This window comes from Heterodontus francisci, chromosome 11 (assembly GCF_036365525.1).
Source record: "Heterodontus francisci isolate sHetFra1 chromosome 11, sHetFra1.hap1, whole genome shotgun sequence".
Taxonomy (NCBI): Eukaryota; Metazoa; Chordata; class Chondrichthyes; order Heterodontiformes; family Heterodontidae; genus Heterodontus; species Heterodontus francisci.
In genome coordinates this window covers 14,285,785-14,574,142 of record NC_090381.1, presented here as the reverse complement: position 1 = coordinate 14,574,142, position 288,358 = coordinate 14,285,785, and the positions used below count along the sequence as shown (strand labels likewise).

Sequence of the window (288,358 nt, the reverse complement as noted above, 5' to 3'; positions counted from 1 at the left end):
AAATTGGCATAGGGCAAATAAGATAGAGAAATGAATGCATGGCTCGACGTTTGGTGTGGTAGAGGTGGGTTCCAGTTCGTGGGGCACTGGCACCAGTACTGAGGTAATTGGTGGCTATACCTTTGGGACAGTCTTCACCTGAACTGTGGGACCAGTGTTCTAGCGAGTCACATAACTGGGGAAGGAGAGAGGGTTTTATATTAAATAGTGGAACCAGGAATCAAATTTCGGAAGATGTGGTCAGTCAACGAGTAGAGACAAGGCAGGAGAGAAGGGTATTAATATGGGAAATGACTAACAGACTGTGAAAAATTGGCACAGAGCGTACAAATCTAAGAGTAAATCAGCAGATAAGGCCAGAGGTTACAAAAATAATAAAAGGACAAAACTAAAGGCTCTGTATCTGAATGCATGTAGCATTTGAAACAAAACAGATGAACTGATTGTGCAAATGGAAATAAATAAATACGATCTGATAGCTATTACAGAGACATGGCTGCATGATGATATTGATTTGGACCTGAATATTGAAGGGTACAAGACATTTTGGAAGGACAGCAAGCTGGGAAAAGGTGGAAGGTGCATCTGTTAATTAATCATGTCAGAAAGGTACAGCAATAATCATGGGGGATATTAATCTCCATATAGACCAGAAAAATGAGATGGGCAAAGATAGCCTAGATGAGGAGTTCATAGAATGTTTTTGGGATAGTTTCTTAGAATTAGAACTTAGAACATTCTGGAGACAACCAGAGAGCAGGCTGTACTAGAATAAAAGCAAAATGCTGCGGATGCTGGAAATCTGAAATAAAAACAAGAAATGCTGGAATCACTCAGCAGGTCTGGCAGCATCTGTGAAAAGAGAAGCAGAGTTAACGTTTCGGGTCAGTTCCGAAGAAGGGTCACTGACCCGAAACGTTAACTCTGCTTCTCTTTTCACAGATACTGCCAGACCTGCTGAGTGATTCCAGCATTTCTTGTTTTTATTATAGCAGGCTGTACTACACCTGGTATTGTGCAATGAGATAGGATTAATTAACAACTTCATAATGAAGGCACCCCTAAGCAGCAGCGATCATAATATGATTGAATTTTACATTCAGTTTGAGGGAGAGAAGAGTGGGTCTAAGACCAGTACTTTAAACTTAATTAAGTGCAATTATGAGGGCATGAAAGCAGAGCTAGCTAAAGTGAACCGGCAAAGTAGGTGTTATGACCAGGTAAGAGGGGTCTAGGGGTTCCCTCTCGACCTTTGCCTGGTTTAACCGTAACAGGGTTTAATTTTAAAACACCGTGTTTTTAGCTCCCCCTTAGTGAATCCTTGTTCACTGCTCAAATTGTAAGGCAAAGAAATCAAACAGGTTTCCTTAGATTTAAACAAGAAAGGTAAAAGTTTATTAACCTTAAACTCTAATCTGGTTACCGAATACAAATATGCAATGCAACCACGCTAGCATGCATACGCAATAAACACACACGCAGATAGAGACAGAAAAAATAGAAGGAATAAAGGGGAAAAGTTTGAGACAATATTTAGTTGTTGCAGTCCTTTAAGTTTAATGTGGAGTCTTTGTTTGCCGGTAAGTCTTGCAATTCGTTGGGGCCCAGTGCGTGCTTCAATTTGTTCCGATGTAGGAGTCTTTTCTCTCTTGAGGTTTACGTGTCTTCCATGGGCCCAGTAGCTTGGGAGAAAGCGCGAGAGAGAGAGAGAGGCTTCCTTGCTCCAGGTTCCAGTTCAAACAGCTTTCTGCCTTTCTCTATGGCACAATTCAAAAAACCCCAGGTTTCCCAGCAGGTTAGTCAGGTGACTAGCTGGTTTGACCACTTCTGTTTTTGATTCTGCCATCTTAGCAGTCATCCTGGAACGTGAGTGTCCTCCCCTTCAATGTCTGGTGATCACAGCCCATTTTGGGTTAAGTGGACCAGGGAATAGTCCTTTGTCCCTCCAAGCACTGTCTGTTAGTATGCGAATGTTTAACCAGCCGGGTGTCTGGTGATTTTTTTAACAAGTCCTTTCTTCGCTCCAGCAACAGTTTAAAATCAATGTTCATATGACAAAATTAATATGCCGCATTCCTGGCAGATGGGGTCTGCATAACACCTCCACACTCAGCAGAATGAAATGCAATTTTTAAAAAGATCATTTAATTAAAAAGGACAAGAGAGAAGATAAGGACAGGAACACACACATGCATCTCTCTCATTCATTCAGAACCCTAACAGTTATTTCAGTCTGACTTTTCTTGGTAGCAGTGCTGCTTTAAACTGCCCTTTTTGGCATTGCAATAAACATGTGGTTTTTGGGGAAGTTTTTCTGTTTGCACATTTCCATGATTGCCTAGGGTCTCTTTGTTCCTGTTGAGGTCTGCAGGGGGAGGGTTAGATTTAATTAGCCCTCGGGTGCAGTTCTGCTCAGAGGCGGCGGCAGTGAGTGGTTTCACTCTGAACTCTCTTTCAGTGCCTTGATCATGGGCTTTTCACCTGAGGGGATGGCTGGTTCCCTTTTTCTCTTGACTGTGGGACTGCTAATCTTCCCTTTGTATTCTGGGACACTCCTGCTTGCAGGCATTTGTCCAGATTCTGCTGCACTCACCTGTGACACTTTGACTAGGTGAGGCATCACCCTCACAGTCTCTCTGCCCTCTTGAGGATTTGTTTTGTCTCTGCAGGTGTCTGTAAATGCTGTTAGCAGCTCTGGTGGGGTGTTTCTAGTGTCTGCATTTATATAGGAGGATGTGGGGTCTAATTTTTTAAACATTTCAGGGTTGGAAGACTGAACTGTAGGGGTTTTCATCTGGGATTCTTCCCGGACTTCCTTTAACCAGCCCTTTTTGTCCCTTTTTCCCCATTCCTTTCTAACCTTTTGCCAGCCTCGTGCCTGCCTGTCCCCTTTGGTTCTCAGCAGGGGTCCCTTACAGTACACCAGCCCTCTGCTAGCGGGTCCTCCAAACACTGAAACAGGACTTAAGGGTGCAGGTTTCACTGTAGGTTGGGGTTTCCCCTCAATCTGGCAAATGTGGCAACTCCTACAGTACTCCAGCACACCTTTGTGTCGTTTTGGTCAATCAAACGCTGTCTTATGCGGGCTTTGGTTTTTCATATACTGACATGTACAGCCACTGCAATCTCATGGGCCCTTCTTAATATTTCTCTCCGGTACCTCTGCGGCACCACTAACTGGTGAACCACTGTCCATTCCTTGCTCTCAGGTCTGTGAGGAGAACTCCATTTCCTCATTAGTACCTCATTCTTTAAATAGTAGCAATCAGGGACTCCCTCTGCTTCAATTTCAGACTGGGCAGGCTGTGCTAACTCTCTGAATACTGGGTCGGCTTGCTGAGCCTCAGCGAGGGAAGATTCATTTAACTCATTCCCTGGGTCTTATAACTTTCCGAAGAAAGTCTCAGACACACAGACCTCATGGTCATCGGCCTCCAGTGCCATTTCAGTCTCCTCTGGGGGAGCTGGTTTGATCATGGCCCGATCCACTACACATTCAGGGAAACTGCAGGGGACTGTCTCCTTCCATTGTCTTGTCTCTGACTTCCTGCGGCCTCTCTTTCACTGCTGGGAAAGCTACTATCTTCATCCCGTCAAATCATGACCGAGGAGCAGGCCAACCCCATGCACAGGCAAACTCGGGACAATCCATACCGTCACCTGTCCTGAAACTAAGTCGCAGTTCAAGTGCACCCGGTGTAAAGGTACAGGCATACACTGCCCTCCAATACCATTCACCACCATTCTGGTGTTGACTGCACTCTCTGGGAGAAAGGTCAGGCCTTTCTCCCAGTAAAAGGGATCTAGTGGCCCCTCTGTCCCTGAGAATCACTATAGGCTTGCTTGTCCCACTCACGGAGTATGGGGTTACTTTCCCTTCAGACACAAAACCCTGATAACCTTCAGGAATCCTACTGAATTTTCCCGCACTTGCAGCTGTAAGCTTCTTGGGTCTGACTCTTACTGCAGTTAAAGCCACAGCTTGTTCTGCTCTGCTTTCCATTACGGTCCTGTCTTCACTAAGTGGGTGTGCCCTGATTAACCCTATCAGTTTTCCCTTTAGTTTCCAGCAGTCAGCTCTCAAGTGAATGCTTTATTACAATGGAAGCACACAGGTCTCCGGGTCTCACTCCTACTGACACAACCTTCCTTTTTGGCTGGAGGAGGGCCCCCTGTGTCTCCTGCTTTTCCTTTCTCTCCCAGGACTGCTTGGGCTTCTATCACCTTCCCACCTTCTGTCCTTTTCGGATTTGTGGGGATGACCAGGAAAGGTTTTCCCCTGGGAAACTGACTTATAAATAAGGGCAAACTGATCGGCCAGGACTGCTGTCTGCCGGGCTCCATGAGCTTTCTGCTCCTCTACAAGTGTCTTTACGGAGAGTGGGAGAGAGTTTTTAAATTCCTCTAACAAAATAAGCTCTCTGAGATTTTCATAGCTGGGCTGTACTTTAAGAGCCCTCAGCTACTGGTCAAAAGCCAGCTGCATTTTTCTCTCAAACTCCAGATAAGTTTGATCAGCTTGCTTCTTGAGGGTTCTAAACTTCTGGTGATAGGCTTTGGGTACTAATTCTAGGCCCAGAGGATAGCATTTTTTGTCTGTTCATAATTTGATGAAATCTCATCTGGCAACATAGAATGGGCTTTTCCTACTAATTTACTCTGGAACAGCAAAGACTAAGCCTCAACTGGCCACTTTAACTGCCTTGCCACTTTTTCAAAAGACACAAAAAAACACTTCCACGTCTCCCTCATTTAATTTTGGGATCTGTTGGGAAAGTTTGAACAATCCTGTACCCAGCCCTGAATTACACTCCTCCATATTGGCCATGCTTTCACAGGGGTTACTCTGTCACCCACTAGTTAACTCAAGCCACTTCAGCTCTCTCTCTTTGCATTCCATCCGGAAGGTTACAAAGATAACAAAGATAACAAAGAACAGTACAGCACAGGAACAGGCCATTCGGCCCTCCAAGCCTGCGCCGATCTTGATGCCTGCCGAAACTAACACCTTCTGAACTTCCGGGGCCCATATCCCTCTATTCCCTTCCTATTCATTTATTTGTCAAGATGTCTCTTAAACATTGCTATCGTATCTGCTTCCACCACCTCCCCCGGCAGCAAGTTCCAGGCACTCACCACCCTCTGTGTAAAAAACTTGCCTTGCACATCCCCTCTAAGCTTTGCCCCTCGCACCTTAAACCTATGTCCCCTAGTAACAGACTCTTCCACCCTGGGAAAAGCTTCTGACTATCCACTCTGTCCATGCCGCTCATAACTTTGTAAACCTTTATCATGTTGCCCCTCCACCTCCGTCGTTCCAGTGAAAACAATGTGAGTTTTCCCAACCTCTCCTCATAGCTAATGCCCTCCAGACCAGGCAACATCCTGGTAAACCTCTTCTGTACCCTCTCCAAAGCCTCCACATCCTTCTGGTAGTGTGGCGACCAGAATTGCACGCAATATTCTAAGTGTGGCCTAACTAAGGTTCTGTACAGCTGCAACATGACTTGCCAATTTTTATACTCTATGCCCTGATCGATGAAGGCAAGCATGCCGTATGCCTTCTTGACTATCTTATCCACCTGCGTTGCCACTTTCAGTGACCTGTGGACCAGTACGCCCAGATCTCTCTGCCTGTCAATACTCCTAAGGGTTCTGCCATTTACTGTATACCTCCCACCTGCATTAGACCTTCCAAAATGTATTACCTCACATTTGTCCGGATTAAACTCCATCTGCCATTTCTCCGCCCAAGTCTCCAACCGATCTATATCCTGCTGTATCCTCTGACATTCCTCATCATTATCCGCAACTCCACCAACCTTTGTGTCATCTGCAAACTTACTAATCAGACCAGCTACATTTTCCTCCAAATCATTTATATATACTACAAACAGCAAAGGTCCCAGCACTGATCCCTGCGGAACACCACTAGTCACATCCCTCCATTCAGAAAAACACCCATCCACTGATACCCTCTGTCTTCTGTGACTGAGCCAGTTCTGTATCCATCTTGCCAGCTCACCTCTAATCCCGTGTGACCTCACCTTTTGCACCAGTCTGCCATGAGGGAGCTTGTCAAAGGCTTCACTAAAGTCCATATACACAACATCCACCGCCCTTCCTTCATCAATCATCTTCGTCACTTCCTCAAAAAACTCAATCAAATTAGTAAGACACGACCTCCCCTTCACAAAACTATGCTGTCTCTCGCTAATAAGTTCGTTTGCTTCCAAATGGGAGTAAATCCTGTCCCGAAGAATCCTCTCTGATAGTTTCCCTACCACTGACGTAAGGCTCAGCGGCCTATAATTTCCTGGATTATCCTTGCCACCCTTCTTAAACAAAGGAACAACATTGCCTATTCTCCAGTCCTCTGGGACCTCACCTGTAGCCAATGAGGATGCAAAGATTTCTGTCAAGGCCCCAGCAATTTCTTCCCTTGCCTCCCTCAGTATTCTAGGGTAGATCCCATCAGGCCCTGGGGACTTATCTACCTTAATGCTTTGCAAGACACCCAACACCTCCTCCTTTTTGATAATGAGATGACTGAGACTATCTGCACTCCCTTCCCTAGGCTCATCATCCACCAAGTCCTTCTCCTTGGTGAATGCTGATGCAAAGTACTCATTTAGCACCTCACCCATTTCCTCTGGCTCTACACATAGATTCCCATCTCTGTCCTTGAGTGGGCCAACCCTTTCCCTGGTTACCCTCTTGCTCTTTATATATGTATAAAAAGCCTTGGGATTTTCCTTAATCCTGTTTGCCAATGACTTTTCATGACCCCTTTTAGCCCTCCTGACTCCTTGCTTAAGTTCCTTCCTACTGTCTTTATATTCCTCAAGTGCTTCATCTGTTCCTAGCCTTCCAGCCCTTACAAATGCTTCCTTTTTCTTTTTAACTAGGCTCACAATATCCCGTGTTATCCAAGCTTCCCAAAACTTGCCAAACTTGTCTTTCTTCCTCACAGGAACATGTTGGTCCTGGATTCTAATCAGCTGACGTTTGAAAGACTCCCACATGTCAGATGTTGATTTAACCTCAAACAGCCGCCCCCAATCTAAATTCTTCAGTTCCTGCCTAATATTGTTATAATTAGCCTTTTCCCCAATTTAGCACCTTCACCCAAGGACTACTCTTATCCTTATCCACAAGTACCTTGAAACTTATGGAATTATGGTCACTGCTCCCGAAGTGCTCCCCCACTGAAACTTCGACCACCTGGCCGGGCTCATTCCCCAATACCAGGTCCAGAATGGCCCCATCCCTCGTTGGACTATCTACATACTGTTTCAAGAAGCCCTCCTGGATGCTCCTCACAAATTCTGCCCATCCAAGCCCCTAGCACTAAGTGAGTCCCAGTCAATATTGGGGAAGTTAAAATCACCCACCACTACAACCCTGTTACCTTTACATCTTTCCAAAATCTGTCTACATATCTGCTCCTCTACCTCCTGCTGGCTGTTGGGAGGCCTGTAGTAAACCCCCAACATCGTGACTGCACCCTTCCTATTCCTGAGCTCCACCCATATTGCCTCGCTGCATGACCCCTCTGAGGTGACCTCCCGCAGTGCAGCTGTGATATCCTCCTTAACCAGTAATGCAACTCCCCCACCCCTTTTACATCCCACTCTATCCTGCCTGAAGCTTCTAAAGCCTGGAACATTTAGCTGCCAATCCCTCAACCAAGTCTCTGTAATAGCAACAGCATCATATTTCCAAGTACTAATCCAAGCTCTAAGTTCATCTGCCTTACCTGTTATACTTCTCGCATTGAAACAAATGCATTTCAGACCACCTGTCCCACTGTGCTCAGCAACATCTCCCTGCCTGCTCTTCCTCTTAGTCCTACTGGCCTTATTTACTTTGTCCTCCTCATTTACTTCACTAGCTGTCCTACTGCTTTGGTTCCCACCCCCCCTGCCACACTAGTTTAAACTCTCCCGAGTGACGCTAGCAAACCTTGCAGCCAGGATATTCGTGCCCTTCCAGTTTAGATGCAACCCGTTCTTCTTGTACAGGTCCCATCTGTCCCTGAAGAGAGCCCAATGGTCCAGATATCTGAAACCCTCCCTTCTACACCAGCTGCTCAGCCACCTGTTTAGCTGCACTATCTTCCTATTTCTAGCCTCACTGGCACGTGGCACAGGGAGTAATCGAGAGATTACAACCCTAGAGGTCCTGTTTTATAACTTACTACCTAACTCCCTAAACTCCCCCTGCAGGACCTCATCACTCTTCCTGCCTATGTCATTGGTACCGATGTGTACCACAACCTCTGGCTGTTCACCCTCCCCTTCAGAATGCCCTCTGTCCGTTCAGAGACATCCTTGACCCTGGCACCAGGGAGGCAACATACCTTCCTGGAGTCTCTTTCACATCCACAGAAGCGCCTATCTGTGCCCCTGACTGTAGAGTCCCCTATAACTATTGCTCTTCTGCGCTTTGTCCCTCCCTGCTGAACAACAGTGCCAGCCGTGGTGCCACTGCTCTGGCTACTGCTGTTTTCCCCTAATTCTTTCTCTTTCTCTCTCCTCCCTCTCTTTGTCTTCACGTTTATTCTAGAAGGCTCTTTCTTTCTCTCTCTCCTGTGTCTCTCTTTCTTTTTCTCTTCCCTCAAATTCAAGTTTCCTCTGTTCCAATTGTATATTTGCTAACAATACCCTGTCTGGGTCTACTTCTAACCCTGCTTCTGCTTCTTCAGATTCAAGGGAAAAATGGTTGGCCACTAGTCTTAGGAGTTCAGACTTCCTAGCCTTGCCATGTACAGTGATCCCACACTGCTCAGCCATGTTCCTCAACTCCTCCATAGACAGTGCTTTTAACTTATCCCAAATTACTTCACCCTGGCTTGGGGAACTACTAGCTTCAGTCACAGACATGTTCGTATTCTCGCACACACAACCACAAGAAAACCTGTATTAAAATCTGGCTGTTTTCGATTGGGAACAATTTGGCTTCCCACTTCCAATTTCTCCTGTTTGTCTGTGGGTCCAAATCCAAGATGGTAGCCCCCAAATTTCTGTTATCACCAGGTGAGAGGGGTTTAGGGGTTCCCTCTCAGCCTTCACCTGGTATAACGATAACAGGATTTAATTTTAAAACACCGTGTTTTAGCTCCCCCTCAGTGAATCCTTGTTCACTGCTCCAATTGTAAGGCAAAGAAATCAAACAGGTTTCCTTAGATTTAAACAAGAAAGGTAGAAGTTTATTAATCTTAAACTCTAATCCTGTTACCTGCTACGAACATGACTACACTAGTATGCATACGCGATAAACACACACGCAGATAGAGGCAGAAAAAGTGGAAGGATAAAGGGGAAATGTTTGAGACAATATCCGGTAGTTACAGTTCTTTAAGTTCCATGTGGAGTCTTTGGTTGCTGGTAAGTCTTGCAATTCGTCTTTTCTCTCTTGAGGTTGATGTGTCTTCCGTGAGTCCAGTGGCTTGGGAGAAAGCGAGAGAGAGAGCGCGAGAGTGAGGCTTCCTTGTTCCAGGTTCCAGTTCAAACAGCCTTCTGCCTTTGTGGCACAATTCAAAAAACCCCAGGTTGCCCAGCAGGTTGGTCATGTGACTAGCTGGTTTGACCACTTCTGTTTGTGGATTCTGCCATCTTAGCAGTCATCCTGGAATGTGAGCTTCTCCCCTTCAATGTCTGGTGATCAAAGTCCATTGTGGGTGAACTGGACCAAGGAAGAGTCCTTTGTCTCTCCAAGCACGGTCTGTTAGTACGCAAATGGTTTTCCAGCCAAGGGTCTGGTGATTTTTTCTGAACAAGTCCTTTCTTCACTCCTGCAGCAGTTTAAAATCAATGTTCATATGACAAAATTAATATGCTGCATTCCTGACAGGTGGGGGTCTGCATGACCTAAGTTAAGGGATAGGTCAATAGAGATGCAATGGCAGACATTTCAGGGGATATTTCAGAATACACAGAAATAGATACATTCCAATGAGAAAAAAATCCAAGGGGAAGACCCACCATCCATGGATAACTCAAAAAGTTAAAGGTAGTATCAAACATAAAGAAAAAGCATATAATGGCACAAACATGGGTGGCAGGTCAGAGGATTGGACAAAATATTTTAAAAAAGAATGACTAAAAGATTAATAAGAAGGGAAAAATTAAACTACAAGAGAACACTAGCTAGAAATATTTTAAAAAAAGGAGATGACAGATGAATTGAAGAGGTATTTAGCATCAGTTTTCACTATAGAGGATACAAGTAACATCGCAGAAATAGTGGTAAACCAGGAAATGGAAGGGAAGGAGTAACTCAAGAAAATTACAATCACCAGGGATGTGGTACTGAACAAATTGTTGGAGATGCTGATTGACATGTCCCTGCATCCTGATAGACTTCATCCTAGGATCTTATAGAAGTGGCTAGTGAGATAGTTGATGTGTCCAAAATTCCCTAGATTCGGGGAAGGTTCCATTGGATTGGAAAATAACGAATGTAATTCTGATATTCACAAAGGGAGGGAGACAGAAAGCAGGAAACTACAGGCCAGTTAGCTTAAAATCTGTCATAGGGAAAATAGTAGAAGTTATTACTTTAGACGTTACTGCAGGGCATTTAGGAAAATTCAAGGCAATCAGGTAGAGTCAATGTGGTTTTGTGAAAGGGAAATCATGTTTAACCAATTTATTGGAGTTCTTTGAAGATGTAATATGCTGTGGATAAAGGGGAACCGGTGGATGTACTGTACTTGAATTTCCAGAATGCATTTGATAAGGTGCCACATCAAAGGTTGCTGTGAAAAATAAAAGCTTATGGTGAAAGGGGTAGCATATTGGCATGGATAGAAAATTGGCTAGCAAACAGGAAAAAGAGAGGAGGCATCAATGGGTCATTTTATGGTTGGCAAGATGTAATGCAGGAATCAGTGCTGGGGACTCAACGTCTTACAATTTTGTCATGCAGATCCCCACCTGCCAAGAATGAGGCCTATTAATTTTGTCATAAAAGAACAAAGAACAAAGAACAAAGAAAATTACAGCACAGGAACAGGCCCTTCGGCCCTCCAAGCCTACGCCAATCCAAATCCTCTATCTAAACATGTCGCCTATTTTCTAAGGGTCTGTATCTCTTTACTTCCTGCCCATTCATGTATCTGTCTAGATACATCTTAAAAGACGCTATCGTGCCCGCATCTACCACCTCCACTGGCAACACGTTCCATGCACCCACCACCCTCTGCGTAAAGAACTTTCCACGCATATCCCCCCTAAACTTTTCCCCTTTCACTTTGAACTCGTGTCCCCTTGTAATTGAATCCCCCACTCTGGGAAAAAGCTTCTTGCTATCCACCCTGTCTATACCTCTCATGATTTTGTACACCTCAATCAGGTCCCCCCTCAACCTCCGTCTTTCTAATGAAAATAATCCTAATCTACTCAACCTCTCTTCATAGCTAGCGCCCTCCATACCAGGCAACATCCTGGTGAACCTCCTCTGCACCCTCTCCAAAGCATCCACATCCTTTTGGTAATGTGGCGACCAGAACTGCACGCAGTATTCCAAATGTGGCCGAACCAAAGTCCTATACAACTGTAACATGACCTGCCAACACTTGTACTCAATACCCCGTCCGATGAAGGAAAGCATGCCGTATGCCTTCTTGACCACTCTATTGACCTGCGTTGCCACCTTCAGGGAACAATGGACCTGAACACCTATATGAGCATTGATTTTAAACTGTTGTTGGAGCAAGGAAATAACTTGTTAAACAGATCAGCCATGGCTGCAAAAAACATTTACATACTAACAGGCAGTGCTTGTGGAGACAAAGGACCATTCCCTGACACATTCAACCCACAATGGACTTTGATCACCAGACATTGAAGGTGAGGAAGCTCACATTCCAGGATGACTGCTAACATGGCCAAATCCACAAACAGACGTGGTCAAACCCAGCTAGTCACATGACTAACCTGCTGGGCAACCTGCATTTTATTGAATTACGCAAACAGCTTGAGAGAGAAAGACTGTTTGCTCCTGGACTGAGAAGACCTCTCCTGTCTGCTCCCATCTCTTTCTCACAGAACTCCAAATCCACTGAAGATGTGAACCTCAACAGAGAAAAGTCTCCTACATTGAACAAGGATTAAGAAGAATACTGGGCCCCAACAAAAAGCAAGATTTTTCTTTATTCGTTCATGGGATGTGGGCATCACTGACCAGGCCAGCATTTATTGCCCATCCCTAATTGCCCTTGAGAAGGTGGTGGTGAGCTGCCTTCTTGAACCGCTACAGTCCATGTGGGGTAGGTACACCCACAGTGCTAGCGGTTAGATACAACTGAGTGGCTTGCTAGGCCATTTCAGAGGGCATGTAAGAGTCAACCACATTGCTGTAGGTCTGGAGTCACATGTAGGCCAGAACAGGTAAGGACAGCAGATTTCCTTCCCTTAAGGACATTAGTGAACCAGATGGGTTTTTACAACAATCGACAATGGTTTCATGGCCATCATTAGACTAGCTTTTTAATTGAATTCAAATTCCACCTTCTGCTGTGGTGGGATTTGAACCCATGTCACCAGAGCAATACCCTGGGTCTCTGGGTTACTAGTCCAGTGACAATACCATTACGCCATCACCTCCCCATATAAGATCTTCCTACAATCAAGGACTCTACAATGAGCTCGAAGAACAGTAACCAAAACTATCTTCAGATATTGCCTCAAACTTCTCCACTTTATTTATTCTGCTCTTTTCTGTCTCTATTTGCATGTGTGTATCGTGTCTGCATGTGAGTGAGGGTGCGTCGTGTATCTGTAGGTGTTAACTGAATTAGAGTTTAAGTTTAATAAACTTTAACCTTTTATTTTTAAACCTAAGAAAACCTGTTTGGCTGCTTTCTTTGCCTTACAATTGGAAAGCAGTGAACAAGGATTTGCCAAGGGGGAGCTAAAACATGGTGTGTTTAAAATTAAACCTTGTTACAGTAAGACCAGGTGAAGGCTGAGAGGGAACCCTCAACCCTTTCTCACCAGGTGAAATCAGAACTTTGTGGGCTACCGTCCTGGATTTTACCCACAAACAAACAAGAGAAATTGGAAGTGGGAAGCCAAATTGTTCCCAATCAAAAAGGAGCAAGATTTCAATACAGGTTTTCTTGTGGTTGTGTGTGCAAGAATACTAACATGTCTGCAACTGAAGCGAGGAGCTCAACAAGCCAGGGTGAAGTAACTTGGGATAAGTTAAAAGCACTGTCTATGGAGGAGTTGAGGAACATGGCTGAGCAGTGAGGGATCACTGTACATGGCAAGGCTAGGTGGCCAACCATTTTTCCCTTGAATCTGAAGAAGTAGAAGCAGGGTTAGAAGTAGACCCAGACAGGGTACTGCTAGCCAAGATACAACTGGAACAGAGGAAACTTGAATTAGAGGAGAGGGAGAAAGAAAGCGCCTTCCAGAAAGAAACTGAAGAAAAAAAAGACAGGAGAAGGAACAGGAGAGAGAAAGAGAGAGACAGGAGAGAAAGAGCCTTCCAGAAGGAACCTGAAGACAAAGAGAGAGAGGAGAGTGAGAGAAAGAACCTTCCAGAAAGAATATGAAGAGAGAGAGCATGAGTTAACTGGGGGGCGGCAGAGTAACCCAAGTGAAAGCATGACCAATATGGAGGAGCGTAATTCAGGTCTGGGTACAAAATTGTTAAAACAATCTCAACTAATCCCAAAATTCAATGAGGAAGATGTGGAAGAATTTTTTTCTGTCCTTTGTGAAACTGGCAAGGCAGCTAAAATGGCCAGCTGTGACCTGGCCTCTTTTATTTCAAAGCAAGCTAATCGGAAAAGCCCATTAGGTTTATTCCCTGTTGCCAGATGAGAGTTCATCAAATTATGAACTGACAAAAAATGCTATCCTTGGGGCATATGAATTAGTACCCAAAGCCTATCACCAAAAGTTTAGAACACTCAAGAAGCAAGCTAATCAAACTTACCTGGAATTTGAAAGAGGTAAGCAGTTGGCTTTTGACCAGTGGCTGAGGGCTCTGAAAGTACAGCTCAGCTTTGCAAATCTCAGAGAGTTAATTTTGTTAGAGGAATTTAAACACTCTCTCCCACTCTCCATAAAGACACATGTAGAGGAGCAGCAGGTTCAGATAGCCCGGCAAGCGGCTTTCCCAGGGGAGAACCTTTCCTAGTCATCCCCACAAATCTGAAAAGGACAAAGGGTGGGAAGGTGATAGGAGCCCAGGCAGTCTTGGGAGAGAAAGAAAAGCAGGTGACACAGGGGGCCCTCCTCCAGCCAAAAGGAAAGGTGCTGTGAGCAAGAGTGAGACCCGGAGACCTGTGTGCTTCCATTGTAATAAGGCAGGGCATTTAAAAGCTGACTGCTGGAAATTAAAGGGTTAATCGAGGAAATTCCGCGAAGTGAAGAAGGAATCCTGGAGGAGAGCACAACAGAGCAAGCTATAGTTTTAACTGCTGTAAGAGTGAGACCCAGGAAGCTTACTATTACAAGTGTAGGAAAAGTTTATAGGATTCCTGCAGTTATCAGGATTTTGTTTCTGAAAGGAAAGTAACCCCATACCCCTCAAGTGGGGCAAGCAAGCCATTAGTAATTCTCAGGGACAGGGGCCACTAAATCCCTTTTACTGGGAAAAGGCCTGACCTTACCCCCACAGAGTGCAGTAAACACCAGAATGGTGGTGAATGGTATTGGAGGGCAGTTTATGCTTGTATCTGTACACCGGGGCACCTGGAGTGCAAACTAGTTTCGGGACTGGTGACCGTCAGGATTGTCCCTAGTTTGCCTGTGGACGGGGTTGACCTGCTCCTAGGTAATGATCTGATGGGGGTGAAGGTGATAGCCCAAGATAGCAGGAGGTCAGAGAGACAGGGCAGTGGCAGGAGACGGACCCCTGCAGTTTCCCAGAATACGTAGTGGATCAGGTCATGATCAAACCAGCTCCCCCGGAGGAGACTGAATTGGCACTGCAGGCAGATAACCCGGTCTGTCTGTGTGAGACTTTCTTTGGAAAGTTATAAGACCCAGGGAATGAATTAAATGGATTTTCCCAAGCTGAGGCTCAGCGAGCCGACCCAGTATTACAAGAGACAGTATTACAAGACAGGCTGCCCAGTTTGAAAGGGAAGCAAAGGGAGTCCCTGATTGCTACTATTTAAAGAATGAGGTACTGATGAGGAAATGGAGTTCTCCTCACAGACCTGAGAGTAAGGAGTGGACAGTAGATCACCAGTTAGTGGTGCCACAGAGGTACTGGAGAGAAATATTAAGAAGGGCCCACGAGACTACAGTGGCTGTACATGCCAGTATACGAAAGACCAAAGCCCACATAAGACAGCAGTTTGACTGGCCAAAACTCCACAAAGATGTGGTGGAGTACTGCAATAATTGCCACATGTGCCAGGTTGAAGGGAAACCTCAACCTACAGTGAAAACTGCACCCCTAGGTCCTGTATCAGTGTTAGGAGGACCCGCCAGCAGAGGGCTGGTGAACTGGAAGGGACCCCCACCGAGGACAAAAGGGGACAGGCAGGCACAAGGCTGGCAAAAGTTTAGAAAGGGAAGGTGAAAAAGCAGCCAAGAGGACAGGTCAAAGGAAGTCCAGAAGGAATCTTGGATGAAAACCTCTGCTGTCCAGTCAGCCAACCCCAATAAATAGGAAAAGTTAGACCCCACATCCTCCTATGTAAATGCAGACACTAGAAGCACCCCACCAGAGTTGCTAACAGCATTTACAGGAACCTGCAGAGACAAACAAAGACCCCTGGGGGGCAGAGAAACCATGAGGATGATGCCTCACATAGTTGAAGTGCCACAGGGGAATGCAGTAGAGTCTGCACAAATACCTGCAGGCAGGAGTGTCCCAGAGGACAAAGGGGAGATTAGAAAATAATCCTCCCCCACAGTCAGCAGAAAGGAGAACCACGCATCCCCTGAAGTCAAAAGCCTTTGCATGACTCAGCAAAGCACTGAAAGAGAGTTCAGGATAGACCCGCCACTACTGGCTCTCCTGGCAAAAAAAATTCCAACTTAAGGCTAATTAAATCCCTCCCCACGCACCCATCTCACTTTGCACACCTCAACAGGAACAAAGACCCAAGGCAGTCATGGAAATGTGCAAAGTGAAAAAACATCTCCAAAAACCACTGGGATGACAAAAAGGGGGCAATTCAAGCAGCATTGCCACAAAGAGAAAATACGCTGTAATACGTTTTAGGATTTATGAATGAATGTGAATGAATGAGAGAGTGAGATGCATGTTTTTCCCCTGTATCTCATATTTTCTCTCTCAACCCTTTTTAATGAAATGCGCTTTTCTCAAACCGCATTTCATTCCGCTGGGTGTGGAGGTGTCATGCAGACCCCCACCTGCCAAGAATGAGGCATATTAATTTTGTCATATGAACATTGATTTTAAACTGTTGCTGGAGCAAGGAAATAACTTGTTAAACAGATCAGCCATGGCTGCAAAAAACATTTACATACTAACAGACAGCGCTTGTGGAGACAAAGGACCATTCTCTGAAACATTCAACCCACAATGGACTTTGATCACCAGACATTGAAGGTGAGGAAGCTCACATTCCAGGATGACTGCTAACATGGCCAAATCCACAAACAGATGTGGTCAAACCCAGCTAGTCACATGACGAACCTGCTGGGCAACCTGCATTTTATTGAATTGCACAAACAGCTTGAGAAAGAAAGACTGTTTGCTCCTGGACTGAGAAGACCTCTCCTGTCTACTCCCATCTCTTTCTCACAGAACTCCAAATCCACTGAAGACACATGAACCCCAAGAGAGAAAAGTCTCCTACATCGAACAAAGTTTAAGAAGAATACTGGGCCCCAACGAAAAGCAAGATCTACCTACAATCAAGGACTCTGCAACAAGCTCGAAGAACAGTAACCAAAACAATCTTCAGATATTGCCTCAAACCTTTCCATTTTATTTCTTCTGCTCTTTTCTGTCTCTATTTGCATGTGTGTATTGCATATGCTTGCTAGTGTGGACGCATCATGTATCCATAGGTGTTAACCGAATTAGAGTTTAAGTTTAATAAATTTCAACCTTTCATTTTTAAACCTAAGAAACCCTGTTTGGCTTGTTTCTTTGCCTTACAATTGGAAAGCAGTGAACACAGATTCACCAAGGGGGAGCTAAAACAGGGTGTGTTTAAAATTAAACCTTGTTACAGTAAGACCAGTTGAAGGCTGAAAGGGAACCCTAGACTCCTTTCTGAACTGGTTGTAACAATTTATATAAATGACTTAGATGAAGGGATCATAGGTATGGTTGCTAAATTTGCTGATGACACAGAGAGAGGTAGCAAAATAAGTTGTAAAGAGGACAAAAGGAGGTTACAAAGGGATATAGATAGGTTAAGTGAGTGGGCAAAGATCTGGCAAATGGAGTATAATGTGGGAAAATGTGAAATTGTCCATTTTGGCAGGAAAAATAAAAAAAGCATATTATCTAAATGGTGAGAGATTGCAGAGCTCTGAGATGCAAAGGGATCTGGGTGTCTGAGTGCATGAATCACAAAAGGTTAGTATACAGGTACAGCACATAATTAGGAAAGCTAATAGAATGTTATTGTTTATTGCGAGGGGAATTGAATACAAAAGTAGGGAGGTAATGCTTCAGTTATACAGGGCATTGGCGAGACCACATCTGGAGTATTGTGTACAGTACTGGTCTCCTTATTTAAGGAAGGATGTAAATGCATTGGAAGCAGTTCGGAGAAGGTTTACTAGACTAATACCTGGAATGGGGGGGATGTCTTATGAAGAAAGGTTGGACAGGCTAGGCTTGTATCTGATGGAGTTTAGAAGAGTAAGAGGCGATTTGATTGAAACATATAAGATGCTGATGGGTCTTGACAGCGTGGATGTGGAAAGGATGTTTACCCTTTCAGGAGAATCTAAAACTAGGGGTCACTGTTTAAAAATAAAGGGTTGTCCACTGTATACAGAAATGAGGTGAAATTTTTTCTCTCAGAGGGTCGTGAGACTTTGGAACTCTCCTCTGGTGGAAGCAGAGTCTTTGAAAATTTTTAAGGCAGAGATAGATGGAGTCTTGATAAGCAAGGGGTGAAAGGTTATCAGGGGAAGGCGGGAATGTGGAGCTGAGGCTACAGTTAGATCAACCATGACCTTGTTGAATTAGGAGCAGGCTCGAAGAGTCGAGTGACCTACTCCTGCTCCTAATTCCAATGTTCATATGCTCGCTAAACTGTTTTTTAGACCCTGTGAGGTGTCTAGGTTCTCTTCCTGCTCCTTGTTCTTGCTGAGTTCTGAATCTAAATTGCTGGGTTTTATTTGCTTTGGATTTGGAACCTGATTGTTTGATTCTTCAGTCGGTAGTTTTCTTGTGATTTTTGCAAGTGATGTTTACTATAGGGCACTTTACCTTCCCTTTTCCTTTTACTTCAGGGGTTAGTTTTTCACTAATCTGCCCCATGTCCTCTGGAACTCTACTGTTCACAGGTGGTTGTCCAACTTCCACTGCATTCCTTTGTGGCACTTCAACTAGGTGAGGCATCTGCTTCATTCTTGGCTTACCTATTTGAGAACTTTCCTGGTTCACAATTAAATCTTTAAAGAAGGTTTCAGCTAACTATAACTCTGGTGCTTTTCCTTCAACCTTTGATAATTTTATCTCAGCTCCTTTAAATTCTTCTAGCTCTATCTTGGCCTTTTAAAATTCTACTGGATCTATCAGGGCCTTTTTAAATTCCAGTAATGTTCCTTTAGCCTCTTTATTCTTTACTGGCCCTATTGCCAGATTTTTGGGACTTCCTCAGCCCTCTGCAGCTGTGCAGAGTTTTGCTTGTTCCCCTCAGTTTCTCCAGTTTCCATGTACTGTCCTGGACCCTCTGGGTACAATACTGTGCTTCCTGACAAGTCATTGTCCAGCAAAATGTCGGCCCCTGCATTGGTAAACTTGAAATGATCCCAAATATCACTACCCCGGTGACCAACTTACTTTGCAGATAAACTTTAATGAAAGGATTGTTTAAGCATTTGCCAGTGAGCCCTTTTACCACTACTGTGGTATTTGTTCTGTTTTCAGGTGGCATTTCTGTAAACCAAGCTACCAGTAGGGTTTGAAAACAACCAATATCCCTGAGGATAGTGATCTCTTTACCTCACGCCTGGGATACAAAAGGAATCAGTTTTCCTCTTTGTAAAAAGTTCTGGTTTGTGTTCTGTTCTGGAGTTATATTAGAACACATATTTACCACTTACACAGTCACAGATACTGGTTTGACTGCAATGCCTCCTGCTGGATTTTTTTTTGGAACATCAACAATTTGCCCAGACATGCCCAGATTTTCCACACTGGAATCACATTGGGTGGGCCCCTATTAGTTTATCACCTGTGTTCCTTCTTTTAAAAGCTGGAGACGGATCTGGTTTTCCTTCCCTAATCTCCTTTTCTCTCAAGCCCATTTCTGCTTCATCTGCATCCCTGATATCCCTCCCTAGCCTGTAAGAGTTACTAGACCCAAATTTAGTCTAAGTTAAGGATTTGTGAATTAACTCATAATCATCGGTCATTTTTGCTGCTTCTCTTACTCTTGTAAATCTTTTTTCTTCAATGTTCTTGGATAGTTCTTATATCAACTAGGATGCTATTTTGAAATTCTTCCAGCAACATCACTTCTTTCAAATTTTCATTTGAGGGTTCGAGCTTGAGAGATCATATCTAATGATCGAAAGCCATATGTTGAATTCTTTCAAATTCACTGTAAATCTGTGCGGGTTTTTTTCTGGTGTGTCTGAATTTCTGTTGATTTCTGTTCAGGTACTAACTCATTTGCATTTAGAATTGCAGTGTTAGTTTGTTCCTAGTCAGAGGAACTCTCTTCTGATAACAGAGAAAATGTTTCATGAGCCCGACCAATGAACTTGCCTTGTACGAGGAGAGTCCAAAATTAGTTTGGCCATTTTAGTCTGGTAGCTATTTTCTCAAATGAGATAAAATATACCTCCACCTCCTCCTCATTAAATTTTGGCAGTAACCATAAGTGTCTCAGTACATCAAAGTTTTGCTCGGATTTGGGGATAAGGTTTGAGTGGCTGGTAGCAGGCTCACCTTGTGCTTGTTGCCTTTCTAACTCAAACTGTTTTACTTTTCTTTCCTCTTTTTTCCTACTGACACTGCATCTCCTCTCTCTTCAACCGCAACTGCATCTCCTCTCTTTTCATCTGAATTATAGCTAGGACTATCCTTTCAGTTTCAGATTCCATGCTTTCTTCTTCTGATTTAGGGTAAATTTAAAATAGTTAGCCAGACTCTTCACTAGTTCAGGTTTATTTGCCTTTTGTTTGAAAGTGATTCCATAGAACCAGCAGCACAGTGGTGCAGTGGTTAGCACTGCAGCCTCACAGCTCCAGCGACCTGGGTTCAGTTCTGGGTACTGCCTGTGCAGAGTTTGCAAGTTCTCCCTGTGACTGTGTGGGTTTCCGCCGGGTGCTCCGGTTTCCTCCCACAGCCAAAGACTTGCAGGTTGATAGGTAAATTGGCCGTTATAAATTGCCCCTAGTGTAGGTAGATGGTGGGGAGGTGGTAGAGAATATGGGGTTAATGCAGGATTAGTATAAGTGGGTGGTTGTTGGTCAGCACAGACTCGGTGGGCCGAAGGGCCTGTTTCTGTGTTGTATCTCTAAATAAATAAAAGTTACGGCACAGAAGCCCGTTGTGTCCATGCCGGCCGGACGAAAAACTAGCTGCCAAATCTAATCCCACCTTCCAGCACTGGGTCCATAGCCTTGCCGGTTACAGCACTTCAGGTGCATGTCCAGGTACCTTTTAAAAGAATTGAGGGTTTCTGCCTCCACCACCGTTCCTGGCAGTGAATTCCAGACACCCACCACCCTCTGGGTGAAAAAGTTTCCCCTCTAACCCTTCTGCCAATCACCTTAAATCTGTGCCCCCTGGTACTTGACCTCTCCGCTAGGGGGAACAGGCCCTTACTGTCCACTCTACCTAGGCTCCTCATAATTTTGTACACTTCAATTAAGTCACCCCTCAGCCTCCTCTGTTCTAAGGAAAACAACCCTAGCCTATCCAATCTTTCCCCATAGTTGCAACTTTCAAGCCCTGGCAACATTCTTGTAAATCTCCTCTGTACTCTCTCCAGAGCAATTATGTCCTTTCTGTAATGTGGTGACCAGAACTGTATGCAATATTCCAACTGTGGCCGAACCAACGTTTTATACAGTTCCAGCATCACATCCCTGCTTTTGCATTCTATACCTTGGCCAATAAAGGAAAGCATTCCATATGCCTTCTTCACCACTCTATCTACCTGTCCTGCCACCTTCAGGGATCTGTGGACATGCATTCCAAGGTCTCTCACTTCTTCTACTCCTCTCAATATCCTCCCATTTATTGTGTATTCCCTCACTTTATTTGCCCTCCCAAAATGCATTACCTTACACTTCTCTGGATTGAATTCCATTTGCCACTTTTCCAAACACTCAACCAAGCTATTGATATCATTCTGGAGTCTACAGCTACCCTCTTCATTATCAACCACATGGTCAATTTTTGTGTCATCAGCAAATTTCCCAATCATGCCTTCCACATTTAAGTCCATAACAATATATACCACAAACAGCAAGGGATCCAACACTGAGCCCTATGGAACATCAATCCTCCTTGTTACTTCCTCAAAAAACTCAACTAAGTTCGTAAGACATGACCTTCCCTTAACAAATCCATGCTGACCATCCCTGATTAATCCATGCCTTTCTAAGTGGCAGTTTATCCTGTCCCTCAGAATAGATTCTAACAATTTACCCACCACCGAGGTCAGACTGACCAGCCTATAATTATTTGGTCTATCTCTCGCAGACTTTTTAAACAATGGTACAATGTTCAATCGTCTGGTACCTCTCCTGTATTAGTGAGAATTTGAAGATGATGCTCAGCGCATCCATTATTTCCTCCCTGGCTTCCTTTCTTAACCTGGAATGCAATCCACCTGGCCCTGGTGATTTATGCACTTTCAAGGATGTCAGACCCTCTAGTACTTACCGTCTCATTATGCTTATCGTATCTAATATTTCACACTCCTCTTTAACTACAATGTCTATATCAATCCTCTCCTTTGTGAAGACAGAGGCAAAAAACTCATTAAGAACCCTGCCCACATCTTCTGCATCCACGCATAAGTCCCCTTGTATATCTCTGATAGGCCCTACCCTTTCCTTAGTTATCCTCTTGCTCTTAATGTACTGAGAAAACATTTTCGGTTTTTCCTTGATTTTACCTGTCAATAATTTTTCATGTTCACTCGTTACTTTTCTAATTTCCTTTTTTGTTTTACCCCTGCACTTTCTATACTTGGGGCTATCCCACTATCTGGCATATATGACATGTTTTACAAAACTGCACCACATCCTCGTGAAGATCTGGCCAGTAAAATGTCGACTTATATGAGCTTAGGTCTTCCGGATCCCTACATGTCCCACTGTAGGAATTCCATGGGCTATTCTTAATATTTCCTGGCAATACTTGGGCGGTACCACTATCTGGTGAACAACCGTCCATTCTTCATCCTCAGGTCTGTGAGGTGGTCTCCACTTCCTCATCAGAGTCCCATTTTATATATAGTAGCATTCTGGAACTCCTTTTGCTTCAGCTTCAGTTAGAGCTGATTGTGTCACTTTACTTAACTCTGGATCAGCTTGCTGAGCCTCAATTAGAAAAGACTTATGGAACATTTCCTTTGGATTATCCAAATCCCCAAAGAAAGTTTCAGATATTCGGCTATCTGTCTGTGGTGCCAATGGAACAATAGAGCTTGTTTAGCCATTTCTCTGGCCACTCCATGTGAAGGAAAAATTCCTGGAATCCTTTCCTGCAACTGTTCTGTCTCCTCAACTTCATTTGGCCTTTCCGTGACTACTGGAGAAGCTTCGTTCTGGCCAAATCATTCCCTGGGAGCAGGTCAACTCCATCTACAGGCAAACTATGCACAAATCCTACAGTTACCGTTCCACACATTCGGTCACAATCCAGGTACACCTGATACAAAGGTATGGGTACATATTCCCCGCTACTACCATTCACTAATATTTTGGCATTCAATGCACTTTCTGGTGGAAAAGTCATGCTTTTCCCCAGCAAAAGAGGCTGGGGTGGCTCCTGTACCTCTAAGCATAACTATTAGTTTACCTGCCTCACTTGAGGAATAAGGAGTTACTTTCCCATTTGAAAAGAATTCCCTATAGCTCTCGGGTATCTTGTTCATGTTCCCCTCACTCACAGCAGTTTTCGTACTTGGCCTTACAGTTGCCATGTCAGAGCTACAGCTTGAACTCTCGGTCAGGGCCCCTATCTGTGCAATGACTTTGTGCACCCCAATAAGTCCCATGGGTTTACCCCGCAACTTCCAGCTTTCTGCACAAAGATGTCCCACCTTGTGGCAATGGAAACACTTAGGCTTACGGACCTCATTACCACCCTCAGAACCTTCCTTTCTGGCCTGAGGAGGAGATGCCAGGGCGTTCCCTGTTGTCCCTTCTCGTCCCCGGCTACTTGCCTTCCTTTCACCCTCCCATCTTCTATGCTTCTCAGGTTTGTGGGAGTGATGGACAAAGGGTTTGGGCTTATACACAAGCTTATAATCATCAGCAATTTCAGCTGCCTATCTGCCTGTTGAAACCTTCTGGTTCTCTACATGGGTTCTTACTAATGGAGGGAGTGAATTTTTAAATTCCTCGAGGAGAATTATTTCCCTAAGGGTCTCATACGTGGCCTCTACCTTTAGTGCCCGCATCCAACGATCAAAGTTAATTTGCTTTACCCTCTCAAATTCTATATAAATCTGACCAGGCTGTTTCCAGAGGTTCTGAAATTTCTGCCTGTATGCTTCAGGAATCAACTCATAAGCAGCGAGAATAGCCTTTTTTGCCATCTCATAATCTGCAGAAGCCTCCTCAGGAAGCATAGCATAAACTTCATGAGCTTTGCCAATCAACCTGCTTTGCATGGTCAGTGTCCAGTTTTCTTTTGGCCACCTCATCTGTTAGCTATCTTTTCAAAAGAAATGAAAAATGCCTCCATGTTCCTTTCCTCAAACTTCAGGAGGGCTTGTACAAACTCATATCATAAGGTCAGAAGTGGGGATGTTCGCTGATGATTGCACAATGTTCAGCACCATTCGCGGCTCCTCAGATACTGAAGCAGTCCATGTAGAAATGCAGCAAGACCTGGACAATATCCAGGCTTGGGCTGAAAAGTGGCAAGTAACATTCGCGCCACACAAGTGCCAGGCAATGACCATCTCCAACAAGACAGAATCTAACCATCTCCCCTTGACATTCAATTGAATTATCATCGCTGAGACCCCCACTATCAACATCCTAGGGGCTACCATTGACCAGAAACTGAACTGGAGTAGCCATATAAATACCATGGCTGCAAGAGCAGGTCAGAGGCTAGGAATCCTGCGGCAAGTAACTCACCTCCTGACTCCCCAAAGCCTGTCCACCATTTACAAGGCACAAGTCAGGAGTATGATGGAATACTCTCCACTTGCCTGGATGGGTGCAGCTCCAACAACACTCAAGAAGCTCGACACCATCCAGGACAAAGCAGCCCGCTTGATTGGCACACCATCTACAAACATTCACTCCCTCCACCACCGACGCACAGTGGCAGCAGTGTGTACCATCTACAAGGTGCACTGCAGCAATGCACCAAGGCTCCTTAGACAGCACCTTCCAAATCCACGACCTCTACCACCTCGAAGGACAAGAGCAGCAGGTGCATGGGAACATCACCACCTGCAAGTTCCCCTCCAAGTCACACACCATCCTAACTTGGAACTATATCGCCGTTCCTTCACTGTCGCTGGGTCAAAATCCTGGAACTCCCTTCCTAACAGCACTGTGGGTGTACCTACTTCACGTGGACTGCAGCGGTTCAAGAAGGCAGCACACCACCACCTTCTCAAGGGCAATTAGGGATGGGCAATCAATGCTGACATAGCCAGCGACGCCCACATCCCATGAATGAATAAAAAAAACCTGAACAAATTAGCATTGAAAGGGAGGAGGTATCAGCTGTTTTAGCAGGCTTAAAAGTGGATAAAACCCCAGGCCCAGATGAGATGTATCCCAGGCAGTTATGTGAGGCAAAGGAGGATATAGCAGGGACTCTAAAACAAATTTTCAAATCCTCTCTAGCCACAGGAGAGGTACCAGAGGACTGGAGGACAGCGAATGTGGTACCATTATTCAAAAAGGGTAGCAGGCATAAACCAGGTAATTACAGGCCGGTGAGTCTAACATCAGTGGTAGGGAAACTATTGGAAAAAATTCTGAGGGACAGGATTAATCTCCACTTGGAGAGGCAGGGATTAATGACGGATGGTCAGCATGACTTTATCAGGGGAAGATCATGTCTAACAAACGTGATTGAATTTTTTGAGGAGGTGACTAGATGTGTAGATGAGGGTAAAGCAGTTGATGTAGTCTACATGGACATCAGTAAGGCTTTTGATAAGGTCCCGTATGGGAGATTGGGTAAGAAGGTAAGAGCCCATGGGATCCAGGGCAATTTGGCAAATTGGATCCAAAATTGGCTTAGTGGCAGGAAACAGAGGGTGATGGTCGAGAGTTGTTTTTGCGATTGGAAGCCTGTGACCAATGGTGTACCGCAGGGATTGGTGCTGGGACTCTTGCTGTTTGTCATGTACATTAATGATTTAGACGTGAATATAGGAGGTATGATCAGTAAGTTCGCAGATGACACAAAAATTGGTGGTGTCATAAATAGTGAGAAAGAAAGCCTTAGATTACAGGACAATATTGATGGGCTGATAAGGTGGCCGAAGAACTGGCAAATGGAATTTAATCCTGAGAAGTGTGAGGTGATGCATTTTGGGAGGACTAACAAGGCAAGGGAATATACAATGGATGGTAGAACCATTGGAAGTACAGAAGGTCAGAGGGACTTTGGTGTACTTGTCCATAGATCACTGAAGGCAGCAGCACAGGTAGATAAGGTGGTTAGGAAAGCATATCGGATACTTGCCTTTATTAGCCGAGGCATAGAATATAAGAGCAGGGAGGTTATGATGGAGCTGTATAAAACATTACTTAGGCCACAGATGGAGTACTGTGTACAGTTCTGGGCACCACACTATAGGAAGGATGTGATTGCACTGGAGAGGGTGCAGAGGAAATTCACCAGGATGTTGCCTGGGCTGGAGCATTTCAGCTATGAAGAGAGACTGGATAGGCTAGGGTTGTTTTCCTTTGTGCAGAAAAGGTTGAGGGGGGACATGATTGAGGTATACAAAATTATGAGGGGCATAGATAGGGTAGATAGGAAGAAACGTTTTCCCTTAGCGGAGGTGTCAATAACCAGGGGGCATAGATTTAAGGTAAGGGGTAGGAGGTTTCGAGGGGATTTGAGGAAAAAACCTTTTCACCCAGAGGGTGGTTGGAATCTGGAACGCACTGCCTGAAGTGGTGGTAGAGGCAGGAACCCTCACAACATTTAAGAAGTATTTAGATGAGCACTTGAAACGCCATAACATGCAAGGTGCTGGAAAATGGGATTAGAATAGATAGGTGCTTGATGGCTGGCACAGACACGATGGGCTGAAGGGCCTGTTTCTGTGCTGTATAACTCTATGACTCTAAGTCATTTCCTAGCAGAAAATCTACCCTCTCAATGGGCAAACTAGGAATGACACCAACGGCAACAGGACCAGTGACCAGGTCATATTTTAAATTAACCCGATGTAAAGAGATGGTTAAATAGGTTCTATCAAACCCTTGAATTTACACCTTTGCATTCAGCGAAATGCCAGGGAAGAAATTCATGTCACCTGCCAACATCAGTGACTTTGCCGCCCCTGTATCTCTAAGGATGACAATTGACTTGTCTGCTTCACCAGACAACTGTAGGGATACCTCAACAGAAAACCTCTATAGTTCCCTGCAGTCTGCTTTACTCTACCAATGAATGTGGGAGAAACTACCTGCTTGACGTGAATGCCCCATCTAGGACAGTATCTCCCATGGAAACACCCTTCGACTGTACACATGCAACAGGCTTGTTTTTCCACTTCCAACACTCAGCTTTCACATTTCATTTCTTGTGACAGAAATGGCATATCGTTCCCCTCGAACCAAATGTTTCCTCTTGGCCTCTCTCCTACAAACCTGAGGTGTGTCTGTGTCTGTGTCTTGTTATAAAAGTGTTTCTATTTTAAAAAAATTTTTGAGGACTTGTATTTTAGAATTATGAACATTTGGGAAAACTGAAAAGATTCCATGGATGTTTTTTTTTGACAAGGGTCACTGAGAGGTCTTATTTGAAAACAAACCTTTACTGGATGTCATATGCATTAAGCCTTAAGCTCAATAAACAGAAACTTTGGTGACTTGCGGCAGAAGTTTACAGAGAAGTGACATGTCAAGATTTATGGTGGTCAGGAGGTTTCGCTTTTGGGATATTGTTGCGGTTCAGTTGGGGTATGGACTGTTTTGAAGGCAGTTGAGTTTGTAGCCTGCTGAAAAGAAACACCCAGCTCCTCATTCTCTACCTCTGAAAAAACCCTGCGAATACAATGTGTGAGGGCTAAAATCCTTGATGCCACACTTCTGAGAAGTTCCTGGAGAGCCTGACAGATTAATTCTTGACACCGCCTGAAAAGAACTGCTCCAGAAAAGATCCCAGTGATCGTCTATGTGTACTGGGACACAACATATCTCATCCTTTTTCTTCAAGAGTTAACAGATATTTGGCCAAAGTTTTCCTTTTTGTGTTTTTATTTTGTAAAAGACCACCACAGAGAAAATTTCTTTCATTTTTTTCTTTAAGCAGTGGGTGTGTGCATGTTGGGTATTTGAAAAGGGAACGTTCATATTTCAATCCGTGTGTTAAATCTTTGCTTCATTACTGGATAAGTCTTGTTTTATAATAAACTGATAAATTTGTTGTTTATTAAAGAAACCTGGTTGGTATATTTTATTCTGTGATAAAGAATAGCGTATATGATTGACCATATTGTTAACTGGGTACATATTTAAATATATGTTGTGACCTGTGGAGAAGTGGAACTACAAAAAGACAGTGCACTCCTCCTGCCTCAGTTGTAACAGTCTCTATCTTTATCACCTTTCTCAATAGAACCAGATCTCATTACATTATTAAACTTCCTATCTCTCCAACCTCCCTGAAACTTTCCAAACTGGGGCTTATAATTACTGCTTTTGTTAGTCAATTCGTAATCATCTGCCATTACTGCAACATCCTTTATTTTACCAACTTTATCTTCTTCCAGGTGGGACCTTGTTCCTGAAGGACACTATTTTTGAATTATTCCATCAGAATTCCTTCCTTAATGTTCTCAAAATCTTGCACCATCTTCATCAATCTATACTACCTATCAAACACCATTTCCTCTCCCTAGTAAATTCTTTATATGTCTGGCTCTGTTTCTTTTTTAAATTCCTGAAAATTGTCTGTAAGCCTCTGGTACCAAATCATAGGCATTGAAAGCAGTCATCGTGAGTGATCATCTGAAAGAGATGAGTGCACCTCCAAAGTTTTCCTTACAAAAACACTCTGTAGGAGCAAGGCACATTGGCCAAGATAATTTAGGCCACTCCAGATTCATGGCAATTTTCTCAAAAGAGACAAAGTACATTTCTAGTTCACCTTCATTAAATTTAGGTACCATGTGTATATTCTTTGCCAAATCAAAGCTACGTGGAGTTTCATCTGGGTCATCCTCAATTTTCACCCCTGAAGGATGCTTTGATCCATTCCAATTTCACTTTGTGGTCTACTGACAATTTTCGCATTTCTTGTTCTCATTCTTTTTCTTCCTTTTCCCTTTCAAATTCAAGTTTTCTCATTTCAATTTGTAATTGTCTTTTTTTTTCTCTTTCTTTTTCCCTTTCCTCTCTTGCTCTTTGCAATCTCATCTTGTCTAATTCAATTATGGCTCGTTCTGCTTGAATACAAGCAGAAACACTTTTCTTCCTCAAGCTTCAAATGAGGAACCAAGTCATGGATTATCTCCACTTTCTTAGCCCCTGGCTTACACTAACCCACATGTGTGCTGATATAGGAAGCAAACTATCCCTTTTCAACTGCTGAAATATACTGAGAGTCAAATCTTTTCACTTAACTAACTCTTATACATTAATGGTCCTCATGTTGATTTCTCACTGAACTCACAGTAAATGTGAAATCTTGTTTGCTAAAATCCTGGAAAATTCCAGAGAACCCGTTTTACAGCCTAATTGTGAATGATCCAATCCCGGACGAACCCCAATTTTGTTATGATCCCCGTGGAGATCACCAACAAACAAAAGAAATCTAATCCACCGATTGACCCCAATTTAGGAAACCAAAACAAACAGACAAGATTTCACTTTTATAAATTTTACTTTATCATTCAAACCAAAGCCAACCTAAATTAAACATGGAGCAGCAGACAGATCACGGTCTATATATATTAAAAATTACATCTTAACTATCAGATATGATAGAGATGGGTCTCATGGTTTCACTGGGCAGTCCACCCAGCATATACGCAACAATCACAGTTACACATTTCTTCACAACTCTGAAGTGTCTCAGGTAGATTTCCAACTCCTTTCTTCAAGGAATTCGCTGCTGTTCTTCCGACAGCAGTTCCCTCTCAATCCGAACCCCATGGGTACAGTCTTCGCTACAAGGTGCACTTCTCCAGAATCTCCTCACTTCTGGTCTCGACAGTCTTGATGGCGTGGATTTACCAGTCTTCCCTTTATCCGAGTCCTTCAGTGACAACCTGTGCACTGTATGGCTGGGTCTGGTTAGTCGGCTACTTTAAGTAACAGAAACAATCCTGGATTCAGTCTTCACTTTCTTCTGCTTGCCGCAGCACCTTGTTTGCCTGGTCTGCCTGATCCGCGGAGGACTCTGTCTCCTTTTATCTGGTCCTAACCAGTATGAGTTTTCCTGGAAACCTGAAGTTGTTTTATTAGCTTCTGTTTCCGTTTCCATTTCTGTTCCAGTTCTTGTTTCTCTTTCAATTCTAGTTTCACTCTCAGTTAGGGTCTCAAAAAAAAAGCTTTGCAACCATAGATTCCATCACAAAAGGTATATAGACACATTAAGTGAGTGGACAAAAACTTGGCAGATGGAGTATAATGTTGGAAAATGTGAAATTGTCGACTTTGGTAGGAAGAATAGAAAAGCGGAATATTATTTAAATGGAGAGAGACTGCAGAATGCTGCAATACAGGGGGATCTGAGTGCCCTCATACATGAATCACAAAAAGCTAACATGCAGGTATAGCAAGTAATTAAGAAGGCAAATGAAATGTTGGCTTTTATTGCAAGGGGGATAGAGTATGAAATTAGGGAAGTCTTGCTACAGCTGTACGTGATATCAATGAGACTACACCTAGAATACTGTGTATAGTTTTGGTCTCCTTATTTCAGGAGGGATATACTTGCATTGGAAGCAGTTCAGAGAAGGTTCACTAGGTTGATTCCTGGGATGAAAGGGCTATCTTATGAGAAGAATTGAAAGGTTGGGCCTATACTGATTGGAGTTGAGAAGAATGAGAGGTAATCTTATTGAAACATATAAGATGCTGAGAGGGCTTGACAGGGTAGATGCTGAGAGGATGTTTCCCCTCATGGGGGAATCTAGAACTAGGGGGCACAGTTTCAGAATAAGGGGTCGCCCATATTAGACAGAGATGAGGAGGAATTTCCTCTCTCCGAGGGCCGTTAGTCTTTGGAATTCTCTACCCCAGAGAGCAGTAGAAGCTGGGTCATTGAATATATTCACGCCTGACTTCGAGAGATTTTTCATCTACAAGGGAGTTGAGGGTTATGGGGGCCAGCAGGTAAGTGGTGTTGAGACCATGATCAGATCAGCCAAGATCTTATTGAATGGCAGAGCAGGCTCAAGGGGCTGAATGGCCTACTCCGGCTCCTATTTCTTATGTTCTTGCATTCTTATGTTCTTAATATAGATTATGTACTGGAATTTGTAATGTAGTATTTCTAGCATGTTGTACAGGATCTTGTTCACCTATTTGGCAGTGATGAGGGACAGAACTGATGAAAGGTCACAGACCTGAAACATTAACTCTGCTTCTCTCTCCACAGATGCTGCCAGACCTGCTGAGTATTTCCAGCATTTTCTGTTTTTATTTCAGATTTCCAGCATTTGCAGTATTTTGCTTTTATTATGGTATCAAGGGATGCGGAACTTCAGTTATGTGGAGAGACTGGAGAAGCTGAGTTTGTTCTCTTTAGTGAAAGAAGTTTAAGGGGAGATTTGATAGAGGTGCAGATTCCGCCATAGCAGCTTGTCACTGTGGTGAATGCTGATGGCCTCTGTCTTCCGATGTGCTGTGAAGAAACGTCCAATGCTCCACACATGCTGATCTTATCAGCTTGAAAATCTCCAAGATTGTGAAAAAGTTGTGTCCACACAAGAAATCTCTGCCAAATGTTTTCCAGAGGAACTGAGGCAGCAGCTGTAACAAGTGAGTTTTTGTTCATGGGACCATGACTAATTTAAATACCTGCCTGAACTGCTGCTCAAATTCTCCTCCATTCCCCTGATCAGTTTCTTCAGCCTTGGGAAATCCATGCTGCACGTGAAATTTGGAGCAAAGCTAAATTCAATTTGCAAAGACCTCATTAACATCTCCTAAGGATGTTAATTGCACTAATAACTACCTGCCCACCAGCAATAATGAAATCCCCTACTTTGGTAAGTAACTTTCTCGCCAGCATCCAAACCCATCTCTGTTAAACCCAGAAGTGGGCAGGTTGAAATTTTCATTGTTGTGTCAAAACATTCTCATGGCCCTCCACCTATCTCTGTAATCTCCTCCAGCCCGACAACACTCCAGGACCTCTGCGTTCATCCATCTCCGACCTCTTATGCAAGACCCTCTCTCTTCGCCCACCATTCAGCTGTCTATGCCTTAAAGTCTGGGATTCTCTTTGTTAACCTCTCCATCTCTCTCTCTCTCTACTCCTTTAAGACCCTGCTTAAAACCCATCTCTTTGACAACCTTTAGTCACAATATCTCTCTCTGTGACTCAGTGTCATTTTTGTCGAATTATACTCCTGTGAAGTGCTTTGGGACATTTAACTATGCTATATGAATGCAAGTTGTTGTAAATCAGTGTCCTGTAAATTATACCATGCATTTGTTAACTGACATATACTGAACTTCCTCACAGAAGATGCCTGTATATGAAGAAAAGATCAGTTTTTTTCTTGCTTACAGTTTATATCTATAATGGGCAGAACTCCCTTTTGTTCAACAAGACATTTTGGACTGTAATTTTCTTTCCAATAAATCTGTGGCATTGAGGATAGCACTGAAGAAAGAATAAATGCTATATGTATCGTTAGTTTAACGTCTTTCAACTTTGCTGAAACGTGGAGAAGCTTCAATTCCCACCTTTCAACAGTCATAGGAATAGGAAATATAGGAACAGGAGGAGTCCATTCAGCCCCTCGAGCTTGTTTCACCCTTCAATGAGATCGTGGCTCATCTGTATGTTAACTCCATGTACCCACCCTTGGTTCTGTTGTCGGGTATTCCCAAGCGCAGAGGCACCTGTAGTAAATATCATACTGTTTAAATGTTATTTGAGTAAGTAGATTCATATAATCCTAGTGAATATATATATATATATATACACTCATATATAAGTTGAAAGTATAGCCACATATTGTTACAAAATGGAGTATTTACCCCAGGCATTGTGGGACAAGTTAGTTAGCTTGCAGTTTTGAGCATGGTACAGCATAGCACAGACTCTGAGCAGGGCCTCTCTTATCAGTGTAACTGCAGACTGCGCGAAGCACTCAGGAATGCAAGTTGTTTGATAGAGGTGACAGGAAGACTCAAGGATAATTGATGGGGTCTGAGAAACATCACAGATGCTCAGGGGGCTTGCACGAGCTGATCACGTAGCCACATGATGCCTAATGAGTAATCTAATTGGTAATATGTGTAATGTCTGTAATCAATAACCGTTATGATTGGATCATGTCCAGCCAGGATGGGCTGAGTAACTATATCTGTTGTGGATTTTCCTTTGTTCGGTGGAGAGGCATCTGGACAGCCCAGTGACCTGCTTCCCGCTGGCTGGCGTAATAAACTGTTTGACATTGGAGCAGACCTGAGTGTCGAGTGATTCTTCTAGATTCATTCCCGCTAACAGTTCTATAACCCTGAATAACCTTGCTTAACAAAAAACTATCAATCACAGTTTTGAAATTTTCAATTGACCCCCAGCCTCAACAGCTCTTTGTGGGACAGAGTTCCATATTTTACATCACCCCTGAATAGCCTCGCTCTAATTTAAAGGTTATGCCCCCTTGTTATGGATTCTCCACCAGATGAAATAGTTTCTATCTACCCTATCAAATCTTAAAACACAAAGTCATTTACGGCACAGAAGGAGGCCATTTCGCATCATGAGTCCATGCCAGCTCTCCATGCAGCAATCCAGTCAGTCCCACTTCTCCGCTCGATCCCTGTAGCCCTGCAAGTTTATTTCCTTCAAGTGCCCATCCAATTTACTGTTGAAATCATTGATTGTCTCCACTTCCACGATGTTTCTGGGCAGTGAGTTCCAGATGATTACCGCCCACAGCGTTAAAGAGTTCTTCCTCACAATCCCCCTGCATCTCTTGCCCAAAACCTTCAATCTGTGTTCCTTAGTCCTTGTACCATCAGTTAATGGGAACAGTTTTTCCAAGTCTAACTTACCTATGCCTGTCATAATCTTGTACACCTCTAATAAATCACCTCTCAATCTCCTTTGCACTAAGGAGAACAACCCCAGCTTCCCAACCTAACCTTGTACTAAAATCCTCTATCCATGGAACCACTCTGGTAACCATCCTCACATCCTTCCTAAAGCGCAGTGACCTGAATTGGATGCAGTACTCTAGTTGGAGCCTAACCAGAGCTTTTTAAAAGTTCCCATAACTTCTCTGCTTTTGTATTGACTGCCTCTATTTATGAAGCCCAAGATCTCATTATGCTTTACTAACCAATTTCTCAATGCCACTTTCAAAGATCGATGCACATGCACCTGCAGGTCCCTCTGTTCCTGCACACTCTTCAGAACTGTGCTATTACATCTATATTGCCTCTCTCTATTCATTCTGCCAAAATGCATCACTTCACACTTCTCTGCATTAATTCCATCCGTCATCTCTCTGTCCCATTCTGCTAGCACATCTATGTCCTGTTGTAGGCAGTTCATATCATCCTCGCTGTTTGCCGCATCTCCAAGTTTGGTGTCATTAGCAAATTTTGAGATTCTACTCTGTATTCTAAGATCCAAGTCATTTAGATATAGCAAAAATATCCCCACTGGTCTCAACACTGATACTTGGGAAACACCACTGTCTACCATCCTCCAGTCTGAAAAACAATCATTACTATGACTCGTTGTTTTGTGTCCTTAAGCTAATTTTTTATCCAGTTTTTTAACCACTGACCCTCCTATTCCATACGCCTCAATTTTGTTAACCAGCCTTTTATGTGGTGCCTTATGAAACGCTTTCTTAAAATCCATATAAACAACATTCACTGCATTCCCTTTATCAACCACTGCTATTTTGTCAAAAAAATTCAATTAGTTTAGTCAAGCATGATCTCCCTTTTACAAATCCATGCTGGCTCTCCTTAATTAACTCAAACCTCTCCAAGTGTGTGTTGATTTTTTCCCTGATTACGGTTTCTCAAACCTTACCCACCACTGATGTTAAACTAACTGACCTGTAGTTGCATGGACTGTCCTTACAGCTTTCTTGAATAAGGGTGCCACATTTGCCACTCTCCAATCCTCTGGCACCTTCTCCATATCCAGGGAAGATTGGAAGATTATGGCAAGCTCTTCCGCTATCTCCATCCCCACTTCCTTTAGCAATCTGGGATGCAAGCCATCCAGACCAGGTGGCTTATCTAGACTAAGCATAGGCAGCCTTTTCAGTAGCTCCTTGCTCTCAATTTTCACCCGATTCATTGCCTCTACTCTCTCCGCTTCTACCAATATTTTGTCAGATTCCTCTTCTGAGGAAAAATTGCTACCAAGTACTCATTTATATTAGCCTTGTCCTATGCCTCTAAGCACATATCACCCTCTTTTTCCCTAATCGGCCCCACTCTACCTCTTACTACCCACTTACTATTAACATGCTAATATAAAATTTTTGGGTTCCCTTTTATGTTGACTGCCATTTTATTCTCATATTCTCTCTTTGCCAATCTTATTTTCCTCTTCACCTCCCCTCTCAACTTATTGTACATGGCCTGAAGAATTCTCCTGACAGGCATCATACACCCTCTTCTTGTTTCATCATAACTCTAGCTCCCTTGTCATCCAAGGAGCCCTGTTATTGGTTCCCTTACCTTTCACCCTTGATGGAAAGTACTTAGCCTGTACAAAGAGAACAAAGAACAAAGAAAATTACAGCACAGGAACAGGTCCTTCGGCCCTCCAAGCCTGCGCCGATCCAGATCCTCTATCTAAATATGTCGCCTATTTTCTAAGGGTCTGTATCTCTTTGCTTCCTGCCCATTCATGTATCTGTCTAGATACATCTTAAAAGACGCTATCGTGCCCGCGTCTACCACCTCCGCTGGCAACGCGTTCCAGGCACCCACCACCCTCTGCGTAAAGAACTTTCCACGCATATCCCCCCTAAACTTTTCACCTCTCACTTTGAACTCGTGACCCCTAGTAATTGAATCCCCCACTCTGGGAAAAAGCTTCTTGCTATCCACCCTGTCTATACCTCTCATGATTTTGTACACCTCAATCAGGTCCCCCCTCAACCTCCGTCTTTCTAATGAAAATAATCCTAATCTACTCAACCTCTCTTCATAGCTAGCGCCCTCCATATCAGGCAACATCCTGGTGAACTTCCTCTGCACCCTCTCCAAAGCATCTACATCCTTTTGGTAATGTGGCGACCAGAACTGCACGCAGTATTCCAAATGTGGCCGAACCAAAGTCTTATACAACTGTAACATGACCTGCCAACCCTTGTACTCAATACCCCGTCCGATGAAGGAAAGCATGCCGTATGCCTTCTTGACCACTCTATTGACCTGCGTTGCCACCTTCAGGGAACAGTGGGCCTGAACACCCAAATCTCTCTGGACATCAATTTTCCCCAGGACTTTTCCATTTACTGTATAGTTCACTCTTGAATTGGATCTTCCAAAATGCATCACCTCGCATTTGCCCTGATTGAACTCCATCTGCCATTTCTCTGCACAACTCTCCAATCTATCTATATTCTGCTGTATTCTCTGACAGTCCCCTTCACTATCTGCTACTCCACCAATCTTAGTGTCGTCTGCAAACTTGCTAATCAGATATACTTTCCTCCAAATCATTTATGTATATCACAAACAACAGTGGTCCCAGCACGGATCCCTGTGGAACACCACTGGTCACACGTCTCCATTTTGAGAAACTCCCTTCCACTGCTACTCTCTGTCTCCTGTTGCCCAGCCAGTTCTTTATCCATCTAGCTAGTACACCCTGGACCCCATGCGACTTCACTTTCTCCATCAGCCTACCATGGGGAACCTTATCAAACGCCTTACTGAAGTCCATGTATATGACATCTACAGCCCTTCCCTCATCAATCAACATTGTCACTTCCTCAAAGAATTCTATTAAGTTGGTAAGACATGATCTTCCCTGCACAAAACCATGTTGCCTATCACTGATAAGCCCATTTTCTTCCAAATGGGAATAGATCCTATCCCTCAGTATCTTCTCCAGCAGCTTTCCTACCACTGACATCAGGCTCACCGGTCTATAATTACCTGGATTATCCCTGCTACCCTTCTTAAACAAGGGGACAACATTAGCAATTCTCCAGTTCTCTGGGACCTCACCCGTGTTTAAGGATGCTGCAAAGATATCTGTTAAGGCCCCAGCTATTTCCTCTCTCGCTTCCCTCAGTAACCTGGGATAGATCCCATCCGGACCTGGGGACTTGTCCACCTTAATACCTTTTAGAATACCCAACACTTCCTCCCTCCTTATGCCGACTTGAGTAATCAAACATCTGTCCCTAACCTCAACATCCGTCATGTCCCTCTCCTCGGTGAATACCGATGCAAAGTACTCGTTTAGAATCTCACCCATTTTCTCTGACTCCACGCATAACTTTCCTCCTTTATCCTTGAGTGGGCCAATCCTTTCTCTAGTTACCCTCTTGCTCCTTATATATGAATAAAAGGCTTTGGGATTTTCCTTAACCCTGTTTGCTAAAGATATTTCATGACCCCTTTTAGCCCTCTTAATTCCTCGTTTCAGATTGGTCCTGCATTCCCGATATTCTTTCAAAGCTTCGTCTTTCTTCAGCCTCCTAGACCTTATGTATGCTTCCTTTTTCCTCTTAGCTAGTCTCACAATTTCACCTGTCATCCATGGTTCCCTAATCTTGCCATTTCTATCCCTCATTTTTACAGAAACATGTCTCTCCTGCACGCTAATCAACCTCTCTTTAAAAGCCGCCCACATATCAAATGTGGATTTACCTTCAAACAGCTGCTCCCAATCTACATTCCCCAGCTCCTGCCGAATTTTGGTATAGTTGGCCTTCCCCCAATTTAGCACTCTTCCTTTAGGACCACTGTCGTCTTTGTCCATGAGTATTCTAAAACTTACGGAATTGTGATCACTATTCCCAAAGCAGTCCCCTACTGAAACTTCAACCACCTGGCCGGGCTCATTCCCCAACACCAGGTCCAGTATGGCCCCTTCCCGAGTTGGACAATTTACAAACTGCTCTAGAAAACCCTCCTGGATGCTCCTTACAAATTCTGCTCCATCTAGACCTCTAACACTAAGTGAATCCCAGTCAATGTTGGGAAAATTAAAATCTCCTATCACCACCACCCTGTTGCTCCTACATTTTTCCATAATCTGTTTACATATTTGTACCTCTATCTCACGCTCGCTGTTGGGAGGCCTGTTGTACAGCACCAACATTGTTACCGCACCTTTCCTATTTCTGAGTTCTGCCCATATTGCCTCACTGCTCGAGTCCTCCATAGTGCCCTCCTTCAGCAGAGCTGTGATATCTTCTTTGACCAGTAATGCAACTCCTCCACCCCTTTTACCTCCCTCTCTATCCCGCCTGAAGCATCGATATCGATATCCTGGGATATTTAGTTGCCAATCATGCCCTTCCCTCAAAAAAGTCTCAGTACCTGAAGCATCTCTTTCTTAAACATTACCCATTGTTCCGATACAGCTCTTCCAGTCAGTCTTTGGTTCCATTTTACTCTGGCCAGATCCCTCACACCGTGCTGAAATTAGCCCTCTTCCAATCTAGATATTCTATCTTATTTTCTTCCTTGCTTTTCTGCACTACTACTCTAAACCTAATGATACGATGATCACTCTTACCCAAGTGCACCCCCACAGACACTTGGTCCACTGGGCCCACCTCATTTTCCAACACCAGATCCAGCAATACTTCCTTTCTAGTTGGACTGAGAACAATCGAATCAAGGAAGTTCTCCTGAACACATTTGAGAAATACCTCCCGTCATTACCCTCTACTCTAATACAATCCCAATTGATATTAGGGTAATTAAATTTCCCCAATATCACCGTGCTATAGTTCTTGTACATCTCTGTGATTTCCCTGCAGATTTGCTTCACTATCTCTCTCTCTCTCACTATTTGGAGGTCTATAGAATATTCCTATTGGCGTAATCATACCCTTTGTGCTTCTCAACTCTAACCAAATGGATTCTGTCTTTGCCCCCTCAAGGACATCCTCCCTTTCCAATCCAGCGTCTTCCCTAATCAGGACTGCCACCCCACCTCCCTTTTCTCCTTTTCTATCTTTTCTAAACACTTTATATCCTTGTATATTAAACATCCAGTCCTCATCATTTTTAAGCCATGGCTCTGTTATTGCCACTACATCATGTTCCCATACTACTATTTGTGCTTGTAGCTCACCAACATTATTCACCACACTTTGTGCGTTTACTCATTTTAAACACCTCAATTAGATCATCCCTTAATATTCTATACTTGAGGTACCACAAGCCTAGTCTATGTAACCTGGTCTCATAATTCCATTCTTTAAGCCCTGATATCATTCTGACTCTTGGGTGGAGGCAAGTGGGTATATAGCAGGTAAATCATAAACACTGCTCGTCATTAAAATGGTCAAAAGGCTCTCCATGTCTGGTTTTGATCTAAAATTGGGACTGGATGACATTTTAGCTCAGTGAAGCATTTCTTTGAGGTCTTTATGGTAACTGGACTTCTGCCTCCAAACCTCCCAAAACACAATAACTTACACATAAGTTTTACTGTGAATTTGTCTAACCTACACTTCAGGTCCATCAGACTCAGACTATCTTCAATAGCACCACTTACTTTTCAGCTTGTTAAGACAATTAAAAAGTTCAATATGTCAAAAGAGAAAAAATCTCAGCCTTTACCTGGGGAAGGAAAACACTTTGCATACACCAACATAATCAAAACAACTTGAAACTAGTCCTCACACACATTAAAGAAAGGATTTGTACTTGTACAGCACCTTTCATGAGCTCAGGACGTTCCAAACTGCTTTCCAGCCAATTAAGTACTTTTAAAATTTAGTCATTGTCGTAGGAAGTATGGCAGACAGTTGTGCACAGCAAGATTCCACCAACAACAATGAAAGAAACGATCAGATAATCTTTTAGTGATGTCGATTGAGCAATAAATATTGAGTAGGACATGGGGAACTCCTTCTTTTGGGCCTCCTTATCTCGAGAGACAATGGATACGCGCCTGGAGGTGGTCAGTGGTTTGTGAAGCAGCGCCTGGAGTGGCTATAAAGGCCAATTCTGGAGTGACAGGCTCTTCCACAGGTGCTGCAGAGAAATTTGTTTGTTGGGGCTGTTGCACAGTTGGCTCTCCCCTTGCGCCTCTGTCTTTTTTCCTGCCAACTACTAAGTCTCTTCGACTCGCCACAATTTAGCCCTGTCTTTATGGCTGCCCGCCAGCTCTGGCGAATGCTGGCAACTGACTCCCACGACTTGTGATCAATGTCACACGATTTCATGTCGCGTTTGCAGACGTCTTTATAACGGAGACATGGACGGCCGGTGGGTCTGATACCAGTGGCGAGCTCGCTGTACAATGTGTCTTTGGGGATCCTGCCATCTTCCATGCGGCTCACATGGCCAAGCCATCTCAAGCGCCGCTGACTCAGTAGTGTGTATAAGCTGGGGATGTTGGCCGCTTCAAGGACTTCTGTGTTGGAGATATAGTCCTGCCACCTGATGCCAAGTATTCTCCGAAGGCAGCGAAGATGGAATGAATTGAGACGTCGCTCTTGGCTGGCATACGTTGTCCAGGCCTCGCTGCCGTAGAGCAAGGTACTGAGGACACAGGCCTGATACACTCGGACTTTTGTGTTCCGTGTCAGTGCGCCATTTTCCCACACTCTCTTGGCCAGTCTGAACATAGCAGTGGAAGCCTTACCCATGCGCTTGTTGATTTCTGCATCTAGAGACAGGTTACTGGTGATAGTTGAGCCTAGGTAGGTGAACTCTTGAACCACTTCCAGAGCGTGGTCGCCAATATTGATGGATGGAGCATTTCTGACATCCTGCCCCATGATGTTCGTTTTCTTGAGGCTGATGGTTAGGCCAAATTCATTGCAGGCAGACGCAAACCTGTCGATGAGACTCTGCAGGCATTCTTCAGTGTGAGATGTTAAAGCAGCATCGTCAGCAAAGAGGAGTTCTCTGATGAGGACTTTCCGTACTTTGGACTTCGCTCTTAGACGGGCAAGGTTGAACAACCTGCCCCCTGATCTTGTGTGGAGGAAAATTCCTTCTTCAGAGGATTTGAACGCATGTGAAAGCAGCAGGGAGAAGAAAATCCCAAAAAGTGTGGGTGCGAGAACACAGCCCTGTTTCACACCACTCAGGATAGGAAAGGGCTCTGATGAGGAGCCACCATGTTGAATTGTGCCTTTCATATTGTCATGGAATGAGGTGATGATACTTAGTAGCTTTGGTGGACATCCGATCTTTTCTAGTAGTCTGAAGAGACCACGTCTGCTGACGAGGTCAAAGGCTTTGGTGAGATCAATGAAAGCAATGTCGAGGGGCATCTGTTGTTCACGGCATTTCTCCTGTATCTGACGAAGGGAGAACAGCATGTCAATAGTCGATCTCTCTGCACGAAAGCCACACTGTGCCTCAGGGTAGACGCGCTCGGCCAGCTTCTGGAGCCTGTTCAGAGCGACTCAAGCAAAGACTTTCCCCACTATGCTGAGCAGGGAGATTCCACGGTAGTTGTTGCAGTCACCGCGGTCACCTTTGTTTTTATAGAGGGTGATGATGTTGGCATCGCGCATGTCCTGGGGTACTGCTCCCTCGTCCCAGCACAGGCATAGCAGTTCATGTAGTGCTGAGAGTATAGCAGGCTTGGCACTCTTGATTATTTCAGGGGTAATGCTGTCCTTCCCAGGGGCTTTTCCGCTGGCTAGGGAATCAATGGCATCACTGAGTTCCGATTTGGTTGGCTGTATGTCCAGCTCTTCCATGACTGGTAGAGGCTGGGCTGCATTGAGGGCAGTCTCAGTGACAGCATTCTCCCTGGAGTACAGTTCTAGGTAGTGCTCAACCCAGCGGTCCATCTGTTTGCGTTGGTCAGTGATTATGTCCCCCGATTTAGATTTGAGGGGGGTGATCTTCTTGATGGTTGGCCCAAGAGCTCTCTTCATGCCATCATACATTCCTCTGATGTTTCCGGTGTCTGAGGCCAGCTGAATATGGCTGCATAGGTGTTGCCAGTAGTCGTTTGCGCAACGCCTAGCTGTTCTTTGTGCAGTACTTCTGGCTGCTTTAAGTGCTGCGGATGTTAAATCGCTGGGGGCTTTCTTGTAGTTCAAAAGTGCAATGCGCTTAGCGGCTATGACAGGTTCCAGCTCTTCATTATGAGATTGAAACCAGTCTGCATTTCTCTTCGCACTTTTGCCGTAGGTGGTCAAAGCTGACTCATAGATGGCGTCTCTGATGTGGGCCCACTTGGTCTCAGCATCCCCTGTGGGAGTGTTTTGAAGGGCTGTTACAAGTGAATTTAGAAATTTTTGTAACAGCTGTGGGTGAGAAATTCTGCTCGTGTTGATGCGCGGGTGGCCCTTCTGCTTGGAATGATGCAACTTCTTTGGTCTGAGTCTAACCTTGCTGCACACCAGGGAGTGGTCGGTGTCGCAGTCCGCACTGTGGAAGCTGCGTGTGATTTGAACACTGTTTAAGGCGGCTCGCCTTGTGACAATGAGGTCTAGCTGGTGCCAACGACGTGATCTTGGGTGCCTCCATGAAACCTGGTGACAGGGTTTAGTGTGAAAGAACGAGTTGGTGATGCAGAGGTTATGATAGGTACACAACTCAAGCAGTCTCTGCCCGTTCTCATTCATCCTTCCAACGCCATAGCGCCCAAGGCAGGAGGGCCATGAGTCATGGTCGGCCCCAACCCTGGCATTAAAGTCCCCCAGCAGGAATAGGTGTTCGGTGTTGGGGATGCTGCTAATGATGTTATGGAGTTGTTCATAGAACTGGTCTTTAGCTTCAGGTGCGGAACAGAGTGTTGGAGCATAGATGCTGAGTAGGTGTACTGGACCAGAGGTGGTGAGCAGTCGGATGGACAGTATGCGTTCCGAGCCATTTGAGGGAGGCTCTATCATGCTGAGCAAGGAGTTTCTGATGGCAAAGCCCACTCCATGCTGTCTTGGTTCTTCAGGATCCCTGCCCTGCCAGAAGAAGGTGTAGTCTTGCTCTGCTAGAGAGCCACTCGCGGGGAGGCGAGTCTCCTGAAGTGCTGCAATGTCCACATTGAGTCTACTGAGCTCGTTGTTAATGATGGCGGTCTTCCGAGAATCGTTGATTTGTGTAAGGTCTTCCGACAGGCCAGGACACATAGTTCTGACGTTCCAGCTTGCAAAGCGAAGGGCTGGTACCTTCTTTCCTTTTTTCATGTTGTTTGGTGCGGTGTATCAGTCCACCTTTCGGGCAATGACCCTGAGCTCCAAGCACCCATTGAAGCAGGCAGACTGTGGCGGGACAGAACCTTATTGACCGGGGGCTGCCCGGTTTGAGGCGGGCGGTAGCTGTCCAGTGAGGTGCAATGACCTCTCCCACCGACAAAGGCAACCCGTGGCGCCCAGTTTCTACGCCAATTTATCTGGACTTATAACCCGTAACTGCTGCCTTCCGTGTTGTTTCAGTCGCTGTGAGGCAACTATGGAGTGACCTCTCCATGGCGCATGCCTGGGCAAATTTATGGAGGTTGAGAGTTGCCCAGTCGTCAAAACCCCCCTCTTGGCCTTTCTGGTGGGGTCCAAAGGAGTGCAGGACACGACGTTTGGCACCAGTATGGCTGCAGGAACTGCCGGAAACATGCCAAAGGTGACACATGACCGCTTCTTCAAATAGTGCCATGGGATCTTTTACATTCACTTTTCAGGACCTCTATTTCATCGGAAAGATGGCACCTCTGACAGTCCCTCAGTATGGCTCAAGTCTCTCGAATGGGCCTTGAACCCATAATCTTCTGCCTTAAAGACGTGAGTGCCAAAGCTGATACCATAATCAAAGTTTATGGCCAAAAGTGCCTTTAAACGAGAGATATGCAAACTGTGATCCTGAACCTTGGCAGTCTGATTTTCTAAACCCAGGTGACTCAGACAGCAGCTAAATCAAGACAGCTGAAGCTGTTCACAAAAGAATACCCCCCTGCTGCAAAGTACTTAAATACAATGTTGGGTGAAGATAGGATGAGGCTAAGGTGAGATGTCCACCCAAGGTCAACACTCCTCCTCTGGACATGCATTTGAAGCCACTGGAATAATGTAAAGCAGTGCTGCTGACACCCACACCCCAGCACTGCTCAGTTCTGAGGAGAGGATGATACCATATAGAAGGCGACTCAACCCATTGAGCCATTGCCGACCTTTTGAAAGAGCTACTCAATTAGTCCCACTTCCCTGACTTTTTCCCCATAGCCCTGCAAATTTTTCCCCCTTCAAGTATTTTATCCAATTCACCTTTTGAAAGTTACTCTTGAATCTGCTTCCACCATCCTTTCAGGCTGTGCATTGCAGATTATAACAACTAGCAGCTTAAAAAGAAACTCATCTTGCCTCTGGTTCTTTTGTTAGTTACCTTAAATTTGTGTCCTTTGGTGACTGACCCTCCAGCCACTTGGAAACAGTTTATCCTTACTTAGGCTTTTAACATCCTTCATGATTTTGAACACCTCTATTAAATCTCCTGTAAACCTTCTCTGGTCTATGGTGAATAACCCCAGCTACTCCAGTCTCTCCACATAACTGAAGTCCGTCATACCCTTGATTCAGCTGCTTGGGCCTTTGTGCATTTAGTTAGATCATGGTCAATCTGTACCTCAACTCCATGTACCCAACTTCCCAATAGGAGTATTCTATAGACCAACAAATAGAGGCGGGCAATTGTCGGAAGAAATGTGGAGGCAAATCTATTAGGTGAATAGCAGGCTACAAAATAATAATGGGAGATTTCAACTACCCCCAAATAAACTGACAGGAAGTATCAGAAGGAGAAAAGGGAATCAAGTATTTCCAACAAAACAACTTGCATTTATATACCGCCTTTAACATAATAAATCTTTCCAAGGCACTTCACAGGAGCGTAACCAAATAAAACTTGACACTGAGCCACATAAGGAAATATTAGGATAGAATTACAGAATTGTTACAGTGCAGAAGAAGGCCATTCGGCCCATCGTGTCTATACGGGCTTTCCAAATAGGTGAGCAATTCACCTAATGCCATTCCCCCACCTTCTCCCTGTAACCCTGCACATTCTTCCTTTTCATATAACTGTCTAATTCCCTTTTGAATGCTTCAATTGAACCTGCCTCCACCACACTCTCAGGCAGTGCATTCCAGACCTTAACCACTTTCTGGTCGTAACACTACCAAAATGAATCACTTCACATTCCTCTGCATTGAACTTCATCTGCCACCTGTCTGCCCATTCCACCACTTATCTATGTCCTTTTGAAGTTCTACACGATCCTCCTCACAGTTCACAATGCTTCCAAGTTTCGCATCATCTGCAAACTTTGAAATTATGCCCTGCACACCAAGGTCCAGGTCATTAATATATATCAGGAAAAGCAAGGGTCCCAACACTGATCCGTGGAAAACTCCACTACAAACCTTCCTCCAGCCCGAAAAACATCCATTAACCACTACTCTGTTTCCTGTCACTCAGCCAATTCCGTAGCCATGTTGCTACCGTCCCTTTTATTCCATGAGCTATAACTTTGCTCACAAGTCTGTTGTGCGGCATTGAAAAAAATGCCTTTTGGAAATCCATGTACACCAAATCGACTGCATTGCCCTCATCAACCCTCTCTGTCACCTCTTCAAAAAACTCCAGCAAGTTAGAGAAACATGATTTTCCTTTAAGAAATCCATGCTGGCTTTCTTTAGCCCATATTTGTCCATGTGACAATTAATTTAGCCCCAAATTAATCTTTCTAGAAGTTTCCTCACCACTGAAGTTAAACGGACTGGCCTGTAGTTGTTGGGCATATCTTTACACTCTTTTTTGAACAAGGGGGTAACGTTTGCAATTCTCCAGTCCTCTGGCACCACCCCCCAGTCTAAGGAAGACTGAAAAATGATGGCCAGTGCCGTCGCAATTTCCACTCTCACTTCCTTCAGTATCCTTGGATGCATCTCATCTGGTCCTGATGGGAGGACATAAATTACCTCCCATAAATGTTGGGGAACATAGGGTCTAGTGAGAAGGAGGAACTGTATGAAAACAGTTTTAGTAGGGAAATGGTGTTAGGGAAATTGATGGGATTGAAGGCCGATTCATCCCCAGGGCCGGATAATCTACATCCCAGAGTACTTAAGGAAGTGGCCTTAGAAATAGTAGATGCATTGCTGGTCATTTTTCAAAATTCTATAGACTCTCGAACAGTTCCAATGGATTGGTGTGTAGCTAATGTAACCCCACTATTTAAAAAAGGAGGTAGAAAGAAAACAGGGAATTATAGACCAGTCAGCCTGACATCAGTAGTGGGGAAAATACTAGAGTCCATTATAAAAGATGTAATAGCAGAGCACTTGGAAAACAATGACAGGATCGGACAAAGTCAACATGGATTTACGAAAGGAAAATCATGCTCGACAAATCTAGTGGAATTTTTTGAGGATGTAACTCGTAGAATAGATAAGGGAGAACTAGTAGATGTGGTGTATTTGGACTTTCAGAAGGCTTTCGATAAGGTCCCACATAAGACATAAGCATGCAAAATTAAAGCACATGGAATTGGGGGTAAGGTACTGACATGGATAGAGAATTGGTAGGCAGACAGGAAACAAAGAGTAGGAATAAACGGGTCTTTTTCTGAGTGGCAGGCAGTGACTAGTGGGGTACCGCAGGGATCAGTGCTAGGACCCCAGCTATTCACAATATATATTAATGATATAGATGAGGGAATTAAATGTGATATATCCAAATTTGCAGACGACACAGAGCTGGGTGAGAGTGTGAGCTGTGAGGAGGATGCAGAGAAGCTCCAGTATGATTTGGACAGGCTGAGTGAGTGGGCAAATACATGGCAGATGCAGTATAATGTGGATAAATGTGAGGATATCCACTTTGGTGGCAAAAACAGTGATTATTATCTGAACGGCGATAGTTTGAGAAAGGTGGAGGTGCAGTGAGACCTGGGTGTTCTTGTGCACCAGTCGCTGAATGTAAGCATGCGCGTCCAGCAGGTAGTTAAGAAGACAAATGGTATGTTGGCCTTCATAGCGAGAGGATTCGAGTACAGGAGGCAAGGATGTCGTTCTGCAATCACACAAGGCCTTGGTGAGAACACATCTGGAGTACTGTGTACAGTTTTGGTCTCCTTATCTGAGGAAGGATGTTCTTGCTATGGAGGGAGTGCAGCAAAGGTTCACCAGACTGATTCCTGGGATGACTGATGTATGAAGAGAGATTGGGTCGATTAGGCTTGTATTCGCTAAAGTTTAGAAGAATGAGAGGGGATCTCATAGAAACCTACAAAATTCTAACAGGACTGGACAGACTAGATGCAGGAAGGATGTTCCCGATGGTGGGGGAGTCCAGAACCAGGGGTCATAGTCTAAGGATAAGAGGTAAGCCAATTTAGGACTGAAATAAGGAGGGATTTCTTCACCCAGAGGGTGGTGAACCTGTGGATTTCTCTACCACAGAAAGCAGTTAAGGCCAAATCATTAAATATATTCAAGAAAGAGTTAGATATAGTTGTTAGGGCTAAAGGGATCAAGGGATACTGGGAGAAAGCGGGAACAGGGTACTGAGTTTGGATGATCAACCACGATCATATTGAATGGCGGTGCAGGCTCGAAGGGCCAAATGGCCTACTCCTGTTCCTATCTTTCTATGTTTCTATTATGCACTTTAAGTGCCGACAACCTATCCAACACCACCTCCTTATCAATTTTAAACCCTTCTCGTGTCTGAATTACCTCCTCTTTCACCATTGTCTGGGTTGCATCTTCTTCCCTGGTAAAGACCGATGCAAAGTATTTATTTAATACCTCAGCTATGCCCTCTGCCTCCATGTGCAAACCCCCTTGTTGGTCCCTAATTGGCCCCGCTCCTCTTTTTACCACCCTTTTACTATTAATATATCCATAGAAGACTTTGGTATTCCCTTTTATATTAGCTGCCAGTCTCTGTTCATACTCTCTCTTTGCTTCTCTTATTTGCTTTTTCACTTACCTTCTGAACATTCTATATTCAGCCTGGTTCTCAATCATATTCTTTACTGGCATCTGTCATAAGCACACTTTTTCTTCTTTATGTTGATCTCTATCTCCTTTGTCATCCAGGGAGCTCTGGATTTGTTTACCTTTCCCCTTCAATGAACATACTTGACTGTGCCCGAACTATCTCTTTTTTTGAAGGTAGCCCATTGCTGAGCTACTGTTTTTCCTGCCAACCTTTGACTCCAATTTATTCATTCCAGATCCATTCTCAGCCTACTGAAGTTGGCTTTCCCCCAGTTAATTATTCTTACTCTGGATTGTTCTTTCTCCTTTTCCATAGTCAGCCTAAGCTTTAGGATGCAATGATCACTATCCCCTAAATATTCTCCTATTGCCACTGGATCCACTTGGCCCACTTAATTCCCAAGAACCAGGTCGAGCAGTGCCTTCTTTCTCATTGGACTAGAAACATACTGCTGTGGAAAATCTTCCTGAACACACTCTAGGAACTCTTGCCCCTCACTACCCTTTACACTATTATTATCCCAGTCTATGTTTGGATAATTAAAGTCCCCCATTATCTGGGGCAGCACAGTGCCGCAGTGGTTAGTACTGCGGCCTCACAGCTCCAGCGACCCAGGTTCAGTTCTGGGTACTGCCTGTGCGAAGTTTGCAAGTTCTCCCTGTGACCGCGTGGGTTTCTGCTGGGTGCTCCGGTTTCCTCCCACAGTCAAAGACTTGCAGGTTGATAGGTAAATTGGCCATTGTAAATTGCCTGTCGTGCAGGTAGGTGGTTGGAGAATTGAGAGAAGGTGGGGATGTGGTAGGGAATATGGGATTAATGTAGGATTAGTATAAATGGGTGGTTGATGGTTGGCACAGACTCGGTGGACTGAAAGGCCTGTTTCAGTGCTGTATCTCTCTATTATAACTACCCTCTAATTTTTGCACCTCTCTGTACTTGCCTTGCAAATTTGTTCCTCCATGTCCTTCCCACTAGCTGGTGGCCTATAGACAACATCGAGCAATATAACTGCAACTTTTTTGTTCCTTAGCTCAAGCCAAATAGATTCTGTCCTCGACCCTGTGGGACATCCTTTTTCTCCAGCACTGCAATGCTCTCCTTAATCAATAACGCCACCCCTCTCCTTTTTTTTCCCTTTGCTATCGTTCCTGAACACCTTGTATCCAGGAATATTTAATAGCCAGTCTTGCCCTTCTTTGATAAAAGCAAAATACTGCAGATTCTGGAAATCTGAAATAAAAACAAGAAATGCTGGAAATACTCAGCAGGTCTGGCAGCATCTGTGGAGAGAGAAGCTGCGGAGTATTTCCAGCATTTCTTGTTTTTATTGCCCTTCTTTGAGCCAGTTCTCTGTTATAGTCAACATCATATTTCCACAAGTCAATCTGCACCGATAACTCACCAATCTTATTAAGAACATTCCGTGTATTCACATACATGCACATTAGCCCTGATTTAGACTTTATTCCTTTCTCTGATCCCACCTAATAACTTACTATTCTCCACTCCAGTGCTATCTATCTTCCTCTCTGACATTTCTTCCTGGTTCCCACACCCCTACCAAGTTAGTTTAAACCCTTCTCAGTAGCACCAGCAAATCGCCCCACAAGGAAATGTTTTATTTTTTATGTATTCTTTTTTTTACTTATGATACAGCACTGAAACAGGCCCTTCGGCCCACCGAGTCTGTGCCGACCATCAACCACCCATTTATACTAATCCTACATTTTATTCCTACCACATCCCCACCTTCCCTCAATTCCCCTACCACCTACCTATACAATGACCAATTTACCTATCAACCTGCAAGTCTTCGGCTGTGGGAGGAAACCAGAGCATGCAGCGGAAACCCACGTGGTCACAGGGAGAACTTGCAAACTCCACACAGGCAGTACCCAGAATCGAACCCGGGTCGCTGGAGCTGTGAGGCTGCAGTGCTAACCACTGCGCCGCCCAACTCTATTCAGGTGCAACCCTCTTTGAGTCCCACCTTCTCCAGAACTGGTCCCAGTGTCCCAGGAAACTAAAGCCCTCCCTTCTGCACCATCCTTCCAGCCACGCATTCATCTGCACTCTCCTCCTATTTCTATACTCACTTGCGCATGTAACTGGGAGTAATTCGGAGTTTACTATTTTGAGGTGTTGCTTGCTAGTTTCTTACCTAGCTCACTCAACTCTTACTGCAGGACCACATCCTTCTTCCTACCTATGTCATTGCTACCAATGTGGACTACAACTGCTGGCTGTTCACCCTATCCCTTCAGGGTGCTCTGCAGCCAGTGACATCCTTGACCCTGGCGCCAGAGACGCAACACACCATCCTGGATTCACGTCTGCGGCCACAGAAATGCCTGTCTGTTCCTCTGATGATCGAATCTCCTATCACTATCGCTTTTCCAGTATTCTTTGTGCCCCCCTGTGCAGCTGAGCCAGCAGTGGTGCCATGGCTTTGGCTCTGGCTGCACTCCCAGATGAACCATCACTTTCCTCGGTATTCAGAATTGAATACCTGTTGGAGAGTGAGATGCACTCAGGGGTCCCTTGCACTACCTGCCTGTTTCTTCTTGACTGTCTGGTGGTCACCCATTCCCTCTCCCCCTGCATACTCTTATGCTGTGAGGTGACCACATCTATAAACATGCTATCCATGAAGCTCTCATCCTCATGAATGCATCGCAGTGTCGCCAGCTGCTGCTCAAGCTCCGAAACCCGGAGCTCAAGCTGCTGCAACTGACGACACTTCCTGCACATATGGTTATCCAGGATACAAAAAGCATCCTGGAGTTTCCACATAGTACAGGATGTGCACTCGAGGTTGGAGCAGCCTTGCCATTCCTTTAACTGTTAGTTAATAACCTTGCTACTGCTAATAATCTTTTACCAATACAAATAAACCTTACTACTATTAATAAATCTTTCTGTTAATAAACTTTATTAATATTGATAACCCTAATACTTTAATACATCTTATTTGTAGCAATAAACCTTATCTTAAAAAAAAGACACATCAGTTTAATTTCTAGTTTAGCTAACTAGGAAATACTCACCAACCAATCACCTACCTGCTTCCCTGTGATGTCGCACCTCGATTTATCTTTCGGAAAGCCCACTCTGAACCTCCAGACCGGTGGTGGTGGCTAGCCCTGCTTCTGTCTCACTGTCTCCTGCTCTATCAGTGAACTCTCTCTCCTGGGCTCTTTATGCCCTGCTCCTCTCTTGTTGTTTCCTGCTTTCAGTGAACTCTCTCTCTCTCTTGGGCTCTTTATGTCACGCTCTGCTCCCGCTGTTTCTCGCTCTCTCTCCTGGACTCTTTATGACCCACTCCTCTCCTGCTGTTCCCACTGTCTCAGTGAACTTTGACCAGAAGTTTGGTCAAAGAGATAGGTTTTAAGGAGTGCCTTAAAGGAGAGAGAGAGAGATAGAGCGCTGGAGAGGTTTCGGAAGGGAATTCCAGATCTTAAGGCTTTGGCAGCTGAAGGTACAGCCACCAATATTGAAATGATCAAAATCAGGGATGCTCAAGAGGCCAGAATTAAAGGAGTGCAGATATCTCTGAGGGTTCTCAGGCTGGAGGAGATTACAGATAGCAAGGGGGGAGGCCATGAAGGGATTTGAAAACAAGTTTTAAAATCAAGACATTTCCTCACCATGAGCCAATGTAGTTTAGTGAGCACAGGGTGATGCGTGAACAGGACTTAGTGCAAGTTAGGACATAAGCAGCAGCATTTTGGATGCCAAATTTAGAGAGAGTACAACATGGGAGGCTAGCCAACAGTGTGTTGGAAATAGTTAAGTTTAGATGTAACATAGGCATGGGTGAAGGTTTCAGCAGATAAGTGGAGGCAGTGGTGGTCAGGCAATGTTACGGAAGTAAAAACAAGCAGTCTTAGTGATGGCTTGAATGTGCGGTCGGAATTTCATCACAGGGTCAAATATGGCAGCAAGGTTGCAAACCATCAGGTTCAGCCTCAATTGCTGGGGAGGGGGATGGAGTTGGTAGTGAGGGAACAGGACTCCTTTCTCACTCAACACCTACAAAGTCCAACAAAAGAATCACTGCCGGATCTTGTAATGGGTAACAAATCAGAACAGACAGCAAAATTACAAGTAAGAAAGCATCTGGGCTCAAGATTAGGATCAAGAGCGACATAAATAGGACCAAGGTAATAGATTAGAAAAGATCAGATAATAAGGAAATGAGAATGGGTCTAAAGGTAAACAGAGAAAGTCTTGAGAAACAAAGTGACAAAAGAAGTGGGAACTCTTTTTAAAAGATAATCAGCAGAGTTCAAGAGCACTGTATTCCACTATCAAAAACAACTAAGCTAATTATGAGGCACTGTGGATGAATAAAGAACTAATGGGTAAACTGAATCTGAAGAAAAAGATACAAGTATTTAGATACTAAGTGAGAGAAGGAAAAAGGGAATACAAAGAACTTTAGAAAGTTAAACAAACATCAGGGAGACAAAGGAAATTACAAAAACAAATTATCAAGGACTATTGACAGAAATAACAAAAGGAAAATTAAAGTAAGAATAGCAAGGACAGCAGAAATGGCAGAAGTATTCAATACCTACTTTATGTCAGTCTTTTACTAAAAAAAAAGAATTAAATAGACACTTCACTAGTGGAGCTTAAAATATGAATACAGTTGGGACAGAAAGAAAGAAAATAATTGATAAACTAGCAAAAGAGGATAAGGCCCCAGGGCTAGATAATATACACCCACACATAATCCAAAAAACTCAGGAGGCGATAGCAAAGGCACTAGTTTATTTTTATATAGATATACAAGTTCCATAGAATGGGGGGGCGGAGGTACCAGGGGAATGGCCGACAGCTAAGGCTGTTCCTATATGCAAAAAGGGGGAATAGAACAAAAGCGGAGTGGTCTTTAGTACCCCGGTGATAGGAAAGATGCTTGAATCTATACTATAAAGATAGAAGAGCACTGAGACAGAAAACATAATAAAAAAGACAGCATGATTTTAAAAGTCTAAGTCATACTGCACTGTGGCACATTGGTTAGCACTGCAGCCTCACAGCTCCAGCGACCCGGGTTCGATTCTGGATACTGCCTATGTGGAGTTTGCAAGTTCTCCCTGTGACCGTGTGGGTTTCCGCCAGGTGCTCCGGTTTCCTCCCACAGCCAAAGATTTGCAGGTTGATAGGTAAATTGGTCAGTGTAAATTGCCCCTAGTGTAGGTAGGAGAATGGTGGGGATGTGGTAGGGAATATGGGATTAATGTAGGATTCGTATAAATGGGTGGTTGATGGTCGACACAGACTCAGTGGGCCGAAGGGCCTGTTTCAGTGCTGCATCTCTAAATGAAAAGAAAACCTGACAGAACTCTTTGAAGAGGTAATGGAAAGAGTAGACAAGGATAATGTAGTAGATGTCATACATCTGGGTTTTCAAAAGGCCTTTGATAAGATACATATGGTAGTCTCATGACAAAAGCTAGGGCATATGGAGTCAGGGGACAAATAGCTGAATGGAGGATAGTAAATTGGCTATAAATAGGAAGAGTAGGGGTCATGGATAGTTCCACAAGGATCAACACCGGAACCACTGTCATTCATAATTTACATTAATGTTTTAGACTTGGGAACAAGTAACTACCAAAATTTGCAGATGATACTAAACTGGAGAGAAGAATTAACACTGAGGAGGAATGTGACATTTTGACAAGATGACGTTAGAAAACATGCACGCTGGGCAGTTAAGTGACAAAATAACTTTAACAGATGTATGTGAGGTGATGCACTTTGGTAGGAAAAACAGAAACATCACCAATACCTCAGAAAATAAGAAAGTGAATGGGGTAGAAGAGCAAAGGGATTGAGGGATACAGATGAATAAATCATTAAAAGCAGCATCGGTCAGCAAAGCAATTAAACAAGTTTACAAAGCATTGGAATTTATTTCTAGGCATATAGAATTCAATAGTGAAGTTTTGTTAAACTGTACAGGACTCTAGTCAGACCGTACTTAAGAAAAGTGCACGGTTCTGGCCTTCACACTAAAAAGGACATAGAAGAGCTGAAGACTGTGCAAAAAATGTTCAAGGATGCATCAGAACTAAGAGAGTACAACTATCCATTGAACAGATTGGGGATTTTATCTTTAGAAAAGAGAAACCTTAGAAGAAACCTAATAGAGTTCTTTATAATTGTGAATGGGTTGGACAGGGAAGATGTGGAATGTTTCCCCTTGTTGGAGAGTCCAAAATTAGGGACCATAAATACAATAATATAAAAGCAAAATACTGCAGATGCTGGAAATCTGAAATAAAAACAAAAAATTCTGGAAATACTCAGCAGGTCTGGCAGCAACTGTGGAGAGAGAAGCAGAGATAGCATTTCAGGTCAGTGACCTTTCATCAGAACTGCATGAATACAAGATTGTTCCTAATAAATGCAATAGGAAAATAAGGAAACATTTCTTTACCCAGAGAGTGGTCAGAATGTGGCACTCACTGCCACAGGAAGTGATTGAGGAAAATAGCTTAGATGCTTTCAAAAGGAAACTGGACGAGTACATGAGGGAAAAGGGAATAGTAAAATATGTTGGAAGGCTGAGTAGATGGACTGGGAGGAGACTCATGGGGAGCATATATGCCAGCACATACCATTCTCTGCTCCCATACCCCCTTTAAAACTGCACCATCTGGGACCACTGGTAACAAAGGCCTGACACAATACTAAGCAGCTACCTGTGTTTTGCCTTAAGATGTGAACATTTAATATACTGCCCAGGATTTGGCCGCACAATTCTATGGTAATATATTGGGCACTATTATCACATTAAAAAAAAATCACAAAAGCTAACTTTCTATCCTTTGCAGCACAGGCCAATATAATCATTGCTTTGAGCTCCCTAAACAACAACTTATATTTTGCAACAGCTTATATTTAAATAGCACATTTAACATAATAAAACATCCCATGGCGCTTCACAGAATCATAATAAAATAAAGCATGACACCGAGCTACAAAAGGAGATATTAGGTCAGATGACTAAAAGCTTGGTTAAGTAGGTAGGTTTTAAGGAGTGTCTTAAAGAAAGAAAGCAAGGTGGAGAGGCAGAGAAGTGTAGGGAGGGTATTCCAGAGCTCGGGACCTAGGCAACTGAAGGTGCAGCCACCAACGATAGAGCAATTAAAATCAGGGGTGCTCAAGAGGCCAGAATTAGATGAGCACAGAGATTTCAGAGGGTTGTGGGGCTGGAGGAGATTACAGAGATAGGGAGCGGTGAGGCCATGGAGGGATTTGAAAACAAGAATGAGACAACTACCAACTGCATCTTTTCCATTAACTATCTTTTTTTCTTGAAGGAAATGCCTTCCTTCCATTCAACATTTCCTCTAACCCATTCTTGAGTAGTGAAGTCCAGGTGTAAACCTAACTCCTTGCCTGTGCAATGCATCATGAGATTCGATATATTACGATCTTCTTTGGCCTCCTTATCTCGAGAGACAAAGGATAAGCACCTGGAGGTGGTCAGTGGTTTGTGAAGCAGTGCCTGGAGTGGCTATAAAGGCCAATTCTGGAGTGACAGGCTCTTCCACAGGTGCTGCAGAGAAATTTGTTTGTCGGGGCTGTTATACAGTTGGCTCTCCCCTTGCGCCTCTGTCTTTTTTCCTGCCAACTACTAAGTCTCTTCGACTCGCCACACTTTAGCCCCGCCTTTATGGCTGCCCGCCAGCTCTGGCGGACGCTGGCAACTGACTCCCACGACTTGTGATCAATGTCACATGATTTCATGTCGCGTTTGCAGACGTCTTTAAAGCGGAGACATGGACGGCCGGTGGGTCTGATACCAGTGGCGAGCTCGCTGTACAATGTGTCTTTGGGGATCCTGCCATCTTCCATGCAGCTCACATGGCCAAGCCATCTCAAGCGCCGTTGACTCAGTAGTGTGTATAAGCTGGGGATGTTGGCCGCCTCGAGGACTTCTGTGTTGGAGATACGGTCCTGCCACCTGATGCCAAGTATTCTCCGGCGGCAGCGAAGATGGAATGAATTGAGACGTCGCTCTTGGCTGACATACGTTGTCCAGGCCTCGCTGCCATAGAGCAAGGTACTGAGGACACAGGCCTGATACACTCGGACTTTTGTGTTCCATGTCAGTGCGCCATTTTCCCACACTCTCTTGGCCAGTCTGGACATAGCAGTGGAAGCCTTTCCCATGCGCTTGTTGATTTCTGCATCTAGAGACAGGTTACTGGTGATAGTTGAGCCTAGGTAGGTGAACTCTTGAACCACTTCCAGAGCGTCGTCGCCAATATTGATGAATGGAGCATTTCTGACGTCCTGCCCCATGATGTTCGTTTTCTTGAGGCTGATGGTTAGGCCAAATTCATTGCAAGCAGCCGCAAACTTGTCGATGAGTCTCTGCAGGCACTCTTCAGTGTGAGATGTTAAAGCAACATCGTCAGCAAAGAGGCGTTCCCTGATGAGGACTTTCCGTACTTTGGACTTCGCTCTTAGACGGGCAAGGTTGAACAACCTGCCCCCTGATCTTGTGTGGAGGAAAATTCCTTCTTCAGAGGACTTGAATGCATGTGAAAGCAGCAGGGAGAAGAAAATCAGGGCAAATAAAAATGCAAAGGACTTTGTTTTTTATATAAAATTAACATGCATACAGATGTCACATTTGTGTACTTCAATAAAACATACTGGAAAAATGTTTCTTCAATTGGTAAAGTTTATTGATAAATCATGCACCTAAATATACAATTATAAATTAGCATTGGTGGTTTCCTTTTACAAAACAAACAATTAGCTTCATTGATTTGTCCTTTCAAAGATGAACATTCTTTTAAGTAATACTGACCACTATAGAGTGAGAATCTGACATCTACACATGACTGGCAAAGGATATAATGATCAAAAGCAGGCTTGATCTCATCAGTTTTACTCTTTCGACTGTTCCAATAGACCAATCAGAAAGAGTTGGAGTTTGGAACTATTTTGTTAACCAGCATTTATTCACCAGTTTACAACTGTATAAAAAGTGTAAACAAATACCATGATTTCAGACAGAAGTCAAATACTGTTAAACACAATTTAAAACACAAGGCTTATTGACAGGTCAGGCCACAAGCTGCACCAAAATGCAGCCAACACACAGCTAATTCTTTCTACTCCTTTAACAGAAGCACTCATTTGCTGCATTTTGGATAGTTTATTGCACGAGCAGGGCCACTCCAATATCCTTAGCACAAGATCAATGTGCTGATGTTAGCCAGTCTTCAAAAGGTTCACAAATATGTTTGGTAATGCAATACTGATGTAACCAAGGCCTTGTGGCTTGACAGTTGCTTAACCAAACTCTTGCACTGTTGTAAGTACTTGAATGGTTTCTCAGTGCCATCTCTGAAAATGGAAAAATTTAGAGACAGATTTGAGGGGAAGAATGAGAGTTCGAAACACACCTCCAAGAGTGGTATTAACAGTGCACTTAGTCATGCCTGCACTGAAAGAGGCTAACCTGATTACAGATTAGTAACTTTAGGCAGAATGAACAAAAAGCCGCAGTGCCACAGGTTAAGAAACCAGGAGATGGATAAGTGTGGCTAATGCATACCCCAATGTACGTTAGGTACAGTTCAAAGAACCAAAATGTGACCATCACTGAGACTGGACAGTACGCACAATAGCTCCATTTTATTCAGTCTCGTGCTGAGTAACGTCCATTATCTGGAGCCTGTGAGCTGCTTTTGGATCACAGTGGATTATACATATTTATCAACAGTTTTCTCGCTTTCAGTTTTGAGTTCCTCAATATGCATGTCCAGACGTTTTAAGAGCTGTTGTGACCGCCTGTCCTCCTCCTCAAGATACCTGACTGCGATCGATGTGTTTGGAGATGCAGCTGTTGAGCTCTGAAATAAATTAACCAACGTGAGTACCAACAATAAAAGTGAGGACTTTCAACTTTAAATGAGACAGGAAAATTAACACTACTAGTGTACAAGTGTGAAGAGACTTATACTGTGTGCTCACACCCATTAATTGAGACTCTTAACAAACTGCAGAGAAAAGCGACATTCACATAGAACGGATTCAAACATAGGTCCCTCAAGCAAAAGTTAAAGTCTTAACCAAACGCATCACTCATAGCATCATATTTGTACAGTGGAACAGTACAATTCGTCACCTTGTATGGTTTTACACACACTGGTGACAAAATTGGACAGGGCTGCAAAACGGGAATGGGTATCACAATGAGTAATTAACCCAAGCCTGTTGCTTCTGATGCAGGCAGATTGCAAGCTTTGTGCTGCCTGTTGATTTGCATGATAGCTGCCTGCAGCAGGCACTAAATGCGCTTTCCAGTGGCTGCAAGCAAGAGGCCCAAGTTTGTGCAACACCAGCATCACTTAATGCTCGCCTGCACCTCTTAAAAGGGGAAGTGCATTCTAGCTGGAGGAGGTACTGGAAATGGGTGTAGAAGAGAGTGTGAGCAAAAGGAAAACTGAATTATGGCACAAAAGGGCAGAGAGCATGCTCCAAGGTTCTCTGACACTGAACTGGGCATCTTGGTGGAGGAGATGGACAATAGGAGAGATGTCATCTATCCAGGAGACCCTCCAGACAAACTGTGCAAAGGCAGTGAGAGCAGATAGCCATGCAGATCTAGCCCCAATTACCTGGATGCAGTACCACAATAAGTTCAATGACCTCACATAAATAGTCAAAGTCAATGAAAGCATCTTCAAATGCCATATCCCACCTAGTGTACCACTCGCCTCACATGCTACCTAATGCACCACAAACCCATCATGCATCTACCAACAATCTTCATCACAAAAATAGATTATCTGGTCATTATTACACTGCTGCTTGTGGGAGCTTGCTGTGCGAGAACTGGATGTCACATTTTCTACATTACAACAATGATTATACTTCAAAATTATATCACTGGTTGTAAATCGCTTTGGCACATCCTGTAGTCGTGAAAGATGCTATAAGAATGCAAGATTTTCTTTTCTTTTATCAATCATGACTCAATACCCACATGCATAGCTATGTCTCACCCTCACACACGAAGCAGTGTTACAAGCCTCATACCCACATCTCACAGCTTGCACACACTGCCAGCATTTCAACCATGACAACCACATCATGCAAACACATTGCAACACACTCACTGACACACTTTCCTCTCCATTTCAGAACAAGAATGCTCATAATTGGAGACAGCAGCACCAAAACAGTGAGAGACAGACATGTTACAGTGGTTGCCATCATTAGAGCGGCCATCACTGAGGCTGGAACCAGCTGCAGGGCTAAAACAATTAAGACAACAGTATTCTGATATCTAATCCTCCTTTCTCACATCCCACAATCTCTTTCCGTAGTGCCCTTTACCCATCAACAGCCATGTAATCTGGAAGACATCTTCAGTCTTCTCCACTGAGTGTCACCAACCATGCTGCAGCCTTTTGGGTAGCACTGCATAGGAGCACTAGGACAGGCAAAGGCACATGGAAGACCGATATTAAGGGAATGCACAGGGTGATTAGTTGACATTTATATGCAATAGGCATGATTCATAAATTTGGTTTGGAATGTTTATTTTGTGGTGGCTTTTATTTAAGCATTGTGGCCAAGTGGACACTGTGATGGTCAGTAACAAAGGGAAAGTAAGGTGTGGGACTGTTGGTGAATGGGGAATTGGAGTTGTGTTTCCTGGAATCGAGTCGGATGAGTTGATCATGGACAGCCTGGACAGAAAGGGACTGTGTTGGTGCCTCTTCTTTTCCTCCTCCTCAGTTGCTCACTATACAGCTGGAGCAAGGGTTGTCTCCTTATGATGGCAAGGCTGTGCAACATGCAGCAGACCACTATGAATCTTGACATAGCCTCTGCAAAGCACTGCAGAGCTTCTCCAGAGGTGTCCAGGCATTAAATGGGTAGTGTAAGCAACCCAATGGTCTGCTCGATCACATTTTGTGTGGCAACATAGTTTTTATTATAGGCATACTGCCCACATGTGCATGTGTTATGCATTGGAGTCAAGAGCCAGGTGGTCAGTGGATAACCCTTGTTCCCAGTAATCACCCGTTTATGTGCGACTTATATGCAGATGGCACAAAGACTGCCACAGAATGAAGTCATCATGACTGCTGCCAGAATATCGGGCACTGAGCTGCATGATATGCTGCGTACAGTCGCACACCAGATGGACACTGAGGGAGTGGAATTCCTTTTGGTTGCGGTATATTTGAGTTGATGTGTCCGCAAAGCAATAGACATGCAGTCAATGGCACCCTGCACTGTGGGGAAGCCTACAATCCTTGCGACGCCCTGTGCTCACTCCACCTGCTTCCCTCTGGCAAGCTCTCTTGGACTACAGAGCCTCAGTCACCTCCCAAATGCAACAGGGGATAGCAAACTGGGAAATGTTGCAAACATCGCCTGCTCCAGACTAGAAGGAGTCAAACGCATAAAACTTCATGGCCACGGTCACCTTCCCAGCCACTGGCAATGCCATCCTCACCCTCTGCAACTGGAGTTGTGGCTCCTTAGGGAAATGGAGATGTCTGTCATACTGCTCCTCACTGAGGTTCAGGTCGGAGAATTGTTCCCTGAACGCCCTGGGTGGATATGGGCTCCTGCAGGGTGCCCTTCATCCTCCTCCCTCGTGCAGCAGTTTTCCCTGCTGTGCTGCCTCTGCTCAGTCTCCTTGCTATGCTGTAGCCCAAGGGGGATGAAAATACTGCATCCATGTCTGGGACCAAGTGGTCTGTGCAGAATGCTTCAAGTCAGGCATGTCCCACACCACTGCCTGTAGACTTCAGCAACTTTAACAACTCTGAAACCAAACGATTACAAGTCAGTAAAAATCGATCAGCAAATAACCTGAAAGTAGTTGATGATCCCTTTAAATAGCACTGGTGGAGTGGCCTTTCTGCTGCTGAATGTTCAGCTGTGTGAGGTTGAGAGGGCGTTATCTATAAACTCCCAGCAGATGCTCACTGCTCAGGCACTAATGCCCTCATCAAAATGATGTCTGGTGCGGCTCGCACCAGAAGTGTGTGGCATGCCGTGGATGCCATTTTGCAGGCAAAACCACATTTAATGCTGAAAAAAAAGGAACACAAGAGACAAACTGAGGCCACTGTGGCCAATTCTGGTCGCCTCGTATGGTAGGAGACAGACACTAAAAAAGATTCAGAGGCAAATCTCTAGATTACATCCAGGTCATTACATTAGGCCATCCAGGCCTAAACTCGAGGGTGTGCAAGAAGCCAGAATAGGTGGAGTGCAGAAATCTTGGAGGGTTGTGGGCAATGAAACACCAATTTTTTTTTGGAGTGTGTGGAAGGTTTGTTTAAGTGCGTGGCTGTTTTAAATGTTTATGTAAGGGCGCTCCCAGGTTGCGAGCTGAACTGTCAACACTGTTTCTCTCTCCATAGTTGCTGGCAGACCTGCTAAGTATTTCTGGTATTTTCTGTTTTATTGCGATTGTCTGTTATGTATGCTATGTTCTAGTTTTAAGTTGCCTCAAAACATTAACCTATCTTTCCTATTCACACATGCTGACTGCCCCGTCCTGTATTTCCAGCATTTTAGAGTCATAATGACACAGAGGGAAATCATTCAGCCCATCAAGCCCATGTAAAAATATCCAGTCAGTCCAACTACCCTGCTCTATCGCTGTAAGCCTGCAAGTTTATTTCCCTCAGTGCCTATCCTTCTGAAATTATTGATTGTTTCTGTTACGCTCACATGAAGTGCAGTGATTGAAAATACAAGAACCAAACTGAAGAGTTACAAAAACTGACTTTTCCTTTAAAAAGTAGGAAGGATGCTGGAAAAAAATGGCCAACGAAAGTCAGAATAGCTGGTCCTGTATATTCAAACTGTCTTACTGTATGGTAAGAATAAAATACATTCCAAGAGGTGTCAAATATACCCATCCAGAAGCCATCAGGAGACATTTTGAATTGAATGGGTTCTTCTGAAACAAGGAAAGTGAGAAGTAGCCGCATCATGGGCCTTTGTGGGTCAGCATAGAGAGGGAGATCTATGTCTCCCAACACAGGCAAGATGCGAGACCATTCTGACTGTAAAAGTATATCTCTGGAGAGAAGTGGGGGGGAGAGAGAGGGGGGGGGAGAGGGGCAGAGAGAGGGAGAGGGAGAGGGGGAGGGAGAGGGAGAGGGGGAGGGGGAGGGGGAGGGGGAGGGAGAGGGGGAGGGGGAGGGGGAGGGGGGAAGAGAGAGGGGGAAGAGAGGGGGGGAAAGAGAGGGGGGGAAAGAGAGGGGGGGGAAGAGAGGGGGGGGAAGAGAGGGGGGGGAAGAGAGGGGGGGAAAGAGTGGGGGGGAAAGAGAGGGGGGGAAAGAGAGGGGGGGAAAGAGAGGGGGGGAAAGAGAGGGGGGGAAAGAAGAGAGGGGGGGAAAGAGAGGGGGGGAAAGAGTGGGGGGGAAAGAGTGGGGGGGAAAGAGAGGGGGGGAAAGAGAGGGGGGGAAAGAGAGGGGGGGAAAGAGAGGGGGGGAAAGAGAGGGGGGGAAAGAGAGGGGGGGAAAGAGAGGGGGGGGAAGAGGGGGGGGAAGAGAGGGGGGGGGAAGAGAGGGGGGGGGAAGAGAGGGGGGGGAAGAGAGGGGGGGGAAAGAGAGGGGGGGAAAGAGTGGGGGGGGAAAGAGAGGGGGGGAAAGAGAGGGGGGGAAAGAGAGGGGGGAAAGAGAGGGGGGGAAAGAGAGGGGGGGAAGAGAGGGGGGAAGAGAGGGGGGGGAAGAGAGGGGGGGAAGAGAGGGGGGGAAGAGAGGGGGGGAAGAGAGGGGGGGAAAGAGAGGGGGGGAAAGAGAGGGGGGGAAAGAGAGGGGGGGGAAAGAGAGGGGGGGGAAAGAGAGGGGGGGGAAAGAGAGGGGGGGAAAGAGAGGGGGGGAAAGAGAGGGGGGGAAAGAGAGGGGGGGAAAGAGAGGGGGGGAAGAGAGGGGGGGAAGAGAGGGGGGGAAGAGAGGGGGGGAAGAGAGGGGGGGGAAGAGAGGGGGGGAAGAGAGGGGGGGGAAGAGAGGGGGGGAAAGAGAGGGGGGGAAAGAGAGGGTGGGAAAGAGAGGGTGGGAAAGAGAGGGTGGGAAAGAGAGGGGGGGAAAGAGAGGGGGGGAAAGAGAGGGGGGGAAAGAGGGGGAGAGAGAGGGGTACCTAACCTGAAGTCAATAAAAAGGAATGAAACCGGACGGACCACCCGGCATCGACCTAGGCACCGGAAACGACAAAAGCAAACCCAGCCCTGTCGACCTTACTAACATCTAGGGGCTTGTGCCAAAGTTGGGAGAGCTGTCCCACAGACTAGCCAAGCAACAGCCTGACATAGTCATACTCACAGAATCATACCTTAAAGACAAAGTCCCAGACACTGCCATCACCATCCCCGGGTGTGTCCTGTCCCACCGGCAAGACAGACACACCAGAGGTGGTGGGACAGTGGTATACAGTAGGGAGGGAGTTGCCCTGGGAGTCCTCTACATCGACTCCGGACCCCATGAAGTCTCATGGCATCAGGTCAAACATCAAGGTAACCTCCTACTGATTACCACCTACCGCCCTCCCTCAGCTGATGACTCAGTACTCCACCATGTTGAACAGCACTTGGAGGAAGCACTGAGGGTGGCAAAGGGCCAAAATGTACTCTGGGTGGGGGACTTCAATGTCCATCATCAAGAGTGGCTCGGTAGCACCACTACTGTCCGAGCTGGCCGTGTCCTAAAGGACACAGCTGCTAGACTGGGTCTGCGGCAGGTGGTGGGGGAACCAACACGAGGGAAAAACATACTTGACCTCGTCCTCACCAATCTGCCTGCTGCAGATGCTTCTGTCCATACTCCACTGCACAGTCCTTGTGGAGACGAAGTCCCGCCTTCAATTGAGGATACCGTCCGTCGTGTTGTGTGACGCAATCACCGTGCTAAATGGGATAGATTTCGAATAGATCTAGCAATGCAAAACTGGGCATCCATGAGGTGCTGTGGGCCATCAGCAGCAGCAGAATTGTACTCAACCACAATCTGTAACCTCATGGCCCGGCATAACCTCCACTCTACCATTACCATCAAGCCAGGAGACTGGAGACTCAGCCTGGTTCAATGAAGTGTGCAGGAGGGCATGCCAGGAGCAGCACCAGGCATACCTCAAAATGAGATGTCAACCTGGTGAAGCTACAACACAGGACTGTCTGCGTGCCAAACCGCGTAAGCAGCATGCGATAGACAGAGCTAAGCGATCCCATAACCAATGGATCAGATCGAAGCTCTGCAGTCCTGCCACATCCAGCCGTGAATGGTGGTGGACAATTAAACCACTAACTGGAGGAGGTGGCTCCACAAATATCCCCATCCTCAATGATGGGGGAGCCCACAACATCAGTGCGAAGATAAGGCTGAAGCATTTTCAACAATCTTCAGCCAGAAGTGCTGAGTTGGTGATCCATCTCGGCCTCCTCCTGAAGTCCCCAGCATCACAGATGCCAGACTTCAGCCAATTCAATTCACTCAAGAAACGACTGAAGGCACTGGATACTGCAAAAGCTATGGACCCTGACAATATTCCGGCAATAGTACTGAAGACCTGTGCTCCAGAACTTGCCGCGACCCCAGCCAAGCTGTTCCAGTACAGCTACAATACTGGCATCTACCCTGCAATGTGAAAATTGCCCAGGTATGTCCTGTACACAAAAAGCAGGACAAGTCCAACCCGGCCAAATACCGCCCCATCAGCCGACTCTCAATCATCAGTAAAGTGATGGAAGGTGCCATCAACAGTGCCATCAAGCGGCACTTGCTTAGCAACAACCTGCTCAGTGACGCTCAGTTTGGGTTCCGCCAGGGCCACTCAGCTCCTGACCTCATTACAGCCTTGGTTCAAACATGGACAAAAGAGCTGAACTCAGAGGTGAGGTGAGAGTGACTGCCCTTGACATCAACGCAGCATTTGATCGAGTATGGCATCAAGTAGCCCTCGCAAAACTGAGGTCAATGGGAATCAGGGGAAACCCTCCGCTGGCTGGAGTCATACCTAGCGCAAAGGAAGATGGTTGTGGTTGTTGGAAGTCAATCATCTGAGCTCCAGGCCATCACTGCAGGAGTTCCTCAGGGTAGTGTCCTGGGCCCAACCATCTTCAGCTGCTTCATCAATGACCTTCCTTCAATCATAAGGTCAGAAGTGGGGATGTTCGCTGATAATTGCACAATGTTCAGCACCATTCGAGACTCCTCAGATACTGAAGCAATCCGTGTAGAAATGCAGCAAGACCTGGACAATATCCAGGCTTGGGCTGATAGGTGGCAAGTAACATTCATGCCACACAAGTGCCAGGCAATGACCATCTCCAACAAGAGAGAATCTAACCATCTCCCCTTGACATTCAACAGCATTACCATCGCTGAATCCCCCACTATCGACATCCTAAGGTTTACCATTGACCAGAACCTGAACTGGAGTAGCCATATAAATACCGTGGCGACAGGAGCAGGTAGGAGGCTAGGAATCCTGAGGCGAGTAACTCACCTCCTTACTCCCCAAATCCTGTCCACCATCTACAAGTCACAAGTCAGGAGTGTAATGGAATACTCTCCCACTTGCCTGGATGGGTGCAGCTCCAACAACACTCAAGAAGCTCGACACATCCAGGACAAAGCAGCCCGCTTGATTGGCACCCGATCTACAAACATTCACTCCCTCCACCACAACGCACAGTGGCAGCAGTGCGTACCATCTACAAGATGCATTGCAGCAATGCACCAAGGCTCCTCAGACAGTACCTTCCAAACCCGCGACCTCTACCAACTAGAAGGACAAGGGCAGCAAATACATGGGAACACCACCACTTGCAAGTTCCCCTCCAAGTCACACACCATCTGACTTGGAACTATATCGCTGTTCCTTCACTGTTGTTGGGTCAAAATCCTGGAACTCCCTTCCTAACAGCACTGTGGGTATACCTACCCCAAATGGACTGCAGCGGTTCAAGAAGGAGGCTCACCACCACCTTCTCAAGGGCAATTAGGGATGGGCAATAAATGCTGGACTGGCTGGCGACGACCACATCCCATGAATGAATAAAAAAAAAAGAAAGAGGGGGGGGGGAGAGAGAGGCGGGGGAGAGAGAGGGGAGAGAGAGAGAGGAGGGGGGAGAGATGAGGGGAGGAGAGATGAGGGGGGGAGAGATGAGGGGGGGAGAGATGAGGGGGGGAGAGAGAGGGGGGGAGAGAGAGGGGGGGGAGAGATGAGGGGGGGAGAGATGAGGGGGGAGAGATGAGGGGGGGGAGAGATGAGGGGGGAGAGATGAGGGGGGGAGAGATGAGGGGGGGAGAGATGAGGGGGGGAGAGATGAGGGGGGGGAGAGATGAGGGGGGGAGAGATGAGGGGGGGGAGAGATGAGGGGGGGAGAGATGAGGGGGGGAGAGATGAGGGGGGGAGAGATGAGGGGGGGGAGAGATGAGGGGGGGGAGAGATGAGGGGGGGAGAGAGGGGGGGGAGAGAGAGGGGGGGAGAGAGAGGGGGGGAGAGAGAGGGAGGAGAGAGAGGGGGGGGAGGAGAGGGGGGGGAGGAGAGGGGGGGGGGGGAGAGAGAGGGGGGGAGAGGGAAGAGAGACAGAGACCGAGAGAGAGCGGGAGGGAGAGACAGAGAGCGGGAGGGAGAGACAGAGAGCGGGATGGAGAGGCAGAGAGCGGGAGGGAGAGGCAGAGAGCGGGAGGGAGAGGCAGAGAGACCGAGAGTGGGAGGGAGAGACGAGAGTGGGAGGGAGAGACCGAGAGTGGGAGGGAGAGACCGAGAGTGGGAGGGAGAGACCGAGAGAGGGAGGCAGAGAGCGCGACAGGGAGCGAGAGCGCGACAGGGAGCGAGAGCGCGACAGGGAGCGAGAGAGAGGGAGAGATCCTTGGGGAGCACCACTGTCTACCATCCTCCTGTGTGAAAAACAACCATTAACCACAACTTGCTACTTTCTGTCTTTAAGCCAATTTTTTAAAATCTAAGCTGACACTGACCCTCCTATTCCATCAGCCTCAATTTTGTTAATCAGTCTTTTATGTGATACTTTGTCCAACTCTTTCTTAAAATGTATATAGACAATATCTATTGCATTCCCTTCATAAACCTTTTCTGTTATTTCATCAAAAAAAAAAACGATCTGCCTTTTACAAATCCGTGCTGGCTCTCCTTCATTAACCAAATCCTCCAAGTGCCTGTTGCTTTTCTTTTTTCATTAATTGTTTCTAAACCTTACCCACCATTGAAGTTAAACTAACTGGCCTGTAGTTACTAGGAGAGCCCTTACACCCTTTCTTGAATAAGGGTGTCACATTTGCCAATCCTCTGGCACCTCCCCCCATATCTAGGGAAGATTATTTCAAGCTCTTCTGCTATGACCACCCCCACTTCTTTAAGCAATCTGGAATGCAAGCCATCCGGACTAGGCGACTTATCCACTCGAAGCACAGCCAGCCTTTCCAGTACATCCTGCCTTTCAATTTTCAGCCTATCTATTATCTCTACCATTTCCGCCTCTAGTAATATTTTGTCAGCATCCTCTTCCTTAGTAAACACCGGTACAAAAGTACTCATCAAGTGTTCCAGCCTTGCCCTGTGTCTCTAAGCATATATCATCTTATTTGTCCCTAACAGGCCCCCATCCACCTCTTATTACCCACTTACTATTTACATGCCGGTAGAAGATTTTTGGGTTCTCTTCAATGTTAACTGCCATTCTATTCTCACATTCTCTCTTTGCCAGTCTTATTTTCCACTTTACTTCTCCTCTCAACATAGTGCATTTGGCCCGGCTCTCGCTTGAAGAATTCATCTGACATGCATCACACCTCTTTTTTATTTGATCATATTCTTGATCTCCCTAGTCATCCAAGGAGTCCTGGCCTTTTTCCCCTCCCTTTCCCTCTTGTTGGAATGTATCTAGCTTGTACCTGAAGCATCTCTACCTTAAAGATAACTCATTGTTCCATTACAGCTTTTCCTGTCAGTCTCTGTTTCCATTTTACCCTGGCTGGATCCCTTCTAATCCCACTGAAGTTAATCCTCTTCTGCTTTTATTTCTGATGTCCAACTTCTCATTACTTTTAATAAAAATGCATGTTCCAAACACTTTGGAAATTGATTGGATTTGCAATCAACTGCAGAATAGTTGGCCAAACATGATCATATTTTTCACAGCCTCCAATAATTATGCGAACTTTGAAAGTTACAGAAACTAAATTATAATTTAGTTTCTTTTCCAATGTACTTACATTGGTTTACGACAAATGGCAGCAGATTGGATTTCAAGCCTCTCTCTGGGTTACTAGATTCAAGAAACTTCCTGGGCAACCTTTCACACCTCGCATGCACTGGGTTTACACTTCAAACAGAAGTGGTGCAAAATTGCCTCCTCCAGAGTCAGTTCTGACACTGAGTTTGCATTTACATTATTGTGTTCATGCAAAACTTCTTTGCAACGATGCTCATGTCACGGGAATAGTAACCCAGAGAGAGGCCTGAACTAATAATCCAGAGAACGTAAGTTCAAACCTTACCATTTGAAAATTTGAATTCAACTTTAAAAGTAATTCAGGAAATAAAAAGCTGGTATCAGTAAAAGTGACCACGAAGCTGTTGATTGTTGTAAAAATCCAACAAGTTCACTAATACCCTTTAGGGAAGGAAATCTGCTGACCTTACCCAGTCTGGCTCACGTGAGACTCCAGACCCACCAAATTGGTTGACCCTGAAGTGCCCGAGCAAGTCACTCAGTTGTCCCAAACCATGTTCAAGGCAGCAACCCACTACCACCTTCGAAGGGCAATAAGTGCTGGCCTTTCCAGTAACATCAACATCCCAAGAATGGATCAAAAAATAAAGGTGTAGTGTAAATTCACCTTCTGATAAATAGAGTGGATTTTACCAACAGAAAAACTACAATCTGTAGTCTTCTCAAGTGGCCTCACTGCTTCCATCGTATCAATCACAGATAAGGCCATCTCTGGTCACTCTCCACCCACAATCCCCTTCCCTCTCCCAAACCTACTTCTTTCTGTCAACTCCTGGAAAGAAAACTCTCTCCCAATTCGCTTACAACTGCACTTTCAAATTCACAACTATCTTCATTCACCAGGATATTTCTGCAGCTACTGATCTTCTCAACCACACCTTCACCTCTGCCTTTGACCCCTAGTCCCTATTAAAATCATTACTCTTCTCACGCTGGCCATTCACCTCGGTACAACCCTTATCTTCACTCCCTTAAGTCCAATGGATGCAGACTTAAATGGATATGCCAATCAACTAGTTTAGCATTCACTGCTAGATCTAGCTAGACCACATAAAGCACTATTGAATCCTACTCTCATCTATTAAAACTGCTCACTATTGCAGGATTCTCCTGGAATGCAAAGATAACCCCAGCTTCTTTTCTCTATTGCAAACCATCTTCCTAAACCACCATCACCTGTCTCCTCCACCTTCACCTCCAAACTCAAGTGCGTGGGGTTCACGGATTTCTTTGTCAAGATTGAGAACAATCGACCAGCTGCCTTCTGTCACATCCCTCCTTTCCCCTAGTCCACCGAACCAAACATCCCTTAAATAGCCCCTGTCCTAACCCTGAATTCACATCATTCTCTCGTTTCTCTCCTATGCCCTCTCCAACATCATCTTGTCCATTAGATCCACCTCCTGCTTCCTTGATCCTATTCCCACTAAACTGCTGACCACCCAACTTCCCTTCCCAGTCCCCATGTTAGCTGATATTAACAACTGTTCTCTATCTTGTCTTTAGGTAATGTATCCCTCTCCCCAGATGTACTATCATCACCACTCTCCTCAAAAAAACAATCCTTGCAAATCACAGCCTCATCTCCAACCTCACATTCCTCTCCAAAACCCTCGAACATCTCTATCTTTCCCTGAACTCAATGGCTGAATCCCTCCAATCAGGTTTCCGCACCAACTACAGTCCCAAAAGGTTCTTACCAAAGTCACAAATGACACCCAATGTGACTGTGACAAAGGTAAACTACACCTCCTCATCCTTCTTGACCTATGTGCAGCCTGACACAGCTGACCCATACCACCTTACATCAATGCCTCTCTACCTGTACTTGTCTGGTTCCATTCTGATCCATCTAACCATAGCCAGAGAAACACACGCAATGGCTTCTCTTCCTGCTCCTGCAGTTTCCTCTAGTGTCCCCTCTTATTTCTCAGTAACATGCTGCCACTTGGTGATATCATCCAAAAACATCATCAATTTTCACATGTACGCTGATGACACTCAGCTCTACCTCACCACTACCCCTCTCAACTTATAGACAGTGGAGGGGGCATCTGTCTGTCCGATATCCAGCACTGGATGAACAGAAATTTCCTGCAACTAAATATTGGGAAGGCATTGTCTTTGAACCCCACTACAAACTCTGTCCCCTAGCCACTGACTCCATCCTTCTACCTGGCAACTGTCTGTTTCTGAGCCAGACTGTTCGTAACTTTGGTGCCATATTTGACCCTGAGATGAACTTCCGACCACCATCGATAAGCCCGCCTATTTCAACCTTTATAACATCACCAGAGCCTCCTGCCAGTAGAAACAGTTTCTCCTTATTTACTCATCAAAACCCCTCACATTTACAATATTTATACATTTTGCAATAAGGTGGAAATTCACTGTTGAGCAGAATACGAGAGTTTCATATTCAATAAAAGTACAATAAACCCACTTACCAAAGGCAGAAATTGCTCATTGTGGAGCGAGGGGACAGACTGTACTGACACATTGTCAGAAAAATCTGCTTCATTCTCATCTACAGACAAGATGATGTAGGAAGAGATCCCACGCAGGGATTCAGAGGATGAAGCATCAGATGAATCACTTTGAGCAGCATTGGAAAAGTCCCTCTCAGTAACTCTGCCCTCTGTTAAACTGTGGAAGTCAGACTCTGATAGTGGATGCTGACTTTGCAATGTCTGCTTGTCTCCTTCGGAGTGCACAGCCATTTCTCCGAGTCTGTTCTGAAGCTCTCTGAGTTCCTTCTTATGTTCAAGCTGGAGCTCCTCCACTCGCCTATAAATATTCAGAAAAGTTTTCAGATTAGTTAGTTTGTTTAGTTTGAGATACAGCACTGAAACAGGCCCTTCGGCCCACCAAGTCTGTGCCGACCATCAACCACCCATTTATACTAATCCTACACTAATCCCATATTCCTACCACATCCCCACCTGTCACTATATTTCCCTACCACCTACCTATACTAGGGACAATTTATAATGGCCAATTTACCTATCAACCTGCAAGTCTTTGGCATGTGGGAGGAAACCGGAGCACCCGGAGGAAACCCACGCAGGCACAGGGAGAACTCGCAAACTCCACACAGGCAGTACCCAGAATTGAACCCGGGCTGCTGGAGCTGTGAGGCTGCGGTGCTAACCACTGCGCTACTGTGCCGTTACACAACTCTTCTTCTAAGTAATGAAATTAAAACAAACTCTGGAAGCTGTAAAACATCAGTTCTCCAGTGGGTGCTGCATGAATTAATTACTAGTTCTAGTGAATACATTTTAAGGGAATTGTGACCAAAATCCACTTTTAGGGAAGGAAATCTGCTGTCTTTATCCAACCTGGTCTATGTGTTACTCCAGTTACACTGCAAAGTGATCAACACTTAAGTGGTCTAGCAAACCACTCAGCTGTGTCAAAATTAGTATGAAGAATAACAAGAATAAAACAGGATGGACCACTCAGTAGAACACCCTACCTAACAGCATAGGAGCAGCTTCACCATATGAACTGTAGCAGTTCAAAAAGGGAGTCCACCACTACCTTCTCAGGGTAACTTGGGATGGGCAATAAACACTGGCCTTGCCAGTGACATCTACAGCCTGAGAATGAATAAAAATTCTTTTAAGAAATATTTGAATGCCATGCAATCACTATTGGAAATCTCAAACAGTGTCTTTCACCATCACCAGCTACAACACAGAGCTCTTGAACTTCTCAATTCTAAATGGGGCATTTAAAAAAAACATAATTTCAGAAGTAAATGCTTGCAGATTTGCTTTGATGTCACCAGTACAATGAAAATCTTTGCTAACTCCAAGTTACAGAATCAGTGGCATAACTCAATGTTGCTGGGCTCCACCCAATGAGATAGACCCAATGATAAACTCTCAAGGTGGAATGAACTCATGTCTAAGCAACAAGTTTCTTAATCATGATGCAACATCCAGTTCAGCAAAGGAAGCTTTCTCTTTTGGATGATAATATTCAACATTGAAGGTGGGTCATTAAGTTTTGTGTAGCATATTGTAGAGCTTTAGAACTCAGGGAGATTGGAGAAAAGGACATTGTATTGAAAGTCTGGAATTAAAATCACCACATACATGGTACAGTGCGCAGCAAATGCAGCCAAGAACATTACAGTCCTGAGATGCACTAGTGGCTTGTGGCAGGGATTGCAATTCCCTCCTCTCCTGAAGATGCCTACTTTTCCTTCCAAAGATGCTGGCAATCTGCCATTATCTCATCCTAGTGTTCATTCTTAAAGTGTGAACAGAAACTAAATACCTGTGTGCAGGCTTTTGAACTGTGGAGGGCATCATCAGATGATCAAAAACATCCTTTCTAACATGGTTATTGGGTAGCTTTTGGAATGACTAGACTGGGTGAAACTTTCCCCTCCCTAGCCCATGAGTCCAGAGACCAATTATAACATCCCAATGACTAGGGAAGTTGCTGGTTCAATGTAGAAGCCAATCTCATTAATTAGTGGCTTTCAGGGAAGGGTGCCTGCACCCCTACCTGCTCCAGCCTTCGCGTGACTCCTGTACTGCTCTTAATGCCAACCAAAATGGCCTAGCAGGCTGTAGCTCACTGTCATTTTCTCAGAGCAATTAGAGATGGGTCATAAATGTGGCCATGCCAGCATTACATACATCCCAACAAAAGAAGGTGCTGTTCGAGCTGAGTTCTACTAATGAAACATAGACTGGAAGTCAAACCTGGAACTTACTGCGCTGTCTGGTATAATACCACAGTGATCAGTTCCTTTATACCATATAACATCAGGGAAGATGTGCTACTGCATTTTAACACACTCTCAAATTACTTGCTCAGCATACACCAGCACATGCAGCATTTAGTATAACAGCTGATTTGAAGCCCTGACAAGCAATTGATAGTGTTGGAGAAATAGGCATAATAAAATGCAGTGTTATAAAGATGCTGAGAGAGAGAAGAATTCATGGGGCTTGTGGAAGGAGGAGTATAAAATAAAGTATAATCTTGTCATTCTGGCAATTTCTGCTTGAACCTAACATTTTCAAAACTTGCTTAAGTTGGAATTAACATAGGTTCTCCTTCCCTCTCAAAACATCCTCAGCCCTGCTTTTCACAATATTTTTTACTCAATTGGATTTGCAGCACTGCTTAAGATGTAAATTCATTCCTCCTTTTTTCTCAGTTATTTCCATGATGCACAAGATACACATCTCCCCCTTACTCCTGACAGTTGCCTTGTAGCCTTGAAGTTGTTGCAGCACTACCCAGCTGTTCACAAACCACAGTCCAGACTAGGCTCACCGACCAGCGCGGTCCATGACATTCACAGTCAGCAATAAATTGCCGACATTCCTCTTCAGCCCCCACGTAAATAAGAACTGGGAGAAGCTATTCAATCCCTCAAACCCGTTCTATCATTCAATTAGATCATGGCAGATCTATATACCTCAACTACATTTACTCACCTTAGCTCCATAGTCTTTGAACTCTTATTGAACAAAGTTCTATTGATCTCAGTTCTGGAAATTTCAATTGTTCCAACATCGACAGCGTTTTGGGAAGTCAGATCCAGATCTCCCTCGTGTGAAAAAGTGCTTCCTGATTTCATTCCTAAATGGCCTGGTTCTAATTTGAAGGTTATGCCCTCTTGTTCTGGAATCTTCCCCCGAGGAAATAAATTTCCCTACCCTGTTGAATCCCTTTATCACTTTAAACATCTTGATTAGATCATCCCTCAACCTTCTAAACTCACGGAAATACAAACCAAGTCTGTGCAGCTTGTTCTCATAATTTAATCTTCTGAACCCTGGTATCATTCTGATGAATCTGTGTTACACCCCCTCCAAGGCCAATATATCCTTCCCTGAGATTTGGTGCCCAGAAATGCACTGTCTGACCTAGACTCAGTATACTTGAAGCATCACTTCTATCCTTATGTATTCCAGCCCCCTTGAGATAAAGATCAACATTCCATGAGTCCTTCTAATTACACTTTGTACTTTTTATGCTCATGGACATCTAAACCCCTTTGCTCCTTCACAGCTCCTATTAATTAAGAAACTATTCTAATTCATCTTTCTCAGATCCAAAGTCGTTGATCTCATACTTTTCTGCATTGAACTCCATCTGTCAGTTTTGCCCACACACTTGGTCTCCTTATGTCCCCTTGTAACTTCCTGCTTCCAAGGCAACTTATTACGTCTCCCAACTTGGTGTTATCTGCAAACTTAGATATACCGATCTCTATACCTTTCACCAAATCACTGATACATATGGTGAAAAGCTAAGGCGCCAGTACAGATCCCTGGGGAATACCACTTGTCCCATTACCACTGCTCTCTATCCCCTACCTCCAATTACTATTCCATGTCACAAGGTTACCTCTAATTCCACACACTTGCATTTTTGATAATCTCTTGTGCTGAACCTCATCAAATGCCTTCCTGAAGTCCATCCTGACAACATCCCCTGTCCACCATGCTAGTGACCAACTGAAAAAAATTGAACTAGATAGTCACACTCAATTTATGCGTACAGTATTAAACTGACAGGTCCTAAATCACAATAGTGACTACTGTTCTTCATTGGTTGAAAAGCACTTTGGGGCACCCTGAGGTTATGTAAGGTGCTATAAAAATGCAATACATACCAACAAGGATTCAAAGTATGGGAACCAAAGCGAGGTTCCTTGGATGACAAGGGAGATAGAGAATATGATGAAACAAAAAAAAAGTGTATGATGCCTGCCAAGTGAATTCTGCAAACGAAAACCAGGACAAATACAATAAGTTGAGAGGGGAACTGAAGAGAAAAATTATATTGGCAAAGATAGAATATGACAATAGAATGGCAGTTAACATAAAAGGGAACCCAAAAATCTTCCACAGATCACAACATTTAAGTAGCATTTAGATGAGCAACTGAAACGTCAGCGCATACAGGGCTATGGGCCAAGTGCTGGAAAATGGGATTAGATTAGATAGGTGCTTGATGGCTGACACGGACACGATGGGCCAAAGGGTCTATTTCTGTGCTGCATAACTCTATGACTCTCTGACATGTAAATAGGAAGCGGGTAGTAAGAGGCTGGGTGGGTCCTAATAGGCACAAAGAGGGTGATATATGCTTAGAGATGTCGGGCAAGGCTAGAATACTTAATGTATTTCGTATCGGTGTTTACAAAAGAAGAGGATTCTGAGAAAATGCTGGCAGAGGCACAGATGACAGAGGTAATGGATGAGGTGAAAATTGATAGGCAGGATGTACTGGAAATGCTGGTAATGCTTCGAGTAGATAAGTCACCTGGTCCGGATGGCTTGTATTCTAGGTTGCTAAAGGAAGTGTGATAGAGATAGCAGAAGGGCTTGCCATAATCTTCCAATCTTCCCTGGATACAGGGGAGGTGCCAGAGGATTGGAGAGTGGCAAATGTGACACCCTTATTCAGAAAAGAGTGTAAAGACATTCCTAGTAACTACAGGCTTGTCAGTTTAACATCAGTGGTGGTAAGGTTTCAGAAAAAATAATCAGGGGAAAAAAAATCAACAGGCACTTGGAGAGGATTGACTTAATTAAGGAGAGCTAACATGAATTTGTAAAAGGCAGATTGTGCTTGACTAATTTAATTACATTTTTGATGATTAACGGAGAAGGCTGATGAAGGGAATGCAATGGATGTTATCTATAAGAGGATGTTTAACAAAGTACCACATAAAAGGCTGGTTAACTGCGGCACAGTGGCGCAGTGGTTAGCACCGCCGCCTCACAGCTCCAGCGACCCGGGTTCAATTCTGGGCACTGCCTGTGTGGAGTTTGCAAGTTCTCCCTGTGTCTGCGTGGGTTTCCTCCGGGTGCTCCGGTTTCCTCCCACAAGCCAAAAGACTTGCAGGTTGGTAGGTAAATTGGCCATTATAAATTGCCCCTAGTATAGGAGGTGGTAGGGAAATATAGGGACAGGTGGGGATGTGATAGGAATATGGGATTAGTGTAGGATTAGTATAAATGGGTGGTTGATGGTCGGCACAGACTCGGTGGGCCGAAGGGCCTGTTTCAGTGCTGCATCTCTAAACTAAACTAAACTAACAAAATTGAGACTCATGTAATAAGAAGGTGAGTGTCAGTATGGATAAGGACAGAAAACAGCAAGTCGTGGTAAATGGCTTTTTTTCAGACTGGACAATGGTAGATAGCGTGTTCCTCAAGGGTCAGTGCTAGGACCACTACTATATATATATATATATATATACATATATACACACACTTGCATATTTGAATAAAATTTAAAAATTTGCCGATGATACCAAACTACCAAACTTGGAGGTGTGGCAGACTGTATGATACCAATTGACTGCAAGAGGACATAGATAGGCTAGCAGAGTGGGTAGAAAAGTGGCAGATGGAATTTAATACAGAGAAGTGTGAGGTAAGGCATTTTGACAGAACGGATAGGGAGAGGCAATATAGACTTAATGGCACAGTTCTAAAGAGTGTACAGGGACAGAGGGACCTGGGGGTTCATATACATCGATCTTTGTAGAAGGCAGGGCATATTGAAAGACCAGTTAGCAAAGCATATGGAATCTTGGGCTTCATAAATAGCAATATTGAGTGCAAAAGCAAGTAAGTTATGCTGAACCTTTATAAAACTCTGGTTAGGCCCCAACCAGAGCATTGCATCCAGTTCTGGTCACCACACTTTAGGAAGGTTAAGAGAGTCCTTGAGACAGTGCAGAGAAGATTTACCAGAATGGTTCCAGGGATGAGCGATTTTAGCTACAAGGTTAGGTTGGAGAAGCGGGAGATGTTCTCCTTGAATAAAGGAGATTGAGGGGTAATTTTATAGAGGTGTCCAAGATGATGACAGGTTTTGATAAGGTAGACAAAGAAAAGCTGCCCTCATTAGCTGATGGCATAAGGACTAGGGGACACAGATTTAAGGTTTTGGGCAAGAGATGCAGGTGGGTGTGAGGAAGAACTTTTTTTTATGCAGTGAGAGGTAATGACCTGGAACCTGCGGCCAACAAGGGTGGCGGAAGCTGAGACGATCAGTGATTTCAAAAGGAAATTGGATGGGCGCTTGAGGGAAATAAACTTACAGGGTACGGGGATCGAGCGGGGGAATGAGACTGACCGGATTGCTCTGCAGAGCCGGCATGGGCTTGATGGCCCGATTGAGTTCTGAAAAATGGCTAATGCATCTCCAATTTCCTCACTATTTCTCTTAATTACCATCAGGTCCTGCAGAATTGTCTAGCTTAAGTCCCATTATTTTCTCCATTGCTATTTTGTTTAGAATTCTAGGATGGTAGCGCACAGGAGGCCATTCGACCCATCATGCCTGTGACAGAACTATTTAATAGTCCCATTCCCCATAACTTAAACTAAATCCACCAAGTTTCTCCCCATGATTTTTATTTGTTTCCTTGTACCCCTGGTATTTTGTCCATACTCTCACTGTGAAAATGGATAAAAAGTACTCATTTAATGAGTCTCTCATCCCTTATTGTCTGTTATAATCTCACCTGCATCTGTTTTTAATGAGCCATACTCCCCTTGAATATTCTAAAAGTAGAGTACTGCAGATGCTGGAAATCTGAAATAAAAACAGAAAATGCTGGAAATACTCAGGTCAGGCAGCAGCTGTGGAGAGGAATCTGCACCATTTCTGATGAAAGGTCATTGACCTGAAATGCTAACTGTTTCACTTTCAACAGATGCTGCCTGACATGCTGATTATTTTGAGCATTTAATATTCATATTCCTCTTTACTACTCCCATTATATGATAAAATGTTTGCTGTAAGCTTTAACAGCCCTTGGAATTAAAAAAAATCCCTTGTTGCTCAGTACTTCCTTTCTATCTCTGTTGCTTCTTAGAGCTCTTCCAGTCCAATGGATTTCCACTTTCCCTTGCATTTAGAGTCATAGAGTTATACAACACAGAAACAGGCCCTTCGGCCCACCGTGTCCATGCCGGCCATCAAGCCTATCTATTCTAATTCTGTTTTCCAGCACTTGGCCCGTAGCTTTGTATGCTATGGCGTTTCAAGGGCTCATGTAAATACTTCTTAAATGCTGTGAGGGTTCCTGCCTCTACCACCCCTTCAGGCAGTGTGTTCCAGATTCCAACCAACCTCTGGGTGAAAATATATTTCCTCAAATCCCCTCTAAACCTCCTGACCCTTACCTTAAATCTATGCCCCCTGGTCACTGACACCTCCGCGAAGGGAAAAGGTTTCTTCTTGTCTAACCTATCAATGCCCCTCATAATTTTGTATACCTCAATCATGTCCCCCCTCAGCCTTCTCTGCTCTAAGGAAAACAACCCTAGCCTATCCAGTCTCTCTTCATAGCTGAAATGCTCCAGCCCAGGCGACATCCTGGTGAATCTCCTCTGCACCCTCTCCAGTGCAATCACATCCTTCCTATAGTGTGGTGCACAGAACTGTACACAGTACTCCAGCTGTGGCCTAACTAGCATTTTATACAGCTCTATCATAACCTCCCTGCTCTTATTTTCTATGCCTCAGCTAATAAAGGCAAGTATCCGATATGCCTTCCTAACCACCTTATCTACCTGTGCTGCTGCCTTCATTGATCTATGGACAAGTACACCAAGGTCCCTGACCCTTTGTACTTCCTAGGGTCCTACCATCCATTGTATATTTCCTTGCCTTGTTAGTCCTCCCAAAATGCATCACCTCACATTTCTCCGGATTAAATTCCATTTGTCACTGCTCTGCCCATCTTACCAGCCCATCTATATTGTCCTTAATCTAAGGCTTTCCTCCTCACTATTTACAACACCACCAATTTTCATGTCATCTGCGAACTTACTGATCATACCTCCTATATGCACGTCTAAATCATTAATGTACACTACAAACAGCAAGGGTCCCAGCACCGATTACTACGGTACACCACTGGTCACAGGCTTCCAATTGCAAAAACAACCCTCAACCATCACCCTCTGCCTCCTGTCATTAAGCCAATTTTGGATCCAATTTGCCAAATTGCCCTGGATCCCATGGGCTCTTACCCTGTTGAACAATCTCCCATGTGGGACCTTCTCAAAAGCCTGACTGAAGTACATGTAAACTACATCAAATGCTTTACCCCCATCTACACACCTAGTCACCTCGAAAAATTCAAATCAAGTTTATTAGACATGATCTCCCCCTGACAAAGCCATGCTGACTATCCTCGATTAATCCCTGCCGCTCCTAGTGGAGATTAATCCTTTACCTCAGAATTTTTTCCAATAGTTTCACAACCACTGATGTTAGACTCACTGGCCTGTAATTACCTGGTTTATCCCTGCTACCCTTCTTGAATAATGGTACCAGATTCGTTGTCCTCCAGTCCTCTGACACTTCTCCTGTGGCCAGAGAGGATTTGAAAATTTGTGTCAGAGCCCCTGCAATCTCCTCCCTTGCCTCACATAGCAGCTTGGGATTCATCTCATCTGGGCCCATGGATGTATCCACTTTTAAGCCCGCTAAAACAGCTAATCCCTCCTCCCTTTCAATGCTAATTTGTTCAAGCATATAACAATCCCCCTCCCTGATCTCTGCACCGACATCGGCATTCTCCATAGTGAACACAGATGAAAAGCAATCATTCAAAACCTCGCCTACGCCCTCCGGCTCCACACACAGATTGCCACTTTGGTCCTTAATAGGCCCTACTCTTTCCCTGGTTATCCTCTTGCCCTTATTATACTTACACAATGCCTTGGGATTTTCCTTTATCTTGCTCACCAGTGTTTTTTCATGCCCCCTCTTCGCTCTCCTAATTACTTTTTTTAAGTACCCTCCTACACTTTCTATACTCCTCTAGGGCTTCTGCTGTTTCTGCCCTCTGAATCTGCCATAAGCCTCCTATTTTTTCCTTATTTAGTCCTCTAGATCCCTTGACATCCAGGGTTCCCTGGATTTATTGGTCCGACTCTTTAACTTTACAGGAATATGTTTGCTCTAAACTCTCACTATTTCCTTTTTGAATAACTCGCACTGGTCTGATGTGGACTTTCCTACAAGTAGCTGCTCCCAGTCCACTTTGGCCATATTGAAATCAGAATTCCCCCAATTCAGACCTTTATTTCCGGTCCATCTTTGTCCTTTTCCATAACTACCTTCAATCTTAGAGTTATGGTCATTATACCGAAATGCTCCCCCAATGACACTTCTACCACTTGTCCGGCTTCATTCCCTAAGATTAGGTCCAGTACTGCCCCTTCTCTTGTCTGACTTTCTATGTGCTGGCTCAAAAAGCTCTCCTGGATGCAATTCCACGCTCTTTAAACGTTTTGCACTAAGACTATCCCAGTTAATATTGGGGAAGTTGAAATCCCCTACTATTATTTTTACACCTCTCTGATATCTACACCTATATATCTGCTCCTCTATCTCTCCCTGTTTGGAGGCCTGTAGTACACTTCCAGCAAAGTGTTGCCCCCTTTTTGTTTTTAAGTTCCACCCATATGGCTTCATCCCTCCTTACTGCAGTAATTGACTCCTTGATCAATAGTGCAATGCTACCTCCTCTTTTACACCCCACTAAAGGCCCGCTACCCGACCTGAACCCGACGACATGTGTTGGATTTGGGTTGGGTTGCACTTCCAGGTCCAGCATTCGGGCTCGGGTGGGGCCGGGTCGGACACGCTCCATCACAGGTAAGTGGCTCCAATGTTAATTTAATTTTTGGACTAGAAAGGTAGTTTAGTTACAGTTAATTTATACTTGCGCAGATCAGCAACAAAGTGAAAAACTGAAGGTAGGTTAACTGATGGTCAGGTCAGATCAGGCTCAGGAACAAATGGAAGGACTCGGGCCGGGTCAGGCTCGGGTCAGATGTGGTGTTGTTGGGCTCAGGTCGGGGTTTTTTTTTTGCAGACCTGAGCAGGTCTTTACACGCCGCCCCCCCGCCCCAGTCACACCTGAAGATTCTATACCCTGGAATATTAAGCTGCCAGCCCTGCCCTTCCCTCAACTATGTTTCTGTGACGGCAATAATATCATATTCCCAAGTGTTAATCAATGCCCTCAATTCATCTCCTTGCGTTAAAATAGATGCAATCCAGCTTTGCATTGTTTGCTTGTGCCTAAACAGCTCTATATTTGTTCTGCTTTCCAAACTGACTCAGTTTCTCTTCTATATTTGGCTGTGCATCACCCTCTACTGTACCTCCACTCTGTTTCCCATCCCCCTGCCAAATTAGTTTAAACCCTTCCCAACTAGCACTAGCAAACCTCCCTGCAAGGATGTTGGTCCCGTTCCGGTGCAACCCGTCCGACTTATACAGTTCCCACCTTCGCCAGAAACAGACCCAGTGATCCAGGAAACTAAAGCCCTCCCTCTTCAGCCACTTTTGTGTAAGCCTTTACTTTTAGCTTCATACTGTCTCTTCCCTCATTTATTTCCTATTGCTCAAAATTTCTGCAGGCATTTCTAACATGATTGATCTCAGCCTTGAAAGTTTCATCTGCCCCTCAGGATCCACAGCATTTTGGGGAAGAGTGCTCCAGATTTCCAGTACCTTTTGTGTGAAAACTTATTTCTGATTTTGTTTCTGAATGACCTAGCTCATACATTACTTCCCCTCATTCTGGATTCCCCCATCAGAGGAAATAGTTTCTCAGTCTCTGAACTATTGAATGCCTTTATCATTTTAAACATCGCAATTAAATCACTCCTCAATCTTCTATACTCAAAGGAACACAAGACAAGTTAATGCAACCCGTCCTCAAGCTACTTTGGATTTGTTCACATTTAGTCAGTCAATCACAGTTGTTGTGCCCTACAACTATGGAGTCTTGGAAGGTGCAGCGGTGCATTTAGCTGCTGGATTTTTAACTGTATAGATATAGACACACTTGGCATTACATCTGCATGTCGACCTTAACCAAGACTGTATACATCAAATGCGTTATGACATCACTAAGTTGCAACACAGTCCTACGTGCCCAATATTTAACTTGCATGCTGTGGCTATTAAGATATTAAGTATTCATCTCTAAATAAAGTCTTTAGATCTATAGTAATCTCAATGATGTAAAAGTTAGGGATTAAGGCAGTGCATCCAGTTGAAATTTTACTACATATCTTGCCTGACAAAGGCGCCATACCTATTCTCCGTTTCTCTGATATCAGTCAGTTTCTTCTGTATCTGCAGCAGAAGCATCTCATATCTGTCCTGAGACACCTTGGCTGACATCTCCAGTTTGCTTCTCACATCAGCCAGTTCTTGCTGGAGCTGCTGGTTTTCTTGCTCCAGTTGCCTCAGAGAAGAAAAATAGTCATCACGAAGGTCCGTTATCGAACGATCCTGCTGTCATTGGAATGAATGGACAGTTTGTTAATTTTTTCCTTTATCCCTCTTTCCCTCTGGAGCTCATTCCTGCAGCTTACCAATATCTTTCTTCAAGTTTCAAGCTCGTGTCAGAGACTATTCCACCACAGAGGGTATAACTGCTAGGCACAATGATATCAACATCCAGCATGCACACAACAGCATATGAATATACGAATTAGCAGCAGGAGTAGGGCACTCAACCCCTCGAGCCTGCTCCGCCATTCAATAGGTTCATGGCTGAACTGATTACTCCACATTTTCACCTACCCCTGATAACTTTCCACCCCCTTGCTTATCAAGAATCTATCTACCACTGCCTTAAAAATATTCAAAGACTCTGCTTCCACTGCCTTTTGAGGAAGAGAATTCCAAAGATTCACGACCCTCAGAGAAAAGATTTCTCCTCATCTCTATCATAAATGGGTGACACCTTATTTTTAAACAGTGACTCCGAGTTTGAGATTCTCCCACAAGGGGAAACATCCTTTCCGCATCCACCCTGTCAAGACCCCTCAGGATCTTATATGTTTCAATCAAGTCGCCTCTTACTCTTCTAAATTCCAGCGGACACAAGCCTAGCCTGTCCAATCTTTCCTCATAAGACAGCCCACCCATTCCAGGTATTAGTCTCGTAAACCTTCTCTACTGCCTCCAATGCATTTACATCCTTCTTTAAATAAGTAGACCAGGACTGTACATAGTACTCCAGATGTGGTCTCACCAATGCCCTGTATAGCTGAAGCATAACCTCCCTACTTTTGTATTCGATTCCCCTCGCGATAAATGATAACATTCTATTAGCTAATTACGTGCTGTACCTGCATACTAACCTTTTGCGATTCATGCACTAGGACACCCAGATCGCTCTGAATCTCAAAGCTCTGCAATCTCTCACCATTTAGATAATATGGTTCTTTTTTATTCTTCCTGCCAAAGTGGACAATTTCACACTTTCTCACATTATACACCATTTGCCATGTCTTTGCCCACTCACTTAACCTATCGATATCCGTTTGTAGCCTCCTTATGTCCTCTCCACAAGTTACTTTCCAACCTATCTTTGTGTCATCAGCAAATTTAGCAACCATATCTTCGATCTCTTCATCCAAGTCATTTATATAAATTGTAAAAAGTTGAGGCCTCAGCACAGATCTCTGTGGCACACCACTCGTTACATCTTGCCAACCAAAAAATGACCCTTTTATGCATACTCTGTTTCCTGTTAGCTAACCAAACATCTATCCATGCCAATATGTTACCCCCTACACCATGAGCTTTTATTTTCTGCAATAACCTTTGATGTGGCACCTTTTCAAATGCCTTCTGGAAATCGAAGTACAATATATCCACCGGTTCCCCTTTATCCATAGCACATGTAACTCCCTCTAAGAACTCCAATAAATTGGTTAAACATGATTTCCCTTTCACAAAGTTATGTTGACTCTGCCTGATTACCTTGAATTTTTCTAAATGCCCTGCTATAATATCTTTAATAATAGCTTCTAACATTTTCCCTAAAACAGATGTTAATCTAACTGGCCTGTAGTTTCCTGCTTTCTGTCTCCCTCCCTTTTTGATGAAGGATGAAGTCCATCAGGACCCGGGGACTTGTCAGCCCATAGCTCCAACAATTTGTTCAGTACCACTTCCCTGGTGATTGTAATTTTCTTGAGTTCCTCCCTCCCTTCCATTTCCTGACACAGCTAATACTGGGATGTTACTTGTATCCTTAATAGTGAAGACCAATGCAAAATATCTGTTCAATTCATCTGCCATCTCCTTATTATCCATTATTAATTCCCCAGACTCACTTGTAATAGCATGAGCCAGGAGCTCGTCATTGTTCTATCTCTCTAGTTCAAAGACGCCGAGGTCAATTATAGCAGCTGACAGTGCTGGCCCAGCAGCATTCAGTTACCTCCGCACAGAGCAGGGACCTCCTGTCACAGTTAAAACCTAGCTTTAGTAACTGAGTTCCCAAGGCTCACTTTCAAATCCATGGATCAATCACTAAACCCAATGTCAAGCAAACCCTATATGCCATCTGAGAATTATTAATTTCTTCAGTTAGAGACTTACATTAGACTTTTAATGGGAAAAAGCAAGAAAATGGAAGTGGGAAGCCAAATTGATCCCAAGTAAAAATTAAAGAAAAAGTTCAAACAGGTTTTCTCATGGTTTTTGCTGTTAGAATACTAACATGTCCACATCCAAGGCCAGTACCTTCCTAAGCCAGAGCGAAGTAACTTGGGACAGGTTAAAGGCCCTATCCATTGAAGAGTTGAGGAATAGAGCTGGGCAGTTAGGGATTACTCTCCGTGCAAAAGCTAAGAAATCTGAAATCCTAAGACGTGTGGCCAATCATCTTTCACTTGAATCTGAAGACTCAGACAGGGTTAGAGTCAGAAACAGACAGGGCAATGTTAACTAAAATACAATTAGAACAGAGAAGACTGGAGCTAGAATTCCTGAGAAGACTGGAGTTAGAATTCCCGAGAAGTCTGGAGTTAGAATTCCCGAGAAGTCTGGAGTTAGAATTCCCGAGAAGGAAAGAGCAGTAAGAGTGTCAATAAAGGGAGAAAAGGGAAAAAAAAGAGCTTTCCAGAAGGAGGAGAAGGAAAGGGTACTAAGGCAGAATTAACTGGACGGAGACCCAGTACAGCCAGTGAAGGCATGGCTCGTGAGGGAGCTACCACTAGCTCAGGGCCGTGTGCTGAGCTCTTAAAGTTTTTCCAGTTGATTCTGAAGTTCAATGAGGGGAATGTGGAAACATTTATTTCAATCACTTTTGAAAAGCTTGCAAGACAGCTGAGATGGCCGGCCGAGAGCTGGACGCTGTTGTTACAGAGCAAGCAAACAGGAAACGCCCATGAGGTTTATTCACTGTCGTCTGATGAGAGTTCATCAGACTATGAGATGACGAAAAATGCTATCCTGGGCGCATGTGAGCTCGTACTGGAGGCATACCACCAGAAATTCTGAACCCTCTGCAAGCAGCCTGACCAAACTGATCTCGAGTTCGAAAGAGTTAAGCAGCTTGCTTTTGACCACTGGATAAGGGCACTTCAGGTACAGCCCACATTTGAAAATGTCAGAGAGGTGATTCTTCTTGACGAGTTGAAAAACTCACTTCCCCTTTTCTATTAAAAACCACGCAGAGGAACAAAAGGTTCAAAGAGCCAGGTAGGCCGGAGGACTGGCTAATGAATTTACCCTTGTACACAAGTCCTTCCCTAGTCACCCCCACAAACCCAAAAAGGATAAACGGCGGGAGGGTGATAGGAACCCGAGCAGCCCTGGGCAAGAAAGGAAAGCTGGACACATGGGGAGCCATCCTCAAGCCAGAAAAGATGGTACTGAGAGCAGGAATGAGACCCGAAGACCTGTGTGTTTCTACTGTAACAAAGCAGGTCACCTTCAAGCTGACTGTTGGAAATTACGGGGAAAACCTCTAGGATTAAACAGGGCACACCAATCCAGTGCAGGAGACAGGGCCCTGATGGAAAGCACAGATCAGGCTGTGGCCTCAACTGCAGCAGTAGGGCCCAGTAAACCTACCGCTGTGTGTATGGGAAAACTTAAAATCCCTGCAAGTTACCAGGACTTTCTGTCCCAAGGAAAAGTGACCCCATACCCCTCGAGTAGGGCAAGCATGCCCATAGTTATACTCAGGGATACAGGGACCACCCAATCCCTTCTGCTGGGAAAAAGCATGACCTGTCCCCCAGACAGTGCAGTGAATGCTACAGTGTTAGTGAATGGTATCAGACAGCAGTATATGCCCATATCTTTATACCTGGTGCACCTGGAGTGTGACCTAGTTTTACAACCCGCAACAGTGGGGATTGTCCCTAGTTTGTCTGTGGACGAGGTCGACCTGCTCCTGGGTAATGATCTGGCGGGGGCAAAGGTGGTAGCTTCCCCAGTAGTTTTAAAGACCCCGAAAGAGGTCAGGGAGACAGAACAATTGCAAGAGAAGGTGCCAAGCATTTCCCCTGTCTGTATGGTGACTCAGTCCATGGCCAAGCAAGCTCCCTCAGAGGAGGCTGAACTGGCACTGCAGACTGATGACCCCACTGCCTGGTTATTGGAAACCTTCTTTGGGAATTTAAGAGTACCCAAAGGATGGGTTAGACAGATCTTCCCTAGTTGAGGCTCAGCAAGCTGACCCAGTATGAAAGAAGTTAGCACAGACTGCCCAAACCAGAACTGAAGCAGAGGGAGCCACTGAGTGCTACTATTTAAAGAATGAGGTGCTGATGAGAAAGTGGAGACCCCCTCACAGACGTCCGGATGTAGAGTGGACAGTGGTTCACCAGATAGGGGTGCCACCAAGGTACCATAAAGAAATACTAAGAATAGCCCACGAACCTCCAATGGCTGGACACAGTGTACAAAAATACCAAAGCCTGCATATGACAGCATTTTAACTGGCCAAAACTCCACAAAGATGTGGTGGTTCTGCAAAACCTGCCACGTGTGCCAGGTTGTGGGGAAGCGCCAACTTGCAATAAAACCTGCACCCCTAATTACCATACCAGCTTTTGGGGAACCCTTCAGCAGAGGGCTAGTGGATTGCATAGGACCCCTGCCAAAAACAAAAGGGGACAGACAAGCAAGGTCTGTCAGACAGTTAGGGAGAAAGGGGTCAAAAAGGACAGTGAAGACAGGTTAGAAGAGGGCCGGGAGGCTTCCCAAATGGAATCCCCTACTGTCCGATTAGCCGACCCTGAAATTTTGGAAAAATTAGACCCCATACTCTCCTACTTTAATGCAGGCCAAAAAGGCACCATACCAAGGCTGCTAACAGTATTTTGCAGTAACCTGCAGGGACAAAGAAAGTTCCCAAAAAGGCAAATCAACAGTGAGGGCAATGTCTCACCTCGTCCAAGTGCCGCAGGGAGTGCAATGAAAGCTGAACAGACACTTGCGAGCAGGAATGTTCCAGAGGTCATGGGGCAGATTAGCAAAGAGACCCTCCCCACAGTAAAGGGAAAAGGGAAACAAAAATACCCTAAAGTAAACAGCACTTGTGTGCCTCACCAGAAAAGTAAAAGCGAGGTCAGGATGGATCTACCCACTGAAGAACACAATGATCAGGGCCCAAACCCAAAGCTAATCTAACCCAATTTCCATCCCAAATTCAGCAAGAACAAGGGCCTGGAGGAAATCTCAGACACATCACAGGGGCTAAAAACCAATTTATTACCCACTACCACTATAGTGAGAAAAGTTATCAAGGTATTGGTGCTTAAATGGTTAAAGCCACGTGTTGCAGTTGAGGGGCTAAAGCTTGCACAAACCGGAGAATTTGCCTTAAGCAATAATGAAAATTTGCAGACCCCAAACTTCATCAATCACCATATACCACATGTTTACTGAGATGCACATCCCCAGGGTATTACAAATTGATACTACAGAAACTTCAATCCCATTTGGCAACACATAACCAGCCCAGAGAAAACTCCAACAAATTAATTCAGCAGTGCTGTTGCAGAAAAGCCAGCTGCAGAAGTTCTAAGAGTAATGAGTGAATTTGGGGAGTGAGAGAGAATGAATGTGCGTTTTCTTCTTTTTCTTTTCCACCCTTAAATGAAATGTTCCTATCGTCACAATTTATTTTGCATGGTACAGACGTGTCAAGAAAACCCTATATGCCAAATGAGAAATATTAATTTCTTCAGTTGGAAACTTACATTAGACTTTTAATGGGAAAAAATCCTACATGTTAACTTTGAAAAAACTAGCAGTCAAGATGGCCACTGCAATTCGCATCTGAAATACCAGGAGATTGAACTGGAGACAAAAATGTTAACAAGAAGTCCAGCCAGAACAATACTTTGGCTAACTGAGTAGATTAGCCAGATCATCCTCGTTAGCGGGACATTCCAAACCATCTTCAGGCATTCATAAATGGAGATGTCCCTCCAGGAGTTACCCTGACAACCCCCACCTGAGAAAGGTTTTGGGTTCTAGACTTGGGACCTCATTAAAAACAAAGAGGATTGAGAGAGCCATGTGACTGTCTATCTCAGAAAAAACTGGAAGTTGTTACAAAGACAAAGAGACAAGTGGCAACTGAGTGGGCAGTAGCAGAGAAGGCTGCAGGCCCCAGAAAACATCAAGTTTGAAAACCGTCTGTGATTGGGGGACCCTCCAAATCTCCAGACTACTGCAGCCAGTGAGCAGGACAAGAGAGCCAAATACAATTCTGCCTTCAGGAAAACCCTGAGCAAAGCAAGCCAGCCAAAGTGCGTTTTGACCAGCGGGACGTCACTACATCTTCAGCCGAGAGCCACCAGAATCCACTTCACAGACTGTGTATTTGAGTTCCATTTATTCTGGACTTCAATCCAACCACCAAATCTATTTTTCCCTCTGTAATCTGTGTGTGTGTGATTCTCGTGTGAATTTTAAATCGGGGTTAGACTGTTAAGTATAATAAACTTACCTCTTTCTTGTTTAAACTCAAGAAAACCTGTCGGATTGTATCTTTCACGATCACAGTCAAGGTAAAAAAGTAAAAAATTCACAGAGGTGGTGAGCACAATCACTGTTTAAAAGGAATAAATCCTGTTGCGGTCAAAAAAGAGGGAGTACAAGAGGGGAGCCTTAGACCCCCCTCCTCACCTGGCCGTAACACCATAAAGAAATTAGTAGTCCTGTCAATAACTACCGTTTTAAAAAAATAAGAAATGCATCAACCAAATTATTAATTTGATAATATTAAAAGCTGCAGGGCACACATTTATTTCAGTGAAATTAGATTTTTTTTGGAAAAGGTGGTCTTGTATTATTAAGACTACATTAAAACTATGATTTGTCATCATCTAGGAAAAGGTAATATTTAATTTTCCAATCTGGCTGTTGAGTAACATAAGATAGAACTCTGCCTATGAGGATTTCAAATTGCAGTCACTGTAATGTGTTAGCGAGTGTGAGAGCATGAGAAAGGATGTTTGCATTTATATAGCAACTTTCACAACCTCACAAAATGCTTCACAGCCTTTTGAAGTACTTGTGAAGTTTAGTCACTGTTGTAATGCAGGAAACATGGCAACCAATTTATGCACAGCAAGGTCTCACAAACAGCGATGTCATTATGACCAGATAATCTGTTTTTGTTCATGACGTTGCTCAAGGAATAAATATTGGCCGCTGCATCAATATTTCCCCTGCTCATCTTCAAACACTGCCTTGGTATCTTGTACGCCCACTTCAGTGAACAGATGGGCCTCAGTTTATTGTCTCATCTGAAAGATGACACCTCTGAGAGTGCAGCCCTCCCTCAGTATTGCACTGGAGTGTCAGCCTAGATTATGTGTTCAAATCTCTGGAGTGGGAGTTCAATGCACAAATTGCACTCTTGATGTAATGTGTTACTTTAATGTTCTTCGTTTTTTGTGGGATGTGGGCATCACTGGCTAGGCCAGCATTTATTGCCCATCTCTAATTGCTCTTGAACTGAGTGGCTTGCTAGGCTATTTCAGAGGGCATTTTAAGAGTCAACCACATTGCTGTGGGTCTGGAGTCACATGTAGGCCAGACCAGGTAAGGACGGCAGATTTCCTTCCCTATTGGACATTAGTGAATCGAATGGGTTTTTACAACAATCGACAATGGTTTCATGGTCATCATTAGACTAGCTTTTAACTCCAGATTTATTAATTGTATTCAAATTTCACCATCTTCCATGGTGGAATTCAAACCCATGTCCCCAGAGCATTAGCCTGGGCTCTGGATTACTAGTCCAGTGACATTACCACTACGCCACCGTCTCCCCTGAGTCAGTGAATAAAACGGGCCCGTAATCTCAGCCTCACTGTCGGAACATCCGATTGGTGGTCATGCTTTGCCTCATAAATTTTGTGCTAATGTTGACTGGAATCAACAGCAGAATGCCATATCGCTCCAACGGCCCACACTGAATATTGTGCAAACAATTGGTGTTGAGAATAACCGTCAAATTTAAGTGAACCTTAAAACTTGGCCCTGCCTTACCCCATCTACTTTGAACATTGCTCTTAAGTGTTCATTTTCCAATTTCATGGTCTCTAACTGAATCTGGGTGATCTGGAAAAAAGGAAAAGAAATGTGCTTTAAAATCTTTTGAGGCTTGCAATATTACGCGCAAAATTACGTGCCAATTTTGATATTTAAGTAGTTGAACGCAGATTCTGCATTAAGCCAAAGACCTAAAAATAAATCAGAAGGCAGGATTCTGTTAAACATAGAAGTAAACAGAGTATACAGTCCAGAAATAAGCCATTTAGCCCAAACAGTCCATGCCTGTGCTTTTGCTCCACTTGAGCCTCCTTTCATCCTTCCTCGTCTCACAATCAGCATAACCCTTTATTCTTCTGAAGAAGGGTCACTGACCCGAAACGTCAACTCTGCTTCTCTCTCCACAGATGCTGCCAGACCTGTTGAGTATTTCCAGCATTTCTTGTTTTTATTTCAATTTCCAGCATCCACAGTATTTTGCTTTTATTAACCCTTTATACTGTTTGCCATCATATGCTTATCTCGTTAACCCTTAAATGCATCTTTATTATTTGCCTAAACTAATTTCTTCTGAATTTCCTATTGATTTCTTACTGACCATCTGACATTGGTTGTTTTGTTCTCTAGTTTTGTTGTTCCAAACCCACTACCTTTACCACATAGAAGAATAAGGGCAGCAGACACATGGGAACACCAGCACCTTTCCATGCAACACCTGGCCTTTTACCTCCTCTCTCATCAGTCAAGGCTCCCAAACACAGGTGAAACTGTGATTTATGTGCATTTCTTTCAATTTAGTATACTGTATTCACTGTTCTACTTTGGGGAGACCAAACACAAATTGGGTGACCACTTTGTAGAACACTTCCGTTCAGTCAGCAAGCATGACCTCAAGCTTCGAGTGGCCTGTCATTTTGATTTTCCACCTTGTTCCCACATGGACCTCTCTGTCCTCAGCCTCCTGCAGTGTTCCAATGAAGGTCAATAAAGGCTCGAGGAACAATATCCCATCTTTCAATAAGGCACTTTACAGCCTTCCGGATCCAACAATTTCAAACCGCAACCTCTGCTCCCATTTTGTTTCCATTTTCTTTGCAGGTTTTGGTTTTACTCTCGTTTTTCTCTTTCTTTGATTTCGGGCAGCAGCTGTTCACCATTCTGCCATTCACATCTCCTCGAGACACATCTTTGGTTCCTTTATTCTTGGGCGGCACAGTGGCGCAGTGGTTAGCACCGCAACCTCACAGCTCCAGCGACCCCCAGCAATTCTGGGTACTGCCTGTGTGGAGTTTGCAAGTTCTCCCTGTGACCGTGTGGGTTTCTGCCGGGTGCTCCGGTTTCCTCCCACAGCCAAAGACTTGCAGGTTGATAGGCAAATTGGCCATTGTAAATTGCCCCTAGTGTAGGTAGGTGGTAGGAGAATTGAGGGAAGGTGGGGACATGGTAGGGAATATGGGATTAATGTAGGATTAGTATAAATGGGTGGTTGTTGGTCGGCACAGACTTGGTGGGCCGAAGGGCCTGTTTCAGTGCTGTATCTCTCTATGATTTGTCCGATTACCACTTCGTTTGGCCTTGCACCACCAAGCCTTTTGTCAATTAATCTCTCCTGCCTTCCACCCTATCAGAGACCTCCCCTTTCTATCTTTTTCCAATCCTTCCCACCTTTCGCTTGCTTAAAAGCTATTACATTTCTAATTTTTCTAAGTTCTGATGAAAGGTCATCGATCTGAAACTTTAACTCTGTTCCTCTCTCCACAGATGCTATTTAGTACTTCCAGCATGTTCTGTTTTTGTTTCAGATTTCCAGCATCCGCAATGTTTTGCTTTTGTGATCCAACCAAGGTTCAATACAAGCTGAGTATATAATGTTTCTACTTTTCAATTCTATCCCTCTACAAGTAAACGCGACTGCTTCATTTGCATTTTGTAAATGGCCTTCTTAATTTGCGTTGCTATATTTGGTTATTTAGATTAGATTAGATAAGAGATACAGCACTGAAACAGGCCCTTCAGCCCACCGAGTCTGTGCCGAACATCAACCACCCATTTATACTAATCCTACACTAATCCCATATTCCTACCAAATATCCCCACATGTCCCTATATTTCCCTACCACCTACCTATACTAGTGACAATTTATAATGGCCAATTTACCTATCAACCTGCAAGTCTTTTGGCTTGTGGGAGGAAATCGGAGCACCCGGAGAAAACCCACGCAGACACAGGGAGAACTTGCAAACTCCACACAGGCATTGGGTATTTGTACTGCCAGATACCTTTGCTCCTCTACCTCATCTAGATTCTCATTTTCCAATATTACTATCTAATTTTTCTTAATGAAATGTTACACATTACACTTGTGTAGAAATTGATTTGCCAATTATGTGCCCATTTGGCAAGTTTATAAATGTCTTCTTGCAATTTTGTTGCCGTCCTTCTTAGTATTCCCCCAGAAATTTGCTGTTGTCTGCAAAGTCTAAATTGTTAATATAAATTGTAAACAGCGGTCCAACCACTGATTTCTGCGAGGTCCCACTTTCCATCTTCCATTCTGAATAGCTACCCTTTATCCCGACTCTGCTTTTTGTCTCGCAGCCAGCTAATTGTCCATTTTGCTACTCGCCCCGAGTCCGCAGGCTTGGACCATATTCATTAGTCTATTATGCAGCACCTTATCAAAGGCCTTTTGCAAATTGAGGCAAATTATATTTCCTGCATTATCTTTGTTCACTCTCTCTTAACTCTTCAAAGAATTCAATAAGGTTGTTTCCGCAAGACTCTCCCTTTTGAAATCCATGCTGACTATTCATTATAATTTTGTTTTTCGTTTTTCTATTTTCTCCTTTTGTAAGCATTCCAATTATTGTTCTCATCTGTTAGGCTGACTGGTCCAAAGTTCCCTGGACATGTTCTGTCTCCCTTCTTAAATATAGGTATTACGTTAGCTATCCACCAGCCCTCTGTCACTACACCTTTTTCTAACAAATTATTAAATATGTGCAATAGAGCTTGTGCTATCTCTTCCCTAAATTCTATTAAAATACACAGATGCAATCCATCTGCAACAGGGGTTTACGCTCTTCGAAATTGATTAGTTTACTTAATATTTCAATTTTTACATTAAATGGGGCTAAAAAATTTCTAATCACATATTCTGATGTCATGCCCACCTGATCAATCTCCCTGGAAAATACTGAAACAATATAATGATATGATATTTCTGCTATTTTGCTATTGCTGCCTTTGAGTTTACTTGTCCATTCCTTAAGTGGCCCTTTTTCCTTCCTTTTTATATTAGTGTACCCATAGAATATTTTACTGTTTTGTTTCATGTTCCATGATAAATTAATTTTATGGTTCCTCTTTGCCTTCCTAATTGCTTAGCTGACTTCTCTCCTTGTCTCTTCGTATTCGTCCTATTCTTGTTCTCCCTTACTGTCCATGTACTCAGTGTATCCTGCTTTCCTTACCCTCAATTTTTTCTTTGCATTCATTCCATGATGCCTTGTGCTTAGCTTGTATATTTTTTGGGACTCTGTTGAACACCTCCCGTTTATTGTGTATTCCCTTGCTTTGTTTGCCCTCCCCAAATGCATTACCTCACTCTTCTCTGCATTGAATAGTAGAAGGGAAGAGGAGGAAGAAAGATGCAAACAAATTAGGGAAATGATTTTTTTTAAGTAGAATAATCATGGGGTATTTCAACTACCCTGAAATTAATTGGCTAGAAGATGTCATGTAAAGGGAATAAAGGAGTGGGGTTCCTACAATGCGTACAGGACTCCATTCTAACCCAGTATGCAAGAGGTCCAGCAAGGGAGGATTCGCTATTGGATATTGTAATGGGGATGAACCAGAGCTGATAGAAATAAAGGTAGAGGAACACCTAGGCAGTAATGACCATGATATAATACGCTATAAGATAATAACTGAGAAGGACATATGCATGACAAAGGACTAGGTAATATATTGGAGAAGAGCTGATTTTGAGGGGCTGAGAATAGACCTTGGGAAAATAAAATGGACAATCATATTGGCAAACAGTGATGTACAATGGCAATGGGACCATTTAAATTGGTGTTCAACAGAGTCCCGAAAAAATATACAAGCTAAACACAAGGCATCATGGAATAAATAAAGATGCAAAGAAAAAATTGAGGGTAAGGAAAGCAGGATACACTGAGTACATGGACAGTAAGGGAGAACAAACTCGGGTGAATATGAAGAGACAAGGAGAGAAGTCAGATAAACAGTTAGGAAGGCGAAGAGGAACGGTGAAATTAATTTATCAAGGAACATTCTGTTAGGACACTGGGCACATTCTGGTTCAGTACTGGTGTCAGTGTCCCATGAAAGGGAACCCCTCTGTCCCACATCGGTTCTTTACTGAAGTGTTAATGCTCCTGACCCATAAGTGTCTATGCTAATTGTCATGTGGTTTGTGTAATAATCCAGAGATTATTACCCTCAAAATCCTGCTTTTTAATTTAGCTCCTAATTCTTGATATTCCCTCAGCTGGACCTCCTCCCTGTTCCTACCCATGTTGTGTGTTCTGACATGGATCAGAACAACTGGATTTCCCCCTCCCTTTTCAAATACCTCACCAGTCGCCTTGAGATATCTCTTACCTTGGCATAGGGTAGGCTACACACCCTTCAGGGTTCTCATTTGTGGCTGCAGAGGACAATATCCATCCCTTTAATGAGGGAATCTCCAATCACAAGCACACTTATTCTGCTCTCCACCCCGCTTCCCCCAGCACTCCTACCCCGGTCCTTGGACTGCCTTCCGGGTCACGGTGCCTTGATCCATATTGCAGCTATCTTCCCTGCAGTTTTTCTCCTTGATCATAGAGGCTGTGCATACATTGGTCCTGTCTAGCAGATACAGTTTCTGCAGGACTTTGGTCGCTACCTCTCCTAACTCCCCACTACTTGGTTCCGATAGTTACACCCTCCCCTTCCTGAACCGGTGTCCTCGCAATTTGAAACACAAGAAGACATAGTTTTCCTAAGTCACAAAGATGATCGGACAGGCAGATCCTCCAGCTCCTTGGCCCTTTGCAAATATATGACATTCAGATTATAGTAAAAAAAACTAACTTTAACATGTCGCCTGCAGTATAAATAAGGCAACTACCAACACTTTTTCAACAACAACTTATATTTATATTATGCCTTTAATGTAATAAAATTTCCCAAGACACTCCACAAGAGCATTATAAAGCAAGTATAAAAGAAACCAAGCCACAAAAGGAGATATTAGGTCAGATGACCAAAAGTTTGGTCAAAGAAGTAGACTTTAAGAAGTGTCTTAAAGGAGGAAAACGAGATCGAGAGGTGGAACAGATTAGGCAGGGAATTCCAGAGTTTAGGGTGTAGGCAACTGAAAGCACGGCCACCAGGGTGGAATGATTAAAATTACGGATGCACAAGAGGCCAGAATTAGAGGATCACAGATACCTCAGAGGGTTGCGGGGTTGGAGGAAATTACAGAGATAGGGAGGGGCGAGGCCAGAAGGGATTTGATAACAAGGATGAGAATTTTAAAATCAAGGCATTGCTTGACTTGGAGCCAATGTAGATCAGCAAGCAGAGGTAATAGGGAAATGGAACTTGGTGTGAGTTAAGATATGGGCAGCAGAGTTTGGAATGTGGAAGACCAGCCAGGAATGCACTGGAATAGTCAAATCTAGAGGTAACGAAGGCATGACTGAGCAGCAGGCAAGTTGAGGCAGGGGAAAAGCTGAGTGATGGTATGGAGGTGGAAAGAGGCAGTCATAGTGATGGTGCAAATATGTGGTCAGAAGCTCATCTTGGGGTCAAATATGAAACCAAGGTTATGAACAGACTGGTTTAATCTCAGACTGCCATAAGCGAGGGATGGAGTCAGTAGCTAGGGAATGGAGTTTGTCGTGAGGACCAAAAACAATGGCTTCAGTCTTCCCAATATTTAATTGGAAGAAATTTCTACTCATCCAGTACTGGATGTCAGATAAGCAGTTTGATAATTTAGCAACAGTGGAGGAGTCGAGAGGGGTGGTGGTGGTGAGTGTCGTCAGCTTGCATGTGCAAACTAATACTGTGCTTTCAGATATTGTTGAGAGGCATTGATTGTTCTCTCTGTGGGCAGCGAGTTCCAGACGATTAACACTGACTACAAAAAAAAAACTTCTTCATATTCCCCCTGCATATCTTGCCCAAAATCTTAAGTCTGTGTCCCCCTAGTCCTTGTACCATCAGCTAACTGGAACTGTTTTCCTTTGTCTAACTTATCTAAGCCTGTCATAATCTGGTACACCTCTATCAAATCTCCCTTCAATCTCCTTTGCTCCAAGGAAGACAACCCCTGCTTTTCCAACATAACCTTGCAACTAAAATTGCCCCATCCCTGCAACCACTCTGATAAATCTCCTCTGCACCCTCTCAAGGATCCTCACATCCTTCCTAAAGTATGGTGACCAGAGCTGGACACAAAACTTTAGCTGGGACCGAACCAAAGCTTTATGAAGGTTGAGCATAACTTCTCAGCTTTTGTACTCAAAGCCTCTATTTATAAAGCCTAAGATCCCATATGCTATGCTAACCACTCTCTCAATATGTCCTGCCACCTTCAAAGATCAATGCACCTGTACACCCAGGTCCTTCTGTTTCTGCACACTCTTAAGATTAAGTTTATATTAAGTTATATATATTAAGTGCCATTAAGTTTATATTGCCTCACCTATCCCTTCTGCCAAAATGCAGCCCCTCACACTTCTCTGTATTAAATTCCATCTGCCACTTCTCCAAATATTCTGCTAGCCTATGCTAGTCCTGTTGCAGATGATTTGTATCATCCTCACTATTTGCCACATCTACAAGTTTGGTACCATCAGCAAATTTTGAGATTCTACTCTTTTGCCAATATCCAAGTCATTGATATATAGTAAAAAAGAAACAGTGGTCCTGGTACTGACCCTTGGGGAACACCACTATCTACCATCCTCTGGTCTGAAAAATAACCACGACTCATTGTTTTCTGTCCTTAAGCCACTTTTTAATCCAATTGGACACTGACCCTCCTATTCCATGAGCCTCAATTTTGTTACCCAGTCTTTTATGTGGTACTTTATCAAACACTTTCTTAAAATCCATGGACAACACCCACCACATTCCTTTCATCAACCTTCTATTACTTCATCAAAAAATTCAATTAGACCAGTCAAGCATGACCTGCCTTTTACAAATTTATGCTGGCTATCATTACCATTGATTGCGACGTACAATGATTGCTTATACTTGGCATACAAGTCAACCCCCCTTTTCAGCCACAACATACTATACTGGCAAGAATAGTGAACCTCAATTTTTCCCCCCACAAATGCATGTTTTACTTAGCTTATAACTGGATGCAAGGAATCAAGCAGATAATACAGGCAGTGTTGCAAAGCTGCACAGGAGTTTAAGACATACCCACACAGAGCAAACGCTGCGTAGTGAATGACAAAGAGAGACGGGTCCTCCAGCAAAACAAATGAAGTATGAAGCTGGTTTCAAGCTAAAATTTGCAACATTTGCTAACTTGTCAAATAGCTGTGCTGCAGTGAGAGAACTCGGTGTGCGTGAAAAATTGGTGCAAGAATGGAAGGAGGAGCAATTTGCCCTGAAGATGATGCCCAAGACCAAATGTGCCAGGAGGACATGTATCGGAATGTGCCCTCGAAAATCAACAGAATGGTTACATCCTCACCAGAAATGCAATGTGTATATACGCACTTAAGTGGGCCAAATCAAACTGAGTCCAGCAAAGATTTTAGAGCAACAGCTAGTTGGTGCAGCTGCTTTATGGAATGAAAACATCTCGTATTGCGGGAGAAGACCAAGATTGCACATTGTCATGAAGACCCCAGCTGATATGAATGAGGCATATTCATTTTGTCATATGAACATTAATTTTAAACTGTTGCTGGAAGGAAGAGATGAATTGTTTAAAGAGATCAGCAGTGGCTGGGAAACATTTGCATAATAAGAGACAGTGGCTGGAGACAATAGAACAGCTCCCTGATCCAATTAACCCAAATGGATTTTGATCACCAGATATTGCATGTGTAAGAAAGCCAGCATTCCAGGGTGTCTGCTAAGATGGAGATTCCACAAATGCAGCAGTTTGTTAAAACAGCTAGTCACATGACTAACCTGCTGGCCCAGGTTTTTGTTTGAACTGCTCACAGTACAGTATAGGTTAGATTGCAAATGAACTTGGAAGAAGAGAGCCTCTCTCCTGGCTAGCTCTCTCTCTCTCTCATGAACCTTCAGATCCACTGAAGTCACTTAAACCTCAAAAGAGAAAAGACTCCGACATCGGAACAAGTTTTAAAGCGTGCACTGGGCCCCAACAAAACGACAAGGCTTACCAGCAATCAAAGACTCTACATTGAATTCAAAGGACCGTAAATAAATCCCAGCTATTGCCTCAAATTTTTCCTCTTTATTCTTTCTACTTTCCTGTCTCTATCTGTGTGTGTGTTTATCGCGTATGCAAACTAGCGTGGTCGCGTCGTGTATTCTCGTTCATTAACCGAATCAGAGTTTAAGGTTAATAAACTTCCACCTTTCTTGTTTAAATATAAGAAAACCTGTCTGGTTGATTTCTCTGCCTTACAATTGCAGACCAGTGAACAAGGATTCACTGCTTGTTCACTGCTCTGCAATTGTAAGGCAGAGAAATCAACTGTTTTAAAAATTAAACCCTCTTACGGTCAAAACAGGCAAAGGCTGAGAGGGAAGCCCTAGACTCCTTTCTCACCTGGTTGTAACAATATAGATGATCAAAAGACCTCGAAGCCAAAATTAGCAGTTTCCAGCGATTCATCATCAGACAGCAGCAAAAACACGAGTACCCATTATGCCAAATTGGCAACATAGATGAAATGTCCATGAATTTCGATATGCCCAGCAACCAAACTGTGGAATGGGAAGGTTCAAAAACAGTTCTAGTGAAAACTACAGGACATGAAAAGACAATTCACAGTGGTACTAGCCTGCATGGTCGGCAGAACAAAATTAAAGACTATAGTAATTTTCAAATGTAAAATGATGCCAAACATCAAGTTCCTTGCAGCTGTTTTCGTGCATGTCCATGACAACGATTGGATGGATGAGGATGGAGTGAAGTTATGGATTGATAATGTGTGGAATAGACATGCCAATGGTCTACATAAAGGATGCAGCTTATTCGTGTGGGATATGTTCAGATCCCATATAACCAATGAGATCAAGATGTGCCTGCGAAGAAATAACACCCACATTGCGGTCATACCAGGGTCTAACGTCCATAGTTCAACCTTTGGATGTGTGTCTCAACAAGCCATGCAAAGATCATGCTCGCGCCAAATGGAATAGGTGTACAATTGATGGAGAAAAAACCTTCACAAAGAGTGGAAACACGTGCGCTGCCCCGTTTGATGTTTTGTGTGGTTTTGTCATCAAATCACAGATGCTATTAGTGCACAAACTCTCATCAGATCGTTCAAAAAATGTGGAATATCAATTCAATGGATGGAGATGAAGATGATTTGTTGCGGAGGGATGACTATGAAACTGAAAGCACCACATTTGATCCAAAGAGGAATTCCTTACCATTGCCATAGCCAAAGTGACTCAATGAATTCAATGAACAATGCATCAGATGCCGAAGACAATGAATTTGACAGGTTCTAAAACATTTGATTCTGGTTGAAAGTATCTTTGTAGAATTAATTTATTCAATAAACTGTGCCACATTAATTTAATACGAATTACTGGTGTTATGGCAACCGTCCATCCACACCTGCGGATCACATTTATACTCGGCATGCAAGTCAACCCCCATTTTGGGAACGATATTTGGTGGCTTCAAAGGTCGACCTATATGCTGCGATCTATGGCAATTAACTCAAACCTCTCCAAGCGCCTGTTGATTTTTTCCCTGACTATTGTTTCAAAAACCTTATCCACCACTGATGTTAAACCATCTGGCCTGTAACTGCTAGGGCTGTCCTTACACCCTTTCTTGAATAAGGGAGTCACATTTGCTACTCTCTGATCCTCTGGCATCTCCCCCATATCTAGGGAAGATTGGAAGATTCTGGCAAGCCCTTCTGATAACGCCACCCCAACTTCCTTTAGCAACTTGAGATGCAAGCCATCCAGACCAGGTGATTTATCTACCTTAAGACTAGCCAGCTTTTCCAGTCCTTTCTCCCTCCCAATTTTTACCCTACCAATTACTACTGATTACCAATTACCCTCCATTACTACTGATATTTTGTCAGATTCCTCTTCCTTAGAAAACACCAATACAAAGTACTCATTAAGTATTGCAGTCTTTCCCTGTGCCTCTAAGTACATATTACCCTCTTTGTCCCTATTAGGCCCCACTCCACCTCTTACTAACCACTTACTATTTACATACCGGTAGAAGATTTTAGGGTTCCCTTTTGTTATCTGCCATTCTATTCTCATATTCTCTCTTGGTCATTCTTATTTTCCTCTTAATCTCCACTCTCGACCTATAGTATTTGATCTGGAAGAAATCGCTGACATGCATCATACACCCTCTTTTTTTGTTTCATCAATCTATATCACCCTCATCATCCAAGGAGTCCAGGTTTTGTTTCCCCTACCTTTCGCCTTTGTTGGAATGTACCTAGCCTGCATCTGAGACATCTTTTCCTCAAAGATGACCCATTGTTCTGTTACAGTTTTTCCTGTCAGTCTGTGGTTGCATTTACCCTGGCTAGATCCCTTCTCATCCCATTGAAATTAGCCCTCTTCCAATCTAGATGTTCTACCTTCCATCATTCCTTGCTTTTCTGCAATACTGGTCTAAACCTTACGTACGATGATCATTCTTACCCAAGTGCTCCCCCACATACACTTGGTTTACTTGGCCCACCTCATTTCCCAGCACCAGATCCAAAATACGCCTCCTTTCTGGTTGGGTAGATATGGGTGTAGAGTGATACAAGGAAGTTATCAGAGATGGCCTTATCTGTGATTGATATGATGGGACTAGCAAGGCAAAGATCAAGGGGGTGGCCATGAATATGGGTTGGGGAGGTTACATGAAGGGAGGGATTTAGGGAGGATTTGGAACTGTATACAACACTAGTTCGACCACATGTTGAGTACTACATACTATTCGTGTCACCATATTACAGGAGAGATGTAATTGCACTGGAGAGGGTGCAGAGCAGATTTACGAGGATGTTGCCACGAATGGAAAATTTTAGCAATGAGGAAAGATTGGATAGGCTGGAGTTGTTTTCCTTGGAATAGAGCTGAGGAGTAACTTAATTATGAAGGGCACAGATAGAGTAAATAGGAATGACCTATCCATCTTCGCAGAGAGGTCAAAAACTAGGGGGTATAGATTTAAACTAATTGGTAGCAGGACGAGAGGGGAGATGAAGAAAACTTTTTTCACCCAGAGGGTGGCAAGTACCTGGAACTTACTGCCTGAAAGGGTGGTACAGGCAGAAACTCTCACAACATTGAAAAAATATTTTGATATCTACTTGAACAGCGTGATCTGCAGGACTACGGACCTAGTGCAAGAAGGTAGGTTAGGCTGGGTAGCTTTTTGTTGACCTCCTGGGACAGGAGTAGGGGGTCACGCCAAGGTGTGATCTGGTGTTAAGCACCACACCACCATTGCAACCATCTTGACGGTGCAAATGGTGAAAGATGTAGCTAGGCAGGGAAGCTTCTTCATAAAGAGGAAAAGTATCATCACCCTCAGACAGGTTTCCATCAAGGCCATGATATCAATGCAATCATCCACAATAAGTTCATGGGTGGCAAAGGCCTTGTTTACAAGCAAATGGACATTGTGGAGAGAGATGCGTAGAAGGGCAGTGAGAGTTGATCCATTGACAGAATCCACAAGGTCAGCAGTGGGAGGGGTGAGTGGGACAGGAAGAAGATTGGCAAGAGTAGCCCTCAGCGGGCACGCTGGGTGGGAAGGTCAATGAGAGAGTAGGATGCGGCAATTGGGGTTGATGCTCATAATGAGCCAGCACCGAATGCTTAATGAGCCCTGCGGAGGATGCCAGGAGAGGCACAGAGGGAAGCTGTAGGCTTATCCAAGAGGGGGTCAAGTTTGGAATGGTGGAAAGAGAGCAGGAAGGTTGAGTATTACTGAAGGGTTGAGGTAGGGAATTGGGAGGGCTGAGAATGGAGAAGTGAAGGAGACATGATGATAGAAGAGAGACAGGGGTCTAAGGAAGGGCAAAGAGAAAAGAAGTAAAAGAAAAATAGTGTAATGGGCTTGGTTTGGGACTGGCAGACAAAATGCACATGCAAATGGACTCAGGGAAAGCTCAAGTCAAGTTTTATATCAAACAAGTTATTAGATTATGAAAGGGTTTGATAGGGCACACAGAGTTGCTTGCACTTGTGGGAGGAGTCAAAAACTAGGGACTATAAATATAAAATAGTTGCCAATAAATCCAAAGGGTATTTAGGAAACACATAAGAGTGGTGAAAATGTGGAACTTTCTACGATATGAAGTGGCTGAATTAAGTAGCATAGATGCATTTAAGAGGAAGCTGGGCAAGTACAGACAATCATAGAAAATCATAGAAATTTACAGCATGCAAGGAGGCCATTCGGCCCATCTTGTCTGTGCCAGCCGACAAGTAGCCATCCAGCCTTATCCCACTTTCCAGCTCCTGGTCCATAGCCTTGTAGTTTATGGCATTTCAAATATATATCCAAGTACGTTTTAAATATTATGAGGATTTCTGCCTCTACCACCCTTTCAGACAGTGAGTTCCAGTTCCCACCACTCTCTGAGTGAAAACATATCCCCTCGAATTCCCTCTAAACTTCAGACCTCTTATTTTAAGTCCATGTCCCCTGGTTATGTACTCCTCAACCAAGGGAAATAAGACCTTCCTATCCACTCTATCTAGACCCCTCATAATTTTATACACTTCAATTAGGTCTCCCCTCAGTCTCCGCTGTTCCAAAGAAAACAACCCTAGACTATCCAATATTTCCTCATAACTAAAATTCTCCAGTCCAGGCAACATCCTCGTAAATCTCCTCCATACTCTCTCCAATGCAATCACGTCTTTCCTATATTGGGGTGACCAGACCTGCACACAGTACTCTAGCTGTGGCCTAACTAGTGTTTTATACAGTTCCAGCATAACCTCCCAGCTCTTATATTCTATGCCTTGGCTAATAAAGGCAAATATCCTGTATGCCTCTTGACTACCTTATCTGCTTGTCCAACCACCTTCGGGAATTGGACATGCACTCCCTGGTGTCTTTGTTCCTCTACACTTCTCAGTATCCTACCATTTATTGTGTATTCCCTTGCCTTATTAGCCTTCTCCAAGTGCATTAGCTCATACTTCTCAGGATTGAACTCCATTTACCACTGTTCCGCCCACCTAACTAGTTCATTGATATCTTCCTGCAGTTTACAGCTTTCTTCATTATCAACCACACAGACTTTTGTATAATCTGCAAATTTCTTAATCATATCCCCTACATTCAAGTCCAAATCACTGATATATACCACAAAAAGCAAGGGTCCTAGTACTGAGCCCTGAAGAATCCCACTGGAAACAGCCTTCCAGTCACTAAAACACCCATCGACCATTACCTTCTGCTTCCTACCTCTGAGCCAATTTTGGATCCAACTTGCCATTATGCCTTGGATCCCATGGGTTTTTACTTTCATGAACAATTGGCCATTCGGGACCTTATCAAAAGCCTTGCTAAAATCCAGAAGGAAGAAAGAAATACAATAATATGTTGATAGGGTGATAGGGTTAGATGAAGTAAGTAGAGGTGGAGGAGGCTCGTGCAGAGCATAAACACCTGCAACAAAAAGGAGGCAAGTGTCTTTATAGGCAACATTCGGTCCATGTGTCCTCCTCGACTGGTTTCAATTGCCCAAACGGTTGGGGAGGAATTTTGGGATTTTCTCCTATTTTTCGCCTCTCCCAGGAGGTTACAGGCTGCACGGGTGCATTTGAAGTGGGGAAGGGGCAGCAGGGGAGAGAAGAAGTGTTTAGCCATGATGCTCCAACCGTTATGGTGTGAGACAGGCTTGATGGCCCAGAGAATAGTACAGCACAGGAGGCAGCCATTCAGCCCATCGAGTGTGGAACAGCTCTTTCGAAGAGTAACCCAATTATTCCCACTTGCCTGCTCTTTTCCTTTTCTCTGCAATTTTTTTCTCCTTCAAGTATTTCTTTTGAATGCCACTTATTGAATCTATAACCACCAACCGATCAGGGAGCGCATTCCAAATGTTAACCACTCGTTACATGAAGACGTTTTTCCTCATATCCTCTGGTTCTTTGGCCAATAACCTTAAATCTATGCCATCTGCTTATCGGCCCTTCAGCCACTGGAAAGAGTTTCTCTTTATTTACTGTTATCTAAATGTCATTTTCGTATGTCTGAATAGAGCGGCTGGGCCAAATGACCTGTTTTAGTGCTGTAACTTCTATATAATTTGATGTAATTGATTTTAAGTACCTCTATCAAACCTTCTCTTAGCCTTCTCTGCTCCCAGCCCAGCTGCTCCAATCTATCCACGTAACTGTAATCCCTCATTCCTGGAACCATTTTAGTATCTCTTCCCCACTTTCTCTAAAGCCTTCACCTCCTTCCTGAAGTGTGGTGCCTTGCAAGCTTCCAACAAATGGCAATGTTCCTAATGTCATTGCAAACATACTCCCTTTTTTGTAACTATCAGTTTTGTCACCCTTTGCTGCTCTTTGTATCTTTCCCGTTCGCCAGGATCCGTGCTAATTTTTTTGCATTTTTATAGGCTTTTTCTTTCAGTTTTATGTTGTCTCTTACATCTAGTTGTCTATGGCTGTCTTTTTTTGGCAAGTAGGGCTCTTGCCCCTCAGGGTTATAAACTGGTCTGTATCACAAATTCTTTTTTGAATAGGTCCCACTGACCTTCTGTCATTTTACCCATGAACAGATCTGCCCAGTTTACTGTGCACTGACTCTGTCTCATCACATTGAAGTCAGCCTTCCCTAAATCTTAGTAGCTGTAGTGCATTTCTTCCTTTTAAACATTGTTGAATTGGATCATATTATGATCGCTATTAGATAACTGTTCATGCCTTGTTAGGCTGTTAACTAAATCTGGCTCATTACTCATTGTTAAATCTAATAGGACATGTCCCCTTGTTGGTTCTAGGTCATATTGCTGCAGAAAACTATCCCAGACACACAAGAACTTCACTACCTTCTGACATGTGCAAGTTTGCTGAACCCAATTTATATGAAAGTAAAAATCCCCTAATTACAACCCCTCTGCTACATTTGTCTAATCTCTGCATTTCTATGATCTATCATTTCACAGCTGCTACCAGGGGACCGATACACAACCCCCATAACAGTCTTAAATCCTTTTTTATTCCTTAATTCTATCCATAAAGTCTCCACTGCCTGCTTAACTCACGGTATATCCTCTCTTACCATTGAAGTGACTTCATCCTTAATCGCTGAGGCTAATTTCTCCCCCTCAACCATTTTTCCTATCTTTCCTGTTGACCTTATAACCTGATATATTTAGCTCCTAAGTAGAATAATCCCTTTTCCCATTTCCTGGTTTACAGCATGCTCAACCCTGGCTAAGATTGAGTGGCCAATTTGCTCCCACATGATAATTGTTTTTCTTTCAAAAAACGGTGAAAATAATTAGCACATCAGGCAGCTGGAAGAAGGCAGAGTTAATATTTTGAGCGGAACTAATTCTGATGACGGGTCCTACTTGAAATTTTGACTTGCATTTCTCCAGGGCTCAGCTGTTTGAAGGGGTGGTAAGCAAACAGCTGAAGCATACATAGGAACCAGGTTTCGGGTCTGATCTATGGTCTGCGTGGAGATAGTTATCTCCATTGTGACAGCAGTAGGAGTGTTATGACAGAAATTGACATTACTGGGTTAGGATAGGAAAAAAATAAATCAGTCAAGCCTGATGCCTGTTGACAGTTTCAAGCTCAGCTATGATGGTTCTTGGTCAAATAGCCTGAAGGCATTCACTGGGCATTTGGATTAGCTGACCAGGGAAGTACACTCCAGTCAAAATTGCTATCTTGAGGAAAGGAGCAGGGGACCAAGCAGATTGAAAAGGAATGAAAACATAATAGGAATTCACTCTCGCTCTCAAATCCTGAGTAGCTACCTGTACATTTCCAGGTGTAGCAGGAGGAGGACTGAATGTACAGCATGGCTGCAAGCTTGACCAAAACTGTAGAGAAGGATGACAACTTTAGTTACCAGTCTGAAAATACTGCAGGTTTGGATGTTATGATGACTTAGAATAATATTTACAACAAACAACAACTTGCAATTATATGGTATCATTAACGAAGTAAAATTTCTCAAGTGCTTCACAGGAGCACTAACAAACAAAATTTAACACCAAGTCACATAAGGAGATATCATGACAGATGACCTAAAGCTTGACTAAGAGGTAAGCTTTAAAAAGCATCTTAAAGGACGAGAGAGAGAGAGAGAGAGAGAGAGAGAGAGAGAGAGGGAATTCCAGAGCTTAGGGCCTTGGCAGATGAAGGCATAGCCATCAATGGTGGAGCGATGAAAATCAGGGATGCACAAGAAGCCAGAATTAGAAGAGCGCAGAGATCTCGGAGGGTTGTAGGGCTGTAGAGGGCCCCTCCCGCATTCATATCACGCTCTCCAGCACTGACATAGAACATAAGAAATAGGAGGAGTAGACCATTTGGCCCCTCGAGCTTGCTCCACCATTCAGTAAGATCATGGTTGGTTTAACTGTGGTCTTAATTCCACATTCCTGCTGGCCCCCCCATAGCCCTTTAATCCCTTATTGACCACGAATCTGTCTAGCACAGCCTTGAATATATTCATGAATCAGCCTCTGGGGTTGAGAATTCCAAAGATTAACGACCCTCAGAGAAGAAATTCCTCCTCATCTCCATCTTAAATGGGAAACCATCTTGTGTTGAAACTGTGTCCCCTAGTTCTAGATTCCCCTGTGAGGGGAAACATCCTCTCAGCATCTATCCTGTAAAGCCCCCTCAAAATCGTATATATTTCAATAAGATCACCTCCCATTTCTTCCAAACTCCAATGAGTATATGCCCAAACTGCACATGGGACAACCCCTTTATCCCAGGAATCAACCGAGTTAACCTTCTCTGAACTGCCTCCAATGCAAGTATATCCCCTTAAATAAGGAGGCCAAAACTTTACGCAGTACTCCAGGTACAGTCTCACAATGCCCTGTACAATTGTAGCAAGCCTTCCTTACTTTCATACACCAGCCCCCTTGCAATAAAAGTGAACATTCTATTTGCCTTCCTAATTACTTGCTGTACCTGCCTGCCAACTTTTGTGATTCATGTACAAGGACACACAGATCCCTCTATACCACAGCATTTTGCAGTCTCTCTCCATTTAAATAACATTCTGCTTTTCTATTTTTCCCACCAAAGGGGACAATCTCACATTTTCCCATATTATACACCATTTGCCAAATTTTTGCCCACTGGCTTAACCTATCTATATCCAAATAGTCATTTGGTAGTACAGAACTTGAGTATTGCTGAAAATAGAGACATTTTGTCGAAGCTTTTCATCTTGCACTCATCAGGACAATTCTCAAGATTACCATTCACTGACAGTTAACTGCCAAGCTTTCTTTGAAGTTTGGACAACATTTGAAGAATGAAAGAAGCTAAGAATTACGCTGACAACCAATTTAAGATTGTCAGTTGGGCTTGCAGTATGGCGCATTTGCGCATACTGGAAGCTACATGTATTAATACACAGGGCTCTGTTCTTTGCAGACAGAAAGAACATGTACACACATTGTGCCTGTTTCAGCTAAACAGAATAGATGACAGCCATTCACTGGTTCATTCCTCAGGGCAATGCCTTGACCAATCAGAGTCAAGCTGCCTGGTTTAAACTTCAAACAAAGCTTGTCAGTCACCATAAACTGCTGCATTCTCCATGGCAACTCCTTGATCAGAGTCCACTTGCCAACCAATCAACACTCTCTTCTCATACAGTATAAATTTGTTGTTTCCCTTACATTGGTATTCTTGCGCATTGTCCTGATGAGCGCAAGACGAAAAGCTTCGACAAAATGTTTTTATTTTCAGCAAGACTATCTATATCCCTTTGCAGACTCTGCATCCTCCTCACAATTTGCTTTTTAAAAATTTGTTCATGGGTGTTGCTGGCTAGGCCTGCATTTATTGCCCGTACCTAATTGCCTTGAGAAGGTGGTGGTGAGCTGCCTTCTTGAACCGCTGCAGTCCATGTGGAGTAGGTACACCCAGAGTGCTGTAAGGAAGGGAGGTCCAGGATTCTGACCCAGCGACAGTGTTGGAACGGCGATATAATTTCAAGTCAGGATGGTGTGTGGCTTGGAGGGGAGCTTACAGGTGGTGTTCCCATGCATCTGCTGCCCTTGTCCTTCTAGATGATAGAGGTTATGGGTTTGGAAGGTGCTGCCTAAGGAGCCTTGCTGTACTGCTGCAGTGCATCTTGTAGATGGTACACACTGCTGCCACTGTGCGTCAGTGGTGGACGGAGTGAATGTTTGTGAATGGGGTGCCAATCAAGCGGGCTATTTTGTCCTGGATGGTGAGTAAATAGTTGAGCCCCAGTACTGATCCCTGTGACACCTCACTAGTTTGCCAACCTGAAACTGATCCATTAATCCTGACTTTGTTTTCTGTTAGTTAGCCAGTCCCCTATCCATGATACTATATTACCCCCAACGCCCTAAGCTCTTATTTCATGCTTTTATGTGGCATCTTATTGAATGCCCTTTGGCAATCCAAATGCAGAACATCTACTGGTTCCCATTTATCCAGCCTGCTTGTTACATCCTCAAAGAACTCTAATAAATTTGTCAAACATGATTTTCCTTTCATAAAACCACACTGACTCTGCCCGATTGTATTGTGATTTTCTAAATGCCCTGCTATTACTTCCTTGATAACGGATTCTAGCATTTTACATACGAACATATGAATCAGGAGCAGGAGTAGACCACACGGCCCTTCGAGCCTGCTCCGCCATTCAATAAGTTCATGGCTGAACTGATTACTCCACATTTCTACCTCCCTCTGATAACCTTTCACCCCCTTACTTAACAAGAATCTATCGACCTCTGCCTTAAAAATATTCAAAGACTCTGCTTCCACCGCCTTTTGAGGAAGAGAATCCCAAAGACTCATGACCCTCAGAGAAAAAACTTCTCCTCATCTCTGTCTTAAATGGGCAACTCCTTATTTTTAAACAGTGACCCCGAGTTCTAGATTCTCCCACAAGGGGAAACATCCTTTCCATATCCACCCTGTCAAGACTCCTCAGGATCTTATATGTTTCAATCAAGTCGCCTCTTACTCTTCTAAATTCTAGCGGATACAAGCCTAGCCTGTCCAATCTTTCCGCATAAGGCAGCCCGCCCATTCCAGGTATTCGTCTAGTAAACCTTCTCTGAACTGCCTTCATTGCATTTACATCCTTCCTTAAATAAGGAGACCAGTACCTGTACACAGTACTCCAGATGTGGTCTCACCAATGCCCTGTATAGCTGAAGCATAACCTTCCTACTTTTGTATTCAGTTCCCCTCACGATAAACAAAAACATTCTATTAGATTTCCTAATTACGACCTGGACCTGCATACTAACCTCTTGCGATTCATGCACTAGGGCACCCAGATTCCTCTGCATCTCAGAGCTTTACAAACTCTCACCATTTAGATAATATGCTTCTTTTTTATTCTTCCTGCCAAAGTGGACAATATCACACTTTCCCACATTATACTCCATTTGCCAGGTCTTTGCCCACTCACTAATCTATCTTTTCCCTTTGTAGCCTCCTTATGTCCTCTTCACAAGTTACTTTCCTACCTATCTTTGTGGCATCAGCAAATTTAGCAACCATACCTTCAGTCCCTTCATCCAACTCATTTGTAGAAAATGTAAAAAGTTGAGGCCCCAGCACAGTTCCATGTGGCACACCACTCATTACATCTTGCCAACCAGAAAACAACCCATTTATACCTACTCTCTGTTTCCTGTTAGCTAGCCAATCTTCTATCCATGCCAATATGTTACCCCCTTCACCATGAGCTTTTATTTTCTGCAATAACCTTTGATGTGGCACCTTATCAAATGCCTTCTGAAATCTAAGTACAGTACATCCACCGGTTCCCCTTTATCAACAGCACATGTAACTCCCTCAAAGAACTCCAATAAATTGGTTAAACATAAATTCCCTTTCACAAACCATTTTGACTCTGCCTGATTACCTTGAATTTTTCTAAATGCCCTTCTATAACGTCTTTAATAATAGCTTCTAACATTTTCCCTGAGACAGATGTTAAGCTAACTGGCCTGTAGTTTCCTGCTTTCTGACTCCCTTTTTGAATAAAGGAGTTCCATTCGCTATTTTCCAACCCAACGGAACCTTCAACGAATCTAGGGAATTTTTGAAAATTAAAACTAATGCATCAACTATCTTATTAGCCACTTCTTTTAACACCCTAGGATGAAGTCCATCAGGACCCGGGGACTTGTCAGCCTGCAGCTCCAACAATTTGTTCAGTACCACTTTCCTGGTGATTGTAATTTTCTTCAGTTCCTCCCTCCCTTCCATTTCCTGACTTACAGCTAATACTGGGATGTTACTTGTATCCTCAATAGTGAAGACCGATGCAAAGTATCTGTTCAATTCATCTGCCATCTCATTATCCATTATTAATTCCCCAGACTCACTTTCTATAGGACCAATACTCATTTTATTAACTCTTCTTTTTTGGATATCTATAGAAAATCTTACTATCTGTCTTTATATTTCTAGCTAACTTTCTCTCGTACTCTAATTTTACCTTCCTTATCAATCTTTTAGTCATTCTTTGCTGTCTTTTATATTCTGTCCAATCTTCTGACTGCCTCCCACCTTTGCGCAATCATAGAGTTTTTCTTTAAGTTTGATACTATCTTTAACTGTTTTAGTTAACCACGGATGGCGGGTCCCACCCTTGGAATTTTTCTTTCTCACTGAAATGTATCTATTCTGTGTGTTCTGAATTATCCCCTTAAATGTCTGCCAAATGTTTTCCAGTGACAGATGTCAGGCTAACTGCCCTACAGTGTTCTCCTTTCTGTATACCTCCTTTCTCGGACTTCATTTTGATAAACAGAACAAATTTATAAAAGTATATTATCGAGATAAAGCCACAAATTAGTTAAATACCTTAATTTCTTTAGCCTTCCTATCAGTTTTATCCAATTCACTTCGAAGCTGTCGTTCCATGTTGGAGGTGGCTGCACTCATAGTTGCGATTGTTACATCACGCTGGTGCAGTTCTGTGGTCAGCTGGGAGATCTTCAATTTCATTCCATCCAATTCAGAGTGGTGTTGTTGCTCAACAAAATTCAACTGGTCTCTCAGCTGTTAAAAAAATAAACACTGCATTGAATGAGGACTCAACACAATCATTCATGGAACTCCTTCATTCGCTCTTTCAGGTGTATCAGAGGTAAATGGCCTCCCAGCTGACTCACAATATAGACCATGTCTGTCCTCCATTAGGCTAAAAGGATGTAACCACTCACAATGGAACACTTAAGTGACAGATTTAATGACAAACTAAGCACATCTTCCCATGCACACTTACATGGAGACCAAATGAATTAATTGGATTAATTTCACATTCTTAACCTGCTCGGGAATCATAAATTAAATATGGAAAGAAACTGGAGAAATCAGGTTTTACGTAGAGTAGCTTCAGTTAATAGCCCAGAGTTTCCACTCGGTTGTGCCGTTTTCTTTAGCGTAATTCACCCGAAATCAGCCAAACCAATGCTAAAGATTACAGAATTTCAAGTACAAATTACTCCAGTGCAAATCAGGTTTCCGTGATCTTTTGTGCTAGTTTAAAAAACATTGGGCGAGAAGGCAGCCCTGCTCACAAAACTGGCCATGCCTCCAGATCAAATTAATTACCAAGACGAGTTCCCACTAATTGCACCCAGTTTGGTAGCAATGTGGTTGCTTTACTGGGCTAGTAATCCAGTGGCCTGGTCTAATGATCCAGAGACATGAATTCAAATCCCACCACGGCAGCTGAGGAATTTAAATTCACTTAATTAAGAAAAATCTGGAATAAAAAGCTAGTATCATCAATGACAACCATATAACTTTGCTGTAAAAACCCAACTAGTTCACTGATGTCCTTTAGGGAAGAAAATCTGCCGTCCTTATTCGCTCTGGCTTATATGTTATTCCAGACCCACAGCAATGTGTTTGACTCTTAACTGCCCACTGAAATGGCTTAACAAGCCACTTAGTTGTATTCAAGGCGGAGGCTCACCACCAGCTTCTCGAGGGGAATTAGGGATGGGCAATAAGGTTGGCCTTATCAGCGGCACCCATATAGCAGGAATGAATAAAAAAAGATTGAATTAACCACGGGGCAAGTTTAAGTCTATTCTGGGGGGGGGTGAAGGAATAGGCACATTTTAAAAGCATTAAATATATTTTTTAAATTTCCTAAGCAACTGATTATGGCATTATAACTAAAAAAATATATACTGAACCATTTGCTAAAGTCATTTTCAATTATTTAAACTCAGATTACGCTGAGGTAGTGGACTGACACCATGATTAAAAATGCTTATATTTTTGTGACAAAACCCAAGGAAAATATTTTTGAAAATTATGTTCTGCAACGGTGCCCAATTGCACTGGATCATGGCAGATTTTATGTTTGTTGATATGCAAATTGTGCGAGCACTTTGAGAGTGTGGGGGGGGAATGCATGTAAAACTCGTGCAATTGGCAACTGTACCCAAAACGGGAACTCTGCCCCCTTATGTATTGCCAATGCTACCTTTCGCATGGCACCAAAATGTTGCAATTTTGTCACTCTACCAAATAAACTGAACTGCAAGATACAGATCCCCCAAAAGTGATGCCCCACACTGCAGGCTCCTAATGTCAGCGTGGTAGGGGGCATAATCAACAAGTAAAGGCTGAATGTTTTCCCACATGAGGAGCAAAATACAGAAGTTAAGTCAACCCAACTTCACCTCAGGCATCTGTGAGGGGATGGCTAAACAATGTCAAAGCTGATCTCACCTGGGTGGCAGTGGGATTAGCCTCAACACTCAGAGTTGGAGTGGGCAGACGGAAATTTAACAGCCAAGGTCACTGCATCGGATCCAACTTCATTGACTCCTGCTGGAGCCTGCATGTGACTTGAAAGACTGTAATACTCCCCTAAGGTAGTTTGTTGTATCCTGTGCTCAGGATCATTCAGGAAGGTACCAGCTGGCTGGCAGGCCCTGTTCACGCCAAAGCCAAGTGTCGGTGCTTTCAGAAGCAAAAGGAATAAAAATTGCGGGCGGGGTGTGGGTTGTGTATGGTATCAGAGAAGGGCCACTTTGTATTTGGAACTTGAGCCAATACAAAGCCACATATTTTTAAGTCACTTAACCAAAAACTCGACACCAAAACTTTTATTGTAACTTGCATTAAGTATTTTCAAAGCAGTAGCAGGATAAAGCGTGCCCAACATCAATGGGATGGGGCGTTCTCAGTGGATGCAACAGTGAAATGACAGCAATGACAGCAGCAATGACATTTGGAACACTTTCTGCAGTGGTTCTTGACAAGCAAAGAAATATAAATGGGGGAATTATACGGCACAAAGGCAAAAGATTTATTTTTACCAACTAAATAATTCAGGCATTTAATACAATGATGGAGGAAGGAAGACACTGCTGTGCCCAGTTTTCATTCTGTACCTTTTTTATGTCTGCTTTGCATTTACTGTGCTCCTCTTCCATCTGTCTCAGCTCCTCCTCTTTTTTGAAAATTTCCTCAGACAGGAATGTACAGCGATCATTCGATGAATCTAAACTAATAAAAGTGTCTTTTTATAAAAAATAGCCATTGAGAAGCATTTAGATTAACCAAACTAATTTTCATCTTAAAGCTACAGCACTTTGTTCAGACACACCACCATTAATGGTTCTGAGATCCATGGTTACAAATTTGCAGCTGCCAGAGACTCAGGCCCAGTGGTGGCACTTGTTCCCTTAGCTATCTGATCATTATGGAAGTTCAGTATCCTGCATCAACCTGTTTGGAAGCAGGACCTGGGACTATAAAAACAAAGCTTCCTTTTGATCTGGACTGAATTTCTATGTGCTATAGACATGATCCGTTTCAACATCTTTGAAGATGATGTGAGGTAATATTTGATGGAGTGAGCTTTGGTTTGAATCATAAAGTGTTTTATTGCTCACGTAGTTAAAAATACAGAAAAAATGGAATGGGTTCAACTCGCCTGATACAAATTGATATTTCTGAAGAACTTGAAGTGAGAAGAGGAGGAGCCAGTTGCCATAGTACACATTGGAACCAAAAACATTGGAAAGCATAGGAAAGAGTTGGCAAGCGTAGGTCCTGTTTGCAAGTACCAGGAACTAGGAGCTAAATTAAAGAACAGGACCTCAAGGGTTACTACCTAAGTCTTGTGCAAATTGGCCAAGGGATAAGCAGATTAGGGAGGTGAACACGTGACTGAAGGAATGATGTGGGAAAGGAGGGGTTTCATTTCATGGAACACAAGCACCAACATTGGGACAGAAAGGAACTGTACCATTGGGATGGGCTCCACCTGAACCTGGCTGGAACCAGGGTTCTAGCAGAAAGGATAAATAAGGTGGTTACAAGGACGTTAAGCCAGCAAGTAGAGGGTTGGGTGAGAAAGAAAAGGTGGTACAAATAATAGTTTGAAAACAAACAAAAGGGAAAAGAGTGGAGTAACGGTCAGAAATAGTGCTCTAGCGATCACAGCTAAAGGGAAAACTAAAAGGCGTAAAATAATTAAGCCAGGAGAAAGAAATAAGAAAGATGTGAATAAAACATTAGAGCAAAAGGACTGGTTACAGTGTGTAGCCCAATTAATCTCTCCTTATACAAATGTGTAGTGTATAAGGAACAAATTGAATACATTACAGGCGCAAATTCAACTTGGAGTGTGTGACATGGTAACATAACTGACACATGGCTGCAAGACCAGCAGGACTGAGAAGTAAATATTCAGGTCATAAGGTCGACAGGAAAGATAGGAAAAATGGTAGGGGTGGAGGAGTAGGCTCAGTGATGAAGGATGAAATCACTTCAATAATAAGAGAGGATATACCAAGAGTTAAGCAGGCAGTGGAGACTTTATGGACAGAATTAAGAAACAGAAGAGGATTTAAGACTGTCGTGGGAGTTATGCATAGATTTTCTGGAAGCAGCAGAAAATAGCATGTAGCAAAGGCAGAGTTAATTTAATGGGGAATTTTAACTTTCATATATATTGGGAAAGCAGACAAGCACGTCAGAAAGATTGTGAATTTCTTGAGTGTGTCCGGGATAGTTTTCTGAAATTATATCTCCAATAACTAACAAGGGGGGGAGGTCATATTAGATTTAGTAATGCATAATGAGTCAGATTTAGGTAACAGCCTAACTGTGCATGAACTTTTATCTAATAGCAATCATAATATGATCCAGCTGAACACAGTGTTTAAAAGGGTGAAACATAAAACAGCTACGAAGATTTTAGATTTAGGGAAGCTGACTTCAATGCAAAGAGATAGAGACTGGTCACAGTAAACTGGGCAACTCTGTTCATGGCAAAATGACAGAAGACCAGTGGGAAGTGTTCAAAAAGAAACTGTAATGCAGAACCAGCTTATAGCCTGAAGGAGCAAGAGTTCTACTTGCCAGAAAAGACAGACAGAGATGAAAGCTAAAGAGACAAAATAAAACCAAAAGAAAAAGCATAAAAAATGCAAAGAAAAAGCACAAATCCTGGCGAACGGGCAGGATAGAAAGAACAGAAAAGATGGCAAAACAGATACTAAGAGCCACAAAATGGGAATATGAAAAAAAAACTTGCAATGGATATCAAAACCAAAAAATATATAATTAATATATAATATATATATAAAATATATAATTAATGGGGGTTAATTAATATAAATAGGTTGGAAGCTAAAAGGCAGGACGAGCAGAATAGTAATCTCAGGATTGATACCGGTGCCACGTGCTAGTGAGACGAGAAACAGAGAGCGAGTGCAGCTGAACACGTGGCTACAGAGCTGGTGGAGGAGGGAGGGCTTCAGATATGTGGATCATTGGGATACCTTCTGGGGAAGGTGGGACCTGTACAAGAAGGACGTGTTGCATCTGAACTGGAGGGGCACCAATATCCTGGGCGGGAGGTTTGCTAGAGCTCTTCGGGAGGGTTTAAACTAGTTTGGCAGGGGGATGGGAACCGGAGCTACGGATCAGTGGATGGGGTAGCTGTTGAACAGGCAGATACAGAGTGCAGAGTGTCTGTGAGGAAGGTTAGACAGTTGACAGGGCAAAGTTGCAGCCAGTATGATGGGTTGAAGTGTGTCTATTTTAACGTAAGAAGTGTCAGGAATAAGGGTGATGAACTTAGAGCATGGATCAGTACTTGGAGCTACGATGTTGTGGCCATTATGGAGACTTGGATATCACAGGGGCAAGAATGGATGTTGAATGTTCTGGGCTTTAGATGTTTCAAAAGGAATAGGGAGGGAGGTAAAAGAGGTGGGGGAGTGGCATTGTTAATCAGGGATAGTATCACAGCTACAGAAAGGGAAGTTGTCGAGGAGGGTTTGTCTACTGAGTCATTATGGGTGGAAGTCAGAAACAGGAAAGGAGCAGTCACTTTGTTGGGAGTTTTCTATAGACCCCCCAATAGCAACAGAGACACGGAGGAACAGATTGGGAGGCAGATTTTGGAAAGGTGCAGAAGTAACAGGGTTGTTGTCATGGGTGACTTCAACTTCCCTAATATTGATTGGAACCTCCTTAGTGCAAATAGTTTGGATGGAGCAGTTTTTGTCAGGTGTGTCCAGGAAGGTTTCCTGACTCAATATGTAGATAGGCCGACTAGAGGGGAGGCTATGTCGTATTTGGTGCTTGGCAACGAACCAGGCCAGGTGGCAGATCTCTCGGTGGGAGAGCATTTCGGTGATAGTGATCACAACTCCCTGACCTTTACTATAGTCACGGAGAGGGACAGGAGCAGACAGGATGGGAAAATATTTAATTGGGGGAGGGGGAATTACAATGCTATTAGGCAGGAACTGGGGAGCATAAATTGGGAACAGATGTTCTCAGGGAAATGCACGACAGAAATGTGGAGGTTGTTTAGGGAGCACTTGCTGCGACTGCTGGATAGGTTTGTCCAGATGAGTCAAGGAAGGGATGGTAGGGTGAAGGAACCTTGGATGACAAGAGATGTGGAACAGCTAGTCAAGAGGAAGAAGGAAGCTTACTTAAAGTTGAGGAAGCAAGGATCAGACAGGGCTCTAGAGGGTTACAAGGTAGCCAGGAAGGAACTGAAGAATGGACTTAGGAGAGCTGGAAGGGGATATGAAAAAGTCTTGGCGGGTAGGATTAAGGAAAATCCCAAGGCGTTCTACACTTATGTGAGGAACAAGAGGATGGCCAGAGTGAGGGTAGGGCCGATCAGGGATAGTGGAGGGAACTTGTGCCTGGAGTCGGAGGTGGTAGGGGAGGTCCTAAATGAATACTTTGCTTCAGTATTCACAAGTGAGAGGGACCTGGTCGTTTGTGAGGACAGCGTGGAACAGGCTGATATGCTCGAACAGGCTGATGTTAAGAGGGAGGATGTGCTGGAAATTTTGACAGACATGAGGCCAGATAAGTCCCTGGGGCCACACGGGATATACCCAAGGATATTACGGGAAGCGAGGGAAGAGATTGCCGCGCCTTTGGCGATGATCTTTGCGTCCTCACTGTCCACTGGAGTAGTACCAGATGATTGGAGGGTGGCAAATGTTATTCCCTTGTTCAAGAAAGGGAATAGGGATAACCCTGGGAATTATAGACCAGTCAGTCTTACGTCGGTAGTGGGCAAATTACTGGAGAGGATTCTGAGAGACAGGATTTATGATTATTTGGAAAAGCATGGTTTGATTAGAGACAGTCAGCATGGCTTTGTGAGGGGCAGGTCATGCCTCACAAGCCTTATTGAATTCTTTGAAGATGTGACAAAACACATTGATTAAGGAAGAGCAGTGGATATGGTGTATATGGATTTTAGCAAGGCGTTTGTTAAGGTTTCCCTTGGTAGGCTCATTCAGAAAGTAAGGAGGCATGGGATACAGGGAAATGTGGCAGTCTGGATACAAAATTGGCTGGCCCATAGAAGACAGAGGGTGGTAGTAGATGGAAAGTATTCAGCCTGGTGCTCGGTGACCAGTGGTGTTCCGCAGGGATCTGTTCTGGGACCTCTGCTCTTTGTGATTTTTATAAATGACTTGGATGAGGAAGTGGAAGGCTGGGTTAGCAAATTTGCAGATGACACGAAGGTTGCTGGAGTTGTGGATAGTGTGGAAGGCTGTTGTAGGTTGCAACGAGACATTGACAGAATGCAGAGCTGGGCTGAGAAGTGGCAGATGGAGTTCAACCTGGAAAAGTGTGAAGTGATTCATTTTGGAAGGTTGAATTTGAATGCAGAATACAGGCTTAAACACAGGATTCTTGGTCGTGTGGAGAAACAGAGGGATCTTGGGGTCCATGTCCATAGATCGCTCAAAGTTGCCACCCAAGTTGATAGGGTTGTTAAGAAGGCGTATGGTGTGTTGGCTTTCATTAACAGGGGGATTGAGTTTAAGAGCCGCGAGGTTATGCTGCAGCTCTATAAAGCCCTGGTTAGACCACACTTGGAATATTGTGTTCAGTTCTGGTCGCCTCATTATAGGAAGGATGTGGAAGCATTAGAGAGGGTACAGAGGAGATTTACCAGGATGCTGCCTGGACTGGAGGGCATGTCTTACAAAGAAGGGTTGAGGGAGCTTGGGCTTTTCTCATTGGAGCGAAGAAGGATGAGAGGTGACTTGATAGAGGGGGACAAGATGATGAGAGGCATAGATAGAGTGGATAGCCAGAGACTTTTTCCCAGGGCGGAAAGGGCTATCACCAGGGGGCATAATTTTAAGGTGATTGGAGGAAGGTTTGGGGGAGATGTCAGAGGTAGGTTCTTTACACAGAGAGTGGTGGGTGCGTGGAATGCGCTGCCAGCGGTGGTAGTAGATGCAGATACATTAGGGGCATTTAAGTGACTCTTGGATAGGTACATGGATGATTGTAGAATGAAGGGTATGTAGGTAGTTTGATCTTAGAGTAGGTTAAAGGTTCGGCACAACATCGTGGGCCGAAGGGCCTGTACTGTGCTGTCCTGTTCTATGTTCCATATTAGACAAAAAGGTGGTCAGGAACAATGGGGGTCCCCTTGAAAACTGATATCGGTGATGTAGTCAATGAAAATGAAAAGATAGATATACTGAATAACTACATTGCGTCAGCATTTAAAGTACAGGAAAAAGTCAGCATGCAGACATCCCAAACAAACTAATGTTGCATCAGGGACAGGGACTTATCAAAATTAATGTAAGCAAAATAACAGTTATGAAGAAAATAATGACACCAGAGAGTGGCAAATTGCCATGACCAGATGGTCTCCACCCCTAGGTTTTAAAACAAATAGGTGAGAACATTGAAGTTGCCCTAACTATAATTTTCCAAAGTTCTCTCAATTCAGGAACCATTCCTTGAGAATGGAAAATTGTATATATCACTCTGCTATTTGAGAAAAGTGACAGAGCGAAAACAGGGAATTATAGATCAGTTAGCCGAGCATCTGTTGTCAAGAAATTATCTGAGTCTATAGAGTCATAGAGAGATACAGCACTGAAACAGGCCCTTCAGCCCAAAGAGTCTGTGCTGACCAACAACCACCCATTTATACTAATCCTACATTAATCCCATATTCCCTACCACATCCCCACCATTCTCCTACCACCTACCTACACTTGGCGCAATTTACAATGGCCAATTTATCTATCACCTGCAAGTCTTTGGCTGTGGGAGGAAACCGGAGCACCCGGTAGAAGCCCACGCGGTCACAGGGAGAACTTGCAAACTCCGCACAGGCAGTACCCAGAACCGAACCCGGGTCGCTGGAACTGTGAGGCAGCGGTGCTAACCACTGCACCACTGTGCCGCCCAATTGCTAAGCAAGTGCTGCTTGATGGCACTGTTGATGACACCTTCCAGTTCAGTTTCTGGTCAATGGTAGCCCCTAGGATGTTGATAGTGGGGGATTCAGCGATGGTAATGCCATTGAATGTCATGGGGAGATGGTTATATTCTCTCTTGTTGGAGATGGTCATTGCCTGGCACCTGTGTAGCGCAAATGTTACTTGCCACTTATCAGCCCAAGCCTGGATATTGTCCAGGTCTTGCTGCATTTCTACACGGACCGCTTCAGTATTTGAGCAGTCGCGAATGGTGCTGAACACTGTGCAATCATTAGCGAACATCCCCACTTCTGACCTTATGATTGAAGGAAGGTCATTGATGAAGGAGCTGAAGATGGTTGGGCCTAGGACACTACCCTGAGGAACTCCTGCAGTGATGTCCTGGAACTCAGATGACTGACCTCCAACAACAACAGCCATCTTCCTTTGCATTAGGTATGACTCCAACCAGCAGAAAGTTTTCCCTCTGTTTCCCATTGACTCCAGTTTTGCGAGGGCTCCTTGATGCCATACTCGGTCAAATGCTGCCTTGATGTCAAGGGCAGTCACTCTCACCTCACCTCTTGTGTTCAGCCCTTTTGTCTATGCTTGAACCAAGGCTGTAATGAGGTCAGGAACTGAGCGGCCCTGGCGGAACCCAAACTGAGCATCAATGAGCAGGTTATTTCATTCAGAGATACAGCACTGAAACAGGCTCTTCGGCCCACCAAGCCTGTGCGGACCATCAACCACCCATTTATACTAATCCTACATTAATCCCTTTTTGGGATCTTCTTCTCCCTGCTACTTTCACATGCGTTCAAGTCTTCTGAAGAAGGAATTTTCCTCCACACAAGATCAGGGGGCAGGTTGTTCAACCTTGCCCGTCTAAGAGCAAAGTCCAAAGTACGGAAAGTCCTCATCAGGGAACTCCTCTTTGCTGACAATGCTGCTTTAACATCTCACATTGAAGAGTGCCTGCAGAGTCTTACCGACAGGTTTGTGGCTGCCTGCAATGAATTTGGCCTAACCATCAGCCTCAAGAAAACGAACATCATGGGGCAGGACTTCAGAAATGCTCCATCCATCAATATTGGCGACCACGCTCTGGAAGTGGTTCATGAGTTCACCTACCTGGGCTCAACTATCACCAGTAACCTGTCTCTAGATGCAGAAATCAACAAGTGCATGGGAAAGGCTTCCACTGCTATGTCCAGACTGGCCAAGAGAGTGTGGGAAAATGGCGCACTGACACGGAACACAAAGGTCCGAGTGTATCAAGCCTGTGTCCTCAGTACCTTGCTCTATGGCAGCGAGGCCTGGACAACGTATGTCAGCCAAGAGCGACGTCTCAATTCATTCCATCTTCGCTGCCTCCGGAGAATACTTGGCATCAGGTGGCAGGACCGTATCTCCAACACAGAAGTCCTCGAGGCGGCCAACATCCCCAGCTTGTACACACGACTGAGTCAGCGGCGCTTGAGATGGCTTGGCCATGTGAGCCGCACGGAAGATGGCAGGATCCCCAAAGGCACATTGTACAGCGAGCACTCCACTGGTAACAGACCCACCGGCCGTCCATGTGTCCGCTTTAAAGATGTCTGCAAACGCGACATGAAGTCCTGTGACATTGATCACAAGTCATGGGAATCAGTTGCCAGCGTTCGCCAGAGCTGGCGGGCAGCCATAAAGGCGGGGCTAAAGTGTGGCGAGTCGAAGAGACTTAGCAGTTGGCAGGAAAAAAGACAGAGGCGCAAGGGGAGAGCCAACTGTGTAACAGCCCCGAGAAACAAATTTTTCTGCAACACCTGTGGAAGAGCCTGTCACTCTAGAATTGGCGTTTATAGCCACTCCAGGCGCTGCTCCACACACCAATGACCACCTCCAGGTCCTTACCCATTGTCTCTCGAGATAAGGAGGCCAAAGAAGAAGAGACATTAATCCCATATTCCCACCACATCCCCACCTTCCCTCAATTCCTCTACCACCAACATACACTAGGGGCAATTTACAATGGCCAATTTACCTATCAACCTGCACGTCTTTGGCTGTGGGAGGAAACCGGAGCACCCGGTGGAAACCCACGCGGTCACAGGGAGAACTTGCAAACTCCACACAGGCAGTACCCAGAATCGCTGGTGCTGTGAGGCTGCGGTGCTAACCACTGCACCACTGTGCCGCCCAATTGCTAAGCAAGTGCTGCTTGATGGCACTGTTGATGACACCTTCCATCACTTTACTATGATTGAGAGTAGACTGATGGGGCAGTAATTGGCCGGATTGGACTTGTCCTGCTTTTTGTGTACAGGACACAACTGGGCAATTTTCCACATTGCCAGGTAGATGCCAATGTTGTAGCTATACTGGAACAGCTTGGTTAGGGGTGCAGCAAGTTCTGGAGCACAGGTCTTCAGTACTATTGCAGGAATATTGTCAGGACCCATAGCCTTTGCAGTATCCAGTGCCTTCAGTCGTTTCTTGATATCACGCGGAGTGAATCTACTTGGCTGAGGTCTGGCATCTGTAATGCTGGGAACTTCAGGAGATGGCCGAGATGGATCATCAACTCAGCACTTCTGGCTGAAGATTGTTGCAAATGCTTCAGCCTTATCTTTCGCACTGATGTGCTGGGCTCCCCCATCATTGAGGATGGGGATATTTGTGGAGCCACCTCCTCCAGTTAGTTGTTTAATTGTCCACCACCATTCACGACTGGATGTGGAAGGACTGCAGAGCTTAGATCTGATCCGTTGGTTATGGGATCGCTTACCTCTGTATATTGCATGCTGCTTATGCAGTTTGGCATGCAAGTAGTCCTGGGTTGTAGCTTCACCAGGTTGACACCTCATTTTGTGGTATGCCTGGTGCTGCTCCTGGCATGCCCTCCTGCACTCTTCAGTGAACCAGGGTTGGTCTCCTGGCTTGATGGTAATGGTAGAGTGGGGGATATGCCGGGCCATGAGGTTACAGATTGTGGTTGAGTACAATTCTGCTGCTGCTGATGGTCCACAGCACCTCATGGATGCCCAGTTTTGCATTGCTAGATCTGTTCAAATCTATCCCATTTAGCACGGTGATAGTGCCACACAACATGATGGATGGTATCATGGAAGGCAGGATTTTGTCTCCACAAGGACTGTACAGTGGTCACTCCTACCAATACTGTCATGGACAGAAGCATCTGCAGCAGGCGAGGACGAGGTCAAGTATGTTTTACCCTCGTGTTGGTTCCCCAACCACCTGCCGCAAATCCAGTCTAGCAGCTATGTCCTTTAGTATTCGGCCAGCTCGGTCAGTAGTGGTGCTACCGAGCCACTCTTGGTGATGGACATTGAAGTCCCTCACCCAGAGTACATTTTGTGCCCTTGCCACCCTCAGTGTTTCCTCCAAGTGGCGTTCAACATGGAGGAATACTGACTCATCAGCTGAGGGAGGGTGGTAGGTGGCAATCAGTAGGAGGTTACCTTGCCCACGTTTGACCAGATGCCATGAGACTTCATGGGGCCCGGAGTCAATGTTGAGGACTCCCAGGGCAACTCCCTGCCTACTGTAGACCACTGTGCCGTTACCTCTGCTGGGTCTGTCCTGTTGGTGGGACAGGAGGTACCCAGGGATAGTGATTGCAGTGTCTGGGACATTGTCTGTAAGGTATGATTCCGTGAGCATGACTATGTCAGGCTGTTGCTTGACTAGTCTGTGGGACAGCTCTCCCAGCTTTGGCACAAGCCCCCAGATGTTAGTAAGGAGGACTTTGCAGGGTCGACAGGGCTGGGTTTGCCGTTGGTCGATGCCGGGTGGTCCGTCCGGTTTTATTCCTTTTTATTGATTTCGTAGCGGTTAGGTACAACTGAGTGGCTTGCTAGGCCATTTCAGAGGGCATGTAAGAGTTAACCACACTGCTGTGGGTCTGGAGTCACATGTAGTCCAGAATAGGTAAGGACAGCAGATTTCCTTCCCTAAAGGACATTAGTGAACCAGATGGGTTTTTACAACAATCGACAATGGTTTCATGGCCATCATTAGACTAGCTTTTAATTCCAAATTTATTAATTAAATTCAAATTCCACCTTCTGCTATGGTGGGATTCGAACCTATGTCTCCAGATCAATACCCTGGGTCTCAGGGTTACTAGTCCAGTGATAATACCACTACGCCACCGCCTCCCCTCATATGAGATGTGAGACCACATCTGGAGTATTGTGTGCAGTTTTGGCTTCCTTATCTGAGGAAGAATGTTCTTGCTATGGAGGGAGTGCAGCGAAGGTTCACCAGACTGATTGCTGGAATGGCAGGACTGACCTATGAGGAAAGATTGGGTCAATTAGGCTTGTATTTGCTAGAGTTTAGAAGAATGAGAGGGGCTCTCATAGAAACCTACAAAATTCCAACAGGATTGAACAGACTAGATGCAGGAAGGATGTTCCCAATTGTGGGGGAGTCCAGGACCAGGGGTCACAATCTAAGGATAAGGAGTAAGCCATTTAGGACTGAGATCAAGAGGGATTTCTTCACCCAGAGAGTGGTGTACCTGTGGAATTCTCTGCCATGGAAAGCAGTTGAGGCCAATCATTAAATATATTCAAGAAAGAGTTAGATATAGTTCATAGGGCTAATGGGATCAAGGGATACACGAAGAAAGGTTACTGAGTTTGGATGATAAGCCATGATCGCTTTGAATGGCGGAGCAAGCTCGAAGGGCTGAATGGCCTACTCCTACTTTTCTATGTTTCTATTACAAAGATATTCATAGAATAAGTGAATGGCCAAAACTGTGGCAAATGAATTTCAATGTAGGCAAATGCGAAATCATCCACTATGGACCTGAAAAGGATAGAACAGATTACTTTTAAATGAAAAGCTAGAAACAGTAGAGGTCCAAAGAGACTAGGAGTTACATCGATGATTACCTGTCATGACAGGTACAGAAAATAATCAAAAAGGTTAACGGAATGCTGGCCTTTATATTTAGAGCAATAGAATACAAGGGGCTATAAGTCATGCTTCAGCTATACAAAGCCCTGAATAGACCACACATGGAGTACTGTGAGCAATTCTAGGAATCACAACTTAGCAAGGAGATATTGGCTTTGGAGACAGTGCAGCATAGCTTTACTAGAATGATACCTGGACTCCAAGGATTAAATTACAAGGACAGATTACACAAACTAGGGTTGTATTCCCTAGAAGGTTAAGGGGCAATTTGATAGAAGTTTTCAAGATATTAAGAGGAACAGATAGGATAGAGAGAAACTATTTCCATTGGTTGGGGAGTCGAAGAGTAGGAAGCATAGCCAGCATGTCAGCTGTGGCACAGATGTTAGCACTCTGAGTCAGAAGGTGAGGGTTCAAGTCCCAGTCTAAGACTTGAGCACATAAATCAAGGCCAACACTCCAGTGCAATACTGAGGGAGTGCGCCGCTGTTGGTGGTGCTGTCTTTCGGATGAAACATTAAACCGAGCCCTGTCAGGTGGATGTAAAAGATCCCACAGCACTATTTCAAAGAGAAGTAGGGTAGCAACATGCGTTCTCTCCTCCGAGTCAGTGCCCTCTTGTCCTCCTAAAAGTTTTCCTGCCATGCAAACTCTGCAACCTATTCACAGCCATCCCCTTGGCCGTGCCATCTCAGATGACCTCGCTACTTCCAGCATATCACTCACAGATAAGGCCATCTCTGGCACGTCCTTTTATCGCTTTCCACCCACATCCCCCTTCCCACCCCAACGCTACTTCCTTCTGTAGCCCTCTGGAAAAACTAACCCCCAGTTCACTTACAACTACACTTTCAAAATCTCAACTGTCAAGCCTCTGGCCCTCTGTTCACCACAACATTTCTACAACTACTGATTTGCTCGAGCACACCCTCACTTCCACCTTTGAAGCCCTTGCCCCCAATAAAACCATTCCTCTCTCTCTGGTCAATCCCAGTATGGCCCTCAGCTCTGCTCCCTTAAGTCCAAGGGTCACAGATTTGAAAGGATATGGTGGACAACTGATTTAGCCATTCACTGCCTAATCTAGCTGGACCACATAAAGCAAGTTCATCTCCTGCTCTCCCTTATGCTAAAACAGCTCACTACTCCAGGATTAGCCTGGAATGCAAGCATAATCCCCAGCTTCTTTTTTCTATTGCAAACTGTCATCTTAAACTCCTCTTCCCTGTCTCCTCCATTCTCACCACCAACATCAAATACGTGGAGGTTATCAACTTCTTTGTCACTAAGATCGAGACCATCTGATGAGCTACCACTGCCGTTTCCCTCCCTTGCCGTTTCCCTCCCTTCCATTCGTCCTCCACATCAAAATTCCTCGAAAGTTGCCCCCTGCCTTGGCCCTGAACTCGCATCTTTCTCTAGTTTCTCTCCTATTGCCCTTCATACCCTCTCCGGGGGAGGGTCCATGAGACCCACTTCCTATTCCCTTGACTCTATTCCCACTGAACCGCTGACCACCCAATCTCCGCTCCTGCTCCCCTTGTTTACCGATACTGTTAACAGTTCTTTCTTCAGGTGTTGCACTCTCACCTTTAAATCTGACATCATTACCCCCTCCTCAAAAAAAAACAACCCTTGACCCTACTGTCCTTGCAAACTATCACCCCGTCTCCAACCCCCCCTTCCTCTCCAAAATCCTCGAACATGTTGTTGCCTCACAAATCCATGCCCATCTTTCCCAGAACTCCACATTTGATTCACTGCAATCAGCTTTCCACCTCTGCCATAGCACCGAAGTGGCTCTTATCAAAATCACAAATTACATCCAATGTGACTCTGAGAAAGTTAAACTATCATTGTCGTTCCTGACCTGGCTGCAGGCATTGACATGGCTGACCACACCATCCTCCTCCAATGCTTCTCCGCTGCCATCCAGCTGAGTGGAACGGCATTCGCCTGGTTCCATTCTTAACTAATCGTAGCCAGAGATTCACTTGCAATGGCTTCTCTTGCTGCTTCCGCACCATTAACTCTGGTCTCCCTCAAGGATCTATCATTGCCCCCTCCTATTTCTCATCTACATGCTGCCCCTCAGTGACATCATCCAAAAGCTATTAATTCTACCCCTCTATCTATCAGAGACGAAATGAGACTGTTAGCAAACTTGGCCTTATATCTGACCCGGAGATGAGCTTCAGATCACATATCTGCACAAATCACTACGGCTACCAATTTCCACCTTCGTAACATGGCCTGACTTTGCTCCTGCCTCAGCTCATCTGCTGCTGAAACCCTCATTCATGCCTTTCTTCCTTCTAAACTTGACCATTCCAATGCTCTCCTGACCAGCCTCCTACATTCTATGCTTCATAAACTAAAACTCTGCTGCCTGTGTCCCTACCCGCACCAAGTCCCGTTTACCCATCATCCCTGTGCTCGCTGATCTCCTGGTAAAGCAACGCCTCGATTTAAAATTCTCATCCTCGTTTTCAAATCCCTACCTATCTCGATAATCTCCTCCCTACAAACCTCCAAGATAGCTGCACTCATCAAATTCTAGCCTCTTGGGTATCCCTAATTTTTTTTGCTCCATAACTGAGCTGTGACTTCAGCTGCCAAGGCCCTAAGCTCTGGAATTCCCTCCTTAAACCTCCCCAACTCTCTACTACCTTTTCTTCCTTTGAAAGGGTCCTGAAAGCCTACCTCATTGACCAAGCTTTTGGCCATCTGCCCGAATATCGCCTTATGTGCCTCAGTTTTTTTAATTTGTTTCATGGGATGTGGGCATCGCTTGCTAGGCCAGCATTTATTGCCAATCCGTAATTGCCCTTGAGAAGGTGGTGGTGAGCTGCCTTCTTGAACCACTGCAGTCCATGTGAGGTAGGTACACCCACAGTGCTTTCAGGGAGGGAGTTCCAGGATTTTGATCCTGTAACAGTGAAGGAACGGCGATATAGTTCCAAGTCAGGAAGGTGCGTGACTTAAGAGGAGAACTTACAGGTGGTGGCATTCCCATGCATCTGCTGCCCTTGTCCTTCTAGCTGGTAGAGGTCGGGTCTTTGAAGGTGCTGCCTGAGTAGCTTCAGTGCATTGCTGCAGTGCATCTTGTAGATGGTATACACTGCTGCCAAAGTGCGTCGGTGGTTGAGGGAGTGAATGTTGTGAACAGGGTGCCAATCAAGCGGGCTGCTTTGTCCTGGACAGTGTAGAGCTTCTCAATTGTTGTTTCAGCTGCACCCATCCAGGTAAGTGGAGAGTATTCCATCACACTCCTGACTTGTGCCTTGTAGATGGTGGACAGGCTTTGGGGAGTCAGAAGATGAGTTACTCACCACAGAATTCCAAGCCTCTGACCTGCTCTTGTAGTCACAGTATTTATATGGCTACTCCAGTTCAGTTTCTGGTCAATAGTAACCCGCAGGATGTTGATAGTGGGGGATTTAGCAATCGTAATGCCATTGAATGCCAAGGGGAGATGGTTAGATTCTCTCTTGTTGGAGATGGTCATTGCCCGGCACTTTTGTGGCACGAATGTTACTTGCCACTTATCAGCCCAAGCCTGGATATTGTCCAGGTCTTGCTGCATTTCTACACGGACTGCTTAAGTGTCTAATTTTAGTTTATAACATTTCTGTGAAGTGCCTTGGGACGTTTTAATTGTGTTAAAAGGTACTATATAAATAAAAGTTGGTGTTGTAATTATCCCCGGTGTCCTGGCCAATATTTATCCTTCAATCAACTTCACAAAAACAGATTATTCGGTCATTACCACATTTCTATTGGTAGGAGCTTGCTGTGTGCAGACTGGCTGCTGTGAACAGGCTCATGGGGTTAAGTGGCCTATTCCTGTTCCTATGATAAAATGCGAACAGAAATTGTATCACAAAAATAAAGAACACTCGAACACTAGCCCACCCAGTGGGTCTTCAAACTCCTAAAACAATTTCTTGGTACACTGTCCCACTGCCCAATTTGACAACAATTCACTCCCTTCACCAGGTATGTGTGTCTGTGACAAAATATGAGTATTAAGGCAAGATACAATGAACAGTTCAGAATTAGCAACCTATTTAACTGAAATTTTTGTTTTTTTAATATTCCTGAAAGCAACAGGTGTTAGTGATAAGCAGTGCACCATCCCATTTCAGGCACCAACTGACAGCATCAAGAACACACAATCATCACAAAGACCCTTGCATTTATATGGCGTCTCACATGCAGAAAAACATATGAGATGCTCACAGTAAGAAAAAAAAGTGGACACAGAGCAAAAGCAAGAGATAGCAAGAGGGCAGTGATCAAAGATTTGGCGAAAGAAGTGGGTTTTGTTGAGAGCTTTCAAAGGAGGAGAGGGAGATGCCGGTCAGAGGGTTCAGAAAGTGAACTTCAGAGCATGGGCCATAGGCAGCTGACGTGATTTTTGGCAGGGGCTAAGGGAATGGGGATGCACAGGAGGCCATAGTCAGAGGCATAAAGAGTTCAGGCAGGAGGAGTAAGTGCTGGAGGCAGTTGCAAAGATAGGGATGGATATCTATGGAGAGAATTAAACAGCAGGATGACAATTTTAAATTTGAGTAGCCAACATAGGTCGACAAGAACAAGGGTGATGGAAAAGTAGGATTTTCTGCAGCAAAGGGACTGGGTGGCAGAGTTTTGGATAAGCAAAAATTTACAGATGGTGGAGGATGCAAGATCAGCCAGGAAAGCATTAGAGGAAGAAAAAGGCGCAGATGAAATTTTCAGCTACAAATGGACTAGGGAAAGGGTGCAGGCTGGCAATAATGCAGAGCTGATGGAGAGCATATGGAGTTGGGAGCTCAGCTCAGGGTTGAATTTGCATCTATATAGCACCTTTAACTGTAAAAGTCCCAAGGTACTCCACATTAGGTTTAGCAAACAAATTTGACACCAAGTCATAGAAGGAGCTATGAGGACATAGGTAGGTTTTAAGGTTAAAAGAGGTAGAGGGGATTAGGGAGGAAATTCCAAAGCAGAGAGCATAGCCCCCGATGGTGGAATGTTTAAAATCGGGTTGTGCAAGAGGCCAGAGTTGGAGGAGTGAAGAAATCTTGCAGGGTTGTAGGGCTGAGAGAGGTCACTGAAATTGGGAAAGGCAAAGCCTGGATGAAAATTTTAAAAATTGAAGCATTGCCAGACCAGGAGCCAATGTAGGTCAGCAAGTACAGGGGCGATAGATGAATGGCACTTATTGTGAGTTAGAATACGGAACTGTGAAATTATCAACTCTAAAGCATGGATGAGGGTTTCTGCAGATGAACTGAGGTGGTGCGGAGTCAGCTGATGTCACGGAAGTGGAAGTAAGCGATCTTGGCGATGGCACTGATATGTAGTCGGATGCTCATCTTGGGGTCAAACATGAAACCAAGGTTGTAAACAGTTTGGTTCGGCCTCAGACAGTTGTCAGGGAGAGGGATGGAATCGGTGACCAGGGAATGGAGCTTGTGGCAGGGACTGAATACAACGGCTTTGGTCTTCCCAATTTTTATTTGAGAGGGATATCCTGTTTAACCAGTACTTTGATGTAGGACAAGCAATCTGACAAATCAGAGATAGTAGACCAGTTGACAGAGGTGGTCGTGAGGTAAAGCTGGGTGTCATCAGCATACATGTGGAAACTCAGGTTGCGTTTTTGGATGACGTTGCCCAAGGGGGCAGCATGTAGATGAGGAACAGGAGGGGGCCAAAGACTGATCCTTGGGGAACTGCAGAGGTAACGGTGCAAGAACGAGAGATGAACAGGATAACAACACGACAACAATCCAGTTCAGCTTGAGACAGAGGTGGAATCAGTGGATGCAGCGTTTGTGGCTGGGGACAATGACTTTTGTCTTCCCAATGTTTAGTTAGAGGAAGTTATGGCTCATACAAGACTAGATGTCTGACAGCATACAGGCAGTAGAGGAGTGAGCAGTTGTTGGACAGGTAGAACTGGCTATAATCAGGCACATGTGGAATCTGACCCTTTGCCTATGGATTATGTCACCACGGGGCATCATGTAGATGCGGAAGAGGAGGGGCCAAGGGTATCTCTTTGGAGGGCACCCAAGGTTGGCCGGAAACAGCCAATGGCTAGGCAGTTGGGAGGTCGTGAGGCTGTAAGAAGCCTGGGGCGGGGAGAAGGGGTAATAAAATTTGTTAACCCAGGGAAGGATACAGAAAGGAGGGCTGAAGCAGGGTAGTAGAATATGGGATGGTGACGATACAAGGAAGTGCTCGATGATGGCCTTGTCAATGATTGACCATGTGAGTAGAGAGGCCAGGGAGATGGTCTAGGAGGTGACTGTGAATATGGATAGCAGAGTTTAATATGATACTTGAAGGAAAAGAAGGTGAAGGGGGACAGGAGAAAAGTCCAAGTTGTGACTTGGTGATGAGGCCTATACCACCACTGAAGGAGTTTGGTAGGGGCGAGTGGTGGAAAATATAGCTTCAGTCAAAGCCAAGATGTCAACACAATCATCCACAATCAGGTTGTGTTTGGCAAGGGCTTTGTGTGTGAGAATGCAGACATTCGGTAGGGATATGTGAAGAGGGCCAGTGATTGATCTGCTGGCTGCAGTAACAGGTAGGATGAGGACAGAAAGAAGATTTGTTATCCCACCAGCAAGCATGCTGGGGCAGAAGGTTGGAGAGAACAATATGGGGCAGTTGGGGTTGCTGTTTGCAAGAAGGGAGCAACAGCTGCCACTGTGGGCCTGTCCAGAAAATATCAAGAGAGACACAGAAGGTAGATATGGGTTTACTCAAGAGGGATTCAAGCCTGGAATTATTGCAGGAGAGTATAATTGCAGAGTAGTGGTGCTGGGCTGGGGTTGGGTTGGAATGGGATGGACAGAGTTCCTGGGAGAAATCAAAGATAGCAGGACCAGGTGATGGAAAGGGAACAGGTTGAAAAGAGAGAGAGAACTAAATAATCAAGTATAACAATGGTCAGATAGATTAAATCACACCCCACTCTGCCCCATCCACACAAGTGCATCCTTACTACACCAGTTGGATATTTCCATTTCTCACACAAGTTATCCCTAACATCTCGCTCAAAGCTGTCAAAAGTGTAACAGATAATGGAAGCAAAGATAATGGTTCTAACCAAAGGTCACCAACCTGAAATGTAAATTCTGTTTCTCTCCACAGAAGTTGCCTGATCTGCTGAGTATTTTCAACATTTTCTATTTATATTTAATAAAGCTTTCAGTCCTTCCATATGGAAACGTTAATGACTTAATCAACGTAAGGACGTCAATTCCTCATTCACTGAGTCATACTAACCCTACCCCTACCTGTCACCTCCTCCCGCCCATTATGTCAAGTATAAAGTATCCATCATATGCACATATAACTCAGTAACTGGTGCAGTGCTCCCTTCAACCAGGAAAGTCAAAGTATTAAATATCAATGAACACTATACTTGAAAACTAAAAATTTGCAGGGCAAATAAGAGGAAAGAGCAGGGGAGTGGGATAAAATGGTTACTGTTTCAAAGAACCAGCAGAGACACGATGGGCCAAATGGCTTTCTTTTGTGATGTATGATTCTATGATTCATTGATATGCAGATGCTGCAAAAATAACTAGCAAAAAACAAAAAGAGTAGCGTTTTGGCTGTGAGCTTGTGTTCCTGCCATGGCTCTCTTCACAAATCTCTTGGTGCTTACCTGTGCTGAAGAAGTATGAAGTCTTCCTTGCAAATCACATCACCTTGGAGGCTTTCTTGGAATTTCACAGGTACCTGCTGGAGCTCAGCCTGGCTGTGGGAACTGTCACTGCATTGTTGCTCCAACAAGCTTTCTTCGAACAATCTGCTGGAATTCAGAGTAGAAAATATTTTTTAAAGTTCAGAAAAGTACTGAAGTAGATTAAACAAACATTGGACTCAATACTATAATTATTTCAATTTTTAAAGCTCCACTCTTTCAGCTGGTGAATGAGGCATTACACGAGGCAGGCAGCAAAGTAAAATTGATAATGTCTCATTGAAATATTCATTCAAAATGTATAATTCTGAAATACACGTCTTAGAATTTCTACATACATGCTTCCATTTAGGTTGTAAAACCTCTTCAGTGCAATACATTTGAGACTGATGCAACTCAGCTGCTACAACCATTGCAACTGAGAGTATAAACACACCTGAACATTTCAACGTCCAGTGCATTATGTACATACATTGCCACATGAACAGACTCAGCCTTTGTGCAGATGCTTCCATCCTTTATTTGTACCATTTTGATAAACGCCTACTTCCTTTCCTCACTGTACGAATTTTTATTGGGCAGAATTGAATTTTAAATTCTGAAATCAAATTTGGTTAGGCTAAAGAACATTGGCACACATTCTTTACAATGCTGTCCTTCAGATCTGGGAAGCATATTTTAGAAAAAGTGAGTATGCGAATTTATGGTTATAAGAGCAGGTCAGAGGCTGAGAATTCTGCAGTGAGTAACTCACCTCGTGACTCCCCAGAACACCATCTACAAGGCACAAGTCAGAAATGTATGGAATATTCTTTCAGCTCCAACAACACTCAAGAAGCTCAACATCATCCAGGACAAAGCAGCCTGCTTGACTGGCACCCCATCCACCACTTTCAAGATTTACTCCCTCCAGCACCGATGCACTGTGACAGCAGTGTGCACCATCCATAAGATGTACAACAGCAATTCACCAAGGGTCCTTTGACAGCACCTTCCAAACCTGTGACCTCAACCACCTAGAAGGACAAGGACAGCACATGCATGGGAACACCACCACCTGCAAGTTCCCCTCCAAGCCACACACCATCCTTACTTCGAACTATATCACTGTTCCTTCACTGTCACTGGGTCAAAATCCTGGAACTCCCTCCCTAACAGCACTGTGGGTGTACCTGCACCAGATAGACTGTAGTGGTTCAGGGCGGTAGCTCTCCACCACCTTCTCAAGGGCAATTAAGGTTGGGTAATAAATGTTGCCGTAGCCAGCAATGGCCACATCTCACAAACAAATAAAAAAAACTGTCTAACTGTCTCTTACCTAACCAATTACCAATTCCCTTCACAAGGTTACATTCAATTCTAAGTGTTCAGTTTTTATGATAATGTCTTGTGCAGAAGTGTGTCAATTTCCTTTGGAAATCCATTTCGAAAACCTCTATAGACACTTTCCTACCCACCAGGCCAGTGACTTGCTGAAAAAAATGTAATGAATTAGTCAGACATGACCAACTCATTACAAATTCATGCCAACTCTCCTCGATCAGATTGTACTTTCCCAAGTGCTTTGTCATATTGTTGCTGATGATAGTTACTAGTAACTGACGGTAAACTGAGGGACCTGCAATTACAGGTTTCTCCCTCCCTCCCTCCCATCTCAAATAATGGAGTGACATTTGCAATTTTCCAATCAACAGGCAGAACTCCTGAACCTAGAGCACACTGGAAAGTTACGATGAATACATTTGCCACTTTCCCTTATTTCTTTTAATTCTCAATGCAGCACGACTCAGATATTATGAAGTGTCAACCCAAATGGTGCACTCAGTCCTGGAATGGGATTTCAACCTACAATTTTTTGATTCAATTGTAAGCACCATTAGCACTTTTAGCTCGATTTTATGTAACTCATCATCTTTCTTCTTTGCCTGGGTACAGTATGGAAGGAAAACAAAGGCACATTGAATAGGCTTGTCAAATCTCACTCAGTTATAGTGAGTCACAATTTTTATGAATTTTTTTAACCTTTTCATTGTGAAAGAGCTCCCAGCTCAATTGCTTTTACCATCCCCAATAGGTTTGTAAATAATGTTGCAGTTCTTAAGTTCAATGTTTCAATAGTGCAACCTTTGATAATGAAGTATGTTTGCGTGCGCCTGGGTGAAAGAATAATTCCTTGCACAACCAGCTGGTGAAAGAAGGAATTACTGCACAAAGTTTTGAAAAACCTACAAATGCGGACCTAATAAGGGGAAAAAAAACTTGCATTAATATAGAGCTTCATTAGATCACACAAAAATACCTTAAAACGCTTCACATAATGCATTCCTTTAAAGTTTAATGAACATAGCAGCCATATTACACACAGTAAGATCCCACAAGTGGCAAAGGGGGTGAATGTTTTTTTGGTGGTATTGGCTGAGCAAAAAATGTTGAGATAGGGTACTGGAAGAACTCCCTACACTTCAAATAGTGCCCAGGGATATCTTTGTTTGCAGCTCCTGCGCACTCTTTAGAACTATGCCATTAAGTATTTATTGCCTTCCCCTATTCCTTCTGCTAAAACACATCACCTCACACTTGTCAGTATAAAATTTCATCTGCCACCTCTTTGCTCATTCTGCTAGCCTATCTATGTCCTGTTGCATAATACTGGTTTGCCAATGTGACATCGCTTCTTCAAAATAGTGCCACAGGATCTTGGTTTAAGATTTCGTCCAAAAGATGGCACCTCCAACAGTGCAGCAATCTCAATACTGCACTGGAGCGACAGCCTAGATTTTGCGCTCAAGTGTCTGGAATGGGGCTTAAGCCCACAACCTTCTGACTCAGAGGGGAGAGTGCTACAACTGATCCATGAGTGATCCACTGGTAAAGTGAATACTAAGTAATAAACACTAGTTATTAGCTCATTGTGACTATTTTGGTTTCCTGAAGAAATGCTGGATAAGTCTAATCAGACACTCCAATGCATATGATGAGAGCAAATAGAGAAATAGGGAGTGAGAGATGTTACAGATATATTGTAGACTCCCTCAACATGGCACATGGACTAAGGACCAAGTGCACCCTTCTGGTGAAGTGGGGGACAAATGGATCAGAATCTGCAAACATGAGATAAATAAGATATGCAGATGCACATGTAATATAAAATACATACATATTCAGTTACCAGTTTAAAATCACAAACTCATTTTATACCATACTTTTTAGATTTATATTTTGAAAAAATAAAATTATAGTTAATAAGCAAAATTTATGTCAATTTGGAAAGTAGAGTTGGTTTTGGCATAACGAGTTCTCTGCGGCTGTGGGGAAGTTTAAAATCAAGAGTCAGAGTCATTTACACACAGGAGGCTGCCATTCTGTCCATCAAGTCTATGCCGGCTCTCCATGGAGCTACTCAGTCAGTCCCACTCTCTTGTTCGATCCCCATAGCCCTGCAAATCTATTTCCTTGAAACAGCCATTCAACTTCCTCTTGAAGTCACTGATCGTCTCCGCTTGCACCACCCTTGTGGGCAGCGAATTCGAAGTCATTACCAACTGCCGCGTAAAAAGGTCTTACTCATATTCTCATTGCGTCTCTTGCCCAAAACTTTCAATCTGTGACCCCTAGTCCTTGTAACATTAGTTAATGGGAACAGTTTTTCCTTGTCTAACTTATCCAAGCCTGCCAAAATCTTGTACACTTCTATCAATCTCCTTTGTTCGAAGGAGAAGAACATTAGTTTTTCCAACCTAACCTTGTAACTAAATTCCCCATCACTAGTATCATTCTGGTAAATCTCCTCTGGACCCATACATGCTTCCTAAAGTGTGGTGAGCAGAACTGGATGCAATAGTCCAATTGGGGCCTATTCAGAGCTTTATAAAGGTTCAGCAAAACTTCCATGCTTTGGTACTCAATGCCTCTGTTCATGAAGGCGAAGATCCCATATGATTTGTTAACCACTCGCTCAGTATGTCCTGCCACATTCAAAGACCGATGCACATGCACCCCAGGTCCTTTTGCTCCTGCGCACTCTTTAGAACTATGCCATTAAGTATTTATTGCCTTCCCCTATTCCTTCTGCTAAAACGCATCACCTCACACTTGTCAGTATAAAATTTCATCTGCCACCTCTCTGCTCATTCTGCTAGCTTAAGTCCTGTTGCAGGTGGTTCATAACAGCGGTTTGCCACACCTCCAAGTTTGGTGTCATCACAAATTTTGAGATATGATTCCAAGATCCAAGTCATTTATATATAGCAAAAAAAAAGCAGTGGTCCCACCACTGATCCTTGGGGAACACCACTGTCTACCATGCTCCAGTCTGAAAAAGAACCATTTACTCTGACTCATTGTTTTCTGCCTTTAAGTCAATTTTTTATCCAACTGGACACTGATCCTCCTATTGTGTGAGTCTCAATTTTGTTAACCAGCATTTTTATGTGGTATCCTATCAAATGCTTTCTTAAAATCCTTATAAACAACATCACAGAATTGTTACAGTGCAGAATGAGGCCATTCGGCCCATCGTGTCCACACAGGTGGTCTGAAAGAGCAACTCCCTCTGTTCCATTCCCCCGCCTTCTCCCCAAAACCCTGCACATTATTCCTTTTCATATAACTGTCTAATTTCCTTTTGAATGCTTCAATTGAACCTGCCTCCACCACACTCTCAGGCAGCAGTGGGCGGCACAGTGGCGCAGTGGTTAGCACCGCAGCCTCACAGCTCCAGCGACCCGGGTTCAATTCTGGGCACTGCCTGTGTGGAGTTTGCAAGTTCTCCCTGTGTCTGCGTGGGTTTCCTCCGGGTGCTCCGGTTTCTTCCCACATGCCAAAGACTTGCAGGTTGATAGGTAAATTGGCCAGTAGCAATTGCCCCTAGTATAGGTAGGTGGTAGGGAAATATAGGGACAGGTGGGGATGTGGTAGGAATATGGAATTAGTGTAGGATTAATATAGATGGGTGGTTGATGGTCGGCACAGACTCGGTGGGCCGAAGGGCCTGTTTCAGTGCTGTATCTCTAAAAAAAATCTAAGCATTCCAGACCGTAACCACTCTCTGCGTGAAAAAGTTTTTCCTCATGCCACTTTTGCTTCTCTTACCAATTACGTTAAATCCGTGCTCTCCCGTTCTCGAATAGGAACAGTTTCTCTCCATCTACTCTGTCCAGATCCCTCATGATTTTGAATACCTCTATCAAATCACCTCAGAGCCTTCTGTTCTCCAAGGCAAACAGTCCTAACTTCTCCAATCTATCTACATAACTGAAATTCCTCATCCCTGGAACCATTCTCGCGAATCTTTTCTGTACTCTCTCCAATGCCCTCACATCTTTCCTCAAGTGCGGCGCCCAGAATTGGACGCAATATTCCAGCTGAGGCTGAACTAGTATCTCATACAAGTTCATCATAACTTCCTTGCCCTTGTACTCTACGCCCCTATTAATAAAGCCCAGGATACTGTATGCTTTAATCGCTCTCTCAACCTGTCCTGCCCCCTTCAATGACTTATGCACATATATACCTAGGTCCCTCTGCTCCTGCACCCCCTTTAGAATTGTACCCTTTATTCTATACTGTCTCTCCATGTTCTTCCGACCAAAATGAATCACTTCACATTTCTCTGCATTGAACTTCATCTGCCACCTGTCTGCCCATTCCACCAACTTGTCTATGTCCTTTCGAAGTTCTACACTATCCTCCTCACAGTTCACAATGCTTCCAAGTTTCATATCATCTGCAAACTTTGAAATTGTGCCCTGTACACAAAGGTCTAGGTCATTAATATATATCAGGAAAAGTAAGGATCCCAAACCAATCCCAGGGAAACTCCACTACAAACCTTCCTCCAGCCCGAAAGACATTGATTAACTACTACTCCTTGTCTCCTGTCACTCAGCCAATTTCGTATCCATGTTGCTACCGTCCCTTTTATTCCATGAGCTACAAGTTTGCTCACAAGTCATGTTGCACTGTAATCAAATGCCTTTTGAAAGTCCATGTACACCACATCAACAACATTACCCTCATCAACCCTCTCTGTTACCTCCTCAAAAAACTCCAGCAAGTTAGTCAAACATGATTTTCCCTTATGGAATCCATGCTGGCTTTCCTTTATTAACTCACATTTTTCCACGTGACTATTGATTTTGTCTCTATTTTTTCTAGAATTTTTCCCACCATCAAAGTTAAACTGACTGGCCTGTAGTTGCTGGGCTTATCTTTACACCCTTTTTTGAACAAGGGTGTAATGTTTGCAATTCTCCAGTCCTCCAGCACCACCCCTGAGTCCAAGGAAGACTGAAAAATGATGGCCGGTGCCTCTGCGATTTCCACCCTCACTTCCTTTAGTATCCTTGGATGCAACTCATCCAGCCCTGGTGCTTTATCCACTCTAAGTTCAGACAGCCTATCTAATACTTCCTCTTTACCAATTTTAAACCCCTCTAGTGTCTGACTTACCTCCTCTTTCAACATTGCCTGGGTTGCATCTTCTTCCTTGGTAAAGACAGATGCAAAGTATTCATTTAATACCTCAGCTGTGCCCTCTGCCTCCGTGTGTAAATCCCCTTTCTGGTCCCTAAACAGTCCGACTCCTCCTTTTACTACCCTTTTACAATTTATATGCCTAAAGAAAACTTGGGGATTTCCTTTAATGTTAGCTACCAGTCTCTTTTCATACTTACTCTTTGCTTCTCTTATTTGCTTTTTCACTTCCCCTCTGGACCTTCCATATTCAGCCTGGTTCTCAATAGTATTTTCTACCTGGAATCTGTCATAAGCACACGATTTCTTCTTTATCTTAATCTCTACCTCTTTTGTCATCCAGGGAGCTCTGAATTTGTTTGCCTTACTTTTCCCCTTCGAGGGAACATACCTTGACAGTGCCTGAACTATCTCTTCTTTGAAGGTAGCCCATTGTTCATCTACCGATTTTCCTGCCAGCTTTTGACTCCAATTTATTCGCCCTAGCTCCATTCTTACCCCACTGAAGTTGGCCTTCCCCCAATTAATTATTCTTACCTTGGATTGCTCGTTGTCCTTTTCCATAACCAGCCTAAACCTTGTGATATAATGTTCACTATCCCCGAAATGTTCTCTGATTGATACTTGATCCACTTGGCCTGCCTCATTCCCAAGAACCAGGTCTAGCAGTGCCTCCTTTCTCTTTGGACTAGCAACATACTATTGTAGAAAAAATTCCTGAACACACTCTAGGAACTCTTGCCCCTCACTGCCCTTTACACTACTGTTATCCCAGTCTATGTTTGGATAAATAAAGTCCCCCATTATAGCTACCGTATAAGTTTTGCACGTTTCTGCAATTTCCTTGCAAATTTGTTCCTCCATGTCCTTCCCACTAGCTGGTGGCCTAGAGACAAACCTTCTCTATTACTTCATCAAAAATTCAATTAGATTAGTCAAGCATGATCTGCCTTTTACAAATCCATGCTGGCTATCCTTAATTAACTGGAACCTCTCAAAGTGTCTGTTGATCTTTTTCCCTGACATGTTTCTAAAGCCCTATTCATCAGTGATGTTTAACTAACTGGCCTGTAGTTGCTAGGACCTTTCTTGAATAAGGATGTCACATGTGCTACTCGCCAATCCTCTGGCACCTCCCCTGTATCCAGGGATGATTGGAAGATTATGGCAAACCCTTTCGCTATCTCCATCCCCACTTCCTTTTAGCAATCTTGGATGCTAGCCATCCAGACCAGGTGACTTATCTACCCTAAGCATAGTCAGCCTTTTTAGAACATCACTCCCTCCCCTCAATTTTTAGCCTATACATTGCCTCCACTCTCTTTGCTTCTACCGATATTTTGTCAGATTCCACTTCCTTAGTGAACACCGTGTGAAGTACTCATTAAGTATATCAGCCTTGCCCTGCGCCTCGAAGCACATATTACCCTCTTTGTCCCTAATTGGCCCCAACCCACTTCTTTCTACGGGTCAGGCAAGCCCTCCACCAGCCAAGAATGAGGAAAATAATTTTGCCACATGAACATTGATTTTAAACTGTTGATGGTGAAGAAAGAACTTGTTTTAAAAAACAATTGGAGACTTTGGCTGGAGAGAGACATTAGCATATCCACAGACAGTATTTCAAAGGACAAAGGGGCTATTCCCTGCTCCAATTTAATCCACAATTAACTTTTGATTACCAGATGTTGAAGGTGGAAAGACGAGCATTCCAGATTAACTGCTAAAATGGCCGAATACACAAACAGATGTGGTCAGGTCAGTTTAGGCACATGACTGACTGATAGAGTTTTTTGAATTTAGAACTTGCCAGAGGAAAAAACTCAGAATGCTTTTTGCTCCTGGACTGAGAACAACTCTCTCCTGTCTGTTCTCATCTCACTCTCACCAGTTTTGAAAACCGCTGAAGACATATTAGATTAGAGATACAGCACTGAAACAGGCCCTTCGGCCCACCGAGTCTGTGCCGAACATCAACCACCCGTTTATACTAATCCTACACTAATCCCATATTCCTACCAAACATCCCCACCTGTCCCTATATTTCCCTACCACCTACCTATACTAGTGACAATTTATAATGGCCAATTTACCTATCAACCTGCAAGTCTTTTGGCTTGTGGGAGGAAACCGGAGCACCCGGAGAAAACCCACGCAGACACAGGGAGAACTTGCAAACTCCACACAGGCATATGTACATATGAACTCCAAGAGAGAAAAGTCTCTTACAGTGAACAAGGTTTAAGAAGAATACTGGACCCCAACGAAAAGCAAGACTACCTACAATCAAGGACCCTACAGCGAGCTCGAAGCACAGTTAAAAAAAAAAATCTTCAGAAATTGCCTCAAACCTCTCCATTTTATTTTTCTTCTCTTTTCTGTCTCTATTTGCAAGTGCGTATCATGTATGCATGCTCCCCTGGGCCACAGCGTGTATCCATAGGTGTTGACCGAATTAGAGTTTAAGTTTAAGGTTTAATAAATTTCACTTTTCTTCTTTCAACCTAAGAAAACATGGTGTGCTCATTTCTTTGCCTCATCATTGGAAATCTGTAAACAAGGATTCACAAAGGGGGAGCTCAAAACACAGTGTGTTTAAAATTAAAAGCAAAATACTGCGGATGCTGGAAATCTGAAACAAAAACAAGAAATGCTGGAATCACTCAGCAGGTCTGGCAGCATCTGTGGAAAGGGAAGCAGAGTTAACGTGTTTAAAATTAAACCCTGTTACAATAAGACCAGGTGAAGACCGTAAAAGACCCCTAGACACCTTTCTCATCTGGTCGTAACACTACCCAATTACTATTTACATGCCGGTAGAAGATTTTTGGGCTCCCATTTATGTTCTGCCATTCTATTCTCATATTCTGTTTTTGTCAGTCTTACTTTCCTCTTCACTTCCCCTCTCAACTTATTGTATATGGCCTGGTTCTCACTTGAAGAATTCACCTGATACGCCACATACACCCTCTTTTTTGTTTCATCCTAATCTCTACCTCCCTCGTCATCTAAGGATCGCCGTTATTGGTTCCCTTACCTTTGTTGGAACGTACCTAGCCTGTACCAGAAGCATCTCTTCCTTAATCATCACCCATTGTTCCAATATAGCTCTTCCGGTCAGTCTTTGGTTCCATTCTACCTTGGCTAGATCCCTTCTCATTGCATTGAAATGAGCTGTCTTCCAAACTAGACATTCCACCTTTTGTTCCTTGCTTTTCTGCATTACTAGTCTAAACCTTATGATACGATGATCACTCTTACCCAAGGGCTCCTCCAGAGACATTTGTTCCACTTGGCTCACCTCATTTCCCAGCACCAGATCCAGCAATGAACATACGAATTAAGAGCAGGAGTAGGCCACTCGGCCCTGCTCCGCCATTCAATAAGATCATGGCAAATCAGATTGTAACCTCAACTCCACATACCCCCCTGCCCCCAATAACCTTTCACCCCCCCTTGCTCATCAAGAATCTATCTGTCTCTGCCTTAAAAATATTCAAAGACTCTGCTTCTACTACCTTTTGAGGAAGAGAGTTCCAAAGACTCACGACCCCGAAAGAAAAAAATTCTCCTCATCTCTGTCTTAAATGGGTGACCCCTTATTTTTAAACAGTGACCTCGAGTTCTAGATTTTCCCACAAGCGGAATCATCCCTTCCACATCCAACCTGTCAAGACCCCTCAGAATCTTATATGTTTCAATCAATTTTACTCTGCTAAACTGCAGCAGATACACGCCTAGCCTGTCCAACCTTTCCTCATAAGACAACCCGCCCATTCCAGTTATTAGTCCAGTAAGCCTTCTCTGAACTTCTTCTGACGCATTTACATCCTTCCTTAAATATAGAGACCAATACTGTACAGTACTCCAGATATGGTCTCACCAATGCCTTGTATAGCTGAAGCATTGCCTCCCCATTTTTGTGTTCAATTCCCCTCGCAATAAATGATAACATTCTATTAGCTTTCCTGATTACTTGCTGCACCTGCATACTAACCTTTTGCTTTTCAGAGCTCTGCAATCTCTCACCATTTAGATAATGTATTTTTCATTCTTCCTGCCAAAATGGCTCTTTTCTAGTTGGACTGAGAACATACTAATCAAGGAAGTTCTCCTGAACACATTTTAGAAATCCCCCCCCAACCCCACCTTATTATCCTTTACTCTAAAATTATCCCAATCGATATTTGGGTAATTAAAATCCCCCAGTATCACCACTCTATAGTTCTTATACATCTGTGATTTCCCTGCAGATTTGCTTCTCAATCTCTCTTGCACTATTTGGAGACCTACAGAATACCTCGAGTAACGTAATCATACTCGTTTTGCTTTTCAACTCTAACCAAATGAATTCCATCCTTGCCCTTCAAGGACATCCTCTCTTTCCAAGACTGTAAAGTCTTCCCTAATCAATACTGCCATGCCACCTCCCTTTTTTACCTTCTCTACCTTTTCTTAACACTTTATATCCTTGTATATTAAGCACAATGCAACCACTGGCGTAATTACAGCGCAACATCAAGGTGCCAGAGGATCAAGTGAAAGAAGGGATGAGTTCATACAGTTTTAGCGACCAAAATATTGCACCGCAAGCTATCACTGCCCAACATAGATTCCTTAAAACTATTTTCCTGAGATGCAGTCAATATCGCATTACTTCCTAGTGAAACCAAACCTACAGACAGCCTCTGCAAGCTTAAACAATCTGATGCCTGTTGCGATAGTGCTTTAATACTAGTTAACATAACTACTGAATATGTAAATAGTTTAGTAGACATCATCACAGGAAGTGATGCAAGTTAACATGTGATACAATAGTTGGAGCAATGTTAGTCAGCAGGTAGCACATGTATCGAAAAACTCTCTTAGATCCTGTTCTTCTTCAATAAAAAACCCTTTGGTTAGTATACCAATCATTGTTATAGTGATTGGTGTGTTTGTGTTAAGAGCCAATAACACAATATGGTGGCACTGATGCAGATATGCACAGCTTGTTAGCAGTAGTCTTTTGACATTGTGACAGCAATCACAAGCACAACATTGTGGACAATAGGATAAGTCATAAAAGCCTGGGACGACCCTAAAAACAGCTGGAAGCAGCAGCAGCAGCATTGAGATTTAAGAACGGATTCGAAAATCACCCTCAAGAATTGGTACGCCCAGAGAGCGAGTAAACAAAAGGGGAATTTTATTGGAACAGTAGTCGACCTGAAAGGCAGTGTTCCGGCAGAAAGGTGTTCAGAAAAAAAGTCGATCCAAATCAGGGCTGCGAGGCTGCACCGTCATTAACATCTTGAGTTTCTCGCCAAAAACAGCTCTGTGGGCAGAGTCTCCCCGTGCAGAGACTGGAAGCACACGCTGCAGACACACAGCTCGGTGTGGCAGAGGTCCAGTGCTGCAGGTGCAGCAGACCTGCATTCTTTTTTCCTTGAAGGAAAGTCATTAAGGGAAAGATAGGTTGAGAGGAAAGCCCTGGCAAAAAGAATTCTTGTGAATCAAGAAATTTTGACTGCACGACAACAAAATATCCTGCTATAAATTGGATGGTTCTGGATGTCCTTGATGAATTCCAGCATATGGAGTTATGCTTTTTAGACCTTGCAGTCACAGAACCCAACAAGCAAGCAATAAAAATAAAGAGAGAGAGATTGACAATGAAGGTCTCCATCACATCAACACTTGCCATAAGCAGACCAGAAAGACCCATCTAAATTCTGGATAAGGTTAGAAAATTAAGCGTCAAGGTCAACTTCAGAATCCATCATCTCGAACTGATGGCTGCTAAACAACAGCCCAAAGAAACTAGTTTGTCAGGAGATGTCATGATAAAGGCAAAGATTGCAATTTCACAGATGCAGAAGTCAGAATAATGGAGATGGTAATTGGATCAACTCCAATAGAGGCATTTCAAAAGGATCTGCTTGATAAGATAAAAAAGGATTCAACATCGACAAAGATGGCAGAAAATACGAAGCCATAGCTACAAGCAGGCAATATATAAAAGCGCTTGGAGCAGCAGCAACCATAGATGAAGTAGCCAAGGCAGCTCGACAGAGCAAGGCATGCGGCAAGTGTGGTCTCATGCATCAGCCACGAAACTGTCCTGCATTCAGATACCTAAAGGGACACTGGGCAAGACTGTGTAGAAAATCTGGCAGCGAAGCAGCAGTCAGAAACCACAGCTCAACAAAAAGCAGACACTGCCTAGTGGCAAGAATAAAGAAAAGAGTTCACCAAGTACCATTTCAAATACAGACATTTCCGCAAGGTAGGCAGAGACCTGGACAGCAAAGATAGCACTGAAAGAGGCAAACTCAAGCCAGGATGTGAACAAGCTTTCCATACAGTGACAGTCCACAGCATATAGATGCAATCACACAACTGGAAGCTTTCAGGACAGTTGGAAATTATATATCCTAACAAAAGTGGCAAGCACAAGCTTTGACTGAAGATAGATACTGCAAGTGCAAACATTTTGCCATATTCAAAGACATGTACCCAGCAAAGTGGGAGTCTATGTTCCAGCCAACAAGAACTATATTCACCGCATATAACAGTTCACCATCTACTGCTTGGGAGCATTGACACTGCAGTGCAGATATGGAAGTTCTGCATAGTTGCCACAAGTCTTCTATGTTGTTGACACCAGTAGTCCAGTGGTGGCCGGACTACAAGTATGCAGTGAACACCAGATTGTGACGATTCACAAGATCAGTAAAGCACCAATGCTAGATAGTCAAGGCAAGTATGACCCTATTGATTCTATTCAAGATCAGCAACAGAAATACGCAGACAGATTTGACACAGTGGGTAGTTTTATAGGCGATGCCACTCTTCACCTGAAAGACTATACAGTTCCCTCCACTGACCCACCATGGAAATACAATGTCCACATACAGGACAAATTAAAGGCTGCACTTGACACGATGGAATGACAATGGATTAATCACTGTGCTCAGCAACACATGGATTGGTGGAGCTCTATAACCACAGTAATTAAGAAAGATGGTACCATTGCAGTATGCTTAGATCCCAAAAGATTAACTGGATCACTCAAAAGGTGTCTTCACAAGCTTCCTACTTCAGAGGAGCTCAACCCAAGGTTTGCTGGAGCCAAGTTCTTCTCAAAGTTGGACGTGAAACATGGTTATTGGTCAGTATTCACAGGAACTAACAACTTTCAGGAGACCATTTGGGAGGTATTGCTTTCTATGGTCACCATTGCCACTGTCAGTGAGTCAAGACCTGTTCCAACAACATATCGGTCACAATACCGACAGTATTCCTGGCTGTGTTTGCATTGCGATGACACAGCAGTCATGGGAAGTACCAAGAAGAATCTTCACATTCGAATGGAGACGGCTAGAAGGGAAGATCTTGTGTCGTCATGTTTAATAGAAAAAATGTGCCATCAATGTGAACCATACTAATTTCTTCCGTTCAATCTATTCTGACAATGGAATACAATCAGATCCCAGTAAAGTTGAGGATGTACAATCAATGCCTCCTCCCCAAGATAAAGATACAGAGGTGTTTGGGTCTGTTTAACTTCTCAGCACCAGATATCTCGAATTTCCCTGAGAAAGCATCATCACTGAGTGAACTTCTCAAGAAAGATATGCTATTCTTGTGGCATGAAGATCATCAACATGTGTTCAATTCATTAAAACGGTCATTTTCTCCTGAAGCAGGTTTACTACAACACAAGGAAAGAAACTACATTGGACATAGATGCTTCACAAAAGGGTCTCCAAGCATTACTGTTACAGGAAGGTAGACCAATTGTGTTCAATTCTAAAAATTTGTCTCCCACTCAGGCAAACTAGTCAAACATAGAAGAAACACTGGCACTAGTTTTTTTTTTAATTCATTCATGGGACGTGGGCATCGCAGGCTAGGACAGCATTTATTGCCCATCCCTAATTGCCCTTGAGAAGGTGCTGGTGAGCTGCCTTCTTGAACCGCTGCAATCCATGTGGGGTAGGTACACCGACAGTGCTGTTAGGAAGGGAGTTCCAGGATTCTAACCCAGCAACAGTGAAGAAACAGTGATACAGTTCCAAGGCAGGATGGTGTGTAGCTTGGAGGGGAACTTGCAGGCGGTGGTGTTCCCATGCAACTGCTGCCCTTGTCCTTCTAGTTGGTAGAGGTCGCGGGTTTAGAAGGTGCTGTCTAAGGAGCCTTGGTGCATTGTTGCAGTGCATCTTGTTGGTGGTACACACTGCTGTCACTGTGCGTCGGTGATGGAGGCAGTGAATGTTCATGGATGGGTGCCAATCAAGCAGGCTGCTTTGTCCTGAATGGTGTCGAACTTCTTGAATGTTGTTGGAGCTGTACCCATCCAGACAAGTGGAGAGTGTTCCATCACATCCCTGATTTGTGCTTTGTAGATGGTGGACAGGCTCTGGGGAGTCAGGAGGTGAGGTACTCGCCGCAGGATTCCCAGCCTCTGACCTGCTCTTGTAGCCACTGCATTTATATGGCTACTCCAGTTCAGTTTCTGGTCAATGGTAACCACCAGGATGTTGATAGTGGGGGATTCTGTGATCGTAATGCCATTGAATGTCAAGGGGAGATGGTTAGATTCTCTCTTGCTGGAGATGGTCATTGCCTGGCACTTGCGTGGCGCAAATGTTACTTGCCACTTATCAGTCCAAGCCTGGATATTGTCCAGGCCTTGCTGCATTTCTACACGGACTGCTTCTGTATCTGAGGAGTCGCGAATGCTATTGAACATTACGCAATCATCAGCGAACATCCCCACTTCTGACCTTATGATGGAGCGAAGGTCATTGATGAAGCAGCTGAAGATGGTTGGGCCGAGTTCACTACCCTGAGGAACTCCTGCAGTGATCTCCTGGAGCTGAGATGATTGACCTCCAACAACCACAAAATGAAAAGTAAAAACTTCAGCATAATTACAATCTCGACAGATTGCTAACATAGAATGTTGATGGTGTACGGAATGCAAATATTAGAACTTTGGCTATCACCTCATGCTTTTGACTAGTTTGGGCCAAGATTCTAGTTCAGACTAGTTACCCTCCCTTGCGCTAGGTACGACTCCAACCAGCAGAGGGCTTTCCCCGATTCCCATTGACTCCAGTTCTGCTAGGTAGCCTTGATGCCAGACTCAGTCAAATACTGCCTTGACGTCAAGGGCAGTCACTCTCGCCTCATCTCTGGAGTTCAGCTCTTTTGTCCATGTTTGAACCATGGCTGGAATGAGGTCAGGAGCTGAGTGGCCCTGGCGGAACCCAAACTGAGCATCACTGAGCAGGTTATTGCTAAGCAAGTGCCACTTGATGGCACTGTCGTCGACACCTTTGAGAGTAGACTGATGAGGCAGTAATTGGCTGGGTTGGATTTGTCCTGCTTTTTGTGTACAGGGTTACCTGGACAATTTTCCACATTGTTGGGTAGATGTCAGTGCTGTAGCTGTACTGGAACAACTTGGCTAGGGGCATGGCAATTTCTTGTCTTCAGTACTAATGCCGGAATGTTGTCAGGGTCCATAGCCTTTGCAGTATCCAGTGCCTTCAGTCCTTTCTTGATATCACGTGATGCTGGGGACTTCAGGAGGAGGCCGAGATGGATCATCCTCTCAGCACTTCTGGCTGAAGATTGTTGCAAATGCTTCAGCCTTATCTTTTGCAATGATGTGCTGGGCTCCCCCATCATTGAGGATGGGGATATTTGTGGAGTTACCTCCTCCAGTTAGTTGTTTAATTGTCCACCACCATTCACGACTGGATGTGGCAGGACTGCAGAGCTTAGATCTGATCTGTCGTATCCATGCCAGCCGAAAAACGTCCCACCCATTCTAATCCCACCTTCCAGCATTTGGTCCATGGCCCATAGCATCATATGTGCGCAAAGTGGGCTGGAAATCACGTTACATCATCTCCATACTATCCAAGATCAAATGAACTCACAAAAAGGATGGTGTGGACGGTAAAGTCACTAATCTTGAAATGTAAGGAGACTAATCAAGACATTCAAATAGTAATGTTGCACCTACGAGTAACACCACAAGATACGAGATTATCAACCCCAGCAGAGATCGTGTTTGGAAAGTAAGTTAGGACAACTCTTCCAAGTCATCATCTGATCAGATCGTTGTCAGTCCGAGATAGATTTTTGGCAAGATAAGAGAAATTGAAAATCACACATGACAAGCATGCAGACGTGGTTACCTCCTCTACAGACTGGACAGAAGGTCAGAGTGATCCAGACACAAAAGAAGACATGGTTCCCTGCAGAACTGTCAAAGATCTGTAATGAGCCATGGTAACTCGAGGTTACCACCCCAAATGGAGCGACTTTGAGGAGGAATAGATGTCAGCTGAGAGAGTTATCCAACAGTATCATAGCTAACACTCCTGTAGCGTCAAGAAAATGTTCACATTCAAGTTCTAAGAGTGGGGTTAAGGAAGATGACAGGTACAACACTCATGTACAAGATAATTGTCAGTCTAGACCTACGAGTCAAGAGAAAATAATTGACAATTCCAGATCTCAGCAGTGTTTCACTGTTACCAGATCAAGGTGCATCAGTAGACCATCTGTACGTTTCAGAAACACTTGAGTAGTTAATGTGAGAATTCAACATGTGTAAATGCAATTCACAATTATCCTATTTCATTATATACATAGCTTATAACTTATGTATTTTTTTTAATTTAAGGAGACAAGGACGTTGTGATATTGCTTTAATGCAATAACATACTACTGAATATGTAAATAGTTTAATTTACATCATCACAGGAAGTGATGCAAGTTAACAGGTGATGCGATAGTTTGGAGTCGTGTTAGTCAGCAGGTAGCAGATGTATTGAACTGCTCTTCTAGAATCCTGTTATTCGTCAACAAAGAACCCTTCGTTTAGTTTATCAAACGTTGTCATAGTGTTTTGTACGCTTGTGTTAAGAGCCAATAACACAATGATGTCCACTTTATATCATGTTACAACTAGGTGAGAAAGGTGGCTGGGGTCTTTTACTGTCTTCAACTGGTCTTATTGTAACAGGGTTTAATTTTAAACACACAGTGTTTTGAGCTCCCCCTTGGTGACTCCTTGTTCACCACTTTCCAATTGGAAGGCAAAGAAATGAGTACACCAGGTTTTCTTAGGTTTAAAGAAGAAAAGTTAAATTTATTTCACTTACTTTAATTCAAAATCGGTTAACGCCTGTGGATATATGACACGGCCATGCTAACATGCACATGTGATACACACATGCCAATAGGGACAGAAAAGAAAAGAAAAAACAAAATGGAGAGGTTTGAGGCAATCTCTGAAGAGGATTTTTTTTTTTACTGTGCTTCGAGCTCGCTGTAGGGTCCTTGATTGCAGGTTGTGTTGCTTTTCGTTGGGGCCCAGTATTCTTATTAAACCTTGTTCACTGTAGGAGACTTTTCTCTCTTGGGGTTCATATCACTTCAATGGTTTCCAAAGCTGGTGCAAGCGAGATGAGAGCAGACAGGAGAAAGGTCTTTTCCAGTCTAGGAGCAAACAGCTTTCTTATTTTTAACCCTGTGGCCAGTTCAAATTCAAAAAACTCTAACAGTCAGTTAGTCATGTGACTAAACTGGTCTGACCATGTTTGTTTGTGTATTCGGCCATCTTAGTAGTTAACCTGGAATGCCTCGATGTCTGGTAATTAAAAGTTCTTTGTGGGTTAAGTTGGAGCAGGGTGTGGCCCCTTTGTCCGTTCCAAGTACTGTCTGTTACTATGCAAATATCTTTCCAGTCAGGGGCTTGGCAATTCCTTGTAAATCTCTTCTTTTCTCAGCCACAATTTGAAGTTTTAATGTTCATGTGGCGAAATAATGTGTGCCTCAGTCTTGGCAGGTGTGGGGCTTGCCTGACAATCAAGTAAAGCAATGTGTTAGCTGATCTCAACTGGTGCCGCAGCAGAGGCTGATGAAATGCAAGGCAACAGCCAGGAATCCCACTGATGTGCAAATGTGGATATCCAGTCAGATCAGGATTCGACTCATCTGTCCACATCGTTTAACACTACATCAATATGCAGCACATAGGCACAGACGCAAATAGGTGAGGAAGAGAGAGTGTGGCTGCGAGTTGCGCATGATACCATACCCCAGCAGCAATTTCTTCCTTCAGGATGACAGGAAAACACCCTCTAACGCATCTATTGCTAAAGAGTGATGACCAAGGCCAGAAGGGAATAGCTAGAGCAAATGGGGTGCATTTAAAGAACAATTCACTGATTTTAAAAAACATACTTTGTTTCTGGACTTGAGTTGAGCTCCTGTTAAAATACTGTATGCAGTTTTGGTCTGCTCAAATGGTGGATGATATTGAGGCTTTTGAAAGGGTATCACACAATTAATTCACAGTTTAAAGCGTCTTAAAGATAGGCTTAAAGAGCTAGGACTATGAACATATGAATTAGAAGCAACAGTAGGCCACTGTGCCCCTCGAGCCTGCTCCGCCATTCAATATGTTCATGGCTGAACTGATTCCTCCGCATTACCACCTACCCTCGATAACCTTCCCCCCCACCTTGCTTATCAAGAATCTATCTACCTCTGCCTTAAACATATTCCAAGACTCTGCTTCCACCGCCTTTTGAGGAAGAGAAAGAGGCTTTAGAATGATCTCCTTCTGCGCTGTAGCAATTCTGTGATTTGATTGAAATTTATAAGATGATGACAGAACTAGATTGTATTTGAGGAGATAATTTGTTTCAACTAAATAGGTAAGCACGAACACAGGCACAATCTCAAATTATGTACAGACAGATCTATGTTAGATGTCAGGAGGTGGTTCTTTTCCCAGAAACAAGCTGCTGTCTCATAGCCAATTCACTGAGCTCCATCAAGCAAGAGCTGATCCTATCTCTGGCTGGGGTGGAGATCACCTTTAACAAGAGGTATGAACTGCAAGGAATTACCAGGACCAGAGAGTGATCCCCTGAGCTAGTTTCAATTGTCTAAGGAGGTCGGAGAGGACTTTTGCAAGCCTTTTTATCTCATAATTGGCCTGGGCTTTTAATCTGGTTTTACCCCTCCCCCAGGGGATCAGAAGGCTTCCAGATCGGGTGAGGAGCATCTATCTTAAGATGCACAGTACATTACAGTTATTAGGGACACACTAGATGGACCAGTAGGTATTTTCCTATCCATGATAACAACAGTAACTACACTTTACTTCATTGGCTGTGAAGCGCTTTGAGATGTCTGGTGGTCACGAAAGGCACGATATAAATGCAAGTTTTCTTTTTCTTTTTATCATTCTTTGTATGCCCAACCCGCTTTAATTGGCAGTGTCACCTTTACAACAGCTGGTTACCTGGCAGTTTTCTCCTTGCCCTGCAGTAATTCGTTACGCCGAGCCAATTCTTTGTACAGTTGCTTCTGCTGCAGATCTTTACTCTGAATGATATCCTCTTGTGCTTGCAGCTTACTCTTCAGTTCCTCATTTTCCTCCACTGATTTCTAGTAATCAAAGCATTTGCAAAATCTAAATAAATCATCAACTGAACTCTTTACCAAGTTAAGAGTTTAAAGATACTGCATTAAAAATAATATGAAAAGCCAGAAATATTGCACAAAAGCTTGATGCCACTGATTTTCCAGATAAGAACCGAAGAAATAGGAGCAGGAGCCCGTTCCACCATTTACTAAGATAAGGCTGATCCTCGACCTCAACTCCACTTTCCTATCCAATCCTCATATTCCTTGATTCCCTTAGAGTCCAAAAATCTATTGATCTCATTCTTGAATTTACTCAATGATTGAGCATCTACAGCTTCTGGGGTAGAGAATTACAAAGATTCACAACCCTCTGAGTGAAGAAATTTCTCATCTCAATCCTAAACGGCCATCCCCTTTTTCCCTTATCTTTATGCTCCTTAGTTTCACATTCTAGAAACAGCCTCTCAGCATCTACCCTGTCAAGCCCTCTCAGAATCTTATATGCTTCAACAAGATCACCCCTCGTTCTTCTAAACTCCAGAGAATATAGGCCCATTCCACTCAATCCTTCCTCAGAGGACAACCTTCCATCCCAGGAATCAATCTAGTGAACCTTCATCATACCCCCTATAAGCAAGTGTATCCTTCCTTGGGTGTGGAGGACAAAACTGTATACAGCACTCCAGGTGTGGTCTCACCAATGTTCCGTACAATTGCAGCAAGATTTCCTTACTCATGAACTCTAACCCCCTTTACAATAAAGGCCAACATGCCATCTGCCTTCCTAATTTCTTGCTGCACCTGCATGTTAACTTTGATTCTTGTACAAAGACACCAACATTTAATAGTTTCTCACCATTTAAAACACATTAATCTTTTCTATTCTTCCTACCAAAGTGAATAATCTCACATTTCCCCACATTATGCTCCATCTGCCACTTCCTTGTCCCATCTTTATTCCTTTGCAGAATCTCTGTATCCTCCTCACAGCTTACTTTCCCACCGAGCTTTGTATCAGCAGCAAACCTGGATACATTACACTCAGCCCTTCATCAAAGGCATTATTACAGATTATAAATAGCTGTGGCCCTAGCACTGATCCTTGTGGTACCCCACGAGTAGCAACTTGTCAACCTGAAAATGCCCCGTTTATTCTTATCCTGTTTTCTGTCCGTTAATCAATCCTCTATCCATGCTAATATATGATCCTCAACCCCATCAGCTCTTATGCGCAATAACTTTTCATGTGGCACCTTATCAAAATGCCTTTTGAAAATCCAAGTATACTACATCCACTGATTCCCCTTTATCTACCGTGCTAGTTACATCCTCAAAAAACTTTAACAGACCTGTTAAATGCAATTTTCTATCATAAAACCATGTTGACCATGCATGATCATATTATGATTTTCTAAGTGCCATGTTACCACTTCTTTAATAATGGATTCCAGCATTTTACTGATGACTGCTATTAAGCTAACTGGCCTGTAGTTCCTTTTTCTCTCTCTCTCTTTCCTTGAATAGCGATTTTACATTTGCTACCTTCCAGTCTACTGGGACCATTTCAGAATTGAGAATTGTGGAAGATTGCAACTAGTGCTTTCACTATCGCTGCAGCCACTGCTTTTAAACCCCAGGATGCAGGTCATCAAGTCTGGGGATTTGTCAGCTTTCAGTCCCATTAAGTTCTCCAGTAGTTTTCTTTAATTAATATTGTGATAGATGATTATGATAGAGTTAATTAAAGAAAGCCAGCATGGATTTCTTAAGGGAAAATCATGTTTTACTAACTTGCTGGAGTTTTTGAGGAGGAACAGAGAGGGTCGATGAGAGCAATACAATTGATGTGGTGTACATGGACTTTCAAAAGGTATTTGATACAATGCCACACAACAGACTTAAGAGCAAAGTTATAGCTCATGGAATAAAAGGGACGGTAGCAACATGGATACGAAATTGGCTGAGTGACAGGAGACAAAGAGTAGTGGTTAATCGATGTCTTTCAGGCCGGAGGAAGGTTTGTAGTGGAGGTCCTCAGGGGTCAGTGTTGGGACCCTTGCTTTACCTGATATATATGTACGTATTAATGTCCTAGACCGTGGTGTACAGGGCACAATTTCAAAGTTCTACACTATCCTCCTCACAGTTCACAATGCTTTGAAGTTTTGCATCATCTGCCGAACTAGTGTCTTATACAAGTTCAACATAACTTCCTTGCTCTTGTACTCTATGTCCCTATTAATAAAACCCAGGTTATTGTGTGCTTTATTAATTGCTCTCTCAACCTGTCCTGCCACTTTCAATGACTTGTGCACATATACCCCCAGGTCCCTCTGCTTCTGCACCCCCTTCAGAATTGTACCCATTACTTTAGATTGTCTCTCCATGTTCTTCCTACCAAAATGAATCACTTCACATTTCTCTGCATTGAACTTCATCTGCCACCTGTCGGCCCATTCCACCAACTTGTCGTCTATGTCCTTTTGCAGGTCTACACTATCCTCTTCACAGTTCACAATGCTTCGACGTTTGGCATCATCTGGAGTATTGCGTCCAGTTCTGGGCACCATACTTTCGGAAAAATGTGAGGGCATTAGAGAAAGTACAGAAAAGATTCACGAGAATGGTTCCAGGGATGTGGAATTTCAGTAACGAAGATAAGACTGGAGAAGTTCGGACTGTTTTCCTTGGAGAAGAGAAGGCTGAGAGGTGATTTGATAGGAGTATTCAAAATCATGAGGGGTCTGGACAGAGTAGATAGAGAGAAACTGTTCCCACTCGTGAAAGGATCACGAATGAGAGGGCACAGATTTAAAGGAACGGGTAAGAGAAGCAAAAGTGACATGAGGAAAAACATTTTCACTCAGCGAGTGGTTAAGATCTGGAATGCACTGCCTGACAGTGTGGTGGAGGCAGGATCAATTGAAGCATTCAAAAGGGAATTAGACAATTATATGAAAAGGAAGAATGTGCAGGTTTATGCGGAGAAGGCGGGGGAATTGTAGTAAGTGAATTGCTCTTTCGGAGAGCTGGTGTAGACACGACGGGCCAAATGGCCTCCTTCTGCACTGTAACAATTCTGTGAAAGCATGTGCAGTTATACTTGGTCATGACAACTTAAAGTGGTAATATCCCTTAGTGCTGTCAATGGTAGAATTAACAAAAATTTCAATACTTTCACCAAGGGAAACAAAACCATTTTCTGTACGCGGAACAGCTTTACTAAAACAAACAAATCTGTCTTCCAAAGCTATTTCCTTGCTTACTTCAATGGCCCTTCCGAATAACTTATTTTACAATTTTTTTTTATTCTTTCATGGGCTGTGGACATCACAGGCTGGGCCAGCATTTATTGCCCATCCCTAATTGCCCTTGAGAAGGTGGTGGTGAGCTGCCTTCTTGAACCGCTGCAGTCCGTGTGTTGTAGGTACACTCACAGTGCTGCTTGGAAGGGATTTCCAGGATTTTGACCCAGCGATAGCGAAGGAACGGCGATATAGTTCCAAGTCAGTATAGTGGCTTGGAGGGGAACTTGCGGGGTGTCCCCATGCGCCCTTGTCCTTCTAGGTGGTAGAGGTTGCGTGTTTAGAAGGTGCTGTCAAAGGAGCCTTGGAGCGTTGCTGCAGTGCGTTCTGTAGATGGTACACACTGCTGCTACTGTGAGTCAGTGGTGAAAGGGAGTGAATGTTTGTAGATGGGGTGTCAATCAAGCGGGCTGCTTTGTCGTGAATGGTGTCAAGCTTCTTGAATGTTGTTGGAGCTGCACTCATCCAGGCAAGTGGACAGTATTCCATCACACTCCTGACTTGTGCCTTGTACATGGTGGACCGGTTTTGGGAATTCAGGAGGCGCTGCAGAATTCCCAGTCTCTGACCTGCTCTTGTAGCCACAGTATTTACATGGCTGGCCCTGATTAGTTTCTGGTCAATGGTAATGTTGATTGTAGGCGATTCAACAATAGTAATGCCATAGAATGTCAAAGGAAGATGGTTGGATTCTCTTTTATCGGAGATAGTCATTGCCTGGCACTTGAGTGGGGCAAATGTTACTTGCCACTTATCAGCCCAAGCCTAGATGTTGTCAAGGTCTGGTTGCACATGGGCACGGGCTTCTTCATTATGAGTCGTCGCAAATGGTGCTGAAAATTGTAGTGTAATCAGTGAGCATCCCCACTTCTGACTTCTGATGGAGGCACAGTCATTGATGAAGCAGCTGAAGATGGTTGGGCCTAGGACAGTACCCTGAGGAACTCCTGCAGTGATGGCCTGAGACTGAGATGTCTGACCTCCAACAACCACAGCCTTTGGGCATTACAAACACGAGGCCTTGTTGCTGGGAAATACTTCTGTGGGGGATTTGCCGTGATTACAGCATCCCAATCCCTCTATTGCTGAATAACCGCTGACACTCACTGGAGGAACATGGCAGACCAGATTAAAATGGGCCGTCGGTGAGGCAAGAGAGAGATGCAGCACTGAAACAGGCCCTTCGACCCACCGAGTCTGTGCCGACCATCAACCACCCATTTATACTAATCCTATAATCCTACTGCTAGCACCTGTACCATACCAAGCATGAGTCATCGGAACTCATGAATGAGTTGAGAGTCTCTGCCTCAACTACCCTTTCAGGCAGTGAGTTCCAGATCGTCACCACTCTCTGGGTATAAAGGTTTTTCATCTCCCCTCTAATTTTTTAACCAATCACTTTAAATCTATGCCCCCTCGTCACTGACCTCTCTTCTAAGGTGAATAGACCTTTCACCTCCACTCTATCCAGGCCCCTCAAAGTTTTGTACATTTCAATCAGATCTCCCCTCAGCCTTCTCCGTTCCAAGGAGAACAACCCCAGCCTATCCAATCTTTCCGCATAGCTGCATTTTTCCAGTCCTGGCAACATCCTCGTAAATCTCCTCTGGACCCTCTCTAGTGCAATTACATCCTTTCTGTAATGAGGTGACCATAACTGCACACAGTACTCAAGTTGTGGCCTAACCAATGAGTTATACAGTTTCAGCATAACCTCTCTTCTCTTGTATTCTATACCTCAGCTAATAAAGGAAAGGATTCCATATGCCTTCTTAATCACCTTAGCGTCCTGCTACCTTCAGGGATCTGTGGACATTCACTCCAAGGTCCCTTATTTCCTCTACACCTCTCAGTATTTTCCCATTAATCGTGTATTCCTTTGCCTTGTTTGACCTCCCCAAATGCATCACCTCACACTTCTCCAGGTTGAATTCTATTTGCCACTTTTCTGACCATCTGACCAGACCATCAATATCTTCCTGTAGCCTACAGCTATCCTCTACGCTATTATCACTCGGCCAATCTTTGTGTTGTCTGCAAACATCTTGGCCATGCCGCCTACATTTACGTCCAAATCATTAATATACACCACAAAAAGTTACAACTGAGTGGCTTGCTAGGCCATTTCAGAGGGCATTTAAGAGTCAACCACATTGCTGTGGGTCTGGTGTTACATGTAGGCCAGACCAGTTAAGGACAGGAGATTTCCTTCCCTAAAGGACATTAGTGAACCAGTGATGGCATTGTCAGTTTTTGGGCCTGGCTTTCTGCAAAATGCCTCAACAATACCTTTCATTATTTTAAACTTGTCTTATCGCCCCCTTCAATTTGTTTCTTTCGGAGAACAAATTTAACTTCTGTAGCCTCAAATTGCAAATAAATTTTAAAACAACTGAACTTTTCACAAAGGGAAATAACCTTCCCCTGATTAAAGCTGAATCCTCCAACCTGTATGAGTTGCTGCAATCGTTGCAGTTCTTCCTGCAACAGTCGTTGTCCCTCTTTAAACTGTTGGTTAGCACCTTTTAATTCATCCACTGTCAAGTTCAGCCGCTCCATGGTCATGTCATTTGCACAGATTGTGTCATTGGCTCTCTCCAACTGGCTCCTCAAATGGCGCATCTCTGATTGGTTGATTAGCTGAGTCTGTTCAATGAGCTGTTTCCGACCACTGAGCTGAGTCTGATATTTTACAGCCTGTTGCTGATGAAGGACGCAAGCAGAAGGATAGCACAAACACAGAAAGGGAGAAGGCTTCAGAACAAATACAGGCAAGAGAGTGTGCACAGATGGAACTGAAATTAAACCAGCTGGCAATTAAAATAATCACTACATTCAGGTCAAATCACAGCAGAATGCTGTGTTCAGTCCAATGTTTCAGCCAGTTCGCTTCATTCAGAATGTTCACTGGGAAAGTCTTGCAGCAAGACTCCATTTTACAAAACTGGAACTAAATGGCTCAGAATTTGTCTCTGTAAAAAAAAAAATCAAGTCCTTTTTACTGTAAAATCACAAGTACAAGGGTTTCTCATCACTGGTGAGACAATGCATTCAGGGCATCACTGATTTGTAGGTGGAGTTTGAGGGTTGAATCACTGATGCGTAATGACACCTGCAGGTTCTCCACGAAGCCAATTAAATGGAGAGCAGCAGTGCAGGTGTCTGAATGTACATGTACATGTTTACAGCTCTTTGTCTCCAGATGTCTGTTTGATCCTGGCCATAACACTGACACCTAGATGATGTTCAGCATGTTAAGTGAACTTGTTTCTTTTGATGAGCATTGGAAGCTCCACTATTTATCAGCAAATGGCCTATTTAATTTTAAAAACCTTCCAACATTGATCGTTTATGAACGTCCCTCATGAAATGAGAAACAGCAAGTGGCGATACTGCTTTCTGAAGCCTAGATCACAAGAGGTTCCATTGCATAGAAAGGTAGCTAAATGGTATAAGATCTCTTGTTTGACCTCTTGAGCTTCCTGCATTAGCAGATGGGAATAAGGGATTGCTGACTTAAGTCATCTGTGGCACTGACCACAAGGAAAATCTTGAATATTTTTGCTGATACAAGTTTAAGCTCCTTGTGTTTGCTCTTTTCACTGCCTGGAACTCGGATCACTTTTATTTCCCAGACTCCTAGACTCTTCTGCGATCAGGACTATGCTGCTGTGCTGGACTGCAATTCATGCCTTGACTGCTGAGGTTCTGCTCTGCCACTCAATCGCTTCAGCTTTAAGGTAACCTGTTCCAGTCTACAGTGTCTAGCTGCCCACCCACTCCTGGCTTCTCAGCTTTACTCCGGTGATGTGTTAGGTCCTGGATAGAAGACTGTCTTTTCCTGGGCTGAAGTCTGGTTCTCTGCTGGCTTCTGAGCTTTAATGTGACATTCAGCTTCACCATAGTTTCCTACTGAGCCTTTATTCTCCACTGGATTCCCTCAATTCCAGTCTCTGGCCTGCTTCTGCAGGTTCTGTTTGCTATCTATCTGTTGGGAACTTTTCACTATGTTGAGCAAGCTCTGACCCGTTCCTTTTGGTTCTCATTCTATTCTGGATTCTGCTCCCTTACCTCTGATTGATTTCTGCATTGCTGCTTTCTGTTTACTGTGGTTGCTCCAACTGTTACTACTGATCTTTGTGCTTCTCACCTCCTTAAAGCTGTTCCTGTGACCAGCTCCTTCACCTGCACCCATCCTGGTTAAGCAAAGCCAAGAGTTTAAAATGTTCGTCCTTGTTTTCAAATCTCCCCCTGGCCTCAGCCCTCCCTATCTCTAATCTCCCTCAGCCGCATAACCCTCAGATATCTGCACTTCTCTAACCCCAGGCTCTTGAGCATCTCCGATTTTAAATGCTCCACCATTGGTGCCTTCAACTGCCAGGGCCCTAAGTTCTGGAATTCCCTCCTTAAACCTCTGCACCTCTCTAATGCCCCTTCCTCCTTTAGGACGCTCCTTAAAACTTACCTCTTTGACCAAGCTTTTGGTGGTCTGCCCTAATATTTCATGTGGCTTGGTGCAACATTTTGTTTTATAACATTTTGTCCATTCGCACATAGACCTAACCAGTTGCATTGAGCTCCTTTTTCTTCTTGGCCCCTCCCAGGTCCTTCTTTCCTATTCCCTGATATTCAAGTCACCCAGTCATGCCCACATTTCATTTTTTCCCCTCTTGGGTACTTTGCCTTCCCAATCCCTACCCAAATCTTGCATCATCTCTTAAGACTCCCTATTCTCCTGCTGCCATCTCAGGCTTGAATCTCTGTTAAATAAGACTATGCCTACGCTTGAATCATCTGAAGGATCCCATCGAGGAACTTGCCTCTGCCTGAGAAGCACCAATTTCAACTGCCCCAACCTTCTTTTTTGTCAATCTTCCCACCCAGTGCACCCACTGGAGGCTAATCTCACTGATCTCCTTCCCATTCTGCACACCTCACTGCCTCCTTAGACTCTGCCAGCAGATCAACAACCAATGTCCCTCTCCAAGAGTCCCTCCAGAATGTCTATTCTTCACAAATAGGCATTTGCTACTTACGACCTCAGTGTGGATGACTGCATTGACATTCTTTGCTTTGACTGAAACTCAATTCAAGGATGGTGACACCTTGCCCCTACTGAAGCCAGCCCACCTGGCTATAACGTTTATAGAATTATACAGCACAAGAGACTGCCATTCAACCCATGTACCACCTGCCCCTCCCCAAACAGTGAGGTGGCCAAGTGACTCATCAACAAATCACACATTTCTCTCTTCCCTTACTCCTCTGGTACATTCTCCTCCTTCAAGCATTTCATTATCTTCCAACCCTATTGCCTGGCTTTTAAAATCCTAACTTTCTACCACTCTTCAGCCACATCCCAAATTTCTCCCAGAGATATCTTGCCTCCTTTCTTCTCTCAGCCTCTGCAGTGAGCAACTCTTCATCCTTGTTAATTTCAATCCTTATCTCAACTCTGTTTCCCTCTATTCTCTGAATTCACTGTCCCCCATAAACCTCTTGCTTAGAAATTCCCCCACCCTTATTCACACACACCACTTCATCTGGTCATCTCCTATTACCTTTATACTCCCATGGTCTCAATCAGAAACAAGGCCATCTCCAATCATGTCCCTGTATCCCTCACCACTCATATTCCCCACTTTGTTCTGCATCTGATGGGTTACTTACAGCTGCACTTTCAAGCTGCCAACTGTTTACCCTTGGCCCTTCAAATATACTAGTTAAGAGACAGCTAACGATGCCATCAGACCACACAATGGGTATGTGTCTGTCCAGTTAAAGGACTTGCCTCGACCCCTGTGGCCAAACTATAGAACTGTAAATGATATCTACAGGCTAATGAACTTTATGGAGCCACTGCATCTGGATGTGCCCCACATTCCATAGAAATGCTAATACCAGAGAACCTTCTGATTAAAGTGAAACGTACCTGATCTGCTAACCAAGATATTTCCCATTGAAACCACCTTAATATGTTAATGGATCAGAATAAGATTATTATAATATGTAACAAGGCACATATTTGGGGAGGGGTTTGCTGCAATCATTGGTCATGGGCGTGATTTTCTTTTTGGTAGTTTCTGAAAAAAAAGTGTGTTTTTAGCAGTACAGAAGCAGCAGCTTTTCAGAAGCAGCAATTCAAGGGTTAACAGCATGAGTGACGCTCAGAAGGGAGCGGTGTTCAGATGATATTTATCTTTGTAAGTTCATCGATGTTACAATAAACTTTTAAAAGAACAGTTGTGCGCCTTGACCATTTTCTCCACCCGGTGGGCTTGGGCTGAACCTTCGAGTTAAGAGTATAAATACGAGGGGAGGTGCAGGTTTACCTACCTACACTATCTTTAAAATCCTGAGATAGAAACCATCTGATCCTGGGGATCTGTCACTCTTTAGTGCCATTATTTTCATCTTTACTGTTATTTTGCTTACATTAATTTTGTTAAGTCCCTAACCCTGATTCACTATTAGTTTCCTTGGGATGTCTGGCATGCTGACCTCTTCCTCTACTGTAAATACCGATGCAAAGCATGTCTGCTTGTTCCTTATTTTCATTGACAATATCATTGTTACCAGTTTTTAAGGGCCCATATTGGTCATAACCACTGTTTTTGTAACCAACTGTAATTCTAAAAATGTGTTGATATTGATATCCCTTGCACGTTTCTTGTCATACTCCCTTTTTGAAGCTCTTACTACCTGTTTTATCACCCTTTGTTATTTTTTGTATCTCTCCCTTTCACCAGAATCTGTGCTATATTTTGCATTTTTGTACACATTTCCTTTGTTTTATATTGTCTCTTACCTCTTTAGTTGTCCATGGTTGTCTTTTCTGACAAGTAAAGCTTTTGCCCCTTAGGGGTATAAACTGATTTTGTATCATATTAAGTTGTTTTTAAAATCCTGACTACTTTACCACTTCTCATCAAACCTTTGGGTCAACTTTTTCTATTGTAAATGCCCATATCCACAATCAGAATGGAAACTGCTCAGGTAAACTAAAAATTAAAACTCAGAACTGTTCTGAAGGGTCACTGACCCGAAACGTTAACTCGGCTTCTCTCTCCACAGATGCTGCCAGACCTGCTGAGTATTTCCAGCATTTGTTTTTATTTCAGATTTCCAGCACCTGCAGTATTTTGCTTTTATAGAAAGCAGAGAACTGCGGTGAACAACTGTTTTTTAGACTGGAGAGATATATACAGTCTCAGTGATCGGTATTGGACTACAGCTCTTTTTGATATATATTAATGACCTGGAATTGGGTATAAAGAATATAATTTCAAAGTTTGCAGCTGACGCAAAACTTGGAAAATTAGCAGTGAGTAGGATTATAGCAGACTTCAGGAGGATGTAGACAGACTGGTGAAATCAGCAGACACAAGGCAGATAAAATTCAATTCAGAGATATATGAAGTGATGGATTTTGGCAGGAAGAATGAGAAGAGGCAATATGAACTAAATGGTACAATTCTGAAGGGGGTACAGGAACAGAGACCTGGGGATGTATGCACATGAATGTTTGAAGGTGACAGGACAAGTTGAGAAGGCTGTAAAAGCGAAGGATCCTTTTTTATTTGCTTAGTATAGCAATAGCGTGCAAAAGCAAGAAAGTTATGCCAAATCTTTATAAAATACTGGTTAGACCTCAGTTGGAGCAATGTATGCAATTCTGGGCACTCATTTTTTTTTAGGAAGGATGTCAACATCTTTGAGGGGTTGCAGAGAAGGTTTACCAGAATGATCCAAGGATGAGGGACTTCAGTTTTGTGGAGTGACTGTGGAAGTCAGGAATATTCTTAGAGCAGAGAAGGTTAAGAGGAAATTTGATAAATTATTCAAAATCATGAAGGGTTTTGACAGAGTACATAGGGAGAAACTCTTTCCACTGGCAGATAGCCAGTAACCAGAGGGCACAGATCTAAGGTGATTAGCCAAAGAACCAGAAGTGAGATGAGATTTTTTTTTAAACCGTGAGTTATGATGATCTGGAATGCACTGCATGAAAGGGTGGGGGGAAACATACTCAATAAAAACTTTCAAAAAGGGAATTAAATAAATACTTGAAGGGTAAAAATTACAGGGCTGTAAGGAAAAAAAATCAGGAATGGAACTAATTGGCTAGCTGTCTCAAAGCATGGCCTCCTTCAATGCTCTATGATTCCATATTACTTATTCACAGTGTAATTAGACCCTCCCACCAGTGGTGGTGATGTAGAACATGAGTTCTGTATCTCCCTGCTCCTCAGTCTGTACTGCAAAAAAGATTTGCATGCACCAAACAACTCTATTTCTGTGCTTCCTAAACTGCCCAGTTTATCACTGACCCATAAAAAAGTAATATAAAATCAAATTACGATATAAAAACATGGACAAAATGTATGCCCTTAAAATCAGAACAGAATTACATCTGTGCGACTTGGTCCAATTATGCCAATCCACTAATGCCAGTTCACCAGGTGATAACACTAATCCAATATCATTCCTACATACACTCTTTTAAAGATATTTTCTAAGTTAGAGACTGATAAAACTGACACATTCTAGTGCTGCCAGACATAGAAAATAAATGATCTTTCTTAATTAAGCTCATTGACTCAACATTCTTTTAGCTTAAAGACTACATAACTATAACACAAATATTTTGAATACTTAGTAATTTACACATTCTGTGGGTGATCAGTGGATTAAATTGACTTCTGTTATAAAAAGAATTTCAAAAACAAATGTGTTTAACCCACCAAACCTGTCATTACAGCCCCAGGTACACAAGGTAATCTGATTCACAGGAATTTAGAGTAATAATAGAAGCGTAAAGGGAGAGGGTAATAGAATTTGTTTCATGCAAAGGGTCATTAGAATATGGAATGCATTACACAAAGCATTTTTTCAAAATCAAGCCAGTCACAGCTTTTAAAGGGGAAATCAAATACTTGCGGGAAAAATATTAAACTGGAATAAGATTAGCTATATTCGACGTGGAACTAGCCCCAGCACAGTCTCACTCCAATGAATGGCCTCCTTTGGACTGGAACGTTTGTGGCTCACCACTGAAGGAGGTTTGCCACACTCAGTCTCCATAAAGCTTCCCCATTTAGCTGCTCAGCTCATGTTACCCTGTAACTAAAGCTGTATTTGTATTGTGCTCAATGGGGTACGAGGGAGGCTGTCCTTCACAAAAAAAATGACTCCCCAGAGGTTGCTCTTTGCAAATCCAGCATGTTTGTTCCAGGGCTGCTACCAGCTGTATGAGGCCTGTCCACTGAGAGGGTTATTACCAGTACTTAACATAACCTAAAAGCAGGTAAACAGACCACCAATGGCCTCAGGCCTTTAATTTGCGACAAAGAACCTTAACAGAAACAATCCAGCATCTGAACATGTCAATGTGGGTTACAGTTTCAAACAGAATCATCAGACATGGTCCAAACTACCATTACTCATTGTCTTCAAGTTATCACTCCATTGTCTCCCTCAGCGTTGAAGCAGCAAATCAAGAACCAATTTGTTTCCATTTGTAAAGACATGAGAACTATATTGCAGTTGTAAAAAGGAGTAAAATTGTTCAAAAGTAACAAATATTCCACTTGAATCTCAAGTTAAGGCTTCAGATGTCTAAAGGCAAAGGTGCCATGTGTAAATTTTGTAAAAATTATAAAATAAAACTGCCAGCAAATATACACGTGCACATTATTTACATACGAATTAGGAGCAGAAGTAGGCCATTCGGCCCCTCGAGCCTGCTCCGCCATTCAATAAGATTGTGGCTGATCTGTTTGTGTTTCGAAATTCCAGATTCCCATTTGCTCGTTGTTTACTCCATAAATCATATTAGAATTACTTGTCCTAGCCAAGTTTCAAGATCTCTGACTATTTGACCTTAATAGAATTTATATAAAAAGTGGTTAAGTTCACTATACATAACTGATGAGAAACATAAATTGGATTTAGACAAGCCATCCATTCAAGTGCTGCTTTTTGATGCCACTTCAACCCAAGACAATGGAATATTACTTAACCATTTCATTGAACATCCACATCTATTACCTTTGGATGGCTTATTTAATTAAGGGCAGCATGAGATAGTTGCAAGGAACCCTTACTTAGATTTGGTAGCCAGTTTAACCAGTTTAATGGACAAGTTGCAGTAAGGCGTAATTTACTACAAATGTTGGTTTGTTTGTTCACCATTACCATGACAGCCATTGCCAGCAATCGAGCAGCAAATCTACCTAACAGAATATAAAATTATAGCAGATTCTAGTGTGCACAAGTCATGTTGTTTCTTGTAGCCAAAAACTGATCAAGTATTGTACCTGTATGTCTTTGCACTGCTCTGACAGCAGCTTTCTCTCTGCATCCAGCGATGCCACCTGCTGCTGATAATACAGCCGCTGTTTCTCCCAATCTAGTGACTTCTCTCGAAACTCCTAAAATCAGAAATGCTTAGAAGTGTGATTCAGTATTGAGAAAAGTACATCCAGAATGAAAAGAACGCAGAAAGACCATCTCACAATATAATGGCCCAGCAATGGATCCACCCGATCAGTTTCAAACAGGGGCCTCCGAAGATTAATTCTTTCACATTTTTGAAGTCTCATGAAATTTGTAATAAAACTTGGAATGTTTGACCGCTGCACTGTCAGAGGTGCCACCTTTCGGAATGGAAAGGTAAAACGAAGGGCCCATTTGTCCTCTCAGGAGGATGTAATAGATGCCCTGCACTATTTGAAGAGCAGTACGGGTACTCACTGATATTTATCCCTCAATCCACATCACAAAAATAGATTATCCGGTCACGATGACACTGTTGTTTGTGGGCATTTTCTATGTGTAAATTAACTGCCACATTTCCTACAGTCCAACAGCGAGTACACTTCATAAGTGCTTTATTGGCTGTAAAGTGCTTTGGGATGTCCTGAGCTCATGAAAGGTGCTGCACAAATTCAAGTCTTTCTTTCCCTTTTATTTCAATTCTTATTTTATTAAAGGCATTCTATATTCGATCAATTAAAAGAAAACACATTAAAATAATGGGCTGATTAATTATGCAAGTAGCAGCCACCACATCCACACACTTGCAGCAATCGGAAAATCTCAGAAACAATTTTTTTTTAAATTCATTTGGATCCATTTCTGAAACTCCAGCCCATGCTCCAGCAGGACACCACAAGCCCTTTCAAACACCTTTCAGATAAATGTTGGCAACACAGCCTCACATAGATTCATTCAAGCGGATGTAATTCTATGTATTTAACTTTACTTCTCTGACTGATATTACATCTGTGCCCATCTACAATGGCCCACGTCATCAAACCCTTAGTCCCATCAGAAAAGTCAGGCAAGAACAGAACCAAACAAAAATGTACTATGTACATGGTGAATCTTGGCAGTTGAAAATGTTGCTGAAACCTTGAGAAATAGTGAATCCATATGTCCAAACCAAACAAACTAAATTTCACACAGGGTCGTTTACCTCAACCTTCCTGTTCAGCCTGTTCAGTTCGGACATGCCCTCATTCTCTTCTCTGTCCCTCACATCCTCCCTCCGATCCTTCAACTGCCGTCTCTGCAACCTCTCGTAACTTTTCTTCAGTTTCCCAATCTGAAAGTATGTAAGTTTGAATACAAGCTAAAAATTGATTGTATTTAGTAAATACATCGCTCCCTCATGCCCCCCACTTTTGCAGCCTGCATGTTACCATGCCACCTGCAGTGAGCAGTGAACTGGACTGGCTAGTTTCAGGGCTCCTTGGTGAACACTGCAGCAAGTGAGTTGAGCCACGGGGATTTCCAGACAAAGCCCCAAGACATGATACGTTACTTGAACGCTGAACTCCATTTCATGGCAAAAGAACTAACAGAATGCTCCCATCCCAGGGGTATAGATGGCACTAGCATCTTCAAGCCAGATTTGGGCTGGGTAGAGATGGCATTAGCATTTCAGCTAGCTTTTAGGTCAGGTACAGATGGAATTAGTATCTCAACCAGCCTTGGAGTGAGATGAAAAGAGGAAAAATCAGCTCAGGCTCCTGATGCTGTGCACAAGCCTACATGGCAGCATTCATGTGTGAGTGCCAAGTGAGGACAGGATTTGGCTTGGCTTTCATGTGCACTGGCAGTCAGTGTTTAAGCTCATATAGGATGGCCAGCTGTGAGAGCAAGGTACCTATGGATCTATAACCCTGCAACAATCAACCATTTGATAAAGGGAAAAGGGTGGGTGGGGGTGGGGGGGGGGGGGGGGTGAATTGACTGTATAGAGAAAAAAAACTATGCAAACGTAGAATTTACAAAGTTTTCCTTTCAAAAAGAAATACTGTGATGTTTTGACACTACCTCTTCCCGAAATATGTTCAGCTGTGATTCGTACTGCACCACCATATCATGTTGAACCTTTTCATTGTCCTGTAACTGTTGTCGCAATAGCCCCACCTGGAAAACAGAAAAAAACTCCTTTGATACTTGTGCAAGAAATCAAGTACAGGAACTGGGCATGTTGATATGTAATCCAAAGAGTACAGTTCAGTTATCATCCACATTCTGGACTCTTCAAAGAACAAAGAACAGTACAGCACAGGAACAGGCCATTCGGCCCTCCAAGCCTGTGCCGATCTTGATGCCTGTCTAAGCTAAAACCTTCTGCACTTCCGGGGACCGTATCCCTCTATTCCCATCCTATTCATGTATTTGTCAAGATGCCTCTTAAACGTCGCTATCGTACCTGCTTCCACCACCTCCCCCAGCAGCAAGTTCCAGGCACTCACAACCCTCTGTGCAAAGAACTTGCCTCGCACATCCCCTCTAAACTTTGCCCCTTGCACCTTAAATCTATGTCCCCCAGTAACTGACTCTTCCACCCTGGGAAAAAGCTTCTGACTATCCACTCTGTCCATGCCGCTCATAACTTTGTAAACCTATATCATGTCGCCCCTCCACCTCCGTCGTTCCAGTGAAAACAATCCGAGTTTTTCCAACCTCTCCTCATAGCTAATGCCCTCCAGACCAGGCAACATCCTGGTAAACCTCCTCTGTACCCTCTCCAAAGCCTCCACGTCCTTCTGGTAGTGTGGCGACCAGAATTGTACGCAATATTCCAAGTGTGGCCTAACTAAAGTTCTGTACAGCTGCAGCATGACTTGCCAATTTTTATACTCTATGCCCCGACCGATGAAGGCAAGCATGCCATATGCCTTCTTGATTACCTTATCCACCTGCGTTGCCACTTTCAGTGACCTGTGGGCCTGTACGCCCAGATCTCCCTGCCTGTCAATACTCCTAAGGGTTCTGCCATTTACTGTATCCTTCCCACCTGTATTAGATCTTCCAAAATGCATTACCTCACATTTGTCCGGATTAAACTCCATCTGCCATTTCACCGCCCAAGTCTCCAACCGATCTACATCCTGGTTTATCCTCTGACAATCCTCATCACTATCCGCAACTCCACCAACCTTTGTGTCGTCCGCAAACTTACTAATCAGACCAGCTACATTATCCTCCAAATCATTTATATATAATACAAACAGCAAAGGTCCCAGCACTGATCCCTGCGGAACACCACTAGTCACAGCCGTCCATTCAGAAAAGCACCCGTCCACTGCTACCCTCTGTCTTCCATGATCGAGCCAGTTCTGTATCCATCTTGCCAGCTCACCTCTGATCCCGTGTGACTTCACCTTTTGTACCAGTCTGCCATGAGGGACCTTGTCAAAGGCTTTACTGAAGTCCATATAGACAACATCCACTGGAACAAAGAATCCTTCAACTCCACTCACTTCCTTCAAGTAAAAGGTGTTGCTAAGGGTACCCGCATGGGTCCTAGTTATGCCTGTCTTTTTGTGGGATATGTCGAACATTCTTTGTTCCAGTCCTACTCAGGCCCCCTCCCCCAACTCTTTTTCCGGTACATTGATGACTGTATCGGTGCCGTTTCCTGCTCTCGCCCCGAACTGGAAAACTTTATCAACTTTGTTTCCAATTTCCACCCTTCTCTCACCTTTACATGGTCCATCTCTGACACTTCCCTTCCTTCACTTCTCTGTCTCCATCTCTGGGGATAGGTTGTCTACTAATATCCATTATAAGCCCACCGACTCCCACAGCTACCTGCACTACACTTCTTCACACCCTGCCTCCTGTAAGGACTCCATTCCATTCTCCCAGTTTCTCCGTCTCCGACGCATCTGCTCTGATGATGCTACCTTCCATGACGGTGCTTCTGATATGACCTCCTTTTTCCTCAATCGAGGATTCCCCCCCACTATGGTTGACAGGACCCTCAACCGTGTCCGGCCCATTTCCCACACCTCTACCCTCACCCCTTCCCCTCCCTCCCAGAACCGTGACAGGGTTCCCCTTGTCCTCACTTTCCACCCCATCAGCCTCCATATCCAAAGGATCATCCTCTGCCATTCCGCCACCTCCAGCGTGATGCCACTACCAAACGCATCTTCCCCTCCCTCCCCCCGTCAGCATTCCGAAGGGATCGTTCCCTCTGCGACACCCTGATCCACTCCTCCATTACCCCCACCACCTCGTCCCCGTCCCATGGCACCTTCCCCTGCAATCGCAGGAGGTGTAAAAGCTGCCCATTTACCTCCTCTCTCCTTGCTATCCCAGGCCCCAAACACTCCTTTCACGTGAAGCGGCGATTTACTTGTACTTCTTTCAATGTAGTATACTGTATTCGCTGCTCACAATGTGGTCTCCTCTACATTGGGGAGACCAAACGCAGACTGGGTGACCGCTTTGCGGAACACCTCCGTTCAGTCTGCAAGCAGGACCCTGATCTTCCGGTTGCTTGCCATTTCAACACTCCCCCCTGCTCTCATGCTCACATCTCTATCCTGGGCTTGCTGCAGTGTTCCAGTGAACATCAACACAAGCTCGAGGAACAGAATCTCATTTACCGATTAGGCACACTACAGCCTGCCGGACTGAACATTGAGTTCAATAATTTCAGAGCATGACGGGCCCCCCATTTTACTTTTATTTTTAATTATTTTTTCTTTTTTACATTTTTTTTTAATGTTTATTTCATTTCATCTTAGTTTGTTCAGTTTGCTTACCCACTGTTTTTTTTCATGTTTGTACTTGCTGCTGTTCAATCTTCAGTCCATTAACACCCTATCTGTACTAATGCTTTGTCTTTCAACACACCATTAACATATTGTTTGCCTTTGCTCCATAACCTTTTGGTCAGATATGTAGCCTTGTCCAATCTACACATTCTCCTTTGTTATCTCTTGCCCCACCCCCGCCTCACTTGCTGATAACCTTTGACATTTCTAATATTTGCCAGTTCCGAAGAAGGGTCACTAACCCGAAACGTTAACTCTGCTTCTCTTTCCACAGATGCTGCCAGACCTGCTGAGTGGTTCCAGCATTTCTTGTTTTTATTTCAGATTTCCAGCATCTGCAATATTTTGTTTTTATTGGACTATCTACATATTGTTTCAAGAAGCCCTCCTGGATGCTCCTTACAAATTCTGCCCCATCCAAGCTCCTAGCACTAAGTGAGTCCCAGTCAATATAGGGGACATTAAAATCACCCACCACTACAACCCTGTTACCTTTACATCTTTCCAAAAATCTGTCTACATATCTGCTCCTCTACCTCCCGCTGGCTGTTGGGAGGCCTGTAGTAAACCCCCAACATCGTGACTGCACCCTTCCTATTCCTGAGCTCCACCCATATTGCCTCGCTGCATGACTCCTCCGAGGTGTCCTCCCGCAGTACAGCTGTAATTTAGAATTTAGAACATTACAGCGCAGTACAGGCCCTTCGGCCCTCCACCCCTTTTACATCCCCCTCTATCCCGCCTGAAGCTTCTAAATCCCGGAACATTTAGCTGCCAATCCTGTCCTTCCCTCAACCAAATCTCTGTAATAGCAACAACATCATAGTTCCAAGTACTAATCCAAGCTCTAAGTTCATCTGCCTTACCTGTTATACATCTCACATTGAAACAAATGCACTTCAGACCACCAGTCCCGCTGTGCTCAGCAACATCTCCCTGCCTGCTCTTCCCCTTCGTCTTACTGGCCTTATTTACTCGTTCCCCCTCATTTATTTCATCTGCTGTCCTACTGCTCTGGTTCCCACCCCCCTGACACACTACTTTAAATCCTCCCGAGTGATGCCAGCAAACCTCGCAGCCAGGATACTTGTGCCCCTCCAGTTTAGATGCAACCCGTCCTTCTTGTACTTCAATTGCAAAGTTAGTAAGTGAACTATTTAAAAATGGATTAAAAACTGAAATTGCTGGAAATATTCAGCAGATCAGGCAGCAACTGTGGAAAGCAAAACAGTTAATATTTTAGTCAATGACCTATCGTCAGAACTCTGATGAAAGTAAGTCCAATGAAAGTTCATCAACCTCAAACATTAACTCTGTTTGTCTTTCCACTGCCTCACTGCTGAGTATTTCCAGCATTTTCTGTTTTTATTACTTATTACTTCTCTTGACTTGGACACAATTTGAGCAGCCTAAATGTGAATTCAACAGTACTTCCTCTATAAACCTTTGCAGTAAAAAATGGACGACAATATAAAGCACTAATGCCATCTAGAGGCACAATTATGCATTCAGTGCAATTGTAAGCCATGAGAAACAAGCTTACTGCTACATGGTCAAAATGAAAAAACATAGCTGGATTGACTTTCAGAGTGAAGTGCTGCACGGATCCAGTTACAATAGCACAGGTTTGCTGGGCGGGGGATGGGAAGCTGATCATAGATTCTGAAGGGAGAAAAGCGGCACAGTGGCGCAGTGGTTAGCACCGCAGCCTCACAGCTCCAGCGACCCGAGTTCAATTCTGAGCACTGCCTGTGTGGAGTTTGCAAGTTCTCCCTGTGTCTGCGTGGGTTTCCTCCGGGTGCTCCGGTTTCCTCCCACATGCCAAAGACTTGCAGGTTGATAGGTAAATTGGCCTTTATAAATTGCCCCTAGTATAGGTAGGTGGTAGGGAAATATATAGGGACAGGTGGGGATGTGGTAGGAATATGGAATTAGTGTAGGATTAGTATAAATGGGTGGTTGATGGTCGGCACAGACTCGGTGGGCCGAAGGGCCTGTTTCAGTGCTGTATCTCTAAAAAAAAAGCAAAGCTGGAAATCGAAGACAGAAAATTAGAAGAGAGTTTGGAAGACAGAGCAAACGACAGTTGGAAAATAGACAAAAAAAAAGAGTCCAGTAGTGCTTAAGGGATATACCTCAATGCCAGGAGTATAGTAAATAAGGTAGATGAGCTGAGGGTACAGAGTGACAAGTGGAAGTATGATTTTTTAAAATATTACTGAACATGGCTTAGAGAGCGGCAGTAATGGCAGCTTAGTGTTCCTGGTTACAGACAAGGTAGAGAGGGGGATAAAAAAGGTGAGGTGGCAATATTGATTAAAGAAACAATTACAGCCATGAGAAGGGATGATATGTTAGAGGAATCATCAAATGAGGCCATATGGGTTGAACTAAGGAACAAAAAAAGGGCAATAACACTGCTGGGAGTATTATAGACCTCCAAACAGTTTGAGGGAGATAGAACAGCAAATTTGTAGGCAAATTTCTGGCAAATACAAAAACAATAAGACAGTAATAGTGGGTGATTTCAATTATCCTAATATTAACTGGGATACAGTCAGCGTAAAAGGTACAGAGGGCACAGAATTCCTAATTGCATTCAGAAGAACTTTTTTTTATCCAGTATGTAGCAAACCCAACAAAAGGAAGGGGCAATTCTGGATTTAGCTTTAGGAAATGAAGCTGGGCAGGTGGAAGGAGTATCAGTGGGAGAGCACTTTTGTGGTCGTGATCATAATTCAGTTGGATTCATTCATTTTTCCATTGTTATGGTAAAGGACAAAGATAATATAGGAGTAAAAGTTCTAAACTGGGGTAAGGTCAATTCCGAAGAAGGGTCACTGACCCGAAACGTTGACTCTGCTTCTCTTTTCACAGATGCTGCCAGACCTGCTGAGTGGTTCCAGCATTTCTTGTTTTTATTTCAGATTTCCAGCATCCGCAGTATTTTGCTTTTATTAAGTAAGGTCAATTCTACTAGACTGAGCAAAAGAGGACTGGAAACAGGTACTTGAAGGCAAATTGACATCAGAGCAATGGGAGGCATTCAAGAAATTGAAGGCAAATTGACATCAGAGCAATGGGAGGCATTCAAGAAATAGATTCAAGGGGTTCAGAGTTAAACATGTTCCACTAAGAAAAATGGTGGGACAGCCAAATCTAGAGACCCTTGGAGAAAAGGTGTATAGAGGGCAAGATAACGCAAAAAATGGAAGCTGATGTCAGATACCAAGAGCTTAATACTGCTGAAAGCCTAGAAGAGTACAGGAAGTGTAGGGGAGAAATTAAAAGGGAAATTAGGAAAGCAAAGAGGGCAGGAAAAAGTACTGACAAGTAAAATCAAGGAAAATCCAAAGTTCCTTTTTTATGAATACATGAAGAACAAGAGGATAATTAAGGAAAGAGTAGGGCCTATTTAGGGACCAAAAAAAGCAACCTGTGTGTGGAGGCAGAGGATGTGGGTAAGGTTCTTAATGAATACTTTGCGGCTGTCTTCACAAAAGAGATTCACAACGTAATTAAGGAGGAAGACTGAAACATTGGATGGGAGGTTATGTTGGAACTGTATACAATACTAGTTAGGCCACAGCTTGAGTACCGTGTACAGTTCTGGTCACCACATTACAGGAAAGATGTGGTTGCACGAGAGAGGGTGCAGAGCAGAGTTATGAGGATGTTGCCACCACTGGAAAATTGTGCCTATGAAGGAATATTGGATAGGCCAGGGTTGTTTTCCTTGGAACAGAGGAGGCTGAGGGATGACTTATTGAGGCGTATAAAAATTATGGGGGGCACAAATAAATACAGTCAACCTATTTACCTGAGTAAAGGGGTCAAAAACCAGGGGGGGGAGGGGTGCGGGGGGTAGATTTAAAGTAATTGGTAGATGGATTAGAGGGGAGATGAGGTAACATTTTTTCACCCTGAGGGTGGGAGGGAACTCACTGCCTGGAAGGATGGTAGAGGGTGATAAAGCACTTGGAAGTTTACTTCAAGAGCTGTGGTCTGCAGAGCTACGGAAAGTGGGATTAGACTGGGTAGGCCTTCGTCAACTGGTACGTACACAATGGGTTGAATGGCCTCCTTCTTTTTGGTAGATTTCTATGAGATTGCAGCAAGCCACCATTTCAGCTCTCAGTTTCACTGGAGTGCCCATCAAATATATGTTCCATCAACAATCCATATGAAACTCACTCGCCTCGGCAATCTACGCCTGGGGTCGCCAACATTTTCTTTAGTGCGAGCTACTCCTTCACCTGAGAAAAAGTATCACGAGCCACCCACCCCCGCCTTGCTCACTCCACAACCCCCTCCCCCCCCGCAGCCCGTTATGACATCAGTGCGCAGTGACGCCAGGATACACATGCACGGATTAATGCTGGCAGGATGATGTGAGCGAGCAGACTGCAATGTCAGGAGCTTTATGCGAGCTACTCAAAGGCGGACGTGAACTATCAGTAGCTCGCGATCAACATGTTGGCAACCTCTGATCTACATAGACCCACAGCCGTGACATTTCAGTCATTAATCTCCCAATTCCTATTCAGGATTCAGAGAAGACTGGCTTTCACTGCCACTCGCTGAAAACTTGCAAATTAAACTCACATGAACGTCACACAAAGATTCCTCCTTCCCACACCTTCATGTTCGCCTCAAAGACCAATATTCTCCTGACTAGGGAAGATAGAACCAACCCAACCTTCCCCTCTCCCCCACTAACGGTCACAGATCCATCCCGCTCCAAGATCAGCCAGACTCCATGTCGTCAGACCTCCCAGATCTGTCGCCCACTTTGGGGATCGTACCCTATGTACCCGCCTCCCTGGCCAGTTTTTAATCGTGCAATATCCTCTTTTTGTGAACTGAACTAATAATATGCAGGAAACTTAAAGTGTGCATGATCACTTTTGATTGTGGTACCAAGGAAAGTTTTGCTCCTACCTCCGTGTGTTTCTGCTCAAGCAACAATCGAAAGGCACTGAGCTCCTGTTCTCGGACCTTCAGCCTGGTTTCCACTGACTGGAACTGTGCTTCCCATTCAGACTTTTTCTGAGCCACCATGATATCGATCTGCTTCATCAACTCTTGCAATTCAGCCTCGCAAGTGGTCAGGGCAGTGCTGCAACTTGATTCAGTCAAAGTCAGTAAAATCAGAGAGAGAAAAAAATTCAAAGGTTTACAAACAGAATTCTTTCTCCAATGACTTGGTGAGTAAAGGCACAATCCAAGACAGCACTGAGCCATAGAGTCTGGAACGGCAACGTTCATTCTCAATCTGTGCTAATCTAGTCCAGAGATTACAAATGGCCTCAGAGTCCCCAGCCAAGGGAGGGAGGACCAACAAAAATCAAACAGGGTCCCTGCTCTTGATTACTCTGCAGTGAAACTTGCTTAAAAAAAACAGGTGGGTGTGGAAAAGGGTATGAGGGCAGAACTTGGCTCAGTTGTGATACCTTCTATAGATGAAAAGGTTGCTGGCATTCATTGATGGGCCCACATTTAGTGTGCAAGCTCATCTGAGGAACTGCTACTTTGCTGAAATACCAGTGGGCTGTTGATCCAGAGAAATATATCCAGTGTCATCAGCACAGGAAGCTAAAAACAAATTGTCAAAATAAAAGCAGAAAGTGCTGGAAATACTCAGAAGGTCTGACAGCATCTGTGGAGAGACAAACAGTTAACGTTTCAGGTCAATGACCCTTCATCAGAACTGGCAAAGGTCAGAAATGTAATCGGCTTTGAAAGGGCGTTGGGGGAGGGGGGGGGGGGAAAAGAACAAAAGGGAGGGTCTGTGATTGGGGGGCGGGCAGGTGGGATTAAATAACAAAGATGTTATGCAACAAAAGAAAAAGGGAGTGGCAATAGTTGTAGTAAAAGACAAAGCATTTGTCCAGAGACTGTTAACGGCAGAATGATCACAGCTCTGTCCAAAAGCAAAAACATGAAAAACAAGTTTAAAACTGGCACATGGTAAAAAAAAACGATGAAAATGGGGGTTCTGGTCTGAAATTGTTGATCTCAATGTTGAGTCTAGAAAGCTATAAAGTACTCATTCAGAAGATGAGGTGTTGATCCTCGAGCTTGCGTTAAGCTTCACTGAAATACTGCAGCAGGCCAAGGACAGAAATGTGGGCATGAGAGCAAAGTGGTGAATTAAAATGGCAAGGAATTGGAAGCTCGGGATCATGCTTGCAGACTGAGTGCTTGCGAACTGAGCAGAAGTGTTATACAAAGCAGTCACCCAATCACAGAATCACAGAATTGTTACAGCACAGAAGGAGGCCGTCGTGTCTGTGCTGGCTCTCCAAAACAGCAATTTACCTAGTGCCACTCCCAGCCTTCTCTCTGTAGCCCTGCACATTCTTCCTTTTCAGATAACAATCCAATTCCCTCTTGAATGCCTCGATTGAACCTGCCTCCACCACACTATCAGGTAATGCATTCCAGATCCTAACCACTCACTGCGTGAAAATGTTTTTGTTCATATCATTATTGCTTCTTTTGCCAATTAATGTAAATCTGTGCCCTCTTGTTCTCGATCCTTCCACCGATGGGTGCAGTTCTTCACTATCTACTCTGTCCAGATCCCTCATGATTTTGAACACCTCCATTAAATCTCCTCTCAACCTTCTCCAAGGAAAACAGTCCCAACCTCTCCAATTTGTCCATGTAACTGAAGTTCCTCATCCCTGCAACCATTTTCGTGAATCTTTTCTGCACTTTTTTCAAAAAAACTCCAGCAAGTTAGTTAAACATGAATTGCCCTTCACAAATCCGTGCTGGCTTTCCTTAATTAACCCGCATTTGCCCAAGTAACTATTAATTTTATCTCGAATGATAATTTCCACAAGCTCCCCCACCACTGCAGTTCAACTGACTGGCCTGTAGTTGCTCAGCTTATCTTTACACCCTTTTTTGAACAAAGGTGTAACATTTGCAATTCTCCACTCCTCTGGCATCACCCCTGATTCTAAGGAAGACTGGAAAATTATGACTAGTACCTCTGAAATGTCCACTCACACTTCCCTCAGTATCCTTCAACGCATCTCATCCGGTCTGGTGCCTTATCAATCTTAAGTAGGGCTAGCCTATCCAAATAACTCCTCATCAATTTTAAACCCTTCAAATATCTTAATTACCTCCTCTTTCACCATGACCTGCACAGCATCTTCTTTCTTAGTAAAGACAGATGCAAATTATTCATTTAATGCCTCAGCCATGCCCCCTGCCTCCATGTATAAATTCTCTTGTTGGTCCCAAATCGGCCCCACTCCTGCTTTCACTACCCTTTTGCTATTAACGTGCCTATAGAAGACTTTTGGATTCCCTTTTATATTACCTGTCAGTCTCTTTTCATACTCTCTCTTTTTTTCTCTTATTTGTTTTTTCACTTGCCCTCTGAACCTTCTACATCCCGCCTGGTTTTCAGTCGTAAAATCTACCTGACATCTGTCATAAGCACACCTTTTCTTCTTCATCTTAATCTCTATCTCATTCGTCATCCAGGGAGCTCTGTATTTGTTTGCCCTGCCTTTCCCCTTCAGGGAATATACCTTGCCTCCCAAACAATCTCTTCTTTAAAGGCATCTAGGTTTTGCCTGACAACCTTTGATTCCTATTTATCTGGGTCAGATCCATTCTTACCCCACTGAAGTTGGCTTTCCCTCAGTTAATTATTCTTACTCTGGATTGTTCCTTATCCGTTTCCATAGCCAATCTAAACCTTATGATAAAATGGTCACTGTCCCCTAAATGTTCCCCTACTGACACTTGATCCACTTGGTCCACATCATTTCAAGAACCAGGTCAAGCATTGCCTCCTTTCTTGTTGAACTGAAATCATACTGCTGTAGACAATTCTCCTGAACACATTCTAGGAACTCTTCTTGCCCCTTTCCGCTCCTTACATGACTACTACCCCAGTCTATATTTGAATAATTAAAGTCCCCCATTATAACCACTCTATAATTCTTGCACCTTTCTGTAATTTCCATGCAAATTTGTTCCTCGACATCTTTCCCATTGGTTAGTGGCCTATATACTATACCAAGAAATGTAACTGTACCTTTTTTGTTCCAGCAAAATAGATTCTGTCCTTGACCCCTCTGAGACATCCTCTCTCTCCCGCACTGCAATGCTCTCCTTAATCAGAAGTGCCACCCCTCCCCCTTTCATATTTTTCCTGAACACCTGCGTTTGGTCTTCCCAATGCAGAGGAGGCCACATTGTGAGCAGTGAATACAGTATACTAAATTGAAAGAAGTACAAGTAAATCGCTGCTTCACCTGGAAGGAGTTTGGTGCCTTGGATGGTGAGGAGAAAGGAGGTAAAAGGGCAGGTGTTACACGTCCTGCAATTGCGTGGGAAGTGGACGAGGATTCGGGGGTAATGGAGGAGTGGACCAGGGTGTCGTGGAGGGAACGGTCCCTTCGGAATGCTGACGGAGAGGGGAGGAGATGATGTGTTTGGTGGTGGCATCACGCTGGAGGTGGCAGAAATGACAGAGGATGATCCTTTGGAAGTGGAGGCTGGTGAGGTGGAAAGTGAGGACACAGGGAACCCTACTGCGGTTCTGGGAGGGAAGGGAAGGGGTGAGAGCAGAAGCACGGGAAATGGGTCGGACACGGTCAAGAGTCCTGTCAACCATGGTGGGGGAGGAATCCTTCATTGAGGAAAAAGGCATATCAGAAACTCTGTTATGGAAGGTTGCATCATCAGAACAGATGCTGAGACGGGAGAAACTAGGAGAATGGAATGGAGTCCTTACAGGACGCAGGGTGTAAAGAAGTCTAGTCGAGGGAGCTGTGGGAGTCGGTGGACTTATGATGAATATTAGCAGACAGCTTATCCCCAGCGAGAAGCTGAGGAAGGGAAGGGAAATGTTGACATGGACCATGTGAAGGTGAGAGAAGGGTGGAAATTGGAAGCAAAGTTGAAGAAGTTTTCTAGTTCCGAGTGAGAGTAGGAAACGGCATGGATACAGTCATCGATGTACCAGAAAAAGAGTTGGGGGAAGGGGGCCTAAGTAAGACTGGAACAAGGAATGTTCGACATACCCCATAAAAAGACAGGCATAACAAGGACCCAAGCGGGTACCCATAGCAACACCTATTATTTGGAAGTACTATGTGGAGAAGGAGAAGTTGTTCAATGTGAGAAGGAGGAGGGTGGTGGTGGTGGATGGGGACTGGTTTGGCCTCTGTTCAAGGATGAAGCAGAGAGCCCTCAGACCGTCCTGGTGGGAGATGAAGGTATAGAGATTGGATGTCCATAGTGAAGAGGAGGTGGTTAGGGCCAGGAAACTGGAAACTGTTGAAATGACATAGGCAGAAGAGTCACGGATGTAGGTGGGAAGAGACTGGACAAGTGGAGAAAAAGAGTCAAGATAGGAAGAAATAAGTTCAGTAGGGCAGGAACAGGCTGAAACGAGGGGTCTACCAGGGCAGTCCTATTGGGGAATTTTGCGAAGGAGATAAAAGCGGGCTGTTCGAGGTTGCGGGACTATGAGGTCAGAAGGTGTGGAGGGAAGATCTCCAGATGAGACAGTGGCTTGATGTTTGGTGGTGGGGTCATGGTCCAGGGTGAGGTAGGAAGAAATGTCAGAGAGTTGGCGTCAGCCTCTGCAAGGTAGAGGTCAGTGCACCAGAAAACAACAGCACCACCCTTGTCAGCAGGTTTGATCACAATGGCGGGGTTAGACATGAGAGAATGGAATGCAGTAAGTTCAGAGGGAGATAGTTTAGAACAAGTGAGGGGAGCAGAGAAATTAAGATAGCTAATGTCACGCCAACAGTTCTCAATAAAAAGATCATGAGCGGTTACGAGGCCAGAGGGAGGGGTCCACGTAGATGGAGAATACTGGAGGCGGGTAAATGGATCCACTGGTCAGGGGGAGGATTCCTGGCCACAGAGGTGAGCCCGGAGGGCTTAGCAAAGGACTCAGCTTTATCCCCTTACATCTCCAACTCAATGAATTTCATGCTCAGCATGACGTAGTGCTCTTCACCCGTTGCCTTCACCACCACTCATTCCGCAAGTATGATCTCGAGCTTCCGACTGCTTGCCATTTTAATTCACCACCTTGCTCTCAGGCCTACATTTTTGTCCTCGGCCTGCTGCAGCGTTCCAGTGAAGCTCAACACAAGCTTGAGGAACAGCACTGCATCATCTGCTTAAGTACTTTACAACCTTCTAGACTCAACACTGAGTTGAACAATTTCAGACCATGAACCCCATTTTTGTTTTTTTAACCATTTGCCAGTCTTAAACTTTTCATGTTTTTGCTTTCAGACAGGGCTATTCATTATTCTGCCATTAACACTCTCTCTGGACAAATGCTTTGTCTTAGACAAGAACTATGACCGCTTCCTTTGCCTGTTATTCCATGACATCTTTCTCATTTAATCTCTCCTGTCCTCTGCCCTATCAAACACCTTATCTTTTGTTCTTCTTGCTCCCACCTTTGTTTTTATTTCTTTTCATGGGATGTGGGCATCGCTGGCAAGGCCAACAGTTGTTGCCCATCCCTACCTGCCCGAGAAGGTGGTGGTGAGCTTCTGGAACTGCTGCAGTCCATGGGGTGTAAGTACACCCAGAGCGCTGCAAAGGAGGGAGTTCCAGGATTTTGATCCAGCGACAGTGAAGCAACAGCAATATATTTCCAAGTCAGGATAGCGTGTGGCTTGGAGGGCAACCTGCAGGTGATGGTGTTCCAACACGTCTACTGCCCTTGTCCTTCTAGGTGGAAGAGGTTGCGGGTTTGCAAAGTGTAATCAAAGGGGCCTTGGTGAGTTGCTGCAGTGCATCCTGTAGATGGTACACACTGCTTGTGCGCCAGTGGTGGAGAGAGTGAACGTTGAAGGTGGTGGATGGGGTGCCGATCAAGCTGCTTTGTCCTGGATGGTGTTGAGCTTCCTGAGTGTTGTTGCAGCTGCATTCATCCAGGCAAGTGGAGAATATTCCATCACACTCCTGACTTGGAACTGGGTTACTCGTCGCAGAATTCCCAACCTCTTACCTACTCTTGTAACCACAGTATTTATGTGGCTACTCCAGTTCAGCTTCTAGAACCGTACAACCATAGAAAAGCTACGGCACAGAAAAAGGCCATTAACCCATGGCATCTGCACTGGCTAAAAACAACTAGCCACCCAATTCCACCTTCCAGCACCTGGTCCATAGTCATGCAGGTTACAGCACTTCAGGTCCAGGTCCAGGTAACTTTTTGAATGAGTTGAGGGTTTCTGAAAATTGCAGCTATGAGGAAAGATTGGATAGGCTAGGACTGCTTTCCTGAGAAAAGGCTGAGGGGTAACTTAATTGAGGTGTACAAAATTATGAGGGGCTGAGATAGAGTAGACAGGAAGGACCAATCTGGGCAGTGAATGCCAGATACCCATCATCCTCTGGGTGAAAAAGTTTTTCCTCATATCCTTTCTAATCCTTCTACCAATCACCTTAAATCTATGCCGCCAGTAATTAACCTCTCCGCTAGGGGAAACAGGCCTCCTTTGTTCTTAGGAAAGTACCCCTAGCGTATCCAATCTTTCCTCATAGCTGCAATTTTCAAGCCCTGGCAACATTCTTGTAAATCTCCTCTCTACTCTCTCCAGAGCAATTATGGCCTTCCTGTAATGTGGTGACCAGAACTGTATGCAATACTCCAGCTGCGGCCTAACCAGCGTTTTATACAGTTCCAGCATTACATCCCTGCTTTTGTATTCTATATGTCAGCCAAGAAAACAAAGCATTCCACATGCCTTCTTCACCACTCTATCTACCTATCCTGCCACCTTCAGGGACCTGTGGACATGCCCTCCAAGGTCCCTCACCTCTTCTACCCCTCTCAATATCCTCCCGTTTATTGTGCATTCCCTCGCTTTGTTTGCCCTCCCCAAATGCAATACCCCACACTTCTCTGGATTGAATTCCATTTGCCACTTTTCTGCCCACTCAACCAAATGACTGACATCATTCTGGAGTCTACAGCTATCCTCTTCACTATCAATTATACACCCAATTTTTGTGTCATCTGGAAATTTCCCAATCATGCCTCCCACATTTAAGTCCAAATCATTAATAAATACCACAAGCAGCAAAGGACCCAACACTGAGCCCTGTGGAACGCCACTGGAAACGGCTTTCCATTCACAATAACATCAGTCAACCATCACCCTTTGTTTCCTGGCACTGAGCCAATTTTAGATCCAACTCGCTACATTTTTCTGTATCCCATGGGCTTTTACTTTTCTGACCAGTCTGCCAGGTGGGACCTTGTCAAAAGCCTCCTAAAATCCACGTAGACAACATCCACTGCACGACCCTTATCAATCCTCCTGGTTATTTCCTCAAAAAGTTCAATCCAGTAAGACACGACCTTACTTTAACAAATCCATGCTGACTATCCCTGATTAATCCGTGCCTTTCTAAGTTGCAGTTTATCCTATCTCTCAGAATGGATTCTAATAATTTGCCCACCACCGAGATCAGACTGAGCAACCTATAATTATTTGGCCTATCCCTCGCATCCTCTTTAAACAATGGTACAACGTTCGCACACCTCCAATCCCCTGGTACTTCGCCTGTATTGAGTGAGGATTTGAAAATGATCCTCAGAGTATCCGTTACTTCCTCCCTGGCTTCCTTAAATAGCCTGGGATACCATCCACCCAGCCTTGGTGATTTATCCACTTTCAAGGACGTCAAACCCTCTAATACTTCCTCTCTCATTATGCTTCTCGTATCTAATATTTTACACTTCTCCTCTTGAACTACAATGTCTGCATCATCCCTCTCCTTTGTGAAGAACGAGACAAAAAACTCAAAGAACCCTGCCCACATCTTCTGCATCCACACTCATGTTACCTTGTACTTCACTGATCGGCCCTACCCTTTCCTTAGTTATCTTCTTGCTTTTAATGTACTGATAAAACATCTTTGGATTTTCCTTGATTTTGCCTGCCAATATTTTTTCATGTCCTGTCTTTGCTTTCCTAATTTCCTTTTTTACTTCATCCCTGCACTTTCTATACTCCTCTAAATTTTCTAAAGTATTAAGTTTCTTGTGACTGTCATAAGCTTTCTCTTTCTGCTTTATCTTACCCTGTATACTTCCAGATAACCAAGGGGCTCTAGATTTGGCAGTACCACACTTTTTCTTTGTGAGGACATGTTTACACTGTGCCTGAAGAATCTTGCTTTTGAATGCCTCCCGCTGATTTGCCATTGATTTTCCTTCAAGTAGCTGTATCCAGTCCTCTTTTGCCAGATCACCTCAGTTTCATAAAATTTGTCTTCGCCCAATTTAGAACTTTTACTCCTGTTCTTTGGCCTTTTCCATTATAATGCTAAATCTAACTGTATTATGGTCACGATCTCCAAAATGGTCACCCACTGCTACTTCATCCACTTGCCCAGCTTCACTTCCAAAGACTAAATCTAGAATTGCACCCTGTCAATGGGCTTGTTACGTGCTGGCTAAAAAAGTTCTCTTAAATGCAGTTCAAGAATTTTGTGCGCTTCACACTGTTTGTATCTCAGTTGATATAAGGGGTTATTGAAATCCCCAACTATTATTGCCCTATTGTTATTGCACTCATCTCCCTCCCAGCATTTGAGGGGCTATAGTGCACTTCTAGTAGTGTGGCTGCCCCTTTTTTATTTCTGGTCAATGGTAACCCCCAGGATGCTGATCGTGGGGGATTCAGCAATGGTAATGCTGTTGAATGTCATGGGAAGGATGATTAGATTCTCTCTTGTTGGAGATCTTCACTGCCTGGCACTTGCGTGGTGCAAATGTTACTTGGCACATAGCAGCCCAAGCCTGAATGTTGTCCAGGTCTTGCTGCATTTGGACATGGACTGCTTCAGGACCTGAGGAGTTGCGAATGGTGCTGAACATCGTACAATCATAGAACCATAGAAAAAGTACATACAAACATATGAATTAGCAGTAGACCACTGGGCCCTTCGAGCCTGCTCCGCCATTCAATAATTTCATGGCTGAACTGATTACTCCACATTTCCACCCACCCCTGATAACCTTCCACCCCCTTGCTTAGCAAGAATCTATCTACTTCTGCCTTAAAAATATTCGAAGACTCTGCTTCCACTGCCTTTTGAGGAAGAGAATTCCAAAGACGATTGTCTGAGAGAAGAAATTTCTCCTCATCTCTGTCTTAAATGGCTGACCCCTTATTTTTAAACAGTGACCCCTAGTTCTAGTATCTCTTACAAGTGAAAACATTCTTTCCACATCCACCCTATCAAGACCCCTCAGGATCATATATGTTTCAATCAAGACGCCTCTTACTCTTCTAAATTCGGGATTCAAGCCTAGCCTGTCCAATCTTTCTTCAAAAGACAGCTCACTCATTCCAGGTATGTCTAGTACAGTACAGGAGGCCATTCAGCCCATCGTGTCCACGCCGGCCGAAAAATCTAGCCACCCAAACTAATCCCACCTTCCAGCACCTGGTCCATAGCCCTACAGGTTACAGCACCTCCAGTACATGTCCAGGTACCTTTTAAAAGAATTGAGAGCTCTGCCTCTGCCACCATTCCTGGCAGCAAATTCCAGACACCCACCACCCTCTGGGTGAAAAAGTTTCCCCCCATGTCCCCTCTAATCCTTCTACCAACCACCTTAAATCTGTGTCCCCTGGTAACTGACCTCCCCGCCAGGGGAAACAGATCCTTCCTGTCCACTCTAGGCCCCTCATAATTTTTTACACCTCAATCAGTCATCCCTCAGCCTCCTCAGTTCCTGGGAAAACAACCCTAGCCTATCCAATCTTACTTCATAGCTGCAACCTTCAAGTACTGGCAACATTCTTGTACACATCCTCTGTACTCTCTCCAAAGCAATTATGTCCTTTCTGTAATGTGGTGACCAGAACTGCACACAACACACCAGCTGTGGCCTAACCAGCGTTTTATACTGTTCCAGCATCACATCCCTGCTTTTGTACTCCGTACCTCGGCCAATAAAGGAAAGCAATCCACATGCCTTCTTCACCACTCTATCCACCTGCCCTGCCACCTTCAGGGATCTGTCGACATGCACTTCAAGGTCTCTCACTTCTTCTACACTTCTCAATATCCTCCCGTTTATTGCGTAGTCCCTCGCTTTATTTGCTCTCCCCAAATGCATTACCTCACACTTCTCCGGATTGAATTCCATTTGCCACTTTTCCGCCCACTCAACCAAACCATTAATACCATTCTGGAGTCCATGGCTTTCCTTCTCACTATTAACTACACAGCCAAGTTTTGTGCCATCAGCAAATTTCCCAATCATGCCTCTCACATTTAAGTATAATCATTAATATATACCATAAACAGCAAGGGACCCAACACTGAGCCCTGTGGAACGCCACTGGAAACAGCTTTCCATTCATAAAAACATCCATCAACTACTACCCTTTGTTTCCTGGCACTGAGCCAATTCTGGATCCAACCTGTCACATTCCCCTGTATCCCATGGGCTTTCATTTTACTGACCAGTCTGCCATGTCAGACCTTGTCAAATGCCCTACTGAAATCCATGTAAACCACATCCACTGCACTACCATCATCAATCCTCCTTGTTACTTCCTCAAAAAGCTCAATTAAGTTAGTAAGACATGACCTTCCCCTAACAAATCCATGCTGACTATCCATGATTAATCAGCGCCTTTCTAAGTGACAGTTTATCCTATCCCTTAGAACAGACTCTAACATTTTACCCACCACCGAGGTCAGACTGACTGGCCTACAATTATTTGGCTTCTCCCTCACACCCTTTTTAAACAATGGTACAACGTTCGCTGACCTCCAATCACCTGGTACCCCTCCTGTATCTAGTGAGGATTTGAAGATGATCCCCAGTGCATCCGCTATTTCCTCCCTGACTTCCTTTTAACAACCTAGGATGCAATCCATTCGGGCCTGGCGATTTATCCACTTTCAGGGATGTCAGATCCTCAAGCACTCCCTCTTTCATTATGCTTATCGTATCCGATATTTCACACTCCCCTTCTTTAACTACAAAGTCCGCATCAACCCTCTCCTTTGTGAAGACAGAGACAAAAAATTCATTAAGAACCCTGCCCACATCTTCTGCATCCACACACAAGTTCCTCTGTACATTTATGATAGACCCTACCTGTTCCTTAGTTATCCTCTTAGAGCCATAGAGTTATACAGCACATAAACAGGCCCTTCAGCATATCGTGTCCAAGCCAGCCAATGAAGCATCTATCCATTCTAATCGCATTTTCCAGCACTTGGCCCGTAGCCTTGTATGCTATGGCGTTTCAAGTACTCATCGAAACACTTCTTAAATGTTGTGAGGGTTCCTGCCTCTACCACCCCTTCAGGGCAGTGTGTTCCAGATTCCAACCACCCGCTGGGTGAAAACGTTTTTCCTCAAATCCCCTCTAAACCTCTTGCCCCTTACCTTAAATCTATGCCCCCTCATAATTGACACCTCCGCTAAGGGAAAAACTTTCTTCTTATCTACCCTATCTATGCCCCTCATAATTTTGTACACCTCAATCAGGTACCCCCTCAGCCTTTTCTGCTCGAAGGAAAACAACTCTGACCTATCCAGTCTCTTTTCATAGCTGAAAAGCTCCAGCCCAGGCAACCATCCTGGTGAATCTCCTCTGCTCCTTCTGCAGTGCAATCATATCATTCCTACACGGTGGCCACCAGAACTGTACACAGTATTCCAGCTGGGGCTGAACTAGTGTTTTATACAGCTCCATCATAACCTCCCTGCTCTTATGTTCTATGTCTTGGCTAATAAAGGCTAGTATCCGATATGCCTTCCTAACCACCTTATTTACCTGTGCTGCTGCCTTCAGTGATCTATGGACAAGTACACAAATGTCCCGCTGTCCCTCTGTACTTCCTCGGGTCCTACCATCCATTGTATATTCCCTTGCCTTGTTAGTCCTCCCAAAATGCATCACCTCACACTTCTCAGGATTAAATTCCATTTGCCACTGCTCTGCCCATCTTATCAGCCCATCTATAATCCCCCTGCAATCTAAGGCTTTCCTCCTCACTATTTTAGACAGCACCAATTTTCATGTCAACTGCGAACTGACTGATCATACCTCCTATATTCACGCCTAAATCATTAATGTACACTACAAACAACAAAGGTCCCAGCACTGATCCCTGCGGTACACCACTGGTCACAGGCTTGCAATCGCAAAAACAACCCTCAACCATCACCCTCTGTCTCCTGCCACTAAGCCAATTTGGATCCAATTTGCCAAATTGCCCTGGATCCCATGGGCTCTTACCTTCTTAACCAATCTCCCATGCAGGACCTTATCAAAAGCCCTACTGAAGTCCATGTAGACTCCATCAACTGCTTTACCCTAATCTACACATCTAGTCACCTCCTCGACAAATATCAAATTTGTTAGACATGATCTTCCCGACAAAGCCATGCTGACTATACTTGATTAATCCCAGCCTATCCAAGTGGAGATTAATCCTGTCCCTCAGAATTTTTTCCAATAGTTTCCCTACCATTGATGTTAGACTCACTGGCCTGTAATTACCTGGTTTATCCCTATGACCCTTCTTGAATAATGGTATCACATTCGCTGTCTTCCAATCCTCTGGCACCTCTCCTGTGGCCAGAGAGGATTTGAAAATTTGTGTCAGAGCCCCTGCAATCTCCTCCCTTGCCTCACATAGCAGCCTGGGATACATCTCATCCGGGCCTGGGGATTTATCCACTTTTAAGCCTGCAAAAACCGCTAATACCTCCTCCCTTTCAATGCTAATTTGTTCAAGTATATCACAGTCCCCCTTCCTGATCTCTACACCTACATCGTCCTTCTCCATAGTGAACACAGATGAAAAGTAATCATTTAAAACCTCACCCACGTCCTCCGGCTCCACATACAGATTGCCACTTTGGTCCCTAATGGCCCCTACTCTTTCCCTGGTTATCCTCTTGCCTTTAATATACTTATAAAACATCTTGGGACTTTCCTTTATCTTGCCCGCCAGTGTTTTTTCATGCCCCCTCTTTGCTCTCCTAATTACTTTTTTAAGTACCCCCCTACACTTTCTATACTCCTCTCGGGCCTCTGCTCTTGCTCTTAATGTACTGATAAAACATCTTCAGGTTTTCTTTGATTTTACCTGCCAATAATTTTTCATGTCCTCTCTTTGCTTTTCTTCTTTTTTTACTATACCCCTGCACTAGGCTTTCCGAAGTATTAAGATATTTGTGATCGTCATAAGCTTTCTTTTTTGCTTTAACTTACCCTGTAAGCTTTGAGATAACCAGAGGGCTCTAGATTCGGCAGTACCTCCCTTAATCTTTATGGGAACCTGCCTCCACTGTGCCCGTATAATCTCATTCTTGAATGCCTCCCACTGGTTTGCCACTGATTTTGCTTCAAGTAGCTGTATCCAGTCCACTTTCGCTAGGTCACCTCTCAGTTTTGTAAAATTTGCCTTTCCCCAATTTACAACCTTTGCTCCTGTTTTATCTTTGCTCCTTTCCATGATAATGCTAAAACTAATTGTATTATGGTCACTATCTCCAAAATGGTCATCCGCTGTTACTTCATCCACTTGCCCAGCTTCATTATTGAAGACTAAATCTAGAATTGCGCCCCCTCTCGTTGGGCTTGTTATGTGCTGGCTAAAAACGTTCTCTTGAATGCAGTTCAAGAATTTTGTCCCCTCTGTGCCCTTCACACTGTTTGTATCCCAGTTGATATTGGGATAGTTGAAATCCCCAACTATTATTGCCCTAAAGTTTTTGCACTCAGAAATCTGCCTACACATTTGTTCTTCTATCTCCCTCTCACTGTTTGGGGGTCAATAGTACACTCCCAGTAGTGTGGCTGCCCCTTTTTTATTTCTGAGCTCCACCCATATGGCCTCATTTGATGATTCATTTAGCATATCATCCCTTCTCAAAGCTGTTATTAATTACTTAACTAATAATGCTACATCCCCTCCTTTTTTATCTCCTTCTCTATCACGCCTGAAAACTCTATATCCAGGGATGGTGAGCTGCCATTCTTGCCCCTCTTAAGCCAAGTTTCTGTTATAGCAATGATATCATGTTGCCGTGTGTCTATCTGTGCCCTCAACTCATCAGTTTTATTTACTATACTCCTTGCAATTAAATAAACATCCTTTTCACCAGTGAACATCCCCATTTCTGACCTTATGATGGAGGGAATGTCATTGGTGAAGCAACTGAAGATGGTCGGGCCTAGGACACTACCCTTTGGAAAGCCTGCAGCGATGTCCTGAGGCTGAGATGATTGACCTCCAGCAACCACAACTATCTTTCTTTGTACAAGGTATGACTCCAACCAATTCGCATTGACTCCAGTTTAGCTAGGACTCCTTTATGCCACACTCTGTCAAATGCTGCCTTGATATCAAGGGCAATCGCTCTCACCACACCTCGTTCAGCTCTTTCGTCCATGTTTGGACCAAAGCTGTAATGAGGTCAGGAGCAGAGCAGCCCTGGCAGAACCCGAACTGAGCATCAGTAAGCAGGGGCTTTATTGCTGTTTAAGTGCCGCTTGATAGCAGTGGCGACGACACCTTCCATCACTTTGCTGATGATCGAGAGTAGAAATATGGGGTAGTAATTGGCTGGATTAGATTTATCCTGCTTTTTATGGAGAAGACATACCTGGACAATTTTCCATATTGTCAGGTAGATGCCTGTGTTGTAGCTGTACTCGAACAGCTTGGCTAGGGGTGCGGCAAGCTCTGCAGCACAAGTCTTCAGCACTACAGCCGGAATACGTCACGACCCATAGCCTTTGCAGTATCCAGTGCCTTCAGCCATTTCTTGATATTGTGTGGACTGAATCACAATGGCTGAAGACTAGCATCTGTGATGCTGGGGACTTCAGGAGGAGGCCGACATGGATCATCCACTCGGCACTTCTGGATAAAGATGGTTGCAAATGCTTCAGCCTTTTCTTTTGCATTAATGTGCTGGGCTCCTCCATCATTGAGGGTGGGGAGATTTGTGGAGCCACCTCCTCCAGTTAGTTGCTTAATTGTCCACTACCAATCTAGACTGGTTGCGGCTGGATTGCAGCATTTTGGTCTAATCTGTTGGTTGTGGAATCGCTTCAGTCTGTCTATTGTCTGCTGCTTTCGCTGTTTGGCATGCAAGTGGTCCAGTGCTGTAGCTTCACCAGGTTGGCGCCTCATTTTTAGGTATACCTGGTGCTGTTCCTAGTATGCTCTCCTACACTCTTTGTTGAACCAGGGTTGATCCCTGGGCTTGATGGTAATGGTAGAGTGAGGGATATGCTGAGTCATAAGGTTACAGATTGTGATTGAACACAATTCTGCTGATGGTCCACAGTGCCTCATTGATGCCTAGTTTTGAGCTACCAGATCTGTTCTGAATCCATCCCATTTAGCAAGGGGTAGCGCCGGACAACACAATGGATTTGCTCAAAATCCATTACATTTCTGACCTTTACTAGTTCTGTTGAAAGGTCATCGACCTGAAACGTTAACCCTGTTTCTCTCTCCACAGATGCTACCGGACCTGCTGAGTATTTCCAGAAATTTTTGTTTTTATTTCAGATTTCCAGCATCCGTAGTATTTTGCTTTTGGTTTCAGTGTCAAATTAAAAGGTTTCTGTTTTTTTTTAATTTAATACTTGTGCTTGGCGTGCTTTGTGCTTTACAATCTATTCACACCCTCTCTGTACTAACGCTTTGTCTTTCAGCACACCATTAACATACCGTTTGCTTTTGTTCCATGACCTTCTGATCAGTTATTCTCTGTGACCTTGTCCTATCAACACCTTCTCTTTAGTTATCTCTTGCCCCAACCCCCGCTTTACTTGCTTTAAATCTTTTACATTTCTAATATTTGTCAGTTCTGAAGAAGTGTCACTGACCTGAAACGTTAACTTTGCTTCTCTCTCCTCAGATGCTGCCAGACCTGCTAAGTATTTCCAGCAATTCTTGTTTTTTTATTATAAAAGGTTTCTTCACAGCTTTTCTCAGTTAATTAGGTTTAGTTTCACTTTTCCTTGCTATCCTTCAGTATTCTGTATATTTTTCACTCGACCTTAAAGTGGTCATTTGTATAGGAGAATATTTTATAGGCAATGACAATGCTTCAACTGGCTATTTCTCAGTCTTGAAAGTTAATAATAGCCTATTACACTATAGGGGTCATCACATCTAAGGGTAATAATATGGTTCTGGTACTGGACTAACAATCTAGCGGTTGAGTTCAAATTCCACAATGACTCATTGATAACAGAATTAAATAATCTGGTAATTTAGAGTCGTAACAGCACAGAAGAAAGCCATTTAGCCCATCGAGTCCATGAATTTGTGGACAACCACCAGAAGGTATAACCATGAAAGTTGGTTCACTGTTTTTCAGGGAAGGGAACTTGCCACTCTAACCTGGGCTGGCCTACATGTGACTCCAGACCCATACTAAGTGATTGACTCTCAATACCCTCAGGAAAAGTTGGAACAGACACCAAATGCTGCCTTGACAACATCACATTCTTCTCAAGAACAAACTGAAAAATAAAGCCTTGTCCACTTCCAGCTAAGGAAACGGTAGATCGAAGAGAAACAGAATTCCCTTAACCAATGTTCCCTGTAAGTTACGCAGCCACCTGAAAGTACCTGCAAAGCCTGCGCACAAGTCAGCCCCTTTAAATTACTGCACACAGCCATGCAAAAAAATTTAAAGCAGTCACACGTTTAAATTAATTTAAAGCGGCTGCGCACTTAATCACCTGCGCACTTCAAAAAATTAGACAACGTCTCATAACCCATTCCTTGGTTCAAAGACATCAAACGAAATGCAACATTACTGAGATTGTTCAGGGGTGAAGACCATACCTTTCCTCATTATTCCTCTTGCACTCTTCATAGCCTTTTGTCTCAGTTTTCTCAGTGCCTAACCCTTGAACAAATTTTCACCTTTCCCCTCTTGTCCCTTTTATCACAGAAAGCTACAGCACCAAGGAGGGCATTTGGCCCATCGTGGCTGTGCGGCTCTTTGAAAGAGCTATCCAGTTAGTCCCAATTCCCTGCTTTTCTCCCATAGCCCGACAAATTTCTGAGCCTTCTTGTAAACTGCTGTTAGTTGAAAGAAAAATTTAATGTGAAAGTTAAATCCTGTGGTAGGTTTTCACATTTGATAAATATGAGGAATGATTATACAGCAATGGAATTTAGAAGCTGTTTACCAGAGTGGCAAAAGAGAGATTCAAGCCCCCAAAACATTAGCTTTTCTAAGCACAACGAACACTATACAGAACAAGTTATTCGATTTACCCATCTTGGCCAAAGTTTTGCACTGCTTCCAGTAAAGCCTCCATTTCCTCCTCTCCTCCCAGTTTCAGATGGACAACTGTTGAGACAAGAACAGGAAGAGTTACCAAGTTTCCTTAAAAAGCAATGCTTCAAAACTGTATTTCCCACAACCCACTATTGGTTAAACAGGGTTGTAATGGCAAGAGACCGGAAGCACGGGGTCATGCTTTCAGATTAAGCGGAGGTGTCTCGCAAAGCGGTCACTCAATCTGCGTTTGGTCTCCCCTATACAGAGCGACCGCATTGTGAGCAGCGAATACAGTATACTAAATTGAAAGTAGTACAAGTAAATCACTGCTTTGCCTGGAAGGACTGTTTGGGGCCTTGGATCGTGAGGAGAGAGGAGGTAAAAGGGCAAATATTACGCCTCCTGCGATTGCATGGGAAGGTGCCGTGGGAAGGGGACAGGACGACAAGGGAGATGGAGGAGTGGACCAGGGTGTCGTAGAGAAAGCGATCCTTTCGGAACACTGACAGGGGAGGGAAAGGGAAGATGTGTTTGGTGGTGGCATCACGCTGGATGTGGTGCAAATAGCGGAGGTTGATCCTTTGGATGTGCAAGGTGGTGGGGTGGAAAATGAGGACAAGGGGAACCCTGTCGCAGTTCTGGGAGGGAGGGCAAGGGGTGAGGGCAGAAGGGTGGGAAATAGGTTGGACATGGTTGAGGGCCCTGTCAACCACAGTGGGGGAGATTCCTCGGTTGAGGAAAAAGGAAGAAATGTCAGAAGCGCTGTTGTGGAAGATTGCATCATCAGAACAGATCCAGAGATAGAGAAACTGGGAGAATGGGATACAGTCCTTACAGGAAGTGTAGGCAAGGTAGGTTTGGGCTTATAATGATCATCCTCTGGCCTTCCCATCTCTGACATTAAACATTCTGTGCGTTCCAAAGGATTCAGTTTTATCCCCTTACACCCCCCACTTCAATGAATTTCATGCTCAGCATGATGTTGACCTCCTCTTCCATCGTCTTTGCCTCCAGGCTCAGTTCTTTGGCCAGGAGTCCTCGCCCTGACCAGCAGACCCTTTCACCCATCTCCAGAACCCCTCCATCTGGCCTGTTACCCACTCTTGATCTTTTCATTGAGAACTGGGTGGTGTAGTGGTTAGCACCGCAGCCTCACAGCTCCAGCGACCCGGGTTCGATTCTGGGTACTGCCTGTGCGGAGTTTGCATGTTCTCCCTGTGACCGTGTGGGTTTCCTCCCACAGCCAAAGACTTGCAGGTTGATAGGTAAATTGGCCATTATAAATTGCCCCTAGTATAGGTAGGTGGTAGGGGAATTGAGGGAAGGTGGGGATGTGAGAGGGTAATGGGATTAGTATAAATGGGTGGTTGATGGTTGGCACAGACTCGGTGGGCCGAAGGGCCTGTTTCAGTGCTGTATCTCTAAATAAATAAAAAATAAACTGTCAGCGTGACATCTGCCGTCTCAATTTCTCTGCTCCCTTCTCTCACTCTAATCTGAATCCCTCTGAACTTGCTGCACTCCGTTCTCTCAGGTCCAACCCCAACATTGTGATCAAACCTGCTGACAAGAGTGTTGTTGCTGTTGTCTGGCATACCGACCTCTGCCTTGCAGAGGCTGAGCGCCAACTCTCAGACACTTCGTCCTACCTTTCCCTGGACGATGACCCCACCGCCGAACATCAAGCCACTGTCTCCAGGACCGTCACTGACCTCATCTCCTCCGGAAATCTTCCCTCTACAGCTTCCAACCTCATAGTCCCACAACCCCGAACAGCCCACTTCTACCTCCTTCCCAAAATCCACAAACAGGACTGTCCTGGTAGACCCATCATTTCAGCCTGTTCCTGCCCCACTGAACTTATTTCTTCCGATCTTCATTCTATCTTTTCTCCACTGGTCCAGTCTCTTCCCACCTACATCCGTGACTCTTCAGACACCATACGTTATTTTGACAATTTCCAGTTTCCTGGCCCTAACAGCCTCCTCTTCACTATGGACGTCCAATCTCTCTACACCTCCATCCCCCACCAGGACGATCTGAGGGCTCTGCACTTCTTCCTTGAACAGAAGCCCAACCAGTCCCCATCCACCACCACCCTCCTCTACCTGGCAGAACTTGTTCTCACATTCAACAACTTCTCCTTCAACTCCACTCACTTCCTTCAAATAGAAGGTGTCGCTATGAGAACCCGCATGGGTCCTAGTTATGCCTGTCTTTTTGTGGGATATGTCGAACATTCCTTGATCCAGTCCTACTCAGGCCCCCTTCCCTCACCTCTTTTTCGGGTACATTGATGACTGTATCAGTGCCACTTTCTGCTCTCAACCCGAACTGGAAAACTTCAACTTTGCTTCCAATTTCCACCCTTCTCTCACCTTTACATGCTCTATTTCCGACTCTTCCCTTCCTTTCTTTGACTTATCTGTCTCCATCTCTGGGGATAGATTGTCTACTAATATTCATTATAAGCCCACCGGCTCCCACGGCTACCTTGACTACACTTCCTCACACCCTGTTTCTGTTAGGACTCCATCCCATTCTCCCAGTTTTTCCATCTCCGAAGCATCTGTTACGATCCTGCAACCTTCAACAGCAGTAGTTCTGGCATGTCTTCCTTTTTCCTCAACCGAGGACTACCCGCCCCCCCCCCCACCCCCTGTGGTTGACAGGGCCCTCAACTGTGTCCGACCTATTTCCCATACTTCTGCCTTCACCCCTTCCCAGAACTGCAATAAGGTTCCCCTTGTCCTCACTTTCCACCTCACCAGCCTCCACATCCAAAGGATCATCCTTCTCCACATCCAGTGTGATGCCACCAATAAAGACATCTTCCCTTCCCCTCCCGTCAGCATTCTGAAGGGATCACTGCCTCTGCGACATCCTGGTCCACTCCTCCATCACCCTTGACACCTCGTCCCTTTCCCACGGTACCTTCCCATGCAATTACATGAGGTGTAATACCTGCCCTTTTACCTCCTCTCTCCTCACCATGCAAGGTCCCAAACACTCCTTCCAGGTGAAGCAACGATTACTTGTACTTCCTTCAATTTAGTATACTGTACTCGCTGCTCATAATAGAGTCGCCTCTATATTGGGGAGACCAAACGCAGATTGAGCAACCGCGTTGCTGAACACCTAAGCTCAGTCTGAAAGCATGACCCCGAGCCTCCGGTCGCTTGCCATTTCAACACCCCACCCACCCCCCTGCCCCCATGGCCACATTTTTATCTTTGGCCTGCTCCAGTGTTCCAGTGAACATCAACACAAGTTCGAGGAGTAGCACCTGATCTTCTGGTTAGTCACTCTACAGCCTTTCGGACTGAACATTGAGTTCAATAATTTCAGAGCATGACTTGGCTTTGTCATTTAATCTCTCCTGCCCTCTGCCCTGTCACACACTTGTCTTTTGTTCTCTTCCCCACTATCCCCCCACCCCCTTCACTTACTTAAAAGCTAATTCTTTTCTCACCTTTGCCAGTTCTGATGAAAGGTCACAGGCCTGAAATGTTAACTCAGTTTCTCTCTCCACGGATGCTGCCTGACCTGCTGAGTATTTCCAACACTTTCTGTTTTTATTTCAGTTCTGACCTGTGCCCCATATCTTACTCTTGCAGAATGGCCTGCAACAAAATACACTCTGTAATCCAGACCCATCTCATTCAGTACTGCAAGGTTCACTCTCTCTAATGCAGTGACATCTCATTCAACAACTTGAATTTATGTAGTGTCCTAATGTGGTAAAACATCTCAAGGGATGCCAAACAAAATTTAACATGAAGCCACATGAGGACATATTTGGACAGATGACCAAAAGCTTGGTTCAGGGTGCGAATTCCAGAAGGTCCAAGCAGCTGAAAGCACAGCCGCCAATGGTGGAGCGATGGAAATCGGTGATGCTCAACAGCCCAGAATTGGAGGACTGCTGAGATCTCAAAGGGTTGTAAAGCTGGAGGAGGTTGTAAAGATCAGGAAGGGTGAGGCCATGAAGGGATTTGAAAACAAGGGCAAAAAAACCTATATTTGCGGCATTGCCGGTCTAAGAGCCATTATAGGTCAGCAAACCCTGAGGTGATGGATGAACAGGACCCGGTGCTACTTCGGATACAGGCAGCAAAGTTTTGGATGAGCTCAAGTTTATGTAGGATGGAAGATGGGTGGTCATGCAGGAAAGCATTGAAATAGTCAGAGGTGAACAAAGGAATGGATGACAGTTTGAGATGTGCTGAGGCAAGAGCAGAAACAGCTGATGTTGTGGAAGTAGGCAGTCTTGGTGATGAAGCAAATATGGTGAGAAGCTCATCTCGGGGTTAAATAGGATACCTAGGTTACAACCGGTCTGGTTCAGCCTCAGACAGTGGCCAGGAGACAGAGTTTGTGGTGGCCACAGAAGGCAATGGTTTCAGTCTTCCCAATATTTAGTTGGAGGAATTTTCTGCTTATCCAGGACTGGATGTTGGACAAGCAGCATGACAAATCAGAAATAATGGAGCGATCCAGAGAGGTGGTGGCGAGATAGAGCTGGATGTCAATCAGCGGATATGCAGAACTTTGACATTGGGTTTGTGGTTGATGTCGCTGAGAGGCAGTAAGTAGGTGAAAATAGGATGGATCTTTGTCATGTAGCTTCACTGAAATAGAGTATTGGATGAGCAGAAATTTCCTCGAACTAAATACTGGGAAGCCAAAGCCATTGTCTTCAGTTCCCTCCAAACTCTGTTCCCAATTCAGCATTGTTAGGTTTACTCGCTATAATCCAGTCCTATCTTATTCAGCACTGTAAATCGTAAGTTAGCATCAATAACCTTTGTTGCTTTTCACTGGTCTAAATGCTGCTTTTACTCTTCTGACACTTACCTCTGTCACCATGTATTACCACATATAACTAGCTGGTATCGAAGGACTTGCTTCATTCTGTTAGATTCTAGTTCAATCATACCTGTTGTTGTCATGCCTGTTGTTAGCAACAATTCACACTTGGGCCATTGATCAGTATGACACCAACCTATGTTTTGTTCAGAACTTCTCGAAATCAAATAGTTGCGAAATACAACCTTGAAGTGTCAATTGCTGTCTTTTACCCCAGTAAAACTGTCTCCATTAACCTCTATAATTCTTCTATCGCATCCCGTTCCATTCTGACATTTCAAACAGAGAAAACTGACTTTTGCTGAATCACATTTTTACACTTTGAAAGATTCAACATAAACACAAATCACTGCTTTTTTTTTGCAGTAGATGGCCCATACCCTTGACCTCTTTCCTCCAATAGCACTTAAAACTCAGGGCTGGTGTTATTTTCCTGAGTTCCCCAGCATCAGATGCCAGTCTTCAGCTGATTCAACTCACTTCACGATATCAAGAAATGGCTGAAGACACTGGATACAGCAAAGACTATGGGCCCTGACAACATCCCAGCTGTAGTACTGAACAAAAGCAAAATACTACAAATGCTGGAAATCTGAAATAAAAACAAAGGGCTGGAAATTTCTGATGAAAGGTCACAAACCTGAAACGTTACCTCTGTTTCTCTCTCCATAGATGCTGCCAGACACTTGTGCTCCAGAACTAGCCACACCCTTAGCCAAGCTGTTACAGTACAGCTGCAACAGAGGCATCTAGCTGACAACATGGAAAATTGCCCAGGTATTTCCTGTCCACAAAAAGCAGGACAAATCCAATCCAGCCAATACACCTACTCCCTACACCACCCCCCCCCCCCAATCAGTCTACGCTCAATCATCACTGAAGTGATGTAAAGTGTCATCGCCAGTGCTATCAAGCGACACTTACTCAGCAATAACCTGCTCGTTGATGCTCAGTTTAGCTTCTGTCAGAAACACTCAGCTCAAGACCTCATTACAGCCTTGGGCCTAACATGGATAGAAGAGCTGAATTCCAGAGGTGAGGTGACAGTGACTACCCTTGATATCAAAGCAGCATTTGACCAAGTATGGCATCAAGGAGTCCTAGCAAAATTGAAGTCAATGAAAATCGGGGGAAAACTCTCCACTGTTTGGAGTCTTATCTAGTACAAAGGAAGATGGTTATGGTTGTCAGAAGTCAATCAATTCAGTCCCAGGACATTGCTATGGGAGTTCCTCAGGATAGGAACATAGGAGCAGGAGTAAGCCATTCAGGCTGTCGACCCTGCTCCACCATTCAATTAGATCATGGCTGATCATCTACTTCAATGCCTCTTTCCCGCATTAACCCCATATCCCTTGATGTCATTAGTATCCAGATATCTATCAATTTCTGTCTTGAACATGCTCAATGATTGGAATTCACTACCCCAGAGGGCTGTGGAAGCTCAAGGATTCACCAACCTCTGAGTGAAGAAATTCCTTCTCATCTCAGTCTTAAACGGCCTAGCCCTTATTCTGAGACCATGTCCCCTAGTTCTAGACTCACCAGCCAGGGGAAACATCCTATCTACATCCACCCTGTCACACCCTGAGAGAATTTTGTAAGTTTCAATGAGATCATCTCTCATTCTTCGAAAATCTAGACAATACAGGCCCAGTTTCCTCAATTTCTCCTCATAAGACAATCCTGCCATTCCAGGGATTAGTCTGGTGAACCGCTATTGCACTCCCTCCATGGCAAGTATATCCTTCCTTAGATGAGGAGACCAAAACTGTACACAATACTCCAGGTGCAATCTAAAAAAAACTATACAACTGCAGGAAGACTTCTTTGCTCCTGTACTCAAAACTTTGTGCATTGAAGGCCAACATACCATTTGCCTTCCAAATAGCTTGCTGCACCTGCATGTTAGTTTTCGTGACTCATGAACAAAGACATCCAGGTCTCTTTGGACATCAACACTGCCCAATCTTTCACCATTCAAGAAATACATTGTTTTTATTTCTCCCAAGATGCATAACCTCACCCTTATTCACATTATATTCCATCTGCCATGTTTTTGCCCATTCACTTAGCTTCTCCAAGTCCCCTTGAAGCCTCCTTGCATCCTCCTCAACTTATATTCCCACTTAGTTTTGGGTCATCAGCAAATTTGGAAATGTTATATTTGGTTCCCACATCTAACTCATTTGTATAGATTGTGAACAGCTGTGGCCCCAGCACTGATCCTTGCAGTACCCGAATAGTAACAGCCTGCCATCCTGAGACCCATTTATTCCTACTCTCTGTTTTCTGTCTGTTAACCAATTCTCGATCCATAACAGTATATTACCCCCAATCCCATGTTCTCTCATTTTGTTTACTAACCTCCTTATCAAGTCTTTTGAAAATCCAAATACACCACATCCACTGGTTCTCCTTTCTCCTTTATCTAAGTTACAAGTAATATCCTCAAAAACCTCCAACTGGTTTGTCAAACATGATATCTATCCCTTTCATAAAGCCATGTTGACACTGCCCAATTATATTATTTTCTGTGTCTAGTTATCACATCCTTTATCATTGATTCTAACATTTTCCCTACTGCTGTCCTAGGGCCTAACTATCTTCAACTGCTTCATCAAGGACCTTCCCTCCATCATAAGGTCAGAGGTAGGGATGCTCAATGACCATTGCAGTGTTCAGTACCATTCGCAACTCCTCAGATACTGAAGCAGTACGTGCCCATATGCAGTAAGACCTGAACATTCAGGCATTGGCTGATAATTGCCAAGTAACATTTGCACCACACAAGTGCCAAGCAATGCCCATCTTCAACAAGAAAGAACCACCTCCCCTTGACATTCAGCATTACCATCGCTGAATATCCCACCACCACCATCTTGGAGGTCACCGTTGACCAGAAACCTAACTGGATCAGCCATATAAATATGGTGGCTACAAGAGTAGGTGAGAGGCTGGGAATTCTGTGGCAAGTAACTCACCTCCTGACTCCCTAAAGCCTATTTACAAGGCACAAGTCAGGTGCATGCCAGAATACTCTCCACTTGCTTAGATGAGCATGGTTCCAACAACACTCAAGAAGCTCAAAACCACTGAAGAGAAAGCAGCCCACTTGATCGGCACCCCATCCACCTTAAACATTCATGCCCTCCACCACTGGCGCAAAATGGCAGCAATGCACTACAAGATGCACTGCAGCAACTCACCAAGGCTCCTTCATAAGCGCCTTCCAAACTGTAACCTGTACCAACCAGAAGAACAAAGGCAGCTGGCACACGGGAAAACTACCATCTACAAGTTCCCCTCTAAGCCACACATTATCCTGACTTTGAACTATATCGCCATTTCCTCAGTGCTACTAGGTCAAAATCCTGGAACTCCCTTCCTAACAGCACTATGGGTGTACCTACACATGGACTGCAGCACTTCAGGTAGGCAGCTCACCACCACCTTCTCAAGGGCAGTTGAGGATGGGCAATGAAGGCTGGCCTTGCCAGTGACACTCACATCCCAAGAACAAATGAAAAAGAAACTAATCACTGCGTTCTGAGGCAGACTACGTCAGCACCCTTTCGCTCTTATTTCCTGTGACTGCAGCTGGAGGTGACTTCTAAAAGGTTTCTTTTTTTAAAATGCACTATAGAAAAAAAAAAATCACAGCTGAAATTTCTCTGAACCCATTCAAAAACAAGTCAGTTCCAGCAAACTCACATGCCACTGGCAATTTCTGGTCATCATCTCCTCCCGCCACCAAACATTTGAACCAATTATAAACTCCAGTGCTTCCATCACTTTAATGCAATTGCTACATCATGCTGAAGGAAGGAGCATATAGTCTGCACTTTAAAATGTCCACGAGCAAACAACACAAAATAAACATGCTCAATTAAGTAACAGGGTTCCAGCCTCAGGTAAGGGCAATGGTAATCTACATTGTTTTGCATCTCTACTGGTTTGCTTAAATATCTGTCATTTGTTACCTCAATACATATTGAATAGATCATTCAGTGATCCCCTGGTTCACACGATGAGATAGAGTACGAAACAAAGGATAAATCAATATCGCACATAGAACACACGCACAGAGTAAAAAGAAAGAAAGAAAGCATAGGAAAGTCACAAAAATAATGAAAAAAATCATTTGTGATAAATTGTTTGAAAAGTGAAGTTATACTTTCAGGTCAATGGTCACAATCAGCTTTATTTCAATTTCACCGACATCACCCCACCTCACACCTTCAGTGCATTAAACTAAAGTCAGAAGAAAATTCAAGTTTCATTTTGTAAATTAAATTACTAAAAATCTGCAGATTACGGATTGGGCACGGAATGCCAGGGAATACTCGGAGTAACCATTAGCAGGATTCATCAGAACAGGAAAGACAGGAAAATAAAATAAACCTTGATGCAGCCTGCCTCTCTCTACCCCAAACCCATCTCTGGGTGCAGCTTAAACCACCCCCACTCCTCACAATCACTGGGTGCAGATTAACCTCCACCCCCTACTCCTCCCGATCTCCAGGTGCAGCTTAAACCACCCCCACTACCCTCTCCCCACCACTCCCGATCTCTGGGTACAGCTTAATTCGCTTGTTACGACCAGATGAGGAAGGGATCTCAGGCTTCCCTCTTGCCCCATACCTGGTTTGGCCATAACAGGGTTTAACTTTTAAAACAGTGCTTTTAGCTTCACCTCAGTGAGCCCTTGCTCACTGCTCGCTAATTGTATTTGTAAATGAACCAACCAGACAGGTTTTCTCAGGTTTAAACAAGAAAGATGTACGTTTATTAAGCGTATCACTCTAACTCGGTTAAAATTACTGAACTATGCGACGCAACCAGGCTAACATGCATACGAGATAAACACACGCACACAAATAGATACAGGGGGAGAAAGAATTAAAGGGGGAGGTTTAAGTAGCAATAAATAGAATTCAGTTACTGTCTTTCAATTTGGATGTCAAGTCCTTGAGCTGAAGGGGTCCTCTGTCTTGAGGCTTAAGCTGCTTCCATCGGTCCCTGGGACTTTGCTTGAGAGACAGACAGGAAGAGAGAGCCTCCTTCTCTTTGGTCTTCAAATTGTAGTCTGCCCCAAAAAACCTTTCTATGAGGCACAATTCAAACAGTTCCCAGTCTGGCCAGCAGGTAAATCAAGTGACCAGCTCTTTGTTCGAAAAAGCATCTTCTGTGAGGTTTGTTGATTCTCAAAGTTCTCCAGTCACACTCAGTGGGGTGTGGAGCTCTGGCTCTTACACCGACAAAGAAGGTTGACTTTTATGATTGTCCAGACCAATCTTGTTAATTGAATCAGTGAGCACTTCCATTGTCTCTCTATTCAACTGTCTCTCAGAATGCAAATGTGCAGCCATGTTTCAGCTGTCCAACTCTGTTGTCTTTTTTTAAACAAGTTCTGTACAATGTCCAGTAAAAGGGTTCAAGTAGTGTTCCATCTGATGAAATTAATATGGTTTCATTTGGCAGGTGAGGTTTCCGTCACACGCCACTACCTCAGATCTCTGGGTGCAGTCATGTGGCATTACCACCATCTTAAATGGAATAGATTGAGATCAGATTTAGCAACTCAAAACTGGACATCCATGAGGCATTGTGGGCTTCAGCTGCAGCAGAATTGTATTCCACTACAGTCTGTAACCTCATGACCCAGCATACCCCACACTCCGCCAATACCATCAAGCCAAGGGATCAGCCCCGGTTCAATGAGGCGTGTCGAACATGCCAGGAGCAGCACCAGGCATAGCTAGAAATAAGGTGCCAACCTGGAGAACCTACAACACAGGACTACTTGCATGACAGAGCTAAGCGATCTTGCAATCAATGGATCAGATTAAAGCTCTGCAGTCCTGTCACATCCAGTTGTGAATGGTGATGAACAATTAAACAACTAACTGGAGTAGGAGGTTCCACAAACAACCCCATCCTCACAATGGGGGAGTCCAGCACATCAATGCCAAAGACAAGGCTGGTGCATTTGCAACCACCTTCAGCCAGAAGCGCTGAGTGGATGATCCATGTTGGCCTCTTCCTGAGGTTCCCAGAATCACAGATGCCAATCTTCAGACAATTCAACTCATTCCACACAAGATCAAGAAATGGCTGAATGCACTGGATACAGCAAAGGGTGTGGGCCATGTCAAAATCCCAGCTGTCGTACTGAAGACTTGTGCTCCAGACTGAGCTGTGCTTTTAGCCAAGCTGTTCCAATACAGCTACAGCACTTGTATCTACCCGACAATGTGGAAAATTGTTCAGGTATGTCAGGTACACAAAAAGCAGGACAAATCCAATCCAGCCAATTACCGTGCCATCGGTCTACTCTCGATCATCAATAAAGTGATGAAAGGTGTCACTGACCGTGCTCTAAAGTGGCATTGCTCAGCAATAACCTGCTCACTGATGCTCAGTTTGGGTTCCGTCAGGGCAACTCAGTTCCAGATCCCATTACAACCCTGGTCCAAACATGGACAAAAGAGCTGAACTCAAGAGGAGAGGTGAGAGTGACTGCCCTTGACATCAAGGCAGCATTTGACTGAGCGTGGCATCAAGGAGCCCTAGGAAAACTGGAGCCAATGGGAATCAGGGGGAAAACTTTCCTCTGGTTGGAGTCATACCGCACAAAGGAAGATGGTCGTGGTTGTTGGAAACCAATCATTTCGGCTCAGGACATCCCTGCAGGAGTTCCTCAGTGTCGTGTCTGATGCCTAACAATCTTCAGCTGTTTCAATGTCCTTCCCTCCATCATAAGGTCAGAAGTGGGGGTGTTCGCTGATGATTGCACAGTACCATTCATAATTCCTCAGATGAAGCAGTCTGTGCCCACATGCAGCAAAACCTGGACAACATTATGGCTTGGGCTAATAAAAAAAAGACAGACTTGCACTTATATAGTGCTTTTCATGACCGCCGTACATCTCAAAGCGCTTTACAGCCAATGGAGTAAGTGTAGTCACTATTGTAATGAGGGAGGCTGTGGAGTAGTGGTAATGTCACTGAACTTGTAATCCAGCCGCCCAGGCTAATGCCCTGGTGACATGGGTTCAAATCCCACCACAACAGCTGGTCGAATTTAAACTCAATTTAAAAATTCAGTTAATTAATAAAAATTTGGAATTTTGAAAGCTAGTAATGGTGCTGTGAAACTATCAAATGTCATAAAAACCCCAAATAAAACCAGAAAGTGCTAGAAATACAAAGCAGGTCAGGCAGCATCTGTGGAAAGAGAAAGAGTTAGCGTTTCAGGTCTGTGACGTTTCATCAGAACTGGCAAAGGTCCTCACCTGTTGTTCTCTTCCCCACCTACCTCCCCCCACCCCACCCCCTTACTTGCTTAAAACCTAATTCTTTTCTAACCTTTGCCAGTTCTGAGGAAAAGGTCAGAGACCTGAAACGTTAACTCTGCTTCTCTCTCCACAGATGCTGCCAGACCTACTGAGTATTTCCAGCACTTCCTGTTTTTATTTCAGTTTTCCAGCATCTGCAGTATCATGCTTTTATTATGCCATGAAAACCCATCTAGTTCACTAACGGCCCTTAGGGAAAGAAATCTGCTGTCTTTTCCTGGACTACAGGGTTATCGTGTGGTCTCTCTCTCCCCAACATCGCACCCCACCCCCCAATCCCGGGTTATAGTGGAATCTTTCTCTTCCCCCCGGGTTATAGTGGGGTCTTTCTCTTCCTCGCACCCCCCCCCCCTTTCCCATGGTTATAGTGGGGTCTTTCTCTTCCTCCTTCCCCCCCCCTTTCCGAGAGTTATAGTGGGGTCTTTCTCTGCCACCCCCCCAGGGTAATATTGTGGTCTCTCTCTTTCCTGGAGTAATAGTGTGGTCTTTCTCTTCCTCGCACCCCCCCCCCCCCCCCATGGTTATAGCGGGGTCTTTCTCTTTCCCACACCGTCCCCCCGCTCTTTCCTGGAGTTATAGTGGGGTCTTTCTCTTCCTCGCACCCCCCCCATGGTTATAGTGGGGTCTTTCTCTTCCTCCTTCCCCCCTTTTCCTCGAGTTATAGTGGGGTCTTTCTCTTCCTCCTTCCCCCCTTTTCCTCGAGTTATAGTGGGGTCTTTCTCTGCCACTCCCCCCCCCAGGGTAATAGTGGGGTCTTTCTCTTTCCCACACCGTTCCCCCGCTCTTTCCTGGAGTTATAGTGGGGTCTTTCTCTTCCTCGCACCCCCCCCCCCCCATGGTTATAGTGGGGTCTTTCTCTTCCTCCTTCCCCCCTTTTCCTCGAGTTATAGTGGGGTCTTTCTCTTCCTCCTTCCCCCCTTTTCCTCGAGTTATAGTGGGGTCTTTCTCTGCCACTCCCCCCCCCAGGGTAATAGTGGGGTCTTTCTCTTTCCCACACCGTCCCCCCCCCCCGCTCTTTCCTGGAGTTATAGTGGGGTCTTTCTCTTCCTCCTTCCCCCCTTTTCCTCGAGTTATAGTGGGGTCTTTATCTTCCTCCTTCCCCCCTTTTCCTCGAGTTATAGTGGGGTCTTTCTCTGCCACTCCCCCCCCCAGGGTAATAGTGGGGTCTTTCTCTTTCCCACACCGTCCCCCCCCCGCTCTTTCCTGGAGTTATAGTGGGGTCTTTCTCTTCCTCCTTCCCCCCTTTTCCTCGAGTTATAGTGGGGTCTTTCTCTTCCTCCTTCCCCCCTTTTCCTCGAGTTATAGTGGGGTCTTTCTCTGCCACTCCCCCCCCCAGGGTAATAGTGGGGTCTTTCTCTTTCCCACACCGTCCCCCCCCCCGCTCTTTCCTGGAGTTATAGTGGGGTCTTTCTCTTCCTCCTTCCCCCCTTTTCCTCGAGTTATAGTGGGGTCTTTCTCTTCCTCCTTCCCCCCTTTTCCTCGAGTTATAGTGGGGTCTTTCTCTCCCTCCTCCCTTTCCTAGGGTTACAGTGGGGTATTTCCCCTCCCTCCCAGGGTGAGAGTGCGGTCTTTCTCTTCCCTCCCAGGGTTATAATTGGGTCTCTCTCTCCACCCAATCCCAGGGTTACTGTCCGGGTCTCGCTCCCCGCGTCCCCCGATCAGACCCCGGGCTCTCCAGCTATCTCCTGCCGAGATATGCGCTGTCCCTACTGACCACCATGTAGCGATTGTGGGTGACTGGGAACCAAGCTCCCAACCGCTGAATCCCGCACTTTTACCTGAAATATGCCGCCTCCAACAGAGCCGCCGCCCTCAGTGCGCCTGCGCACACTCTCGCCACGGGGCCTGCTGGGAATTGTCGTTTGCTCTCCCGCTTCATGCCCACACTGCGCAGCTGCATTGGTGGCAGCCCGGTACTGCGCAGCTGCACTGGTGGCAGCCCGGTACTGCGCAGCTGCATTGGTGGCAGCCCGGTACTGCGCAGCTGCATTGGTGGCAGCCCGCACCTCCTAGATCATAATAAGATCATAATAAGATCATAAGAACTAGGAGCAGGTGCAGGCCGTCCGGCCCCTCGAGCCTGCTCCACCATTCAATAAGATCATGGCTGATCTTTTGGTGGACTCAGATCCACTTACCCGCGCTCTCACCGTATCCCTTAATTCCTTTATTGTTCAAAAAGATATCTACCTTAGCTTTAAAAACGTTTACTGAAGAAGCGTCAACTACTTCACTGGGCAAGGAATTCCATAGATTAACAACCCTCTGGGTGAAGAAGTTCCTTCTTAATTCAGTCCTAAATCTGCTCCCTCTAATCTTGAGGCTATGCCCTCTTGTCCTAGCTTCTCCTGCCAGTGGAAACATCCTCTCTACTTGTATCTTATCTATTCCCTTCATAATTTTATATGTTTCTATAAGATCCCCCCTCATTCTTCTGAATTCCAATGAATATAATCCCAATCTACTCAGTCTCTCCTCATAAACCAACCCCCTCAAGACAGACACAGCTGATACTGGAATTGGAAATCAGAAAGATTTGTTAAACAGCTTCTTCACATCAGTCTTCACAGCACAGGATGAGGATAAAGTAAAGAAACAAGGAAAACTAAAAATAAGTCAACTTACCATATTTAATAAAAGTAAAAAAATGGTGAGAGAGAAACTAAAATTGTTAAAAATAGAAAAATCCCAAGGATCGGATAGTTTGCACCCTAGGGGATTAAAAGAAGTGCTGTAGGTGAGGAAATTATAGATACTCTCGTCATGAATTTCCAAAATTAGCATGACTCAGGAATTGTCCTCTTGGAATGGAAAATTGCCAAAGTCAGTTCATGATTTGAGAAGGACATGAGAGATAAACTAAGAATATGATGGAGGTTATGTTATATAAAGCTCTGGTTAGACCTAATTTCTCTCCATCTACTTTATCAACTCCTTAATCATCTCAATTACCTGAATTAGATCATCCCTTAATCTTCTATGCTCAATGGAGTACAAGCCTAGTTCAGGCAACCTGCTCTCATAATTGAATCCTTTTAATCCTGGTGAACCTGCGTTGCATCCTCTCCAAAGCAAATGTATCCTTCCTGAGGTATGGTGCCCACAACTGAATGCAGTGCTCTAACTAGGACTTGAGGGAGTGAAGATGGAGGCCATAACAGGAACTGACCAGGCTGGGAGAGCGTAAGGGTTTTAATGGGGCTATGTGATTGAAAGGTAGAGGTGAGGTAAAGGTTGGCCTGATCATGATCTGGAGTATGGTAGCAAATGGAGGGCTAAATGGAAAGTTGGGAGTTTGAAAAAGCAGATGTAGTGACTTGGGGAAGAGTTGTTTCCAGTGGCAGATTCAGAAGCAAGTGCTGTTGGAAGGGTTACAAGTTGTGAGTCATGATGGATAGAAGGAGGCGGTCAGAGAAGGTCTTGTCTGTGATTGGGACAATGGGAGTAGATGGGGTGGTCAAGAGAGTAGCCGTGAATATGGTTAGGAATGTTTATATGTAAGGAAAGGGGCAAGGAGCACAGGAAGGCAGTGAACTCGGGTGAAAGATGGCAAAGAGAATTGAAAAGAATATTGAAATCACGGGTGGATAAGAAGTGCGGAAGTTGAGACAGGAAAGGCGATAGGATATTTCGGTAAGAGACTCAGGATGAGGAATTGGGGATTTGGGGTAGGCAATGAGGATTTTAAAGGAAAGACAAGCGTGTGGAACACACTGAGGAGCTTAAAGAAGGAGAAACCAGAGAAGTACAGAAAAACCAAGGTCTGACTTGGTAATAGAGGCCACACTGACAGCCCACAGTTTACAAAGCAGATAGTGAAAAATATAATCCAGGCAGGAAACCTTAGTAAAGGGAAATTAGAGACTCAATGGGTTTATATAGACCTACCCTAATGTATTCCCCAGCAGGGACTGTATAAATATACATGGAACCATCTGAATGTATCACCAAGTTTGGAATCTACAAGTTTAAGTGAATCTGCCCCACTCTATCCACAAGCAGGGCTCTGCAGGTATACAAGGGGCTCACATGACAACCTTCAGCAGTACAACTCCTACATCATCAGTTGGGCCCCATTCTTAGAGCCAAATGGGAGTGGTACTGGTAAAATGGAAATGTGGATTGGAGGAGGAATCAGCAACAGAGATGGTTTGACAAGCTTCTTAATATACTCAACAGGGAACTATTCTTCCCTTCACCCTATCTCTGCTGAAGGCAATAGCTCCCACTGTGGTCCACTTTTACTGGCACTGACAGTCCTCCAGTGTCTTCCTCATGTGAGAGTCTACACAGGAAGTGCTGGCTGGTGATTTGAAAGTGGGGCCATCATAGACAAGGTAAATCTTCTTCTCACCAAACATTCATGTGGCTCCATTCGAGCAGGAGCCAGTGCACAGAACTCATGGATATTGAAGATTCCACTGCTCTACTAGCTGAAATCAGCTAACTCTACAAAGGGATTATCCACAGGATGCTCCAAGGTTGTACAATTTCATGTGGATACTTGAAATAGTTTGTCAAAGAGATTGGTGAGGATGAAATAAAATGAGATCCCTTTTAATATTGTATACCCAATTGAATGGTGATGGATCCCTTAATTAATGATGATTAGATTGGTGATCAGTGCTATGAAGCTATTTTCCTTCCTGCACAGTCTCAATGCATTGGGAATGAGAACACTTCCCTTCCAGCTACATAAGAATTTGACTTTATTTCTTTCATTTCTTTATGTCTTTATTTCTGTCCAGTAAATTTATTCCAACAATGTCCTAGCCAATAAGAATTGCATTTACTAACTTGTTTTTTTTCTGTCTCAAAAGGAATCGTTATACTGAAGGAACGAGGTACAAGATTGAGAAGAAGGAGCTGTTTCTGATGTCAGTAATATGAGTGTCCCCGTTGGATGATTCCCTGCCAATCACACAGCAATAGATCCTACTCTGCTTTTTTTAATATTGACAAAAACTGGGTAGGAACGGGATTTCTATTTTCTTCATCATAAATCTAAAGTATAAAGGTGCGGTATGATCGTTTTAAGAGTGATGTCCCTTTAAGAACTCAGTATGCCAATGAGCTAAGTACCAGGATGTAGTCACGTGACTAGTAGCCATGTTCGCTCTGCACTGTAACACTCTGGACAAAGGTTCTGTATTTAGTTTGCTCTGTATTGTATATACTAGTTTAGCTGTTATTAAACCCTCTAGGGATTGTCAAGGAACTGGAATCCATGTATCTCATTGTGTTGCTTAAGATAACACAAAGAAACTCATGATATTGTGGCAGCAGTGGGGATAAGACAAGATATAGGTTCGAAGGTCATGGGTTAAACAGCTGTGAAAGCAACCCTTCCTACAGCCAAAAGAGAGAAAGTTCAAAAGAAATACTGGTCCAAACAGCGGAAAGAAGAAAAAACTTTCCTCCAGCTGTAGGAGACAGACCACTGAACTATAGGCTGCAAATAAATTCCTGTGATCAGGTGAGTCATTGTGCCGACAGTCACGGAATCCCAGTTTTTTTTTTGAAAAGCTGTGAAATGCTTAAAAATTTGATTTTTTAAAGGCTCCGTGGGAGATAGGAAGAAAAATGGGGAAAACCCAATTCCTGTCTCAGGCTGATCGAGGTCGGGGCCATTACAGGAGACAATGGGGGGGGGGGAAGCACGGAAACCCCCAACACTGCACAGTCTCCATTTATGTAGCCAAAGCTGGAAAAAATCATTAAATCAGTCAAGTGTGAAGAAGATAAATAAACTCTAAAAAAAGACAAAGGGGAAAGCCCTTTAATTGCCTATTGAACAGCTGTGTAAACATACAAGCAAAGTGCTGAAAGAGAAAAAAACAGAGAACACTGTCAAGCACCTGTTACACTCCATCAAAGCAGCTAGCTTAAGAAAAAAATCTTAATGGGGGAACAGCCCAGAGTTAATAGAACCAGTTTTAAAACAAATATTAAGCTACAAATAGAAAAGTCATAATAAATACAGTGTTGAAGGCACACACAGAGCTGACCAAAGTTAAATATAGAGCAGAAAGCAAAAGAGCAGCAGAAGGACGGAAGTCAAATTTCCCAGCATGAACTGGAAGGCCATTGATATCCTATCCAAGTTCAATTTTTTTAAACAAAGGATGAAGTTATTTTTCATAGACCATGTGGTTGCAGAGCCAGAGAAGCAGGCTGTGAAAATACTGATAGCAGTTGGAAATGAGGGGATATACAGAATCTATAACTCTGACTTATCTGAAAAGGACCAGAAAGATCCTGCAAAGATATGGAAAGTGCTGGAAAATAAGCTTCGGATAAGAGTAAATTTTAGAATTCATCACCTGGAATTGATGTCCTGCAGGTAACAGCAACAGGAATAAATAAATCAATTCATCAGTAGATGCCATAGTGAGGGAATTGAATATGATTTTCCAGAAACTGAGCTGTCAGAGCAAATAATGGAGCTGGTGATTGTCTCAACACCTACTGAAACATTTCAAAAAGACCTCTTGGGGAAAAGAAAGGTCACAGCATTGATGGGCTACTAGAAAATGGCAGGAAATACGAGGCCATTGTAGCTGGACAACAGCATCTGCAAGCACTAGGTGCAGCCAACAGTTTTGGCACAGTAACCTCGTCACAAAAAGCAAGCAAGCTGTGTGGTAAGTGTGGTTTGTCCTACTCACCATGAGGTTGCCCTGAATTTCAAGATCCATGCAAGGTGTGCGGTGCAAAAGGACACTGAAGAAGGACACAAGAAATCTGGCTCCAAAAACACAGCCAGAAGTCACAATAGGACACAAACAAACAGAAGACAGGTGCAGCAACATGGCAACAGCAGCAAGGAGAGCGGCAGAGACCTGCATAAATGCAAGCTGATATACAAAGTCCATAGCGAAATAGAACTGACACAATTCTCAGCCAGAAGATGAGCAGCTGTCTCACATTGTGAACCTGACACATTCTGTTGAAGAAGTCAAACAACTAGAAGCTTTTGCTACTATTAATATCATATGCTCAAGGAAAGTTGGCAATCACACATTCAGGACAAAGATTGACATGGGAGCTAGTGCAAATATCCTACCAGTCTTGAATCCTGAAGGCTATGTACCGGGGTCATTAATGATACGACCAATAACTACAAAGTTAACTGCATACAACAGGTCACCCATCCCTTGCAGCAGCACACTAAATGCGATGCAGCTATGGCAAGTCGGCATGGAAACCATAAATATTTTACCTGGTAGACACGAGCGGATCAGCAGTGGCAGAACTACCAGCGTGTAAGGACCTCAACATTGTGACTATCTACGAGATCACCAAGGTACCCATTACAGCAGAAAAGAACAAGGGTACCTGCATTGAGTCAGTCCAGGACTTACAACAAATGTACCCAGACAGATTCGATGCCATAGGAGATTTCAATGGTGATGCTGTACTGCACCTCAGAAAGGATGCAATTGTGTCAAATCGACTCTCCCAGAAAGTGCAGCATGCATGTACAAGAAAAGCTTAAACGTAAGTTGGATGACATGGTGCAATGGCATCATCCGTCATGTGCATCATCACACAGCTACATCACACTGATGCAGATCAATTACATGCGTACTAAAGAAGGATGGAGCACTCGTGGTACGTCTAGATCAGAGGTGTCTAAACCTCTCCCTAAAGAGAGGCCCCAAAAGATTCTGACATTAGAGGAATTGAATCCCAAGTTCACAGATTCTTCTCCCAGTTGGAGGCTAAACATGGATATTGGTCGGTACATCTCGCTAAGGAATCTCAAGAAGTCACCACCTTCAGGACACTATTTGGAAGATAGAGATTAAGATAGAGATGCTTCCAGAGATTACCTTGTCAGTCAGGATCTGTTTCAGTAGCAAATGGACAGAATTATAGAAAACTTGCCTGGATGTATATGCATTGCCGATGATATTGCGGTAATGGGCAAAACCAAAGAAGAGCATGATTGAAATCTTCACTCATTGATAGCAGTAACTCGTCGTGAAGGACTCATTTTTAACAGCAAGATGTGACAGGTGAATGTAAGTCAGATCAATTTCTTTGGCTCCATCTAATCTGGTTGTGGAATCCGCCTGACCCAGGCAAAATCGAAATCAAAGTGATTCATGACAACGCTTCGTCAGCGCCGACGTCATCAGGATGCACCGCGGTGCGCACATGCGCAGACGGTCTCCTGCCCTCTGCGCATGCACTGCGGTCCGGCTTGCCACAGACGCTTTGCGCATGCGCAGATGACGTCATCGCGTTACGTCGTCTTCCTCGGGCAATGCGCCAGGTTGGCCTCTGCGCATGCGTCAATCTTCGGATATTCACGCATGCGTCAAAGCTTTGGTGCGACTTTTTGAAAATGGAAGGAGGAGAGGTTTTGTCGGGCATTTTCTCGCATTTTATCTGAATTATTTAGTCGTTTTTGCTTCATTTTTATTTGACACAGGAGATTGTTCCAAGGTAAGTTGCTCTGCCTTTGTAAGTTGCTTTGAAAACATTTCCATTGTCTGGGGCACCGCATGTTCTCCAGTCCCCGTTGTAAGCTGCTCTGAAAACATTTCCATTGTCTGGGGCACTGCATGTTCTCCAGTCCCTGTTGTGAGCTGCTCTGAAAACATTTCCATTGTCTGGGCCACCGCATGTTCTCCAGTCCCTGTTGTGAGCTGCTCTGAAAACATTTCCATTGTCTGGGCCACCGCATGTTCTCCAGTCCCTGTTGTGAGTTGCTGTGTGCAGGCAGTACATGTGCTGCAACCTACCGTCTTAATGGTCACTTTCGTTTTTGTAATGTTTTAATGGAGTGCATTCTGTATTTCTTATCTCATCTCATGTTTCCCGTGTGGTCCCTAAATAGCCTTCCTGAACTTCAAACTTCGATCATGGCAACGTCAGTAGATTCCACAGAGCAGTTCCTTGCCACCTTCACAACCCAGGAGTTCGAGAGTTATGACGACTTCAGCAGTAAACTTGAGATGTTTCAACAGGTAGCATGGTCTGCAGGCACATCCTGTGATGTGCCTTGTTATGTTTCACTATGTTAACAATGCTATTTAAATGCGCTTTGCTGTTATGCTTACAGGCAACGGGGAGTCTATTTAAAAAAGTGAGCACCCATACGCTTGAGAGGGAAAACAAGAGATGGCGAGTCGAAATTCCCATCCGCTTTAAGTATGCTTCAGTGAGGCTGTGCTGTGTACACTATGGGCAGCCACGCATCCGTTCCACTGGAGTGAGACCGAATCAGAGGTAGGTGCATTTCCACATTGTGTAGCTTGTCACTCCTGTAAAGCTGTTCCTTGATGTGCATTGAACCAAGATTAGATTTGCAGTATCAATACATCTCGTCAGTGAGATCCTGTGCCCACAAAGCCATGCGCATACCGCCCCCATGTCTACGGACTGCCTTTGTTGTGATTTCCTGGATAGACCAATGGCTGGGCGACCACCTCAGCGCAACCTCCTCTTGACTGCGAAACAGGTGCGCACCAGATGTTGGGACCTTGTCATGGTGCACATGTAAACTGCTGCCAGCAACACACCTGGGGATGGCTGGCGTTTTCGTGAGGGCACGAGGCACGTGGGGCGTGCTCATTGAATGTCTGTGTTACTTTTCAGGTATCTCGCCCTGGGCTGTGAGGTCTTCATCAGTGTGAAATTCAATACGAGCAAGAACAAACTGTGTGTCAGCTCCTACCATCTTGTGCATACTGGTCACGTTTTGCATCCAGAATGTTTACGCTTCTATGCAAGGAGACGACAACTGAACCACGATGAAAGGCAGAAGGTAGAAGAGTTGGTCAAGCTGCAGGCTGGGAACAAACAGCTGAAGGATTATATCGAGCGTTCATTCAATAAGACCGTGACCCTTAGTGACATTAGAAATGTAAAATCCCGGCTCAAGACAGGGGATGACAGCATGGATGCGCTGTGTGATACGCTGGAGAAGATTCAGCAGGACGGGGCTGCAGTGCGGGTTGACCTGCAGGGAAGCAACATCCTCTATATTGCCTTCATGACACCAGCCATGAAGGCCCACATGCAGGCCTTTCCTGAACTGCTGTTCATGGACGGAACGTACAAGGTGAACAAATGCGGCTACCCTCTGTACCAAGTGATGGTGCAGGACAATGTTGGTAGGGGCAGGGCTGTGTTCTATGCCATGGTGAGGAATGAGACGCCTCAGATGCTGGATGAGATTGTGGGTGTTTTTGTCGATTTCATGGGATCCAGCGCCTGCCGCGTGAGATCAGCCATTGTGGATAAAGACATCAATGAGATCAATGCGATCAGAAAGCATCTCCCAGCTGCAACGGTTCTCCTCTGTCAGTTCCATGTGATGCAGAGCATGAGGAGGAAGATCAGCAGCGACCCACTGAATGGTGAACTGAGGGATCAGTTGTTTATGATCTGCAAGGAAATGGTTCATGCACCTTTGGAGGAGAAGCTCACAAGTTGTGTAGAAAGGATTGGACACCTCTACCCACCCCTGCAGGACTACCTGCTTACAAACTGGATTCCACAGAAGGAGATGTGGGCATCATGTTCACGCGGTAAAGTCCTAACGTTTGGGAACAACACCAACAATCGCATTGAGTCAGAGAATGGCAAGATAAAGCACCTGCTCCACTCCTCCTCATCCATGAAGGAATGCATCTCAGCGCTGATCTTCCACAATAGTGTCCTGGATCGGGAGCGTGCCTATTACACATTCCTGCAGGGAGCCTCTTTCAAGCGCATCGCAGAGGCACCAGCAGATCTACAATCATTTTCATGCTGTGATCATAGCCACATTCAGCGAGTACATGTCAAGGAGCAGGATGAAGGCAAAGTGACTGTGATTTCTGGTGCCAAACAGTACACACTGCAGATACATGATGGCCAGGCTACCTGCAGCTGCATCTTCTCCATTCAGACTTTGTTGCCCTGCAAACATGCTGTTGTTGTGCAGAGGCATCTGGGTCTGCCTTTGGACAGGCTTGCCCCCAACTGCCCCTGGCGTGCATCTCAGACACCGACGATGACAGACATGGCTGCTGCCATTGTGATTACAGAGGAACAGCCAAGGCCCCTCAGCTACAATGAAAAATACCGCTTGCTTTCAGATCAACGGTACCAGCTACAACAGGCCGTTCTGCAGAGTGGAACGGCATCATTCATGAGGAAACTGGACTGGCTGCGGCAACAGACTCTCCGCTGGCAGCAAGGACTGGCTGATGATATGGAGCCATTTACTATGCCCAACAATTGCCCGGAAGCACCTTCAGATGGAGGTGGTCGCGCGCTGGACATCAGTTACGTGCCACAGTCCATGGATCCTGAGAGTCTCACCCCCTGGCCTAATGATCTGATGGACCATACATACGCCTGCCTGTTCAAAGCTCCACTTCCCCCACCTGCGGTACCCTCTCCTTGCTGCTCAGTTACACAGTCACCTGTTCCTGCACCCATCAGGGCAGTGCACATGGGCACACAGCCACCTGTTCCTACACCCATCCGAACAGTGCACATGGACACACAGCCACCTGTTTCCCCATCCGCCTTTGAAACAACCATGCAGAGCCTTGTGAGACTCCGCAATTGCCAGCTGCTGCCTGTCAAGCAGAGAGGGCGTCCAAAGGGGTCAAGCACTTGGGGAACATTCAGCAAGAAGAGACTGAGCACTAAAAGAAACAAGCATGCCGTGTCCAGTGGTAGCAGAAATGTGAATGCTCTTGCTGCGAACACAACTGGTGAGGTGGGAGTGCAGCCACACCGTTCTCTATCCTCAGTGTTGCTTTAAGGCAAAGGTAGGTAAGAGTGAAAGAAATGGAAGGTGATGCTGATAGTAGTAGGCAGGATTAAATGGGAATGGATGGGAAGACGCACGAGTAACATAACCACTAGCAGGGAACTGCTGGGCTAAATGGCCAGCTTTATGTTCATAGTCCAAAAGAAATGTGCTTCTTTTCCAGCACCCTCACATCATTCATGTTTTCCCTGAGAGCAGCATTGAACCATCATGAGATAGGGGCAGTAACATCATCCTGACTCCTACAGCTGAGGTGGGTACTAAGTGATTCATTGGCAGTGTTATCAGTACATGCCTTTACCGCAGAACACAAAGCATGCTCAACAGTAATTTCATTGGAGGGAGGGAAGCTCTGACACTGATGTTCTTTCCTTATTTCCTTTCATGTAAAACGTGCCCTTGAGAAAACAATCCTTGACACTTAAGGACGGCATTCAAGCAAAGGAGGCAGTGCAGGAGAGGACGCAAGGATGTGCTGATTCCTGCATCTGAGGTGGGTAATAAGTGCTTCATTGACGACGTTATCAATTGGTGCCTTCACTGCAGAACTTAAAAAGGTGTGCACAACAGTAATTTCAGTGGATGGACGGAGGCAAGCTCTGACTCTGATTTGCTTTATTTCTTTTCATGTAAAACATGCCGTCGAGAAAACAATCCTTGAGACTTAAGGTCAGCATTCAAGCAACGAAGGCAACTGGATCATGCTGCGGAGCTGGTCACTATGTGGAAAGGAACATTGCATTTATGGATGAATTGGGAATGCACATTGGGATGCGCTTGGGGGACATTCACCAAGAATAGACTGAGCTCAGACTCTTGTGACTTTGCCTTCTTCACATGGACAATACAGTAGTGGAATAGAGAGCCAAGCGTTCATTCACCACAAGGCTCTCCAGGAACAATCTCTTTAGCTGTGCATAGCAGAGACTTGGCCTGTCTGTCTAACGGGAATGCTGGAAACACAACACTCATGTATCCATGCACAGCAGTGCCTCGGATGCTTAATGAACTTAATAAAACTTTTCAATAATTAAACCCAGAATTGTTGAGGTTTTGTTTTGCATGCTATTTCCCCGACTTTGCAACTGCACTTCAGATATTCAACTGTGGTGGAGGGGTGGAGGTAGCGGGGTAGAGGGAGGGTTGGGTGAAGAGGGGGAGGTGAAGATGGAGAGGGGGGAGGGGTGGGGAGAGCAGGGAGGGGTGGGGAGAGGGAGCATGCAAAATGCAGGGACCAGACAGTTGCAATGCCTGAAGTACTGTGGAGAAGTAGGGGAGAAGCAACTGGATTGGGCATCCGCAGCTGGAGGGAACGGCTGAATGGAGAGGGCCGGAAGCGAAAGGCCGTAGAGAGCTGCAGGGAGCGAGTGTGCGAAGACCTCGGTGTCGCCGGGTCCAGGGATTGGCCGGTAAGTCTTTTGCTGTTGTGTTTCTGGCGCATGCACAGAAAAAGGCACTCCTCTTCCACTCCGCTGCCCTTCCCCCCCCTCCCCTCCCCCCCACCCCCCCACTCCCGCCCTTCCCCCCTCTCCCCTCACCCCCCTCTCCCTCACCCCCCTCTCCCCTCCCTCTCTTTCCCTCCCTCTCTTTCCCTCCCCACCCCTCCCTCTCTTTCCCCCCCCACCCCTCCCTCTCTTCCCCCCCTCCCTCTCTTCCCCCCTCCCTCTCTTCCCCCCCCTTCTCTTCCCCGCCTTCTCTTCCCCCTCCTTCTCTTCCCCCCCTTCTCTTTCCCCCTCCCTCTCTTCCCCCCTCCTTCTCTTCCCCCCTACTTCTCTTCCCCCCTCCTTCTCTTCCCCCCTCCCTCTCTTTCCCCCCTCCCTCTCTTCCCCCACTCCCTCTCTCTCCCCCCTCCCTCTCTTCCCCCCCTCCTTCACTTCCCCCCCTCTCTTTCCCCCCTCCCTCTCTTTCCCCCCTCCCTCTCTTCCCCCCTCCCTCTCTTTCCCCCCCTCCCTCTCTTCCCCCACTCTCTCTCTCTCCCCCCTCCCTCTCTTCCCCCCCTCCTTCACTTCCCCCCCTCTCTTTCCCCCCTCCCTCTCTTTCCCCCCCTTCCTCTCTTTCCCCCCCTCCTTCTCTTCCCCCCCTCCCTCTCTTTCCCCCCCCCGACACCCTCAAAGCTGCTCTCCCCAGCCCCCGCGCTGCTCTCCCCGGCCCCCGCGCTGCTCTCTCACTCCGGCCATTGTATACTGCCACATGTTCGTTAGGTTTCCTCTGTGTGATTCTTTGAGCAGCGCCATCTTTAGTCCTGGCAGCTGCTACAGTCGCAATCTGTGACGTTTTCGTGGCACATGCTGTATTTGCGCATGTGCCAAAACAGCGCCACCTACCGTTCGCGTTGTCAACAAATGCGGTCAATCGAAAATGTAAGGCATATGCCTGCTCCACAAGACAAAGAAGATCGAAAGAGATGCCTTGGAATTTTCAACTTCTTGGCACCATACATTCCAAATTTTCTGACAAAGCATCACTGAGAGAGCTGTTGAAGAAAGATGTACCATATGTATGGCAGGACGACCATCAGCATATGTTTGAGTTTCTCAAACAAGCATTGTCAGCAGATGCGTGGGACTGCACTCCTTTGAGGTGTTGGCACCGTCACTGGTATCAATACTGACTATCACTATCCAGAGGATTCCTCCACTGTCTGTCTCTTCCAAGCCTTCCAGGTGGCCACTTGTTATTCTAAACTCTACGTGGCTGTGGGGTGACCACCTCCTGGATGCTGTGATCCAGGGAACATTCAACCCCGTGTTTACCCTACTCAAGCTCAGAAATCCTCAGCATGTGTTTGAGCATCTGGAGGCACCTCCTTCAAACATGAGTCTCCAGGACACATGAAACACCCTGAAGCTCCCACCTGGTGCAACAATTGCAGGATATGGGTCTTAGCTGTCCCTCCATTCTAATTAGAAACTTAAAATAAACTCCTTAAAGATAAGGTGATTATTGATGTAATTGCTGTTAACTGGGTCTAAACTGCACAGCTAGTTTTCCATTCGCTCCTCAAAGCGAACTAACCAAAGAATAATTATTCACTCAAGCTTAACAAGAACCACTGAGATACTCAACACAATGAACCTAAATATTGGCAGTCCAGATACTTAACCTAGATACTCATCTTCGAATCTTTGGGTTCTGCAGCTCCACTCCTTTTGAGTTGATCATGAGAAACCTCCTTCCTTGTCCAGCAAATCCCTGCTATTACCAAATTCTTAGCTTCCACGATTCACCCAGCTCTGTCTGCAAGCTCTGTGCCCAAGCTGTCAAAAACTGTCCGCAGCTTTTGACGCAGGTGACCACAGCATCCCCCTCCCAAAGTCTCTTCTCCATTGTCTGCTTGGGTTTCACTGCACATACCTGGTTCCATTCCTAACTATCCAGTCATAGCCAGATAATTATTGGCAAAGGCTTCTCTTCCCACTCCCTCATTGTTACCTCTGGTGTCCCCCAGCTGACTAGCCTTGGCCTCCTCCTATTTCTGATCTACATGCTGCCCCTCAGCAACATCGTCCAAAAACACAACTTCAGATTCCACATGAAAGCTGACGGCACCCAGCTCTATCTTGTCACCGCCTCTCTCGAACCCTCCACTGCCCTGATTTGTCAGACTGTTTATCTGGCATCCAGTACTGGAGGAGCAAAGGTTCACCAGGGGCATGTCAGTTCAGATTCTCCTTGACATTCTCCCCTTCATTGTGGTCAGACTCCAACTTTGCAATGCGGCTATATCCTGGCCTAATCCAATACTCTGTGTCCAGGGCAACAACAACAACCTATATTTATATAGCACCTTTAACATAGTATCACATTCGAAGATGTTTCACCAGAACATTATCAACAAAGTTTGACACTGAGCCACATCTGGAGATATTAGACCAGATGACCAAAAGCTTGGTCCAAGAGGTAGCTTTCAACAAGCATCTTAAAGCAGGAAAGCAAGGTAGAGGGGCAGAGAAGGAGGGAATTCCAGAGATTAGGACTTCGGCAGCTGAAAGCATGGTCACCAATGGTAGAGCAATTGAAAGTGGGGATGCTCAAGAGGCCAAAATTGGAGGAGCGCAGATATCTCAGAGGATTGTGGGTTGGAGGAGATTACAAAGCTAGGAAGGGGAGGACATGGAAACAAGAATGAGAATTTTAAAATTAAGGCTTTGCTTAACTGAGAGCCAATGTAGGTCAGCGAATACAGGGGTGATAGGGGAACGGGACTTGGTGCAAGGAAGGATGCAGGCAGCAATGTTTTGAACAGCCTCAAGTTTACAGAGGGTAGAATGTATGAGGCCGGCCAGGAGTGCATTGGAATGGTCAAGTCTAGAGGTAACAAAGACATGAATGAGGGTTTCAGCAGCAGATGAGCTGAGACAGGCCCAGAGTCGGACAATGTTACGGAGAGGGGTGTTGGAAATACACAGTCTTACTGATAGCACAAATATGTGGCCAAATGCTTATCTCAGATTCAAATGTGACACCAAAGTTGTTAACTGTCTAGTTCAGCCTCAGACAATTGCCAGGGAGAGGGATGGAATCGGTAGCTAGGGAATGGATTTTGTGGCAGAGACTGAAGACAATGGCTTCAGTCTTCCCAATATTTAATTGCAGGAAATTTCTGCTCATCATATCCTGGAACTTGGATAAGTAGTCTGATAATTTAGAGACAGTGGAGGGGTTGAGAGAGGTGATGGTGAGGTAGAGTTGGATGTCATCAGCGTACATGTGGAAACTCATACTGTGTTTCCAGATGATGTCGCCAAGGGGCAGCATGTAGATGAAAAATAGGAGGCGGCACATGATAGATCCTTGGGGGACACCAGAGGTGCAGGAGTGGAAAGAGAAGCCATTGTAGGTGATTCTCAGGGTACAAATGGATAGATAAGAATGGAACCAGGTGAGAGCAGTCCCACACAGTGCTGAAGAGTTGGAGGAGGATAGTCAACCATGGTCAACCATGTCAAAGGCTGCAGACAGGTTAAGAAGGACAAGGATAGATAATTTACCTTTGTCACAGTCACATAGGATATAATTTGTGATTTTGATAAAAAACCTTTTTGGTACTGTGTCAGGGATGGAAACCTGATTGGAGAGATACAAGAATCAAGTCCCGGGAAAGAGGGGAACAGATTTGGGAGATGACAACACTTTCAAGAACTTTAGAGGGGGAAAGGAGATTGGAAATGAGATGGTAGTTTGCAGGGCCAGAGAGGTCAGGGGTTGTTTTTTTGAAGAGAAAGGTGATGATGGCAGATTTGAAGGAAAGAGGAACAATACCTGAGGAGAGAGAACCTTTAGCAATATCGGCTAACATGAGAAGATGTTTGGTGGTCTGTAGTTTAATGTGAATGGAGCCAAGGGAGTTGGAGGTGGGTCTCAAGGACAAGATGAGCTCAGAGAGAACACGAGAGGAGATAGGAGAGAAACTAGAGAAAAATATAGGAAATTTGATTTGGTTGGCTAATGGAAGGGAGGGAAGTGACAGAGGCCACTGATCGGATGTTCTCAATCTTAGTGATGAAGAGCTCTTCACACTTATTGTTGGAGGTGTGGGTGAGGGTGGAGGAGACAGGGGAGAGGGGTTTAAGAATACTGTTGCAGTAGAGAAGAGGATGCTTCAAGATTGTTCCTGAGCAGTCAGCTCCCTAGGGCACCTCTATCCTTGGCTATCCGTTAACATCTATCGTCCTTTCTCCCTTAATCTTTTCTCTTCCACTGTTTAAGTTCCTCTAGCTCTAATAGTGGATGCATTTTAGTGCAAACTGCAACTTAACTTCTTGTTAAAACTGCCCCAACTATGCCAGCTCCTTGCTTTCCTCAGAACAGGGACAGCCATTCTCAGTGCAATTAGAACTGTGCCCTCATCTCACACCACAGAAACCGCTTGCTAAAGCTGCAGGAATACCCCAGCACCACCACCGTTGCACCTGAATTCAGAGACCACTCCCTATTCTAAGATGCTTGGATCCACCTCTCACTACTCCGTGTCTTCTAGTGCTCCCCAAACTTCAGACCCAAAACCCTTTCGCATTTCATATTCAGAAATATTAACAAATCACATTCAGAATAAATGTAATAAATAAGGAACTGCAAAGTATTTCATACACAAATCACCAATCAGTTGTTTACAGAGCTTGCCAATAAAGAAGAACAGAACCACAAGCAATCAAGACATTAAAAATACTTCTGAAATTGTTTTATATACCATATTTTCAAATTAAAGATTTCTTGTCTGCTGATAAGAAAACCTATGATGAAATTAACAAAAGTCTGTAAAAAATGGCTTTGCTGTTCACTGATTCTAATCATGTTAAAAACTGAAATCTGTGAATAAATGGTTTCCTTCTCCACAGATTCCGATGAATTTGAGGAGCGTGGGGTAAATTTTAAACATACTTGTTCTTTACTTTTCAGCAACTTTTCTCCACCTGCTCTTCACTTGGTGAGACCCATGCCTCTCTGGGTTGCCATGGCTTTCATTGTGAGATAACCTCTGTTAAAACTTGGAGGAGTGATTTGGGCCTTGGATTAGGTTTGGGAGCTCATATAATGACTGCAGGCTGTTTGAGGCTGCCTGGGGGCAAGACACAGACTTGAGATTGTATTGATCAGGCAAAGAATCCCTTTTTCAGCTGTCATAGAATGTGCCACAGCTTGTGACTAATTGTGACACCACAAAGCACCAGGATTTCTAAATACTTGCACCAGAATATGTAAAACATGGAACTGTAGGCCGCATGCTTTTAGTACAATCCACATAATGAGTCTATATGTAATGCAAAACCAATTTTAAATGAATGATAAAAGTCTGAGGTTCAGTGACCTTTTATAGGTTTAGAATGTAAAAGCATCATTTACAGCACCTCCATCAGGAATCAATGGCTGTGGTGGTGGTGCCTTCCTCGACTACAGACTGGAGCACATTTCCTGGGGGTTGAGCTGTTCACTCTGCTACTACACCTGACTTACACCGAAACTTACACCAGGTGAAATGCAAATGAGCATAACCAGGATATTTGTGTGTAACCCCCTCTAGAGGTAAATTGGGAATATAACAGCGTACATATGGCATAACACAGTGGTTCTCAAAATCTTTTGATGGAAAGACCCCTTTTTGAATGATTTAGTAATCATGGAATCTCCACATTTAAATTATAATACTCATAATAAGAAAGCATTGCATATAGAATCATAGAATGGTTACAACACAGAAGGAGGCCATTTGGCCCATAGTGTCTGTGCTGGGTCTCTGCAAGAGCAACTCAGCAGTCTCACTCCCCTGACTTTTCTCCCATAGCCCTGAAAATATTTTCTCTCTCGATAATTATCCAATTCCCTTTGAAAGCCATGATTGAATCGCCTCCACAAAACTCTCAGGGAGTGCATTCCAGGTCCTAACCACTCGCTGCATAACAAGTTTTTTTCTCATGTCGCATCTGGTTCTTTTGCAAGTTATCTTAAATTGGTGCCCTCTGGTCTGCCAATAGGAACAGTTTATCTTATTTATAAAGCCCAAGATCCCATATCCCTTATTAACCACTTTCTCAACCTGCCCTGCCACCTTCTATGATTTGTGCACGTCTCCCCATGTCCCTCTGCTCCTGCACTCCCTTTAGAATTGTATCCTTTATTTTATATTGCCTTTCCTTGTTCTCCCCACCAAAATGTATCACTTCACACTTCTCTGCATTAAATTTCATCAGCCACGTGTTTTAATAATGCTTTCAAGGAAGCAGATGTTTATATACAGATATCAGTGAGATTGGTGTGCCTGTTTCTCACTGTGGAGTCTGTCCATGCTTGATGTGATGTTTGACAATGACACTTGTAAATCATTCCAGACAGGACCAGAAGTTTGTCTTCCTGGCTTTCGAGAAAATGGTGCCCTGAGTGAACTTGTATTTTGACATTGTTTCTTATGTAGTTTACGTATGTAGTAAGTAAATATTTTTTAAAACTCCCCTGTCTTGAATAAGGTTGAACTGACCTGGTGCCCACCACCAGCATTGGTAACTGTGGGTCTGTTATTTTGCAAACCCCCTGGAAAGTCTCTCCCGACCTTTAGCAGTTTGATAACCATTGGCATAACTGACACCAAGAAATATATAGAGTCCTGGTGCTGGTGCTCAGTCTCTGCCCACAGGATGGAGCCAAAGACCAAATGATGAGAATTTTTCATACGAGTGTAATGGAATTTGTACTCTGAAACATTATCACGTGCTGATATAATAGGCTGAATTTTACTGACCCCCAACGTCAGGGGTCATGGTGGAGGGGAGGGAGAGCCTGGATTTCTCCGGGAGAGGGCCGCCATGCACACCAACGCCGGGAAGGCCCAGCCAATATTGCCGGTGGCAGTGAGACCTCATGGCGCCACCCCCCCCACCCCACTGGTCGACGACGGGACCTCCATTTAAAACTTAAATTAATTAAAATCAATGCATTAATTACCGTTACGCTCCCACCGTCTGCACCGGTGCAACCATCATGTCGCTGGCCAGCACTCCCGTGCCTTCAGATTCCCATCTGGGGAACCGAGGTGGAACACTGGTTGGGAGGCAGGAGGAGGTAAATTGCTTGGTGCGGGGGTGGGGGGGAGTGGGATCCAAGTAATATCATTGGTGTAGGGTTTTGCGGGAAGGGTTTTGTGTAAAGTTTATGCACTTTGCGGCTGGGGGATGGGCCAGGTGGACAGGATAAGTGTTTTGGGGGAGAGAAGGCAAGTAATTAATTTAATTGTTATGGGGGTGCGTGGGAGAGGGGCAGAATAAATGTATTTAATTTTTTTAAATACATGTTTCTTTAAATATTTAAATTTATCGGTAGGGCTCAAAGCCCTTTAAAAATGGCATCATCCCCTGCGCACAGGCAGCTGATGCCATTGCTGGGGATGGACAGCCGGCCCCCATTCCACGTCATCAGGGGGGCAGTCTGCCCCAGCTATTTAAATGAGCTGCCGTTCTTAATATCAAGGCGGCTCCGAGACGTGCGGCCCGCACATGCGAGCTGCCATTGTTTTTGCCTGCCGCATAAATTTCAGCCCAATGGATATCATAGAGAAAAACGTCCTTAAACATGTAGATTTCATTGTACTCAGGAATAGGAACACAGGAACAGGAGTAGGCTATTCAGCCCCTCATCTCTAGTCTGCCATTCAGCCCCTCGTCTCTGTTCTGCCATTCAACGAGATCATGGTTGATCTGTAAGCTGTAATACCCTTACTCAACAAAAAAGTGTCAATCTTAATTTAGAAATTTTCAAAAAATCGCCTGCTGCAGCAATCTTTTGTGGGAAAGAATTCCAGATTTCCACAACTTTGTGTGAAGAAGTACTTCCTGACATCCCACCTGAACAGTCTAGCTCTAATTTTAAGATTATGTCCCCTTTTTCTGGGCTCCCCCACCAGATGATGTAGTTTCTCTCTATTTATGCGATCAATGCCTTTAATCGTCTTAAACATCTCAATAAAATCACATTCCACAACATGCACAATGTTCGATTTTCCATGATTATAGAAAATTGGAATGCAGTGGTGTTTACTTAATTAGGTCTAGACAAACTTTACATGTTCTATTGAAGTATACATGTGGTGCAGTGGGTAGCACCGCAGCTTCACAGCTCTGGTGACCTGGGTTTGGTTCTGGGTATTGCCTGTGTCGAGTTTGCAAGTTCTCCCTGTGACTGTGTGAGTTTCCTCTGGGTGCTCTGGTTTCCTCCCATATGCTAAAGACTTGTGGGTTGATAGGTAAATTGGCCATTGTAAAAATTGTTCCTAGTGTAGGTAGGTGGGAGGAGAATTGAGGGAAGGTGCGGATGTGAGAGGGAAAATGGGATCAATGTAGGATTGGTATAAATGGGTGGTTGATGGTCGGCGTGGGCCGAAGGGCCTGTTTTGGTGCTGTATCACTCTATAGCTGATGGAATGGGAAATGTTTTACTTCGAATTGTCTTGCAGTGGAGGCAGGTCTGCGTTTCCTGTTCAAGGGTGGGTCTGCTATAAGATCTGCTGTCAGCTGATTGGTGCAGGGACCCAATGAATGTTTTGTATTGTATTGGCTGAATGGGTTTAGAGTCATCTTCAAATCTGGCCATGACAATGAAGGGGTAAGTATTAAGGCCAAATTAGGAGTAATGAGACTCATCACAGTCATTCCTGCCTGTTGGCAATTCAGAAACAACTGGATTAGAAACTGAATCTATGGCCGGAGCTCCTTACAACATCTACTGAAGCTTGGTACCAGTTCCTTCACTTCTCTTCGTGACAGTAGTGATCCACACTGCATTGCTTCTCCAGGCTGGTAGGTGATTACATTTGGTAATAAAGGGGTGGAAATTCCTGTGCATTTGTGCTGAGAGAGATGCATTTACGTTCTGTGACACTTAATCTTCAGTGATATGAATTGTTCTGAGATGTTTATTGTTCTGTGATATTCATTGTCCTGAGATGTTTACTGTTCTAAAATGTTTACTGTTCTGAGATGTTTATTGTTCTGAGATGTTTATTGTCCTGAGATGTTTCCTGTTCTGAGATGTTTATTGTTCTGAGATGTTTATTGTCCTGAGATGTTTCCTGTTCTGAGATGTTTACTGTTCTGAGATGTTTATTGTTCTGAGATGTTTCCTGTTCTGAGATGTTTACTGTTCTGAGATGTTTATTGTTCTGAGATGTTTATTGTCCTGAGATGTTTGCTGTTCTGAGATGTTTACTGTTCTGAGATGTTTACTGTTCTGAGATGCTTATTGTTCTGAGATGTTTATTGTTCTGAGATGTTTGCTGTTCTGAAATGTTTATTGTCCTGAGATGTTTATTGTCCTGAGATGTTTTCTGTTATGAGATGTTTATTGTTCTGAGATGTTTATTGTCCTGAGATGTTTATTGTTCTGAGATGTTTGCTGTTCTGAGATGTTTACTGTTCTGAGATGTTTACTGTTCTGAGATGCTTATTGTTCTGAGATGTTTACTGTTCTGAGATGTTTGCTGTTCTGAAATGTTTATTGTCCTGAGATGTTTATTGTCCTGAGATGTTTTCTGTTATGAGATGTTTATTGTTCTGAGATGTTTATTGTCCTGAGATGTTTACTGTTATGAGATGTTTATTGTTCTGAGCCTGTCACTCCAGAATTGGCCTTTATAGCCACTCCAGGCGCTGCTTCACAAACCACTGACCACCTCCAGGCGCGTATCCATTGTCTCTTGAGATAAGGAGGCCCAAAAGAAAGAAGAATTGTTCTGAGATGTTTATTGTCCTAAGATGTTTATTGTCCTGAGATGTTTCCTGTTCTGAGATGTTTACTGTTCTGAGATGTTTATTGTCCTGAGATGTTTACTGTCATGAGATGTTTATTGTCCTGAGATGATTACTGTCCTGAGATGTTTATTGTTCTGAGATGTTTACTGTCCTGAAATATTTACTGATCTGAGATGCTTATTTATCTGAGATGTTTATTGTTCTGAGATGTTTACTGTCCTGAAATATTTACTGATCTGAGATGCTTATTTATCTGAGATGTTTATTGTTCTGAGATGTTTATTGTCCTGAGATGTTTACTGATCTGAAATGTTTATTGTCCTGAGATGTTTATTGTCCTGAAATGTTTACTGTTCTGAGATGTTTAATGTTCTGAGATGTTTAATGTTCTGAGATGTTTATTGTCCTGAGATGTTTATTGTTCTGAGATGTTTATTGTTCTGGGATGTTTACTGTTCTGAGATGTTTATTGTTCTGAGATGTTTATTGTCCTGAGATGTTTATTGTTTTGAGATGTTTCCTGTTCTTAGATGTTTATTGTTCTGAGATGTTTACTGTTCTGAGATGTTTATTGTCCTGAGATGTTTATTGTCCTGAGATGTTTATTGTTCTGAGATGTTTACTGTTCTGAGATGTTTACTGTACTGAGATGTTTATTGTCCTGTGATTTTTATTGTCCTGAGACATTTACTGTTTTGAGATGTTTATTGTTCTGAGATGTCTTCTGTTCTGAGATGTTTATTCTTCTGAGATGTTTATTGTCCTGAGATGTTTCCTGTTCTGAGATGTTTACTGTTCTGAGATGTTTATTGTCCTGAGATGTTTACTGTTCTGAGATGTTTATTGTCCTGAGATGTTTACTGTTCTGAGATGTTTATTGTCCTGAGATGTTTATTGTCCTGAGATGTTTACTGTTCTGAGATGTTTATTGTTCTGAGATGTCTTCTGTTCTGAGATGTTTATTCTTCTGAGATGTTTATTGTCCTGAGATGTTTCCTGTTCTGAGATGTTTACTGTTCTGAGATGTTTATTGTCCTGAGATGTTTACTGTTCTGAGATGTTTATTGTCCTGAGATGTTTACTGTTCTGAGATGTTTATTGTCCTAAGATGTTTATTGTCCTGAGATGTTTACTGTTCTGAGATGTTTATTGTTCTGAGATGTTTATTGTTCTGAGATGTCTTCTGTTCTGAGATGTTTATTCTTCTGAGATGTTTATTGTCCTGAGATGTTTCCTGTTCTGAGATGTTTATTGTCCTGAGATGTTTACTGTTCTGAGATGTTTATTGTTCTGAGATGTCTTCTGTTCTGAGGTGTTTATTCTTCTGAGATGTTTATTGTCCTGAGATGTTTCCTGTTCTGAGATGTTTACTGTTCTGAGATGTTTATTGTCCTGAGATGTTTACTGTTCTGAGATGTTTATTGTCCTGAGATGTTTATTGTCCTGAGATGTTTCCTGTTCTGAGATGTTTACTGTTCTGAGATGTTTATTGTCCTGAGATGTTTACTGTTCTGAGATGTTTATTGTCCTGAGATGTTTATTGTCCTGAGATGTTTCCTGTTCTGAGATGTTTACTGTTCTGAGATGTTTATTGTCCTGAGATGTTTACTGTTCTGAGATGTTTATTGTCCTGAGATGTTTATTGTCCTGAGATGTTTCCTGTTCTGAGATGTTTACTGTTCTGAGATGTTTATTGTCCTGAGATGTTTACTGTTCTGAGATTTTTATTGTCCTGTGATTTTTATTGTCCTGAGACGTTTACTGTTCTGAGATGTTTATTGTTCTGAGATGTCTTCTGTTCTGAGATGTTTATTCTTCTGAGATGTTTATTGTCCTGAGATGTTTCCTGTTCTGAGATGTTTACTGTTCTGAGATGTTTATTGTCCTGAGATGTTTACTGTTCTGAGATGTTTATTGTCCTGAGATGTTTATTATCCTGAGATGTTTCCTGTTCTTAGATGTTTACTGTTCTGAGATGTTTATTGTCCTGAGATGTTTACTGTTCTGAGATGTTTATTGTCCTGAGATGTTTACTGTTCTGAGCTGTTTATTGTCCTGAGATGTTTCCTGTTCTTAGATGTTTACTGTTCTGAGATGTTTATTGTCCTGAGATGTTTCCTGTTCTGAGATGTTTACTGTTCTGAGATGTTTATTGTTCTGAGATGTCTTCTGTTCTGAGATGTTTATTCTTCTGAGATGTTTATTGTCCTGAGATGTTTCCTGTTCTGAGATGTTTACTGTTCTGAGATGTTTATTGTTCTGAGATGTTTACTGTTCTGAGATGTTTACTGTTCTGAGATGTTTATTGTTCTGAGATGTCTTCTGTTCTGAGATGTTTATTCTTCTGAGATGTTTATTGTCCTGAGATGTTTCCTGTTCTGAGATGTTTACTGTTCTGAGATGTTTATTGTTCTGAGATGTCTTCTGTTCTGAGATGTTTATTCTTCTGAGATGTTTATTGTCCTGAGATGTTTCCTGTTCTGAGATGTTTACTGTTCTGAGATGTTTATTGTCCTGAGATGTTTACTGTTCTGAGATGTTTATTGTCCTGAGATGTTTATTGTTCTGAGATGTTTATTGTCCTGTGATTTTTATTGTCCTGAGACGTTTACTGTTCTGAGATGTTTATTGTTCTGAGATGTCTTCTGTTCTGAGATGTTTATTCTTCTGAGATGTTTATTGTCCTGAGATGTTTCCTGTTCTGAGATGTTTACTGTTCTGAGATGTTTATTGTCCTGAGATGTTTACTGTTCTGAGATGTTTATTCTTCTGAGATGTTTATTGTCCTGAGATGTTTCCTGTTCTGAGATGTTTACTGTTCTGAGATGTTTATTGTCCTGAGATGTTTACTGTTCTGAGATGTTTATTGTCCTGAGATGTTTATTGTTCTGAGATGTTTATTGTTCTGAGATGTTTATTGTTCTGTGATTAGGATTGTTCTGTGATGGTGTTTTTTATGTGATGTTTATTCTGTGAAACTGGAAAAAAGGCAGAAGCCATTTGTAACCTGTATGTGGAGGCAATGGACATTGATATGGTTCTTAATGAATACATTCCATCTGCTTTCACAAAAGAGAGGGACAATATGGACATTGCAATCAGGGAGGTGGAGTGTGAAATATTCGATTAAATTAACGTAGTGAAAGAGTAAGTATTAAGGTGGTTTAACATCTTTGAAAGTGGATAAGTCATCAGGACTGGATGAAATGTATGCTAGGCTGTTAAGGGAAGCAAAATAAGAAATAGCGGCAGCTCTGATCATCATTGTCCAATCCTTAATGGCTGCAGTTGTGCTTGTTGCCAGAGGACTGGTGGACAGCTAACATTGTACTTTTATTTAAAAAGGGAGAGAGGGCTAGACTGAGTAATTACAAGCCAGTCAGCCTCACCTTGGTGGTGGAAAAATCATTGGAAAAGGTTCTGAGGGACAGGACAAATCTTCATTTAGAAAGACATGGTGTCAGGCAAACCCCACCTGCCAAGACTGAGGCGTACACCATTTTGCCACATGAACATTAAAACTTAAAATTGCAAGCCCCTGACTGGAAAGACATTTGCATAGTAACCTCCACTGTTGGAACAATGGGGACCCAGTCGTTGCTTCCCCAATACACATAAGAAGTGGTCAGACCAGTTTTGGTCACATGACTGACTGACTGTTGGAGGTTTTGAATTTGAACTTCCAACAGAAGTTTTGAACTCAGATAGCCATGTATTTCCGGTTGGAACAGAACCTCCTCACCAGTCCTGCCTGCCTCCATCTCTTTCCCACGGAACTGAATCTTGTGAAAAGACGTGAACCTCAAAGAGAAAAGGTCTCCTATGTGAACAAGGTTTAAGAAGAACACTGGCCCCGATGAGCAGCAAGACTACCTTCAATCAAGGGAGCTTGAAACACAGTAAACAAGAAACTCTTCTGATATTGCCTCAAACCAATCTCTATTTTCCTCTCCTCTTTTCTGTCTCTATTTGCATGTGTATATCACGTGTGCATGTTTGCGTGGGCATGTCGTATATCCGTAGGCGTCAACCGTATTAGAGTTGAAGTCTAAGTTTTAATAAATTTCACTTTTCTCCTTTATACCTGAGAAAACCTGGTCTGCTGTTTTTTTTTTGCCTTATAATTGGAAAGCTGCGAACAAGGATTCACAAAGGGGGAGCTCAAAACACAGTGTGTTTAAAATTAAACCCTGTTAAATTAATTTTATTTATTTAGAGATACAGCACTGAAACAGGCCCTTCGGCCCACCAAGTATGTGCCAACCAACAACCACCCATTTTATACTAACCTTACAGTAATCCCATATTCCCTACCACCTACCTACACTAGGGGCAATTTGCAATGGCCAATTTACCTATCAACCTGCAAATCTTTGGATGTGGGAGGAAACCGGAGCACCCAGTGAAAACCCACGCAGTCACAGGGAGAACTTGCAAACTCCTCACAGGTAGTACCCAGAATCGAACCCGGGTCCTTGGAGTTGTGAGGCTGCGGTGCTAACCACTGTGCCACCCTAGGCAAAGACAGCAAAAGACCCCCAGGCACATTTCTCACCTGGTCGTAACAGAAATTTGGGTGCTAGCATCCAGAAGTCTACCCACAGACGAATGAGTGAAATTGGAACTGGGAAGCCAAATTGTTCCCAATCAAAAAGAGCAAGGTTTTAATACAGGATTTCTTGTGGTTTTGTGTGATTGAAAATTAACATGTCTGTAACTGATGCAAGTAGCTCTCCAAGCCAGGGTGAAGTAACTTGGGATAAGTTAAAAGCACTGTCTATGGAGGAGCTGAGAAAAATGACTGAGCAGTGTGGGATCACTGTATGTGGCAAGGCTAGGAAGTCTGAACTCTTAACACTAGTGGACAGCCATTTTTCCCTTGAATATGAAGAAGCAGAAGCAGTGTTAGAAACAGAATCCAACAGGGTATTGTCAGCAAAGTTACAATTGGAACAGAGGAAACTTGAATTTGAGGAAAGGGAGGGGGAGAAAGAGCCTTCCAAAAGGAACGTGAAGAAAATGAAAGGCAGGACAGAGAGAGAGAGAAAGACAGGAGAAGGAACAAAAGAGAGAGAGTTGAGGCGGTTTGAGTTAGCTAGGGGGCGACAGAGTAACCCGAGTGAAAGCATGGCCAATTGGGAGGAGCATAATTCAGGGTTGGGCACAAGATTGCTAAAACCCGCTCAGTTAATTCGAAAATTCAATGAAGATGTGGAAGCATTTTTCCTATCTTTTGAGAAACTGGCAAGGCAGTTAAAATGGCCAGCTGAGACCTGGTCTCTTTTAAGGCAAAGCAAACTAACAGGAAAAGCCCATTAGGTTTATTCCTTGCAGCCTGATGAGAGTTCATCAAATTATGAACTGACCAAAAATGCTATCCTTGGGGCATATGAATTAGTACCCAAAGCCTATCGCCAAAAGTTTCGAACCCTCAAAAAGCAAGTCAATCAAACTTATTTGGAGGTTGAAAGAAGTAAATAACTGGCTTTTGACAAGTGGGTGAGGGCTTTAAAAATACAGCTCAGCTATGAGAACCTCAGAGAAGTAATCCTGTTAGAGGAAATTTAAAACTCTCCCACTCTCCATAAAGACCCATGTAGAGGAGCAGCGGTTCAGGGAGCCCGGCAAGCGGCCGTTCTGGCCGATGAGTTTGCTTTAATTTATAAGTTGGTTTCCCAGAGGAGAACCTTTCCTAATCACCCCCACAAATCTGAAAAGGACAAAAGGTGGGAAGGTGATATTTGGCTAGGCAGTCCTGGAAGAGAAAGGAAAGCAGGAGACACAGGTGGCCCTCCTCCAGTCAAAAAGGAAGGTGCTGTGAGCAAGAGTGAGACCCAGCCTGTGTGCTTCCATTGCTGTAAGGCAGGGCATTTAAAAGTTGACTGCTGGAAACTAAAGGGGAAACCAGTAGGGTTAATCAGGGCACATCTGCTCAGTGAAGACAAGTGCCTGATGCAAAACACAGAACAAGCTGTGGGTTTAACTGCAGTAAGAGTACAACCCAGGAAGCTTACTATGTCTAGTGCAGGAAAAGTTAATGGGATTCCTGAAGGGTATCAGGGTTTTGTATTTGAAGGGAAAGTAACCCCATATCCCTCGAGTGCGGTGAACAAGCCCATAGTAATTCTCAGGGACACAGGGGCCACTAGATCCCTTTTACTGGGATAAGGCCTGATCTTTCCCCCAGATAGTGCAGTGAACACCAAAATGGTGGTGAATGGTATTGGAGGCAGTGTACGCCTATACCTGTACACAGGGTGCACCTGGCGTGCAACCTAGTTTCGGGACCGGTGACCGTAGGGATTGTCCCTAGTTTGCCTGTGGATGGGGCTGACCTGCTCCTGGGTAATGATATGGCAGGGTTGAAGGTGGTAGCACCCCCCCTCACCCCCAGTAGTGAAAGAAAGACCGCAGGAGGCCAGAGAGACAGGGCAGTGGCAGGAGATGATCCCCTGCAGAGTCCCGGAATGTGTGTTGGATCAGGCCATGATCAAACTAGCTGCCCCAGAGGAGACTGCATTGGCACTGCAGGCAGATGACCATGAGGTCTGCCTGTCCAAGACTTTCTTTGGAAAGTTAGGAGACCCAGGGAATGAATTAAATGGATTTTCCCTAGGTGAGGCTCAGCGAGCCGACCCAGTATTGTGGGAGTTAGCACAGGCTGCCCAGTCTGAAAGTGAAGCAGAGGGAGTCCCTGATTGCTACTATTTAAAGAATGAGGTACTGATGACGAAATGGAGTCCTCCTCACAGATCTGAGGGCAAGGAGTGGACAGTAGTTCACCAGTTAGTGGTGCCGCAGAGGTACCGGGGAGAAATATTAAGAAGGGCCCACGAGACTACAGTGGCTGTACATGCTGGTGTACGAAAGACCAAAGCCAGCAGAAGACAACAGTTTGACTGGCCAAAACTCTACAAAGATGTGGTGGAGTACTGCAGGAGTTGCCACATGTGCCAGGATGAGGGGAAACCCTGACCTACAGTGAAACCTACACCCCTAAGTCCTGTACTGGTGTTAGGAGGACCCTGTAGCAGAGGGCTGGTGAACTGTAAGGGACCCCTGCTGAGAACAAAAGGGGACAGGCAGGCACACGGCTGGCAAAAGTTTAGAAAGGGAAGGGGAAAAAGTGACCAAGAGGGCAAATTAAAGGAAGTCTGGGAAGAATCCCGGATGAAAACCCCTACTGTCTGGTCAACCAACCCTGAAAAATGTGAAATGTTAGACCTCACATCTCCTATGTGAATGCAGACTCTAGAAGCAACCCACCAGAGTTGCTAACAGCATTTACAGGAACTTGTAGAGACAAAGAGAGATTTCTAGGGGGCACAGAAACCATGAGGGTGATGCCTCACCTAATCAAAGTGTCACAGGAGAGTGCAGTTAAGTCTGCACAAATATCCGCAGGTAGGAGTGTCCCAGAGAACAAAAGGGAGAGTAACAAAGACTCCTCCCCACAGTCAGAGGAAAAGGGAACCACCCATCCCCTGAGTCTTTGCATGTCTCAGAGAGTTCAGGATAGACCCGCCCACTACTAACTCTCCTGAGAAAAAAAGGGGGAAATTGAAACACTCCTGGCACCCAGAAGAGACCATTTTAATAGGCTTTAAGATTGGTGAATGAATGGAAATAAATGAGAGAAATACATGTTATTTTCTTTCTGTATCTTACATTTCTCTCAAACTCTGGAATGAAATGTGCCATTTTTCTTCAAATTGCATTTCATTCCCCTGGGTGTGAAGGTGTCAGGCAAATGCCCCTCCTGGCAAGACTGAGGCACACACGATTTGGTCACATGAACATTAAAACTTAAAATTGCAAGCTTCTGACTGTAAAGACATTTGCATAGTAACTGACAGTGTTGGAACAATGGGGACCTAGTTGTTGCTTCCCCAATACACAGAAGAAGTGGTCAGACCAGTTTTGGTCACGGGACTGACTGACTGTTGGAGGATTTGAATTTGAACTTCCAACAGAAGATTTGAACTCAGAAAGCCATGTGTTCCCGATTGGAACAGAACCTCCTCTCCAGTCCTACCTGCCTCCATCTCTTTCCCAAAGAACTGAATCTTGTGAAAAGACGTGAACCTCAAAGAGACAAATGTCTCCTACGTGAACAAGGTTTAAGAAGAACACCGGGCCCCGACGAACAGCAAGACTACCTACATTCAAGTGAGCTTGAAGCACAGTAAACAAGCAACTCTTCTGATATTGCCTCAAACCCATCTCTACTTTATTTTCCTCTCCTTTTTTCTGTCCCTATTTGCATGTGTATATCGCATATGCATGCTTGCCTGGCATGTCGTATATCCATAGGCATCAACCATATTAGAGTTGAAGTCTAAGTTTTAATAAATTTCACTCTTTCTCCTTTAAACCTGAGAAAACCTGATGTGTTGGTTTCTTTGCCTTATAATTGGAAAGCAGTGAACAAGGATTCACAAAGGGGGAGCTCAAAACACAGTGTGTTTAAAATTAAACCCTGTTACAATAAGACCAGGTAAAGACAGCAAAAGACCCCTAGACACATTTCTCACCTGGTCGTAACACATGTATTTATCAGAAACAGTCAGCACGGATCTATTAAGGGAAGGTTATGTATGACTAACATGACTGAATTTTTAGAGGAGATAACAAGGAGGGGCGATGAGGGTAACACATTTGATGTAGTCTATATGGATTTCAGCAAGGCTTTTGATAAGGTCCTACATGGCAGACTGATCATGAAAGTAAATGTCCATGGGATCCAAGACAAAGTGGTATTGTCACTTTGACAATGTGATAATCCAAAATTGGCTTAGAGGCAGGAAGCACAGGGTACTGGTATATAGGTGTTCGTGTGACTGAAAGGCTGTTTCCAGCAAGGTTCCGCAGGGCTCAGTACTAAGCTTTTGTGGTATATTTCAATGATTTGGACTTGAATGTAGGGGATATGATTAAGAAATTTGTTGATGATACAAAAATTGGTTGTGTGGTTGATAATGAAGAAGAAAGAAGTAGACGGCAGGAAGATATCAGTAGACTAGTCAGGTGGGTGGAACAGTGATAAATGGAGTTCAGTCACGAGAAGTGTGAGGTAATGCGTTTGGGGAAGGTTAACAAGGCAAGGAAATACACAATAAATGGTATGAAACTGAGAAGTATAGAGGAACAGAGGGACGTGGCATGCATGTCCATAAATCCCTGAAGGTGGTTGGACAGGTAGATAAAGTGGCCAAGAGGCATACAGGATAAGTACTGTCATGCAGACCCCCACCTACCAAGAATGAGGCATATTAATTTTGTCAGATGAACGTTGCTTTGAAAACTGTTTCTGAAGTGAAGAAAGGACTTGTTTTAAAAAATCACCAGGCCCTTGGCTGGAAAGACATTTGCATATTAACAGACTGTGCCTGTGGAGAGTAAAGGGTTACTTCCCTTATCCAGTTTAACTCACAATGGACTTTGAGCACCAGACATTGAAGGTGAGGAAGCTCAAATTTCAGGATGATTGCTGGGATAGCTGAATCCACAAACAGATGTGGTCAGACCAGCTGGTCATGCGACTAACCTGCTTGGCAACCGGGTTTTTCTGAATTGTACAAACAGTTTGATCTCAGAGACTGCAGAATACTCCTGGACTGAAGAACACCTCTCCTGTCTGCCTGCTCCCATCTCTTTTTCATGGAACTCCAAATCTACTGAAGACATATGAACCCCAAGAGAGAAAAGTCTCCTACAGCGATCAAGGTTTAAGAAGAATACTGGGCCCCAACGAAAAGCAATATCTACCTACAATCAAGGACTCTACAGTGAACTTGAAGAACCGTAACAAAAACCCTCTTCATATATTGCCTCAAACTTTTCCAATTTATTTTTCTTCTGCTCGTTTCTGTCTCTATCTGCATGTGTGTATCACGTATGCATGCTAGCATGGGCACGTTGTGTATCTGTAGGCATTAAACAAATTAGAGTTTAAGTTTAACAAAATTTCAACTTTCTTCTTTAAACCTAAGAAAACCTGTTTTGTGCTGGTTTCTTTGCCTTATAATTGAAAAGCAGTGAACAAGGATTCACCGAGGGGGAACTAAAAACAGGGTGTGTTTAAAAATAAAACCCTATTGTGGAACCCTAGACACCTTTCTCCCCTGGTCGTAACAGTACAAGATATAAAAAGAAGAGTAACTGAAGTAAAAGTTGGTCCCTCAGTGGCAGAGACATTGAACAAATATTTTATGTTTGTCTTCGAAGTAGAAGATAGCAGCAAAAATGTAATGGAGAAACTGAAGGGACTAAAATCTGACAAATCCCAGGACCTGATGGCCTACATCATAGGGTTAGATAGTGGATGTACTGGTTAAGATTTTTCAAAATTCATTAGATTCTTGCATGGTCCCAGCAGATTGGAAGTTGGCAAATGTAACACCGCTATTGAAGAAAGGAGGGAGAGAGAAAACAGCCAATTAGCCTGACATTAGTCATTGGGAACATGCTGGAATCTATTATTAAGGAAATCTTAACAATGCACTTAGAAAATCACAGTATGATTAGGCAAAGTGAACATGGTTTTACAAAGGGGAAATCAGGTTTGGCAAATTTATTACAGATTTTTGAGGATGTAACTAATGGGATAGATAAAGGGGAACCAGGAGATGTAGTATACTTTGATTTTCAAAAGGCATTCGACAAGGTGCACACAAAGGGTGAATTTGCAAGATAAGGACTCATGGAGTTATGGGTAATATATTAACATAGATAGAGGATTGGTTAAAGGACAGTAAGCGGAGAGTAGGGATAAAAGGAGCATTTTCAAGTTATCAGGCTATAACTAGTGGAATGCCGCAAGGATCAATGCTGGGGCCTCAGCTATTTACAATCTATATTAATTACTTAGACAAAGACACAGAGTATTGTATCTAAGTTTGCTGATGATACCATGCTAGGTGGGAATGCATGCTGTGAGGAGGGCACAAAGAGGCTGCAAAGAGATATAGACAGGTTAAGTGAGTGGGCAATAAAATGGCAGATGGAGTATAATGTGGGGAAGTGTGAGGTTATTCACTTTGGTAGTAAGAATAGGAAAGCAGGATATTTTTTAAAAGGCATGAAACTTGTAAATGTTGATGTTCAGAGGGACATAGATGTACTTGTACAAGGAACACAGAAATTTAGCATGCAGCTACAGCAAGCAATTAGAAAGGCAAATAGCATGTTGAGCATTATTGCAAGGGGATTGGAGTACAAGAATAAAGATGTCTTGCTACAATTGTACAGAGCTTTAATGAGACCATACCTGGAATACTGTGTGCAGTTTTGGTCTCCCTATCTAAGAAAGGATATACTTGCATTGGAGGCAGTACAGGGAAGGTTCACTAGATTGGTCCCTGGGGTGAGAGGGTTGTCCGATGATGAGAGGCTGAGTAAATTGGGTCTGTGCTCTCTGGAGTTTAGAAGAATGAAAGGTAATCTCATTGAAACATACAGGGTTCTGAAGGGGCTGGATAGGGTAGACACTGAGAGGTGGTTTCCGCTGGCTGGGGAATCTAGAACACGGAGGGCACAGCCTCAGGATAAGGGGCCGATCATTTAGGACTGAGATCCCAAATTTCCTCACTCAAAGGGTTCTGAATCTTTTGAATTCTCTCCTCCAGAAGATAGTGGATGTTCCATTGTTGAATATATTTAAGGCTGAAATAGACAGATTTTTGTTTTCTCAGGGAATCAAGGGATATGGAGAGTGGGTGGGAAAGTGGAGTTGAGGCAGAAGATCAGCCATGATCATATTGAATGGCGGAGCAGGCTCGAGGGGGCATATGGTCTACTCCTGCTCCTACTTCTTAAATTCTTATACTTACCTTTCTTAGCTGAGGCATGGAATATAAGAGCTGGGAGATTATGCTGAAACTGTAAAAAACACTAGCTAGACCACAGCTAGTCACCGAACTATAGGAAAGATGTCCTTGCACGAGAAACGGTACAGAGGGGATTTATGAGGTTGTTGCCAGGACTGGAGAATTTTAGTTATGAGGAAAGATTGGATAGGCTAGGGTTGTTTTCTTTGGAACAGAGGAGACTGAGGGGAGACCTAACTGAAGTGTATAAAATTATGAGGTATCGAGATGGAGTGGATAGGAAGGCCAAATTTCCCTTCATTGAGGGATCCATAAATAGGGGGCAGACATTTAGGATGTAAGGGTGAAGGCTCACCCCAGTACCCAAAAACGCCTCAAGAGTCGGATGTCTTGTACAAATGAGCGATCTTTATTTATGAGCATGCAAGGAGAAGTCCTACTCTCGCGAATGATTGTAGGGGTTTTACTCGTACATTGTTCGAGTAGTCATTTTATACAGTTTTGCAGGAGGTTTACTTGATAAACTGTTTCTTAATTACATCATCTCCCATCTATTGCCTTCCCTGATCTCATCCTGCCTTGGTTACATAGAACATAGAACAGTACAGCACAGTACAGGCCCTTCGGCCCAAGATGTTGTGCCGACCCTTTAACCTACTCTAAGATCAAACTACCTACATACCCTTCATTCTACTATCATCCATGTACCTATCCAAGAGTCACTTAAATGTCCCTAATGTATCTGCTTCTACTACCACCGCTGGCAGTGCATTCCACGCACCCACCACTCTCTGTGTAAAGAACCTACCTCTGACATCTCCCCTAAATCTTCCTCCAATCACCTTAAAATTATGCCCCCTGGTGATAGCCCTTTCGGCCCTGGGAAAAAGTCTCTGGCTATCCACTCTATCTATGCCTCTCATCATCTTGTACACCTCTATCAAGTCACCTCTCATCCTTCTTTGCTCCAATGAGAAAAGCCCTAGCTCCCTCAACCTTTCTTCATAAGACATGCCCTCCAGTCCAGGCAGCATCCTGGTAAATCTCCGCTGCACCCTCTCTAAAGCTTCCACATCCTTCCTATAATGAGGCGACCAGAACTGAACACAATATTCCAAGTGTGGTCGAACCAGGGCCTTATAGAGCTGCAGCATAACCTCGCGGCTCTTAAACTCAATCCCCCCGTTAATGAAAGCCAACACCCCATATGCCTTCTTAACAACCCTATCAACTTGGGTGGCAACTTTGAGGGATCTATGGACGTGGACCCCAAGATCCCTCTGTCCCTCCACACTGCCAAGAACCCTGTCTTTAAGCCTGTATTCTGCATTCAAATTCGACCTTCCAAAATGAATCACTTCACACTTTTCCAGGTTGAACTCCATCTGCCACTTCTCAGCCCAGCTCTGCATCCTGTCAGTGTCCCGTTGCAACCGACAATAGCCCTCCACACTATCCACAACTCCAGCAACCTTTGTGTCATCGGCAAACTTACTAACCCAGCCTTCCACTTCCTCATCCAAGTCGCTTATCAAAATCACAAAGAGCAGAGGTCCCAGAACAGATCCCTGCAGAACACCACTGGTCACCGAGCTCCAGGCTGAATACTTTCCATCTACTACCATCCTCTGTCTTCTATGGGCCAGCCAATTCTGTATCCAGACAGCCAAATTTCCCTGTATCCCATGCCTCCTTATTTTCTGAATGAGCCTACCATGGGGAACCTTTTCAAACGCCTTGCTAAAATCCATATACACCACATCCAATGCTCTTCCTTCATCAATGTGTTTTGTTACATCCTCAAAGAATTCAATAAGGCTTGTGAGGCATGACCTCACAAAGCCATGCTGACTATCTCTAATCAAACTATGCTTTTCCAAATAATCATAAATCCTGTCTCTCAGAATCCTCTCCAATAATTTGCCCTTCACCGATGTAAGACTGACTGGTCTGTAATTCCCAGGGTTATCCCTATTCCCTTTCTTGAACAAGGGAATAACATTTGCCACCCTCCAATCATCTGGTACTACTCCAGTGGACAGTGAGGACGCAAAGATCATCGCCAAAGGCGCGGCAATCTCTTCCCTCACTTCCCGTAATAACCTTGGGTATATCCCGTCTGGCCCCGGGGACTTATCTATCCTCATGTCTTTCAAAATTTCCAGCACATACTCCTTCTTAACATCAACCTGTTCGAGCATATCAGCCCGTTTCACGCTGTCCTCACAAACGACCAGGTCCCTCTCACTAGTGAATACTGAAGCAAAGTATTCATTAAGGACCTCCCCTACCTCCCCCGACTCCAGGCACAAATTCCCTCCACTATGCCTGATCGGCCCTACCCTCACTCTGGCCATCCTCTTGTTCCTCACATAAGTGTAGAACGCCTTGGGATTTTCCTCAATCCTACCCGCCAAGACTTTTTCATATCCCCTTCTAGCTTTCCTAAGTCCATTCTTCAGTTCCTTCCTGGCTACCTTGTAACCCTCTAGAGCCCTGTCTGATCCTTGCTTCCTCAATATTAAGTAAGCTTCCTTCTTCCTCTTGACTAGCTGTTCCATATCTCTTGTCATCCAAGGTTCCTTCACCCTACCATCCCTTCCTTGCCTCATCAGGACAAACCTATCCAGCAGTCGCAGCAAGTGCTCCCTAAACAACCTCCACATTTCTGTCGTGCATTTCCCTGAGAACATTTGTTCCCAATTTAAGCTCCCCAGTTCCTGCCTAACAGCATTGTAATTCCCCCTCCCCCAATTAAATATTTTCCCATCCCGTCTGCTCCTGTCCCTCTCCGTGACTATAGTAAAGGTCAGGGAGTTGTGATCACTATCACCGAAATGCTCTCCCACCGAGAGATCTGCCACCTGGCCTGGTTCGTTGCCAAGCACCAAATTCAACATAGCTTCACCTCTAGTCGGCCTATCTACATATTGAGTCAGGAAACCTTCCTGGACACACCTGACAAAATCTGCTCCATCCAAACTATTTGCACTAAGGAGGTTCCAATCAATATTAGGGAAGTTGAAGTCACCCATGACAACAACCCTGTTAGTTTAGTTTAGTTTAGTTTAGAGATACAGCACTGAAACAGGCCCTTCGGCCCACCGAGTCTGTGCCGACCATCAACCACTTTTACTAATCCTACACTAATTCCATATTTCTACCACACCCCCACCTGTCTCTATATTTCCCTACCACCTACCTATACTATGGGCAATTTATAATGGCCAATTAACCTATCAACCTGCAAGTCTTTGGCAGGTGGGAGGAAACCAGAGCACCCGGAGAAAACCCACGCAGACACAGGGAGAACTTGCAAACTCCACACAGGCAGTACCCAGAATTGAACCCGGGTCGCTGGAGCTGTGAGACTGCAGTGCTAACCAATGCAGCACTGCACCTTTCCAAAATCTGCCTCCCAATCTGTTCCTCCATGTCTCTGTTGCTATTGGGGGGTCTATAGAAAACTCCCAATAAAGTGACTGCTCCTTTCCTGTTCCTGACTTCCACCGATACTGACTCAGTAGACAAACCCTCCTCGACGACCTCCCTTTCTGCAGCTGTGATACTATCCCTGATTAGCAATGCCACTCCCCCACCTCTTTTACCTCCCTCCCTATTCCTTTTGAAACATCTGAACCCCGGAACATCCAACATCCATTCCTGCCCCTGTGATATCCAAGTCTCCGTAATAGCCACAACATCGTAGCTCCAAGTACTGATCCATGCTCTAAGTTCATCACCCTTATTCCTAACACTTCTTGCGTTAAAATAGACACACTTCAACCCATCATACTGGCTGCAACTTTGCCCTGTCAACTGTCTAACCTTCCTCACAGACACTCTGCAATCTGTATCTGCCTGTTCAACAGCTACCCCATCCACTGATCCGTAGCTCCGGTTCCCATCCCCCTGCCAAACTAGTTTAAACCCTCCCGAAGAGCTCTAGCAAACCTCCCGCCCAGGATATTGGTGCCCCTCCAGTTCAGATGCAACACGTCCTTCTTGTACAGGTCCCACCTTCCCCAGAAGGTATCCCAATGATCCACATATCTGAAGCCCTCCCTCCTACACCAGCTCTGTAGCCACGTGTTCAGCTGCACTCGCTCTCTGTTTCTAGCCTCACTAGCACGTGGCACCGGTATCAATCCTGAGATTACTACTCTGCTCGTCCTGCCTTTTAGCTTCCAACCTAACTCCCTATATTCGCTTTTCAGGTCCTCATCCCTTTTCCTAGCTATGTCATTGGTACCGATGTGTACCACGACTTCTGGCTGCTTCCCCTCCCCCTTAAGAATCTTGTAGACTCGATCCGATACATCCCTGACCCTGGCACCCGGGAGGCAACATACCATTCGGGAGTCTCGTTCGCGACCACAGAATCTCCTGTCTGTTCCTCTAACCATTGAATCTCCTATGACTATCGCTCTCCTATTCTCCCCCCTTCCCTTCTGAGCCACAGAGCCAGGCTCAGTGCCAGAGACCTGGCCGCTGTGGCTTTCCTCTGGTAGGTCGTCCCCCCCAACCGTGTCCAAAACGGTATACTTATTATTGAGGGGAACGGCCACAGGGGATCCCTGCACTGTGCGCCTATTCCTTTTCATTATTGACCTTGTCAGCCTCTTGATTACCCTATTCATAGGATTCATAGGCTATTCATAGGATTTGGGTGTCTCCTTCCTGAGCTCGTTTCCTTCTGATTAGGTATTCATATAATTCGTGTGTCTAACAGACAAGCTTTCTCAAGTGACAGGGACCTAAGTTACACCGTATCCCATGATTCCCTGTGCTAGTCTCCTCTACAGACCTCCCATTTGGCCCTTGGGAAGCACCTGGCCCAAGGTAGCCATTACCCTCGGATCCTCTGCCCGTCGAATAATCCGTGGATCTTACCGGTTTCAATGAGCTTCGGATCCTTCCCTAGCATCCTCTTATGATCTCACCTGTGTCCTAGTGACCAGGCTTAGTCTGGGATTGCTACTTCATATTAGTCTACATAAATTACAGCTATTTTAGTCAAGCCTGCAGTACTCCCGAGGTAGACCACTTCAGTCCCCAGTTTTGGCCCTAGGCTACTAGCAAGATGGCCAACTAACGCTAAGTGCTCCTTCCTCCATCTCTGTTGGCCAGACTGGTGGTTAGATTTGCAGAGTTACATTTTCTAAATTGTGTCTAACATCTCAATTTAGGTATCAGGTTGCAACATTCAACCATAATTCCGATATCAATTAGCAATTGCACCGCTACCAGTACATGGGAATCAATTCTAATCCATGGGTGAACGTCCACCCTAATACCCCAGTCCCAAACCGCCTCCCACCGCAATGTGTCCTCCAGATCGGCTTCCACATCCTATCCCAGTTGCTTGACCTCCTGTTGGATTCGGTGATACTGCTTCATTGCTGTCCGGGCCATTTCCCTCAGCTTCAGTAGATGTTCTGGCGGTTTAGGGATTCACTTTCCCTCAGGAAGCAGGTATCTCAACAAGTCCTCCGTTGGATCATTGGTTATGCTCATCCACTCCCTACGGGGAGGCCAGACATGAGTTATCACCAAATGTTCGATTGTCGTTAGGGCCCGGGGGTGGAAGCAGAAACTCAAGTTGATCACTGGACAGTGGATGTTACCGTACTGGTATTGAGGTTTGCTGATGGTCACGCAGTATTCCCCTTCTCCACAATGTGCCATCTCCATCGGTTCATGGTGGGTACTGGAAATTTTAAGGGTACAGTTTAGGGTGGTATTAAAAACATCCCTATGGGATGTGGACAGACTACACCCAGCCAGCGAGATCCCGTAAGGGGGGACTCTCTCTGGGTCGCGTATTTGGGTGTAAAGTAGTACTTTGGCCAATTGCTATCTCCCATAATGCCTGTATTCTCTACCCCGAGAAGGGTTTGGATGTCCTGGTTCTTTAGTGTTTTGCTAGCATGTTGGTTAAATTCAAATCTAACTTAAAATTCCATTTGAACATTGCTTTGCTCAATATGATTTAGAAGTTGGCAAGCTCAATATAGCTAAAAGCCGTAATGCATTAATAAATACCGACTGGCTCTACATAATTATTCCGGCAATTCAATTTTTTTCAAATTAAAAGTTATACTCAAATCAGTGAATCTGGCTATGCAGTTCAGCCACGAAGCTAGCCAATGTGCTCATGTACACTTAACGGAGTCTAACAACTTCTCTCTTTCAGGATACAAATAATAAACAGATTACCCAAAATGGCACCCTGCAGTCAACATTCACGTTGGTTAGACAATTTAATAACAAATAACTTGAATAGAACTTAATCCAACAAGTAACTGCATACAGATAGAATAGGGGTTATAAAGTTAGAACTACTGTGAGTGATACTGATGCTAGATTTATGCATGGCTGCTTTAAATACAAAGGAACCTTCATTGCCACGCTTTGCAACTTCAGGCACTGCTGTTCTCCATTCCCAACTGCCCTAAGCTACTCTTTAGGCATACTAGTTTGTTAACCGTGACATTTAACATTCCACGCACCCGATAGCAATTGGCATCGCTCAAGTTCTTATGGAACCAGGCCCTTGGTTCCTTCTGCGCGCGTGGTTGCCAGGTATATCAGCAGTACTGCGGTTTTCATGGTCCGGTAAAGAGAGAACAGTGGACATCGGTCGTCACCAGTTATTCCTTATTATTCTTTGCGTTTCCATACTCCTTGATCTGCGTCCAGTGTTTCCACCAGCCTTTCCCTTCCACATCCACGTGTACAAGTGTTGCTGGTCATTGAGACCTCATAAGGTCCTTGCCTGCGAGATGCTAAGCCTGGTTTTGCAAGTAAGACCCTAACAATCACTTGATCTCCTACTCCTGGCAACTTTTCCCTGTCCTTTAGAAAAACTTACAAGTTCTGATGTTCCCTACTTAACCACATTTGAATTGTGTCTTTAACTTGCTGCAAAGTTTGAAAGGCTAAAACTGGGTTTCTGCCAGACTTCATAAGGCTCCGGACTTATCTTTATATTTGGAAAACAAACTGGAGCTTCATCCCCAGTTGCCAATAGTTTGTGCCTTTATGTCTCAGTTTTAAAATTGCACTGAAAATCACAAATTCAAGCACACAAACATCATGCGCCCAAATAAAATAAATAAATCCTCGCACACCCACAGACAGAAAAGAATAGCACATGCATTTAAAGGAAGGGAAACAGAAATAAATCAATTCCATCAACGATCCCAATTCTCCCTTCTTCAAATGTCTTGCACCAACTATAATTAGAAACTAAAGGAAAAATATAAACTCTCGCAAGCAGCTAAACTCCAAGAGGTTATGCAGCAGCCTTTCACAGTCATTCTTTGATGATTATTCTGAACTCGCTGATATGCATCCCCTTTTCTGAAGCCCATAGCCCTAGCCACCCAAGTGTTCATTTCGTCCCAGGTGCCTCGAGCCATTCTCCCTTCCTCTGGTAGGGCTGAGTAAATCTCGTTCCTGTTCAGCTTCGCTACACCTCTGCTTCAACAATCTCTCGACTGCCTCCTTCTTTTCCCTTTCCCTTGATATATCTGCACAGTATGCCTTCAGGAACTCCACTCTCCCAGCCCACTGTGTTGTCTCTTCTATATGGCTGGGTCGTTCATCCTCTCGTTTATCCCTTTCTTTCTGTAATTGTCTTTTTGTCCTGTCAACTATAGCACACCTATCTTCTCTTTCCTTAATTTACTCAATTCTAACTCTGACTGTCTAAGCTTTTCCTCCTGCTGCTTACACTTAGCCTGATACACCAACAGCCAGACTGCTTTCATTTATCTGTCTTTACATGTGGACCCCTGCATCTACTGCTCTGCCTCACCGACAGGGTCATCTGAAATCTGTACAATCCGGACCCACCCAATAAATTTCACTACCACCAAACAAAGCAAGTTAGAAAGCAATGCTTCTAATAACTTAAATGACTCCTCGTGATCGTAGCTTCTTCTTTTAACTTACACCAATTTAATACAACTTCACTCAGATGCTTCACACACATTCACATTTACCATTCAACAGAGACCAAACACCAACATAGACTTACACACACACAGACAAAAAAAAATTTCTTCTTTTGTCCTTTCAACAGCATTTTAGACTACTGTGGTACTTCCAATGTAATTTCTACCAATCATTTCCTGAAACTTGTTTCTATCTCGGACTTGTTTCTGGACTGGCTGTTAATATGTTTCTGCTTTTGGAAATGTTTGTGGACTTGCCGGCAGAGTCCCATGTAAGAATTGATTCTGATCCTAATTGTCTTATCCTTCCGACCTTTCTTTTGGCCCTTCCACCATGCTCTTTGTATTTTTGGGGGGTCATTAGATTTCCACCCATCTTTTTCATTTTACTGGTCAAGTTCTCATTTGCTATAAACCTGGTAGGGGACCCCTCCGGTCCCCAATCTAGACTTTCTGTGCTATAGTTCATTCTGTCAGGGTCTGGTCTACCTGAGCAGTATTGACCTGCAGGATACCCTTTAAATCCCCTGCTCAGCTTGACCTCTTGTGAAGGTCTGCTTTGCGGTCTCTCTCAGCGCGGTCTCCTGCGTGGTAATGGCCTGCGGGATACCACTAAATCTCCTGCACGGCTTCACCTACTATGTGGCTTTGCGTTGTGGCTTTCTCAGCGTGGCTCTCTGCCCGGTTCTCTCAACTTGAAACCTACTACCTAACTATGAGTGGTAAAATTATAAGTACTCACTCCTTGGTTGGTCGCCTTACTGTTGCGGTCCCGATGTTGTGTATTCTGCCGACTACGCCAAATGTAAGGGTGAGGGCTTGCCTCAGTACCCAAAAATGCCTCAAGAGTCGAATGTCTTGCAAGGAGAAGTCCTACACTTACGAATGATTGGAGGAGTTCTGCTAGTACATTGTTCCAGTTTTATACAGTTTTACAGGAGATTTACTTGATAAACTGTTTCTTAATTACATCATCTCTCATCTGTTACCTTCCCTGATCTCATCCTGCCTTGGTTATAATATTCACCTCATCAACCTCTTGATTACCCTATTCATAGGATTCAGGTATCTCCCTCCTAAGCTCGTTTCCTTCTGATTAGGTATTCATATAATTTGTGTGTCTAGCAGGCAAGCTTTCTCAAATTACAGGGACCTAAGTTACGCCAAGTATCCCATGGTTCCCTAAGCCAGACTCCCCTACAAGGGTAAGAGTACGGAGGTCCAGAGCAGATTCGAGAGGAAATTTTTTCACCCAGAGGATGGTGGGGATCTGGAACTCACTGCCTGAAAGGCTGGTAGAGGCAAAAACCCACATAACATTTAAGATGTACTTGCACGTGCACTTGAAGTGCTGTAACCTACAAGGCTCCGTTCTGAGGGCAAGAAAGTGAGATTAGTCCGGATGGCTACTTGTCGGCTGGCACGGACATAACGGGCTGAATGGCCTCCTTCCGTGCTGTAAATTTCTATGATTTTATGACTGGTAATAGCTGTAATATTATCAGTAATTTTACCATGAGTAATATTAGTAATAATGATAATGTTACCATGAACACAGCTGATACATCTGCATGTACACCCTGTGAAATCAGTGTGAAGGTTTAATAGCCCTAAACAATGTGTAATTGAACCAGCCTATGCTGGGTATTTATCACAGAATGAATATCATCAATTGCTGTTGGAACTCATTGTTGCTTTTGCATTCTGTAGATATGAGTAATTGCTTAATATTGCTTTTAATTTAATATCAATATGAGTGATAACTTGCAGTGGATTTGGGAAACAGAGACAGTTAATTTTTGGGAATACTATTTAAAAGGACCACACGATGGCACTAAATGCCTTGACCTGAGGAAGCTATGCCTCTGGCCTTCTTACATTCACTTCAATACCTGAGTCCGCGCAGGGACAAACCAAAATAATTGCACATTGTCAGAGTGGCATTGGGGAAGTGACGGGACTTTTAGTTATTTAATTATACAACTTACATCACTGTTACAATGCAGTCAACCCTGGGAAACAAATCACAACGGTGTTACAGTCTGTGCAGCTTCTATTGTTTTTAAAGAAAGAACTTTCATTATGTAGGCAAATGTGGCAGCCAATTTGTGCACAGTTTGTGCCCAATGAACAACAAATGAGATAACTGTAGAAGAGTAACGGTGAGATACATCAAAGTGTGCTCCATTTTTAGATTGAAATAAGTAAGTCCCACTCCACATTAAGGAGATTTGAGAGGCGTTTTGCTTGCCAAGCGGAATTCCACACTTGAATGGAGCTAACAGATGGATTGAAGAAAAGCACTTGTATTTAGATTTGACTTTTCACATCCTCAGGCTGTCCAAGTGCTTCACAGTCAATAACTAACTTATGAAGTAAACTCATTGTTTCACGGGGAAACACTGCAGCCAATTTGTGTACAGCAAGCTCCCACAACCAGCAATGAGAACCCTGGTTAATCTTGGTTTGATGTTATTATTTGAGACATAAATGATGATGAGGCCACTTGGAGAACACCCTTTGCTCTTGTTTGAATAAATACGATGGGAGCTTTTACATCTACCTGAAAAGGCAAGTTTAATGTCACACCTGAAAGATGGCTTCTCTGACAGTGCAGCTCTCCCTCAGTATTGCACTGAAGAATCAGCCTGGTTTGCTAACAATAATTTCTTTGGAGTTGCTTCCACCAAACCTCAGGCAATGTTACTGTAGCAGAGCAGCAGCTTGGAGGAATGAGAGCGGAGTGGAGCACGCAATAAAGCTGTGGGAAACAAATCAATGAAGTGGATCACAAACCAGTGTTATAGAGCACAGCAGTGGTTAGTGCAGGTCTATCGTTGGTTAGTGTGGAGGTCTATCACTGGTTAGTGTGGGACTATCACTGGTTGGGGCAGGTCTATCAATGGTTAGTGTGGGTTTATCAATGGTTAGCTTGTGCATCTATCAAGGGTTAGTGCAGGTCTATCAATAGTTAGTGTGGGGGCCTATCAATGGTTAGTATGTGTCTATCACTGCTTAGTGTGGGTCAATCACTGGCAAGTATGCATGTATCGCTGGTTAGTGGTCTGTCACTGGTTAGTATGGGTCTATCAATAGGTAGTGTGGTTTATCAATGGTTGGTGCAGGTCTATCAATGATTAGTGTGGGTGTATCCTGGTTAGTGTGAGTCTATCGATAGTTAGTCTAGGTCTATCAATAGTTAGCATGGGTCTATCAATAGTTAGTGTGAGTCTATCTCTGGTTTGGGTCTAGAATATAACTAAATTGCTTGCTCCTTGTATGAACTATCTTTCAGTAATTTGACTCCACTGGGATTTAATGTTTGTTCATTGAGCAGGTTGTCACTTCCTCCAATGGTGAATGTGCTCCAGTTGTTTTGGATTTATTGTCAGTTATTTTCTTCAAGTAAAGAATTTGGGATTGAGATTTGGTAAAGTACTGTCTTGTAAACCAAAGTGAATTCTCACATGTTTAAAAGTCATTAACTGAAACCTCTGGGACTGAGTGGGATTCGATATGTTAATGAACCAGCTATCCTATTGTTTATCTTAACAATCAGGAATTAGTTATAACACCATAGATTGCCAGAAGGCAATCCCACTCTCGACATTATTCTTGGGTGGTAGGTCGGGCCTCTCTGCTTAAGAAAGACACTTGGGAAGGGGGTTGACAGTTTGGTAAACAAGCCGGAACAGAATGGGATTTAAAGACACTGCACTTCCACTTCCTGTTAATGTGAGTAGAGAAGAGTGGAGACACATGTGAGTCAAGGAGGGTTTAAACAGAACAATCTGAGGGGTAAGCTTTAGCTTCGGGCTTGGTGTGAGTACTACTGAGTTTAGTTCTTGCAGTTAATAGATGTCTAGAAAGATAATGCCAAAAAGTCAGTCAAGAATGGGATGGGGCATGGAGTTTATTAATTATTCTCATTTTTCGAAGAGAGAAGTGAAATTCAGTGAAAAGAGTGAGGTTCATTTGCAACGATCAATCTATAGGCTCAATTACTATCTATAAAATGAAACTGCTTACTGATTCATATCTGGCCTTGTCTCACCGAATTGTTCTCAGTCCTTCTACTGAAAGATAGGAAAAATGTATGTGAGGGCACATGTGGATGCCAAAGTGGCCCAAAAATTCCTATAACTGGTCAAGAGTGCCCACTGTTAGTTAGACTCGGCATTATCTGTTTAATCTCCATAATATTTTGTACTGCAAGTTGCTCGGATTGAGAGATGGAAATAATGTGGCACTCTTTACAAAACACCTGGGATCAGAGTTAACAGTGCAAGCAACTACGTATCTCCTTAACCAGATTCAAGGATTGTGAAAGGAATAACGCAACGCCTGAACTGAAGAAAGTCTAATTAAGAATGGTGTATTCAATGTTATATCAGGGTAGAGAGGGGATAACAGAGAAAAAAGAGGCAGAAAATAATAAAAAAATAAACTCCAACAGCAATTAAAACCTGAAGAAATGAGATTTCACACATGAATGATTTCAAATGGAAATTGGATTGGAACTTGAGAGAAATAAACTTGCTTGTCTACGGGGATAGAGCTGGGTATTGGACTGACTGGATGAACCGAATGGCCTAATTCTATACCGTTATGAATCTATGACCTGTAATAGATCATGGTCATTGCTGGACAGGTTGATTTGCAGTAATTAACAATTACCTTGTTGTTAAAAGGATATTTAGACTTGAAATGGCTTGACTAAACTTTCTGTGGCATGTTTACTTTGTATGTACAGTGCAAGGACACCATCCAGGACAAAGCAGCCCGCTTGATTGGCACCCCATCTACAAACATTACCGATGCACAGTGGCAGCAGTGTGTACCATCTACAAGATGCACTGCAGCAATGCACCAAGGCTCCTTAGACAGCACCTTCCAAACCCACGACCTCTACCAACTAGAAGGACAAGGGCAGCAAATACATGGGAACACCACCACATGCAAGTTCCCCTCCAAGTCACACACCATCCTGACTTGGAACTGTATCGCCGTTCCTTCACTGTCGCTGGGTCAAAATCCTGGAACTCCCTTCCTAACAGCACTGTGGGTATATCTACCCCAAATGGACTGCAGCGGTTCAAGAAGACAGCTCACCACCACATTCTCAAGGGCAATTAGGGATAAGCAATAAATGCTGGCCTGGCCAGTGACGCCCACATCCCATGAATGAATAAAAAAAAAAGTACAGGAACTTCACACCACTCAGTGCACTTTAACAGGGAACCAAACAGCAAGATGCCATTTTTGCAAAGCTAATGATGGAACAGCTCATTGCTTACAGCAACTTCTTGATTTCTGTGTGTAATCGCGCATCTGCCCTCATTTGAGGTTGCTATAGCATTTGCATTCAAATAACGGTGAGTGCTATTAACCTCGCTGTTATTTTGACAGCTATTTTGAACCAATGTCCAGTTACGATCACATGGATGCTCTTTGGTTACATATTCCAGATTTACCATTCTATAACAAAAAAACAAAATGCTGGAAATACTCTGCAGGTCAGGCAGCATCTGCAGAGAGAAAAACAGAGTGAACATTTTCAGGTCTGTGTGACCTTTCATCAGAACTGGCAAAAGTTAGATATAGAATCATAGACTCATAGAATGTCTACAGCACAGAAGGAGGCCATTTGGCCCATCATGTCTGTACTGGCTCTTTACGAGAGCAACTCACCTAATCCCACTCCCGGCCTTTTCTATGTAGCCCTGGAAATCTTTTCTCTTCAGATAACTGTTTAATTCCCTTTTCAAGGCCTCGATAGAATGAAATAGGCATTGAGCAAGTGAAAGCAGGAAGGGGGAAAGAAGAACAAAAGGGAAAGTCTGTGATAGGGTGGAGAGCAGGAGAGATTAAATGACAAAAGGTTTCATGGTACAGAGCCAAAGCAGGTAGTAATGGGACAATTTAAGAGACAAAAGATGTGTCTGGATGAGGTGTAAATGGCAGAGCAACAGCCACCCGAATACAAAGTAAAGGAATTATGTAAGAAACAAGGGGTGGAGGAAAAACAAAAAAAACACAAAAATGGGGCAGTGGTTATGATCTAAAATTATTGAACTCAATGTTGAGTCCGAAAGGTTGTAAAGTGCCCAGTCGAAAATAAGGTGCAGTTCTTTGAGCTTGCATTGAGCTTCATTGTAGCAGGCCAAGGACAGAAAGGTCAAAGTGGAGCAAGATAGAGAATTAAAATGACAAGTGACAGGAAGCTCGGGGTTGCACTTGTGGACTGAACAGAGGTATTCCACAAAACAGTGACCCAGTCTGCGTTTAGTCTCCCCAGTGTAGAGGAGACCACACTGTGAGCAGCGAATACAGTATACTACATTGAAAGAAGTGCAAGTAAATCGCTGTTTCACTTGGAAGGGGTGTTTGGCTGCCAGGACGGTGAGAAGGGAGGTAAAAGGGCAGGTGTTGCAGGTGCCTTAGGAAACTGGGGAGGTATTGGGGGTGACTGAGAAGTGGGTATTGCGGAAGGAATGGTCCCTTTGGAATGCTGACAGGGGAGGGAAAGATATATTTGGTGGTGGTGTCACACTGGAGGTGGTGGAAATGGCGGAGGATGATCCTTTGGGTGTGGAGGCTGGTGGGGTGGAAGGGAAGGGAACCTTATCATGGTTCTGGGAAGGAGAAGAATGGGTGAGAGCAGAAGTGCGGGAAATAGATTGGGCACATTCAAGGGCCTGGTCAGCTACAGTGGGGAGGCATTCTCGGTTCATGGAAAAGAAAGACATATCGGAAGTGCTAGTATGGAAAGTTGCATCATCAGAACCGATGCAACTGAGACGGAGAAACTGGGAAAATGGAGTCTTGTCCTTCCAGGAAGTGGGCTGTGAGAAAGTATAGTCCAGGTAGCTGTGGGAGTCCGTGGGTTTATAGTGAATATTGGTAGATAGCCTATTCCCAGAAATGGGGACAGAGAAGTCGAGAAAGGGAAGAGTCGGAGATGGACTGTGAAGGTGAGAGAAGGGTGGAAATTGGAAACAAAATCAATGACATTTTCCAGTTCAGGGCGAGAACAGGAAGTGGCACCGATACAGTCATCAGTGTACTGGAAGAAGAGGTGAGGGAGCGAGCCGGAGTAGGACTGGAACAAAGAATGTTCCATATATCACACAAAAAGCTAGGACCCATGCAGGTACCCATAGCAATGCATTTTATTTGAAGGAAGTGAGTGGAGTTGAAGGAGAAGTTGTTCAATGTGAGAACAAGTTCAGCCAGGCAGAGGAGGGTGGTGGTGGATGGGGACTGGTTGGCCCTCCGTTCAAGAAAGAAGCGGAGAGCCCTCAAACTGTCCTGGTGGGGGAATGGAGGTGTAGAGGGATTGGACGACCATGGCGACTAGAAGAAGATGAGGGCTAGGAAACTGGAAACTGTTGAAGTGACAGAAAGCATCAGAAGAGTCATAGATGTAGGTAGGAAGAGACTGGACAAGGAGAGTAAAAATAGAATTGACATGAAGGAATCAGTTCAGTGGAGCAGGAACAGGCTAAAACAATGGGCTGGATTTAATGGGATGCCTGAAGACAGGATAGGAGGCGGGGGGCTCATAGAATTGCAATGGGAGGTGGAGGTTGGAAGGCCCGTCGCCTTTCTGTCGCACTCCGATGAAGTCGGGGGTGGGATAGGCCGACGATGGCCTTCCCGCCCAGAGGTCAATTGAGGCCCTTAAGAGGCCTATTATCAATCACTTAAGGGCCTCTTCCTGCCCCTGCTGGAATTAAGCCAGCGGCAGTGGGGGCCACGGGGGGAGATCACCCGGGAAAACGAGGTGACTTCCCTGCGGGCTTTGGGGGGCCTTCCTCCATGAGAAATCTGTGGCCTATGGAGGGCCCCTGGCAGAAAACAACTCACCTCCCTGAACCTCCCTCCTCCTGCACTCCATGCCCTCCCTCCCTCTCTCTCCCTATCTCCTTTCTTGTGTTTTATCAGGTAACTCCCAAAGCTCACTTGCACAGCCACATCCCCTTCCTCAGCAACTGTCTCTGGCTCCAAGTTATTCCACATGGATTCCAACTGAAATTCCACCCTTCGTGTTTCAGATCAGCCCGTGATTACAGATATTTCCTAGATATCGCTGTCTCTGAGAAGGGCCACCCCACCTCACTTACCTTGGATCGGAGTCTCAGCTATGGGCCTGGGTCCAAGGCCTCCTGTAGTGGCCACTGCTCCTGGTGATGCTGTCGATACTGCTGAACTGCTGACCCTCAGATTGGCCAGCAGCTCTTGGAGGCGGAATCCCTGTCTTTGAAGGGACGGGGATCTCTGCGCCAGGCAGTTAATTGTGGATTTTGGGAAGGAGGTAGAAGCTGGTTGTACAGGGTTAGGGGACTATAAGGTTTAAGGCCATGAAGGGAAGATTTCCAGAGGAGATGAGGTCAGTGACAGTCCTGGATACAATGGCTTGATATTTGGTAGTGGGGTCATAGTCCAGTGGGGGGTAGGAGAAAGTGTCAGAGAGTTGGAATTCGTCACCACCCTCATCATTGATGACGATGTTAGGGTTGGATCTGAGGGAACGGAGTGCAGAAATTCAGAGGGGGACAGGTTAGAGTGAGTGAGGGGAACAGAGAAATTGAGACGGCTGATATCTCGCTGGCAGTTCTCAGTGCAAAGATTGAGGGAGGGTAAAACGCCAAAGGGAGGGGTCCAGGTGGAGGGAGAATATTGGAGACTGGTGAAAGGGTCCACTGAGCAGAGGGTTGACTCTTGGCCAAAAATATAGGCATGGAGGCAGAGGAGACAGAAGAAGAACTCAGCATTATTCCAAACTCTAAATTCATTGATGTTGGGGCATAAGGGGATGAAGCTGAGGCCATTGCTGAGGACTGACCGCTCAGAGTCAGAGGGGAAGGTCAGAGGGTATCGTGAATACATGGCAAGGGGTGAGATCGAAGAAGAGATGGGATCAGAGGGATGGGAAGGGGAAGAGGATCCAGAGGGGTGTTAGTACCCATGAGTTTTTGAAGCTTGCGATCCTTCACACCTGTAAGGAAGATAAAACATTTTTTGTTAAACGCCGGATGAGACGAAGGATGATATGAAACTACGGAATGGGACAGCTTTGAGATAGAATGAGTCAGTGCTGCTTAAGAGATAGGTCGAGAGTGTGCATGTGGCAGTGCATGGCGTTGAGTGTGGAACTCAATATGCGGCGAGAACAGTGGTTTGATGAATGCTAAATGTACAGGAGATATCTGTAATCATGGGTGAATCTGACTTTCAGTTGGAATCCATGTGGAATAAATTGAAGCTGGAGAAAGTTGCTGAGCAAGGAGAAGGAGATGTGGCTGTGAAAGTGAGTTCTGGAAGATACCTGATCAAGCACAAGAAGGGAGATAGAAAGCACTGAAGATGAACAAGGTAGAAGAGACAAATGGAAAATCCTTTGGAGAGAAGAGCAGAATTTCTTCAAGGTAGGCATTCCTGGAAAAGAAGTGGCAGTGAATTAAATACTAAAATAAAAGCAAAATACTGTGGATGCTGGAAATCTGAAACAAAAACAGATAAAGCTGGAAATACTTGACAGGTCTGGCAGCATCAGTGGAGAGAAAAACAGAGCTAACATTTCAGGTCCGTGTGACCTGCCATCAGAACTGGCAAAAGTTAGAAATGTATTCGGTTTTGTGCAAGTGAAAGGGAGGAGGGGGAAAGAAGAACAAAAGGGAAGGTCTGTGATAGGGTGGAGGACAAGGGAGATTAAATGATAAAAAGTTTCATGGTACAAAGCCAAAGGGAGTGGTAATGGGACAAGTAAGGAAACAAAAGATGTGTCTGGATTAGGTGTAAATGGCAGAAAAGCAGCCGTCTGAACACAAAGTAGAGGGATTATGAAAGAAACAAGATGTGGGGGAAAATCAAAACAAATCAGCAAAAAAAACTTAGGTAATTGTACAATGGGCGTAAGATCCTGAACATAAGAATCTCAAACCACTTCTGAGGGTAGCTAGCACCATCAAAGTCAGAGATATGGAAGCATTTGTTGAATATGGCTGGAAATATTTTACTATTTCACAGGTTGTCAGTATCATTTAGTTCCAATTATTTATAGGCTACATTCTGGGAACCCTATCCTGCTAAACAACCACAACCTGCACTCATCACATGCCTTTTAACAGAATAAAATGTCACCATAAAACCCTTAATGGAGATTAAAAATAAAATGACACCAATTATTGGAAGAAGAAGGATTAGAGGCAGTGACTAAAAACAAGATTAAAGGGACAGTTTCCGAGTAGGTTTTTGAAGGGAGAATGAATTCGAGAGTTTGGGGCAGAGATGGCTGAAGATGAGGTTGCAGTGAAAGGAAGATGCAAAGAATTGGAAGAGCGAAGGCTGTGTACAGGAAGAAAGGGTTGAAGTTGTGGGGGTGGCGTAAGGCCACAGAGGGATTTGCTAGATGGGACATGGATTTTGAATTTGATGTGTTTGGATGAAATGGAGCCAGGGAAGGCTGTTGAAGACATGACTGGTAAGGAAGTGAAGTGTAGTGTAGGACAGTATATGGGTAACAGAGTATTGTGAGTGAATTGTATTTCATGAGGATGAGCACTCAGAAGACGAGTAAGGTGAGTGCGGCTAGATTTGAGTTTGGCAGTTTTGGCGAGGCCTTGAAGCTGGGATTCGATCTCAGCTCAGTCAACTCAACTCAGATCAACTTTGTATGAAAGAGCATCGACCTGAAATATTAACTCTGTTCCCCGCTCTACAGGTGCTGCCTGACCTGCTAAGTACTTGCAACATTTTCTGTTTTATTTCAGTTTAACGTCATGCTGTTGCAGTGGGAGAAACATTGTCCAGTTGCAATGGGGTAAAATAGCATTTGCTTCCAACATTGAAGGGCCAAAACCAATTACTAGGTCAGGAATGACCATTAAGGACAGTTTTCAGCAGCCCCAAATTCTAGCAGTAGCTCGCCGCTGGCACTAATGGAATGGGTGAGGGGTGGGAGAATGATGTACAGTTTCAAGGGTTTGTTTTATTTATTCATGAGATGTGCCCATTGCTGGTAAGGCCAGCGTTTATTGCCCATTCCTAATTGTCCTTGAGAAGGTGGTGGTGAGCCACATTCTTGAACTGCTCCAGTTCATGTGATCTAGGTACACCCATGGTGCTGTTAGGGAGGGAGTTCCAGGTTTTGACCCAATGACAGTGAAGGAAAGGTTTACACAGTTCCCAAGTCAGGATGGTGTGCAACTTGGAGGGGAACCTGTAGGTGGTGGTGTTCACATGTATCTGCTGCCCTTGTTTTCCAGGTGGTAGAGGTCGCAGGTTTCGAAGGTGCTGTCGAAGGAACCTTGGTGAGTTGCTGCAATGCATCATGTAGATGATACACACTGCTGCCACTGTGTGCCTGTGGTGGGGGGAGTGAATGTTGAGGGTGGTGGATAGGGTTCCAATCAAACGATCTGCTTAGTACTGAATGGTGTTGTTGGAGCTTCGCTAATCCAGGCAAGTGGAGAGTATTTCATCACACTCCTGACTTGTGCCTTGTAGATTATGGGCAGGCTTTGCGGAGTCAGGACAGCAGTTACTCGCCTCAGTCGCTAATGCCACTGAATGTCAAGGGGAGATGATTAGATTCTCTATTGTTGGAGATGGTCATTGCCTGGCACCTGTGTGATGCAAATACTACTTGCCACTTACCAGCCCAAGCTTGAATGTTGTCCAGGTCTTGCTGCATGTGGGCACGGACTGCTTTATTATCTGAGGAGTTTTGAATGGCACTGAACACTGTGCAATCATCAGCGAACATCCCCACTTCTGACCTTATGATGGAGGGAAGATCATTGATGAAGCTGCTGAAGATGGTTGGGCCTAGGACACTACCCTAAGAAACTCCTGCAGTGATGTCCTGGAGCTGAGATGATTTGTCCTGCTTTTTTGTGGACAGGACATACCTGGACAATTTTCCACATTGTTGGATGGATGCCAGTATTGTAGCTGTACTGGGGCAACTTGGCGAGGGGCGCAGCTAGTTATGGAGCACAAATCTTCAGTACAGCAGCTGAGATGTTGTCAGGGCCCATGGCCTTTAGTGTATCCAGTGCCTTCAGTCGTTTCTTGATATCATACGGAGTGAATCGAATTGGCTAAAAACTGGCATCTGTGATGCTGGGGACTTCAGGAGGAGGCTGAGCTAGATCATCCGCTCTGCACTCCTGGCTGAAGATGGTTGCAAATTCTTCAGCCTTATCTTTTGCACTGGTGTGCTGGGCTCCCCATCAATGAGGATGGGCTTGTTTGTGGAGTCTCCTCTTCCAGTTAGTTGTTTAATTTTCATCAGCTGAGGTTGGTGGTAATCAGCAGGAGGCTTCCTTGCTTATGTTTGACCTGATACCATGAGAATTCATGGGTTCCGAGTCAATGTTGAGGACTCCCAGGGCAACTCCCTCCTGACTGTATACCACTGTGCCGTCACTTCTGGCGGGTCTGTCCTGGACAATGTCTTGGACATTGATTGTAAGGCATGATTCTGTGAGTATGAGTGTGTCTGGATTTTGCTTGACTAGTCTGTGGGACAGCTCTCCCAATTTGCAGGGTCATCTTGTCTGGATGTGCCCTTGTCGTTTCTGGTGCCTCAGTCGATGCCGGATGGTCTGTTCAGTTCTATTCTTATTCAAACTTCTTGCAGTGGTTTGATAAAATGGAGTACCTTGTTAGGTCATTTTAGAGGACAGTTATGCATCAACCACATTGATGTGGGTCTGGAGACATGTGTTGGTCAAACTGTGTAAGGACGGCAGATTTCCTTCCCTGCAGGACTTTATGAGCCAGATGGGTTATTACAATAATCCAGCAGTTCGATGGCCACCAATAATGATGTTAGCTTTTTATTCCATGTTTATTTAATTAATTTAATGTATATTCCCCAAAAGCTGTCACGTGATTTGATCTCATGCCTTTGGAGCATTAGCAACTGCCTCTGAATGACTAGTCCAGTAACATAATCACTATGCTACTATTCCCAATGTTGTGTGTTACATGAGTGACAGTATCTCATCAATAACCTGTTCGCTGATGCTCAGTTTAGGTTCTGCCAGTACCCTCGGCTCCAGCCTCATGGACTGCAGCGGTTCAGGAAGGTGGCTCACCAGCACCTTCCTAAGGATAGTTACCGATGGGTCATACATGTTGGCCTTGCCAGCAGCGCTCACATCCCATGAATGAATAAAACAAAACCCAAGTACTTCTTCTCCATGTGAACCCAGTGAGTGAGTGCTGTTAAGGTAATGGGCCTGGAATGGGAATGGCAGGGAGGGTGCTTCACATCACAATTGAGCCTGATTCAGTGCTCTCTACATTCACGCACACTCGTTCCAATCGAGTCACTGGAAAGTGATCAAGAATGGAAACAATGGATGATTTTTTTTCTCTTATCCTGTCCTGTGGTGTTGAGGACTGTTATCAGCTGACAGTTGCCGCCCTTGCTGATATCAGCTATCCTGGGACATTCTAGACTATATGACTGAGTAATACTACGCACAGCGATACCTATAGAGGCAAAACTATCAGGACAGAGGTAACTTCTCATGCATCTGGGATGGATGGAAAATCAGGATGCATCACAACACGGCATTCCTGTTTCTTAGAGCTGTCAGCTGTGGCTCAGTGGGTAGCGCTGCTAAATCAGCAGATTGAGTTCAACCTCAGAGAGTTAAGCATATAATCTAAGCTGACACTCCAGTGCAGTACTGAGGGAGTGCTGCACTATCAGGGATGCTGTCTTTTGAATGAGACGTTAAACGGAGGCCCAGTCTGCCTTCTCAGATGAGTGGTAAATGATCCCATGGCACTATTCAAAGAAGGGAAAAGGAGTTTTCCCCCATGTTCTGTTCAATATTTATCCCTCAATCAACATCACTACAACAGATGATCTGGTCATTATCTCAATGCTGCTTGGGGGATCCTGTTGTGGCAAATTGGCTACAATGTTTCCTACATTACAACAGTGACTACATATCAAAAGTGTATCATTGGCTGTAAAGCATTTGGGATGTTCTGAGCTGGTGAAAGAGGCTAGGCAATGCAAGATCTAGTCTAGCATCCATGGCCCTTGTCTTTAGTTTTCATGTTTTGAAAGCAAATTGCAGTGAGAATTTCTGCTGTCAACTGAGCGGAGAATTGTAATACTGTGTCCAAACCCTTTGGTGGTCTTTGGCTCACTCGCCGCTCCTGCGAGCTGAAAGAAATGAGGGGGAGAAAATGAAGCGAATTCATGAAAAATGTCTTGCCGGTGTTGCATCAGTCTTCTGAGACCACATTTATTTCAAATACCTTGAACTTTCACACAAAACAGAGATAATTTCAAGATAATGACATTCCATAAATGTAATTTAAGTGCAAGCTTTCCTTCACAGTGACAAATGCCAAGATTTTTGAAAGTGCTTGAATTCCATAGGAGCGAGAAAAAAACTGAAAAATGTTTTGCTTGAAGCTGAGTTCCAGCACATAGCGATGGACCTTTTTATTTTTCTCAGAAACTATTTCAGTTCTATTTATAAAACTACTAATCATTCAGAGATTATACATAGTTCAACCCTGTTTGGGGTTTTCAGATCCTAATTAATAAATTGACAAATAAATAAAATGCAATGCTGGATGAAGAGCCATCAAAATGACTGAAATTTGTACTTGAGTTAAAGAAAGAAGGATCTACATTTATGTAGCACTATTCATGACCTCAGGACATCCCAATGTGCTTCACAACCAATGAAGTACCCCTGAGATGAGCTTTTAACCACGTATCTAATCTGTTATCAAGACTGCCTTTTTCCACATCCATAACTCTACCCCTGCCTCAAATCCTTATCCATACCTTTGTTACCTCTAAATTTAATGATTGCAATGTTCACCTGGCTGGCCTCCCACATTCTACATTCCATAAACTTGAACTCATCCAGAACTCTGCTGCCCCTATCCTAACTCGCACCAAGTCCTGTTCACCCATCCCCCTGTGCTCCCTGACCTTTGTTGGCTCCAGGCTTGACAACATCATAATTTTAAAATTCTCATTCTTGTTTTCGAATCCCTCAATGGCCTCGCCCCTCCCTGCCTTGATAATCTCCTCCAGCCCTACAACCCCCCGAAATCTCTGCAGTCCCCCAATTCTGGCTCTCGCATATCCCTGATTTTAATCTCTCCACCATTGGTGGCTGTGCCTTCAGCTGCCTGGACCCTAAGCTCTGGAATTCCCTCCCTGAAACTCTTTGCCTTTCCACTTCTTTTCTCCTTTAAGACTTTTGGTTATCTGTCCTAATATCTCCAAATGTGGATTGGTGTCAAACTTTGTTTGGTAATGCTCCTATGAAGTGTTTTGTGACATTTTATTATGTTAAAGGGAATATATAAATGCATGTCATTGCTGCTGTTTTGAAGTGTAGTAATATAGGAAATGTAGCAGCCAATTGACCTTTTAGCAGCCTTTGACCTCATCAGCAGACGTGGTCTCTTCAGACTACTAGAAAAGATTGGATGTCCACCAAAGCTACTAAGTATCATCACCTCATTCCATGACAATATAAAAGGCACAATTCAGCATAGCGGCGCCTCATCAGACCCCTTTCCTATCCTGAGTGGCGTGAAACAGGGCTGTGTTCTCGCACCCACACTGTTCGGGATTTTCTTCTCCCTGCTGCTCTCACATGCATTCAAGTCTTCAGAAGAAGGAATTTTCCTCCATACAAGATCAGGTGGCAGGTTGTTCAACCTTGCCCGTCTAAGAGCGAAGACCAAAGTACGGAAAGTCCTCATCAGGGAAGTCCTCTTTGCTGACGATGCTGCTTTAACATCTCACACTGAAGAGTGTCTGCAGTGTCTCATCGACAGGTTTGCGGCTGCCTGCAACGAATTTGGCCTAACCATCAGCCTCAAAAAAACGAACATCATGGGACAGGACGTCAGAAATGCTTCATCCATCAATATCGGCGACCACGCTCTGGAAGTGGTTCAAGAGTTCACCTACCTAGGCTCAACTATCACCAGTATCCTGTCTCTAGATGCAGAAATCAACAAGCGTATGGGAAAGGCTTCCACTGCTATGTCCAGACTGGCCAAGAGAGTGTGGGAAAATGGCGCACTGACACGGAACACAAAAGTCCAAGTGTATCAAGCCTGTGTCCTCAGTACCTTGCTCTATGGCAGCGAGGCCTGGACAACGTATGTCAGCCAAGAGTGACGTCTCAATTCATTCCATCTTCGCTGCCTCCGGAGAATACTTGGTATCAGGTGGCAGGACCGTATCTCCAACACAGAAGTCCTCGAGGCGGCCAACATCCCCAGCTTATACACACTACTGAGTCAGTGGCGCTTGAGATGGCTTGGCCATGTGAGCCGCATGGAAGATGGCAGGATCCCCAAAGATACATTGTACAGCGAGCTCGTCACTGGTATCAGACCCAGCGGCCGTCCATGTCTCCGCTTTAAAGATGTCTGCAAACGCGACATGAAGTCCTGTGACATTGATCACAAGTCGTAGGAGTCACTTGCCAGCGATCGCCAGAACTGGCGGGCAGCCATAAAGGCGGGGCTAAAGTGTGGCGAGTCGAAGAGACTTAGTAGTTGGCAGGAAAAAAGACAGAAGCGCAAGGGAAGAGCCAACTGTGTAACAGCCCTGACAAACAAATTTTTCTGCAGCACCTGTGGAAGAGCCTGTCACTCTGGAATTGGCCTTTATAACCACTCCAGGCGCTGCTCCACACACCACTGACCACCTCCAGGCGCTTACCCATTGTCTCTCGAGATAAGGAGGCCAAAGAAAGCAGCCAATTTGACACAGCAAGCTCCCACAAAAGGCACCGAGATAATAACCAATAATATCTGTTTTACTGATATTGATTAAGAGAGAAATATTGGCCAGGACATTGAGGCGAACTCTCCCATCCTTTCTTCAAAAATTTTCATGCAACTTCTTGTGTCCACCTGAGTGGGCAGAGAGAACCTAGGCTTAATGTCTCATCTGAAAGACGGCACCTTTGACTGTGCCTTACTCCCTCAGTACTCCACTGGAGTCTCAGTCTGGAGTCAGACTTCAACATGCAACCTTCTGACTTAGAGGTGAGCATGCATCACTAAGATGGCACAGGTCATTGATAAGAGGGTATCTGAGCTAACACAACCATAATATGATGCAAAGAATGCCTTCAGTCCACCCCCATTCGCAGTACAAGATTTGTAAAATGGCTTTTGGCATGGACACTGCTCATAATTGCAAACCTTATCAAAATGATACCAAGTGTCCTGTTCAATTATACTACCAGCTGAGAGCCCATTCACTTTAATTGGAAGCAAGTGATATGGCCTTGAGCAGTTTGAAATCAATGGTCATAAAGCCATTCTTTAAAGGGGAAGTGTGATCCTACTGAATTGACCCACATTCCTTAAAGGGATTCCTATGCACTGATTGGAATCCCTAAATTGACGATTGTCACATTGTTTTTAACTTTAGAACTAACATTCCTTATACCTCCGAATGTGACATTCGTGCGAAGTTCTGCTCCAATGCTGGGCTCCTATCCTCAGCCTGCATCACATCCATTCAGGATGTCAAGCATGCAGCTTCATAATGGAGAGTTCGACACAAAATACTTTTCACCAATGCTTCGGCATGGTTAAAAAAAGAAGTGTGAGGAACACGAGAGTGTACAGGACTCTCCTGAAATAACAGTAAGGGATTATGAAGGTAATTGTATGAGAAAGGCTTTTCTTTAAGTTGGCTGCTTTTGACGAGGAACAAACTCAAGTACTGGCTTAGGCCATGCCCTTTCATCTTTGGGAGCTGGATTTGAATGGTAAAATGGTGCAACACTCAGAACCTCTCTCCATAAAATGTATAGTGTGGAATATTTGAAAGAAAAAGGAAAGACTGGTATTTACATTTTTTTTGATGGTACCTTCAGAGGGGCCTGGCAGAACCTTCTGGAAAATGGCAGGAACCTTTCCATTTCTAGGAGTGTCCTAATTGCCTTGTCAGGAGTGCAACTTCATTCCATTTGGAAGGAAAATGGCAGCAAAGGGGGTGGGAAGTGAAGCCCATGATGGAGACTTCCTACACCAAGAATTCCTGTTCCTTTGGTTCAGCTGGGATTCAGCATATCAGAGAGATCAGTGCACCCAGTGAGGTGATATGTAGGCAGATGTGGGCTCAATCAGTGGGAAGTGGCCTGGACCCCAAGGCAGATAATCCCCGAAAGACGCAGTCCAATGAGGATGTGAACGGACTGCAGGAGGGGCCTAGGCAAGCTTCCCCCAAGAGCCCTGTAACCGCTTCTGGTGCTGCAGTAACAGTCTCGCTGGAAGGAGATACTGGGGCATAAATTCAGCATTGTTGCACCCCATTTTACATGTCTAAATTCAGGAAAAGATAACCAATTTAGCAGGTAGGGCAGACGCTTGTGCTCGGGCTGCACAAGCCCGATGGTGGTCAGGGCATTCCTTAGGCAGCCCTTTCAGATGCCTGAAATGACCACAATATTGAAATGAGGGTCCAATCCCCATTTATGACCTGATTCATACATTTGATGAGACTGGTCAGAGTTTGCGATGCCCAGTATTTCTGGGTCTTTAGCTGTCCAATCAGAATTATTTAGAGGGACCATTAGACGCAGCGGAGAGAAAGGCCCCAATGGTTGTGAAGTTTTATTTTTGTGGAGTTTGAAGAAGCAGAATTGCTTCTCCTGACTCTGGAAAACAAATGTGGGCTACTGTCAACCTGTGCTCACATCCTCATCACCCCCCTCATCTCCTCACAATCTCCACTTCCCTTCCTCTCCCCTCAATTTCTCCCTATCTTCTCCCCTCACATCCCACCTCCAACCCTAAATCTAACCCAACTCTCCCCACCCTCACTCTCTCCCAGTTTTCTCCCTTCTCCTCCTCTCTCTGCCCATCCCCATCCCGAAGCCACTTCCCAAATTCCTCCCCTCCCCCTCCACTCTTCTCCTTGCCCTCCATCCCCTTGCTGTCCTTCCACTTTGCCTCCACCCTCCCTCTCACCTGCTCTCCTCATTCCCTCCCCTACCGTCGAACACCCTCCCCTCCCTTTCCCTCAACCCCCTTCTCTTCCCCTCACTCTTCTGCTCTCACCCCACTCCCCTCAGCTCCCCTCTCCTAGTCCTTTCCCACCCTCCCCTCCTCTCCCATTGCCCCCTCCCCTTCACCTCCCACCCTGTCTCTTCTTCTCCCTTCCCCTTGTCCCCGTCTCTCAACCCCACCTTTCTTCCCTCACCTCCCAGATGGTTCCCCCTCCCCTTCCCTCAGCCTCCTTTCACCCACCCCCACCCTTCTCTCCCTCCCCACTCCTCACCCCTATCCACTCTTCCCCAACCACGCTCTCCCCTGACCCCCTTTCCCTCCCTTCCTCCCTTTCCTTCCCCCTCGGCTTTCCTTGTCCCCACTGCCCCCCACTCTCTGCGGGCCTCAGTGGCACTAAAATTGATTGGGCGCCAACCGGCAAGCTGAGCCTGAGCTCCTGATTGACACACACAGCTCACCGATATTACGATAGTTGAGAGCAATTTAGGAAGATCGTCAGGCCTGTCCCTGCTGACACACCATTACTGCATGATTTCAAGCAGTGTTCAATTCTTACTCCACTTCGTGGGGAGTTCCCTGTTGTGGCTTGGTGGAGTTTTGATCCAATGAACCTCATAAATGGGAGCTGGGGGATGGCAGCCCTTCCAGATTGCCCTGGAATCTCCAGGAATTAAAGATTAATCACTGCTGCAAGTAACCCCAGTGAAAAATCATGGGGAAGAAAAATACCAGAGATGGAAAAAGATTTTTGATTGACATTTAAGAACCATCCAATTGGGTATTGAAGAGTTTGTTTACTCTTCAGTTGGTGTGGAAATGCGATGCGCTTCAAGAATGGACATGTTGGACCGCCAATGGCAGGAGGCCAGGGGCAGGGCAATTGAAGCTGAAGGTCATTTGTTGAAGCCTCCAGCAATATATCCAATCCCAAAAGGGAGAGCTAGATTGGGGCAATAGTCTGTGATGATTTCAGTGAATCAGTGTCGTGGTGCATGAAGGTAATCTGCTCAGTGCTGTCTTTAAGAATGTTTCCAACCACAGTTCTATAATATAAGTACTGGATAATGATGAACACCATAACAGTTTATTTTTATAATGAACTGCACATGGTGGAACTCAGCAATTGGTTGTCAACGAGCTGCCTGCATGGACAAGCAACTCTTCATTAGAGGGAAGGGTCAGGCCATTGTGAGTGGGAGCTGCAGAGCAGCGAGCATCACGTAGGATGAGTTTTTTGGGAGCAGGCGAAACGTTCATTTTACTCTGCTCAGTGACGTAACAATTGCTCAAAATGGGCAGCAATTTTGAGGAACATTCAGGCCAGTGAATCTTTCGTCATTCCGCACCCCCCTTCCAAAGCTTAATCAAACCTAATATCAGAAAATCATTCTTTAGCCCTTTGATCCTTGCGTAAAGCACAAAAATAGCAAGGAAAGAATAAACAGTCAATAAAAAAGCAGTGAGCTGTATCCAGTGAGATTTCCAAATACCAAGTTCATTAATGCAAACCATGTGCAGTTTGTTGTGTAACTCCAAATTGGGAAATTAAGACAAGTTCACAATGCCGTGAGGTATTCCGTTGTAAAATGGCACTCTGCTGGTAAAAGTATTTTCAAAGTTGATCAGCAATAAGAAATCTAAAGAGATGCAATGGATAAGATTTTGTATTTTTCTATGATTATTGCTTTAAACAGTGTGGTGAAATTATAGTTGTATTTAGCTTGGCCAGGCACTCACCCAAAGAAAGTGGAGGAATTCTGTTCCCATGGATACTCACTATGTAGACAGCAACAAACTGAAGAAGAAGTTAGTGGAGCAGGCAGGCTGTTTGGAACAAGAAACCTCACAAAAATGTTAAGCTTGCGAAAGAACAACTGGTGTAACTCCTCAACAACTAATGATTGCTGTACACGCAGAGAGAAAACACAAAAGCTGAAGACGGGTTTTGAGGCAGCTACAGGAAGGCGAGGTCCCTGATAATATGGCCCCGGTGTGAGGATGAAGCTAAAGGGTTTGTAAAATCAGCCAACCCCCTCTATTTGCATCAGCACCACAAGCCTCACTTGTTGCTTTGTGAGGTTTTATTGACTATATAATAATTAAGGGCTGGAAATTGATTCAATCCACTTTTTCTTGGTGGGGTCACAATTTTCGACCTGCCCGTGCCTGTTGCCATGGAGATAGGCAGTTCGCAGAGTTGGTGCTGCCTCCTCATGTACCTAATTGCTGCACTGACCTGGGCAGTTGCTGCACTGTTGGCTGCCTCAGTGTTCAGCAGGGGGCCGAGCAGCATGTGCTAATAGCAAATGGTGCAGCCAGCCTTCAGTTCTTACAGGCAGTCTGTCCCTCTTAAAGGGAAGCTGCACTGAATGACAGCAGGCTGAATACAATTGCTGCAATTTTAAGCAAGGAAATTGGAACTCTAGGGCAAAGAGAGGGCTTGAGGCCGCTGGAGGCCTTAATGGTGGAGATGGACAGGAGGAGAGAGATCATGATTCCACAGGGCCCAAGAGGCCTTCAAGAGCCACCCTCATTAGGGAATGAGAACAGGTGACCAGGGAGGTCAATTGCCAGAGTCTGTCCCTGAGGACCAGGCAGTAGAGCCACAAGAAGTGTAATGACCTCACATGGGTGGTCAGCATCAGAGAATGCATCTTCGCATGACATCTCCTACCCATCGCACCACCAACCTCTCACGTTGCTCAATGCACCACATCCCCATCACTCACCCAGCAGCACTCCCTGGCACTCAGGACTCACACCTAACATACAGTTACTCCACCTCACCCTCACACACCTAGCAATGTTACCAGTCTCTGGCCCAGTTCCTGCTGTTTCCACGTAACTCTACCTATTCAAATGTGGCAGGGACTTCACCCAAGCACAGTACTGACCTGCCAGGCAGCCTCCTGTCACTGTAAAGGAGCCTGGAGGAGTACTGCTCCAACCTGGCAGAGGGAATCCCCTCTCCACAAACTCTGCTCCATCTCCCTGTTATGCTTCAGTCACAGATACACTGACACTGCAGGCCGCATACCTATGTAAACCTTTGTGTGGACGTCACCAAATCCTCTGGCCTCCCTGTGAGGATGCAGTAACACTCCCTGACAAATCCAGAAACTCGTCACAACATCCCCAAAAACACGACAGAGTACCTCCAGAGATTTTGCTCTTGCAGAAGTTATTCAATATTACCTTACCTACAAGTTGGCTGCCTGACCCTTTAATGCTAGCACTGGACTCTCTTGCAACTGAACACTTATTCTTTGGTGAGTGGCAGTGAATTTGTCCAAAGGATCCGTGTGGTCCAATACACATATATTTATAAAAATATATATCTTAGATGGACGTAAAAGATCCCATGACACTATTCGAAGAAGAACAGGGGAGTTCCACCTGGTGTCCTGGTAAATATTTATCACTCAAACAACATCACTAAAGCAGATGATCTGGTCATTATCTCATTGCTGTTTGTGGGAGTTTGCTGTGTGTAAATTGGCTGTTGCGTTTCCAATCTATGTAGGATACACTTGTATTCACAGCTCTAATTTGCTGTCTCCAGTTTCGAGCTGGGTATTGTTTGGAGAAGAGTAATGTTTGCCTCTGGCTATCTGGCTGCAACAGGATTCTGCATTCCTGCCGTCAATTGTCCACCATAGACGTGGAAACGGATCTCAAATTCCCACTGAAGTTCACGAAGTGGGAATGATTGGCACTTGTGTGTGCTCCAGATCCCTGATTACTTTGGAGACATTATTCCCAGTGTCAGAGGCTTTATTGCTGCTCAATCTATGGCCAATGTATTCTCAGTGCAAATCTGGCAGCAATATACACTTCAGGAGCCATGGACTCAAGAGCGGCTTTATACTGGAATCCTGGTAAATTAATCTCTCCCGTCCAAGTGTGTAACATGATTCATGATGTGTATTAAATATTTTATAATCGTAGTTATGGCAACAGCACATTTCTCATAAAGCTTGAAATGAACTCATTCCTATAACTGAATTAGGAAGGCTGAGGGATAATCTGATCAAAGTGTTTCAAATGACAAAGTGATTCAATAGGTTAGATACAGAGAAACTATTTTCTCTAGCTGAGGAATCTAGAACAAGTGTGCATAATCTTAAAATTAGAGCCAGGTCATTCAGGAGTGATGTCAAGAAGCAATTTTTCGCACCGAGAGTAGGGAAACTGGAATTCACTCTCCTAAAGGCCCTGGATTCTAGCAGTCAATTGGAGCTTTCAGGACTGAGGCTGATAGATTTTTCTTAGCTAACGGTATCAAGGGATACAACATAAGTGTGAGTAAATGGAGTTGAGGTGCAGCTCAGCCATGATCAATGGCAGACAGGCTCAAGGAGCTGAATGTCTTCCTCTTACTTTTACATTGACGGGGAGGCGGTGGCGAAGTGGTATTATCACTGGACTAGTAACCCAGAGACCAAGGGTATTGATCTGGAGACATGGGTTCGAATCCCACCACAGCAGAAGGTGGAATTTGAATTTCATTAATAAATCTGGAATTAAAAACTATGAAACCATCATCAATTGTTGTAAAAACCCATCTGGTTTACTAATGCCCTTTAGGAAAGGAAAACTGCTGTCCTTACCTGGTCTGGCCGACATGTGACTCCAGACCCACAGCAATGTTGTGAACTCTTACATGCCCGTGCCATCACTACGAGCGTCTATTTCCACCTCTGTAACATCGCCCACATCTACCCCTGCATCAACTCATCTGCTAGAGAAATCCTCACCCATGCCTCTTTACTAGACTTAACTATTCGAACACACTCCTGGCCATCCTCCCACATTCTACCTCCCATTAATTGAGTTCATTCAAAACTTTACTGTCCATGTCCGAACTCACACCAAGTCCCTTCCACCTATCACCACTGTGCTCACTGACCTACATTGGCTCCTGGTTAAGCAATGCCTTGAGTTAAAATTCTCTTCCTTGTTTTCAAATCAAACCAGCAATGTGGTCAACTCTTACAGGCCCTCTGAAATGGCCTAGCAAGCCACTCAGTTGTACCTAACCGCTACAAAGTCCATAAAAAGGAATGAAACCGGACGGACCACCCTGCATGGACATAGGCACCGGAAGCGACAACGGCAAACCCAGCCCTGTCGACCCTGCAAAGTCCTCCTTACTAACATCCGGGGGCTTGTGCCAAAGTTGGGAGAGCTGTCCCACAGACTAGTCAAGCAACAGTCTGACATAGTCATACTCATGGAATCATACCTGACAGACAATGTCCCAGACACTGCCATCACCATCCCCGGGTACGCCCTGTCCGACCGGCAGGACAGACCCAGCAGAGGTGGTGGCACAGTGGTATACAGTAGGCAGGGAGTTGCCCTGGGAGTCCTCTACATCGACTCCGGACCCCATGAAGTCTCATGGCATCAGGTCAAACATGGGCAAGGTAACCTCCTACTGATTACCACCTACCGCCCTCCCTCAGCTGATGACTCAGTATTCCTCCATGTTGAACACCACTTGGAGGAAGCACTGAGGGTGGCAAGGGCACAAAATGTACTCTGGGTGGGGGACTTCAATGTCCATCACCAAGAGTGACTCGGTAGCACCACTGCTGACCGAGCTGGCCGAGTCCTAAAGGACATAGCTGCCAGGCTAGGTCTGCGGCAGGTGGTGAGAGAACCAACAAGACGGAAAAACATACTTGACCTTTTTCTCACCAATCTGCCTGCTGCAGATGCTTCTGTCCATGACTGTATTGGTAGGAGTTACCACCGCACAGTCCTTGTCTCGCCTTCAGTCCCGCCTTCACATTGAGGATGCATCCATCGTGTTGTGTGGCACTATCACCGTGCTAAATGGGATAGATTTCGATCCGATCTCGCAATGCAAAATTGGGCATCCATGAGGCGCTGTGGGCCATCAGCAGCAGCAGAATTGTACTCAATCACAATCTTTAACCTCATGGCCTGGCATATCCCCCACTCTACCATTATCATCAAGCCAGGAGATCAACCCTGGTTCAATGAAGAGTGCATGAGGACATGCCAGGAGCAGCACCAGGCATACCTCAAAATGAGGTGTCAACCTGGTGAAGCTACAACCCAGGACTATCTGCATGCCAAACTGCATAAGCAGCATGCGATAGACAGAGCTAAGCGATCCCATAAACAACGGATCAGATTGAAGCTCTGCAGTCCTGCCACATCCAACCATGAATGGTGGTGGACAATTAAACAACTAACTGGAGGAGGTGGCTCCACAAATATCCCCATCCTCAATGATGGGGGAGCCCATCACATCAGTGCGACAGATAAGGCTGAAGCATTTACAACAACCTTCAGCCAGAAGTGCCTAGTTGATGATCCATCTTGGCCTCCTCCTGAAGTCCCCAGCATCACAGATGCCAGACTTCAGCCAATACGATTCACTCCGCGAGATGTCAAGAAACGACTGAAGGCACTGGATACTACAAAGGCTATGGGTCCTGACAACATTCTTGCAATAGTACTGAAGACCTGTGCTCCAGAACTTGCCGCACCCCTAGCCAGGCTGTTCCAATATAGCTACAACACTGGCATCTACCTGGCAATGTGGAAAATTGCCCAGGTATGTCCTGTACACAAAAAGCAGGACAAGTCCAACCCGACCAATTACCGTCCCATCAGTCTACTCTCAATCATTAGCAAAGTGATGGAAGGTGTCATCAACAGTGCCATCAAGCAGCATTTGCTTAGCAATAACCTGCTCAGTGACGCTCAGTTTGGGTTCTGACAGGGCCACTCAGCATCTGCCCTCATTACAGCCTTGGTTCAAACATGGACAAAAGAGCTGAACCCAAGAGGTGAGTTGAGAGTGACTGCCCTTGACATCAAGGCAGCATTTGACCGAGTATGGCATCAAGGAGCCCTAGCAAAACTGAAGTCAATGGGAATCAGGGGGAAACCGCTCTGCTGGTTAGTGTCATACCTAGCGCAAAGGAAGATGGCTGTGGTTGTCGGAGGTCAATCATCTCAGCTCCAGGACATCACTGCAGGAGTTCCTTAGGGTAGTGTCCAACCATCTTCAGCTGCTTCATCAATGACCTTTCTTCAGTCATATTGATCAGAAGTGGGGATGTTCGCTGATCATTGCACAATGTTCAGCACCGTTCGCGAGTTCTCAAATACTGAAGCAGTCCTGACTTGTGCCGTGTAGATGATGGACTTTGGGGAGTCAGGACTTGAGTTACTTACTGCAGAATTCCAAGCCTCTGCCCTGCTATTCTGGCCACACTATTTATGTAGCTGGTCCAGTTCAGTTTCTGGTCAATGGTAACCCCCAGGATGTTGATGGTGGGGGATTCAGTGATGGTCATGCCATTGAATGGTAAGATTCTCTCTAGTTGGAGATAGTCATTGCCTGGCACTTGTGTGAGGCAGATGTTACTTACCACATTGCAGCCCAAGCCAGAATATTGTCGAGCTCTTTCTGCATGCAGGGATGGACTGCTTCAGTATCTGAGGAGTTGTGAATGGCACTGAACTTTGTGCAATCATCAGTGACCATTACCAGTACTGCCCTATATTGGAGGGAAGGTCATTGATGAAGTAGCTGAAGATGATTGGGCCTTGGACACTACCCTGAGGAACTCCTGCAGCGATGTTCTGGGGCTGAGATGATTGACCTCCAACAACCACAACCCTCTTCCTTTGTGCCATGTTTGACTCCAACCAGCGGAGAGTTTTCCTCTGATTCCAATTACTTCTATTTTGTTCGGGCTGCTTGATACCACACATGGTCAAATGCTGTCTTGATGTCAAAGGCAGTCACTCACAATTTACCTTTAGCGTTCAGCTCTTCAGTCCACGTTTGGAGCAAGGCTGTAATGAGGTCTGAAGCCAAGTTACCCTGGTGGAACCCAAACTAACCATTGGTGAGCAGGTTATTATTGAGTAAGTGCTGTTTGATAACCCTGTAAATGACACCTTCCATCACCTTGCTGATGATTCAGGCTTGGGCTGCGACGTGGCAAGTAACATTTACCTCACACAAGTTCCAGACAATGACCATCTCTCCTTGACATTCAATGGCATGACAATCGCTGAATCCCCCACCATCAACTTCCTGGAGGTTACCGAGAGTAGACTAATTGAGTATTAATTGGCCAGATTGGATTTGTCCTGCTTGTTGTGGACAGGACTTACCTGGGCAATTTTACACATTGTCAGGTAGATGCCAATGTTGTGGTTGTGCTGGAACAACTTGCCTAGGGGTGTGACTCATTCTGGAGCATGCATTTTCAGTACTGCAGGCAGGATGTTGTCAGGTCCCAAAGCCTTTGCTGCACCCAGTGCCTTCAACCGTTTCTTGATATCCACGTGGTGTGAATCGAATTGGTTGAAGACTGACATCTGTGATGCTGGGGACCTCAGAGGAGGCCGAGATGGATCATTCACTAAGCACTTCTGGCTGATGATGGTTGCAAATGCTACATCTGCATGTTTCACTGATTCAGAAGGTTCCACCTCAAATATTAACTGATCATTGTCTTGCAACCTGACCTTCAGTGCATCAACAGCATACTTTGTTTTAATTTCCAACTCCCCCATGATGTTTTATTTATATCAGTCCCATGACATCTTTATTTTTTATTTAGAGATACAGCACTGAAACAGGCCCTTCGGCCCACCGAGTCTGTGCCGACCATCAACCATCCATTTATACTAATCCTGCACTAATTCCATATTCCTACCACATCTCCACCTGTCCCTATATTTCCCTACCACCTACCTATACGAGGGGCAATTGCTAATGGCCAATTTACCTATCAACCTGCAAGTCTTTGGCATGTGGGAGGAAACCGGAGCACCCGAAGGAAACCCACGCAGACACAGGGAGAACTTGCAAACTCCACATAGGCAGTACCCAGAATTGAACCCGGGTCACTGGAGCTGTGAGACTGTGGTGCTAACCACTGCGCCACTACCTGGCAATGTGGAAAATGTCCTGTCCATAAAAAGTAGGTCAAATGCAATCTCGCCAATTACCGCCCCATTAGTCTACTTTCCATTATCAGCAAACTGATGGAAGATGTCTTCGACAGTGCTATCAAGCAGCACTTACACAGCAATAACCTGCTCACTTCACTGGCGCTCAATTTCGGTTCCACCAGGGCCACTCAGCTCCTGACCTCGTTACAACCTTGGTCCAAACATGGACAAAGAAAGCTTAACTCAAGAGATGAGGTGAGAGTGACTGCCCTTGACATCAAGGCAGCATTTAACCGATTATGGCATCAAGAAGCCCTAGCAAAATTGTAGTCAATGGGAATCAGGAGGAAAACTCTCCACTGGTTGGTGTCATACCTAGTGCAAAGGAAGATAGTTGTGATTGTTGGAGGTCAATCATCTCAGTGCTGGGACATCACTGCAGGAGTTCCTCAGGGTAGTGTCCTAGGACCAACTATCTTCAGCTACTTCATCAATGAACTTGCTTCCATCATACGGTCAGAAGTGGGGATGTTCGCTGATGATCGCACAATGTTCAGTCCCATTCACAGTTCCTCAAATACTGAAGCAGTCTGTGTCTACATGCAACAAGACCTGGACAACATTCATGCTTGGGCTGATATGTGGTGAGTAACATTCGCGTCACACAAGTGCCAGGCAATGACCATCACAAATAAACGGGGCGGCACAGTGGCGCAGTGGTTAGCACCGCAGCCTCACAGCTCCAGTGACCCGCGTTCAATTCTGGGTACTGCCTGTGTGGAGTTTGCAAGTTCTCCCTGTGTCTGCGTGGGTTTCCTGCGGGTGCTCCGGTTTCCTCCCACATGCCAAAAGACTTGCAGGTTGATAGGTAAATTGGCCATTATAAATTGCCCCTAGTATAGGTAGGGAAATATAGAGACAGGTGGGGATGTGGTGGGAATATGGAGTTGGTGTGGGATTGGTATAAATGGGTGGTTGATCTTCGGCACAGACTCGGTGGGCCGAAGGGCCTGTTTCAGTGCTGTATCTCTAAACTAAACTAAGAGAGAATCTAATCATCTCCCCTTGATGTTCAATGGCATTACAGTCTCTGAATTCCCCATTATCAACATCCTGAGGGTTACCAGTCACCAGAAACTGAACTAGACCAGCCACATAAATGCTGTGGCTACAAGAGCAGTTCAGAAGCAAGGAATTCTGCTATGACTGTATGACTCTATGGCTCTCTCTATGACTCTATGAGTAACTCACTTCCTATCCACCATCTACAAGGCACAAGTCAGGAGTGTGATGGAGTACTCTCCACCTGCCTGGATGGGTGCAGCTCCAACAACACTCAAGAAGCTCAACACCATCATGCACCAGATGGACTGCAACTGTTCAAGAAGGCAGCTCACCTTCACCTTCTCAAGGGCAATTAGGGATGGGCAACAAATGCTGGCCTTGCCTGCAATGCCCACGTCCCATGAAATGAATTTTAAAAATGCTAATAAGGGGTTAAGTCCAAGTGTAGACCTCAAGTGAAATGAGATCAGAGGGTAAGAGTTCATGGACCATGGTGTGCAGATAGAATTTACTCCATATTTTAAAGTAACACATTGTAAACTTATTTTCCTATATCCATCTTAAATTCCAATATTCACATTTATAATGGAAACTGCTGATGTAAACTTTTCAGCCTGTAATTGCATTCTGCCACTAATAGGGAGTCCACAGGTTGCAAAACATTAGCTATGAATTGGTTGGAAGGAAATAGAGGAGTGAAGAGAAAGCAAGACATTTGATATATCAGAAAACTGGCAGAAGCTGTTTGAGTAAGCAGCTAAAGAGTCGAGACAAATCTTAGCAAAACCAAGCAAGGAGATAATGATTAAACTAGAAAGGATCTTGACTGTGAAGTTGGTCTTTACACCAGGAAATACAACCATTGAAGAATTGAGATCTGAATGAATGAGAGAAGTAGGACAAGGTCACACAGAAACAAAGGGGATTTATAATAGATTGAAAAGATATGGTTATAAAGCAGGAAAAAGGGATTTACTTTGTAAGAGATCAGTCTGGGGAGAAAGGGAGAAAATGGCCCTGTGTAAAAGCAAAAAGAGTTGAATGGCCTCTTCCTCTGCTACAATTTCTATTGTTGATATGTTATGTAAAGGTATCTGTGTAAAATACAAAGGAGAGACACTGGTGATCAATGCACAAGAATAAAAGTCCATGGATACTTGAGGCTGATAATGTGGCAATGACTGGTGGGCACTGGAGGAGGGAAGTGGGTGTAAATCCCACAGGGCTGAAAGATAAACTGAAGCTAGCTAAACCGGGTAAATGGAAAGAGAATGTAATTGACATTAGAGAAATTATGGAAGAACAGCAAAACAAAACTCCTATTTCATCAAGAAGTCTGCCAAATCGTCAAAGTTTATAGCATTAAGTGTTTGGCCAATTATAAAGAATTATAATCACTCTGTAGCCTCAGGGCCAGAATTACACAATTTGGAACGTTCCCCTGGTAAACCAGTGTGAGATGAAGAGCCATTCAGTAGATTTAACTGTACCACAACTGCACATAAATGATGGGATTTAACAGGACATGGCGGGAAAAGGAAGGCTAGTAACTTTGTGTTGGCAGGCAGGGTGACCGGCTATTCAGTGCCCGAAAATGTGTTTTCAGTTGGTGGCCATGTCGTCACCTGATGCGGTCAGACTTAATGGCACCATGTTTATAAGGCTGCTAGCACCCTAGCACTGATGCGGGCATCCATTCTTGCAGCTGTCATCTCTCATTCTCAAAGAACTCAGGCCTGCCAGTACCCAGCTGTCAGAGACCCTCCAGAATCCAGCATCCAGCTGCCAGAGACCTTCCACCATCCAGCACCCAGCTGCCAGAGACCCTCCAGAATCCAGCATCCAGCTGCCAGAGACCTTCCACCATCCAGCACCCAGCTGCCAGAGACCCTCCAGAATCCAGCATCCAGCTGCTAGAGACCTTCCACCATCCAGCACCCAGCTGCCAGAGACCCTCCAGTATCCAGCACCCAGCTGTCAGAGACCCTCCACAATCCAGCATCCAGCTGCCAGAGACCCTCCACCATCCAGCACCCAGCTGCCAGAGACCCTCCACCATCCAGCACCCAGCTGCCAGAGACCCTCCACCATCCAGCACCCAGCTGCCAGAGACCTTCCACCATCCAGCATCCAGCTGTCAGACCCTCCACCATCCAGCACCCAGCTGTCAGAGACCCTCCACCATCCAGCACCCAGCTGCCAGAGACCCTCCACCATCCAGCACCCAGCTGGCAGAGACGCTCCACCAGTCAGCACCCAGCTGCCAGAGACCCTCCACCATCCAGCACCCAGCTGCCAGAGACCCTGCACCATCCAGCACCCAGCTGTCAGAGACCCTCCACCATCCAGCATCCAGCTGCCAGAGACCCTCCAGTATCCAGCTGCCAGAGACCCTCCACCATCCAGCACCCAGCTGTCAGAGACCTTCCACCATCCAGCACCCAGCTGCCAGAGACCCTCCAGTATCCAGCTGCCAGAGACCCTCCAGTATCCAGCACCCAGCTGCCAGAGACCCTCCAGTATCCAGCACCCAGCTGCCAGAGACCCTCCAGTATCCAGCTGCCAGAGACCCTCCACCATCCAGCACCCAGCTGCCAGAGACCCTCCAGTATCCAGCACCCAGCTGCCAGAGACCCTCCAGTATCCAGCACCCAGCTGCCAGAGACCCTCCAGTATCCAGCTGCCAGAGACCCTCCCCCATCCAGCACCCAGCTGCCAGAGACCCTCCAGTATCCAGCTGCCAGAGACCCTCCAGTATGCAGCACCCAGCTGCCAGAGACCCTCCAGTATCCAGCTGCCAGAGACTCTCCACCATCCAGCACCCAGCTGCCAGAGACCCTCCAGTATCCAGCTGCCAGAGACCCTCCAGTATCCAGCACCCAGCTGCCAGAGACCCTCCAGTATCCAGCACCCAGCTGCCAGAGACCCTCCAGTATCCAGCTGCCAGAGACCCTCCAGTGTCCAGCACCCAGCTGCCAGAGACCCTCCACCATCCAGCACCCAGCTGCCAGAGACCCTCCAGTATCCAGCTGCCAGAGACCCTGCACCATCCAGCACCCAGCTGCCAGAGACCCTCCAGTATCCAGCACCCAGCTGCCAGAGACCCTCCACCATCCAGCACCCAGCTGTCAGAGACCCTCCATCATCCAGCACCCAGCTGCCAGAGACCCTCCATCATCCTCCGAAGGAAGGCACAGGAGAAATGCACTTGTAGGCATGGCAGAAGCAAGTCCTGGGTGGCCCCACAGTTTGGTGATGACTCCCTGCGTGTTCACCTCCAGGGTCCTTGGGCAAGGCGGGACCGAGGTTGCAGAAAAGCTCAGCAGCCATTGGATCATCTGGAGAACCCGGCTGCAGTGCCGCAAGTGTGTCAATGATCTTCTCTGCTCCACATGCAATTCGATTAGACATTGTGTTTTCTCTCGCGTGGCCACTAACATTCTTCGTTTGTGCTCCCATAGGAGAAGAGAGCCCAGAAGTATAGTGAGAGGGCCCACACTGATGGCAGTGATCCTGATGCCCATGGAGGAGGAGGCTCTAGGGCTGGCAGATTCTCAAGGTGGCTACGCCATCGCAGTCATTGAGGCCAGAGAGCATTCGCAGGAGAGTGAGTCACCTTATCAGAGGGCACGAGGGAAGCCTCAGACGAGCATGAGGGATGGTGTTCATGTGTCCTCCAATGTACAGACATCAATGTGAGATGTAGGCGACTCTGTCTGGAGAGACGAGGAGTGATGATCATTTTATTCTCTCTCACAGAGAGCTACTGTCTCTGGGGGACAGTTGTCCACCTCTGAGGAGTTGGAGGAGAACTCAGCGGGCACAGCACCACAACATTCCCCCCACCCTCCACCGGCGCAGATTTTTGCACCTTGGAGGATATGTGTTCATGAGAAGATTCGGGGTCACAACCTGGTGAGAGCACCACACATTTGCCTGACCAGCTGTTGGAAGCTGTGACAGCAAAGGCCACTGACAATGGGAGGAGTGTGGGTGTCCAGGCCCATGCTGAATCCCAGAACCATGATGTACCTCTGGAGTCGTCCATGAGGTGGCAGATGCTGGAAGTCAATCTATGTAGATCTGGCAGGATTCCAGAGGGCATGCGCACCCTGTCTCGGACAGTGCAGTGAATTCCCGTTTCCCCCCCCCCCCCGGTACTTGCTGACCTACATAGGGTCCCAGTCCCGCAACGCCTCGATTGTAAAATTCTCATCCTTGTGTTCAAATCCCTCTGTGGCCTTGCCCTTTCCTTTCTTTGCAACCTCTTCCGGACCTACAACTCTTCAAGATCTCTGTACATCTCCAATTCTGGCCTCTTGCGCCACCACAATTTCCTTTGCTCCACCTTCAGCTGCCTGGACCCTAAACACTGGAATTACCTCCCTAAACCTCTTTACCTCTCTCCTCCTTTGTCACTCCTTAAAACCTTTGAGCAAGCTTTTGGTCACTTTTCCTAATATTTCTTTACATGGTGCAGTTTCAATTTTTATCTGATCATATTCCTGTCAAGCACTTGGGACGCTTTACCACATTAACGGTGCTATATAAATGTAAATTATTATAGCTGCTTTCTGTGCTACTCCAAGCTTCCTAATGAATGGCCATGTTTTTCTACTGGACCTTGTACTGTTTGACAGATACATTTAAGGGGAGGCCTGATGTGTACATGAAGGAGAAGGGAATAGGGGATCATGGAGAGCATGGTAGTTAGAGGTAATTAGAGTGTAAGGAGGCTCATGTGGAGTATAAACACTGACATAGACCAACTGGACCGAATGGCCTGTTTCTCTGCTGAAAATACTATGTAAGCCTTTGCATTTAGAGTGACAAAATGTTTAGTGTACCTAAAACCTGAGTTATGAACCCATGACTAACATCTCTCTCATTGCAATGCCTTGCTTTCACATGTCACAGTTTAATGCAGGACCTATGTGGGGTGGTCAGCTTCTTTTGGGGATGTGTCAGCTATTGGCAGGTATCACTGAGCAGGGGCATTGAGCTCACTAACATTCCCTCCTTGGACTGGGATACCTGTTGTCTCTTTCCCCCATCCCACTTAAACACTTCACTAGTTTTAATTTGTGATGCAGGGGTTACACCTGAAACATTAATCCTCCCATTCTCTTCATGGTTGCTGACAGCCCAGCATTCCCTGGTTCTCCTTTTCTTTGTATCTGCTGCGCTGTGCATTACCCAGATGACAAGCAACTTGCTCTTCGAGGCATTTTCCATTGAATGAGTTAACATTTCTTTGGACATTTCTGCTGTGGAATTTGCTGCAGATTATCTGACTCACCACCATCTATGCAAAGCAGCTTGGCTTTCAGTTATTTCAGCAGAAACGTTAATGAGCTGAACATTCCACAGATATTTATACAAATGAACAAACAACCAGGGCACTTTTAAAGGTCAACAGCTATTTTCTGACAGTGGGAACAATGTGAATAACCATCATGTCCAATTTAGGAGATAAGAAGACAGCAGTGATCCCTTAGTTAGGAAGACTGTGAATCATTTACTGCAAGGTTACAGCCGTGGAGGAGATACTGGATGTGAAAGAAATGAAAAATAAATCTTTAAGCACCACACATCTATCCAAGGAAGTGGGAGGACAGGAAGGAAAATTTTAAGCAATATGTTTTGGCCACTACTTGATAATACAGATCCAGTTCAGGGAATAATGCCCCATGTTGCCAAAACAAATATACCAACACCATATCAAAATACTTGTCATATTTCTGCTGTTTGCACAATACCTCAAACAGTCAGGGGTAAAGTTCACTTTCTTTATTGTTTTTAAATTCAGTCAGCCTCAAACTTCAACTTTCCTCGGGCTTGGGACGCAATGCAGACCCCCCCCCCCCCCCCCCACCCCCCACCACCATCCATACCCATGTGAACGTTGAAGAAAGGGTTAGACAGGTGGTTGCAGGAAAGGAGAATGAAGGGATATGGGAACAGGAAAGACATGGGATTAGGATACTGCTTGTGTGGAGAGTAAACACCAACATGGACTGCAAGGGCTGAATGGCCTGTTTCCCTGTTGCCATTTCAAACAATTCGGTGTAATCCACATCCACAGAGCTTCTCAGCAAACTATATTCTGGAGCAATCTGCTTGATTATTCTGATCCCAGGTCCAATTGTTCCTCTCCATAAAATATAGTGGGGGCAGGGCTGGTGGTGGATGTTCTGTGTGAGGTTTATGCTGGATGCCCCCCCATGCTCTTTGCTGTTCTTTAACCCCCATGAGGGAGGATGTTGTATCACTAAAACACACCAAACTGTTCTGTATTAACTAATGTAAGTGATTCATTTACAGATCAAAACCCAGAAGCTACTGTTGGCACCATTTGTGGATGAATGTTTACATGTTTGTATCATATCCATTAGTCCAATATTTAAGGGCAGGTAGTAACCTATTTAAAATAAATAGGATAGGCCTTGACTTTGGATGATAACATAAAGCCAGTGATAGCAGGCTCGTTGCCTGTTTTATATCTCTCCCACTGAAAGAAAGAAAGATTTGCCTTTCAAAACATCAGGGCACCCCAGAATGCTCTGCAACCAATGAAATACTTTTGAAGTGCAGTCATTGTTGCCATGTAGGAAATGAGGCAAACAACATTTGCACACCAAGCTCCCACAAACAACAATGAGATAATAACCACACCAGCACCGGCATGATGAACTGAATGGCCTCCTTCTTTACTATATGATTCTAATCTATTGAAATACAGAGTAAAATTTCAAAATTTTCTGATGATACCAAACTTGGGCGTGTGGCAGACAGTGAGGATGGTACCAATTGACTGCAACAGGACTTAGATAGGCTAGCAGAATGGGCAGAGAAGTTGCAAATAGCATTTAATACAGAGAAATGTGAGGCGATGCATTTTGACAGAAGGGTTAGGGAGAGGCAATATAGTCTTAATGATACAGTTCTAAAGAGTGTGTAGGAACAGAGGGATCTGGGGGTTCATGTACATCGATCTTTGAAGGTGGCAGGACATACTGAGAGAGTAGTTTGCAAAGCATATGGGATCTTGGGCTTCATAAATAGGGGAATCGAGTACAAAAGCAGGGGAGTTATGCTGAATCTTTGTAAAGCTCTGGTTAGGTCTCAACTAGAGTATTGCATCCTGTTCTAGTCACCACACTTTAGGAAGGATGTGAGGATCCTCAAGAGGATGCAGAGGAGATTTACCAGAATGGTTCCAGTGATGAGGGATTTAACGACAAGGTGAGGGTGGAGAAGCTGGGATTGTTCTCCTTGAAGCAAAGGAGATTGAGGGGAGATTTGATAGAGGTGTACAAGATTATGACGGGTTTGGATAGGGTAGACAAGGAAAAGTTGTTCCCATTAACTGATGGTGCAAGAATTAGGGGACACAGAAGGTTTTGGGCAAGAGATGCAGGGACAATGTGAGGAAGAACTTTTTTATGTAGTGGGTGGTAATGACCTAGAACTTACTGCCTACAGGTTTGGTGGAAGTGGAGGCGATGAATGATTTCAAAAGAAAATTGGATGGGCATTTGAGGTAAAAACCTTGTGGGGCTATGGGGATCGAACAGAGGAATGGAACTGATTGGAATGCTCTACAGAGAGCTGGCATAAACTCAATGGGCCGAATGCCCTCCTTTTGTGCTGTCATGACTCTATGAATCTGTTTCTTAGTGGTTGAAGGGTAATATTATCCAGGACACCAGTGAGAATGCCCCTGCTTTTCGTCGAAAAAGTGCAATGGGATATTTTACATCTTGAGTGGGAAGATCGGGCTTTGGGTTGATGTTACATCCAAAAGACGTGCAGCACTCTCTCAGTTTTGCGTTGGGAATGTCAGGCTAGATTTTGTGCTGCAGTTTATGGAATGGGACTTCAACCCACACCCTACAAACTCAGGGATGAGAGTGCTACCCACTGAGTCACAGCTACCAGTGACTGAAGGTGACCCTTGAAGTGACTGGAAATAATAATCGGGAGAGATGTAAAGCAGGCTGCTGATTCACTATCGCCTGATGTACACTATCGCCCAAAGTTAAGATCTGCTCTATGAGTTAGTGTCCGTCAAAATAGCTAACAAAGGAATATCATATAAATGTGATAAGCTTTGGCAAGCTAATATCTGTAACAGTAATTTCAGGAATCCAAAGCAAATTGAAAGAATTGAAATAAGATTCAAGGCACAATAAGTTATAACATTGTACTTTATTTGTCATTATGGCTGTTCTTTCTTCAGTTCAGTAGGGTATAATCTACCATATGATATTGCTTGCAAGTTAGAAAATACTTATCTGTAAAGCTACAATCATGCAGTACTCAGGCAGTGTTGCACTGTCACAGGTGTGTCAGTCGGATGAGACATTAAACTGTCTGCTCCCTCAGGTGGATGTAAAGTTCCCATGGCACTATTTTGAAGAAGGGCAGGGGTGTTACCTCAGTGTCCTGGACAATACTTATCCCCCAATCAACATCACTAAAGCAGATTATCTGGTCATTATCACATTTCTTTTTGTGGGATCTTGCTGTGCACAAATTGGCTGCTGCGTTTTGTACATTATAACAATGACTACACTTCGAAAGGAAATTATTGACTGCAAAGTGCTTTGTGACACCCTGAGGTCATGAAAGATGCTACAGAATTGGAGCTTCTCTCAAGATCACAATCATACTGATGTTGTTTCTGTACGGTATGGCATTGCAATTTATTAAATTATCCATTTATTTCTTTCAACCGGAAGCAGGGATGAACAAATTCTAATACCAAAAATAATCAGCGGTTTCATAAATGGAATTGAAATAGCTTCTGAGGAAAACTATTCCTGTTTTATTCCTGAGTCAAAAGGTGCAGGATTCAAACCTCACTCCAGACAGTCTTGGCGAGTGGAGATCAGAGCTCTGTCTCCCAATTGCTCCATTTACCCTGCATTATGCTTTCATATTCAATTTTTTGTCTCTATTCATAATGTCACATGAGGGGACTTGCACAAATCATCCAGTCCTCAACTTTTTCCAACAAGTAGTCAAAAGCACAATGAATTGACGATTTGTCCCACCCTTAGCAATGGTTGGATTATAATATGCTCTGCTTACCCATAACAATTGATCACTATCAGTAAGTGGAAAATAACTCTGTTTGAAACTTGTTTTTACAATGCCGATTAAATGATAAGGAATTGTTGTGAGATAATACATTAAAGGAATGAAGTTCAGAATAAATATTTGTCATATATTTATTTTCCTACTTCCTACTGACAAATGGGGCAATGACAAACATCATGTCAATACAGTCATAAACACTTTAACAATGTGTCGTTAGCATAAAAAATTATCCCAAGATGCATCACGAATAGATGTCTGCAAATGGCTGAGCCAGGAACGGCATGATCAGAAAAATGAATGGAAGCCAGGTTGAAATGGTCTTCAAGAAGGTTCTTATGCATAGGATACACAGCACAGAAACAGGCCGTTCAGCCCAACCAGTCCATGTCAGCATTTATGCTCCACTCGAGCATCATCCCATCTTTCCTCATCTAAATCTATCATCGTGACCTTCTATTCCCTTCTCTCTCATACGCTGTCTAGCATCCCCTTGAATACTATTCACTTCAATCACTACCTGTGGTAGCGTATTCCACATCCTCAACACTCTTTGGGTAAAGAATGTTCCTTCTGGATTCCCTATATGATTTCTTGGTGACTATCTTATGCTGATGGCCTCTAGTTACACTCTTGCGAGTGGAAACATTTCCTCTCTATTCACTCTATCAAAACCTTTCATAACTTTAAAGACTTGTATTAGGTCTCCCCTCAGCCTTTTTTCAAGAGAAAAGAGACCCAGCCTGTTCATCCTTTCTTGATATGTATATATATATAGAGGGAGAGGGAGTAGGATGGAATAGTTTATGGAGGGAGTTTCAGCCAACAGAAGGATCTGCCAGTAACAATTCAAAAGGAGGGTGGGGGTTTGCAGCAAGTGCCAAACTCAGAGGAACAGAATGCTAAGGAGGGCATACACCTGGAGGAGATTGCAGAGAGAGGTTGGGTGAGGATAGAGATTTTCAATCGAACACATTCGGGTACTAGGTCAACAAGAAAAAATCACGTTAAATTTACGACTTGACGCTCCAAGAAAGAAACTGGTGTTGCAAATATTTCTCCTGTTATACACTCTGCCCGTTATATACCCGCCCATAATACACCTATCCATTATACACTCTGCCCGTTATATACCCGCCCATAATACACCTATCCGTTATACACCTGTCCGTTATACACCTGCCCATTATACACTTGTCCATTACACACCGGGCCATTATTC

The 288,358-nt window shown here is 44.4% G+C and overlaps 1 protein-coding gene across 7 annotated transcripts; it reads right to left on the bottom strand.

Moving 5' to 3' along the window:
- Nucleotides 1-56,557: 56,557 nt before the first annotated feature.
- cep63 (centrosomal protein 63) lies at nt 56,558-208,002 on the bottom strand. Of its 7 annotated transcripts, XM_068041342.1 has the most exons (16): nt 207,941-207,978; nt 203,747-204,350; nt 193,926-194,001; nt 176,550-176,733; nt 168,865-168,960; nt 168,002-168,130; nt 166,842-166,955; nt 158,971-159,225; nt 153,090-153,235; nt 133,256-133,402; nt 114,313-114,427; nt 111,758-111,955; nt 90,481-90,552; nt 82,253-82,455; nt 70,575-70,914; nt 56,558-57,742 (listed from the first exon to the last, which is right to left on the bottom strand). In XM_068041342.1, the coding sequence occupies exons 3-16, from the start codon at nt 193,967-193,969 to the stop codon at nt 57,593-57,595; spliced, it is 2,193 nt and encodes a 730-aa protein (XP_067897443.1). In that variant the 5' UTR covers nt 193,970-194,001; nt 203,747-204,350; nt 207,941-207,978; the 3' UTR covers nt 56,558-57,592. The 7 variants fall into 7 exon arrangements, with proteins under 7 accessions (XP_067897443.1, XP_067897442.1, XP_067897445.1 ...); XM_068041341.1 differs by lacking the exon at nt 203,747-204,350 and having other exon boundaries at nt 207,941-208,002; XM_068041344.1 differs by lacking the exon at nt 203,747-204,350 and having other exon boundaries at nt 82,253-82,452; nt 207,941-208,002.
- Nucleotides 208,003-288,358: the final 80,356 nt, after the last annotated feature.

Excerpts from the sequence above, each read along its gene's own strand:
- cep63 (XM_068041341.1), bottom strand. The coding sequence starts at position 193,969 with ATGGAGGCTTTACTGGAAGCAGTGCAAAACTTTGGCCAAGATGG. Across the intron at positions 166,956-168,001 it reads GGCTGAACAGGAAGGTTGAG|GAGTTTCGAGAGAAGTCACT; the intron begins GTAAACGACCCT and ends TTCTGATTTTAG. Across the intron at positions 82,456-90,480 it reads CAATGTTCAAAGTAGATGGG|CAGGATCGTTCGATAACGGA; the intron begins GTAAGGCAGGGC and ends TTCCAATGACAG.